At 46.1% G+C, this 239107-nt stretch overlaps 1 protein-coding gene across 9 annotated transcripts; it reads left to right on the top strand.

Annotated features, from left to right (window-relative positions):
• The first annotated feature begins 45616 nt into the window (after positions 1-45616).
• On the top strand, positions 45617-173417 carry LOC148503018 (uncharacterized). 9 transcript variants are annotated; one of them, XM_088449024.1, is made up of 4 exons: positions 45618-45965; positions 55523-55594; positions 57183-57224; positions 172414-173417. In XM_088449024.1, the coding sequence occupies exons 1-4, from the start codon at positions 45902-45904 to the stop codon at positions 172641-172643; spliced, it is 408 nt and encodes a 135-aa protein (XP_088305150.1). In that variant the 5' UTR covers positions 45618-45901; the 3' UTR covers positions 172644-173417. The 9 variants fall into 9 exon arrangements, 1 of the variants encoding a protein (XP_088305150.1); XR_015869940.1 differs by lacking the exons at positions 55523-55594; positions 57183-57224 and adding an exon at positions 145847-146043 and having other exon boundaries at positions 45617-45965; XR_015869941.1 differs by lacking the exons at positions 55523-55594; positions 57183-57224 and adding an exon at positions 145847-146043 and having other exon boundaries at positions 45617-45965; positions 172411-173417.
• Positions 173418-239107: the final 65690 nt, after the last annotated feature.

Here is a 239107-nt window from a genome sequence, read left to right as displayed (position 1 = left end):
TAGAGATAATGGCAGTAGTGAGGGCATGGTCATAGAAGAAGACAGCTTGGTCAGGACAGGTGAGTATAGTAATAGGGGAGTGAAGCGTGTCTAGAGAGGAGTAAAAACACATGGAGACAAGAGCATCTAGATTGGTCCTCATATGAGTGGCCTTAGGCGAAAGGGTAAAGTGGGGGAAGGCTAATGTTGAAGAAAAGTGGTTGTCAAAGAAAATAAAGGGGGAGTTGCTGAAGTTAGAAATAGTATAGAAATAAGAGTCCAGGTCAAATGAATGAGCATTCATGTGAGAAGGGGAGGAGTTACATTGGGAGAGGCCAAACAAGAAGTGAAAGAGTATTGAGGTAGCAGGGTTGGATCACTGAACCACCTAAGTGCCCTCATCAGTGTCCAAGCCTATACAGAACAGTGTTGATGTCACATGTCACCGCAGTATGTGTCCCGTTGACAACTGCCTTCTTTAGGATCAGGATTCTTCCGTCGACTGGCCCGGCTTTATGGGTCACCGGCATTCAACACTGCAGTACACAGATGTCTGTCCAGGTATAAGGGTATTATGGTACTTAGAAGTGACTGCAAAATTTGTACTCCATTACATATCACCTACTCTCTCTAACTTTTCAGAGGGGCTGGGAACCAAACCTCATCCTATACTTCTAATGGGAATTCTTGTGTACTGTACCTTCTAGTTATACTTTTGTTTGAAACTGCATTTTACTTTGAACAATGTGATAAAAGTAATCAAACAAACAAAAAGGCACATAGAATAAAGACAGTCATAGCTAAATGAAGATAAACTAAGCAGCATTTTCAGCATACAGTACTTGCCAACTTTCCTGGCAGTGTTCAGAATTTAGGGGGCTGTCCTGACCTGCCGACAGAGGGGCTAATTCAGCTGCGGATGCATTTGCTATCGCGGCTGCTAACAAGGTAGCTGCTGCGGTAGCTGTAATCTGGTAATGCAGCAGGAGGCATCACGCCTACTGCATGCATTACTGATCCGCGCTGCGTCCAAAGACGCAGCATCGCATCAACTGCGATCCCATCGGCCGGCTAAGGGACCAGTGGGGTCACGCAAGCCGGCTGCCACATGCACAAAAGAGGCCAGGAAATCTCCATCAGCCAATTGAGATCCTGGCCTCTTCACTTCCCACCCAAAGGCGGCAAAAAACCTCGTTTTGGGAAACGGAGGCCGTCGCCTCCCAGAAATGGTAGGAAACTGTCCATCACCGATAATAGAGAATCTGCGATCAGCAGGGCTGAATCAGGCCCAGAGTTGACCAGTCACCCACTTCCCGACTGAGGTTGGATGACGCGATTAGCATTGAATTGCATCGTCCTATTCCGGCACCCAGTTGCTGTGAATTGCGGCTTTAAGCATTTACACCATACATATCCTTGGTGCCAGAGATCCATCTGAAATCAGATCTCTGTACTGTACCCACATCTCTGATTATCCTGCAACAGTTGAGTGAGGCATTATAAAGCAGTGGTTTGTTAGGCAGCTTAATATGTTGGAATAATAGGCGTGCACAGCGGGTGTGCCTGATGTGCACCCATACACCCCTTACTCAGCACCCACACAACCATTACTCAGCGCCAACAGGAAAAATTGTGTGTGTCTTTTCCCATGGCGTCTATATTGAGTGGATCAGTATCAGCATCCTAGGCTGTCGCAAGTACACTATACTACCACTGCTATAATAGGGTGCACTAATGCTACCACCCACTGGTGTCCATAACACCCAGATGCCAGGAACACTACTGTACATTGCCCAGCAATACCACCAAATGGCCCCAGGCTATTTCTACTCTATTGCAACTGTAACTGTTATATCCCTGTGTTATTTCCTACCTGCTATTTCTATCATGTTTAATAAACCTAAGAGAGTGTGGACTAACCACAAAAAACACAGACCATCACATATACTCTGGCTGAGTGTAACACCACCCTGGTTTACCAAGCTGTTTGGGACAAACAATTATCCACCAACGTCTGTTGCATACTCTGCTATTGCATCTCACCTAAGAGACCGGGGCCTCTGCAGTTGTGTACAAATATTCAGAGCCACAGTAGGGTACACTCAGAAATGGTCCAGACTCGCCTGCGTTTTTGTAGCCACCCCAGTTACACCATCTGTCACATACTTTGCAAAAGTGCAATCGCTGTCTCAAACCCAATATCGCGCATGCACAGTCCGTTTTGGGGCATGCGCTGTTGCAAGAAAAACCACTCCACTACCACCGACTTTGACAATGTGTCCCCTTTTGTCACATTCATACTCTCTCTTTCACTTCTGGGTTGCACTCTGCCCTGCACCCCTCTCTTTCCCACTCTCCCTTGTGGCCCCTCTCTTTCTCACTCTCCCCTGCGCCCCCTCTCTTTCTCACTCTCCCCTGTGACCCCACTCTTTTCCACTCTCCCTTGCGGCCCCTCTCTTTCTCACTCTCCCCTGTGACCCCTCTCTTTCCACTCTTCCTTGCGGCCCCTCTCTTCTCTCCGCTGTGACCCATCTCTTTCTCACTCTCCCCTGTGGCCCGTCTCTTACTCACTCTCCCCTGTGCACTGTGTGCAGCTTCTCTTTCTCACTCTCCCCTGCGGCACCTCTCTTTCTCACTCTCCCCTGCGGCCCCTCTCTTTCATACTCTCCCCTTTCTCACTCTCCCCTGTGGCCCCTCTTTCTCACTCTCCCCTGTGGCCCCTTTCTCACTCTCCCCTGTGGCACCTTTCTTTCTCACTCTCCCCTGCGGCACCTCTCTTTCTCACTCTCCCCTGCGGCCCCTCTCTTTCTCACTCTCCGCATTGGCCCCTCTCTTTCTCACTCTCCCCTGTGGCCCCTCTTTCTCACTCTCCCCTGTGGCCCCTATCTTTCACACTCTCCCCTTTGGCCCCTCTCTTTCTCACTCTCCCCTGCGGTCCCTCTCTTTCTCACTCTCCCCTACGGCACCTCTCTTTCTCACTCTCCCCTGTGGCCCCTCTTTCTCACTCTCCCCTGTGGCCCCTCTCTATCTCACTCTCCCCTTTGGCCCCTCTCTTTGTCACTCTCCCCAGTGGCCCCTCTCTTTCTCACTCTCCCCTGTGACCCCTCTCTTTTCCACTCTCCCTTGCGGCCCCTCTCTTTCTCACTCTCCGCTGCGAACCCTCTCTTTCTTATTCTCCCCTGCGGCCCGTCCCTTACTCACTCTCCCCTGTGCACTGTGTGCAGCTTCTCTTTCTCACTCTCCCCTGCGGCACCTCTCTTTCTCACTCACCCCTACGGCCCCTCTCTTTCTCACTCTCCCCTGTGGCCCCTCTTTCTCACTCTCCCCTTTGGCCCCTCTCTTTCTCACTCTCCCCTGTGGCCCCTCTTTCTTACTCTCCCCTATGGCCCCTTTCTTTCTCACTCTCCCCTGCGGCCCCTCTCTTTCTCACTCTCCCCTTTGGCCCCTCTTTCTCACTCTCCCCTGCGGCACCTCTCTTTCTCACTCGCCTGTGGCACCTCTCTTTCTCACTCTCCCCTGCGGCCCCTCTCTTTCTCACTCTCCCCTGCGGCCCCTCTCTTTTTGACTCTCCTCTGTGGCTCCTTTATTTCTCACTATCCCCTGCGGCACCTCTCTTTCTCACTCTCCCCTGTGGCCCCTCTCTTTCTCACTCTCCCCTGTGGCCCCTCTCTTTCTCACTCTCCCCTGTGGCCCATCTCTTTCTCACTCTCCCCTGCGGCCCCTCTCTTGCTCACTCTCCCCTGCGGCCCCTCTCTTGCTCACTCTCCCCTGCGGCCCCTCTCTTGCTCACTCTCCCCTGCAGCCCCTCTCTTTCTCACTCTCCGCTGCGAACGCTCTCTTTCTTACTCTCCCCTGCGGCCCGTCTCTTACTCACTCTCCCCTGTGCACTGTGTGCAGCTTCTCTTTCTCACTCTCCCCTTTGGTCCCTCTCTTTCTCACTCTCCCCTGTGGCCCCTCTTTCTTACTCTCCCCTGTGGCCCCTTTCTTTCTCACTCTCCCCTGCGGCACCTCTTTTTCTCACTCTCCCCTGTGGCCCCTCTCTTTCTCACTCTCCCCTGCTGCCCCTCTCTTTCTCACTCTCCCCTGTGGCCCCTCTCTTTTCCACTCTCCCTTGCGGACCCTCTCTTTTCCACTCTCCCCTGTGACCCCTCTCTTTCCACTCTCCCCTGCGGCCCCTCTCTTAGTCACTCTCCCCTGCGCACTGTGTGCAGCTTCTCTTTCTCACTCTCCCCTGCGGCACCTCTCTTCTCACTCTCCCCTGCTGCCCCTCTCTTTCTCACTCTCCCCTGTGGCCCCTCTCTTTTCCACTCTCCCCTGTGACCCCTCTCTTTCTCACTCTCCCCAGTGGTCCCTCTCTTTCTCACTCTCCCCTGCGGCCCCTCTCTTTCTCACTCTCCCCTGCGGCCCCTCTCTTTTTGACTCTCCTCTGTGGCTCCTTTATTTCTCACTATCCCCTGCGGCACCTCTCTTTCTCACTCTCCCCTGTGGCCCCTCTCTTTCTCACTCTCCCCTGTGGCCCCTCTCTTTCTCACTCTCCCCTGTGGCCCATCTCTTTCTCATTCTCCCCTGCGGCCCCTCTCTTGCTCACTCTCCCCTGCGGCCCCTCTCTTGCTCACTCTCCCCTGCGGCCCCTCTCTTGCTCACTCTCCCCTGCAGCCCCTCTCTTTCTCACTCTCTGCTGCGAACGCTCTCTTTCTTACTCTCCCCTGCGGCCCATCTCTTACTCACTCTCCCCTGTGCACTGTGTGCAGCTTCTCTTTCTCACTCTCCCCTGCGGCCCCTCTCTTTCTCACTCTCCCCTTTGGTCCCTCTCTTTCTCACTCTCCCCTGTGGCCCCTCTTTCTTACTCTCCCCTGTGGCCCCTTTCTTTCTCACTCTCCCCTGTGGCACCTCTTTTTCTCACTCTCCCCTGTGGCCCCTCTCTTTCTCACTCTCCCCTGCTGCCCCTCTCTTTCTCACTCTCCCCTGTGGCCCCTCTCTTTTCCACTCTCCCTTGCGGACCCTCTCTTTTCCACTCTCCCCTGTGACCCCTCTCTTTCCACTCTCCCCTGCGGCCCCTCTCTTAGTCACTCTCCCCTGCGCACTGTGTGCAGCTTCTCTTTCTCACTCTCCCCTGCGGCACCTCTCTTCTCACTCTCCCCTGTGGCCCCTCTCTTTCTCACTCTCCCCTGTGGCCCCTCTTTCTCACTCTCCCCTGTGACCCCTTTCTTTCTCACTCTCCCTTGTGGCTCCTCTCTTGCTCTCTCTCCCCTGCGGCCCCTCTCTTGCTCACTCTCCCCTGCGGCCCCTCTCTTTCTCACTCTCCCCTGCGGTCCCTCTCTTTCTCACTATCCCCTGCGGCCCCTCTCTTTCTCACTCTCTCCTGCGGCCCCTCTCTTTCTCACTCTCCCCTGCGGCCCCTCTCTTTCTCACTCTCCCCGCGGCTCCTCTCTTTCTCACTCTCCCCTGCGGCACCTCTCTTTCTCACTCTCCCCTGTGGCCCTTCTCTTTCTCACTCTCCCCTGCGGCGCCTCTCTTTCTCACTCTCCCCTGCGGCCCCTCTCTTTCTCACTCTCCCCTGTGGCCCATCTCTTTCTCACTCTCCCCTGTGGCGCCTCTCTTTCTCACTCTCCCCTGCGGCTCCTCTCTTTCTCACTCTCCTCTGCGGCACCTCTCTTTCTCACTCTCCCTTGTGTCCCCTATTTTTCTCACTCTCCCCTTTGGCCCCTCTCTTTCTCGCTCACCCCTGTGGCCCCTCTCTTGCTCACTCTCCCCTGCGGCCCCTCTCTTCCTCACTCTCCCCTGTGGTCGCTTTCTTTCTCACTCTCCCTTGTGGCCCCTCTCTTTCTCACTCTCCCCTGTGGCCCCTCTCTTTCTCACTCTCCCCTGAGGCCCGTCTTTCTCACTCTCCCCTGTGGCCCCTTTCTTTCTCACTCTCCCCTGTGGCCCCTCTCTTTCTCACTCTCCCTTGTGGCCCCTCTCTTTCTCACTCTTCCCTGTGACCCCTTTCTTTCTCACTCTCCCCTGTGGCCCCTCTCTTCCTCACTCTCCCCTGTGGTCACTTTCTTTCTCACTCTCCCTTGTGGCCCCTCTCTTTGTCACTCTCCCCTGTGGCCCCTCTCTTTCTCACTCTCCCCTGTGGCCCCTTTATTTCTCACTCTCCCCTTTGGCCCCTCTCTTTCTCACTCTCCCCTGTGGCCCCTTTCTTTCTCACTCTCCCTTGTGTCCCCTCTCTTTCTCACTCTCCCCTTTGGCCCCTCTCTTTCTCGCTCTCCCCTGTGGCCCCTCACTTACTCACTCTCCCCTGTGGCCCCTTTCTTTCTCACTCTCCCCTGCGGCCCCTCTCTTTCTCACTCTCCCCTGCGGCCCCTTTCTTACTCACTCTCGCCTTTGGCCCCTCTCTTTCTCACTCTCCCCTGTGGCCCCTTTCTTTCTCACTCTCCCTTGTGTCCCCTATTTTTCTCACTCTCCCCTTTGGCCCCTCTCTTTCTCGCTCACCCCTGTGGCCCCTCTCTTGCTCACTCTCCCCTGCGGCCCCTCTCTTCCTCACTCTCCCCTGTGGTCGCTTTCTTTCTCACTCTCCCTTGTGGCCCCTCTCTTTGTCACTCTCCCCTGTGGCCCCTCTCTTTCTCACTCTCCCCTTTGGCCCCTCTCTTTCTCACCCTCCCCTGTGGCCCCTTTATTTCTCACTCTCCCCTTTGGCCCCTCTCTTTCTCACTCTCCCCTGTGGCCCCTTTCTTTCTCACTCTCCCTTGTGTCCCCTCTCTTTCTCACTCTCCCCTTTGGCCCCTCTCTTTCTCACTCTCCCCTGTGGCCCCTCTCTTGCTCACTCTCCCCTGCGGCCCCTTTCTTTCTCACTCTCCCCTGCGGCCCCTCTCTCACTCTCCCCTGTGGCCCCTCTCTTTCTCACTTTCCCCTGCGGCCCCTTTCTTACTCACTCTCGCCTTTGGCCCCTCTCTTTCTCACTCTCCCCTGTGGCCCCTTTCTTTCTCACTCTCCCTTGTGTCCCCTCTCTTTCTCACTCTCCACTTTGGCCCCTCTCTTTCTCACTCTCCCCTGTGGCCCCTCTCTTTCTCACTCTCCCCTGCAACCCCTCTCTTTCTCACTGTCTCCTGTGGCCCCTCTTTCTCGCTCTCCCCTGTGGCCCCTCTTTCTCACTCTCCCCTGCGACCCCTCTCTTTCTCACTCTCTCCTGTGGCCCCTCTCTTGCTCACTCTCCCCTGTGGCCCCTCTTTCTCACTCTCCCCTGCGACCCCTCTCTTACTCTCTCCTGTGGCCCCTCTTTCTCACTCCCCCCTGTGGCCCCTCTCTTTCTCACTCTCTCCTGTGGCCCCTCTTTCTCACTCTCTCCTGTGGCCCCTCTTTCTCACTCTCCCCTGCGACCCCTCTCTCACTCTCCCCTTTGGCCCCTCTCTTTCTCGCTCACCCCTGTGGCCCCTCTCTTGCTCACTCTCCCCTGCGGCCCCTCTCTTCCTCACTCTCCCCTGTGGTCGCTTTCTTTCTCACTCTCCCTTGTGGCCCCTCTCTTTGTCACTCTCCCCTGTGGCCCCTCTCTTTCTCACTCTCCCCTTTGGCCCCTCTCTTTCTCACCCTCCCCTGTGGCCCCTTTATTTCTCACTCTCCCCTGTGGCCCCTCTCTTGCTCACTCTCCCCTGCGGCCCCTTTCTTTCTCACTCTCCCCTGCGGCCCCTCTCTCACTCTCCCCTGTGGCCCCTCTCTTTCTCACTTTCCCCTGCGGCCCCTTTCTTACTCACTCTCGCCTTTGGCCCCTCTCTTTCTCACTCTCCCCTGTGGCCCCTTTCTTTCTCACTCTCCCTTGTGTCCCCTCTCTTTCTCACTCTCCACTTTGGCCCCTCTCTTTCTCACTCTCCCCTGTGGCCCCTCTCTTTCTCACTCTCCCCTGCAACCCCTCTCTTTCTCACTGTCTCCTGTGGCCCCTCTTTCTCGCTCTCCCCTGTGGCCCCTCTTTCTCACTCTCCCCTGCGACCCCTCTCTTTCTCACTCTCTCCTGTGGCCCCTCTCTTGCTCACTCTCCCCTGTGGCCCCTCTTTCTCACTCTCCCCTGCGACCCCTCTCTTACTCTCTCCTGTGGCCCCTCTTTCTCACTCCCCCCTGTGGCCCCTCTCTTTATCACTCTCTCCTGTGGCCCCTCTTTCTCACTCTCTCCTGTGGCCCCTCTTTCTCACTCTCCCCTGCGACCCCTCTCTTTCTCACTCTCTCCTTTGGCCCCTTTTTCTCACTCTCCCCTGTGGCCCCACTCTTTCTCACTCTCTCCTGTGGCCCCTCTTTCTCACTCTCCCCTGCGACCCCTCTTTTTCTCACTCTCCCCTGTGGCCCCTCTCTTTCTCACTCTCCCCTGTGCACTGTGTGCAGCTTCTCTTTCTATCTCTTCCCTGTGTCCCCTCTCTTTTTCACTGTCCCCTGCAGCACCTCTCTTTCTCACTCTTTCCCTTGCGGCCCCTTCTCTTTCTCATTCTTCCCTGTGCCCCTGTCTTTCTTATTCACCCTGGCAGCCCCTCTCTTTCTCACTCTCCCCTGCATCAAATCTCTCACTTGTCCCTGCAGACTGTCATCCTGCATGATCACCTTGCACTGTGATCCTGCGTTCCACTCTCTCCCATCACTGCTCCTACTATGGCGACATATCAACAGCTGATTTTTCCCAAGCGCAGATTTTCTTTTCAGATTTCTGTTTCCTTTTCAGAGATGCACAGCATGGGCACAGGTAACCTTGTTGTGGTGTGGATATCGGGGTACAGGGATACTGATCATGAGCAGTCACACTCAGGGTCTCATTCAGACCCAGTCGCAAGCACTGAGCGCTCGCAACCGGGTCCATGTTAACAGGGCCGCCATCAGAGGGGGACTGTCGGGCCTGTAGTACCGGGCCCGGACACTCTGGGGGCCCGTCCACTCCTCCGAATGCATGTCCACTACTTACCCCCTGTTAAACTTACGTTCACTGACAGTCTCGGTCAGGCCCGAGTGCCCTTTCCTATATCCTCTCACTATCTCTGACATCTCTGACTGCCCGACGCTGCTGCCGTGTATATGGCTGGCTGTGGGAGGCAGGCAGAGTGGATGCTCCCAGCCTGCTCTGTGCTGCTAGCCTATAGCACAATCGAGCAGCCGGGAGCATCCTCTCTGCCTGCCTCCCACAAGCAGCCACAAACACCACAGCAGCGGCAGGCGGCTGGAGAGGTAGGGAGAGGATATAGTACTGGGCGCAGTTGGCCGCGCACTGGTATAAGCGGACCACCGGCCGAGCCTGTCAGGGAGTGTAAATTTGGCCGGGAAATAGTAGTGGGTTGGTGGGCCCCTCGTTGTGAGGGGGGAGGGAGATTACTGGGGGGGCGTTTGCTGTGTTCTGCATAAAGGGGGCTGGGGGGGCCCTACCTATTTGGTCTGTCCCGGGCCCCGCGATTTCTGAAGGCGGCCCTGCATGTTAAAGCCCTGCACATGCGCAGTGGCTGCACTGCGTGTGCGCAAGCCCCGGAGTGAGAGAGAAACTCTCTCGCTTTGGAGCTCACTACAAAAGGGGCGTTTTGTAGGTGGAGTGGGGGGGTGGCTACACGGAACGCCTGCCGCTTTGTGGGCAGCCGCACTGACATCAGCAGCTGATGTCAGTGGGGAGCTTCCTGCTCGATCAGAGCAGGAAGCTCCCTGGGGCTTGCGGTTGCCGAGACCCAACCTTAGGGTCTCGTCGCAAGCCCCGATGGTCGCTATGGTCTTGACCATCGCGACCATCAACCTGGTCAGTCGCTAAAGCTGTGGGTGGTAACCCACAGCTTAGCTAGCGACCAGGAGGCCGCACTTAAAAAAGGAGCGGCCGCCCTCATTCAGAACGAGCGCTCACTTCTTGCGAGCGGCTCTGAATGAGGGCCTCTGTGTGTTGGCAGCACATGTTACCGCGATGACATATTTTTTTGTTCCCCAAGGACAATATAGTATAGATTTAGATTATAGTCAGGTCATTATTTGAAGGTGGCGCCTAACATATCTACAATGTTGGTGCTTGCCCTTATTTGCATAAACACACCCACTCTTTTGAACAGACCCTCCCCCATTCATATATGTAAATGGAGGTGGGAGTAGGGTCGGACTGGCCCACAGGGGCACAGTGGTAACCCCCGGTGGGCTCCACTGCCTGAAAGCCGACATCCTCCTCTAGGGACCAGGTTCAAGACTGTGCACTTGAACTATATATTATACATATGCTACATTATCCTGCACAGGACTATGGTGCACTTACAGTATTTATATATCTTTTTGAAGGGGCCCAGTCCATGCTCTAATGGTTAGTGAAGCTTCTGTGGAGGCTGGCCACACCCCCTCTAGAGGCTGGCCACACCCCTAAGTATGGGCCCCTATCACAGCATTCCCCCGGTGAGACCTTTATGCCCCAATCCGACCCTGCGTGGGAGACACATTTTTGAATCCTGCTCTGTGAGTCAGTCTAGCTAGAAACTGGCCTGAACTGGCCTTTTATGAATTTTCAATGGCAGTGACAGATGGTAAGTGTCGGCAGGGCACTCAGTAAAGCAGCTATTTATGATGAATGGTTCTTCCTGTGCTCTTTGCACATTTATCTAATGCAGCACATTATAATAATTGCTGCCGTTTTTACTATTTCAAACACGTTTTCAATTGTTGACAACATTATCAACAGCAGTGTCAGACACTGCGGGAATCAACCTGTATGTATCATGCAGATGAAATCAAAACGTAAAAAAAAGTCTAAGGGCGTGATTCTGAGTCCCACGCAGGAGCGGGCACAGCAACGCCTACTGGCGATCGCCCGTCTGCGACTTTATGCAAAAGCCGCTACAAAGTCCTTCCCTTGTGTACATCCATATGGCTGAATGAGCAAAGACTGAGATGCCCATTTTTAGCTCCCATGCCCGCTGTAATACTGCTTGGCGTGTCCTTTATACGCTACCATCTGTCTCACCTTCGAAACTTGTACCCGCCCTATGGCAGGTGCAGTTTCCCCGTCTGACCACGGCCTCCTATGCATGCGGTTGTACGTCTGCGGATGCAGCCGATTGCACTGACACACCGGCATAACACGCCCACTCAACGGCCCATGTTTGTATGCGCTACTAGTCACCTCCCAGAAACGCCCATCACTTTCTGCCACCTTTCTGATACTGTCTGACCCGATCACAAGGGCACCGTTGTGCGGACCCTCTGTGTAACGCCTGCGCTATACGAGCTTTTAGAAATGATCACGTATGTGCAGTTGCAAAAAAAAACAAAACGCTGAACTACGTGTACATCGGGGGTGAGTGCGGATTGCATGTGGCCCTAGATGTTGATTTTGGCTGAATTGCTCTTTTTCTTGGATTCTGAGGGGCGGGAAAATTAGCTACAATGTGCCGCTGTACGGCCATGATGTTCGGCTGCTGCCACGTCCTCCTATTACTGTAGACTCAATACCACCAATTTTCCTACGCACCTCTATGGGGGCTGTTGGCCATGATATAGCGCTCCGGAACAGCACAGAGCGGCCAAGTCGCTTATTGGATCGCCCGCTGAATAGAGGTGGAGCCTACTGGGGCAATGCGTGAGGCATCATCTGAATATGAATGTGGCTGATGGGGCAGGGCCGGACTCGTACCGATCAGGCGTAGCTTACAGGACAAAAAAGATGTGAAAGCGCAATGAGATATAACAATTAAATAATAGATAATTTAATAATAAGGATGTGATGTATGGAAAATTGGTAATAAATAGTACTATATCACAAAGAATTAATAAAAACACAGAAAATACAATGAAAAGACACTAATAGCATCAAATATATACATAAATAGAATACACATGAAATACTGAATGTACAGATTAGTAGTTGGTAATGATTGTATTTCTGTCTGTGAGACAGAATGAAGTAATTAACCCAATTAATAAAATAGAACCAATGGAAATATTCTTATGGGACAAAATGAAATAATAGTCTCGGATGATATAGAAAAAGACAATAAGAATGCTCCTGTAAAAAGTAAATTAGCGTTGGTATTGTGCACAATACAGGCTAACCTTAGAGATGTGGCTCCCAGTTAGACTTCACTGAAACACAGAGGGCAGTGTCCGGAATGCCTCTCTGGTATATATCTCACCGACCAAGGAATGATCCGGCCTCCTACCAATGTAGGGGAATGAATGTGCGGTGGCAGGGAAAGTTGGATGCGGAATAACCGCTGGTGTGAGGCCGCTATGAAAAGATGTGAGGACTGGTCTCTGCCCGTCCTGTGAGCGGCAATGGCTATTCGTAGCTTCTGCTGTCGGCTGTCGGGACTCCGTGTGCAGGAGAACCAGGGGGTCAATGCGCCCAGTCTCAGCTGATGAACGGCCGTGATGGAAAAGGGCCGTGCTGACACACTCCGACCTCTGTCAGATGGTTGGATCGGGATAGTTCAAAGTCACCATATGAATGCTCTAATAGATGCCGTATGGTACTATGTAGGTGGTCGTGTGGAATCAATAAATGGGTGTGGAACAGAAGTGGTCTAACGCGTTTCTCAGCCTTTAAACGTCCGGCCGTTTCCTCAGAGACAATGGCCCTCATTCAGAGCCACTCGCTATTTGCGGTCGTTCGTTCTAAAACAAGGGGTGGCTATTCAAATGATCCGTTCGCAAATTGCAGTCTGTTCACACCTCTAAGTCTGAACGAGCGAGCAAAACATACGCTCGTTTATTTGTTAAAAACGCCCCCTGGCCGCTCGCACCATACGTCATGTCCGCTATTTATTAGACTAATCGAGTACATCGTACAGCGTATGAACTGCTCGCTATTCTTGTGGTTGGTTTTTTCAACCGCTATTTTGCGAGCAGTTCTGAGTTAAAAAAAACCAAGTGACGTGGTCAATGACGCTGCTGTATTAATTATGCACACCCTTAAAACGCCCGTTTTGACCTTTAAGCACACCTGCGTTCTGATCTCCACTCCCCGTTTACAAGCACCTTCCCCTGTTACCACCCACATACGCCTCATTCTGTCACTCAAAAAATCAGGCACTCGCTATATAGCGTACAAACGATTTTCGGCCGCACTGACTGGTTCGCGCATGCGTACTAAAAACCGTACGCATGCGCAGATGTGCGAACATCGCTCGGAACGAGCGTACGGCCGCTAGCGAGCGGCTCTGAATGAGGGCCTATGATCTCTGTTCCACAAGCAGTGGGAATATATACCTCCAGTCATTAGGTAAAAAGGAGACAGGTGAAGTGCTTTTCCCTTTTTTTATATTATATGCCTCTTTTGTATTCAGGAAAGGTCTTCAGTTAAACCTCTCACATATTTAGGATTATAAACTCATATGACAAATGTGCATTTTTTACAAAAATCATATAAAAAAGAAAGAATAACAATACAATAAACTATATATAACACCTAATTTAATTAATTAAATCAAGACTCCAATATAAGTAAATAAATAAATGAATTATTAATTGATAAATAAATAAATAAATAATATTGAACTCTACATGCGAAATCCAAAGATTGTAACAGTATTATTTGAAATTAATATACCGTATTATAGCTATCATATGATTTATCAGAAAAAGGAAGAAAAAAATCAATAATATAATTTTGATGAATTGAATCAAATCAGTGTTACTATCCAAAATAGAGTGCACATTGAATAGGTTTAATTTCCGATATTATGTCTACGATATATCGATTCTTAACCTAAATATATCGATTAATCGATTAGAAATGACATTAAGGAGCTTGACTCATTCAACTTTGGCACCCGGTTGACTAAGGTAAGAGATTCTATTGTATTGTATTTATGCTTTAAAACTTGTTATGCTTATGCATAAAGAAGATTAAGCGACATATGTATCACAATCCGCATCTCAGATGCAGATGGGATGTGATAATATTAGGGATGTGCGCCGACCTCCATATTTTGTTTTTGTTTTCGGTTTTGGATCTGTATCTCCTTCGTGTTTTGGATCTGGATCTGGTTTTACAAAACCATCCTTGCGTGTTTTGGTTTTGGATCTGGATCTTTTTTCAAAAATTTATAAAAACAGGTAAAACCACATAATTTGGGCCTGTTTGTGTTCCTACAGTATTATTAACTTAATAACATTTATTCCAAGTCATTTGCAGTCAATTTTAACCACCTCACAGCTCACAATATTGATTTTTCATCTAGGTTAGGCCTAGGGCCAGCTAGCTGGCTGACTAAACTAAGCGACAGCGGTGGGCGGCACTAACATGTGGCCATTTTTAAAAAATGAAGGCGGAATACAGGAGATACTGAGCGTGGCCATTACAATTTCTCGACATTCATAAACAATCAAATTCAAACTGTCAGGCAGCAATGCCCCAAACAGCACATAATAGAAAGGAAAAAGGTGCAAGATGAAATAGACCTTGGGCCCTCCCACCCACCCTTATGTTGTATATGAAACAGGACAGTCACAGTTTAACAAACCAATCATTTCAGTGACAGGGACTGCCAATTGTGGCTGAAATGATTGGTTTGTTTGGACTCCCATAAAACAAGCCTCCAATGTGCATTGGACATGGAAATGATCCCATACACAAACTGGATTTATATTACAACATCAGATGTCGTCGTCGTCCTCTGGATCCCCATCAGTGTGTACATCCTCTTCTTCACACAATATTAATTCATCCCCGCTGGAATCCACCATAGGCGCCTCTGTAATTTTTTGATGTAATTGTTGGTAGAGGTCTTCTTTGTGGAATTTGTAATTCATTTTAATGAACATCATTTTTTCCACATTTTGAGGAAGTAACCTCCTACGCCAATCACTGACAAGGTTGCCAGCTGCACTGAAAACTCTTTCAGAATACACACTGGAGGGTGGGCAACTTAAGTAATGCAAAGCCAGTTTGTATATGGTACTCCAAATTGCCTATTTTTCCTGCCAGTACTGAAAGGGACTGTCTGACATGCCTATTAGGATGTTATCCCCAAAATAGTCCTCTACCATTCTGTGAATGGTGACCGTATCAGACATAGTCACGGTGGAAGACATGTCACTATTAGTATTACCAGATGTAATTTTTTGGTGTCTGATCTGCATGACCAGCAGGGATTCTGTAAGGAAAATTTAGTTTTTTCCTGGCAGCCGCAGAAACTGAAGGAGGACATGATGGCGTTTCACGTGCTGCTTCAGCTGACAATTTTTTTACCAACAGCTCTTTGCATCTTTTCAGATTTATGTCCGTTGGAAAAAAAGATACAGGGTATGACTTAAACCTAGGATCAAGTATGGTCGCCAAAATATATTGATCTGATTTCAAGAGATTGACGACCCTTGGATCCTTGTGAAGCAAATCAAGGGCTTGATCCACCAGTCCGACATACTTAGTGGAATCGCTCCGTTTCAGCTTCTCCTTCAGTCTCTCCAGCTGTTTTTTGCAAAAGTCTGATGAGGGGAATGACATGACTCAAGCTGGCAGTGTCTGAATTAATTTCATGTGTGGCAAGTTCAAAGGGTTTGAGGACCTTGCACAACACGGAAATTATTCTCCACTGTGCTTGAGTAAGGTGCATTCCCGCTCCATGGTCTATGTCATAGGCCATTGTGTAGCCCTGGATGGCCTTTTGCTGCTCCTCCATCCGCTGAAGCATATAGAGGGTAGAAATCCACCAAGTTACTACCTCTTGCTTCAGCTGATGGCAGGGCAAATTCAACAGTATCTGCTGTCATGCAATCTTCGACAAGCAGTTGCCGAATGTCTAAAATGTCCCGAAATTTTCCAGGCCAGCGAGAGCCCCTGTCATTTTTTTTAAAATGTTGTACCAAATTAATTGTGTGAGCAAAACATGGGACGTGTTGGAGTTTGCCCAGATGTAATGATCTCACAATATTGGTGGCATTGTCAAAAATCACAAATCCCGAAGAGCGTCCAAGTGGGGTAAATCATTTTGCAATGATTTCCCTGAGTTTTTCTAAGAGGTTCTCAGCGGTATGCCTCTTAGTGAAACCAGTCATACAAAGAGTAGCCTGCCTCTGAAATAGCTGGCATTTGGTAGATGCTGCTGTTGCTGCTGTAGGTAATACACCTACCTAGTGGGCTGTCACGGTCATGTAATCTTTAATATGCCCTGTCCCACTTGTCCACATATCAGTGGTCAAGTGGACAGTGGGTAAAATGGCATTTCGGATGACATTAATACGTTTTTTTTTATGTTCTTGAACAGACTGGGAATTGCTGTTCTAGTGAAGTGGAATCTTGAAGGGATCTGGTAGCGGGGACACAGGACCTCAATTAACTCTCTAAAACCCACTGCATTAATGGTGGATACTGGACGTACATCTAATACCATCATAGCTGTTATGGCGTAATTAATCCACTGTGCAACTGGGTGACTGCTGTCATACTTGTTCCCCATTGCAAATGATTGTTTGACAGTTAATTGTTTGGTTACAGTACTAGAAGTAGTCTTCCTCCTGGTCCCCTTATGGGATGAAGATCCACTCACAGCAACAGCAGCAGCAACAGGCGTAGTCATCAAGGATCCTTCTGAGGAATCACGGATAGGAGAGGAGTCAATCATGCTTATATAATTGGATGCAGCAGCACTACTTCCGATGACGAATGAGGATGTTGATGATGCAGGTGTTGGAGGTGGAGATCGAAGGCGCTTGGATCACACAGAGAGGGAGCAGGTAGGTGACACTGTACTGATTGTTATGTTTTTAGTTTTGGAACTTGGCGGCATACACTATGGAATTTGATGAATACGCTCCAAGTGATGTAACAAGGAGGAGGTTCCTAAATGGTTAAGGTCCTTACCTCTACTCACTCTTGCTTGGCATCGGTTACAGATGGCTTGACAACTGTTGGCAGGATTTTGGTGGAAATAATTCCACACATGAGAAGTGGATTTTTTTGTTTTTTACCAGGGCATGACAACATCAATGGGTTTTTTTCATACCATAGGCAACAACTGTTGCCTGACTTACACAAACGACATCCTCGGCATCAACATCCTCATCATCAACATCCTCATCATCCTTAGCAGCAACTACCAAAATATCCTCCTCATTCTCCATGTACAATTCCACAGAAGCATCCTTGATGACTATGTCAGCAATATGTTGACTGCCCTTCCCCACATTTACAGAGGGTACACAAATGTTGTAAGGAGGATCCTCAAGTTCACTATTTGAAAGGTCTGGCTCACACATGGCAACCGCGGACACACTTGCACTCTCCTCGGGGATTTGTGAGTTGGTTCTTCCAGACCAGATGGACACAGCAGACAGCAGCAGCCCAGATGGACACAGCAGACAGCACCAGCCCAGATGGACACAACAGACAGCCAGATGGACACAGCAGACAGCACCAGCCCAGATGGACACAACAGACAGCCAGATGGACACAGCAGACAGCACCAGCCCAGATGGACACAGCACAGCACCAGCCCAGATGGACACAGCAGACAGCCAGATGGACACAGCAGACAGCACCAGCCCAGATGGACACAGCAGACAGCACTGGCCCAGATGCACACAGCAGACAGCACCAGCCCAGATGGACACAGCAGACACCACCAGCCCAGATGGACACAGCAGACAGCACTGGCCCAGATGGACACAGCAGACAGCACCGGCCCAGATGGACACAGCAGACAGCACCTACCCAGATGGACACAGCAGACACCACCAGCCCTACACTACCCACCCTCCCTGTTCACTCTCCACAACCGGAGTGAAATGGTGCCAGCGCAGGGACTCCTTATAAAGCAGAGACGAAAGCTTGCGAGCCGCGAAATTTCATCTCTAAGGTTTTTGCCTCGGTTTGAGATCCGGGGCTGGCGGGGGAACCGAACGCACGTTCGGTTCTCGCCCCGGATCTCTAAATTCCGGTGGGTTTGGATCTCTGACATCCGAACCTGCTCTTCTCTAGATAATATTATCAATGCGGCAACTGAATACATCTCAAGGATGTATCAAATATCGTATACAGGGACAGAGCTTGTGAGAAAGCTCTGACCCTACAAATCCTCTAAGGGCACTTCTCAGGATATTTTCCACAAAAAAAAAGCCTGAAAGTGTGACCCCGCCTGCTCCATCAGCAACCCCCCCATGTCCCCTCCTGAAATGCCCCCCCCCTCACACACACACGATCTCTCCTCCACCCTGCTATCACCCCTTAGCTAACATTTACCTGCATTGTAATCAGTGATCTCTTGATCCGGTCAGCTGAATGCCGGGCTCCTGCTCCATGACCCCAGTCAGCTGCTCTGTGCTGTGAACCAGCATCTCATTTTCCAGCACAGAGCAGCTAACTGGCTGGGGTCACAGAGGGGGTGGGAAGGGGAGGGCCTCCTTTTCCCAAAATGGAGGCGTATCGCCACCATTGGGGGAAAGGGAAGAGGCCAGGATCTCTGTTGGCAGATGGAGATCTCCTGGCCTCTTTGTTGCATCTGCAGCGGCTGGCTTGCGTGACCCATGGGTCACTCAGTCAGCCAATGGGAGCAGCTCGGATAAGTCATGCATGCAGGAGGCATGTCCCCTCCTGCTGCATTACCATATTACAGTTATGTTACATATTACTACCATAATAGCAGCTGCAATAGCTCCTGCGTCCTCTGCTGAATCACCCCCATTGGCCGATCACAGAAGCCTGCTCCGGGCTCTACTTTGCAGGCAGTGTAGGCTGAACTGGGGTCGGTGAAACGGGGGAGAACCCTGCATAACCATAGGTTAGGGTTAGGCACCACTAAGGGAGGGTTGGGGGAGGGTTAGGGTACTCACCGCCCCTGTCAGGATCTTCATCCATCGGGATGCCGCTGTTGGGATTTGAACCTCCGGTATTTCATACCCAACCTGGCCAAAGCCCAGCCAATCCGACATAAAAGCTGCAGTAATTCTTTTACTAAGTTTCCCTCCCCCTACTCAATGCCTCAGAGGTTGCTCAGTGCATTCAGATTTCCCTGGACTCTTCTGTTCTTCTTACAGCCCCAATCATAAACAGGGAGTGTCTGAAATCAGTTCTCCAGCCCACAAATTTGGGTGCACTGCGTATGGATATGACCAATATCTTTGCAGCACAAATTCCCATGGATGCTTTGTACCCGTCCTCCAGCTGCTCCATGTACACGGTTTTGGTAGAATTACGACACCTTTGCTCAAGACTGCAGCCTAAATAATACAAAAAAAAAACACAAAGGGTCAAATAAACTATCACACTTTTTAAACTCGACCAATGTAAGAGAGTCCGAGAACAGGCAAACTCGCATGTTTTAGACTAAAAAAACTGTCACGATTTAAAATCTCACCCAGAAGTTTTCCCATTTTGCAGATAAAACTCGACCAATGTGCTAAACTCTCACATTTTCTAAACTCTCACCCTATTGCATTTGGCCCAATATGGTCACTTGTTATGCATTTGTTTCAGAAGTCTCCTTATTACTTTCCTTCCTCGCACTAACTAGAAAACAAGTGGCAGTCTGTCCCTTATTTACCCCTCTAATCTTCATCTGGAAGCAGATGGCACAATTATTAATAATGGCCACAGACTGTCTGTCTTACTATTGATTCTTTTTCATGTAGAGCTGAACTTTACAAAAAGACACCCGCAGGGTGGAAGCTTCTACGACACAAAAACCAAGGCTCTTTAAAATCAATGTTATATTTATTCAACGTTTTCTAATAAAACAAATGATAATGGTAACTAACTATTCATCTTTTCAGTTAAAACGCTGCTTTGGCAGATATTATATTATTATAGTCATTGATTATTAAGGTGCTACAGAACCTGACACCGGGGGGAAAAAAATTAGGTACATGGAAAGATAGACAAAATAAACACAGATGTGAAAATAAAAGGTAGTGAGGGCCCTGCTCATACAATGTAATGAGATGCTGAGACAGGACTGATGGTGTAGTGGGGTTCTACAGTCCCCTATGGGTACTTATCGTTCATCCCTCAGCAAAAGATTCCGACTTGGATGACCTCGCCAGTCGAAGATAACCTGGTGACTATAACGCTACGGAGCAAATAAGCAAGGTTAGTATAAGTTATCGTTCTTCTTCTTCTGAGAAGGGCGAAGGGAACATGTTAAGGATGACAGTGTTCTTCACCGGATAGGTGAATGATCGTCACAGGTCCAAGGCCTCAGCCACCCTGTTTTCAACGTTTAGTGCTTTCACACTGAGACGTAACATAGACCTTACACGGGTGTGTAATGATCACCGAACCATAGCAGGGGAAGGAGGAGAGGACAGACACACATGAACAATGATTGCTCACTCTTCCCACTCTTATCTCCTTGCCCATGTGTGCAGCACCTGTAAAAGAACAAAATGCAACCTCGCTATGCTACCTAAACTATCAACTAATCTTTTAACACACGATGGAACTAGCACTTTACACAGAACAAGAAAATAAACACAGTGCTAACTCTCTACAAACACTTCACCAACAACAGGTAGCTATCAACTAGTCACTCTTAATCCACTAGTCAGATTTGTTCTTCCGGGTAAGACGAGGAAAGGATATGTGTGTAAGAGCCAGTAAACCCTTCACAATCTCGTCCCAACTCGTCTCAGTTCAATGCAGAAGACATTTCCAGTCTAACACAAACTTCTGAATGGGCACTTGTCTGTGCTCTGTACGAGTAGTAGGTATAACAGTATACACGGGCTCTGTGCCTATCCAACCAGTGTGCTTCCCTTTAAATAACTTGAGTCTAATATCAAGATTATTACCAGTGACTAGAGCTTAGTGCTCGCCTAACTTCCAAGAATAAAGTGACCTGGCCTAATGTCCAAAGCCACTTTCTATCCTATCTAGGCAATAGTGACACCAGTCATTTATTCTTCTGGGCTCAGGCCTTGGGGCCTGTCTATCTAATTACAAGTGACCTAACACCCAAGGTCACTAACCATGGCCCAGGCCTTTGGTATGTCTATTTAATTATAAGGGTTCTGGGTCTAAAGCTGGGTACACAATATATATATTGGCCGATTAATTGATCGGCCAATATATTGGGTGCCAGTCGGCCAGTGTGTACCAGCATTATGTTTGTGAACGACAGCAATATGTGCTGCACAGCCGATGCCCAATATATCTGCAGCCAACAGCCCATACACTTGCAGCGGCAACCGCGGGGAGGGGGGCGTGACACACCCGTGGCCAGTAGGACCCCCCTCCAACACACAGAGACAGATGATGGTTGTTCGGTGTGTATGAGAAACCATCATCTGGAGATATATCTGCAGTGTCGTAACTAGGGTATTTGGAGCCCAGGGCAAGATGAAAAATGGAGGCCCCCCCCCTAATAATATGCCCCCAGTGCAGGTTCGTGTCGAAAAATAGGCGCGACCACATGTCACAAGGGGCATGGCTTCTTGAAATTGGGGCATGTAATCATGACACTCCACCATTACTTGTCACTCTGGGAACATTCCGTTCTATTCCATATGCACCTTACCTATATGGCGGTTTCTCACAATAGGGAACCTCTAAAGAAATGTATCCTCCTTCAGCAGACGGCATCTTCAGTTGGTATTCACTATTCATGTAGAATATCATGGTCCAGAAGATGCCTGTTTGTGTAGGATTATTATCAAGGTCATCATCATACAACAGTGGATCAACCAGACTCGTGCCCCCTTTGCCACTTCCTGAGCCCTGTGTCTCTCAGCCACACCATCATCTCTTTCCTGCATTGTCTCTAAGTCACTACATCATCTCGCCCCTGCGTCTCTCAGCCTCACCATCATGTCCACCCTGCATCCTTTTAGTACACCATCATCTCTGCCCTGTGCCATCTTTCAGCACACCATCATCTCCCCCAGCGTCATCTCTTAGCACACCATCACCTCCTCCCTGTGTCTCTCTGCCACACCATCACCTCCTCCCTGCGTCCTCTCTCAGCACACCATCATCTCCCCATGTCTTTTTTGTCACACCATCACGTTCCACCTGCGTCTCTCACCATCCCCCTTCACTCATGTCTCTCAGTCTCCCCATCCCTTCACTCTGTGTCACATAGCCTCTCCCTCTTCATTCTGTGTCTGTTTGTGAGCGTGATGTCACCTGATGCTTGTGTTGCGCTCCCGGCAGCATGGTGGGAGGTGCAGTCATGCCGCCGAGCACCATGGGCCTTGCTTAGTGGCGCAATGGTGAGTCTGTGGTGGGCAGTACTGGGAGCTGTGTTATTCCCCCTCATATATCACAGTACAATCCCCTCTCCCCTATATAATAATAATACCACATATCAGTGTGTGCTGGGAGCTGTGTTATTCCTCCTCATATATCACTATACGGTTCCCTCCCCCTATATGATAAATTAAATATATACAGGACACGTTACCTGGCTCCGGCTGTGTCAGGAGTGTCTATGACAAAATAGCAGCTAAAGCCTCTCTGGCCCTGCCCCCTCTACTCTGTGACTGGGAGACTATAAGAATATGGCCACCTTTCACCATACATGAGGACACCAGTGATGAAGCTGTGAGCGGCAGGTGCAGGAGGCTGCTAGTTACAGGACGTCCTCGGTACTTTGTGCCGATTGACTGGCTACTCCCTGCTATCAGTCACTGTATTGGTAGCAGCGAGTAGCCAATCAGGCAGCACAAAGTACAGAGGACGTGCTGCTGTAACCTAACCTGCCGCTCACAGATCACCACACTGAGATGAATGAGAGGAGCCCTGTACCGCCTACCTTTATCTAGAAAAAAGACTAACAATGAGGGGATATACAAGCTCAAGGCTAACACCTGACATTCAGGAAACTCTGCAAACCATGTATAGTAAAGTGGTAGGTCCTAGGAACGCACACCCTAATTTTATGTTGAAATATGGAGTGCAGTGCTGTGCTGCCTCCGTGATGCTCCTTTAGGGAAAGTTCTTGCTGTACCAAGATGGCCACCATTTTGGTCTTATGCGCATGCATGGCACCATCTTGTCACTGTGTAAGAGCGCCACAGTGTAACAGACGTATTCTGCACAGCTCCATAGAGACCCTGCGCTAAAACCAAAAAGCTTGCTTGTATATTCAGCACTACCCACATACAATCACCGTCTGGTGATCTGTGTGTTCTGCTCAATATCTCTGCTCCATCCAGGACACTGTCCATATGTAACTGTCAGTAAGGCTGTACAAACATACTGCTGCACAATAAACCAAACTCCTAATTAAGTCCTGAGCTGCACATCTGGTGAACCCGCTGATATATACTATTTACTCTGCATAACACTGTCAAATATAACACACATGTCAATAGGTTATAAGCCCGGGCACTTACCCCAGGCACCTAAATGGCAATCACACAACTGCCAAGTACCTAGATGCCATAGTCACATGTCAGTACAAAGGCTTAACACAGAGTGACCAGCACAGAGTGTTCAGCACAGAGTGTCAGTACAGAGTCACTAAAGCTAATCAGTGAAGCTGCATAATAACAGTATGTCAGCATGTAACACAGGAGCTGCATCCATGATGGATTTCATTAAATTAAAAGGTGCAGAGAATGACACTAAATGGAAATATGCAATGAGATGCAATTAAAGCATTAAAGGTTGTGGAAGGTTACAGTTGACCTAGGTGACAATCCAAGCCCAGATTATATAGAAAAAGCCATGAAAACAATATGCTTAAGTATTGGACAAAACATGTATTCTATCGTACATGGGAAAATGCCAGATAAAGACAGGAAGCATATGAGGATAGGGGTCTGATGAGAAGAATTAATCTGAGGCGTGTAATGTTTAATACCAACTTGAGTGAATGCACAAGTATGAGTGACTACATTGTAGGAGTCCAAGTAGATGACGAGGAGATTGCCCTGGCAATGTTACAGTACTTAATTCCTGAAATTAACTTTCTGGTAGTAACGTTTGAAGCTAACATTGCCAAGCTAGCTACAGAAATTGTCAGGACACAACTGCTACAGTATCAGGCATGTGTGCCAGTTGAGTTGAATGCTATGAATTCTACATTACTCACTAAGGGCTCTATGTATTAACATTATTTTAGTTTCACCTACAGTTACTATAGGGTAATTGGAGTAGAATTTGTAAAATTCTACTCCAACCCCTAAGTATCACTTATTTTTAGTAATCAGATCGCATTTCCCATAATTGTAATGGGAAATGTGATCCGAACTAAGGGCCTGATTCAGAGCCGGATGCTCTGACAAGAGCGCTCACTCTGAATCAGGGCCCTCCTACCTAAAATTGGAGCGGTCACCAAAAAGATGGTCGCGATGGTCAAGACTATCGCGACCATCGGGCTTGCGACGAGACCCTGCGGTAGGGTCTAGCTGCCGCAAGCCCAGGAGTGCTTTTGGCTCTATCAGAGCCAAAAGCACTCCCACTGACATCACTAGTGATGTCAGTGGGGCCGGCCCCAGACGGTAAGCGTTCCCATGGGAACGCCTCCGTCTGGGCAGCAACGCCCCCGGCATGCCCACCAAAAGGGGCGTGCTGTCACTCACCATCGACAGCACGCCCCCTTTGGTGCGAGAACCATAGTGACGGCTTGGCTATCGCTATGCGGGTCTCGCGCATGCGCACGACGGAGCTCCCTCAATCGTGCGCATGCACACTAGGCCACCATCGACCCGCTTGCGAGTGCTCAGCGCTCACGAGCGGGTCTGAATCAGGCCCTAAGTTACTAAAAATAAATTGTAAGAAAATACCAGGGAAAGCCCTGTGATAATAACGCCACCTGGAGGTGGCGTTATCCAGGGTCTCCCCCGGTTACCGGGCTCCTGCTCTCTCTAAAAGGCAGAGCAGAGCCGGGAGCCGGCCCCAGTGATCAGCTGTGTGGTCTAAACAGACCACATGCTGATACACTGCAAAAAAAATCAATATATAGTAAAAAAAAAATTCACTTACCTGACTCCATGGACCAGTGGTCGGGGCTCTGGTGATGACTCCCCTCAGGTCAGCTGGTCTCCCATGCTGCACTGCGGCCCGGTCATCAGCTGACCGGGTCATGGTGCAGGATGGGAGAGCAGCTGACTGGAGGACATGGAAGACATCGCCGGAGGCTGGATCATGCAGGTAAGTGTAATTAAGGGGGGGAGGGGGGCTGCAGGGAGTCCACGATTGTGGGGGGCAGGGCTTAATGACGGGGGTGGGGCTTAGTGAAAATACTGTGACTAGTGTGCGGAGGGGATTCGCAGGGACAGAGCTTTCTCACAAGCTCTGTCCCTGCAAGGGATTTGTAGTAAGTCCCTGTGATATTGCCTGAATTCGCAATGCGAATTCAGTCGGTAATATCACACTACAATCTGCATTGCTAATGCGGATTGTAGTAGATAGAGTCATATTTTTTTTACTAAAATAAAGTGAAAAAGGGTGTTTTCACACCCTTTTCACATTATTTTAGTATCACCTAAATTTACTAAAGGGCAATTGGAGTAGAATTTGTAAAATTCTACTCCAAGCCCTAATTATCACATATTTTTAGTAAACAGATCGCATTTCCCATTATTGTAATGGGAAATGCAATCTGTCTGCAAGTTACTAAAAATAAATTGTGAATAAATACCAGGGGGAAGCCGTGTGATAATAACGCCACCTGGAGGTGGCGTTATCCAGGGTCTCCCCCGGTTACCTAACTTACCTGAGTCCAGGGACCAGAGATCGGGGCCCCGATGATGTCCTCCCTCCGGTCAACTGGTCTCACATCCTGCACTATGACCTGGCCACAGTGCAGGATGGGAGATCAGATGACCGGAGCCACGGAGGACATCACTGGAGCTCGATCACCAGAGGTAAGTGCAATTAAGGGGGGGCTCACGTGGAGGGTCGAGATCGTGGGGGGAGGGCCAGCCGGCACTTGTCACTGTATTTTTGTGAAAAATACAGTAATAGGGCAGTGGAGGGGATTCACAGGGACAGAGCTTTATTGCAAGCTCTGTCCCTGCAAGGGATTTCATACACTTTCTTACTGGAGCGGAGCTGAAACTTAGTTGCTTCTGCTGGTGGCTGCCTGAAAAGTGATTGTGATGGCACATTAGGTTTTTAATACCATGAAACAATAACATTGCGTGACACGTGCAAATGATGATCATAGTACGCCATATAATTAGTGACCCATACAGTATTTTAAATTTGATTTTAGGTATCAAAGACAGGCTAATTTATCAATGGTCTAGAAGCCTCTTTACTGGAGAAAGTGGTTGTTTTTAACCACCGAGAGAGTCTATTTGGCTGTAAAAGGAGATTGGAAGATGTACTAAGCTCTGAAAAGTGATAAACTGGGGAGTGATAAACGAGCAATCACTCAGCTCCCAACTGTCATGTTACAGGCTCTGTTTGAGAAATGACAGTTGGGAGCTGATTGGTTGATGGTTTATCACTCTCCACTTTATCACTTTTCAGAGCTTAGTACATCTGGCCCCTCAAGGGTGTACACCTCAGGTCCAGTTGATGATGCTCTGGAGGACAGTGCCAGATTTGACTTATCATCGCAGCCAAACGCAAGATTCCACTGAAGGTAACTGGGAGGAAGGACAACATTTGAATACCACCTCACATGTCAGCCATGTTCCTTTACCAATCCAATCAGAGAAGGAAAGATCAGTGACTGACTGGTAAGTAGGAGCCATAGTCCGGCTGTTTGTGACAGAAGCACTGAATGATTAGTCCATTTGGAAATATGTAACTCAGTTGCTGTATTTGTTCCTGACACTAAATCACTCCAAAATTCTGTTTACTGAATCATTTCTAAAAATCTGCCATTTTGCAGGTGTTTAGAAGTGGAGATGTTGCCCAGAGCAACCAATCAGATCGTAGCTATTATCTTCTAAAGGTGCTAGATAAATGATAAGTAGAATCTGATTGGATGCTATGGGCAACATCTCCACTTCTATAAACCCGCACTTTAGTAAATATACCTCAATGAATTTATGGCACGTGTAGGAATGCAGTGTTCTCCTTACAGCTAGAGAGCCATCGAGTGTAACCAGAGAAGATTAGAATTTTGTGCCTTTTATGAATACGCATATACTGTAAAGTAGCAATAATGAAGTACAGAGCATAAATGCATAGAATGCAATGAAACAATCTATTGAACACGTTATATATTGTAACACGCACACAGTTTTCATACAGTGTGGTAGAACTCTGGATTTATGCCATAATATTTTTTAAGAAAAAAAAAGTGTTACAATAAAGTCTTTGCTTCTTCTCATAAATAGGACCTGGGGATGAGACAGAAACTATGTTTGTATAATATTGGACAACATTCAGAGTGGTAAGAAAAACATCATACGTACAATATAACTATTTTTAACGTCTCTCTACTCATTCACCATTTTGCCAATGATCTTTGCCTATCTCCTCTACTATCACCAACTCTCACTCCTGGCTTCTGAACTTCGCCCAGACTGCTCTTCAGCTTTGGAAGCTGCTTGACCAGGATTGCCCCCCCAATCTCCAATCCTTGAAGTGTTTTTTCAAAACGTACCTTTCCATGCTTGCCCACCCACCCTATACTAGACTGCTTCCTGATCTTGCCACTTAGTCTTCTTTCTCTCCAGCCTTCCCAAATACATTTTCTTCCTTGGTCCCATCGAAAACTACTCCTTTCTTCAATTTGTTTTCCTCCCCAAATACTGGATTATCTCTTTCTGCTTTCTCACTGCCCTTGAATGTTACCTCTCACCAACACGGTTCTCCATACCAGCTGGCTCCACTTCCTCTTGGGTTGGTGTCCTCTGTTCCAGTTGGGTCTTTCAATATAGCTGCCTTTTCTGTTTGCATCATCTTGTATTGATTTTTACTGCTATTTCCATCTCTTGCACCTTAATTATTTGTATAATGTTCTATTTGCATTTTGCTGATTGTACAGCATGGCAAAATCTGTGATGCCTTATAAATAAACTACGATTATGCTCAACTAACTACAGTGCAATGTTATATCACTTTACCTATGCCCACTAGAATAATGAATTAAATAAAGGACACATATGCAGGGGGCTTGTGGATGGATGGGAGGCAACAGAGCTGTTTTCTTCTATAAATACTGTAAAGACTTAATTTACATGCATGCTTCCTGGTTTTGGAAATCAGGCTATGGGCAATACTGTCATTGGGACACCATTTGCACTCGATAAATGCATTTATAGGCAACACGTAATAAAGGTTTTTCTAATGACCTTACCCAAGCAGTGTTTTATAAGAAACATACTGTACACAAGTTGGAATTTCGGGGGTTGTCCTAAAGGACTAGCACTGTACATAGGACATATACGAGATATATACTAGAGATGTGTCCAGACCCTTGTTTTTTATTCTAAATCATCATTGTGTTTTGGTTTTGGTAAAACCATCCTCAAGTTTTTGGTTCGGTTTTGTTTTTTTTCCAAAATGTATAATACCCAAAATCATGTAACTTGGACCTGTTTTTGTTCCTATAGTATTATTAACACCAGTAACAGTAATTTCCAGTAAATTTATCTAAAATCACAAGGGAGGGACATACAGTAAATGCAATCCAAAGATCTGCTTTTTAAATCTGAGTTCCGAACTTGGCGAGAAGACTCGAGTCCGGACTCGGTTCTACACGGAACCCAAAAGTGATCTGAGCCAGGACTCTGTTCAACTCCGAACCCCAAAGTTTGGGTGTGTTCATTTTAAGCCAAACCGAATCACATATCTCTATTATTTACACATTAAACTATGTGTCTTGTGGGATCTTTAGTCTCTCAATTACAAATGGCCATGCACAAAAATTAAATGTGTACACACACCTCTATATGCACTCGACTAACAGGAGCATTTGATATAACTAAATGCATTTCTGGGTTACAGCTAGATCAGTTGGTTATATTGTGGAGAGACCATTCAGGGACCTATTCATCATAACTAAAAAAATCGATGGAGGTAATTAGGTTTAGAACTCGCATGGAGTTCTACCTAATTACGGGAGGAATTCATCTTTCCTCCTCTCCATAAGTATCTATTCCGAAAAGCTGTCAATTTTGCGATGATAGCTTTTCAGGAAATAGATACTTTTCCCTGCCTGCTCTACCTTACCGCAGCTGTAATCAGTGCTGCGCATGCGCCGTTACATTCACAAAATCTATGTCCCCCGCTCCCCCTTCCCTTCCTCCCTTTCCCCCACCTACCTGGCTGCTGCAGCCGCGAACCCCGTCCCATCTGAAGAGGAGAAAACAGTAAAGTTTTAAAATATATATATATATATATATATATATATATACTAGCTGGAGTACCCGGCGTTGCCCGGGATTTTAAGAATGTTTGTTTACACATCATCCTCCAAAAAACCTCAACTTAGGCAGGCCTCACGAAAAGTGTGACAAACTTCTCCATCAACAGTCCTAAGGTCTTCGAAGGAAGTAGGACCTGTAACAGTGTAAAGCAAATTTCGGAGATATAAGCTTTCAAAATTTGTCGGATGTACAGTGTAAACACGGCCAAGAGCTTCTGTTGCTTTGATACCAGGATGACCATCTACAGCGGCTCGCTCTTTTCTGCACAGAAATTTTTTTGGAGAAGCATTGCATGTGTAATATTTTGGCAGCTCACAGTACAGCAGGGTCCTTGCAAAGTCATCATTTTGACACAGTTGGAAGAAAGAAGTGAATGTTGTTGTATAATTTGGTATAGTCAGAGAGCTGAGAATGCTGGCAAAGCCTGCTAAAGTTCTCTTCGATAATAAACATTAAGATTATGACAAAATATGACAACACAAAATGCTTGCTCCGAGGCCCTACCCGTATGCCGTGAGGCCCCACAATGAGCATCCAGCAAAAATTGAGTTTTTTAATTAATTATAAATTAACACTAATTAATTTCCATTGAAAATATTTTTAGTTTCCTCTGCCGTGTTTTAATACACTCGTATGTAAAATGTCACGATCTTCGCTTGTGAACTGTGGATTTGTACAGAAAGACAAAAGGACAAATTTTTGCTTTTATATAGTAGAGAAGATAGAAAAGAAAAAATAGTAGATAAGCTAAATCCTTTTCTAATTCCGTACCTGACCTGTAGAAAGGCGAATGCTATGCAAAAATTGTGGTTTTTAATTAATTAAAAATTAACAGTAATTAATTTTGATTTAGTAGAGAAAATAGAAAAGAAAAAATAGTAGATAAGCTAAATCCTTTTCTAATTCCGTACCTGCCCAGTAGAGGGCTAATACTATGCAAAAATTGTGTTTTTTCATTAATCAAAAATTAAAGGTAATTCATTCTGATTTTAAAAATTTTTAGTTGCCTCCGCCGTGTTTTAATACGCTCGTATGTAAAATTTCGTGGCTTGTAAACTGTGAATTTGTATAGAAAGACAGAAGGACAAATTTTCGCTTTTATATTAGAGAATATATATATATATATATATATAAATATATATATTTGTTTTTTAAATTTTACTGTGTTCTTCCGGGAGAATACAGTCAGAGCAGCAGCCGAAGCCAGAGGAAGGACGAGGGAGTGACGGAGCGAGCCGGAGGAGGACATGCTCAGCTGACAGCAGGTAAGTGTATCCCACTATATGCCACCTGAGAGTGGCGTATAGTAACACCATCAAATTCCGAAAATAAATAATTTTCGGAATTTGACGAATAGCCTAATTTCTACATCCCAATACTAATGTATGGGAATTCTGGAAATTAACGCAGGCGGACTTAACCAGGAGATATTAGTGATATCTCCTGTGTTAATTAAGTGTGTTAATGAATACTAAAATAATGGTAATTAAGGAAAATGTCCTTAAAACCGTTATTTTAGTGGTGATAAATAGGCCCCTCAGTCTTATTCTGATGGTAGAGTTCCGTTAACATTTCTGGCACTGACAGAAGCCTGTGGATCACTGGTTGTACATCATGGACCGATGCCCACTCATGGGAAGATTGGCATCAGTAGCGCACAATGATGGACAAATTGTTTGAGCATGTCATTGCAATCATATCCAGTCTGATGAGCAGCAACAAGTGATTGTCTGCTATCATTGCAGATGTCCTTGGCTGACCGGATTGCTCCAGCACGAACTGCCAAAGGTTCTAGTTTCTAGCGCATCTTGTGATCAAGTATAGAAATACCCCTGTTACAACAACACCTGACTCAAATTACCCTCTTTATTGAATTGGACATATTAAAGGTTTCTTCATATTGGGTAATTCTTTGACGGATAAACAATGACAAAGTAAAATATGTGTACATCGGAAGAAGAAGAGTAGCCGCTTGTTGTGGACGCCTCCTGTGGGGTGTTTTATATATTAATACTTTTATTCTTTTTTTAATTGAAGAAACTTTTTGTTACTCAATTGTTAAATTAAAACGGTGAAATTATATATAAGGGAAAGTAAGAAAATAATTGCTGGTTGCAGGAATAAATACATGAAATATGACAAGGTGCAGAGACACTCATGTTATTGTATGTACAGAGGGCCTGATTCAGACCCGGTCGCAAGCGCTGAGCGCTCGCAACTGGGTCGATGGTGGCCCACAGCGCATGCGCACGACGGAGCCGGCTTCGTCGTGCGCATGCGCGAGACACGGCTAGCGACAGGCAATCTGTCACTCCGGGTCTCGCACCAAAGGGGGTGAGCTGTCGATGTTGAGTGACAGCTCATTCCCTTTGGTGGGCGGGCCGGGGGGGTGGCTGCCCAAACAGAGGCATTCCCGAGTGATGTCAGTGGAGAGCTTCCGGCTCTGTTAGAGCCGAAAGCTCTCTGGGGCTTACGATGGACGAGACCCTACCACAAGGGTCTCGTCGCAAGCCCAATGGTCGCGATGGTCTTGACCATCGCGACCATCATCATGGCCGCTCGCTATAGCTGTGGGTGGTCACCCATAGCTATGTGAGCGGCTGGGAGGCCGCTCATAAAAAAAACAGTGCCCGCCCTGATTCAGAGCGAGCGGTCGCTTTTTGCGAATCAGGTCTAGAGTGCTCCTGGTCCTGGCGGTCACGGGTGTATCTATAATGGGTGCAGGGTGTCTGGTGCACATGGGCTCCTGGGTCCAAGGGTGCCCACACCGTACACCCTGCACCCATTCATTCAACACTTGCCTCTTTGTAGTCCCACGTCGGCGGTACCAGTACTGTACAAATCACCGGCAAAATGGCGTGGCACCATTTTTATGGCGTTTTGCAAGATAGTAGTAAAATCGATGGCCTGTGCATTTGCAGTAGACTCTGGCACAGCACTACTAGTCTACTAGTGCCCGGAGTCTACTGTGGTGCACAGTGAACATTTCGAGGAACAGAAACAAACGGCTAGCGCCCTGATGCGTATTTTGCTCTGATGGCTTTCTCAAAAGGCATGTGACCCACAGGACTGCGACAATCGAATAATCTTTGACCAATGCTTTGTATGCAGTTGCTGCAACATTTTACGCAGGTGCTTGAATTTGCAAAGCCGCAGTACATCTCCCTGCGTCCACGATATTTGCCTATTTTCATGTGTCAGCTGCGTACACATTCCCAGCAGCACCGGCATTAGCGTACATCTCTGAAGCGCATGACAGATATACAAGTGTTGCATATCAAATTAATTGGTGCCGTGGTTTTTATCACAGCGTATTGCGACTGAGATGCAAATTTGAGTGAAAAGCCGTGAAAACGACACTCAGCGCAAGATACTAATTTTAGGACCTCGTTTCCCAACTGTCCCAACTTGGGCGGCACAGACCATTCCTCCAGTCCTAACCTTTGTGGCAACTGCCTAGGAGGGTGTTGGGTACTTCAGAAATGCTAGGCATGCCCCCATGTTTTTGTAGCCTAGTCCACACTGATGTTATAATAATGCCCCATTCTGTATGAATGGTGATGTGCACAGTTTGTCTTCAAGTCATGTGTTTACATTTTCAATTATTGGTTGTTTTGGCAAGCAAGTGTTTTATGGGCAAAGGCATAGTGTGGCTGGAACCCACGTGGGCTTAGCCAATGAGCAGCTCCTCCACGTGGGTCCCAGCCAATGAGCAGCCGCTAATGTTAGCCGCTGCTGATTGGCCGGTGGCCCGGGACTGAAGTGAACTCGTTCCCACGAGCAGACAGTAGCGCAGTGTAACAACATGCAGAAGCATGCTTTTACACTGTATCCGGCCCACGTATTGTATTTCTGCTGAGAACATCGAGGGACATAAAGGTGAGTATTGGATCTTTTTTTACAGGTAATTCGATGGGATACTTTACATTGACAAGGGGACATGAACATCTGGAAACAGGTGAGTATGTGTAAGTGTGTTTACGGATGCAATAAAGCTTTATTTTCACGGTGTGTTGTGTGTTTTATTAACCATTTCTTTACAGGTGAACTACAGGTACCAGTGGGCCCTTAATGCCACGCATGCTGGTACTTGTGGTTCTCCAAGTACCAGCATGTGGGGGAGGCTTGCTGGGACCTGTAATTCCACTGTAAAGACAATGATGAAAAATCTAAATTTTACACTACACCTAACATTATCAACCGCCACCCACCACCCAGGAGTGGCGGGGATAGCCCCGGGCTATTAGCCTAGGTCAGGGGTGCCCTGGAGAGGGTGACCCCTTTATTGGGGGGGTCCCCAACTCCCTAGGGATCCATGGCCTGGGCTGACTAACAGTCAGAGCTGATGCTGCGGCTGGGGGGCCCAGTGAAAGGGCACCCCAGGCTGTTGCCTAAGTCCCCCTTTAGAAAGGGTCCAGGGCTGGTTTTAAATATACGGGGTACCTCACATCATATTTTTTCTCCGTATATTTAAAACCAGCTCTGTCCCTGCTGCCTGGTGCTGGTTCGTAATTTACAGTGGAACCTACACATTTTTTTCCCTGTAAATTAAGAACCAGGACAGGCTGGCAAGCCTGGGGCTGGTTAGTGTTTTGGGGGGGGACCTCACGTCATTCTTTTAAAAAAACATTTATCTATTTTTAACATGTTTTAACACACAAGCAGCAAGCACATATCTCACTGATATGTGCAGGCTGCTAGCTCGGGAGGGATTTGCAGAGAGAAATTACTGCAAATCGCCTGTTGGTAAATTTGCAAAAAAAAAGGGATTAAATCACCCGAATTTTGGCAAGTACCAGCGAGATAAATCACTTTGAAAATCGGGACCATCTCGAATCGACGGATGTGAATGGCCGAATATTCTCTGTAAAGCGCTGCGGAATATGTGTGCGCTATATAAATAACTGGTAATAAATAAAAATAAATAATAATCTTAGTAAATTTACTCCTGAATGTCATACTTTTACCAAATGTAATACTGGAAAATTATCTATCTATCTATCTATCTATCTATCTATCTATCTATCTATCTACAGTATGTCACATCTATCTATTGTGATACTTGGGGCTAATTAGCTCTGTAGACTGGGGTCAGTGGTGCAGTGAGTAGGTGCAGAATTAGAGTCCACACGTAGCATTCCAGTTACATAAACAGAAGTGATGCTTTACTTCCAGCATGTGAAATCAGGAAACAGAAAAATAATAAACAAACCTATCCCTCTCTTAGGGCACTAGTTCACTTCTTGAAATCTCTCTACAGAAGCAGCTACTCTGCATGAAAGTCTCTCACAGTCTCTGAGATTTGTGGTCCTTCCTGCCACATGCAGGACTGGACACTTTCCCCCTGGTCTGGTATAGCTTCCTTAGCTTGTTGGCTGCCGCCTCTCACAAGGACACTGTCAGAGGTATATGGATCTGCCTGCCTCCTTGCAGGTATGATCCTGACCACCTGGTCTGCTTCACTCACACTGCAGCCCCACCTGGACTGTCTGGCTGTGTCATCCAGCAGCCTCACCTGGGCTCTGGTCATACGGCAGCCATTATACATCTTCCCACAATGCTTTTCTAGTCTGTATGGGCGGATCTCCCCTGCCCCACACAGAATCTGCTGCTCACCAGTGCCACCTCTGGTGATACTGCCACACTATCTAGCTCATATCTATCTATCTATCTATCTATCTATCTATCTATCTATCTATCTATCTATCTGTCTGTCTATCTGTCTATCAATCTCTTTATCTATCTACACTATCTATCTATCTATCTACACTACAAGAAAACTGCTTCTCTGAGCAAAGTCCAAATAATAGTAGCCCAACCATCCAATTTTGATCCACATTAAGTGCAGCTCTGCTCTTCCCCAAGGGCAAAATCTATAATATGAAAAACATATAGGACAAAAGTGAAGCATTTTTTATATTTAAGAAACACTCTTTGCTGTAGACAAAAACATGTACATACATTTAACCTATAACAAGCCTATGAGGTGCAGAGCCACGGCAGTGTCAGAATGCTGAAAGTAGGAAAGTGCTCCAGGGCTCATTCTGGTCAGGATGATGTCATCACGTCCATTCTTCTAAGCTCCACCCAGACGCATTTCATCATTTCAGAACCTTTGTCAGTCTGACAAGGTCCTTAGATGACAAAACGCATTGCTGCGCTGTCCCTCACAGGCTGCTGTATTGTATGCCAGCTTTTATAGTTTTGTTATGTACGTGTATATTTGTCTTCAGTAAGGATTTTTTATATAAATAAGACATGCTTCACTATTGTGTGCCCCCTCCATGTTTTTCATATATATATATGAAGGCACATAATAATTAAATAATAGACTGTAGTTCTGAAACATTGAAGTTAACCTTGGAGCCCTGAGTATTATTATCCTCAGTGTCCTGAGTGCCTCCCCACACATATGCCTGAATCATCCTTCCCGCAGTGACTGGTAAATGGAGGACACTGGACACAAGTATTTCACAATCTTTAGCACAGGAGTGGCAGCTCAATTGCATTGAATATATATATATATATATATATATATATATATATATACACAGTATATAAGAAAATATAAAAGCACTGATTAAATTATGGATGTATATTTTTGTTGACCTTTTTCAATTTGTTTATTGCTAATAGGCGAGCCACCCTCTTTTTGAAGTATGTTGTTTTTAGAAAAGACATGTACATGTCACCCATCAATTTGAGATGTGTATATTATGCGTATCACTTGAAATGTGTTTGTACATCCATCATTTTGTTTGAGATGTTTAAATGAAACAGCCCGCTATCATAAGACAGATGCATGTGGGTTAATAGCTCTTCAATACGTCTTATTCTAAAGGGGCTGATTCAGCTTTGTTCCATCTTTCCATCATGAATCGTGTACAAAAGTGAGATGATATATCTTGGAAAATACAATATTACTTCTGCACAGCTAAACCTGTAGTTATTTCTCTATTAGTGCAGCTGTCCTAAAAGTAATTATCTTTCAACAAGTCAAAAAGAAAAATATCAAAGGCAATTTAGTAACATTAACAAACTCAAACTTAATGGTAAATGATCATGAAAGCAGGAGCTTACACATCGTGTGACGCATTTAGCCATTCAAAGACTGAAAACCATAAAATATAAGTTGGTTGTCTGTTGCAAGTCCACCTCCACGTGGTATATATCGGGGAACGGCAATGTACTGTTTCCTAACAGTGGTGTTTCGTTACTTTTTACCAGTTGCTTTGTGGTTTTCGTGGTACATCACCCTCCAATAGGACTTGTGGTATATAACATCTTCCTGCCTAAAGCCTGGTACTTGCTTTCCAATTATCGGGCCGGTCAGGTGATAATTGGCTGATCGGCCCAATTACTAACTGTATAGTGTGTATGCAGGAGCATTAGCCGATAAACAGCTTCTAACCATCCTGTAACGGTCTGATCGGGAGGTCAGGATCTGGTGTGCAGCACACGCTCATTCCCGACCTGCCGATCCTGTTAAGGAGATCTGAAGAAAGTATATTCCGCACTAGAAATTGATTAGTTTGTACTGTACATGTACACAACAATCTGGTAAATCCAAACACAACCAAACTTAGGGGGTCCGAGTCGAATCCAGTCCCAGTTAGGAATCACTTTGGGGTTCTGAGTGGTGCCGAGTCCCGGCACAGGTCTGCTGTCAGCTCAGAACTCAGATTTAAAAACCGAACTCTATTGATTTTTAAGGAATCCAAAACTGAATCCCAACAAAAACACTTAAAGGGTGGTTTTGGCAAAACCAAAACATGATGATGTATAGAACCAAAACAAAAAATCTGTGCACATGTCTAATATTTATATGCTGATAAACATATTGTTTATCCTCGTATGGAATAAGTGATTTATGTATCAGTTATCCTTGCAGGGAATACCATGTTCCATTTGTATCAGATTTGAAGTGCTGATGTGGAGAGGGAGGCAAAAATTAAATAAAAGTTTGATACAGTATGTGCAGTGCTCTTAGAAGAGGCTTTGGGTCTATCATGTAGCTGTTTTTCCACATGAACATGTTTTGAGCAGTAGCTAATTTCAAAGAATGCCGCAGTGAAAAGCATATGCATCATGTACAGCAGGGGTCTTCATAGGCAAACGCAGGGGGGGGTTCCATCTGCCTGGAAACCCCCCTCCCCAGCCCTCACCATGACCGCAATAGAAATAGCAATATAATGGAGTTTTACTAGCGCTGCATGTTCTTCTCAGTACCATAAATGAAATAAATAGCACCATCTGTAGATCTTTTAACATGTACATATCAGGCAGTAATAAATAACCTGTGCACCAATTAGGGCAAAACATGCACTGTTAGGGATGTGCTGCTATAGAGTCCAGTATGTACATGTATGTCCAGGGCAGTGCTAGGTTCTTCTGCTGCTCCCCCAGACTCCCGGACTTGCTCCCATGCCCTGGAATGGTGCCCACATCTAAAATAAAACATTCAGCTCAGGCAGGATGGTCCTACTGCCACATTTAATGGCATACTGTGATCGCTGGTCCTGTATATGCTGGAATTATCACACACAATACACTTTGTATGACACATATTAAAGCTGGATAAGTGGTAATTATGCCCTCTTCATGGACTGGCCACACTCACTCTAAAATCAAGCATTTGGAAACCCCCCCTCTAGAAATCCTGCGTTTGCCACTGGTCTTCAACCTTGGCCCTCCAGCTGCTGTGGAACTACACATCCCAGCATGCACTGCCACCTTTTTGATATAACAGCATGCTAAAACTATGGCAGTGCATGTTGGGATGTGTAGTTCCACAGCAGCTGGAGGACCAAGGTTGAAGGTCCCTGATATACAGATCAATTTAGTGCAGGATGCTGGATAGGTACAATCTCCAGCCCATAGATGGTGGGCTGTGGGTGGGCAGTCAATCAGATCTGTGATAAATGTATTGACCAACACATTTCATCCTATTCTACACTTCCTCAGGGAGTGTAATCCTATTACCAAAATGTATTTTGTTCGGTTGGGAGTCATTTCCAGGAATAGTCAGCACAAGGATTAGAAGCATCTTGTCTAGTTATTATTGGGCTAGAAAGGCACCTATGGCTTTATCGGAGCCGTCTACTTCCACAACAAAAATGCCATGAGGTAGGACTGGAGCTGGGGCATAGACCTTTAAAGTGTCGAAGGCATCTTGAACCTCTGGAGTCCATCTCAATGTCACAGGGTCTGATCCAGAGGTGGACACAGCGGCGACGTCGCATGCAAATGGCCAATGCTGTAAGTCTGTGTATGCGTCTCAGTCGCACTGCGCATTCTTCCCGATCGTTATTACTCAGAGAGGCAGCACAGATAAAGGTACAGTCTGTGAGTCACCACTGTAGCAAAAGATGCAACCGCTGCAACATCTGCGTCTGTTTTAAAAACAGGTCCATGATCTGATAAAACTACTGGAGAAAGTGGTGGTAATAAAGGACGAAGGCAATGAATCACTGCGTCACCTTGGCGTCTTCAGGAATAGGCCCATCAACAATGGCATTGGTTTTTATCAGGATCCATATGTTATCCTTGAAAGAAAGTGAGGTGACCTGAGAATTCCTATGATGTTTGCTTGAAAGACAATTATAATAGCTCGGCAAAAAGATTACGTTTCTGAAGACGAGCTAAGTATGAAGAACTCCTGGTGATTAGTGGCAGTAATGACCTATAATGGCTTGGTTTCTATGGTAACTGGAGCATAAGCAATGAGTGATCCATCAATGGGCTGAAGTGGAACAAGAGAAGCCTTATAGGACTTTTACACCATTTATCAAAGGTCTTATCCTGAAAGTTTCCCTCAGGCTCATAGTCAGTTAGGACTGGGATGGTTATCGTTTTGTTGGTGAGTTGTATTCAAAGGAGTGGCAGAAAATTTCAGGCCAAAAATGTGTGAGGGGGATTTTTAGGAGGGCCCAGGTTGTGGCCCTTTATTGTCACTGGGTCAAGGCATTTCCTGAGCCATGTCTGAGAGTTTACCACGAAGAGAACACTCAGAGCCAAAGGTAATAGGTTGCGGTTTCTTGACAACTTTGAGATTGCCAGAAATTGCCGTGAAATTTGAGGCCAAAGTCACCAGATGTAACTGAAGACAATTTTGTGGCTTAGGGCCCCATTTATCAACGCATCTAAATGCCAGCGGCATATTTAATTTAGTATTGCAGTGATACTAATGAATATGCAACTGGCATTCATCATTACTTACCCTTCCATCAAGGTCCGGCGAGGTCCAGTGACAATCTCCCTCCTCTTCTCTTCTGTTGCTGCCAGTGACGGGTTTCGATGATATACGTATGACACGTTCACCAAGCGGGGACCCGGTAGTGCCAGTAAAGCTTTACTGAAGCCTGAGAAGGCTGCTCCGAGTCCCCATTGCCAGCAATGCAGTGACAAACAGTGGAAATTCGTAGACCACTGCTGTTTGTCAAAATTGAAAGGATGAAATAACCCCTTTAGGAGCGCTAAAGGGTTTATGTATTATTGATAAATGGGGCCCTAGTATGAAAATCGATGAGTTTCAGTGATTTTTGGCAGGTAAAAAGGACAAACTTGCCAGAAACTCAATGAAAACTCGCCACAAGCTGGCCAAAACCTCATCCTAAACTCGACAGAAAATGGCCCTTGCCCGAGTGTTTGATGAGACCACTGCATGTAGTTTTCAGCTATCTGTCCAGACAGAACCTAATAAAGAGCCACATGAACCTGTATGTATTACTTTGTCACTAATTAATATTCAATTAAAGGGCCTCAAAAATAATTTTAAAAATTTTGACGAGCCATATTTAGTTAAAGATTTTATTATTGTGGGCAATAAAATGCAAAAATAATAAGATTCAAAATGCAGAAATCTTTTTAAGTTCCTCGGTCCATATTAATTACGGTAAGTTCCGTTCTGCTTCATCTGCTTCGTGTTTACAACTGTAGTACATTTTCAGTGGTATTTTGCTGCGTCTGTGATGTGAATAGGACAAAAAATGTAAAGAAAATGACGGTACGCTACACCTCTTGAATCGGCTCAGTCGTACTGGGCATCATGCGCGCTTATGGCATATTGGGGCTGGGTGTATCAAGAATGTATGTGAGTAACAGACACATTTTGAGCGAGAAAGACTTTCGGCGTGGACCTTATGCTCTGAGAGGGGATATTTGGCGTGACTGAGGACATAGATGTAGGGCTTTAGACCAGTGGACGTGTGATTGGTGGTATCCGCTTGACCCTGTCCCTGTGGATGGTCTGTTAGTACAGAGAATGATGCAACAATTGTCTCAGAAGAAGCACCGGCTACATTATATCGGGCACACCCTTTAGATCGGTAGCTCTGTGCGTCCTTGTCCCCTACCACCTGCACGTTCTCTATGTCACCTAAAATAACATCTTATTGACTTTACATTATGTTTATGGCCCATTTTTTAGCTTGTCTTCTGCATTTAAGCTTCCAGCATGTCATTACAGTTCTGCCAGCTCTGTCTCATGTAATCGGCGCACATCCCCATTGTGTGGCACTGCGGAATTATGTGGCGCTTTACAAATAATCTAGAATAATAATCTCCGATGATAATCAACCTACAGAGGAAGCAAAAGTGTTATTGCCTACTGTCCTGGCTTTAAAGCCACTGGCAGGATGCCCACAGCAAACAATCAAAAAAAGAAGTGAGCAGAAAACATTGATGCATAATCTATAATAAATGTCAATATTATTGATGGTTTCAAAAGGCAATTAGCATACCTCACCATGAAACATTGAGGCATAGTTGCTTAGCACAAGCCTGATCTGAGGGAATGAAGAGAATACAGCTATTGGCCTTTCAATACATTTTATGGTATGCAATCGGGAAGCCGACTGCCTAAATACCGGCAGCCGGCTTCCCGACTGTCATATCCCGGCAAGGGTGAAATGCCAGGCGTCTAGATGTAGACGCCCGGCATTTCCCTGACCCCGGGAGACCGGCGCCCGGCATCCCGATCGTAGTGATGCCGGGCGCCGCGAGCGGACAGCCACGGGGGGTGGGTTAGGTTTAGGGTTCCCGGGGGGGACTTAGGGTTAGGCACCCTTCCGGGAGGGTTAGTGTTAGGCTAGGGGGAGGGAAGGTTAGGGTTAGGCACCCCGGGGGGGACTTAGGGTTAGGCACCCCCCCGGGGGACTTAGGTTTAGGCAGCGGGGAAGGGGGTGGTTAGGGTTAGGCACTTAGAGGGGGGATTAGGGTTAGGCACTTGGGGGGGAGGTTAGGGTTAGGCACCCCTAAGGAGGGTTAGGGGGGTTAGGTTAGGTTAGACAATACCTATCCACGATCGGGATTTCCAGCACTGCCGGGATCTCTGCTGATGTCGGGCTGCCGCTGCCGGGAATCGAACCGCCGGCCATGCGGCCGGCGGTATTTCATACCAATTCCCTTTTTATAATTCCAATGATGAAGTGAAGCCTCCGCCCTCTCAGTTCAATATACCCCCCACAATCCTATAAAATGTACACACCTTACATCCATTCTAGTTAAGGTGTCACACACTGCACATGGCACGAAATATATTGCGTTTAGGTATCTATAACATCTACAATTTTAATCTCCATAAAGCCTTATTTCCATGTGGCTGACAACAATTCATTGGCTATTTCACACATTGGTTATAACCAAGCATAATATAAAGATGTGCTTTGTGTAAAGTGCTTTGCAGAAACTGAACTGTTTGTGATTTGTTGGTCTTTCCACACTGAGTTTTTCTTATTAGAAGTTCTACAGCTAAACAGCCCCTAAAGCTGGCCACACATCTAAAGATTATCTGTCCAACCAGCCAACTAGTTGATTGGTTGGAATGAAAATCTGGTAAGGTATGAAAGCAAATGACAATCAGCAATTTGCTCCCAAATCCCAGAAAAGGGACAAAAACTGTTGTTTGAACAAACTGTTTGGATCAAACATTTAACAAACTTGTCTGACGACCATTTTCATCTGTTTTCTGGCATTTAGGAGCAAATTGTTGATCATCATTTACTCCCATACGTTACCAGATATTCATTCCAACCAATCAACTAGTTGGCTGGTTGGACAGATAATCTTTAGATGTGTGGCCAGCTTAAGTGACTCTGCAATGGGACTCAAACCTTCTTATATCAGCCAAGCATTTAGCAAAAAGTATAATGTACATCTTCAAAGTGTATTTTCTGTGCAGTGGTTTGCAGAACGGTACTAGTTTTTTTTTTAAATGATAGTTAACTTTGTCAATAGACATCAGGGGCTTGAGTTCATGGAGTTGAGCAATATTTTGGTACTGTTCATGCTATAAAGTTGCACAGCGCAGTATCAGAAATGTATTGGAAATGTGTTGGGCATTCTTTGGTGATTACTGGGAGTTGGCTATTTAGATACAAAAAGATGGTCCATCTTATGGTCGCAAACTCAGACGCATGATCACGGACATACTCTGATACAGAATTTACACCTAGTTTGGGGCTGGTGCAAGTTTCTATGGTGCAACCGATAGTTATGTCTAAAGATGCACCAAGTGTTTTTCAGCATCTAAATATGCTCAAATTGGGCATCTCAGTACTTGCACAATCAGACGCATGACTGTACACCAGCATATAGGGCTTTCAGCAGTATTTGCATAAAGTTACAGACGCAAGAGCGGCAGAATCAGCCCGTAGGTGACTCAAAAAGATACAACCAACAAAAATGAAGGGATTTGGATAAACTCTTAAATTCGGGCGCTAGGAATAAAAAGGGGATAGGAGATAAATTGTTTGGCTATAAACAGGGAGACGATTGCACACTCTGACATTGGTACAATCCAAAAGAAGAAAAAACTGAGCTTGAGAGGGTTTCATTTAATAATAAAAAAATATTTTATTTTGTTCCCAGTGGAGGACTCATTTATTGCATGCATTTACTCTTTATGGGTCTCATTCAGACCCGCTCGCGAGCACTGAGCGCTCGCAAGCGGGTCGATGTTTCCCAAATGCGCATGCGCACGACGGAGGCGCCTCCATCGTGCGCATGCGCGAGACCCGAATAACGACGGGGTAGCCGTCGTTATGGGTCTCGCACCAAAGGGGGCGTGCTGTCGATGGTGATTGACAGCACGCCACCTTTGGTGGGCGTGCCGGGGCGTGGCTGCCTAGACGGAGGCGTTCCCATGGGAATGCCTACCATCTGGGGCCGGCCCCACTGACATCACTAGTGATGTCAGTGGGAGTGATTTTGGCTCTGATAGAGCCAAAATCACTCTATGGCTTGCGGAAGACGAGACCCTACCGCAAGGGTCTCGTCGCAAGCCCGATGGTCGCGATGGTCTTGACCATCGCGACCATCATCATGGACGCTCGCATAAGCTGTGGGTGGTAACCCACAGCTATGCGAACGTCCACGAGGCCGCCTCGCAAAAAATAAAACACGCCCTGATTCAGAGCGGGCACTCGTTCAGAGCGTCCGGCTCTGAATCAGGCCCTATGTTCTATACCACAGGTTCTCAAACTCGGTCCTCAGGACCCCAACAGTGCATGTTTTTCAGGTCTCCTCACAGAACCACAAGTGAGATAATTAGCTCCACCTATGAATCTTTTAAAATGTGTCAGTGAGTAATGAATACACCTGTGCACCTGCTGGGTTACCTGGAAAACGTGAACCGTTTGGGATCTTGAGGACCGAGTTTGAGAACCACTGTTTTATGCAATAGGTTAATTTTATCTTTGCATGTTATATGGTTTTTGTTTGGATGCAAACAATGAGTCTTCGATTAGCAATACATTCAAATATGTTTATTTATTTATTTATTTTTGCTAAGCGGAACACTCTCAAGAGCAGTTTTTTTCTTATTTTGGGTTGAATTAGAAAGGTTTCACTGATCAGCACCACGGACAGCAGATGGAGAGCACAACATAGACCTTCAGTATGTTTCCTGTGACTGTTTGCAAATGATGTCCTCAAGCTGTTTAGGATACACAGCTAAATCACAAGCTAATTACTTATTAATTGTATTGATTTGTAGCTGGAGTATTTATTGTGCAGTAATTAACGGCGTACAGCTGTCAATAAAGTTCATTTAAAAGGTAAAATGTCATAGCATGTTTTACCAGGTCTTTTTATTTTTATTTATTTAGTGCCAATTTTCGTAATAGTGTACCATTATGTAAGTATGGATCTGTATCTAGCTTTACTATTGTAGCTAAACCTCGGGTGATGTGAAATTATCAGGTTGGAAATACAGAAGCAAATACTGTACAAAGTATTCCTCTTATTTCATTTAGGTACAACTATGATATAAATTGTAGTATTCAACAGACATTTCCTTTCATTGTCTAATGTACATAATATTACAGTATATATATATATATATACATATATATATAAACAACATCTTATTTATATTAAACGTTGCACAGCTGTAAGTACCAGACTTTATACACTATCAGATTTATTATAATGTGTAAAGGCCCCCATACATATGGTATGCACCTAGCGATGCGACAGCCAATTCGTGACATGTCGGGCGGTCCCCACACACGGAGTGATCTGGTGCCCGACCACCCGATATGGCGGCACCCCCCTGCATAGCGCTGCATGGGATCGTTCGTCGATCCCCCAGAACAATCGAATAAGCAGAAAGATCTGGAGGAGTGACGGGCAACCCCACGGGAGCACGCACTGGCCAATATCATACCCACACACGGAACAACATAGCGGCGATATCGTTCCAATCCGCTCCGTGTGTGGGGACCTTAAGTATTGCGAACCTGATGCACAGTATTTGTAAATAATTCTACCTAAATTTCAAAAGGTTGAAAAGAGCTGGGGCTGGATTTACTGAGCTGTGACAGGTTTGCCTCCGAAATGTAAAATGTCTATAATATTAAATGCAAAACCAGACATGCTTTCCAATTAATGTCATTGCTATTTTAAATTTCGATCCCGCCAAGAATTCGGTGGCTTGCAAAAGCCAACGCTGGGTAAACATTAGCAACTGGTGTTTATTTTCACCAATACATGTTTTTTTAAATGAATCAAGTAATTCTCTATTACAGTGGTTCTCAAACTCGGTCCTCAGGACCCCACACAGTTCACGTTTTGCAGGTCACCTAGCAGGTCAACAGGTGTATTCATTACTCACTGACACATTTTAAAAGATCCACAGGTGGAGATAATTATTTCACTTCAGATTCTGTGAGGAGACCTTGAAAACATGCACTGTTTGGGGTCCTGAGGACCGAGTTTGAGAACCTGTGCTCTATTACATGCAGCTATCATTAAAAAAAAAAAAATCAGAAATCTCAAAAGCAAAAGCATTCCATGAAATATTTGATATTGCACCATAGATGCCTGTTGTTTCTAGACATTCATTCAATTTAGGCTGTGGGGATTCCATACACACGGTATAATCCATTTCACATTTTCTCCTGAGCCTGGCTCACACACACATCACAAGAGGCGGGTTTCTAGTCATCCTACAAATGCTGAATGCATGCAGCTTGCTACCGTGTCCTGTGAGTGAAGGACTCTCAGAGTGGATACTATAGTGATGGAAGATTGGATTACAATGTAACCCATAACAAGATATTGACTTTCAACTCTGATATTATAACAATAGCATTATAAAGCTTAAGTATCACTTGGAAATATCTATTTCTCAGCGGTTTTAAAGCTCCATCATTTCCACAATCTTGAAGACGTGTCTGCCCAGTTCTAAGACTTTTTTGCTTTCAATCAACCTACACCAATCTGGTATTTTTTTGGAGCAGATATGCTGAAGAATCTGAGCAACATGTTTCCACTACTTATCCTACAAATTGCTACAGCAACCACAGGTAAACACTCACCTGGAGAGAGCAGGCTGTAATAATAGTTCTTACTTTATTCCTTGGTCTCCGGTGTGGGTGCTTTCTTTCATTCCATTCCAGCAATTATGTTTTAGATTAGAATCTCTGCATAGGTCATAAATGATTTGAAGAAATCCTTAGATATTCTGTGTTAACCATGTTGTAGGTCATCTGTATCACAAATGTGATGTATGTTGACTGATTTTGTGATGCTGGTGACATAAAAACATATTGTATTGTCATTTATGCATAGTAACGGTCATTGCAGGTAAACTTTAAACGTAAACTCTGTTTTTTAAAATCAACGATCCGTGCGGCTTCTATATTTGTATTAGGATAACTGTCATGGGCACATGTCAGGGTTTACCGACACTGTTTTATTGCAATGAGGTGCTAAAGTAACACTAAAACACAGCAACCAATCAGACATTTGCTTTCATTGTCTCACTTGACAGCTGACTGCCTATTGGTTGCAATCACTACGTGCAAATTTTGAAAACAACAAAGCGATGTCACCACTGGTTGGTGTGGGAACAGGGATATTACACATAAACACGAAACAGGAAAAAGTTACCTGAATGTCAATTCATGCATACAGTATGGGAAATTCATGGCGGAAGGGCATTGATTACAGGCTGTAAGCAGCATACCAATTGCTAACTTATAATTTTGGAACATACTAATATTCTCTTGGTATAATGTACAGGAGTAATGCATACTAACTAAATTTTTAACCTTGATTTATTAATTTTTTTGTTATCTGTATTACTTGTATTGGATCACAGGATACCTCCCAACTGTCCCCATATAGGCAATTTCGTTCTGATTTGGACCTTCCCAATATGTCAAAAGTTAGGAACCAATTTGGTAGGTCTGTTGGGAATAGGCTCTTACTTCACAATGCCGATTTATCTTTTTTTAGAGAAGGGGACGTGTTGGGGCAGTCTTGTGCTCTAAAACCACTTGGCACACCCCTGGGGTATGTCACACACCCAGAGGCGTTTAAAGAGAGGAGGGGGCCTGTGTGCAACCTCCGGGTGGTCCCCTGCCCCCCTCCTCTGTCAGCGAAGTAGATTCTGGCTTCATACCTGAATCTACCATACATGCATGGGTCTCCGGGAAAATGGCACCAGTGATATTTTGCTGGTCCGGTGCTGCAGAGCAGGAAACTGGAATCTGCAGCAAGGTAAGTATAATTACCTATGGGTGCAGGGTGTGGGCCCCTCTGGACCCAGGAGCATCTTGCAGCCATTATAAAGAAGCCCCTGGGCACACCCGGAATTGCAGCTGACAATGTTGGGAGGAATGCATAAAGATCTCAGCTTTGTGACCCTTTTAGCAAATCCAATAAGATGACATTTTTCTCATGGAATGCAATCGTGCAAGAGTAATGAACCTCAGCTATACAAGACAATGGCAGCACACGTTTTGTTATGATCACCTCTTTGCACGGACATGCTTCACTGTTTAAATACAATCATTACAAAAGCACGTGGGGGTGACATCATCCCAGGGGGCGGAAGATTACCGATATCATGTGCCCCCAAGACTTTCAGTGCAGCCTCTTTCACACACTAGAACTCTTTGACATACAGTGCAATGCTTATGTTGCTAGAATTCAGATTGCAGGTGCACAAAACTGGACAGACAGACATTGGCTCCTATAACCATATTAACTTACTGTATGTGAGACTACATAATTGAAGTATTTTGTTGAGTTAATTTTGGATAATAGTGACAGGGCTCTGGTAAGATGGATAATGGTTGTAAACGTCCTTTTATGGAAGATCAGTTCTCCTAATGTTTGCTCTGGAGGTAATCAGCTTTTGGTGACTGCTCTGTAGATGATGTTATAGTTTGTGACGAATATAGATGGACAACACAGGGAATAAGGTACTATAGGATAAAGTACATACACAGTAGTGACTTGCATCGCCATGGAAACACACATTATATTGGTTGGCTAATTGTAATTACTTGAGTAACCTAAATTTAGAATTAAACAGCTTATGTATCCAATTTTCTGTATTTTATTCTGCTAATTTGTTTGTCATACCGCTTTATTATAGCTGATCTAATTTATTTTGTTCTTGTTGGTTTAAAATATTTCTTTAGCAAAAGTGTGCAGCAGAACATCATACAATATTTAAAATCAGAGTTATCAACTTTACTGAGCATTTTGTGACAACTGTTTTAATACGGGACGCAGTCAGGAAGTTGATGGTCGAAATGCTGACTGCCGGCTTCCCGACTGTCAAATCCCGGCAGGGGTCTAATGATGGGCGTCGAAATCTCAACGCCTATTATTATCTCTATGCCGGGAGCCCGAATCCGGAATACCGAATGAAGGTGAGCCGGTTTCCCAGGTTTGCAGTCGGGATGCCGACAGTCTAAATGCCGACTGTCGGCATCCCAGCCTAATCTAATCCCGACAAGGATCTAATGACAGATGTAAAAATCCCGTCGCCTGTCATTTTACCCACGACAGTAGGTTGACGCCCAGCATCCCGTTCGAAGGTAAGCCGGTTGCCGGGCACGGACAGCCATGGGGGGGAGGGTTTAGGTTAGGGGCTCCCGGGGATATTTAGGGTTAGGCACCCCCTGGAAGGGTTAAGGTTGGGCTAGGGGAAGGGGGGGTTAGGGTTAGGCACTTAGGGGGGGTTAGGGTTAGGCACCCCTGAGGGAGGGTTAGTGTTGGGGCGGAGTAAGGTCTTCCGTTTAATACAGTAAGGGTAGTAAAACATCATTAATTTGTATGCTAAGTCTAGGGCAATACCAGTAGAGATAATAAGACTGCTTAGTGAGGTCTGACCTTTACTGTAGTGTGCTCACATGCTCACGAGTGTTCAGTTGCCACCAGGTATTCAGCTCCATGTAGCAGGGACTAATTATCTCTGGGTATTGGGGAAAGTATAAAGTGGAGAGAACACCAGTCGAGGCAGATAGATAGAAAGGTGCACCCCAAGTACTGACGGAAATATGACTGAACTGGATACACACAGACAAGAATAATAAGTCATCAGTGATGCAGAGCAATTCCTGTAACATTCCAAAGTTCTGAGGAGGCAGGATGTGTGGTCCAATAAATAATAGAAGGTCAGGGCAAGCAATGGGCAAGGCAAAGCCCAATAAACAAAACCAAGGTCAGGGCAGGTCATGGGCAAAAGAGAGTCCAGTTACAGGACAGGAGACAGAAGCAGAATCCAAAGACAGTCCAGATCACAACAGGGCTTGATTCATGGGAACACAGGATCAGCACACAGGTCAGAAGACTAAACTATCATCGACACAGGTGCACAGGAGAGGCAGCTCTTTAACTGGGTGTTACGGCATCCTGTTCTGGTCACTCAACACCCCCCCCCCCCCCCCCGAGTGAATGATGTCATGCTGAGGGGGGTGAGGAAGTCAGCACCCAGAAGAACAAAAGTTCTCTGCGGGGCGTGTAGGCAGTGGTGAAGCCATACTGTTCCCTGTAGCGGAAGAAGGGCCATTTCCTAGCAACGAGCGCAGAAAAGCAGCTGCGGCACTGGATGAATGACGTTAGCACCTGTTGCTTAGCAACAGACCTGAGTTTTGTGACCCTGCTGCAAACATATTAAAAGTGTATTGAAAGTGAATAAAAAGGGCACTTAAGCGAGGGAGGGGGGTCATAATTTTAACAATATTTGTTTAAGATTTTCCTTTTCCCTATTGTGTTATTTTGGAGGGGGTCTTTTCTGAGGAGGCCCCAAAATTTGTTCTACTGAGGGGAAGCAATCGGGAAGCCGACTGCCTAAATACCGGCAGCCGGCTACCCGACTGTCATATCCCGGCAAGGGTGAAATGCCGGGCATCTAGATGTAGACGCCCGCATTTCCCCGACGCCGGGAGACCAGCGCCCAGCATCCCAATCGTAGTGATGCCGGGCGCCGCGAGCAGACAGCAGCGTGGGGAGGGTTAGGTTTAGGGCTCCCGGGGGGGACTTGGGGTCAGGCCCCCCCCTGGGAGGGTTAGGGTTAGGCTAGGGGGAGGGAGGGTTAGGCACCCCCGGGGGGCTTAGGGTTAGGCACCCCCCCGGGGGATTTAGGATTAGGGACTTAGAGGGGGGATTAGGGTTAGGCACTTGGGGGGGAAGTTAGGGTTAGGCACCCCTAAGGAGGGTTAGGGGGGTTAGGTTAGTAGATACTCACCTATCCACGATCGGGATTTCCAGCACTGTCGGGCTTCCACTGCTTGGAACTCTGCTGATGTCGGCCTGCCGCTGACGGGTATCGAACCGCCGGCCGCATGGTATGGTATTTCATACCCATTTCCTACTGAGCATGGTTCCAATCCAGACCTCTGCTGGTTAGCTTTAGAACTGTTCTGGCAGCAAGGAAGCAGGCAGGGACCAGACATACTGTAGCAGCTAATAATGATATTCAGACTATTCTCCTTTTCAGCAACTGTAAGATAAGCAGAAGGTGGTTTTAGAGATGTAAATTGTGTTGAGAAGGTGCTAATCCCTTTAAGAAGCTGAAGCTGAGTTGGACAAATATGCATCCAAAAGAAAAGCTCTCATAAACCGTATATATAAAATTATCATATTTATACCCATCTGCTGAGTTAGTGGCCTAAAAAAAAACCCATAAGTGCCAGGTTTATGTCAGGCCAGGGATGCGTCAGATACAGCAGGTTTTATAAGCATAAAACAATTATTGCAACATTTGTTTTGACAGTAAAAAACACATTCACTATTCGACTTCCTTTCTTCCTTCATAAGTAGCGAGCTGGTGCTGGAGACCACCATTATTATCCTCATCATTTGCCGAAGTTCAGCCACTCTGGCTGCAATTACGCGCAAGTGTCAGATCTGCATATAGACGTAAGTGTATGTTGGTGTTTTTTTTTATTTTATGTTTTATGAAGTGGAGAAAAGCCTACATTAAAGCAGCCATTTTCGCCGGGGAAATCCTATGTCGATGTTTCACCAGCCTTAGCAAGAGGCTAACCCCAGAGAAACCTGTCTGCGGATGGCGGCCTTAATCAATTTACCAAGTGTTGAAAAGCTTAGGATGGCATAAGCTTTACCTGCCAATGGGGACCAGCAAACCCGGAGAGGTTTCGATGGGTCACCGCTGGGTCAAATCACTATTTGGATTCATCAGCCGCACAGCGCATATTGGGCCTGATTCATTACGAAGGGCTATTGTGATCGTAGTTACGAAGACGCACGCAGTCTCACTGCGAAAATATGCTAATGATTGCAATGCCGTCGCAGCCAAACATAAGGACGCACACACTTTACCTTACACACATCCGTAATACTTTGCAAGTCTGCGAAAACCATTGGTAACATGGATTCTCTGTGTGTGTGTGGAATCGCAAGACAATCACAGCGCGTGCGCAGTGCAGCTTATGTGTATGCGCAATGGCAAACAATCGCTCTTTTGCATTCGCGTCCTTCTCTGAATCAGGCCCTCGGTACGAACTCCTACTAAGCGTTAAGGCAAACGGGCGGGTTCTTTTCTCTCCAGGGTCAGCCAATGGCAGGCTCACATGGGGAAGAGTTTTTGGCAGTTACTGGAGGGAAAATGTTTGTTTGTTGTGAAGCTCCTGAGAAGAGGGGGGTAAGCCGTAAAGTCTGCCACCAGGAGGAAAGAGATGATTTGTACAACAAAGTCTAATGGAAAAGTAGATAAATAAATGAAAAAGGCAGCGGACCTGCAAATAACATACAGCAGAGGCAGCCAAGAGGAGACTGAGGGGGGAGTTCTCAAGTGAGCATAATAAAAATATAAATGAAATTCGGGAGATCAGAGCAAGTAACTGTAACTGGATTGCAGGTTGTAAAGGAAGGGGGGATAGCACAGATTCCTAAGTGTTAATATTACATCAGAGGGATTAGTGGAATTCTGAATAGGTTCTTCGGTGAGGTAACAGTACAGGACACAGCTTACTATTCTAAATAAATGTGAAGCTGTTCAGGCAGCCACCCCATCTGCCTCTGCCTTACATGGAGAGTTTTTATAGTATTGCTCTATTGAAATATAAATTTGCAAACATAAAGAACCCGCTCTTTCAGTCAATTCTACAAATGACAATTTATGTGTGACTCATCGCATGACTTGTATGTGTGGTGATCGAGAATGTCAGAGACAGACAGAAATCACCTGCGCTAATGCCACATTACACCCTGTGAGTGCTGTATATTGCTCTGGCTCTGCATGAGGGAAGATTGGTGTGAATCAGCAGCAGCATTAGATGACTCATCACTTAAAGCGCATTGATGAAGACTGGGTACTGGATATCTACAATGGGAATTGCTGATCGCACAATACAGATGTTCCATCCTGTTCTCCTAGGTCAGTGTTGGCTAACCTTGACACTCCAGCTGTTATGGAACTACATAACCCAGCATGCACTGCTACAGTTTTGCTATTAGGGCATGCTAAAACTGTGGAAGGGCATGCTGGGATATATAGTTCCACAACAGCTGGAGTGTCAAGGTTAGCCAACACTGTCCTAGGTTAAGGACGGGTTGGGTAAGCGATCTCAGGGCCTGATTCAGCTTCAGTCGGAATTGGAAAGCTTCTCGCACGCCTCCCGCTGCATTACGTATCCGAGCTGCGTTGTCAAACGCAGCATCGTATACTCTGTGGAACATCAGCCGGCTAAGGTGACCCATGCGGGTGGAGGCGTGTCACCGCTGCAGATGAGCTGAAGAAGCCAGGAAATCTCCATCAGCCGAAAGATTCTGGCTTCTTCCCTCCCCCCAACGGCGGCAACACGCCTCCACCCCCAGAAAAGGCAGCAGACTGTCAATCACTGCCAGTCTGCTGCCAGTCTCCCTGCTGGATCGCAGAACGGGTCATCTGCCTGCGCAGATTCCCCATCATCGGGAATCTGCGTTCAGCAGTGCATTAGCGTGCACTGCTGAATAAGGCTCTCAGTGTACACAATGCTGGTGGTCGGAATCCCGATGCCTGCAGGTAAGTAATTTAACCCTACCTCAGTAGTCTTTCAGAACCCATTAAAGGGGAAATAAAATCAGCAAGTCGCCTCATAGTGTTTCAGATTATTTGTCAAGACTTTGCCTGAGGATTGTGAAGGGGCTGTTTGTACATCCTGTCTTCTGCAGCCCAGCCTCTTAAGCAATTTAGGGGCTGCAGTAGTTTCCTCAATGATGAGATTGATGCCACTAATGAGTGAGTTTATATACCCTGCATTGGATGAAAAGAGCCACATCACACATGACTGTGGATCTGGCTGATATATGATCTACGTGGCCTATTGGCATAGGCCTATTGCCTACTATGTCTCAAAGCCAGTGCTAAGCCATGAAAACGTGGCCTATTGTCCACTAATAGTAATGGTTACAGTTTTCATTTTGTGATGTTTGCAAATAAGGTAGCAATGGAATCTAAGGGAGGAATCGATCTCGTGTAATACACTATAACCGCTGAGAATGGTCTTATTTATTTTTATTGTTAAACTGGATGCCGAATTGAATTGACCAGTGTATAGGTGGCAAAGGCCACAGAACCTCTAATTAGTTTAAGTCATTACAACATACTGTAGTTTATCATTAATGTATTGAAGCCGAAACCACCACTTAGCCTCACCGATACAAGTAGCCCACTAAATCTTCATCGATGAGCCTTACCGATGCCAGCCGCCCACTTAACCTTCACCGCATATCCTCGCCAATACAAGCAGCCCACTAAATCTTCACCACTTATCCTCACCGATACAAGCCGCCCACTAAATCTACACCGCTTATCCTCACCGATACATGCCGCCCACTAAATCTTCATCGATGAGCCTTACCGATGCAAGCCGCCCTCTTAACCTTCACCGCTTATCCTCACCGATACAAGCCGCCCACTAAATCTACACCGCTTATCCTCACCGATACATGCCACCCACTAAATCTTCATCGATAAGCCTCACCAATGCAAGTCACCCACATAACCTTCACCGCTTATCCTCGCCAATAAAAGCCACCCATTTAGCCTTTACCACTTATCCTCACCAATATAAGCCACCCACTTAACCTTCACCGCTTATCCTCACGATACAGGCCGCCCACTTAACCTTGACAATATTTAACATTCAATTTCAACTTTCCCCTCCTCTATAACTTGATCATTAATTAAATGAATTAAACCATTACTACTTCACAACTCAAGCTGCCCTTTTCAGACCATCTCTAGGTCTTGGAATAAAGGAGACAATTAATGGTATCAATTCTTTCATAATCACTTTTCCTGGAAAGAGGTTTATTTGTTTCTGCAGTAACACTGATGGGATGTATTGCTTATATGATATTGTAAACAAAGACCCTTCAATGAAGGAATAAACTGTGACATTTTATCTTTAGTAGCAGTGTTCCTATATAGGTAAATTAAAAGCAGCCATTGAAAGTACCAATGTTGATATAATAGTGATTAACACTCTGTAATAAAGCCAGGGGCATATCTATAATAACATACCATATATACTCGAGTATAAGTCGACCCGAATATAAGCCGACGTACCTACTTTTACCACAAAAAACTGGGAAAACTTATTGACTCGAGTATAAGCCTAGGGTGGGAAATGGCAGCAGCTGGTAGTGCCCCCAGTAGTAATCCCCCCTCCCCCTTTTAGTGCCCCCTGTAGTAATCCCCCCCTGGTAGTGCCCCCTGTAGTAATCCCCCCCTGGTAGTTCCCCCAGTGGTAATAACCCCTGTTAGTGCCCCCTGTAGTGTGTCCCCCCCCCCCCCAGTAGAGAGAGACGTAATAAGAATTTTAAAAAAAATCACTTACCTGAAACTCCAGCTCCTGGTCCCGCCGCTATCAGCTCCTCCGGCCGCTTTGTATGGGAGAGACGTCATTACTCATGACGTCTCTCCCATTACCCACTGCGGGAGCCGGAAGATGGCTCCCGCAGTGGGAGCAGCAGCAGCCGCTGAGAGTCTGACAGACTCTCGGCAGCTACTGATTACAACAAACACACAGCTGCCGGCTCCAGCGGCTGTGTGTTTGTGCTGTGTAGCGCTGACTGAACTCCGTCCGGTCAACGCTACACACTTCACTCGAGTATAAGCCGAGGGGGTACTTTTTCAGCACAAAAAATGTGCTGAAAAACTCGGCTTATACTCGAGTATATACGGTACATACATTGGCCCCCACAGCAAATAAAAACACATATTGGCTCCCACAGGAAAAAAACAAATACATTGTCCCCCACAGGAAAAAAATTAAATACACGTTAATTATTCCAGCTCCCCACAGCAGACTGACCTGACGGTAGCAGAAGATAAGACCCTCCCTGCCCTGCAGGCTGCAGCCTCAGTGAGAAAGTCACTGCAGAGCACTGTGTAGGTGGCTGAGTGAACTATCATCAGGGGCAGATCTACCCATTGGCCAGGATGGCACTCGCCAGGGTTACTGGGCGAGTACACTGGGCACCGTCCGGAGGTGCCACCCGTGGCCAGGGTGTAGAATCAGGACGGGCCGGCCAGGACTGGAGTCCCGGGTATGCTCCTGGTGGCTGCATCGTACGTACCAGTAATGAATACCCTTTTTTTTTATTACACAAGGCGCCCTTGACGACATGATGTCACGCACGATGCATCGCTGCACTGCAGAGCCAGCCACAGCCAGAAGATATGGTATGTATCTGTGTGGGCTGCAGGGGTTGGACGTGGGTGCCCAGGGATTGAGAGACAGAAGAGGGGCTAACTGGGGAGACAGGAAGGGGGTAGTTGGGGAGACAGAAGGGAGATGGCTGGGGAGAGAAAAGGAGGATGGCTAGGGAGACAGAATGGGAGCTAGCTGGGGAGACAGAAGGCGTGTTGCCTGGGGAGACAGAAGGAGGTTCTGGCTGAAGAAACAGGGGGGGCTGGCTGGGGAGACAGAAAGGGGCCTGGCTGGGGAGACAGAAGGAGGTACTGGCTGAAGAAACATGGGTGCTGGCAGGGGAGACAGGAGGGCTAACTGGGGAGATAAGAGGATGGCTGGGGAGACAGAAGGAGGATGGCTGGGGAGAAAGGAGGTGCTGACTGATGAAACATGGGGGCTGGCTGGGGAGACAGAAGGGGGGCTGACTGATGAAACATGGGGGCTGGCTGTGAAGACATTATAAGTACAGAGTGTAATTATTCAGAAATTATGGGGGGCACCCCAGTCCATTACTTTTCCAGGGGCGCTTGGACTCCTAGATACACCCCTGTGACCTATGATGTCAGTGTCGCGTCACCATAGGTCACAGCCAGGCGGCCATGTGAGCCGCTCATAAGAGCTTAGCGCTGCCTGGGCTCGAAGCTAGAGCTGGCACAGCAGTTGCCGCTAGGCCCACCAGTCTTGACCGGTCCCATGCCCCAGCATCCTCCCCTATGGCTTGGCATCCTCATGCAGCCGCTCTGCTAGAACGACCCTCAAGCCGTCCCTGCTTCCTATACACTTTGTGACCGGGAATAGCTGGTATACTTTACACTTCCTGGTTTATCAAATGTATAGAAATGTGATTTACTTCTGTCTCTATAATAACACCCAACCAGACGTTTGCTTCCACTGTGCAACTTTTCATAGATTGATCAAAGCAACAATAATTGCTGCATGAATGCTTTAGGTCATTGCACATTGACCCATGCAATTAGTTATGAAGCACCATGAGACATAAGTTCCCCAAGCAGACAAAGCTAGATCTCTATGTATCGCAGATTCTGTCTTTGTTTTTTCCTGCGATTATCTCTTTGATGAAATCATAACATAGCCCAGTACCAGCCTGGCAAGATGTGACACTTACTGTAGGTCACATTATTGCAGTATACTGTACTGCACTCTTTATTTTTTCTAACTCTCACCTACTAAACGTCTCGGCACATGCCTGGCGTCAAACTCCACCTGTAAGCAAAACTGCCCCTTATGTACAGAAAGATGAGTTATTACGATACAACAGAGGATACACTCTACCCGATGGTCTAAGAGTGCTGAAACCATTGCAACCCCAGTGAGAAAAACACCAGAAATAATTGCTCCAGGTAATCTACATGCTAAAGAGCAAAGTTTTGAGGATAGATATTCTTAGAATGTACTGTACTAAAATGTGGGTCACTATTATTACTGTTAGGAAACACTGTAAGCAATTATTAAACTAACAGGTGGCAGCAGAGAAGTTAATAATAGTGAGAATAGTTAGTAAGTTGCCTGATTATCATTTAAGTGAAATTATTTTTTTATTTTATTTTTTCACATTAGGTCATTATTCAGCATTACTATGTCTGCGTGGCCTGGCTAACAGTAAGTCTAGCAGACCTATTACAGGTACAGCAGGTGGAAGATTTCTGTGCTGTGTTGCTTTAAGCTATTGCCATACATACAAGGTACTGCATTGCGAGGTACTATTTTGAGGATATTTGCAGCTATCCAAATATCCTCAAAATAGTACAGTGTTCCCATTTTCTGTTTGTATAAATTATACATGCGAAGGCTTTCTTGAATTCCAGAGTTTGGGAGGGGAGCACCGATCTCTGTTAAGGCAATGTATAGGTTAGGACGGTTAAAACTAAAGCTGGGTATACACTAAGGGGTCTATTTACTAAGCAGGGTTAGGAAAAGTGAAAAGTGATAAGGTGCCAGCCAATCAGCTCCTAACTGCCATCTCAGGCTGTGTTTGAAAAATGACAGTTGGGGCTGATTGGAGCTCCACCCCTGGCCCAGCCCCAAACATGGACCCATTGCCCGGCCACGCCCACCACTGTTTGCAGGCATTTAGCTCCCTCCTGGAAGGAGGGAGCTGAATGCCTGCAAGTAAGGGCTGGAGGCTGCAGCATCTGCATCCTTGCCCATAATTCACGGCTGCAGCTCCTTTTGCGTCTCTTCCCTCCCAGTCTCTGCCCCTTTCATTCCACAGACCCCCCCTCTTCTTTCCCACAGCAGCATCCAGCATCCCCCCCTTCCACCCTTCCACAACAGCTGCAGACCCCCCCCCTTCCCTTCCGCTGCAGCATCAGCAGATGGTCCCGTTTTCCACCTTCCCGCTTCAGCTGCAGACCCCCTCTTCTTCCTTCCCGCAGCAGCAGCCAATGCCCCCCCCCGCCCACCCTCCTGATCAGCTGCAGACCCCCCCTTCAGACCCCTCCCACATCAGCATCCGACGCCGGCCCCTACCTCCCTACTGCATCAACTGCAGACCCCCCTTCTTCGGGACGCAGCCATGTGACACAATCCCAACAGCGGAATGCCAGCTAGGGATTTATGATAGGAATCGAAATACCGACGCCTATCATAATCCCGATGCCGGAACGCCGAGCACGACATCCCAAATTAAGGTAAGTCTGGGGTGCCCTTAGCGTTAGCCGCGAAGGCGGGGGGGGGGGGGAGGGTTAGGATTAGGGAGTCTAGTGGGGTTAGGGTTAAGTTTGGGGGGGAGATTAGGGTTAGGCACCCCTAGGGGGCAGGGTTAGGCACCCCTAGGGGGGAGGGTTAGGCACCCCAAGGGAGAGGTTAGTGTCAGCCACCCCCCCGGGAGGGTTAGGTTAAGGGAGCGGTAAGGGGGTATTAGGCACCCTGGGGGTAGGTTAGGTTTAGGCTCTGGGGGGGAGATTAGGGTTAGGCACCCCTAGGGGGTTAGGCACCCCCAGAGAGAGGTTAGGGTAAGGCATCCCCCCGGGAGGGTTGGGTCAAGGGAGCGGTAAGTTGGGGGGGTTGCGCACCCTTGGGGGTAGGTTAGGCACTGGGGGGGAGGTTAGGGTTAGGCACCACTAAATGAGGGTTAGGGAGGGACAGTGGAGGTTAGGGTACGTACCTGCTTCTGTCGGGATCTTGATCCTGTCGGGCATCCGCTGTCGGGATTTGAACCGCCGGTATTTCAATCCCATTCCCCTTCTTCCCTCCCGCAGCAGCAGCCGGCGGCCCCCCCTTTCACCCCCAGCCGCTCCTCCCCTGTGAGGCAGCGGCCTCCTTCCCCAGCCCATCTCACAGCAGCGTGCGCTGGGCTGCAAAAAGGGAGGTTGCTGGTGGGCAAATGGGACCCAGTGTAGCCGGCCAGGAATACACACTGCGCAGGCGCATCAAGAAAAAAAAAAAAAAAACACCGTCAGCACTTCTAACATAAGAAAAATAGCGCAGACAGGCAGAGAAACATTAGCGCTCTAAGACAACACAATGATTAATACATACAAGCTGAAAAATGATTAAAAAAAAACATGGCGAGTTTGCAAAAGAAAATGATCACTAACCATGAAGCTTGCTAGTAAAAAGAGCCCACGGCCTGTAAAGTGACAGGAGCTGATTGGTTGGGACTTTATCACTCTCCCAGGCTTAGTACTTCTCCCCCAATGTGTGGCGTATAATGTACAGCTGACATGTAGCTGAGACTCGCTTGTAGATTATGCACCCATGGAGGGGCGTTTCTCACTTACATTGCAATTCCTGTACAGCTGACCATTTTTGGGAAGGGGACAGAAATCACGTACGTACTCTGCAGACACCAATGTAAATGTCTGCAAAACACTAAATGTGCTGCTCAGTAAATGACCCAGATAGACTTCAGATAGACAAAAAATAAGAGACCCCAATCTCACACTGGTTAACCCAGAGAATACTGTGCATGATCTATTTTCCATCTCCACTACAAAGCACCAGCAAGTAAGCACAAGCAATGAAAAAAAATCAGTACATCTCTGCAGGAATAAGATTAAAGCTCCATAGGGCACGCTTGACTAGATTGTACACTCAGCAACGAGAAAGCAAGGGGTCAATTCTGTCTCAAGCACTCTAAATAATAGCACAATATTTATATATATCTATCAGACAAGGCTCATTCAGACCTCTAGAAAGTCCCTTAAAATTGTTAGAGAGACATAAGATGATTGTTTTATAAAGGGACGCTAGCCTCAAGGCTTTTTTCTTGTTACTTAATTGGGCCCAGCACAAGGAACAAATTGTTAGAAATTGTTTTTTGTTTCCTCTGTGCAGGCGAAGAATAAACTCAGAGCAGACAAAGACGTAGAGGAAACGCTCAGTCTTCAACGGGGCCTGGTTATAGGTAGGGCTGCTGGGGCAGTGACCCAGGCCCCCCTGCATAGCGGGCCCCCACATGACTGCAACCATTGCCCCAAAACTCAGGTACAGCCAGAACATGATACAAGTTCCCACTCGCCAACGCTACCTGTTCCTGGGCCCTTCTCCTGGCATGGTCGCAGATGTACAGTAGCACCATTTAGTGGACACTGGAGGAGTGGTCTGGTAAGGGACAGATAGGTCCATGAGACTAGGTTGTGGGGGGAGGGGCTCATACAAAATAGAGAACAAGAGGGGGTGGTGAAAGCTTACATTTTTTTTCCTGGGGCCCCCAATATGATAGTTGCCCTGGGGCCCCCTACAGACTTCAATCTGGCATTGATCGTCAAACCTTTCCAGGCCTGGCCACATCCCAATGACTTCATATTCTACCCTCAATGATGTCACACACATTGGCATAGCTACAATGGGTGCAGGGTGTGCGTTGGCACTGCAGCAGACGCCAAAATCACAGAGAAGATGCACAGCCGCCATTTTCCCAGAGAATTGCACATGAGCGGTAAGGAAGTCACCAGGAACGTGGCTCATGCCCGGAGTTTGGGTAAGAAATCCCAGTGGTGACCGGCAGGATTCCGCAGTTGGCATTGTGACCGTCGGGATCACAATACCGGCAGAGGACTCCCAGCGAATTTCAGTGAGTATTGTAACCTTAACCCAGCCCTCCCACAGCATAACCCTAACCTTCCCATTTGTTTCTGTGCCACAATAAGTCCAGCTGACTACTTTGTACCGGTCACCTGTGCAATCTGTGTAACACCTAACTTTGATACCTTTTCTCCCTTCTGGCCATTCAGGTTTGATTGTCCTTCATGGACTGTAGTTTACCCTTGTTTTACCCTCTAGAAAGACTTACTTCGCCCTATTTTCATAATTTTGTGTTCTCATCTACTGTATGGTACCCGCTCTACACTGAACTCAATCATTTGTTCAGAAGATGTATTGGTGGTCTGTCTGTTGTTCGTTAACGTCATCTGTGTCTAGTGAGGTCATTAAAAAATTTTTACGTCTTCAACAAAAGTCCCATTGTTGCTGAAAGTCACCTTGGGGTAGATGTATTATAGTGGCACTTAACGTGCCGCTATAACGCTTCCCGCTTTGCCTCTTTACCGAGGCGAAGCAGGAAGCACTACCGATGAGATGTATAAACATCTCATCGGCCGGAGAGGGGGAGCGTTAACTCCCCCATCTGGCACTACCCTCTAGAGACAGCAGAGCATCAGCCTAGTGCTGATGCGCTGTGTCTCTGTCCCGGCCGGCTCCACTGAGCATGCGCGGGATCTTGCAAGTATCGCGAGATCCCCGCGTGGAGCCCTGGAGCCGGCAGACGCCGCAGCAGGGACAGCGCTGTCCCTGCTGTGGGGATAGGCTAGCGCCAGGTTGTAGCTGTCGATAATGGCAGCTACAGCCGGCCGAACGGTCATGCGTTATGACCGTTCGTACATGGCCCTGCCGTCGGCGCTGCTATCTTGTAGATAGCAGCGCTGATAATGACAGGGGCGCACAGCGCCCCTGTCATTTACCGCCCAGACCCCCGATCATACATCGGGGAGAAGCAGTATCAGCGCACATAACGTGCACTGATACCGTTTCTGGGCTTTGTACATCTCCCCCCTTGTCTCTTGTTTCATCCAGGATTCTTTGCCAATCAACAAGAATCCCTTCCACAAATAAACAAATGCTTTGCTCCCAAAAACTCGGATGTGTTTTACACTAGGTCTCTCACCATCCCAAAGTTCAAATGGAGTTTTATTCGCCATTTATGGAGAATAATCGTTTCTTTACAAGTAAGTAGCTGTGGTTGCTGCTTCACCCCAGTACCTTCCGGATAATTCATCTGATCCTTTCAGCCATGCAGCTGACCATTTCAGTCAGTTTTCTGTTCATCCTTTCAGCAACTTCATTTTGCTCTGCTGTTTATGGAACTAGTTTTTGATGCTGTGTTGACTTTAGAAGTTCTTTATTTTATACCCTGTAAATTGATCTACATTCTCTCTTCGCAATGTGATTGGATTTGCTAAAACTTGTTACTAGTACTGTCATTTTTCCAATGCTTCATATTTGTACAGGTTGAGTCTCCCATATCCAAATATTCCGAAATACGGATTTTTTTTTTTGCATGACTGAGATAATGAAACCTTTTGATGGTTCAATGTACACAAACTTTGTCTAAGGCACAAATTATTAAAAATATGGTATAAAATGACCTTCAGGCTGTGTGTATAAGGTGTATATGAAACATAAATGAATTTCATGTATTTGTGGTTCAAACAAAGTTTGTGTACATTTATTGAATATATTGTATAAAATTACCTGCAGGCTGTGTGTATAAGGTGTATATAACACATAAATGCATTCTATGTGTATATTTGGGTCGTGTTCCAAAGATATTTCATTATGATATGCAATTATTCAAAAATACGGAATATTCCGTTATACAAAATACCCCTGGTACCAAGTATTTTGGATATGGGAGACTCAACCTGTACTTCACTAAGTTAGTGTATATATTGAATAGCCATCTGTAAAAGTCACTACAGTATGGATCTGTTGCCTCCTGGTCTGGGTAATATCATAGGACCAAATGTGTAAGAGATTGTTTGGTCTTAAGGCTGTGATCTTACTTATTTTATGAACCTTTAATCTTGCGACTTTTATGCAACACTATGCCTTATAAACTGATAGTACGAGATCCTTCGTCAGTTCCTGCTTTTGAATGTGAATGCATTCATGTGCTTAGTTTCACATGTTCCTTTTGACAATACAAGTTTTCATCTTCTTTGGCCCTACCTGTCACCTTTCTAACATTGAGAAAAAAACACTGACATTTTGATGGTAAGTCCTTTAGCACCTTGCAGACAATAGACTGCCTTTCAAAGTAAAGTAAGGTCATATAGGCCATCATTTACAGGTAATGGCAGATTTTCCCCTTTGTATTGGAGCACATAAGTATAGGATGCCCAATTCCTTCAGAGGACATACTACTGTACTTCCATCTGCAATACAGATTTTTTATTTTTTTTGATGATGCATGTCAAATTCTGTGAAGATATGTCTGTGACTTTCTGGCCCCCTTATCTATTCACCAACAATGGGACACAGTCACCTTATGTTGCTTTCAAAGTTTTACTACACTGATTTGTACAGGTGTCAGTGAGTGTGTCTTTAACTTTTTGCTTGGAGTCTGGTATATTACGGACAATTTTCTATTGCTGTGATTTATATATGTCCATGTTTTTTGCATCTGAAACATGCTCTTGTTACTTTATTTCTCTCTTTAAGGGCCACTTTTCATGTTATGTATGAGTTTCTTGTTACCAGGGCATTAATCAGGTAAACTGCATAGAAGTCAGGTGGTTACAGTTTATGGCCTTGCTCATTAATCAGAGTTGCACTATTGTTTGTAGCATTCCAATTACATGTTCCTGCAAGCACTTTCCTTTATCTTTTGGCATAGATTTCTCAGAAGAAACGGCTTTCTTTTTAAACTGGATCTTTCGTGCATTTTCTGTAATACATCCCACATGTCCCTTTGTAATAGTCCCAAATCTTATGAGAATTTATCTTCAACTAATAAACTTGCAGTTACTTCTGCCTGTCTGTCTTTCTTATCCCATTCTTGGCTGTTCCTTGCTGGTCCATCTGCAGCAATAACTTCCCATCATTTATTGCCCTCTATTTGGAAATTCTATATGTACAGTATTTCCATTTGGACTACTGCAGAATAAAATATTATTTTTGGATTTATAAAGTGGGAAAGAATTCATGGGGGAGATTAATATTTGATTACATTTTATATGGAAAATGTTACTTTTTTTTTTTTTTTACATTTATAAACAACACAGGGCCAGATTCACAATGGATCACAATTCTGCTTATACGCACGCACGCACAGCAGTTACTAATATCAGTGGTGCTATTTAAATGTTTGCATTCATGTTGAGAGAATAGGCAGACATAAGGACGCCCACTTCCCCTTACTCACATCCGTATACTAGGGGAACATAGCGAAACAATCGCTAACATCGGACCTATATGCACACTTGCACAAGCCCTGACCTTACTCAGAAATTGCTATCAGCCACGCATGCTATCAGTGCTATGGCTGCTTATGGCCATGCAGTGGATAATTTATGCACGGCCCTGCAACGGCATTGCAACGTACTGGCATGCCTGCATTCACCCGAACACCCACCCCCCTTATCACCACCCACAAATGGCACTTCCTGTCAATCACTCTGCTCTGGGTCTGTGTAGAATCTTGCTCCACTTACTGGGGATGCTTTGGGTAACCCACATTAACTACTGTATGTAGCCTTTATATTACGTGTTCTGTCCACCTCTGATGTCATGAACCTCATCTAGAGAATGTAATTGAAGATATCATATGATAGAAATTTTACAACAACTTACACAAGTCATGGTGCACAACTGCTGGCGTAAGTTCTTGAGGCTTCAGTCAACATATGACATAGAGGTGCTGGATTTCATGACACGGGAGAAAGACAAATTAGGCAACGTTGAGGCTACATGTAAAGTTCCATTTTCTACTACAACCTCTTCAAATACTGGAACTCACTAGGTGGAAGTTGTACTGAATACCTACCAAAATAAAGCCTAGATATAGCATTCAATACACTGAAAAGAAGATGTGTTTAAAAGTCTACACGCTCTTTAAAAGTGAGATACCCACAAGGACATAATGTAACCTAATATCAATAAGGATGATTTGGGCTACTGTTGTCTTTGCCTTCATATCTGAGTCTGTATTGTAGAGCCATTACTGCGTACACAAACATGTATATACACGTAATGTGATCATGTCCTTATAGTACATGCTTCAAACTGTACATATCCAGTGCTCTATGTTTTACAAAGCATCAGTTTTAAGACCAATGAAAGCTGAAAGTAATTTACTTGGATGAAGAAATTGATGGAACCTTAAAAGCATCCAGAGAATTTTTGCAATTTTATTTTACAATTATCTATAATTTCTCTATTATTATAACTAGCATTAAGCATATAGTACAGTATATATGGTACAACAATTTTCTATGTAGTTACATACAGTCATATATGTTGCACATTTACTGCTTGATGTTCAGTTGTTCGTATGGGTGAGAAAGGCTCCAGGTATATGAAAACAGAAGAAATTGGGCAAAATGTATTAGGGGCTGGTTTATTGTGCTGTCCAACAACCACCACACGTCAAAAGCAGCTTTCAGGTTTAAACTAATGTATCATACTGTGGTTTGGAGAGTCAAACTCAACAGCATCTGGTGTTAGCAAACCTTCAGTTAAGACCAAACTGAATGGTAAAATGATACTTGCCAACTTCGGGCACTGTACTCCAGGGCAGGGGTGCAGGCATCCAGGTGAGAGGTATTGAGGTGTGGGACCAAATTGTGACCCCGGCCCCCATTATATATGCTGTTAGAAGTGGAATTGTACAGCACATAGGGTTAGATGTATCAATACTTGGATGGAGATAAAGTGGAGAGTGATAAAGTACCAACCAATCAGCTCCTGTCTGTCATTTTTCAAATACAGCCTGTAAAATGTCAGTTAATAGTTGATTGGTTAGTACTTCATCTTTCTACACTTGATCTCTCTCCAAGGTTAGATACAACTCTCCCTTAGGGGTCTATTTACTAAGCAGTGTTAGGAGACAGAGTGAAAAGTGATAAGGTGCCAGCCAATCAGCTCCCAACTGTCATCTCACAGGCTGTGTTTGAAAAATGACAGTTGGGAGCGGATTGGCTGGCACCTTATCACTTTTCACTCTGTCTCCTAACACTGCTTAGTAACTAGACCCCTTAGAGTACTGGCTAAATATTTACCTATAGGTTTTCTTTCTTGGTTCCTAATAATCCAATGGGAAACTTGTAATCCAGGAGGAATAAAAATAAAAAACCTAGGTAGTGATCGATTTGAAGCGCTATAGAGCATGTGGCACAAAATGAATTGATCCCCGGTGAGCTCCAAAAGTTATTTGGCGCATAGCCAACCAGGAGCAGTCCCGTTTACCACTCAGCCAATCACAGAGGTAGGATCATTGTTTGTTTTTTTTCTTTCATGCTTTCTTTTTAGTTTCCTTTGTTATGGGCAAGGTAGCTCAAACAGGATCCGTCCGATAGCGCACGTATTGTCAAAGTGTTTTAAGGATTGTTCCAATACATGATGGATTTTCATATAGACTAGTCCTCCAATTCCAACAATATATTCATTTAAGATGAAGAGAAAAATATGGTGTAACATTGGTAAAATTCTTCACCATACACGTGCAGACAGATGATATTGGTGTTTTTCTAGTGCCCAAATAGTTTCTAGAAGATGGAGTGCTCCACGGATAGACCGTAACATCACCCCAATCAGAGAAACATCAAATCTAATTAAATAAATGCTTACATAAGCACCGCTGGGGGTAAACATGTTAAGGTTTCTTCATCCACCCAACTCAGGCTATATAGAGATGATTTTTCTTACCCGAAAATTGAGAGAATAAATTCATGGAGTAGTAAGTTAATTGTTAAAATAAAAATAAACTTTATTCATCATACATTTAAAAACACACAAACCCATAGTAACCGTACTAGAATGTGCGGTATGTGTCATAATTTGTGAGGTTTAATTCTGCGTGTGATTGTCAGTACGTGTGTGGATATTCTTTAAAAAGATTAAAGTGAAAATGTAAACAGTTTGGCCGATGCGAAGTGGAGTTATCATACTGAGCAGGATTTTTTCCGATTACAGCAAACGACAGAACATTTTGACATACAGTACAGTATGTGACATATGAACATCATTATAAGGCTAAGCACATACTGAGTGATTTCTGCATTTGTAATATTACAGCTATTAGGAGAAGGAACTCTGATTGCAGTACAGGACTTAATAAATGTTCTCTTAAATTAGTGAATGAAGAATCTACAAGTTTACTAATTAACATAATGTAGTTATTAGGTCGACATTCACAGTGTTGAGATTTTTAATATCGACAGCACAGTGTTGACAGTTATGTCAGCATTGTTAATAAATTAACAGGCAGCATGTCGCCATTGCCAGAATGTCATCAATGGGTTAAGCACTAGGGGGAGGTTAGGGTTAGGCTGCGGGGAGAGGTTAGGGTTAGGCTTAGGCTGTGGTGAGAGGTTAGGGTTAGGCTGTGGAACAGGGTTAGGCTGTGGTGGGAGGTAAGGATTAAGGCCCCCATGCATAAGAGATTGATTGCAGCGATCATGCAATTTGCAATCGATTGTGTATAAAAATCTTTCCCTTATTCAATCGATTGATTACAGCAATCGTGCAATTGCAATCTGATGTATGGAGGCCTTCTGGCTGCGGTGGGAGGTAAGGGTTAGGCTGCGGTGGGAGGTTAGGGTCAGGCTACGTGGGAGGTTAGGGTTAAGCTGCGTAGGGAGGTAAGGGTTAGGCACTAGGGGGAGGATAGGGTTAGGCTGCATATGGAGGTTAGTGTCGGGCTGCGGGGGGAGGTTAGTGTCGGGCTGCGGGGGGAGGTTAGTGTCGGGCTGCGGGGGGAGGTTAGTGTCGGGCTGCGGTGGGAGGTTAGTGTCTGGCTGCGGTGGGAGGCTAGGGTTAGGCTGCGGTGGGAGGCTAGGGTTAGGCACTAGAGGGGAGGTTCTGGTTAGGTATATATTAGGGGTGTGCACCGGACACTTTTCGTGTTTTGTGTTTTGGTTTTGGATCTGGATCTTTCTTCGTGTTTTGGATCTGGATTGGTTTTGCCAAAACCACCCTTCCGTGTTTTGGGTTCTGGGTTTTGTGTTTTGGATCTGGATTTTTTCTTAAAAAATAAAAAAAACCCGCTAAAATCACATAAATGGGCCTTTTTTTGTTCCTACGCTATTAATAACCCCAATAACATTAATTTCCACTCATTTCCACTCTATTCTGAACACCTCACACCTCACAATATTGTTTTTAGGCCAAAAGGTTGTACCGAGGAAGCTGGATGACTATGCTAAGCGACACAAGGGGGCGGCACAAACACGTGGCCCATCTAGGAGTGGCACTGCAGTGGCAGACAGGAAGCCAATCAGCGTTATGGTGCCCATTTGCATGTAGCACGAACCCGGGAGATCCGTGCTACATGCATCTGTGTGATTGGCACAGAGCAATGACAGGTCCGTGAGACCCGTCTGTGCTGCTGTGGTAAAAAAAAAAAAAAAAAACCTGTGTAAAAAAAGAAAAAAATGGCGTGCACCCCCCCAAAAAAGAGCAACCAGCCCCGGGCATTAGTAACCCAGTGCTGGGTGTGCTTAAATACAGGGGACAAACGACGTAGGGGTCCCCTGTACTTAAGCACAACCAGCACCGGGCTAGTCAGAACCAGCGCTGGTTGCCAAAATACGGGGGACAAACGACGTAGGGGTCCCCTGTATTCTGCGCAACCAGCTCTGGGCTCTGATCCGGTCCTGGTTCTGGAAATATAGGGGACAAAAAATGAGTAGGGTTCCCCTGTATGTTCCAGAACCAGCACTGGACTTTTTCTAGCGGGGGGCTGATGCCACAGCCAGGGGAGCCCTTTCACCGGGCCCCCCAGCCGCAGCATCAACCCTGACCGCTAGTCAGCCCAGGCCGGGGATCCCTGGAGAGCTGGGGACCCCCCCAATAAAGGGGTCACCCTCTCCAGGGCACCCCAGGCCCAGGCTGATAGCCCGGGGCTATCCCCGCCACCCCTGGTGGCGGTGGGTGGCGGGTTGATTGTGTGGTGTGGTGTAAATAAAGAATATCAAACATTGTCTTTACAAGTAGAACTGCAAGTCCCAGCTAGCCTGCCCCGCATGCTGGTACTTGGAGAACCACAAGTACCAGCATGCAGGGCATTAAGGGGCCCACTAGTACCTGTAGTTCACCTGTAAAAAAAATGTTTAAAAAAACACAGGACACACACACCGTGACAGTATAAGTTTATTTAAACATACATACACACACACACATGTACACATACTCACCTATGTAACCTGTAGCATCGGTCCACTTGTCCGGTAAAGTATCCCTAGGGGACCTGTGAAAAAAAACATACTCACCATCTCCTATGCCGAGGTTCTGTCCTCTTCGTTCCAAAGTAGGCATCCCCGGACTTGGCAAAAAAAAAAAAACGAAAACGCGATCCACGAACTTAGTTCCGTTCTATAGAACGGTACTTCCCGAATGAGAGCTTAGCGGCGGGGTATCACCATGGAAACCCCGCTGCTAAGCGTTCATTGGCTGAGAGAGGTCATCTCCCCGTCTCTCAGCCAATGAACGGCTCCCTCCATTGTAGTCAATGGTGGGAACCGCAGGGTAAACTTTAATAACCTTGCGGCTCCCAGCATTGACTACAATGGAGGGAGCGTTCATTGGCTGAGAGAGACGGGAGATGGCCTCTCTCAGCCAATGAACGCTTAGCAGCGGGGTTTCCATGGTGATACCCCGCCGCTAAGCTCTCATTCGGGAAGTACCGTTCTATAGAACGGTACTAAGTTCGTGGATCGCGTTTTCGTTTTTTTTTTTGCCAAGTCCGGGGATGCCTACTTTCGAAGAGGACAGAACCTCGCATAGGAGATGGTGAGTATGTTTTTTTTCACAGGTCCCCTATGGATACTTTACCGGACAAGTGGACCGATGCTACAGGGTTACATAGGTGAGTATGTGTACATGTGTGTGTGTGTGTGTGTGTGTGTGTGTGTGTGTGTATGTATGTTTAATAAACTTATACTGTCACGGTGTGTGTGTCCTGTGTTTTTTTTAAACATTTTTTTACAGGTGAACTACAGGTACTAGTGGGCCCTTAATGCCCTGCATGCTGGTACTTGTGGTTCTCCAAGTACCAGCATGCGGGGCAGGCTTGCTGGGACTTGCAGTTCTACTTGTAAAGACAATGTTTGATATTCTTTATTTACACCACACCACACAATCAACCCGCCACCCACCGCCACCAGGGGTGGCGGGGATAGCCCCGGGCTATCAGCATGGGCCTGGGGAGCCCTGGAGAGGGTGACCCCTTTATTGGGGGGGGTCCCCAGCTCTCCAGGGATCCCCGGCCTGGGCTGACTAGCGGTCAGGGCTGATGCTGCGGCTGGGGGGCCCGGTGAAAGGGCTCCCCTGGCTGTGGCATCAGCCCCCCGCTAGAAAAAGTCCAGTGCTGGTTCTGGAACATACAGGGGAACCCTACTCATTTTTTTCCCCTGTATTTCCAGAACCAGGACCGGATCAGAGCCCAGAGCTGGTTGCGCAGAATACGGGGGACCCCTACGTCGTTTGTCCCCCGTATTTTGGCAACCAGCTCTGGTTCTGACTAGCCCGGTGCTGGTTGTGTTTAAGTACAGGGGACCCCTATGTCGTTTGTCCCCTGTATTTAAGCACACCCAGCACTGGGTCACTAATGCCCGGGGCTGGTTGCTCTTTTTTGGGGGGGGGGCACGCCATTTTTTTCTTTTTACACAGGTTTTTTTTTTTTATTTACCACAGCAGCACAGACGGGTCTCACGGACCCGTTAGTGCTCTGTCAATGACACCGATGCAAGTAGCACGGATCTCCTGGTCCGTGCGTGCATCTGTGTCATTGAAATACACAGCAGCACAGACGGGTCTCACTGACCCATCTGTGCTCTGTGTCACTGTCAATCACACAGATGCATGTAGCACGGATCTCACGAGTCCGTGCTACATGCAAATGAGCACCATAATGCTGATTGGCTGAGAGCCGTGACAGACGGCTCTGTCAGCCAATCAGCACTTTGCCCATTAAAGGCAAAGGCATTTTTTTTAAAATGGCCGCTCGAGGCAAAACCTCGAGATCCGACAGCAGATCTCGAGGTTTTGCCTCGGGAGAGGGATCCGGGGCAGACAGGGAGATCCGAGCTTGGGCTCGGATCGCCCCGGATCCCCGAAGTTCGGGTGGGTTCGGTTCTCAGGGAACCGAACCCGCTCATCCCTAGTATATATGTGTATATATAAATATATATAAAATAAATTTTTACAAGTGCCTGTATTTATACATATTTCACATATGTATATAACATGAAGATTATCTTGTACTATATACTGTGTATGTATATGTGTACAAGTACTGTATGTAAAGGTGCATGACACATTGCATTAATGTATGCTTAAACTCAATCCCATGCTGTAACAATAATGTTATTAAATACGTACATTGATTGGCCATCACATACTGTAAGCAGGGTAGTAGAAAACCGCAAGTCATTTATTTTGATACATGGTTCTTGACCTTTAAAAAGCGTACTGGGGGGGGGGGGGGAAATGTCATTTGTTGGCTGAAATCCTTCCCTTTCCGCACTCCTGCACCTTGTGCATTTCAAAATGCTGTAAAAGGGAAGAACTTGCTACTTAAATGATGACACATTTTCTGCAGGTCAGAGTTACACAGAAGGGACTTGGCTATACTTTCTGGTGAATGATCATAGAGCTCTGCAATATACAGAGCTTTGAGTACTACAGAGGCAGGGGTGCATTCCTGGAAAGTGGCATCACCAGCTGATCATGTAGCCTATGCTCTCATTGGGGCTGATAGTGAATCGGGCATATGACTGTGTGTTTAATGTAAAATATGCAAGTTTGTGCTGAGCATTCCTATGCAGAGCCTCCATACACTAGGGCACTTTAGCATAAATGCCACAGAGTACCCACTTGGGACTTGTCAGCAGCTGTATCACACGCGGGGGCCTGAAGACTGCAACAGCTGCACACAGATGATGATGATGGTGACAGATGTTAGCAAGCTTCTCATTGGCTGATTGCAGAGTCACCTCTGAAGCTTTTTGGTCGGCACAACCTACACTGTAAGAGAACCCTAGATATCTGGTCCAGAGGATTCGGACATTGGCTCTCTCTCCCCCGGCTTCTGATGGAGGGTGCGTGTTATAGGGGCAGGACTTAAATAAAGGGACACATGACCGCTGAGGTCCTGACACTCCACTTCGTGATCCGATTTGACTTCTCTGCAGTCCGACTGAGTAACAGACCCATCTTGTTGGCCAGTTCTTTGTAAGCCATCACTTGCCCGTCACACATGGAGGTCAAGACCATCACGACCATCGGGTTTGCGACGAGACCCTTGTGGTAGGGTCTCGTTGCCGTAAGCCCTGGAGTGCTTTTGGCTCGATCAGAACCGAAAGCACTCCCACTGACATCACTTGTGATGTCAGTGGGGCCGGCCCCAGACGGTAGACGTTCCCATGGGAATGCCTCCGTCTGGCCAGCCACGCCCCCGGCATACCCACCAAAGGGGGCGTGTTGCCACTCACCATCGACAGCACGCCCCCTTTGTAGCGAGACCCATAGCGACAGCTTGCCCATTGCTATCCAGGTCTCGCACATGCGCACGACGGAGCCGCCTCCGTCGTGCGCATGCACACTGGGCCAACATCGACCTGCTTGCGAGCGCTCAGCGCTTGTGAGCGGGTCTGAATTAGGCCCTAAGTTTTTAATTAGTCATGAAAATATAGTGTTCAGCAGTTCAATGCATAAAATGAGCTGAAAGGAGATTTGCCATTTAATGGTCTGGCCCTTTGCCAGGTCACAGTTTCAGAGATTAGTCTCTTAACAGCTTACTTCTCAACAAGGGGAGACAGAGGGCCTGATTCAGAGCCGCTCGTAAGCGGCCGCTCGTTCGCACATCTGCGCATGCGTATGGGTCGTAATGCGCATGCGCCAACCAGTCAGTGCGGTCGGAAATCGTGTGCTCGCAAAATAGCGAGTGCCTACTAATGTGAGTGACAGAATGAGGCGTTTGTGGGTGGGAAGGTGCTTGAAAACTGGGAGTGGAGATCCGAACGCAGGCCTGCCAAACGGTCAAAACGGGCGTTTTAAGGGTGTGCATAATTAAGAAAGCAGCGTCATCGACCACCTCACTTGGTTGTCTTTTAGCCTGAACTGCTCGCATGATTGCGGTAGGAAAATGCTACCACAAGAATAGCGAGCAGTTCATACGCCTTTCGATGTACTCGATTAATCAAATAAATAGCGGAGATGACGTATGGTGCGAGCGGCCAAGGGGCGTCTTTACAAAATAGCGAGCGCATGTTTCGTTCGCTCGCTCAGATATAGAGGCGTCAACAGACCGCAAAGAGCGAGCACTCAATTTAAATAGCCAGCCCCTTTTTCTGAATGAGCGTCCGCAAATAGCGTCCGGCTCTGAATCAGGCCCAGAGTTCCCTGGAGTGATGAGACAGAGTAAAACAAAAAGACTAAAGACAGGGAAAAGAAAACAGACAGCTTGTGGGAGATAAAACAACTTTGTTCTGTAAACTTGGTGAGTTAAAGCAGCCTGGTCATTATGCCAGTCTAGGTCACATGTTATATCCCAATAATCCCCAGCAGCAGATCACCACCTAAATGGCCTTTCACTTTTAAACCAAGTCGCCAGATTCAGAGGTTTAGGAGGTGCCGAACTGGTGTCCAAGCAGATGAGTGATCATTTGCAAATGCATATGCACAAAATATTCTGGAACCCCTACACCGCATGCATTACCTTGCGTACATATACGCTGTTGCGTATGGGATCACTGGCATTAGAAATTACAAAACCTTGGGCGTTCATTGGTGGTGACTGGGAGGTGACCTGAAGTGCACGCAAAAAAAAAAAATCCTGTTTGTGTTATGGGAGTGCCGCGGGGAAGTCAGTGACAGCGGCTGCGTTCTCAAGGACAGAGCCGCAGCCATGATTGGACGAAGACACTGGTGTTGCAGCGTTCACAGGCACTGAAAGGGGGCATCTCAGGACTTGCACATTCCAGTGTAGGCTAGTATGCCAGGGGAAGGCTGCAACTAGAAATTGCATATTATTACGGCCGTGACTCCACAATAGACGTCTGTGTGCACCTCTGAAACAGGCCCTTTACCTCATACAGTCCAGATGTTGGTGGGACAGTCTCGGTTTTTGGTGACAGAAAGGAGTAAGACATTAAATCTTACTTATCCAAAAAACAACTAATTGCCGTATTGCTTTGATGTAGAGCAGGGGTTCCCAACCATGGTCCTCAAGGCACACTAACAGTCCAGCTTTTAAGGATAACCATACTCGAGCACAGGTGAGTTAATTAGTACCTCAGTTATTAGATTTAACCATCTGTGCTCAACCATGGATATCACTAAAACCAGGACTGTTAGTGTGCCTTGAAGACCGAGGTTGGGAATCACTGATGTAGATACTCGGATCAGTTCAGATTTTCCCGCCAAGTTTTGGATCTTTTCCACCAAATTTCTGGTCTCAAAAAGAGGCAAAACGTCAGCTTTCATGAACAAAAGTCCATGAAAGATGATATTTTGCCTCTTTTTGAGACCTGAAATTTGGCGGGAAAAATTCAAACTTGGCGGGAAAATCTGAACTAATCTGAGTCTTCACATCTCTACTTTGATGTATGTCCCATCTTAGAGGGTATGTGTACTGAGTAAGGTGTAAGCATATTTATCTGGGGTGGGGTGGGTCGGGCCTGGTGGAGGAGTGATAATATCATGATAATATCCGTGCTTTATATCAATCGTTCACATTCAGATACTGTAGATACTGTATGAGGAATGTGTGAGATTTTGGACATTCTCAGTACCTTACTGTATGTTTGTCACTAAAAATTAGTCAAAGCTAAACATCAGAGACAAAGGATATAAATATATTACACGTCTACTTGGGTGCAGCTATAGTAATTAGTGATGGTTGTGGTACATTTGTATACATTCATTAGGTCGATGTGAGAATATCAACATGGTCATAATGTCAACAATAACCAAGTGGACAGTCAGCGCGCCGAGACTATAACATGATGACATTGTTGAAATGTTGACATGGTGTTTTAAGTGTAATTCTATAACTAAACCTAACCCCTAATGGTAACCCTAACCCTAATGGTAATCCTAACCCTAACTGAAATCCTAATCGTAACCCTAATGGTAACTCTAACTGAAATTCTAATCCTAACCCTAACGATAATCCTAACCCTAATGTATACCCTAACTGAAATCCTAATCGTACCCTAACCCTAATGGTAACTCTAACTGAAATCCTAATGGTAACCCGAATGATAATCCTTACCCTAATGTATACCCTAACCATAATGGTAGCTCTAAATGAAATCCTAATGGTAATCCTAACCCTAATAATAATCTTAACTGAAATACTAATGGTAACTCTAAATGTAATCGTAAAGGTAACCCTAACCTTAATGGTAACCCTAATGGTGACACTAAGGCTAATTGTTATGCTAATGGTAACGCTAATGGTAACCCTATTGCTAATGGTAACCCTAAAAGTAATGATAACACTAACGATAATTTTAATCATAACCCTAATGGTAACACTAACCCTAATGGTAACTCTAACTGAAGTCCTAATGCTAACTCTAACCCTAACCAAAATTCTAGCGGTAACCCTAATGGTAAGCCTAGCCTAAATCCTAATGGTAAGCAAAATCACTAACCCTAATGGTAAGACTAACCCTAATGGTAACACTAATGCTAATTGTTATCCTAACCCTAATGGTAATGGTAAGCCTAACTGAAATCCTAATGGTAACCCTAAAGCTATTGTAACCCTAAGCCGAATAATGATGTTGACATTGTGTCACATCAAGAAGGTCGATCTTCTGCTGTCGGCATTCTGAATCTTGACGTTATGATCGGAGACGACATGGCTGCATACCACCTGTGCTATTAGTTACACTCCCCTATGACATGACATGACATACAGTTTAGCATTTCTGGAGATCAGCGCTGGCGTATTTTCCCGGTATGGTAGAGGCGGCTGTGTATAAATTCATATCATCTTGTCACAACGCGGGCTTGTTACCCCTTCCTCTGTGTCACTTACCATTCCTGTTGGCCAGCCAGCTCGCTGCCTGAACTCCTTACGTGTGTCCCCTGTCATCCCAGTGAGACGTAGGCTCCATTGTTGCCGGCCTGCTAGGCCGCAGCTCACATCCAGCCAGCCCCGGAGTACTGCTGTCCCGATCACCTGATCGATCTGGCCAATAACTAGCCAGTATGAGTCAGCCATGACCATTTGACACAGCTCATCCAATCCTGCCTAACCCCGGGGTATGTATTCCAGCTGCTGACTCTGTCATTGCCAGTACAATGTCTAGCTCAGTCCTTACTGAGTGAAGCTTAGCTGTGCTCCGTTTACAGTCATTGTTCTCCTGCTGGTGCAGTTCTGTTTGTTCTTTCTGCACTAACTTCCTATACAATTCTATTCCTGTGTAATCAGCATCTCAAGTTGCACAGGTAATTCCAGCTTGTTCCAGTGTGCTGAATCTGTGCTACACCTGTGCAAAGCATCCACCTGTCTGCTCGGGTATATCAGCCGTTCCTGCTTCCCTGGTTCAGTGCCAGATTATTCTACAGCTACATACCATCCATTCCGGTGTTCGGTTTGTTCTGGTCCTGTCACCTGAGTGCTCCCAGACTACAGAGAAAATCCAGTCCAAGCCTGGTAAATACTTCTGCCAAGATCTGCCACTCAAGTGTCCTGGATTACAGAACCAAGTAAGAAGAGTGCTTTTATTAATATCAAGTAACAACCCAGTTCAGCCTGGTAAATCCACTGCTACTCTTCTCTGCTACATACATCATACCATCAACACCACCGACTTCCCTGGTGGTCTAGTGGGTACGATCTGGCATCTCTCTGTCGAGACCTGGGTTCGATTCCCAGTCAGGGAAGCATCTATTCACATGTCAAGAGGTCTCCTCAGACCTGCCAGGTTTGCATTTACACCTCCCACTACTCAAACAGACATCTACCTGACCCCGGTTCCTCAAACAAACACCAGCGTGACACATCTGTAGTATCTAAGGGGATTGCAGGACTATAATTTGTTTATCCAAAAAAAAAATTAGATGTTCAAGTTTGCAAGCCATCTGTTTCTAGATGTTGAAAATCAGTTTTGATATATTGGGTAATTTTAAGTCTGACGATTTACCCTAAGGACTTCCATGTTGTATGGATGAGCGCACAAATCCTGACAGCGAACAGAGGGGGTCATTCAGACCCACTCGCGAGCGGCAGTACGCTCGCAAGTGGGTCGATGTTCCCCACATGCACGAGACCCGGCGAGTGACGGGCTTTCCCCTACGAAAATGTGAAACGGAAACGTGTGCTGTACAGGGAGCAATAGCTCCACCAGGGGCAGATTTAGGGAAGAGAGGACTGACTGCTAGTCCTCTCTCTCCCTGCCGTATGTTCTGCTGCCTGTTACGGGTGAGGAGTTCCCTCTTTCCCCTCTCAGCGAACCTGCCTACGTATGCTTTCCTCACTGACACACACTTGCAAGGCAGTTGCTGTCTATATTGACGCACAGACAAGGATGAAAAGACTATGGTCTATAAGGTCACAACAGATGTCTGTAGCCTTGTTCTCAGTAGCGGAACTCCCGGAGACAATGGAGTAATTTGCCGCCGGGCGCCAGCCCTGAAGGGGGCACCTGGCTCCGTTGTCATCCGGCCGTTCCGGGCACTGCTGAGGAGGAGCTGCATTGAGAAGAAGAGCCGCTGATCGGCGGTCCACCTCCAGTGGCATAACTATGGGGGGTGCAAGGGGTCGCACCCCCTGCACCCTACATTTGCCGGGTGCCCGCTGAGTGTCTTAAGAGCAGGCGTCCGGCTACTTCTGTCCTCTCTCCCCCCCAGCGGCAGCCGGAGGACGGAGCTCACTCCTGAGCTCCGGCTTCCAGGTCCCACAGTGCACTATGGGAGTGACGTCATCAATCCCATAGTTCCGAGGAGCGTGCACCGGGGACGGACGGCAGCAGGCACTGGAGCGTGGTTTAAGGTAAGTATTGTTTTTCTTTTTTTTTTTTTGTATGTGTGTGTGTGCGCGCGCGCGCGGGCTTACTACAGGGGCCTTACTACTGGGGGTCTGTACAGGGGCCTTACTACTGGGGGTCTGTACAGGGGCCTTACTACTGGGGGTCTGTACAGGGGCCTTACTACTGGGGGTCTGTACAGGGGCCTTACTACTGGGGGTCTGTACAGGGGCCTTACTACTGGGGGTCTGTACAGGGGCCTTACTACTGGGGGTCTGTACAGGGGCCTTACTACTGGGGGTCTGTACAGGGGCCTTACTACTGGGGGTCTGTACAGGGGCCTTACTACTGGGGGTCTGTACAGGGGCCTTACTACTGGGGGTCTGTACAGGGGCCTTACTACTGGGGGTCTGTACAGGGGCCTTACTACTGGGGGTCTGTACAGGGGCCTTACTACTGGGGGTCTGTACAGGGGCCTTACTACTGGGGGTCTGTACAGGGGCCTTACTACTGGGGGCATGTACAGGGGCCTTACTACTGGGGGCATTACGGGGGCCTTACTACTGGGGGCATTACGGGGGCCTTACTACTGGGGGCATTACGGGGGCCTTACTACTGGGGGCAGTACAGGGGCCTTACTACTGGGGCCATCATATGGGGGCACTACAGAGCCTTACTATTGGGGTACTACAGGGGCCTTACTATTGGGGGCTCTGCATAGGGGGACCACTACTGGAGGCACTGCATAGGGGGACCATTACTGGGGGGCACTACATAGGTGGGCACTGCATTAGGTGGACCTCTACTGAGGGCACTGCATAGGGGGACCACTACTGGGGCATTTTATAAAAGGAACTGAATAGGGGGGCGTCAGCAACTGGGGCTGGCATAGGTGCTGGAGGTGGTAAATTTTAATTTGGGGGCTGTGGGAGGGGGGCACCAACATTTATCTTGCCTCTGGGCACCTGGGAAGAAGTTACGCAACTGCTTGTTCTTGTTACAGTATTTAATAATTTCAATTCCACTTTTCTTAGCACTTTGTAGACTATAAACAGTGAATTCTAGAATACTCAATGGATGACATGGTGAGTTCTAACCTCTGTTAATGTGAGTTCTAACCTGTTAATGATTTATTTTATTCTTCCTCAGGGTTTAAAGTGCCAATTAGGAGAGCAAGTCAATATTTATTTATTTTTTACAAGTAATGAATGTGCAAATCTATTGATGTGTAATACACAAATCAATGTGTGTCTAGCATGTAAGTCGATTTTCACTGATCTCAAGAGAAAAATCAATACATCTGCTATACAGGGGCAGGCTCTTTAAAAGACAGGCTATACAAAAGTGGACTAAAACCTTTTAACAGCACATATTTATTTTATCTATAGCCTAATGGGCTGACAATAGTGTTTTGCTCTTCTGGCTATAGTTCTGACATTTCCTTAGGCAAGGGGTGGCCAGATTTTCGGACTCGGTAAATCACTGAAGATTTTTAGCTTTTAAAAGTAGATCACCAAGCATCTACATATGCCTGTGCCTAAAAAAGGGGCATGACAAGTCAAAAAAGGGTGCGTGACCTCACAGAAGGGGTGTGTGGACTGTCCTTCCGAAATCACACATTGGACCCCACAGTAAAAAAAGAATACACACACATTGGCCCTCACAGCAAAAAAAATGCAAACATCAAATGGTCTCAGTCCATTTTAATGTAGGAAAATGTAAATGGTTCACAAACTGAATCTCATAAATGAAGGAATTCTGCTCAAGAGCTTAGCATTCAATGAGGCAGCATATTTTATGCATATTGCACCAAATGTGGAATAAAATCCATGGATCTATTCCTAGTAACAGAATTTAGATGTTAATTGCCTCATTATTTATGCATAAAGCAGTAGAGCACAGAATGATAAATTCCACTGAAAGTGAGATCAGGCTCCAGCGTGTTTTTGTCATGATCCGCTGCAAGTGTACCTCTGTGGAGGATGGTGAGCCGGGGGGTTTGGGTGAGTAGGGAAGTGACTGTAACTAGGTCTCCTCGTTGTGGCCGAACCCAGGTTTGGCTAGACCTGCCCAGAGGTGCGGAGTCTAACTCACTTGGTGGTTTCTTCAGTGACCCCTCCAATTGGGATTTGGTTTTCTCCGCAGCAAGTGAGCAGGTCGCGGCCCTCTGGACAGGTACTTGGGAATGGCAGAAGACCAGAAACTATATTTAATTAAATAAATGCTAGACCCTGTTAGAGATCCTAATCACAGGCTTGCTAGAGAATAATGGAAAATGTACTGGGAATTACTAGAAATCCAGGTGCTGATTTGCACAGAGAGATGTGGACACAGGCATATACTGGGGATTGCTAGATATGCAGGTGCTGATTTGCACAGACAAACACAGAGCAGAGTGGACACAGACATATACTGAGAATGCTAAGAGATGCAGCTGGGAGCTAATCAGCAATAGCAGGTAATCTGACTCCTCAGTAAGACAGGGAAATAGCAGAACATAACAAGACACAGGCATAGAAACACAAAAGACAGGAGCACTGGGTGAGAACTAAGGACCTCATTCAGAGTTGGTCACAAGCACCGATGCGCTCATAACCGACTCGATGGCTAGTCCTGCACGCGCACAGCGGCAGCACTGCACGTGCGCAAGTCCCAGAGCGACAGAGAAACTCTCTAGCTCCAGAGCTCGGTACCAAATGGGCGGCTGTTGATGTTGATCGACAGCTCGCCCCGTTTGGTAGGCGGGCCGGGGGGGTGGTTTCCAAAACTGAGGCGTTCCTTAACGAACACCTACCATTTTGTGGGCGGCCGCACTGACATAATCAGTGATGTCAGTGGGGAGCTTCCTTCTCCACCAGAGCAGAAAGCTCCCTGGGGCTTACAAGTGCCCAGACCCAACCTTAGGGTCTGGTCGTAGGCCCCGATGGTCACGATGGTGATCACCATCGCGACCATCAACCTGGTCGGTCGTTAAACTGTGGGTGGTAACCCACAGCTTAACTAACGACCAGGAGGTCGCACTACAAAAATGAAGCAGCGGCCCTCATTCAGAGAGAGAGATCGCTTCTTGCGACCGCCTCTGAATGAGGACCTAAGTCTCAGACTGAAAGTAGCATGGAAGCCAATGCAAGCACTCTAGAGGACTGTGGGCCTGATTCAGACCCGCTCGCGAGCGCTGAGCGCTCGCAAGCAGGTCGATAGTGCCCTAGTGCGCATGACGGAGGGAGCTCCGTCGTGCGCATGCGCGAAACCCGCATAGCGACGGCCAAGCCGTTGCTATGGGTCTCGCACCAAAGGGGGCGTGCTGTTGATGGTGATTGACAGCACGCCCCCTTTGGTGGGCGTGCCGGGGGCGTTGCTGCCCAGACGGAGGCGTTCCCATGGGAACGCCTACCATCTGGGACCGGCCCCACTGACATCACTAGTGATGTCAGTGGGAGTGCTTTTGGCTCTGAGAGCCAAAAGCACTCCTGGGCTTGCGGCAGTGAAACCCTACCGCAGGGTCTCGTCGCAAGCCCAATGGTCGCGATGGTCTTTTTGGCCGCTCGCATAAGCTGTGGGTGGTCACCCATAGGTATGCGAGCGGCCAGGAGGCCGCTCCAATTTTAGGTAGGAGGGCCCTGATTCAGAGCGAGCGCTCTTGTCAGAGCGTCCGGCTCTGAATCAAGCCCTGTAAGTGGGCTGAAGCAACACTCTGCAGGGAAAACACAGAGTAACACTGGTGAAAATCACAAAGCGAAGTTGAACAGCAGTTTCCTTATCCTGGAGTCAGACTTAAATATCCCTCGGTAGCTGATCATTGGATCAGAGGATCAGCTGAGTGACAACATGAATACCATTAGGAGAGACTAGTCAGGTGATATGAACCAACATGGCTGCGCCCATGCCCGGAAACCAGGACGCACACACTGAAGCCCTAGAGGACCCCAGGGAGAATACTCAGTCACCCCTCACCTCCACTCCCAGCGTCTGGACACCTAAGCCCAAGGACCCAGCGCAGAGGTGAGTAGCGGCCGATCCCAGGCCGCATCCTGACAGTTTCCTTCTGGAGTAGTGGGCACAGTGTACCTTATGGGTGGTATCACACAAGGGTGCTTCAATCACCTAGAAAAGAGTGTTTACTTTAATCGCTCCAGTAGTCAGAGTGGCAGGTGCTGATGCACATGAGCACCGACGCTTCATCCAGCAGTGACCAGCGCAGCTAGCCAATAAGAACCACCCTGATTCTTATTGGCTGCTGGTGATACACCTGACTGCAGGCGGTACAGGTCAGCTGCGGCTTCAGCTTCAATGCAACAGCAAATAAGAATCTGCCTGACTCTTACTGTCTGCTGTTGGCTGCTCCCGGACGTCCATCGTGAACGACCAGTCGCGTGTAAACTCTGAATATCACTTAATCGTGGACAAACTGGTGGTCTCTCCTGCTAGACAGTGCATGCCAGAATAGACGTGCCAATAGAGCAAATCAAAACAAATGACAAGAGAATCTTGACCATCGCGACCATCTTCCTGCCCGCTCGCTATAGCTGTGGGTGGTCACCCACAGCTATGCGAGCGGGCAGGAGGCCGTTCAAAATAAAAAAATAGCCGGCCCTGATTCAAACCGAGCGCTCTGTCAGAGCGTCCGGCTCTGAATCAGGGCCTCTGACCTTTTAGTACAGGGAACGTTTTATTCCATCAGTCACATACAGTAATTCACAGCCCCTTCCTAAGACGTACAGTATTTGGAGGGAAGGGGTTAATCATCTAGTTTGTTCTCTTCAGAAAAGAGAGCTGTAAGGGCTGAGAGTGACACTCTCTATAATGGTGTACATGCTATTTTCCAGCTCCAACTGATTACTGCAAACACTGGTTTGGGCACCATACTGTACACAATAAAGATACTTATTCCCATGAGGGACACTCACTGGAGAGATTGTATTTTATGTGACTTTATTACATCCAAATACATAAAGGCACAGTTACATGTAAATAAAACATAACTTTTATTAATTGTTTAAAAGCCAGCAAAGTATTGTGATTGGTGAAAAATAAAATGTGAAATAAAGTGATTAAAAAACAATATTCTCTTGTCCAGGAATCTTATCATATTAATTCATATGGGTTCACAGATCTTAGAATCGTATGAGTAATTGTTGAGGTATCACGGTTATTAAATACAGATAATCCTGTCTAACTCCGGGCCTGACTCAGCAAGGATCGCTAATCTGCTTATACACACGCAGCGCAGTTGCTAATATCAGCGGTGATATGTAAATGTTTGCATTCGCATTGCGATCGCAGCCTGACATAAGGACGCCCACTTCCCCTTACTCACATCCGTACACTACGGGAACATAGCGAAACAATTGGTAACATTGAGTAACATCGAACCCATACGCACAGTTAATGAAGCCCAGACCTTACTCAGGAATTGCTTACTTCAGCACACGCTATGAGGCCTCAGGCAGCGTCTGGTATCGCAGTGCATAATTTATGCACGCCCTGCAACGCAGTTGAAACGCACTGGCACGCCTGCGTCCGCCCAACCACCCCCCGCCACCACCCACAACTGGCATTTCCTGTTAATCACTCTGCCATGGGTCTGCGTATCCTCCCGATCGCAGTATCTGGCTCGTGCACTGTGATGAGTACGCATGCGCAGAACACAACAATCGGCCGATTGCACGGGTATATGCAACTGTGTTCCTTGCTGCATCAGGCCCATATATATATTTATATATTTATTGCTTCTTGCACATGTATTGGTGCTGGTCGAATGTTTCAACTAATGAGGGACATAAAAATAAATGGTCCTAAAAAACTGTTCAGTTTTTATATCCATATCATTCATGTAGTCACTGGTGTAATGATGAATCAGGATCACGGTGTTATGGTGCGTACACACGGTACGATTAAAATGCACAATATGAACGCTATCGATCATATCGTTATCGTTCATATCATGCATTTTTCAGTGCTGCCAACGACCTGCGATGCGCTGGCATGTATGGAGGATAACTATATCATCCATCGCCAGTGCATGCACGCCAACCTGGTCGATAACGACCAGGCTACTATAGGGACCCGCGATCAACGTCGCCCATCGTTGGTGGATAATTTGTGTTCTGGATGACCGATATCGAACAACCAGCATGCCCAGGGGATCATTCAACGATTTAGTTATTGTTGCTGATCGTCCCGTGTGTATGCACCATTACTCAGTATTGTATAGCAATGTCTGTTACTTGTTTCTGTGTCAAGGCAACAGATAATTTACACTGTAACAATTTAGCTGTCACTCTGCTCACCACACTGCAGATGTTACATTGCTCCGTTTATTACCCGCATTTTGTAGCAACTAATTACTGCAAACACTGGTTTGGGCACCATACTGGTAAACATTACTGCAGGTAATCAGTTCAGAGAGCGATGACAGAAAATTCTGATGCTGTGCACAGACTGTGGGGCTGCTCCTTATGTGCAGTGCTGAATGCAGATTCCCGATTATCGGGAAACTGCGCATGTGCAGGAACCATGCTGCACATGTGTGGAACCGGTCCTGTGTGATTGAACACAGCCCCTGCTATACCTCTGCTTGATTGACAGACAGAGATAATTAAGGGGCTGTGTGGGGGTAGGGACAGCCGGTGCTCCTGAAAATGGGGGTGAGTGGCAAGGCCAGGGGCTGCGTCCACGGACACAGTTTCCTGGCCTCGCAGGCCGGTGTAAGAGCTGGCTGGTGCCATCCCAGCCTGCGACGTTGGTTGCAGTGCTGGGATAGCAAATGCAGCAGTGGGTATCATATACCTCCTGCCATATTTCCAAGGATGGAATTGCAAAGCTGCTTTCGTGCAGCGTCACAATTCCATCCTCTGCTGAATGAGCCCCTCTGTCAATTCTACAGATGCAATTAATTTGGGGTGTACTTGTGTCTGGACAAATGGGACCAGATAATTGTTTAGAGGATACTGGCCCTACTGTACAGTATTTCATAGAGCTTGCACCCCACCTGAAGGGCAATAGGGCTGTACAGGTGCTGAGGGTGCCGCACACAAAGAAGCAGAACTCCTAAGCATCTCCTTGCGTGTCTATATTTTTGATTTTGTGAATTGTGCTGGCTGTGCTGTTGCTGCAGTCTTACTGGGTACGCAGGTATCTACTAAACCACCTTCATCCATAGCTTCATGGTTCAGTTCTGATACGTGCCCATTGTAGGTGCTTTCCGTGGTGGACAATGCATGGGGATTGTGAGCAGTCTGTGGCTACGCAGCAAGCTGTGATGCACTGTGTGTCCTGACACCTTTCTATCTTAGCCACCGTTAACTTTTTCAGCAATTTGTGCTACAGTAACTCTCCTGTGGGATCAGACCAGATGAGCTAGCCTACACTCCCCACGTGCTTAAAGCCATGGGCGCCCATGACCCTGTCGCTGGCTAGCCAATTGCTTTCCTTGATCCACTTTTTGTTAGGCACTAACCACTGCATACTGGGAACACCCAACAAGCATCTACACTGTATAAGATGTGTCTAGGTTTCAATTTCATCAACTGTAAATAATTCTCACGATAAAAAAAAATCTGTGCTAAAAATATTCTCAAAATGTAGTATTAACTTATTTTGATTAGAACGTTTATTTGTGCCCTTCCAAATAACAATTATATCATCATTATATCTTCTCCATATGATGACTTAAAGTTAAAAGTGTTAACATGCCAAATATTATTTTCCTCCCAGTAACCCAAAAAAAAATTACCTAACTGGGCGCAAACCAAGTACCCATCACCGTCCCCTGGTATTTTAAATAAAGTGATCCTGTATAGTATTTAAAATGGTTTTATTCAAGAATAAAAATAATGCTGTCTAAAATAAAATGTTGCTGTACTTCTTCAAGATTTCCCATTTTCTCCAGATAAATCTTTGTAGCAACAAGCCCTTGGCGATGTTTTCATTGATGTGTATAGTGATGCCACATCAACTGTGCAAATAATGAAATCACACTCAGACTCTCCATGATCTGAGCTCAGTGTTAAAAGTATGATGGGAGTTTTAGGGTAGATTTTTGAAGGCAAATGTCTAGATATCTGGAATGTGCCGAGGTGAGAAACTCAGTCCTGTATTGATGGTCCTTCCAGATGAGTTCACTGCATCCTTCTGAAGTTGGAAGGGAATACTGTCTAAATAAGAAATTATTGGATGCCTTATGCTGAAAAACTAAAATACTATAATTGTATTAGAAGGTATCTGGAGGTATAGAAACAGTCTGCAATGAGATGACTTTGTGGAGTTGAAGTTCTAGGGTTTGCAGGTGTCTTGACATGTATCAGTCTTTCTACTTCACAATAGTATTTGTCTTTGCTAAGAATAACTTTGTTGCCCCCTTCCTTTGTCACCCAGTTTAATGATCATTTCTGGGGTTTTGCTGAGATCTTTTGGGTTGATTCCTTTTCTGATCCTTTGTATGTTTAAGGTAGTCCAGATCTTTCAGGACAAGGCAATGAAATGTTTCTAAAAAGGTCCCCTTGGCAAAGCTTGGGTTAAAAGTAGACTTTGACAGAAACTGATTGCATTACACTTCTCATGTATTTGTTTGCATCTATATAGGTATTGAAATTATTCATTTTGTGAGACGGTTCAAATGAGTCCGGCTTCATTCATGCAACGCTCATGTTATCATTCAATTACCTATTCATTTTCAAGTCCTCTAGACAAGTCTGTTGTCAACACATTTATTTTATGCCACCTCATTGCTACACATCCTTCGTTGAAATCTTCTCAGGGGTTTAAAAAATACATCATGCATCAATCTATCTCTAATGTTCTTCTTTTTATCCACTTACACTCCAACAAGTGTAACAGCAAAAATGCAAACATAAAATGGTCTCACAGTACTTTTAATGTAGGAAAATGTAAATGGTTCACAAACTGAATCTCATAAATGAAAGAATTCTGCTCAAGAGCTGAGCATTAAATGAGACAGCAGATTTTATGCATATTGCACCAAATGTGGAATAAAATCCATTGATATATTCCTAGTAACAGAATTTAGATGTTAATTTCCTCATAATTGATACATAAAGCAAGAGAGCTCAGAATGATAAATTGCCCTGAAAGTGAGATCAGGCTCCAGCGTGTTTCCTTCTGGAGTAGTGGGCACAGTGTACCTTATGGGTGGTGTCACACAAGGGTGCTTCATTCAGCTAGAAAAGAGTGTTTAATTGCTCCAGTAGTCACAGTGGGCATTGCTGATGAACATGACCATTGACGCGACCACCGACGCTTCATCCAGCAGTGATTGGCTTATTGGCTGCTGGTGATACATCTGACCGCAGGTGGTACAGGTCAGCTGCGGCTTCAGCTTCAATGCAGCTGCCAATAAGAATCTGCCTGACTCTTATTGTCTGCTGCTGGCTGCTCCCGGACGTCCATCGTGAACGACCAGTCGCGTGTAAACTCTGAATATCACTTAATCGTGGACAAACTGGTCTTCTCTCCTGCACGATCAGGGATGGGGAACCTCCTGCCCGGGGACCTATAAGGCCCTCTGTATCATTTGGTCTGGCCCTCAGAGCTTTCTTCTGCTAGCCTCATTCTCTAGCAGGGTGCCTAGAATGGCACCCTGCAGCCAGAATCTATGCAGCAGTGCCAACTGGAGCATCCTTAGGATGCTTCAGACAGTAACACCACTGCACTTACAGCTTCCTGGAACATCCTCAGGTTGCTCCAGGCATTGCTGTAATCACCGGCGGTTGTGGCCCCGCCCGCATGTGATGTCACACGGAGGGGGCATGGCCCAAACCAGGCCCACAAATAATGAGAGAGTGTGTGTGTGTGTGTGTGTGTGTGTGTGTGTGTGTGTATGTATATATATATATAATTTATTTTTTATTATTATTATCCTTTATGTATATGGCGCCACAAGGGTTCCGCAGCGCCGTACATAAACATAGTGCACAAACATAGTACATAGACAGTTGAGCAGAACAAGAAAACAGTGTCATACAGTTTAAGACAATGCAATACAAGTACATGGTATATAAACACTGCTGCAACAGAAGCAGGATGGCAAAAGTCACGGGTTAGGTGCTTTTGAGTATAGAGCAGATAATATAAGTAAAGAAAGGATAAGCACAAGAGGATAGAGGGCCCTGCTCGTGAGAGCTTACATTCTAGCGGGGATGGGCAAACAGACAGGGGTGACACGGATGGGGTAGAAAGTGAGCATGGGACAGAGGGTTAGGATGACAGATGGGTGGATTCCTATTTTACAGTATGTGTGGAAGTCATTTGAATTAAGATTTATGCCACTGACATTCTACTTTAAGAGGCAGTTTTTGTTGGTGTCTGTGGAAAGCCATGGCTGTTATATCAGTGTATGTGACAGTATATGTAGGTGTCTGTGGAAAGCCATGGCTGTTATATCAGTTTACGTGAAGTCTGACGGGTAGCTGAAGCCACTTCATGAAGGGCTATTTAGAGAGTTTGGTAAACGTATAAACCAGCAGTCTCAGGTAAATGTAGAAATTGGTAAAAGTAGTTATTGTAAAGAGATGTTCAGATGTAAAATAATAAGTTGTGATCAAGTGTGAATTCTATAAGACACATTTATTGATTTGGAGGGTGATGGGAGACATGTGAGGTTTGCAGGATATTTATTCCATATATAATATCTATATATCTCAAAATGGCCCTCGGTAGAACAAAGGTTCCCCACCCCTGGTCTAGACAGTGCATGCCAGTATATACGTCATAGAGCGAATCAAAACAAATGAAAATAATATTCTGTGCAGGAGATGTAGTACAAGTCCTAAGAAAATTTTATATAGGATAATTAAAATCAAATCTTTACTTGTCAATTTCAGTCTGACCCTGGTTTGGGTTCAGAACAAAAGAATAATTGACCTATTAAAATGACTTTCTATTTTGTTTTAATGTTTGCCTAATGGAAATATATTTAAAAAAATAAGACCTTGCCTATTATTCATGTTACTAGTGGGCATGAAATTCTGACCTTTCAGTACAGGGACCGTTTTATTCCATCAGCCACATACAGTAATTCCCAGCCCCTTCCTAAGATGTACAGTACTTGGAGGGAAGGGGTTAATCACGTGATTTGTTCTCTTTAGAAAACACAGCTGAGAGTGACACTCTATAATGGTGTACATGCTACTTTCCAGCTGCATCTGATTACTGAAAACACTGGTTTGGGCACCATACTGTACACAATAAAGATACTTATTCCCATGAGGGACACTCACTGGAGAGATTGTATTTTATGTGACTTTATTACATTCAACACAAAGGTCCAGTTAGTTGTAAATAAAACATAACTTTTTTTAATTGTTTAAAAGCCAGCGAAGTATTGTGATTGGTGAAAAATAAAAATAAAATGTGTAATAGTGTGAAATAAAGTGATTAATAATCAATATTCTGTTGTCCAGGAATCGCTTCAATTATTGTAACCTGATAAATCAAATTGTCATATGATAGTCACAGTGGTTATTATCATATTAATTCATATGGGTTCACAGATCTTATAATCGTATGAGTAATTGTTGAGATACACGGTTATTAAATATAGATAATCCTGTCTAACTCCGGGCCTGACTCAGCAAGGATCGCTAATCTGCTTATACACACGCAGCGCAGTTGCTAATATCAGCGGTGATATGTAAATGTTTGCATTCGCATTGCGATCGCAGCCTGACATAAGGACGCCCACTTCCCCTTACTCACATCCATATACTTGGCCAAAATAGAGAAACAATTGGTAACATCGGACCCATACACAGTTAATGAAGCCCAGACCTTACTCAGGAATTGCTTACTTCAGAGCACGCTATGAGGCCTCAGGCGGCATCTGGTATCGCAGTGGATAATTTATGTATGCCCCTGCAACGCAGAGGAAACACACTGGCACGGCTGCGTTTGCCCGACCACCCCCTCGCCACCATCCACAACTGGCACTTCCTGTCAGTCACTCTGCCATGGGTCTGCGTACATACATGCCTACCCTCCCAGAATTCGCAGGATGCTCCCGATTTTTCTGGGAAACCCCCCGCACCCCCGGAAGGGTAGGCACTTCTCCCACATACTGGCCACTTCCTAGTGAAGTGGGCAGAATGGGGAGAATGTCCGGCGATCGCGGAACTCCATGCAGGGGGCGGAGCGTAATGACGTGATTCTTCATGATTTGCATCATTTGGGCCCCGCCCCTTATTTAAATTTGAGCCAATCACGGTACTTTGCCGTGAGGGGGCGGGGCTTAATGACACAAATCATCTGGAATCAGCCTGCGATGTTGGTTGCAGTGCTGGGATAGCAAATGCATCAGGGGGTGTCATATACAGTACCGCCTGCTATATTTGCAAGGATGGAATTGCAAAACTGCTTTCATGCAACTTTGCAAGTACACACTCTGCTGAATTAGCCCCTCTATCAATTCTACAGATGCAATTAATTTGGGGTGTACTTGTGTCTGGACAAATGAGAGCAGGTAATTGTTTAGAGGAAAATGGTTCTACTGTGTTTCATAGAGCTTGCACCCCACCTGGGGGGGGCAATAGGGCTGTACAGGTGGCAAGGGTGTCGCACACAAGTTGAGAGAGAGAGAGAAGCAGAACTCCTAAGCATCTCCTTGCGTGTCTATATTTTTGATCTGTGAATTGTGCTGGCTGTGCTGTTGCTGCAGTCTTACTGGGTGCACAGGTATCTACTAAGCCACCTTCTTCTATAGCTTCCTGGTTCAGTTCTGACAGTCACGTGCCTATTTGTAGGTGATTTTGTTGGTGGACAGGGTCAGCATGGGCATTGTGAGCAGTCAGTGCATCGCAGCTTGCTACATAGCCACAGTGTGTTCTGACACCTTTCTATCTTAGCCACCATTAGCTTTTTCAGCAATTTGTGCTCAGTAACTCTCCTGTGGGATCAGACCAGATGAGCTAGCCTTTGCTCCCCACGTGCTAAAAGAGCCATGGGTGCCCATGACCCTGTCGCTGGCTAGCCAATTGTTTTTCCTTTATCCACTTTTTGTTAGGCACTAACCACTGCATACTGGGAATATCCCACAAGCATCTACACTTTTTAAGATGGATCTAGGTTTCAATTCCGTTAACTGTAAATAATTCTCACTATAAAAAAAATCTGTGCCAAAGAGACTCATTAATGTAGTATTAACTTATTTTGATTAGAACATTGTGGCACTCATTGCCCTTCCAAATAAAAAATTTATATCATAAATATATCTTCTCCATTTAATGACTTAAAGTTGTGTTAACATGTCAGATATTGTTTTCCTCCCAGTAACCCATAAAAAAAATTTACCTAACTGAGTGCAAACAAAGTACCCATCACCGTCCCCTGGTAATAAAAATAAAGTGATTCTGTATAGTATTTAAAATAGTTTTATACAAGAATAAAAATAATGCTGTCTCAAATAAAATGTTGCTGTACTTCTTCAAGATTTCCCATTTTCTCCAGATAAAACTTTGTAGTAACAAGCCCTTGGCGATGTTACATTGATTTGTATAGTGACACCACATCAATTGTGCAAATAATGAAATCACACTCACACTGTCCATGATCTGAGCTCAGTGTTAAAAGTATGATGGAAATTTTAGGGTAGATTTTTGAAGGCAAATGTCTAGATATCTGGAAAGTGCCGAGGTGAGAAACTCAGTCCTGTATTGATGGTCCTTCCAGATGAGTTCACTGCATCCTTCTGAAGTTGGAAGGGAATACTGTCTAAATAAGAAATTATTGGATGCCTTATTCTGCAAAAACTAAAATTCTTAAATTGTATTTGAAGGTCTCTGGAGGTAAAGAAACAGTCTGCAATGAGATGACTTTGTGGAGTCGAAGTTCTAAGGTTTGCAGGTGTCTTAACATGTGTCAGTCTTTCTACTTCACAATAGTATTTGTCTTTGCTAGGAATAACTTTGTTGCCCCCTTCCTTTGTCACCCAGTTTAATGATCATTTCTGGGGTTTTGCTGAGATCTTTAGGTTAGATTCCTTTTCTGATCCTTTGTATGTTTAAGGTAGTCCAGATCTTTCTGGACAAGGCAATGAAATGTATCTAAAAAGGTCCCCTCGGCATAGCTTGGGTTAAAAGTAGACTTTTTTTTCAGATCACTGTGACAGAAACTGATTACATTACACTTCTCATGTATTTGTTTGCATCTATATAGGTATTGAAATTATTCATTTTGTGAGACGGTTCAAATGAGTCCGGCTTCAGTCATGCAACGCTCATGTTATTATTCCATTACCTATTCATTTTCAAGTCCTCTAGACAAGCCTGTTGTCAACACATTTATTTTATACTACCTCATTGCTACACATCCTTTGTTGAAATCTTCTCAGGGGTTTAAAAAATACATCATGCATCCATCTATCTCTAATGTTCTTCTTTTATCCACTTACACTCCAGCAAGTGTAACAGCAAAAATGCAAACATAAAATGGTCTCACAGTACTTTTAATGTAGGAAAATTTAAATGGTTCACAAACTGAATCTCATAAATGAAGGAATTCTGAGAGAATTCAAGAACTGAGCATTAAATGAGGCAGCAGATTTTATGCATATTGCACCAAATGTGGAATAAAATCCATTGATATATTCCTAGTAACAGAATTTAGATGTTGTTTGCCTCTTTATTGATACATAAAGCAGTAGAGCACAGAATGATAAATTGCCCTGAAAGTGAGATCAGGCTCCAGCATGTTTCCTTCTGGAGTAGTGGGCGCAGTGTACCTTATGGGTGGTGTCACACAAGGGTGCTTCATTCAGCTAGAAAAGAGTGTTTAATCGCTCCAGTAGTCACAGTGGCCGGTGCTGATGAACACGACCATTGACGCGACCACCGACGCTTCAACCAGCAGTGACCAGCGCAACTAGCCAATAAGAACCACCCTGATTCTTATTGGCTGCTGGTGATACATCTGACCGTAGGCGGTACAGGCCAGCTGTGACTTCAGCTTCAATGCAGCAGCCAATAAGAATCTGCCTGACTCTTATTGTCTGCTGCTGGCTGCTCCCGGACGTCCATCGTGAACGACCAGTCGCGTGTAAACTCTGAATGTCACTTAATCGTGGACAAACTGGTCTTCTCTCCTGCTCGACCAGGGGTGGGGAACCTCCTGCCCGGGGGCCTTATAAGGCTCTCGTTATCATTTGGTCTGGCCCTCAGAGCATTTTTTTTTTTTTTGCTAACCTCATTTGGCTAGCAGGGTGCCTAGAAATGGCACCCTGCAGCCAGAATCTATGCAGCAGTGCCAACTGGAGCATCCTTAGGATGCTTCAGGCAGTCACACCACTGCCCTTACAGCTTCCCGGAACATCCTCAGGATACTCCAGGCATTGCTGTAATCACCGGCGGTTGTGGCCCCGCCCGCATGTGATGTCACATGGAGGGGGCATGGCCTAAACCAGGCCCGCAAATAATGTTATATATATATATATATATCTCAAAATGGCCCTCGGTAGAACAAAGGTTCCCCATCCCTGGTTTAGACAGTGCATGTCAGTGTATATATACATCGTAGAGCTAATCAAAACAAATGAAAATAATATTCTGTGCAGGAGAATTGGTACAAATCCTAAGAAAATTTTATATAAAATAATTAAAATCAAATCTTTACTTGTCAATTTCAGTCTGACCCTGGTTTGGGTTCGGAACAAAAGAATAATTAACAAATTAAAATGACTGTTTCTGTTTTGTATTAATGTTTGCCTATTGGAAATATTGAAAAAATAAGACCTGGCCTATTTTTCATGTTACTAGTGGGAATGAAATTCTGACCTTTCAGTACAGGGACCGTTTTATTCCATCAGTTACATACAGTAATTCCCAGCCCCTTCCTAAGACGTACAGTATTTGGAGGGAAGGGGTTAATCATCTAGTTTGTTCTCTTCAGAAAAGAGAGCTGTAAGGGCTGAGAGTGACACTCTCTATAATGGTGTACATGCTACTTTCCAGCTGCAACTGATTACTGCAAACACTGGTTTGGGCACCATACTGTACACAATAAAGATACTTATTCCCATGAGGGACACTCACTGGAGAGATTGTATTTTATGTGACTTTATTACATCCAAATACATAAAGGCACAGTTAGATGTTAATAAAATTGTTATTGTTTAAAAGCCAGCGAAGTATTGTGATTGGTGAAAAATAAAAATAAAATGTGTAATCGTGTGAAATAAAGTGATTAATAATCAATATTCACTTGTCCAGGAATCTTTTCAATTATTGTAACCTGATAAATCAAATTGTCATATGATAGTCACAGTGGTTATTATCATATTAATTCATATGGGTTCACAGATCTTATAACCGTAGGAGTAATTGTTGAGGTATCACAGTTATTAAATACAGATAATCCTGTCTAACTCCGGGCCTGACTCAGCACGGATCGCTATTCTGCTTATACGCACGCAGCGCAGTTGCTAATATCAGCGGTGATATGTAAATGTTTGCATTCCCATTGCGATCGCCGCCTGACATAACGAAGCCCACTTCCCCTTACTGATATACGTATACTAGGGGAACATAGCGAAACAATCGGTAACATTGAGTAACATCGGAACCATACGCACAGTTAATGAAGCCCGTACCCTACTCAGGAATTGCTTACTTCAGTGCACGCTATGAGGCCTCGGGCGGCGTCTAGTATCCCAGTAGATAATTTATGCACGCCCCTGTTGAAACACACTGGCACGCCTGCGTTCGCCCAACCGCCCCCCCAACACCACCCACAACAGGCACTTCCTGTCAATCACTCTGCCATGGGTCTGTGTATCCTCCACAATCAGTGTCCCGATCGCAGCATCTGGCTCGGCGGGTATATGCAACTGTGTTCCTTGCTGCATCAGGCCCACAATCCATAAAGATCTATATATATATATATATATATATATATATGCTTCTTGCACATTTATTGGTGCTGGTGGAATATTCCAGCTAATCCGGGACATAAAAATAAATGGTCCTAAACGGTTCAGTTTTTATATCAAGATCATTCATGTAGTCACTGGTGTAATGATGAATCAGGATCACTGCCTTAGGGTGGGTAAGCACCTGAACGATATCAGAACGACAAATTGGGCATATCGTGCAGTGTGTATGCCCAATTAGCGCGTTCCCGTGGTCGCACTCGATATCGTGTGATTGGCCATGCTGCGCAGTCAATCACACGCATGTGAGTCTGTACATATTAATGAAGGACGGAACAGTGATTGTTCCGTCGTTCATTAAATCTTTTAAGTGTGTACCGGTAATCATGTGATGTCCAGGGTGAAGGCAAATTGTCCTGAACATCGTCACGATTGCCAGTTGTTTAGGTGTGTACCCAGCCTTACTCAGTATTGTATAGCAATGTCTGTTACATGTTTCTGTGTCAAGGCAACAGATAATTTACATTGTAAAAATTTAGCTGTCACTCTGCTCACCACACTGCAGATGTTACATTGCTCCGTGTATTACCCGCATTATGTAGCAACTGATTACTGCAGACACATTTTTGGGCACCATACTGGTAAACATTACTGCAGGTAATCAGTTCAGAGAGCGATGACAGAAAATTCTGATGCTGTGCACAGCTCTGGGGCTGATCCAGCATTGCACAATTATCGGGAAACTGTGCATGCGCAGGACCCATTCTGCACGTGTGTAGAACAGGTCCTGCGTGATCGAATGCAGCCCCTGCTATACTTTTGCATGATTGACAGACAGAGGTATTTAAGGGGCTGTGCATGGGCGGGGACAGCCGGTGTTCCCAGAAACGGGGGCGAGTGGCAAAGCCAGGGGCTGCGTCCACGGACGCAGTTTCCTGGCCTCGCAGACTGGCCAGCCTGCGTAAGCTGAAGCTTATGCAGCTGGCCGGTGCCATCCCAGCCTGCGACATTGGTTGCAGTGCTGGGACAGCAAATGCAGCAGGGGGTGTCATATACCGCCTGCTATATTTGCAAGGATGGAATTGCAAAGCTGTTTTCGGGCAGCTTCGCAAGTCCACACTCTGCTGAATTAGCCCCTCTATCAATTCTACAGATGCAATTAATTTGGGGTGTACTTGTGTCTGGACAAATAGAAGCAAGTAATTGTTTAGAGGAAAATCGTTCTACTGTATTTCATAGAGCTTGCACCCCACCTGGGGGGGGGCAATAGGGATGTATAGGTGGCAAGGGTGCCGCACACAAGTTGAGAGAGAAGCAGAACTCATAAGCATCTCCTTGCGTGTCTATATTTTTGATCTGTGATTTGTGCTGGCTGTGCTGTTGCTGCAGTCTTACTGGGTGGTGCACAGGTATCAACTAAGCAACCTTCTTCCATAGCTTTATGGTTCAGTTCTGACACTCACGTGCCCATTTGTAGGCACTTTCGTTGGGCATGGGTATTGTGAGCAGTCTGTGGCTACGCAGCAAGCTGCAATGCACTGTGTTCTGACACCTTTCTATCTTAGCCACCATTAGCTTTTTCAGCAATTTGTGCTACAGTAACTCTCCTGTGGGATAAGACCAGATGAGCTAGCCTTCGCTCCCCATGTGCTAAAAGAGCCATGGGTGCCCATGACCCTGTCGCTGGCTGGCCAATTCTCCTTCCTTAATCCACTTTTTGTTAGGCACTAACCACTGCATACTGGGAACATCCCACAAGCATCTACACTTTTTTAAGATGGATCTAGGTTTCAATTTCATCAACTGTAGCATAATTCTCACGATAAAAAAAAATCTATGCCAAAGATAGACTCAAAATGTAGTATTAACTTACTTTGATTAAAACATTGTGGCACTCATTACCCTTCCAAATAAAAATTATATCATAAATATATCTTCTCCATTTAATGACTTAAAGTTAAAAGTGTTAACATGTCAAATGTTGTTTTCCTCCCAGTAACCCATAACAAAAATTTACCTAACTGGGTGCAAACCAAGTACCCATCACCGTCCCCTGGTAATAAAAATAAAGTGATCCTGTATAGTATTTAAAATGGTTTTATTCAAGAATAAAAACAATGCTGTCTCAAATAAAATGTTACTGTGCTTCTTCAAGAATTCCCATTTTCCCCAGATAAAACTTTGTAGCAACAAGTTCTTGCTGATGTTTCATTGATGTGTATAGTGATGCCACATCAACTGTGCAAATAATTAAATCACACTCAAGCTGCATACACATGTAATGATTTTCTATCCAACTAGTTGATTGGTTGGAATGAAGATCTGGTAAGGTATGGGAGTAAATGATGATCAGCAATTTGCTCCTAAATGCCAGAAAACAGATGAAAATGGTCATCGTACAAGTTTGAACAAACTGTTTTGATCAAACATTTAACAAACAGTTTTTGTCCATTTTCTGGCTTTTAGGAGCAAATTGCTGATTGTCATTTGCTTTCATACCTTACCAGAATTTCATTCCAACCAATCAACTAGTTGGATGGTTGGACAGAAAATCTTTACGTGTGTACCCTGTTTTAGACTCTCCATGATCTGAGCTCAGTGTTAAAAGTATGATGGAAATTTTAGGGTAGATTTTTGAAGGCAAATGTCTAGATATCTGGAGAGTGCCGAGGTGAGAAACTCAGTCCTGTATTGATGGTCCTTCCAGATGAGTTCACTCCATCTTTATGAAGTTGGAAGGTAATGCTGTCTAAATAGGAAATTCTTGGATGTCTTATGCTGAAAAACTAAAATTAAATAATTGTATCTGAAGGTGTCTGGAGGTGTAGAAACAGTCTGCAATGTGATGACTTTGTGGAGTCGAAGTTTTAGGGTTTGCAGGTGTCCTTAACTTGCATCAGTCTTTCTGCTTCACAATAGTATTTGTCATTGCTAGGAATAACTTTGTTGCCCCCTTCCTTTGTCACCCAGGTTTATGATCATTTCTGGGGGTTTGCTGAGATCTTTTGGGTTGATTCCTTTTCTGATCCTTTGTATGTTTAAGGTAGTCCAGATCTTTCTGGACAAGGCAATGAAATGTTTCTAAAAAGTTCCCCTTGGCAAAGCTTGGGTTAAAAGTAGACCTTTTTTTTCAGATCACTGTGACACAAACTGATTGCATTACACTTCTCATGTATTTGTTTGCATCTCTATAGTTATTGAAATGATTAATTTTGTGAGACGGTTCAAATGAGTCCGGCTTCATTCATGCAACGCTCATGTTATTATTGCATTACCTATTCATTTTCAAGTCCTCTAGACAAGCCTGTTGTCAACACATTTATTTTATGCCACCTCATGTGCTTCACATCCTTCATCGAAATCTTCCCAGAGGTTTTATAAAAAAAAAATACATCATGCATCCATCTATCACTAATGTTCTTCATTTTATCCACTTACACTCCAGCTACACATTATACACATCATTTTTATGTGTTTCACTTGACCCTCATGAACTCATTACTTCACCAATGTAACTGCTACAGTCTGTCTGCTGCTCTCCTTCTCTAGTCATGGCAATGAGCTGTAAGTTTTCTTTTATCACAATCACTTTCATCCACATACAGGCTGCAGTTTTATCACTGCCCTGTCACCACATTACAAGCTGCAGAGCATTAAAGAGCTGTTGCCACCTGTGGACAGGGCTGATGAATTGTTGCAGAATAGAGGTGGTGGGATCAGAAGTCTACTCATGGGTGAAACCCATATGCCTGGAGTCTTTGGAGAGGTTAGTGATACTTGTAAGGCTCCCAGTGTGCCCTTGGGACCAATTGAGTGGAACGCAACCCCTTACCCTGAATATAGGGAAATGGGTCCAAAACCAGTGTTTGAGAACTCGGGGAACAGGACAGCGAGTAATTCAGGTAATTGGTAGCCCATCTGGAATTTGCTAACAGATGCTGCAGACCGAGTGTCTGATCTGGGTCACTGGAGCCTAAAACCTCAAGGAGAAGCCTAGATCCAGTCCCCAATAACCAGAATAAACGATGTAGCAGAAACTCAGCATGAACCCCAATACTCTAGGAGAGGACCCACAAGGCAAGAACCACCATCGATAGACGTACCGATGGTATAACGAGTAGTGAGTCCCAGAGTGGGTCAGGAGCTGCAATGTTGAGTATAAGCAATATAATGCAGGACAGAAGTAAACTGAAGTACAGTGAGGATAAAGTCCACTTGAACCTGCAATGAGCAAGAGACTTAGGGGACTTGATAGGAGTTGAGGTCACTGTGGCAGAAGACTTGGCATTGGTAGCACTTGGAAGGTCTTTGTAATGCCCAGGAGACTTCAGAATACAACCAGGCTAAAATCACAGAATAACTCACAGACTTGGATGGTAGATGAACCAGATAAGAACCTGCAGACGTTGAACTGCAATGGAACCCGAGATTTGAACCAGAATGGGACCAGAGGTAACAGCAGAGCAGCTAGAGTGGAACCGGAGACTTGAACCGGAGTAGGACCAAAGATGGCAGCATCCAGCTGGAGTGAAACCGCAGGTTTCAACTGAAGTGGGCCCTGAGATCGCAACAGTCGGATGGAATGGGACTGCAGGCTTGAACTGGAGTTGGACCTCAGATATCAGCAGCCATTTGGAGTGGGACAGCAGGCTTGAGTCTGCTTGGAGCCAGTGAAAATAATAGTAACTGAGCTGGACAGGTACCAGTGCTTGAACACAGACTGGTAGGTGCAAGCTGGAAGTAGCATATAGCGCAGTGCTGAAGACAGGATGGAGGAGACTCAGAAGCAGCAGCTTGCAGGAATCTAGTAGCGCAGGTTCAGGCAGTGGATGAGAGCTAGCATTTACTCACTAGTGAGTGATAGCACTGGAAGGTAAAGAACCACATTGTGCCGACAAGGTGCTTGTGTTAGGTGCAGTCTTAAACAGGGCACTCTAGTCAGGGATAGGATGAGGTGGTCATGTGAGCGCAGGAGACTGGTATAGACTGGATATTGGTGCTCACCTGATCAGAGACAGCATGGCTGCACCTACTGTATTAGGTCATTGTACTTACCTGTGCAGTGGGAGAGAATGGCCTATCTTGGTAAAGCACCGCCGCACAGGGCAAGAGTTTTTTGTGACCGCTATCAGTGGAGTTTGTAATACTTCACAACTGAGACTGTCTGTCTTCATTTTTTTGGCTTAATGCTAATTTTTTTGCTTGATGCAGATTTTTTTTGTCATACAGTAGTTATTACCTCATTTATTTTCTTACAAACTTGTATGCCTATTATTATTAATTGTTAAGTTTTTGTACACCTTTTCACGTATTTTTTCTTCATCCATCGATTTACCTGTCTCAGAGGGGAGATTTATCAAAGTTTGGAGAGCGATAAAGTGGCTAGAGATAAAGAACCAACCAATCAGCTTTTAATTGTCATTTTTCAGGCTGTGAATGAAAGATTACAGAAGCTGATTGGTTAGTACTTTATATCTCTCCCTCCAAGCTTAGATAAAATATCCCTCTCAATCCTGTTCGCTGTACCCTCATTTATGTGTACCCTATACAAATAACTTTTTGAGACTCCCTTGACTGCATAAGTGCACGGCGCTTGTTCTGAATTCACCTGCCTGAAGAAGTGTACCTAGCTCCATGAAACGCATTGAATCTGACTTAAGGATTTTTATATTACTGTTATGCTTTATTTGTTTTTAACTGTTTTTATACTGTCCATGCTAATATAAAAAAAATAAAATAATTGAAACATCATCACTGGATATCGTGTGCATATAATCTACTTGGTGATATATTGAACGTTCTGGGCATATTGTAAGAACTTTAATGCAATTATGATTGGTTAAATAATTATTCTGGATGGAAATTATTTCATAATTCCAGCTCGTTGAACTGAAGTGAGTAACTTGTACCTCTATTCACTCTACCTCAATTGCTTTATGTTTAAAGGATCAGAATTCTCAATCGTCATAGGGATTTTATCCATACAAACCTAGAAGCACCCTTCAGTACCTGATGATAAACCTTTATTTCCACTTATTATAATGCACTGACTGCGCAATATGCTCTGACATTGCATTATACAGTAGCTGTGTTTCTTCTAACAATCCTTATTCACTAATCCAACGGGAAATATAGATCTATGTACTAATAGTCGTGGTACTGCCGCTATTATTATCGGTCCAACTCGCAGGGGATATTTAATTTTTTATAAAAATATCCCCGCTATGTGCCATGGGGAACTCTCAGGGACAGCGGTTGTGGTAACCGCTGTCCCTGAGAGTTATTTCCCCGGAAAATTGTGGAAGTCTTTCACAGAAGTGAAAGACTTTCCCCGGGAGAAGCTGACACTGCGCATGTGCAGAGTGTCAGCTTCCGGTGCCGGCCAGGGGCTGCGAGAGAGAGATCGAAAGATCTCGCTCCTACTCCTGGAGACCCCATAGGCTTACAGTAGTTTATATCATCTGATGATGGTGTAAACTACTGTGGCTAAACTCTGAAAAGCTTTGCTTTTTGGAGTTTAGTACATAGGTGACAGAACGTAGTCCCTATTGATAACAATGGGGACTTCGATCTGCAGTGCAAATTAGCACTTTGCCGGCGATTTCTGTGAAATCTCCTGTGTTGTGCTATTAGTACATGGGCACAATACATAAAATGATGCAGGTTCTGCATAATTTTATGTAAAAAAAACTTAATACACAAGCCCCATAGTGTTGATTGCTGGGACAACGCAGTTCAGTATTGCTGAGTCAATCGCATTATTTTCTATTTGAATGTAAATAGTTTGGCAGTATCACCAGAGATGGCGCTGGTGAGCAGTTGATTCTGTGTGGGGCAGGACAGATCCGCCCACACCGAGTAGAAAAACATTGTGGGAAGATGCCTAATTGCTGCCTTGTGGAGAGAGCTCAGGTGTGGGCTGATAAGGAGGCAGACCAGTCAGGCTGCTGTTGGAAACAGTCTATGTGGGACTGTGGCAGCCTGAGAGCCCAGTGAAGCTAAACGAGCCATTGGGGGCCAGGAGGCCTGTGTCTGGACCTTGCAGGAGGCAAGGGGGTATCATAAACCTCTCAGACTGTGTGACATTGAAGCAGCTGGGCTGCAGGCTGAGGAAGCCAGGACCTACTGTATACCTGGAGGATACAGGGAAGGCACAGAGACTGTGAGCGACTTTATTGGCAGATTAGCTGCACCCTTATAGAGAGGGTTTAAGAAGTGAGTTAGGCGCCCTATATAGGGGCTAGGTTGTTTATTATTTTCTGTTTGTTTCCTGACTTTCCATGGTGGAAAGTAAAGCATCATTTATTTACTTGTAATCTGTGTGTGAACCCTCATTAAGCACCTAAACACTGCATCAATCCATCCTCTGCCAAGCTAATTACCCCCAAGATATCACAATAGGTAGAGTTCAGGAAGGGGCGAAAAATAAATATATGAAATAATACAAAAAAATTAGCTTTGCAGCCTTTTGCGCTGTTGTGAGCATTGTGCTTCCCTGATAGTTGTCATTATTAATTAAGTTTCTAGTTTGTTGTGTGCGAGTCGGAGAAATACGGGTGAGGGGCTCATATTCAGCTGGGTGGATGAGCGCAAGCCTGTTTACCCAGCATAAAATATACAAATTTGCACTGCGCATGACCACAAGAACAGTGCATGCCTACGTCCGTAGGCATTCCTTACACTTACGCCTTCTTCTGTACTGTAGAGGAGGAACATAGATGAGAGGGGGTGTGCAAAAGCAGTATGGGGCTGCAATTACGCACTGAGGCAGACTCCTGCTTGGGCTCAATTCGTGCAGGTGCCTGAGAGCTAGCAGTTATCTCTGAGCAGTTCTTTCCAATGAAAGTACAGAACCCTCCTGGATCCCTCCCACTTCTCCTGTGAAGTATGCGGGCAGGGGCATGATTATGCAAATCGCTGCATTATGTTGCATAGTGGTGATTTCCAGGGCCACACCTCCAAATCACCGTCTACCAATTTTTCAATGGTACACAGTACCGGTCCGTACCCACCTACTTGCGCAGTGGGAAATTACAGAGTACTACAGAGGGTATGCAGTCGGGAAGCCGGCGGACCTAATCCCGACAGCCGGCTTCCCGACTGCTTAATCCTGGCGAGGGTTAAATGACAGGCATCTAAATCTAGACCCCTGTCACTTTACCGATGCTGGGAGACCAGCGCCCGGCATCCCAATCGAAGGAATGCTGGGCGCCGAGCGCGGATAGTCGTGGGGGGGAGGGTTAGGTTTTGGGTTTCCGGGGAGGTCTTAGGGGTAGGCACCCTTCCGGGAGGTTAGGTTTAGGCTAGGGGAAGGGGGGGTTAGGGTTGGGCACCCCCGGGGGGGACTTAGGGTTAGGCACCCCCCCCCCCGCGGGACTTGGGTTTAGGCGGCGGGGAAGGGGGGGTTAGGTTTAGGCACTGGGGGGAAGGTTAGGGTTAGGCACCCCTAAGGGAGGGTTAGGGTTGGGGGAGGGAATTAGGTTAGCCTATACTTACCTTAGGGACGATCAGGCTTTTCACCCATGTCTGGCAGCCGCTGTCGGGATTCCAACCGCTGGACAGATTCCCTACAGAGTACCCCTGAGCAGTGTCATGAGCGAGCTGGTTGCATCATATACTGTAAGTATGTACTGAAAAAAAAGTTCATGGAGCTATAGATATATTTTGTTATTGGGGGCCGTGTAGCTTTGCTGGGAGTTGGCAAAAATACAATGAGTCAACACAATCCAGCCAAGGTGTATAAGGAAAACTATGATAAATTGAGTGAAATGGGATGACACGAGAGACAGAGCTTATACGAGTCACCTAGGGGTATATTTACTAAAGAGAGAGTTTTTAGAAGTGGAGATGTTGCCCATAGTAACCAATCAGATACTACATAACATTTAACTAGCAGCTTCTAGGAGATAATAGCTAGAATCTGATTGGTTGCTATGGGTAACATCTCCACGACTAAAAACTCACTTTATTATATTCACGCCCAATAGTACTTTAAAATATATGTATATAATATTAATAATGCATTTATATTATTATTATCATTATTATTATTATTATTATTATGCACCCGTCTCTTCATAGTAAAATGAGATGCTGGCGTTTATCAGATAGGAGCTGTGCTAGCGGTTAGAAAATTCATACCCGGAAATATGTGAACACAATTACTGTAGATATTCTCAATAGAATAACACACAGTAGAAAACAGGACGTCGTGGATCAGTTACAGTGACAGTTCTCCTCTCATGTCACTATAGTATAGAACTAATTATATGACAGACCCAGCAGAATAATACACTTTATGTTACTGTTTCATGTCTGACATATCCATGGCCCATAGAGAATAAATGTTCATGTTCCTCAGAATGCATTAGTTTAGTGCTTACAAGCATTGCAGTACAAGTATAATGGAAGATAATAACCATGCAATGTACAATACTTCCATTACATGCTGAAGTAAATTACTGCATATCCTCTGGATTAAAGAGCACAAGAATAAATGAAATATTCTAACAAAGGGGCCTGATTCTGAGCTGATGGGTTTTTTTACTACACATTCGTCTGAGTCGCTAAAAAGTCGCACAGCGCATGCTTCACACAGAGGAGCAGTTGTCATTGAGACGCATGGTATTCAAAGTGTCTTGTAAATGTGCTGGGTATTTCCTGGGCGGTGACTCAGGGGTGCTTAAGCGGACGCACGGAGATGGTGCGTCTCGTGGGCGTGTTATTGGAGTGTCACAAACGTGCTGCTCAAGTGGTTGTGTACTCAGACACATAATTGGTCACATTGGAGGCCATAAACTGAAGGAGAATCTGCACCTAGCATAGGGCCGGTGTAAGTTTTGATGATGCGACCAATGGTTGTGTCTAAGGTCGCACCAAGCGGTATTTCAACGTCTAAGTAAGAACATTCATGTTAGAATAGGAGAGCATTACTGTGCAGTCTCCAATATGGCTCCTCTGGGAATGACACTTTATTCTCCTACCAAGATGGCCACCGGATCCTACTGCTGTGCCTTCTGTTTATGGGTTTGTGATGTTTCTGTCTGTTTGCTAGGACAGTAAAAGCTGGCAACACCATTGATGTATAGTAACTTATAATTAGATTTGGATTTGGCTAGGATTCGTCGTCTGGTTTTGGATTTGGATTTGCCAAACCGCTGTGACTGGATTTGGATTTGCATTTTTTTCAAAAATGTACAAAAAAATCTAATCACATAATACTACAGCGTACTGGGGTACAGTGTGCAGAACAGTACAAATACAACAATTGTTATATTTATTGTTCTTTACTTATTTTTTTCTAACAAATATGGAGTCACAATGAACGCAGTGGGCTGGGCCTGCAGAGTCAGTGCAGCATTACTGTGATGGAATTAGACTAAGGTGACTGGACACAGCTTGTGGATGGACACAGCACAGCCACTTAGATGGACATAGTGACAGCACCACAGCCTCTTAGAGATGGACACAGCCCCAGCACCACAGCCCCTTAGAGATGTATACCACAGAGCAGAGCGCAGCATGCAGACGTGTGACTGGACTGAAGGAAATGGCGCCGAGTCCCAGCCGTGGCTCCGTATTTAGTATCCAAAACCCGCGAGAATCCGATGACGATAGGATGATGTATGGCCTCGATCTGACATCCGAGGCTGGCAGGAAACCCTGAGCCAGGACTTGGATGCGGTTCTCTAATAGTAAGTGGCCTCATGGTTACCTACAATTATCCTTTTTTCCATGCACCGATCCTTCCCTTGGGTGCTCATAACAATAACTGTGTGGAAGGATCCTGTAGAATCCCAACGCCAGGGGTTAAAGTGGGCCGAAATGGGGAAGAACTGCTTTCCGTCACTTCTATTTGGAGATGGAACCAGTTCCGCCTCCTCTGGCCCTCCTCAGCCTAGCGCCGCAGGGAGGCTCCATTTGCAGGGCGCCCGCAGAGATAGTTACCAGCGCGTGCCTGGCTCCTTCCCCACAGCGCCAGAGGCAGCCGGAAACTGGAGTTCACTTCCGAGCTCTGGCTTCCGGCTCCCGCAGTGTGCACTGTGGGAGAGACGTCATGACGTCTCACCCATAGTTCCGAGGAGCAGCCAGCCGGACCGGATGGCAGCGGACGCAGGAGCGGGGCTTAAGGTAAGTATTGTGTTTTTTTTTTTTCTTGTGTGTGCACGGCATTACTGCAGGGGGCATTACTTCTAGAGGGGGCATTACTACAGGGGACATTACTATTGGGGCATTACTACTGGGTTCATTACTTCTAAAGGGGGCATTGCCACTGGGGACATTACTACAGGGGGGGGCATTACTTCTACAATGGGCATTACTGCAGAGGGCATTACTATTGGGGGCATTATTACAAGGGGCATTGCAATCAGGGGCATTACTGCATGGGGACATTACCAATGGAGGCACTACTACAGGGGGCATTACTATTGGTGGAATTCCTACAGAGAGCACTACTACTAGGGGGGGGTATTGCATAGGGAGCACTGCATAAGGGGCGTTACTCCTGGGGGCACTGCATGAGGGGCACTACCACTGGGTCCTACCGCTGTGGGCGAGATGTAGTTAATAATTAATATACTTACATGCGGCATCCCAGCTGATTAAATGTTACTATCCGACCAGAAGACCAGCGATGCTATACCGACAGTAGCAGTGACATGCCGCCGCCGCGCAGGGGGGGCATAAAGGTTTAGCCATCACGGGGGAATTTGGGTTGGGCTAAGGGAGGGGGAGGATAGGGTTAGGTACCCCTGGGGGTGGGTTAGGGCTAGGCACCACTGGGCGGGGTGGTTTAGGCACTAAGGGTCAGGGTTACTTTTAGGCACCAAGGGGGGGGGAGGGTTAGGTTTAGGCACTAACAGTGTTAGGGTGGGGCGTGAGGGTTTTATTTTTAGAATGTAGGAACAGGGGGTTTAGGGGGAGAAGGGGGAGGGTAACTATACTTACCCGACCCTTGTCATGATCCTGAGCATCAGGATGCCGCTGTCGGTATATTGACCGCATACATCCTGACTGCGGGGATTTCATACCCATTCCCTGTGGGCACTGCATAAGGGGCACCACTACAGTGGGCCTTGCATAACGGACACTACTGCTGTGGGCATTGTATGAGAGGCACTACTGGTGTGGGCATGGTATAAGGGGCACTACTACTGTGGACAGTATGTGTATTAGGGGCACTACTACTGTGGGCATTGTGTATAAGGGACATTGCAGTGTGTCATAACATGAATAAGGGACACTACTATGTGGTGTAATGTGAATCAGAGGCACTATGTGTGGTGTAATGTGATTAAGATTGTGCTACTGTGTGGTGTAATTTGAATTGGGAATACTATTGTGTGACCACGCCCCTTTCCTTTGAGACCACAACACTTTTTTACAGCGCACACTGTCCCTTTTATTAAAGAAATGCCAAGGGGGGAGGGGGAAGGTGAGTTCCACCACTTCTCTAGAACCACTTTAAGCATACCTCCCAACATTTGACAACATGCAGTTGGTCCATCTGCGTGCCGGAGGCGAGCGTGCTCCCAAAAAAGGGGCGCAGTTTCAATGTAAAGGGGCGTGGCCTATCAGGACATCCCATTTACATCACTAAGGGGCGTGCCCAGCATCTCCGAGATGCTGGGTTGCCCCCGGGCTTCCTCCCCGTACTGTGAATAGATGCTGTGCGCACAGCATCTATTCTCGCTCTGCATACACGCATACTCCAGACTGTCCCGCTAAATTCGGAACAGTTGGGAGGTATGCTTTAAGCACTGCCTGACGCTCATAGCCTCAAATGACCCCAGTGCCTCTAGACATGTGTGAAAATGACAGCAAAAGACATTGGAACTTAGGAAAGTGCTAGAGCGAGAACTGTCAGCGCAGAAAGCATTCATGGGGCTAATTCTGAGTAAATCAACGCCGCATCCCTGTGTATCCATATCTACAATGGAAGATCAGAAATGACCGGTTGGCCTTCATGAACCAAGTATGTAAAATGTATTTTATATACTTGCCGCAATGGGCACAAAAAGTCTTTTCTCTGTGTTAACAGTTTATCAAAACCAAATGGCAAAATAAATAAATAATTCAAATGGAATAATAATATTATGAACGGGTACAAGACATCATTGGCATTTTCTCTAGACCATCATCTTTTACCTGACAAAGATGGGAAAAAAACATGTAAGTCATGAATACCGGAGAAAGGATAACCCTGTACATACTGTCACCCGTGTATGACCCTGCTGTCCGATAAACAGTGCCCTAATTGTTGAGCAATGCCACAGATCTACACTTGTATTGTTTGATTCCAGTCAGGGGCGTTTTAAGCGAGGAGGGGGCCAGTGTTCATTCCCCGCCCGGGACCCCCTCCTCTCTTCCCGGCGGCCGGCTGCAAACTGACGCATCTGACCGCAGCATCAGTAGACTTTGGGCACTAGAGTGTGCCCAGAGTCTACAGGTCGCCATTTTGCTGGCGATTTCCTCACTGCACATGTGCAAAACACCGGAAAAATGGCCACGGGGGCCATTTTCCGGCATTTTGTGCAGGGCTGAGATACCTGACATGGGACCTTGTAGAGGTAAGTATCAGATAATATGGGTGCAGGGCAGGGGCTGGCTGGCAACTTTTAGCCTGGGGGGCAAATGCATGCAGGTGGCCCTGGCAGAGGAGCAGCGTGTAGCCAGGGTGCCAGGAGCATGTGCGTGCTTAGGCGCACACCCCCTCAAGTGATCCAGGGAGGAGGCGGCTCCATATGGAATTAATGTAAAGTAAAAATAGAGATATTGGGCAGCCCCCTGTAGTGGTGCCCATATGCAGTGCCCCCTGTGCCCCAGGAGAGGACCCCCTTATGCAGGCCACCAGTAGTGCCCCTAGTAGTGATCCTCCTATGCAGTGCCCCTTATACAGTGCCCCCAGTAGTGGTCCCCCCTGTGCAGTGCCCCTTGTACCCCCAGTAGTAAGCCCCTTATATATTTCCCCCAGTAGTGGTACTCCCTATGCAGTGCCCCCAGTAGTAGTCCCCCCCCCCTTGTAGCTGGTAGTGCCCCCAGTAGTAGACCTCCCCTTGTAGTGCCCCCAGTAGTAATCCCCACTTGTAGTTCCCCCAGCAGTAGTAGCCCCCCTTGTTGTGCCCCAGTAGTAGTCCCCCCTTGTAGTGCCCCCAGTAGTGCTCTCCCCTTGTAGTGCCCCCAGTAATAGGCCCCTCCTTGTAAAGCCCCCAGTAGTAATCCCCCCCTTGTTGTGCCCCCAGTAGTCCTCCCCCCTTGTAATGCCCCCAGTAGTAATCCCCCTTGTTGTGCCCCCAGTAGTCCTCCCCTTGTAATGCCCCCAGCAGTAGTCCCCCCCCCTTGTTGTGCCCCAGTAGTAGTCCCCCCCCTTGTAGTGCCCCCAGTAGTGCTCTCCCCTTGTAGTAGCCCCCTCCTTGTAAAGCCCCCAGTAGTAATCCCCCCCTTGTTGTGCCCCCAGTAGTCCTTCCCCCTTGTAATGCCCCCAGTAGAAATCCCCCTCTTGTTGTGCCCCCAGTAGTAATCCCACTTGTAGAGAGACACGTAATAAAAAACTAAACAATAAAAAAACACCTGAAACCTCGCTCCTGGTCCCGCCGCTGCTATCAGCTCCTCCATTCGATCTCCCGGGCCGCTTTGCATTATGGGAGAGACGTCATGACGTCATGTCATCTCCCCCATTACCACTGCGGGAGCCGGAAGATGGCTCCCGCAGTGGGAGCAGCAGCAGGCGATGAGTGTCTGACAGACTCTCATCAGCTGCTGAAACAAACACACAGCTGCTGGAGCCGGCGGCTGTGTGTTTTTCACTGTGTAGCGCTGACCGAACTCCGTCCGGTCAGTGCTACACGCGCGAAGCAGCTGTGTCACAGTGACGCAGACTGCCCGCATGGCGCTGCGGCCCGGGGGCACATGGCACCCTGCCCCCCGGCCCAGCCCGCCACTGGTGCAGGGTGTGCGGGCACACCCTGCACCCATTATAGATACGCCCCAGCTTGCAGTGATCGTGTAAAGCAACTGACGCCATCGCTCCCAGCTATATCAGCAAATATCAACAGATCAAAATGGCAGCATAGGATGGTTAGGAGAAGGCATCCAAGAAAGTTACAGCAGATCAAAGTTTTGAAGATTCTGGACCTACAAAATCATGAAATATAAATATCAATGGGCTAAATCAAGTAGTATAATAATAATAATAATAATAATAATAATAATATCAAAGCTTTTAAAGTCGCACAGCCTGAATGCCTCCTGTGATGTGAGTCAGAGCTGAACTGTGTGACCGCCTCACTATCTTCTCCAAGTTTAGACCGAGCAAACCATCGGCATAAGGTGAAGATTCACCCTTTGTTCTCACACTCAGTGCCAGAGCAGGGTGATTTATCAGCACCAGGCGGCTCTACAGGGTACCGGTCTGTTTAAATCTCATAGGGGCTGTTTAAATCTCATAGCAGCATCCTCTTATAATTTATTTGTATGGAAGTGTATTAATTAATAATCTACTACAATTTTGGGGATATTACACAAGATTTTCTGTTATTTGCTTTATGGTTCCATATGGAGTTTCAGCTGTGGAATTTATAGAGAAGAATAGTGACCAAAGACACATGACACTAGCCCGTACTACTATATACACTAGTAAGAGTATTTCATCAAATTTGAAGGTTTGCTGTTTTGAAGATTTGCCTTTGTTTGGCCTGTTTACTGTTCACAAGATGTTCGAGTATTAACACCGAACATCTACATATTGGATAAACTTCTGTGGGATTGGGAATTTTGCATATCACTTTGGTATTACTGTACATGATTATTTAAATACTGCACTATGCTAGTAATTGGATGTGGTCATAATCCCAACTGCTGAGATTCGGGCGTTCAGAACGCTGATCCCGGAATTCTGACACTTATCACACCGCTGGGAAACCCGAAGGTAAATACTGGGGTTAGGGGGAGGGTTAGGCCCTCCCCCTAACCCCAGTACTGTTTTTCTGCTGAGGGCCATTTTGATAAATATAACATTATTCGCGGACCTAGTGCAGGCCATGCCCCCAACTTGTGATGTCACATGGGGCAGAGTCACAATCGCCAGTGAGTACAGCAATGCCGGGAGCATCCTGAGGATGCTCCTGGGAGCTGTAATGGCAGCAGTGTGATCGTCTGAAGCAGGGCCAGACCAATACGGCCGCCAGGCCTGAGGTTCCTCATCCCTGCCCTAGGGGGAGGGTTAGGTTTAGGCTGCGGGTGGGTGGGGGGGGGGGGGGGGAGTTTATGTTTAGGCTGCAGGGAGGGATGGTTATGTTTAGGCACTGGGGGAGAGGTTAGGTTTAGGCTGCTGGGAGGGATAGATTAGGCTTACTTATCTGAAGGCATCAGGATTGTAACCTGGTCAGAATGTCGGCGTTGAGATTCTGACCGCCGGTAGCCAGCATCCCGTACCCATTCCCTAGTAATATTTGCTTATATTTACATGTATTCCTAAGGAAACGTGATTTTATTATGAATTAGTTGAAAGTAATAGCAAAGTACTATCATTGCCAAAATATTAAGCTTGTGCATGAATGATAAATATACATCGTTACGTGGTACCTGACTTTACAAACAGCTGTATTAAAAAGCAATGTACAGTATTATCTTACCATTCCTAACATGGTACCTTGCTGTGAAGGAATAATAGTGGACATTTTCAGTTAAGGATAACATATCTTGGTGGGACACTGCTGAAACGTGAAATTTTAAAGAGGACATGCATGAAAGGGGGTGGGCTTTCTATCCAAATTAGACATTTTGAAGAGGATCAGGGGGTGTGTGGCTGGATTGGATTGGTGTGGAGCTTGGTGGATTGGTGTGGGGTTTGGTTGGTCTAGTCTGGAGCTTGTGTAGACTGAGGATGTATATTGTATTGACTGGGTGTGGGACTAATGTAGACTGTGGGTGGGACAGGTGTGGGGCGTTTGTTGACTGGGAATCAGAGATGTGGCTTGGTTGGATTGGGGTGTTACTTGTGTGGAATGGTGTAGGGTTTAGTTGGACTGATGGTGGGTTTTGGGTAGGCAGACATGGGGCTTGTGTGGATTAGACATGGAGCTTGAGTGGACTGGGATTGGGGATTGGGTGGGCTGGCGTGGGGCTTGTGTTGCCTGGGGTTTGGGCTTGTACTGACTGGGGATGGGGCTTGTGCTGAATGGAGATGGGGCTTGTGTGGGGCTTGGGTGGACTGGAGGCTATTTTGTTCCAGCTATGCATGTCTCAATGTTGGGAGGTATGACATATGACTCAGGAGCTGATTCAGTCCCGCTCGCTAGGAAGCGAACACTCGTAGCTGGCCGATATTTGCAATCTGCGCATGCGTTTGCATTGCAATACGCGTGCGTGAAGCACTGCAAAGGATCGGGAAGCCCAGCTGAATGAGTGCCAGGAGAGGCCGTTTGTGGGTGGTAACAGGGGCAGGCCACTAGAAACGGGGGAGTGGAGGTGCGAACGTAGGCAGACCTGAGTGTCTCAACGCCGTTTCAGAGGCGTGCATAATTAAGAGGCAGCGTCATAGTACACGTCACCTGGTTGTATTTCACACTGAAGTGACATGACGTGCATCTTATGAATGGCTGGTGGGCGTCTGCATACACATAGTCATCGCACGCCAAGACGTAGTGGGCGTGCTAATGCCTTGCCGTGTGATCGCCTGCCTTGCTGTGGGCGTGCACTGGATTTGCATACGCTGGATGCGAGCGAATGCATCTAGTGAGCGGGTTTGAATGAGCTCCTCAGTTCAGCAAAACAGTCTAAAATAGTGAGTCTACTTTAAAACAAAGTTTTGACTGATTTATTATATTTCTATCTGTTTGCTGTTTTGCACACTGTTCTAGCAAAAGAGAGCAACGGCCTGAAATGACAGTATGGCTCAAAAGCTGACATGAAAGGTCTCAAGTACATACATATACATATACAAGTGTACATATTGTATTAACTGTGGATTTTATATAACCTTGGTGGCTTGCGCCATGACTAAATGGAACAAGAACTATTATACAATGATATTCGGCAGCTCTTGTAGAAACACAGTGACCCTGCACACAATAATAACCAATAAATTCAAATAGAGAGAGAGACATTCTCTGAACGGTAACAGTAATAGCAGAGTGTTCCATACTTCAAACACATAAAATAAACAATCTTTGATAAGGTCCATTGAATATTTATATTCCGGTTGCCAATTGCCTTTTAAGACCCGGGAGCCACAATACCCCCATCCTAATAATTGCAGCCCTATACTGTACAGTACATACCACATTTATAAAATGAGATTGGATTGTACATATGTATCTACAAGGCAAAGAAATAAAATGTTGTTAGGCTTATAGTAATCCACATTGGGGCTGATTCTGAGATAGACGCTAACGGCAGAGCCCATGTCTTTATACACAGCGGCTGCGCAAAAGTATGCAAGTGCCACAGGAGGCGTCTTTAGTAAAAAGCCGCCCACTGCTGGCTTCTGCGATCCGCTGCTGCTGCATCCAGAGACAGGGCATCAGATTAACTGCCTGAACATCAGACATCTGAGAAACCGGCAGGTTATTAAGGATGTCCACTGAAATCCCGCTGTCAGGGCCAGTGATGCTGCATCCAAGGGCAAAGCCAATGGCATCAAAATGCTCAGAAAACGGGGCCGATGTGCCCCCATTTTCTGGAATGCTGTCTGTCGCTGCCATCAATGCTGGCAGCATGTCAAACATGCTGAGACTTTGGGGCACTGCGAGCAACATCGCAAGAACAGATCTGCACATTCGCAGATCTGCAAACACTGTAGATGTACGGAAATAACACATTTACGTACATCTCTGAATTAGGCCCTGTGGTCCCAGACTAATTAGTAGAGATGAGCGGTTCGGATTCCTTGGAATCCGAACACATCCAAACAATGGGAATCCAAGTAGATCCGAGTGGCGGCTGGGACTTTCAGCCTGACTCTGATTCAGGCTTGCCTACCCTCCCGATTTGGTCGGGAGCCTCCCGAATATCGGGTGCCGCTCCCGACCCCCCGGAAAGGCAGGCAAGCCTCCCGGCTGCCGCCTACCCCCCCCAGACTACTAGTAAAAACCCCCGCTGCCGGGGGGCCCGATGATGCGATTCACGCTGAATCGCGTCATCGTGGCTCCGCCCCCTGCTTCATAATGCCTTTTTTCCGGCATTGTAAAGAGGGGGCGGAGCCACGATGATGCGATTGTGCAGTCACGCCCCCGGCCCACCCCCAAAACGGCATCATAGCCCGGCCACGCCCCCTACAGAATACAGGCATTCAGCTCCCTCCCTCCCGGAAGGAGCTGAATGTTGGCAAGTATGCTCTGATTCCACTTTGAGGCAAAACGTCCTCCTTGCAGCGTTGGATTCTCACAGGTTTTGGATTCTATATAAGGTGCCGCAGACGGGACTTGGTGCCAAATCCTTGTGAAGTATTCTGCTGTATGCTGCCCTTAACTTTGCTGTATAGGCTGTGCTATTGTGTATAACTATATATAGAGAGGTGCACGCTGCTGTGCTGTACTCTGCTGTATAGGCTTAATGTGTATATAGGGGGGTGCATGCTGCTGTGCTGTATAGGCTGTGTCCAGACCCCAGACTCGCAAGTCACAAGTGGCTGTGCTTCTAAGGCAATGTGTAGTGTATAGGGGGTGCACACTGCTGTATGCTGTGCTGTACTCTGCTGTATAGGCTGTGTCCACACTCACAAGTCACAAGTGGCTGTGCCTCTTAGTCAATGTGTGTAGGGGGTGCACACTGCTGTATGCTGTGCTGTATCCAGACTCCATCGGTAAGACAGTCACATGCATATATAAGCCCTGTGACTACATGTAGTTTGAATAGAGCTGCACCTGCGACATCAAAAAATGTATTTAAATGATTGTATTGTTTGTACTGTTTGGTGTGCTTTTTACTCACGTGCATATATAAGCCCTGTGGCTCCACTCCACGCAAGAATACAGCTGCGCAATCAAACAAAAAAAAATAATAGTTGTATTGTTTGTACTGTTTGGTGCACTTTGTTTTGTTCACGTGCACATATAAGTCCCGCAGTGATCTGCAAATTTAAAAATGGATAACGTTACGTTTAAAGATGAGCTGCAGCTGCTGCCACCAGTAACTATGACGACTCTAGTCCTTCAACGTCATCTACTAATGCCGATGGTCAAGGGCATAGAGGGTCCATAAAAATAATATACAGTGCTAAAGAAAAAAACACATCTAATACAGGGAAAGTGTGGTGCAGAAAAACATAAAATAGCCAACGTGCCATTCACCACACTCAGTGGCAAGGAAAGACTGAGACCTTGACCTTTATTTATGAGTGGTGGTTCTGTGCGTTCAGAAACAGAAATGTCACAAATCCCTGAGGAGACTCTCTTGGCACGTACACACTAGACGATATTTTGAACGATTGAACGACAGCGATATCATTACTACTGGGAGCACTGCATAAGAGGGACCACTACTGGGGGCACTACTGGGAGTACTGCATAGGTGGGGGCTGCATTACTGGGGACACTGAAGAAGGGGCACTACTGGGAGCAGTGCATAGGGGGACCACTACTGAGGGCACTGCATAGGGCGACCACTACTAGCGGCACTGTATAAGGGGCATTACTGGGGGCACTGTATAAGGGGCACTGTAAAATTGGCACTCCTGGGGGTACTGCATAAAGGGCACTGCTACTGGGGGCACTGCATAAGGGACATTGCATAAGGGGCACTACTACAGTGGGCATTTCAAGAGGGGCACTACTACTTGGAGCATTAAGGTGTATAAGTAATGGAAAGGAATGTTTCCAGAGTGACGAGAAACATGTTGCCGCGCCCCCATTTTCCAGTTACCACGCCCCTTGTGGCATGTGACCACGGCCACTTTTTGGCACGCGCACCTTCTTGGATGGGGAGGGGGGCTCCATTTTTAAATTTTCCCTGCGCTCCAAATACCCTAGTTACGCCACTGAGTAAAACAAAACTTATCTAGTTTCCTTCACTTGTTCAAACTAACAAAAATGTATTTTTAAATATGTACTTCAAGAGAACATAAAAGTCGCTGCATTAAAATAACTAGAGGAAACAATGATTGAAATTATATAACATCTCTCTGTTCTTCATTCCTCTATACAATTTGTGACTATAACCATTTCAATAAAATATTTGATCTGTTATGACCATACTTTCAATATAGTTCTTGTTTTTCTAAAGCTCGAAATGTCAGGTCACATTTAGCCATGGATATTAAGCACACGTTATAATTACTTTAAAACACCACTCTATAAGAGGTTTAGCTTGAGGGATACTAGTTAATTACTTTATCACCAAAATGAAAATGTGAGCGGTTCCAGTCATTTTTAACCATTTCATGGCCAAGGGTGTTTTGCACCAAAAGTATCCGCCCCAGACAAGATACATCCCGCCCTCATTCACCAGCATACCGGCATCTGCGAGTGCCGGTGTGCAGGTGCACTTACTTTCCGGGACAGCTCTTTTGGATTTTCCTTCGGGGGCTTATTGCAAAAATAAGCCCATAAGCTTCTATAGGAAGAAGCTACAGAAAGTTGCGTATCCCGGGGCTTGCTGCAAATGGGTACACCGCAGTCCCATAGAATGTGTATGTATGTGTGTGTGTGTGTGTATATATATATATATATATATATATATATATATATATATATATATATATATATATGTACTGGTTGAAGGCGCTGAAAAATGTTTCATTTGATTGTTTCCTGGCCGGTTATCATCATGAAGAAAACTTCTTGGATATAGTGTAGCAAGCCGTCAAATGGACGTCATTTCCTTTTAATGGGTAACAGTTATCTATGATTGTATCTAGATTGGTCCGTTTTACAGCTCAATCTGAGTAGGTTTATTCATTATTTACTCACTGCACTTTATTCATGGAGATAAAAGCTACAAATGTACCAGCACTTCCTCGTCATAAAGGATGTTCTAAGTTCTCCTCAGTAGGTGAGAAAGTGTAATGTCTCTCCCAGCTGTCCTTGAAAAACTGAATATACTCAGTAATGATTCACCATCGTATAGAAATGTGATTCAGGATGACACTATGGTGGGATGCTTTGGATGGATGTAGTTATAGATTAATAGCATCCCCGGAATGTCAGGAAGAAAACAGCTTTCTGCTGAATTAAGAGCTTGTTTTATGACTTGACAGGGCTGGGCTAAAGGCCACATGGGCCTGGGGCTGAAAATAATCAAGGGCCTATACTGAGTAGGGGAGGAGCTGTGACCAGCGCTGTGTGGGTGTGGCCAGTGCCATGTGGGCGTGTAAACCCCTACACTATAAGTCCCAATGTCTCAAACATAGGCCGCTACTTATTCTACTGCTATTACAGTTGAACAGACATTTTTACTTGGCGTCAAAGTGCTTTTTTTACTCTATTTTCTTCCGTCTTACGAGGTGTTGTTCAAGCGTTTTTCTGCTAATTAAAAACAACCCTTCAGATATTGTTCCAGCATACTTTTACTTGTAAGAAGATGTTTTTGTTTTTTTTGTTGTTGTTGTTTGTTTTTTTAGTGTATTTGTTTTTTTCCTTTTGGCTGGTTTTTCCTAACACTGAATACTGTAGATTTCAATTTTCCCATAGTATGTAGCCAGCTCTCTGTCAGTCGCAATTTAACACTAATTAGTGGCTGCCAATACACCGCTTCAAGTTTGCAATAAATGACAAACGTCTTATTTCTTCTATTGCTTTAGAGAACCTACTGTTCCCCGTAATAAACTGTACAAGGCTGCCAAGAAATCTGTTAGGCCCCCGTAACTAAGGGGACGTTGTCAAGGCTGTGGGCTGCTGTGGGCGTATGACCATGTCCTGTTGTGAATACAAGGGCAGTAAGTTGTACACCCCTCACCAAAGCGGTCATGGATACGCTAATTTGTACTCATCCCCCCTCTGCACCCAAGCCAATGTACAGTATTTACTGTAGCAGTTTGCACTCAAGGGGGCTTATGTACAGTAATTAACTGCAAGTTGCAGGCACAGGGCCATTCCAGCAGTTTGGCTTATAGACTTACAGCAGCAGATTGCAAATAATCTCAAGCAAAACAGTGTGACTGCTCCCCCCCCCCCCCAATTGATAAATATCCCTACTGTGAGCCTTTAAGCAGGGCTGTAGGGATGGGTGTGGTGGCAGCACCGTAGCTGCCCCACGCCCCCTGGATCTGGCTGGCACTGTGGTTACCCCCACAAAAAAAAATTGGGTCCTTCTACCCTAACCAGGTAGAACCAACCAGGGCGGTGGGTACGGGAATCTTGGAAGCAGGGCAGTAACTAGTGTAGTACGACCAGTGCCAAGGCACCACAGGGCAGGGGGCGCTCATTCAGGCCCCGAATCCTTAGACGTTCCAAGAGAAGTAGCGTACTATATTTTTCTTGAAATTGTGTGCCTTAATCTCATCACAGATGATGCAAAACACCACTCACACCGTATTAGAGACACTAGGCTGCGACTTTTACCTCACAGAAATGTGTATTAAACATGTACATAGCCGCAGATGAAGCACAACGGAACTTGGCGTGAAAAAAAGCTGCGGCTGCTCCATCGCAGCACTTCGATTCAGACTCGGTCGCACACAGATGTACAAAACTACAAAAGTCGCACATCAAACTGATCAGTGCTATCCAGCAATGCAGTTTTGTCTATGTGATTAAGACACATTTTGAGCGAGAAAGATGTTCGACGCGTCAGAGTGACCCGGAACTTGTCGTATGATTTTTCTGGATGGAATTGGCACCATAAATATATACAAGAGTATACAATATAATAACATCAAGATTTAATATAGAGGGGCCTATTCATTAAACCTAAAAATTCTCTGGAGATAATTAGCTTTAGAACTCGCATGGAGTTCTACCTAATTATAGGTGGAATTCATCATTCCACCTCTCCATAAGTATCTATTCCGAAAAGCTGTCATTTTTGCGATGACAGCTTTTTGGGAAATAGATACTTTTCCCTCTCTACACTACCTTATCGCATCTGGAAACAGTGCTGCACATGCGCTGTTACATCTGTAAAACCAGCGCATGCGCAGCACTGCCTACAGATGCGTTAAGTTTGTGTACCCCCTTTCCCACCCCCCTCCGCTCACCTCCCCCCCCCCCCCCGACTTACCTGTCCACGCAGCAGCCTCTGGCTCCGTCCTGCTGGTCTGTCACGTGGTTTCCCAGCAGACCACATAACAGATTAGAAAATGTCTAAACTTTTTTGTGCTCTGCTGGGGAGCACACATGTCCGACCAGCCTCCGGAGCCTGAGGACGGAGCAGAGCGCCGGAGGGACTCGTCGGGGGACCTGCACACACGGATACAGGTAAGTGGATTCTGCTATTCGCCACCTCACAGTGGCGAATAGTAACTGCATCAAATTCCGAAAATTGATAATTTTCGGAATTTGATGAATACCACATTTTCCACATCCCCATACTAATGTACTAATGTACTGTGTGGAAATTAACGCAGGGGAACTTAGCAAGGAGATATATGTGATATCTCCTGTGCTAAGTGGCTACATGAATACCAAAATAACGTTATTTAAGGAAAATGTCCTTAAAAACATTATTTTAGTGTTGATGAATAGTCCCCAGAAACCACTATTATTCCAACTCAATATTTAAACCAGTGGGAGATAAAGTTTTTAGCTCATATTAGTTTCATTGCTGCTGTAGACAATTATCTTTCATTGTATCTATTTCTCTAATTTTGTATAACTTGCTGTATGCCCCATTCACCTTAAATACAGCTTTCTTTATTCTGCTGAATAGCTGTCAGTGAGTGGGTAGTTAGACCTTTTCCTATATTATAGATGTATTCTGACATTCTGGTTTTCTTAGGCTTTATTGTTTTCTCAATATAAGACATTCAACATTTACATTCTATAAGATTAATTATATTTCTGCAATGACAAGTAATAATATAGGTCATTTTAAACCTCATCCCATTGACTTACATTTCTTTGAGTTTGTGTAACATTTCTACACATACGACATTGATAACGTCTATGAGCGTCCTTTGTTCTTATTACGTATTCCCTTTTATTTCCCTGTAGTAAACATTTTACAAGTTGATTTTTTTTTTTAAACTAGGGGCTTTCTAATGGCCTGCATGCACGGGCGATGGTCGATATTGATATCGACCATCGTTTGGTTGGTAGAGGGGGTTAAAAAAAGGATGATGTAAACGATAAACTATATCGTTATCGTTTAAATAGTTTTTTTTATCTGACAGTGTGTATGAACCATTATATTTACATTTTTGTTTCAAGAGAGGGTCTTGAAGTAGTATTTTCCAATTCTTCTTAAACACTCTCCTTAGTAAATGATGGGCTTTATTTACAAAGCGGCAGCTTACACTTCTCGGTAGGTTGGAACTGAGAATTTAAAGCGGCGCTAACATTCAGCGAGAAGTCTAGCGTGCTTTACAAAGACTGTTAGTACCGCTTCAGTCTCAACTCGCTGAGAAGCGGCAAGCCACATCTTAAACCTAGCCCAGATGATTTGAATTGTATTTCCCATGCAAACGACTTATTTGAAGCCCAATTTTTACATGGAGTTAAAAGCTCTGATCTGTCAACATCTCTTAAATGATTTTTATGCAATGCCTATGTAATTGTGATATCCGATCTGGAGACGCACAAAGCAACTGAGAAATAATTGCAGCAACTTAGATTATGTGTGATGTGCAGCATTTGTTTTATTTTTAAACCTTGTCAGTGTATTTGTATTGGAATACCATAACTTGCTTGCTGGTGCACATGTAATCATCTCCTTTTTAAAGTATTTATCTATTAAGGCCCTTGTATGTATGTCTTTTACGTGTGTCTTGTATGTATGTATGTATGTATGTAACTATGTCTGTCTGTCTTTTACAACCCAGTAAAATGTTAATGTTGATTCAAGTTGTAAAGCGCAACAGAATTTGCTGCGCTATCTAAGAAAATGTTAATAAATAAATAAATATTAAATGGAATTTTAAATACATCCTGAGTTTTCTAAACTCCCTATGGTTGATATACGCACTCTATCTTACCGACTTAACACAACTATAACTTATCTAAGAATAAACACACGGACAACAGGAGTTGGATTTAAAATTAAAGGTCAAATTTATTTGACATCAGATTATTAATAATTAATAATTAATCATTAAATTTGGGTTATCTAATTAGATGTTGCCAATTGAAATTAATTGTGAGCTTAAAGTTATTATGGTGGTGGACAACAAAGAACGGACACTCCCACAGACACACGCAGACCAATCACATCACTCGTTGGTGTTCAACTCTCCCCAAAAAGCACACCCGGACGGGCTGTGTCATTCCTGGAAGGGACGGGTTTGGCCTATCATTGAACCAGGAGAGCGCACCCATCTAATTTGTATAACTAAAAGCACATTACCGTTCTTTCCGCCACAACACTCAAAGCAAACAATCACACCACAAACAGGGAGGGAGGGCGGGATTTCCAGAAACAAAGAGGAGGAGTCTTTGGCTAACAGACCTAATATAACAGCAAGGCCACACCCCCAAGGATCCCTATAGGCTAACACTAATGACTGACACTTAACAACAAAAGTCTTTACAAGTATACTGCTCCCACAACCACAGGGTTTACACTGGCTCAGTCAGATTGCACCTGCCTTATGCTGTCCTTACACATGTTCACATTCAGGGAATAACGTAGGAGGTGGATAAAGAAACCTTGATGAGAATATCTACACCTGATCTGTGTAAGCATTTATGTAAGCACATGTTGTGTAGCCCAACGATATTTGAATATATTTATATTGAATAGCAGGGATTCAACCCATTCCTTGTTTTTGCTATTATTCGTTTGTTTTGTGGACACAGAGATACCTTTTGCATAGGATCCAGAGGCAGATCTAACATGACAAAGAAACCTTGATGTGCCTGTCATACGTTTTTTGAAATGTAAGAATAAAGTGAGCACCATTCTACTTTGATTACACTGTGGTGCGAACATTCCGGGCTGAGACTCCATACTCTATGGGATTTGCATGAAGAAAAATCAACTCCTTGAACTTTTACACCAATGGTGCTGTTTAGCAAATATATTGTATTTGATACGATTTTTCATTGCCTTTTCTTTCATGTTCTATACTCTCTGGACACTGGGAGGATAAAGGCATACCTGCGGTGTGATGGGATTTGAGAACTGTTTGAAATGTGTTGTGACTACTCATTGCGCAATACTGTGATCTTTATTTTCTGTATATGACTCAGAGTCTGGTAACTCTGCGAGATCTGTTTTGCTGCTTTGAGACGCTGCGCCATAAGTTTTAGTTTTTGCTTGTTAATATAGTTAAGACGTTACCTGAGCAGCTGCAGCTGTCAAGAGAGGTGAAAAAGAACTTAGGAAAAGTCAACCAGGCTATGGACAGGGTATGCGACTGTGAAATCCCGACACCTATCATTATCCACCCGCCGAAATCCTGATGCCCGCATGCCTGACCTCATAAATGCTCTACAGAATGAATGGGCACAAATTCCCACAGAAACACTCCAAAATCTCGTGGAAAGCCTTCCAGCAGAGTGGAAGTTGTTATAGCTGCAAAAGGGGGACCAGCTCCATATTACAGTATATGTATTTGTATGCAATGTCATTACAGTCCCTGTTGGTGTAGTGGTCAGGCGTCCGAATACTTTTGTCCATATGGTGTATGTTTTAATCAGATGTACACTCACTAGCAAACACATAATATTGATCACCGGTTTTAGCATTACAATCTATGGGGGGAGGGGAAGAGTATACCAGGGAGGCAATGACTGGCTTTTTTAACAAAATAGATTCCTCCCGATATACCTTTTTCCCCCCAATGTTTGCTACTGAGTATGCACTAAAATATAGATTTATTTAATGAATGGAGAAATAGAAAAATCAACAATGTTTCTAGGTTAGTTAGGTTGCTATGAGCAGCATCTCAACTTCTAAAACCCACACTTTAGTAAATATACCCCAATACAGTATGTCAATTAGGCATCAGAGGTACTTTAAAGTACTCCCATCATGAACCACACGCTTCAATATCAAATTGAAAACTACTGCTTCTCTACCGTTTACTGCTTCTCTACCGTTTACTGCTTCTCTACCGTTTACTGCTTCTCTACTGTTTACAGCTTCTCTACTGTTTACAGCTTCTCTACTGTTTACTGCTTCTCTACCGTTTGATGCTGCTCTACCGTTTGATGCTCCTCTACCGTTTGATGCTCCTCTACCGTTTACTGCTTCTCTACCGTTTACTGCTTCTCTACCGTTTGATGCTTCTCTACCGTTTGATGCTTCTCTACCGTTTGATGCTTCTCTACTGTTTACTGCTTCTCTACCCTGATTCAGCAAGGATCACAATTGTAAAGCTGCATGCAGGCAGTTTTGCAATTGCGATCCTTGCTATTATGCAAATGCATCAGAAGGTGTATGACGCCCCCTGCTGCACTTTCCATCTCAGCACTGCGACGGAGGTCGTAGGCTGGGATCACAATCCCAACCATCAGTCGTGATGGTGGACGCCGCCAGACCTTAGGCCACCATACACGGAGCAATATAGCGGCCAATCCAACGGATTGGAACGATCTCGCTGCTATATCATTCCGTGTGTGGTTATGATATCGCCCAATGCGTGCTCCCGTGGGGTCGTCCGTCGCTCCTCCAGATCTTTCTGTTTGTTCAATTGATCTGGGGGATTGACGAACGGTCCCATGCAGCGCTATGCAGGTAGGGTGGGTAGGTGCCGGCATATCAGGCGGTCGGGCACCAGATCGCACCGTGCATGGGGGCCTTAAGCCTCAACTTACTCAGGCTGGCCAGCTTGCAAGCCCAGGGCACTGTGTTAATCAACACAGATCCTGGGCTGGCCACTGCAGGAAAATGGGGCGGACACGTCTCTGTTTCCGGGAATGCCGGCCGCCCCTGCACCGCCCCTTAAATGTCTCTTCTTGTCGATCATGCAGAGGCATTCAAGGGTCTGCTTGCGACTACGCAGGACCCATTCTGCACGTTCGTAGAATGGTTCCTGCGCATGCGCAGATTCCCGCTAATCTGGATTCTGCGATCTGCAGTGCGCTTGCATGCACGGCCGAATAAGCCCCAATGTTCACAGACCAAGGTAGAGAGTTCCTCCGCCACTGACAAGATGAACTTTGTTTTAGTGGGAGGCCTAACACCAGCCTGAAGTCCACGCCTGCGCCATGAGTTGTTTCAGTAAAGCTAATAACAGACTCCGCTGCAAAGCTTTAGGGAGGGGCTCAAGGAGCAAAATAAGCTAATTTAAGATATATATAGAGTAAAGAAATCCCCTAGACATAGTGTACGTTTATTTCATTCTTGCTGTACATTGTCTGCTTTGTTTCTATATCACATTTAATTATTGAATTATTAAAAAAAAAAAAACCTTATACAGCCTTTATTATGTATAATTTTTTTTTTTTATTAAATATATTAATACCAATATTAAGATGACAATGAATGAAATGTAAACCGTATGCTATGAGAAAATTAAATATAGCAATAAAGAAAAAAGTAAGGAGTTAGGATGTGGATTTCAAAAGCAATCCAATATTATTTAAGCTGCATACACACACAATGCTTTAGTAAATGAACGATTTTCGTTAATTTTTTCAAGGGAAAAATGAACGAAAATCGTTTACTAAAATCGTTCATTTACTAAATGTAATGAACAATTTTTTTGAACTACAAACTATTTTTGCATATTCCCTTGCTGAAAATCGTTGAGTTGGTCAGTCTGACTAAACTACAAACGTGAACGCGTATAAACGATAATCGTTCATCGTTTTAACTCAGAAAGTAAGCGATTTTTTTCAACGATTGAACGATAAACGATATAGTTATTGATAATCGTTAAAAAAAAATCGTTGTGTGTATATGCACCTTTAGTTGCCAGGAACAAAGGGACGTATGTGCAATGCTGAACGCAGATTCCCGATATTTGGGAATCTGCGTGTCTGCAGGACTCGTTCTACCAATGTGCAGAATGGGTCCTGCGTGGTCGCACGCTGCCCCTGTTATGCCTCTACCTGATTGACAGGGGTGGTGCAGGGAAGTGAACAGCCGGCGTTCCCAGAAACGGTGGCGTGTTTGTCTCATTATTCGGGAGTGGCAAGGCCAGGGGCTGTGTCCAGTTTCCTGGCCTCAGCTGGCCGGTGGCCCGGCTCCGTCCATCATCGCGCTCCACTGGTGGTCGTGATGGTCATTTGAGCCTGTGACCTCTGTTGCAGTGCTGGGATCGCTAATGCAGCAGGGGGTGTCATGCACCTTTTGCTCATACTTGCCGACAATCAGCTCCAGCCTTCCGAGAGGGAGCTGATTGTCGGCTAATAGCGGGGGGCGGGGCCGGCCATTGGGGGCGGATTGGCCATTTTGGGTCACACTAGGGGCAGAGCCGCACGATTGCGTCATCGTGACTCCGCCCCCTCTTCACAATGCCGTGATTTTCGGCATTGTGAAGCAGGGGGCGGGGCCACAATGACGCGATTCTGTGCGAATTGCGTCACCGGGCCCCCCACTGCGGGGATTTCTGTTTTTTTCAGGGGGGAGGTGGGGAGGGTGTGAGACTTCCGGGGGGCTTGCCTGCCTTTCCGGGGGGCCGGGAGCGGCACCTGAAAATCGGGAGGCTCCCGGCCAAATCGGGAGGGTAGGCAAGCCTGTTTTTGCTGCATTCGCATATTAGCAAGGACGGAATTACAAGGCTTTATGGAATTACAATGCAGCTTTCCAATTCCGTCCTAAGATAAATCAGCACCAAAATGTTTTGCATAGGAGTGTTATTTTGAGTATTGAGACCAGCCGAGTGTGCTACAGTTTCAGGTCTCAATACTGCCACCCTGTGTTTGCAATAATACTGCAGCCAATATATTTTTACTTCATGGAAAGAGTGCTTAGTCTCCCCTAGGGAATGAATGGAATTTCTAATAACATTTTCATGCATCAGTGCATCAGAAGCTTTCTGCCTCTTAGTGTAAGAATGTCTGCCTGTCATGGAACACAGTTTACCTAATAATGTCTTAGCTTTATACACGCTTTCAAATATGAAGCTCATTACACCGGCATCTCTAATTGCAATGACGATTAAAGGATGAAAGGTGGAGGCAGGAACGCTGAGGGCTCCATTTAATTAAACCGAATTCTGCTAAACGCAAAAAAAGGCCAAAAAGTGTGTAAAGGGCGCCTCATTTAGGCTTACATCAGCTAGCAGATGTACTATTGCAAGCGGAACCAATTTATATTGTGCAGACAGATTTATAGTTGGGAGGGGCGTGATCCTAGCTCAACTGTTAAATGCTGTGTAAGAATAAAATACAGTTTTGGTGTGCTACAATGCAAAGGCAGCAGTATTCCCCTGCCTCGGATTCCCTCCCAACAGCTCGGATTCTCTAGCCTAGCCCCAATAGTATTTTCTACTCTTATTCTCTTTCTGGTTCTCTCTCCTCTACCAACCCCTCTGATTTCTCTCCCCCTACTGCCTTCTCTGGTTCTCTCTCCTCTACCACCCCCTCTGGTTTCTCACCCCTACTACCTTCTCTGGTTCTCTTTCCTCTACCCCGCCCTCTGGTTTATCTCCTACTACTTTCTCTGGTTCTCTCTCCTCTACCACCCCCTCTGGTTTCTCACCCCTACTACTTTCTCTGGTTATCTCTCCTATACCATCCTATGAGGTCTCACTCCACTACTACCTTCTCTGGTTATCTTTCCTCTACCACCCCCTCTAGTTTCTCTCCTCTACCACGTCTTTGGTTCCTTATCTTCTACCACCCTCTATGGTTCTCTTTCCACTACCAATCTCTTTTGTTATCTCTCTTCTACCACTCTATCTGGTTATTTCTCCCCTACTACTTTCTCTGGTTATCTCTCCTCTACCACCATACAGGGTCTCACTCCACTACCACTTTCTCTGGTTATCTTTCCTCTACCGCCCCCTCTTGTTTCTCTCCCCTACTACCTTCTCTGGTTATCTCTCCTCAGCCAACACTCTCTGGTTCTCTCTCCTCTACTCCCCTCTATTGTTATCTCTCCTCTACAACCCTCTCTGGTTCTTTCTCCTCTACCATTCTCTCTGGTCGGTCTCCTCTATCGGTCTCTCTGGATATCTGTCCTCTACTACCCTCTCTGGTTCATTCTACTCTACTGCCCCCTCTCTTGTTCTCTATCCTCTTAACACCCTTTCTGGTTTTCTCTCCTCTACTCCCCTCTCAATATCTCTCATCTACCATTCTCTCTGGTCTCCCTCCTCTATAACACTCTCTGGATATCTGTCCTCTACACCCTCTCTGGTTTGTTCTCTTCTACTGCCCCTCTCTTACTCTCTATCCTCTACAACTCTTTTTGGTTACATTCTTCTACTTCCTTCTCTGCTTCTCTCACCTCTAATACCTTCTCTGGTTATCTCTCCTCTACCACCCTCCCTGGTCTCACCCCTCTACCACCTTCTCTGGTTATCTCTACTCTACCACTATCTCAAGTCTATTGCACCCTCTCTTATTTTTTGCCTTTTCTCCCCTCTCTTTTCTCTGTCCTCTACCACCATCTTTAGTTTCTCTTCTCTACCACCCTTTCTGGTTCTTTCTCCTCTACCACCCTTTTTTTGTTCTCTCTCCTTTAACACTGTCTGGCTCTCTCTCCTTTGCCACTCTCTGGTTCTCTCACCTCTAATACCTTCTCTGGTTATCTCTCCTCTACCACCCTGCCGGATCTCACTCCACTACCACCTTCTTTGGTCTCCCACTGATTTCTCTCCTCTACTCCTTTGACAGGTTATCTCTCCTCTACTGCCATCTCTGGTTATCTTTCCATTACTACAGACTCTGGTCTCTCACTCCTCTACTCCCACCTTGGGTCATCTTCTCCTACCCTCTCTGATCCTCTCTCCTCTTGTCTTCTTTTTGCCCCCCCTATCTTCTTTTCTCTGTTTTACTCCCGTCCCTCTGAGTCTCACTTACAATCTCTGGTTCTGTCCCAAACTCTCTGGTTCTCTTATCATTTTTTCCCCTTTCTGGTTCAGTCCATGACTCCACAACTCTTGTTCTCTGTCCTCTACCACCTCCATGTTTCTCTCTTTTTTTTTTTTTTTTTTCTTTAACTTTCCTTTTCTGTTTCTCACTTCTCCTCCATGGTTCTCTCTTTCCTTGCCCCCTCACTGCTTCTCTCTCCTGTACTCCACCCCCTCACTTTTCTTTCTCCTAGTGTCTCTGGTCCTCTCCTTATCTTTTATGTTTCTCTCTATTCTCGCTCCCTCTTTACTGTTATACAAACCAGCAGGTGAGATTGTAACCGTCAAACATTTACCCCACTCCACCCGGTAGACACTACAGCCCGCGAGAGGGTAAGGGAGTAGGCTATTCTCCTGGATTCTAGGAGATGGACCTAAATCCCTCATCTGGACGGCCCATGTTTATCTGGCTCATCTCCAACACTTTCCTTATTAGTGTCTGGCCCCTCCATCGGGATCAGCTACCTATATGATGCTCTCTCCTTCTACCACTTTGTCTCATCACTTAAAAGATGCCTCACAGCAGGGATGGGGAACCTCAGGCCCGCAGATTCATTTGGTCTAGCCCTCTGAAGATTTTCTGCTAGCCTAAGCTAGCTAGCAGGGTGCCTAGAATGGCACACTGCAGCCAGAATCTATGCAGCAGTGCTGACTGTAGTGGACACTTCAGATGGTTACACCACTGCCCTAAGGTTCTCAAATATCGAGTTTTGGGTGGGGGGGGACATTACAAAGGTCATAAACTTAATAACATTTATCTCAAAAGTTTAAAAAAAACATTTTCAAACCTCCATTAATTAAAAAGAAAATGCTTTATTGGCAAAATGAAGGTTGAAGTGTGTATTACACTCCAGTGCTGCCCTGATTCCTGAACATGTGATGTCACAATGTCATGCCGAGGGGTGGAGCTATCAGCACAGGGAAGTACAGCACTGCTTGGAGCGTCATTTGGACTCTCTGGGGGGGGGGTTGTACATGGCGCGGGGTGCTGTTCTAGACACACTGGAGGTGGGACAGAGTTCTGCACCCTGGGATATGGCAACCCTCAAACACCCCTGTTACACTGTGTTAATTCCTCTTAAACAGTGCTCTATCACTAGCATTCATAGGACCTTATTCAATATAGAGCGAAAAGTCGCCGATTACGTAATTTTCACCATTCTCACTTATCCCCATATTCAATTTCAAAGTCTTTTCGCAGGTGTTAAAAAATGGAGATAAGTTTTCTCTGTTAACTGTGTCAAAAAAATTTCAAATTTTCAAAAATAATCATAGGACACCCCAAAAAAGTGGTTTCATTTTGGGGGCGATGAAAGAAAAAATGTTGGAGGACAAACTTCAAAACTAGCAAAATTGACTCAGGGAAGGTTCCCCAAGTATGTGGCAGGTGTTTTTTAGGATGCGGGTGGTTGCGGCAGGTGGATTTTTGAAGAATTTTTAAAAATCACTTTAGGGACTTGAAAATGGGTGCAAGCATATTTTTGTGTACCTCAAATTTGATGGGCCTAGTTATTTTTTAAAAAAATATAAAGCTAAATGTTATTCTTCACCACTTCTTTAAAGACGCATTTATGCACCTGCCGCGGTTGTTAAAAAAACCCCAATTACCTTCAGCAGGCCAAATCAAAGTCCTATTATTTTTTTGGGGAAATCAGCCAGTCACCCCCCAAAAGATGGTCTGACATGGGGGTTCCACATGGGTACCCCATGTCAGACCATCTTTTGGGGGGTGACTGGCTGATTTCCCGAAAAAATAATATGACTTTGATACTTACCTTTCCGCCGGGCCCCGTTTTCGCTGATTCATAATTGAATACGGGGATAAGCGGGCATGCACCCGATAATTGATCCCCTGCGAAAACGGCGATGATGGCTAAAAAGCCGAACTCTGACTTTTCGCCTCAAATTGAATATGCCCCATAGTCTGCAAAAACTAGGGATGTGCATTTAGTTTCATATTATAATAATAACAATAATAATAAAAACAAACAAATGAAAAACATCAAACCTGCTAAGTTCATGTGTAGATAAAGTTTTTTTTATAGCATAAGTTCTATTTGTACAATACACGTGGGAGTGCTGGGAACTTGCAGTTGCAGGTGGCGTAAATGGAATGGGCCAGCTCCTCATTATGTGCTGGATGTAGCAGTCAGGCAATTTCTGCCATCATCGCACAGTCTCCTGGTAGAGGAATTAAGTATTTATCCCCCTTTTAGGGACCCGACCATCTCACATAATATACAGAGTAACGTTCAGCATGAACATACAAACCAAAGCTTAGGTAATCCTATAGGAATAGACAAGTTGTGGGGAGGGTGAGAGAAAAGAGAAGGAACATGATTTGGAATTGTCTGAGGAAGAGCACTGGAAAAGGAAAGGCTTCTTTATATCAGATCAATGTTTTAATCCATATTAAGGACTCTATTTAAAGAGATTAAGTGAAATTGCTCTTCCAATATCGTCCTTTTCGCGACATATAGGAAAAGTGATCTTGTCATATATCATTAGAGTTTAGTGCTGGGACAGAGCAAGCAGTGTTAATTTTCCAGCGAAACTAGAAAAGACGTCTCCGTCCCCTTCATTTAGTATTGCGCAGTGTGGACTAGTGACTGGGACATGTACACACCCGTCACAAATCATACAATCCGAGACTGCCGCTACCCCTGACTCTGTCAGCGTCAGGTACTCCTGTCCTCCATTTCTGCCCACCCTCTACCTCCCTATAGCATCTATATACATATATATATATGTAACACCCTCTAAGGGATGGTATTTGTAAATACACCCCTCTCAGTGTTAGAGCTTGCTTCCTGTTGTAGATATTACATGCCTGAGACCCGGATCAGTTTTCAGGTAAAGGAGGGGCTGGAGAGATAGACACGCAGGGGTGGGAAGACTGGGTGTGTAGCTGGCAGAGCAGAGGGAGGAGGGGGGAGAGAACAAAGGGAGTTGGGAAGAAGAATTTGGGGGAGAGGAGACATCTTTGGGAAGCTGCAGAGCTGGAAGCAGAAATGTAGCCCTCGTGCTCCCCTGGCAGGGGGAGATTGCTGGGCCGTGGTGACTGCCACGATGCCCATCTAACGCCAAAGGAGAAATAGGTCTGGAGTGAGACCACTGAGATAAAGTCTGTGAGAGTCCACAGAGAAAGAGCTGGAAGGTTGCAGTGTGAGCCGCTCAGTGAAGTGTTGAGCACCCATGAGAGGGGTAAGAGACGCAAGTATATGTGTTGAAGAGATGGGGAAGAGGAATTTCCCAGGAGCTTTTACTGTTAAGGTACCAGAGGAGTCCCTTATGCATAAAAGCCCCCCAGCAGCCATTAAAGGGGGGGGGGTCACTGTGGTAGCAGTGTGGCTATAGGAGCGATCCCTGTAGGATAGGGATGGACGGCAGCTGAGAGTTTGATAGCTGCAATAGAAAAGTCTGTAAATTGCTGTCCCATGTGAAAGAGCAGGGGAGCAGAGAGAGGCAGACTGTGTATGAGACACTCTGTATATTGTCTTAGAAGAGACAAAGGAGAGGCAGAGTGCAAAAGAAGTTGTGAGATGTGTGTAAAGCTGTGGAACTACAGGCACCAGCCAGCATAGGGCCAGGTGGACCTGCATGTATGAAGTGGAGAACTACAGGCACCAGCCAGCATAGGGCCAGGTGGGGCCTGCATGTATGATGTGGAGAACTACAGACACCAGCCAGCAAAGGGCTAGGTGGACCTGCACGTATGAAGTGGAGAACTACAGGCACCAGCCAGCAAAGGGCTAGGTGGACCTGCATGTATGAAGTGGAGAACTACAGGCACCAGCCAGCGAAGGGCTAGGTGGACCTGCACATATGAAGTGGAGAACTACAGGCACCAGCCAGCAAAGGGCCAGGTGGACCTGTGTGGGTAAAATGCAAAGCATTCATTGTGACTGTGCTTAAAGACTGTGCTGGTGAAGAAGAGTGTGATGTAATGTAACCATATCCATGATTGTCATACACCATCTGACATGCCAAGTATATGAGCTGGAGGGAGAGGAGAAGCTGCTGTAACCATATTCTTGTCCTGTAAAGTCATGTGCAGGAGGAGAGAAATAAAGTGGTGTATTTTTATAAGAGAAGGTCTGGCGCCCAAGTTATTCAATAGAACTGTTGCTGCATGTGTCTATCTATACCTGTATCTGTATGTGTGACTGTTATAAAGCCTGCATGGGCAGGGACCCCCTTCTCAGGTATTGCCCACACCCTGGCGAGCTAGCCTGAGGCAATAGGAGGTGTATCACTCCAAATGCACCTATGTACCGCACCGCACACTGAAGGGGGGTTACATATATATATATATATATATATATATATATACACTACACACACAAACACACACATGTAGTGTTGAGCGGGAGAGAGCGAATGTATTTTTATGTATATTACACTTAAAAATACTTTTTTTAATTTCCAATGTCTTATTCTTAATATATTTGTATCTGCCTGTACAATTATTTGTTTGTCTGCTTTCTCCAACCTTAACACTTTATAGAAATTAGGGATGTGCGCCGACCCCCGTGTTTTGGTTTTAGTTTTGGATCTCTATCTTCTTGTGTTTTGGATCTGGATTTGGTTTTGCCAAAACCACCTCTTGCGTGTTTTGGTATTTGGATCTGTATTTTTTTTTTTTTTTTTAAATTGATAAAAACAGCTAAAATCACATAATTTCTTGTTTTTTGTTCCTAGAATATTATTATTAACCTCAATAACATTAATTTCCACTAGTTTCCAGTCAATTTTGACCAACTCACAGCTCACAATATTGTTTTCATCTGGTCTAGGCCCAAAATTTGCACCTAGCTGGCTGACTAAGCTAAGCGGTAGCAGTGGGCAGCATAAATACGTGGCAGTTCAACTTCCAACATGGCACATAACGAAATATGTTTTCATTAATCAAGAGGCCAGAGGGAGTTGGAGTATGTATGTAATTGAAGGCTGGGACAGGCAGGGTTGATTGGTAGTAAATTTTTATTTCATATTTTGATTCCGAAGCAAATTTATGAGGGAGGGAGAGCATGGGTGAACAATATGTCCCACATTTTGCTCACAAAATCAAGTTGGTGGTTGACAATATTTTTTTTAAATAAAATTAAAGGGACATGCAGGAGATGCTGTCTGTGGCCATAAACATATCTGGACATTTTTGGCATTCAGCAACTGCATGTCAAAGATTGCAGCAGCAGTGGCAGTTCAACTTCCAACATGGCACATCAGGAAACAAATATTTTTATTATTGAAGAGGCCTGAAGAAGTTGGAGTAAGTGTGTAGTTGAAGGCAGGGAAAGGAAGATTTGATTAGTAGTAAATTTTATTTCATTTTCTGATTCTGAAACAAATTTATGAGGGGAGGCATTTACAAAATATATTTTCCTCGTTCATGTCAGTCCTTGCCCCAGAAGAATCCTTGAGCGCTATGCCTGCTGCGAGTGGATTTTCATCCCAGAAGGAGACCAGGAATACTACTAGTAGTACTTTAAAAAACAATTGACTGTTAAACAATCCTTTGCAAAGGGGAGCAAGTATGACAGCAGTCACCCAGTGGCATAGCGGATCACTGGCGCCAAAACAGCTATGCTGGTATTAGATGTGCATCCAATATCCGCCCATAATTCAGTGGGTTTTAGACAGATAATTGAGGTCCAGTATGCCCATTACCAAATCCCATCAAGATTCCACTTAAATAGAAGAGCAATTCCCAACCTGTACACGTAATTATTGGCCTCCGAAATGCCATTGTACCCACTGTCCACTTAACCACAGATATGTGGACAAGTTAAACAGAGCAAATGCAAGTTTAAGATATAAGGTTTAAGTCACACATTGTGTTCTTCTTCCCAACGGACACAGATCTGAAGAGATGCAAAGAGCTGTTGGTAAGCAAATTGTCAGCTCAAGTGGAACGTGATGCAGCGATGGCTTCTCCTTCAGTTTCTCCAGCAAGTGCATCTGCCGACAAAAAAATAAAATTTCCCAAAACACCCACTGGTGATGCAGATGAGTCAACACAAAACACAAAAACTTTTTGGATGGATACGCTGCAGATGACGTAACAGGGAGGAGATTCCTAGATGGTTAAGGTTCCTACCTCTACTTTGGCTTTACAAAGGGTACAGATGACTTGACAATTGTTGTCCAGATTTGGGTAAAAATAATTCCACACATACAGTAAGAAGTGGATTTTTTTTGTCTTGTGCCCAGGCATGACAATGGGCTTTTCCTTATCAAGGGCAATAACTGTTTCTTCCACTGGTGTCTGATTTACACAAACAACATCCTCATCAACAACAGCCTTATTAGCGTCAGCTACACAAATATCCTGCTCATCCTGGTGCACTTCCACAGAAGTATCCTTGATTTCTATGTCAGCATGTTCACTTGTGCTTACATCATCATAAGAGGCAGAACCACCAGTCATAAATAAAGGCCAAGGCCTTAGCCTTTCCTTGCCACTTCATGTGGTGAAAGGCATATTGCCAATTTTATGTTTTTCTGCAGCTAACTTTCCCTTTTGCTGTTTTTTTCTTTACCACTGTAAAAGATTTGGTTCTTGATTTTAGATGCCCTGACTTGAGCCCTGTATGCCCTTGGGCATCGGCTTTAGTAGATGATGTAGATGGATTAGTATCATCATGACTGGTGGCACTGGCAGCAGCTCCAGCACTAGTATGTGGTTCCTGCTCTCCTCTCAACTGATCGTTCTCTATATCAACAAACACAAATGTCGTGGGGTACAGCACACACGTCAGTTTGTACCAATTTTAAATATTACACTGCGGTATCAATGACCTACAGTGTCACAATATTTTTAATGAATAAGCAAAGAATAACACCCGGGCTACCACTTAGTGTCACAAGATTATTTATGAATAAGAATAACACACTGCGATACCACTTCCAGTGTCACAAGATTTTTTATAAATAATAAAAGAATAACACACTGCGCTACCACTTAGTGTCACAAGATTTTTTATGAATAAAAAAAGAATAACACACTGCACTGCCACTTACAGTGATGTCATTATGTTTTATATATAAGGCATGTTATTTTGCACATTGTTGTGGTCTTGTAGTTTGGCGTGTAGACTAATCATTTATTCACGATTGAGGAGAAAAGTGAAGAAAAGTGAAAAGTTGAATATTAGACTGTGCTACCACTTGCAGTGTCACAAGATTTTTTATGAATAAGAAAAGAATAACACACTGCACTGCCACTTACAGTGATGTCATTATGTTTTATATATAATGCATTTTAATTAGCACTTTGTTGTGGTCTTGTAGACGGCGTGTAGACTAATCATTTGTTCACGATTGAAGCATTTTGCCTCGTATCGGATCCGAGTCAGGTGGGAAAACTCGAGCCGGACTCTGATCTCGCCTCCGAACATGAAGTTCGGGTGGGTCTGGTTCTCGGAGAACCGGACCCGCTCATCTCTAATAGAAATAGTGTTATCTTTTGGAGAGAAGTTTGGTGAAGAGATTTTCTCTTCTCCATAAATAGCGTAACTGATCAGCCCCCATTGAGACCTATGGGAGCTGCTTCAGTAAGAGGAGAGATAAAAGAACTCGGTGAAATTGACAATTTCACTACAGTTTTCCTTCTATAAATAGAGGAAAATAGAAAATAAATATTTTCTCCAGCTAAAATGCAGGAGTAAAAATGTTTTTATTATTACTTAATAGTGCCCTAAATGTTTGCAGATATTTCTGTTAAAGGGCCAACTTAACAAAATAATGTAGAATAAATTTGTACTGATCAACCATGTAGATTAAATAATTCAAATAAATCGTTCAGAGTTAATGTGACATTCCACTGCTGTTCTATGCAGAAGTGACAGTGTAGATGTGTCTTCCAAAAATTTCCAAAGCTCTACCTTTGCTACTGACCAAATGTACAGTATATTATCTAATGCGTGTAGGGTAAAGGAGGCCACAGCCATATTTGGGGGTCTATTTACTAAGCTGTGTTAGGAGCTAAAGTGAACGGTGTTAAGGTACCAGCCAATCAGCTCCTAACTGCCATGTCGCAGGCTGTTTTTGAAAAATGGCAGTTAGGAGCTGATTGGCTGGCACCTTATCACCGTTCACTTTATCTCCTAACACAGCTTAGTAAATAGACCCCTTAGTCCCCTACACTACACTAGACTAGACTAGATATGACTTTCTTAAGTACATAACACATCCAGAAGACCCTAGAAGCCTCAATATTCACCAGTATATGGTCAGATCACTACCCAGTAACTAGATGTTATTGGTCCTCAAGCATGATTGCTACCTCAATCTTGGTGTCTTATTAACAGGATTCTTCTTATTACAAAATTGAAAATACAGTTATTTTAGCACTAAGCAGGGATCTATGGTCAAAGTCTAAGCTCTGTTTGTTATCCCTACCTATTGTTTTATTATTTGTGTTCCTTTTGTTGGAAATTATGTCTGTGCAGGTGTTACTGCAGAGCTACAGTATGCAGGGATGATGGGAAGGCCTCATAGAGGGCATACCTGTCCAGTCCTCAGCCGCATTCGTCTGCCGCTGGCCCCTCCTGGCCAGCAGCACCAACACCGGAGCTCTTCCTCTCTTAAGCCCGGCGTCATCTGGCCTCTTCCGCGGCTCCCGGAGCTCATCCCGCTGCGTCTTCATCCCCCACCCAACGCTACCGAGCTGACTGAACCGCCCAGCAGCGTCTGACGTCAGATACCACGGGCAGAGCCAGCGTGGATGTGGCCGCTTTCTATTGGCTGCCGGTCCGCGAGCTGTAATTTGCTCTCAGCCGGTGCCAAATTCATATGGGCGCCGGTCTGTGAGCTGCACCCAGTCTCCAAATGTCACCCGTCGCTGAGACCTGTCCTGTGAGATGTGGAAACAGTCCGGTGAGATGTGACACTGCCTAGGCAGGCTGTGCACACTCTGCCGGGCCTGTCAGATGGCGCCCAAGGTAAAGTGCCCCACACGCACACCTCTCGGTATGCCACTGACTGGAGACCCATGCAGGTAATGTGGTCCTACTGCCATTTCTAATGGGGGTTCCCTCTAAGCACAAATTCTCCAAGTTGTTAATTTCACGTATGAGAACTGGGTCTATTACACCAGAAGTTTCACACTTGTTTACCACCAGCCCTCTCTCACCCCTATTTCAGCCCACCTTACTCCATGCCTTTACAATGTAGTCCAGCTGGTGAGAGATGTTTTGGAAAGTGGATCTTTTACTATGTGACTTGCAGCATAAATATACATTTCTGAGAGGTGAATCTATTTACATATCTCCCAGGTGAGACACAATAGGGTCTAATTCATCATCACTTAGGGCCTGATTCAGGCCCGCTCGTAGCTGCCGATGGTTCGCATTGTGCGCATGCATACGCGTCTCAGTGTGCGTGTGTGAACAGCTGCGAAAGATCGGGAAGCGTACGCTCACCCAGCATAGACAGCCCACCAGAGTGAGTGACAGGAGAAGCCATTTGTGGGTGGTGACAGGGGTTGGCCACTAGAAACGGGGGGAGTGTAGATGTGAACGCAGGCATGCCTGACCGAAATAATGCAGTTTTAGAAGCGTGCGTAATTAACAGCGTCATAGTACACGTCATCTGGATGTATTTCACACTGAATTGCTTGCAGTAGGGTATAGTCTACATCAAGTGCTGTGTTCGCTTCCGATGGTACCCGATGTACCGATGGATGCATACACTTCCTGGAGATGACGTGTGCTAGTGGGCGTCTTAAGACAGGCTGGTGGGTGTCTGCATACACAAAGCGATCGCCTGGCCAGACATAGTGGGTGTGCTCATAGCTTGCCATGCGTTCACCTGCCATGCCATCGCTTGCATACGCTGCGAAAGTGCATTTGCATGTAGCGACCGGGTCTGAATCGAGCCCTTAATTTCTACAACAGCAAGTGAAAAAATTACAATTTTCTCCTACTTTTGTAGAAATTAGGGATTGTGGCTGTTCATTATAAAGGTAACACAGGAGCCCTGATCTGTCCCCATACACTAGCATGGGAACCTAAATTCATCAAGCTCTGAAAATATAATATTGTCGGAGCTTGACTACAGAGTCATTCGCCATCTTCAGATGCCGTTTGCTCCTACACCCTCGCTCCTTCCCTATGGGAAATAGTCCGGGGTTGCCTCTGCCACTGTCCGGCTCCTTCCACTGGACACTGGGGCTTTGTGTACCTGCATGAAGCCCAGTTCACGCAGGTGCACTAGCACTGCCGAATCAGACTAGGCAGCGCTAACTTTCACTGCTACTGAGGTAGCAGTGAAGGACATCTCAGAGACAGCTGATTTTCGGATCAGCTGTCCGCACCTGAGCAATGCTGAATTGCTCTGGTGAATTTATATCCACCAGTGCTACTCTCAGTGAGTTGCAGTGGCAAACGTAGGATTTCTAGAAGGGGGTTTCCAATGCTTGATTTTAGACTGAGTGTGGCCAGTCCATGAAGAGGGCAGAATTAGCACTTAACCAGCTTTAATATGCTTCCTACAAAGTATATTGTGTGTCATAATTCCAGCATATAGATCCTGCATCCTGCCTGAGCTGAATGTTTTTATTTTAGATGTTGGCACCATTCCAGAGTATTAGAGCAAGTCTGGGGCAGCAGAATAACCTAGCACTGCCCAGGACATATATGTACATATTAGGCTCTATAGCAGCACATCCCTAACAGTGAATGATTTCCAGATCTCCTAGTTGGTGCACAAGTTATTTATTACCATACATGCCTACCCTCCCGGTTTTCGCGGGAGGCTCCCGATTTTTCGGGTAACTCCCCGCACCACCCGGAAGGGTAGGCATTTCTCCCGCATTCTGCCCACTTCCTAGTGAAGTGGGCAGAATTAGGAGAATACCCGCGGCAATCGCGGGTCTCCGTGAAGGGGGCGGGGCTTAAGCTGTGATTCTGCATGAATCACAGCATTTGGCCCCACCCCCTATGTAAATTGTGCCCAATCGCGGCAATTTTACTGTGAGGGGGCGGGGCTTAATGACGCAAATCATCAAGCCACGCCCCTGTCGGCCCCCTGCTGCTTCTCTTACCCGGGCTTCTTCCGGGAAGAGAATATTAAAGGTAGGCAACCCTGTTTATTACTGACTGATACATGTTAAAAGATCCACAGGTGGTGCTCATTATTTCATTTGTGATACTGTGAAGAACATGCAGCACTAGTAAAATTCTATTACATTACTATTTCTATTGTGGTCATGGTGTGGGCTGGGGAAGGTGGTTTCCAGGCAGACGGAAACCCCCCTGCATTTGCCTATGAGTTGGATACTTAATTATCGGGGGCCGCCAGCCCCTGATAAGTAAGATGATGAATGGACTCCTATGCCACCTCTAACAACTTGAATTCATTCAAATCGTTATGCTACCGCAGACCGTAAGCAAAAGGTGTGATCTCTGCTCTGTCTTTTATAATTTTGCTGTTATCCTCAAAACAATCTCTTACTAATAAGCCAGTCCGGAGCAATATTCATGGTCCACCATAAAACGAAAGAAACCTCCATAAAGTTTAAAGAGAAAAAGTTATTTGTGCCGCATCCAGAAAATAATAGGAGGCGCAGCATAATAGCAAACATTGCACACAGGGGCGTTTTAAGAGAGGAGGGGGCCCGTGTGCAGCCTCTGTTTGGGCCCTCTCCTCTCTGTCAGCGGCAGGGAGCGCTGTAGATTCTGGCTTCATGCCAGAATCTACTGTGCATGCGCGGGTCTCCGGGAAAATGGCGCCCGCGTCTACTTTCCCGGGGACATCTTTTCTGCACATGCGCAGATCACTGGGGAAATGGCCGCTGCCATTTTACCAGTGACTGTTTGCTGCTCTGCAGCGCCCATCCGGCGCTGCGGAGCAGCACTTCATGAATCGGCGGAGTGGTAAGTATAATTACCTATGGGTGCAGGGTGTGTGGTGTGGGCCTCCCTGGACCCAGGGGCCCGTGAGCACTGCACACCTTGCACCCATTATAAAGAGGCCTATGATTGCACAGCAGCATCGGAAGTAAGTAACTATTGGCTGAACCTATGTTGATAGGTGTGTGATGGAGGTTAGTCCACACGTTGAAGAGCTTAACCAGTGATTGGTTTATTAACCAGGTAGAACAACAGTACATGCTAAGATACATACAGTATGATGCAGATCCTTGCGTGGCCTGTGGTGTCTGGACTTGTAGTTCCACTAGCGGTGGTGACACAGTGATAAGTGGTGACCCCACCATGTCTTTATAGTGACTCAGAAACACTCGTGGGCATGTCCTGGCAGTAAGTCACGCATCAGCAGAAGGCACATGGGGGTCGGAGGTCACACATGTGCAGTGAGCATGCCTCCATTACTATGGGGACGGACCAAGGAGACAACGAGCATCACCAACAGTAGCGCCTATTGCGGAATTTAGTCAGTCCATCTCACTGACTGCAGGAGGAAGTCACCACAAGATGGGGTCTGGGAAGCTGGTCTTTTCTGTGAGCAGGTACATGGGAGGTGGCGTCACTCATGACAGTGTTCTTGAAGGCATCACCAAATGGTGTGACACCTCGATCTAGAATGGTGAGCACATCAGTATCACTCTTGCCAACTGTATACAGTTGGAAATGGCAAAACAATGCAAAAATAGCTACAACCCTATGTTAGCAATAATGAATGTATTTTTTGTAGCTAAAGAAAATGTAAACAAATTATGTATATCAGCCATGAGAGAGCATCAAACACACTAACATACAAGAGAGCCTTATATAATCTGTTATACAATACAGAGAATATAAAAAGACCACCTTACAATACAGATTGACACATAAATCATCCTTCCTTCAGTTTTACAGTGGCTGAAGCAGTATAGGTTCCTTTCTTCACAAATGATGGATTTGCACAAAATAGAGGGTTGTTTGTAGGTCTACAAAGCTGAGATGGGTTCTAAGCCTCCTCTGTAATACTGGGCAAACCAACCTAATTCATAGTCTTCCATTACTTATTCTATCCTTGGGCAGGAAGTGTTGCTGTGACCCATAGATACTGTATATTAATCACACATCTCTTCTCTCAGTGTACCTTGAAATATTTGACCATGCACTTGGTAGTGAGCGACTATGATTGGGTGAGCTTGACTGTGATCTCCAGGTCCTTTTGAGAATAGAACAACTATGGGCCAAATGTAATAGGTAGTCAGTTTTAGTAACAGTACAAACTCGCACTTTCTCGCACTTTTAAAAAGTGCGAGTTTGTACTGAAACTCGCAAATTCAATAGCCTGCGAACTTTTCAGCTTGAGGCTACTGCATTTGCGAGTTTAGGCGAGTTTAGCACTATGTAAACTGACACCTTTTTTATGCAAGTAGCATTAAAAGGTGCGAGTTTTAGAGAAGCCATCACAGATCAGTGAGATCTGTGATGGCTTCTGTGTGTGTTTTAAAAAAAAAAAAAAAGTGCACCCCCTCCCCAAAAGCATAACCAGCCGCGGGCTTTATAAAGCCTGTTCTGGTTCTAAAAATACAGGGGCCAAAATGCGTAGGGGGCCCCTGTATATTATGAACCAGCACAGGGCTTTGTTGAGCTGGTCCTGGTTCTGGAAAATCGGGGAACAAAATGAGTAGGGGTCCCCTGAAAATTCCAGAACCAGCACCGAACTCTTTCTAGCGGGGGGATAATGCCATAGCCAGGGAAAACATTTCACCGGTTTCCCCGGCCAAAGCATTATCCCTGACCGCTAGTCAGTCCAGACAGGGATGTTGGGTACCCCCCCAATAAAGGGGTACGCCTCTCCAGTGCACCCCAGGCCTAGACTGATAGCCCGCGGCTATCCCCGGCAACCTATGCCCATGGGTGCCGGGTTGATAGTGTAAAGTGTAAAAAAATTTTTTCCATATATATTGTCTGTAGTTGTAGAACCACAAGTAGCAGCAAGCCTTCCCTGCATGCTGGTATTTGGAGAACCACAAATACCAGCATGCAGGGCATTACGGGCCCGCTGGCACTTGTAGTTCCACAACTAAAGAAATACGTAAATAAACAAACATACACCGTGAATGTAAAATTTTATTAAAACACACATGCACACTCACACTCACACATACTCACCTAGTATCCGAAGTAATCCATAGGGGTGTACCTGAAAAAAAAAAAAAACTTACTCCCCTCTCCTATGCGTAGATCACGTCCACTTATCCAAGTAGGCAATCCAGGGGTTAAAATAAAAAACGCCAAAAAAAGATCCATGCCGGACTGAGCAAAGGTGTGTGTACACATACCTTTGCTCCGCGTAAATGACCGGGGCACACGTGTGCCCCGTCAGTGAAGGGGCCGCCAGCCAATCAGGGAGCATCTCCGTCGGAGCAGCTCCCTGATTAGCTGAATGCGGCCAGCCTGTGTGTCCCATAGACTTCTATGGTGAGAAATCCCCATAGAAGTCTATGGTGGGAACCGCTACATCGTAGCCGCAAGATTAATTGAGGTTAATCTTGTGGTTACATCAATGATACAATGTGAGAAGGTCACAGGACTGGGATCAGGTGGCTGGGCCTGGGACAGTTGGATGTTGGTGACAGTTAGACAGACTCCTGAGGTAACTTGCTGGGTGGTAGTAGCTGCGCTGGCTGTGCACTGTCAGCTGTGGCTAATGGAGGCAGCTGCTTCTGGACAGTGTCAGTGAGAGAGTCAGCACCGAGGTTTGCCTGTTGCAGGAGATCTCTATTGTGCTGCAGGAGACCACTACTGTGCTGCAGGAGAGGTCTGTCAGTGAGCGCTGTTAGAAGACAGCTCTGGTGCTGGCCCTGAAGCCTCCCCTTTCCAGTTGAGTGACAGCTGAGGCTCTGCACTGAGGAGAGAGCACTGTACCAGCAACTGGTGGCGCTGAACTGCATCCTTCTGCCGACGAGGATCAGGTAACAGCTTCCTTCACTGCGGCCAAGTTAACAAGCCCGGGTTTGCACCATGCAAGCGCCCATTACAGCAACATATGGAGCAGCAGGAACCTTCCCACAGTCCTGTTCATTCACCAATACACCAGCAAACCATTAACCACATATGTGCACCAACGCAAGGGTATCTGGCCAAAAGGGTGCATTACTTCTGGGAAAATTATTGTGTCTTCATTAGAATCTTAATGGTGCATACACACGATCAGATTTTTCCTTCAGATATGAACGATAACGATTTTAAAATCGTTCAGTCGTTCATATCTGAAGAAAAATCGTTCATATCTGACATGCCTGAACGATGGACGATCAACGATGCGCGTTCCCGTTTGTCAGATAACGATATCTGACATCTGATGGGTTTGCAGTCAGACTTGGACGATTCTATTCATTTTAATGCAGTCAAAAATCGTTCAATCGTTCAAATCGTTCAAAACTTTGGTAAAATCGTTCAAATCGTTCAAATCGTTTAATCGTTCAATCGTTCATCTGACAAGTCTGACAAATCTGACCGTGTGTACGCTCCATTAAAAAGGAATTGTTTATGTGAATGTATACTGAAATGAATAGTTACTTTGTTGTTAGCATAACATATAAAACTGATGGCAAACAAAACTTTATTCTGAATGCAACAGTTCTTGAATTTTCTTATGCACTGTGAATGTCACTCAATTTACCTTTCAGCCTACTTTGGTGTTCCTGCTAAATAAACTGCCATAGGGTGTATTAATTGATTTATGTGAATTTCTATTGTTTGAATGTATGAATTGTGTGAAGCTGTATATGTGACTTTTATTACCCAAACTGTCTGGACTAATCCTCCTTACCTCTCTGGTGGAATAAGAAGATAACAGGCAGTGAAACAGCATAGAGGAAATTCTTCCCCAAACAGCTAAGTACGCAAATAACTCAACTTAACACACCTACTGTATTCCCACCTAGCGGGGCATCACATGTACACACATACCTTTGCTCAGTCCGGCATGGATCAGTTTTTTTGCGTTTTTTTATTTTAACCCCTGGATTGCCAGTGGACGTGATCTACGCATAGGAGAGGTGAGCATGGATTTTTTTTTTCAGGTACACCCCTATGGATTACTACGGATACTAGGTGAGTATGTGTGAGTGTGCATGTATGTTTTAATAAAATTTTACATTCACGGTGTATGTTTGTTTATTTACGTATTTCTTTAGTTGTGGAACTACAAGTGCAAGCGGGCCCGTAATGCCCCGCATGCTGGTATTTGTGGTTCTCCAAATACCAGCATGCAGGGGAGGCTTGCTGGTACTTGTGGTTCTACAAATAAAGACAATATGGAAACTTAATTTTAAAACTTTACACTAACACTATCAACTCGGCACCCATGGGCATAGGGTGCCGGGGATAGCCCCGGGCTATCAGTCTAGCCTGGGGTGCACTGGAGAGGGGTACCCCTTTATTGGGGGGTACCCAACTCCCCAGGGATCCCCGGCCTGGACTGACTAGCGGTCAGGGATAATGCTTTGGCCGGGGAAACCGGTGAAAGGTTTTCCCTGGCTGTGGCATTATCCCCCTGCTAGAAAGAGTTCGGTGCTGGTTCTGGAATTTTCAGGGGACCCCTACTCGTTTTGTCCCCTGATTTTCCAGAACCAAGACTAGCTCAACAAAGCCCTGTGCTGGTTCTTAATATACAGGGGCCTCCTACGCATTTTGGCCCCTGTATTTTTAGAACCAGAACAGGCTTTATAAAGCCCGGGGCTGGTTATGCTTTTGGGGAGGGGGTGCACGTCATTTTTTTGTTATTTAAAAACATTTAACATAAGTACACACAGAAACATGAACATATCTCATGGATATGTGCATGTTTCTGTGGTAATCTGACCTGCTCAGGATGTACTCGCTAGCCTGAAGCAGGTCTATTATTTGGGGACTTTTGGTAATCTTTTTTTTGCGAGTCTGAAACAGACACTCTATTACATTGGGCGAGTTGATTGTTTTCAATGTGAAAACATCTGGATGCGATTTTGAGAATGGAGAGTTTTAGTAACTCTGAAAAATGCGAGTTTTAGTGAACAGACACCCTATTACATTGGAGAGTTGTGAAAAATTGCGAGTTTAGCACCAAACTCGCAATTTACCAAAACAGACTACCTATTACATTTGGCCCTATATCTTTTTGTCAGACTGGAGTGGTGCTTTTTGTAACCCTCTCCTGGCATCCCTTCTGCTCTTTGGCAAAATAAAACATGTGGCCTATGTACCATCCCATTGACTATGACCAGTGCAATATACTGTGTTTTAGAATTGTTGGATCATATTAAGATCCCCCACTTATGCCAAATATCTTCCACTCCCTTATTACACCTTTATAGCAGTGAAAGAAACTTTAATATAATGTTCTTTATTTTTTTTTGTTCCATATGGAGACATTCTGAATTATTTGCCTGTTATGGAACATGTGAGCAATGTGTCCTGTGGATCAAATAGAGAGACCAGTAATTATCTCTGCAAGAATCCATCTTTTATACTGACCAAAGGCATAGGAAGGAACAGAACTCTGTGGGCTCTATTTATTAACATTATTTTAGGTGTTTTCACACCCTTTTCACTTTATTTTAGTATCACCTATTACTAAAGGGCAATTGGAGTAAAATTCATAAAGTTCTACTCCAACCCCTAAGTATCACTTATTTTTAGTAAGCAGATCGATTTCGCATAATTGTAATGGGAAATGTGATCTAACCAAAGTTACTAAAAATAAAATGTGAAAAAATACTGGGGAAAGCCCTGTGATAATAACGCCACCTGAAGGGTCTCCCCCGGTTACCGGACTCCTGCTCCGCTCTAACGTGCAGAACCCAGAGCCGGCCCCAGTAATCAGCTGTGTGGTCTAAACAGACCACACGCTGATTCACTGTAAACAAAAAAGTAAATAAACAAAAGTAAATATAAACAAACTTACCTGAGTCCAGGGACCAGAGTTCAGGGCTCTGGTGATGTCCTCCCTTTGGTCAGCTAGTCTCCCATGCTGCACTGGGGCCCAGTTGTCACCTGACAGGGTCCCAGTGCAGTATGGGATGTCAGCTGACTGGAGCGACAGAGGACATCACCGGAGGCCCGATGACTGCATGTAAGTGGAATAAAGGGTGGGGATGGTCCTCAATCACAGGGGGTGGGGCTTGGCGACGGGGGGTAGCAGTGGTGGCCGGTCGGCGCATGCTCGGGGCACTTATGGTATTTTTTTGATTATTTTTTTTTAGGGAAGTTCTTCTAGTTTTGCTGAAAGAGTTGAAAGACTAATATGGGCCGTCATGATACCCGGGCACCTACAGGCTATCTACACGGGATACATTCAATATCCTGGCGCATGGTATTCTGGCGGTCAGAAAGTTGGCGCCGGAATCTCGATACCTGTCAGAATCCCAGCACCGGCATCCCATCCACCAGAATCCCAAAGGTAAGTAGCGGGGTTAGAGGGAGGGTTAGGGGTTAGGCACTAGGGGGAGGGTTACGGTTAGGCACTAAGGGGGGAGGGTTAGGTTTACGGTGCAGGGAGGGGGAAGTTAGGTTTAGGCACCAGGAAGGGAGGGTTAGGGTAGGGAGAGGGGGAGGGTTAGGATGCCTACCGACAGGTGTCGCTATCCTAACCCTGTCGGGATGGCGGTGTCAGGTTTTTGACCACCGGGATCCCGAGCACCGGCATCTTGTACCCATCCCATCTACACAAACCAATTAGCGACGTGTATCCAGAAATACCAGGAAACAATTTTGAAACCAAATCAGCACTTTGCGGGATATCTTGAAGTGTACCACTAGGCAGGTAAACATAACCACATATATACATGCATCTAGAGCCACTCCAGTGGGTACGGCGCTACTGTACCTGCCATCAAGACAGCAGTCCAGGCTAGTGCACACCCGCTATCAGCAAGCACACGCCTAGGCAAAGACCAGTAGGGTTAGGATAGATTGAAGGAGGCACTTGGATCTATTGGTGGAACCTATGGTGGTGGTAGGTGTCAGCGGCGTGTAATGGAGGTCAGTCCATACTGCAGATAATATAACCAGCCTTATTGTTTATTTTAACCGGCAGATAACAGTACACAGGGAACATAAGATTAATGCAGGCAGGCATGCACATATCATCGGCACAAACAGATCCAGCCAGGAACTTATGGGGTTAATGCAGGTTGTGTACATTTTAGGGCAGCACACAGCTATAGAGAGAAAGAGAGAGGGAGGGAGATGTTAGAGATGAGAAATCCATCAGAACTGACTTTTTGGGTAACAAGTTGAACCGAGGTCCTCCTGGATACTTCAAGTTTCAATATAAGGCAAAACTTCATTTTCCTGGAAATGTTGGATCTCGCCTGTTTTGGATAGCATATAAGTCTCTCCTTGCCATATAGCTTCCTATTTCTTGCTGAAGAGCAGCTCTCCCTTTGTGGGCAGGCTGAAAGCACTGCACAGATCAGTATAATCTGTGCCAGCTTCGTTATGTGTTTAAAAATAAAAGAAATGGTTACTTAAAAAGAAAAGTGGTCCCCCTTCCCAAATCAGTAACCTTTTATTTCCCAAAAAGGGGGAAATTATTACATGGGGTTCCCCCTATTTCCCAATAACCAGCACCAAGCTGAACCAGCCAGGGTGGGAAGGGGTGGAAACACTATAACATGGAGATACAGTGTGGGGACCCCCCTGCCATAACCCCAAACTGGCCAGCTCAGGGCTGGAATCCTTCAGAAATTCGGACACTCCAAAAATTGGGGTCCCCCTCTCCCGACTGCATCCAAAGACGCAGTTGCACTGACCAAAGCGACCGTGTTCAGACGGCGAAATCCCACCTGCCATAGGGTAGATGCAAATTTCGATTTTGCAACCGACACAGCAATGCTGGTACGTCATAGTATATGTGGCGACGGAATTCTGCCGCTGCCAGTGGGAATCTCAGTAGGCTGAGAATCGGTAGCGACATTGGCATGAAGATGCAAACTCTGTTGCGTAGAAAGACGTGCGTCCACCTCTGAACAAGCCATAAGTGTGCTGTATAGAAAACAATTACCGTGCTAGGTACAACATTCATTGTTTCAGAAAAAAACATACATTTCTTCCACAGAGGATGTGAGGGGCAAGATTGCAGCATTTGTGTGAATACTTCATCTGGTTTTGTGGATCAATGCCCCTATCACATGCAGCACTGTCCTCATTAATAAATCACTACTACAGGGGGCACTACTTGAAGGAGCACAACTACAGGGGGCACTACTTGAAGGGGCACAACTACAGGGGCACACGGCATATGGGCACTGCATATGGGCACAACTACAGGGGGCCCTACTTTAATGGGCACAACTACAGGGGGCCCTGCATAATGAGCACTACTACAGGGGGCATTGCATATGGGGCACCATTACAAGGGGCATTGCATAAGGGGCACTAGTACAGGGCCTTTGCATATGGGGCACAACTACAGGGGGCACTGTATAAGGGGCACTAACTTGATACACGCAGTTTACAGGTTATAAACTATGGGCCTGATTCAAACCTGCTCACAAGCGCAGAGCGCTCGCAAGCGGGTCGATGGTCCCCCACTGCGCATGTCGGTGTGCACAAGACCCGGCCAGCGACGGGCGCTCCGTCGCTACAGGTCTTGCACCAAAGTGGGGCGACTGTTGATTTTGATTGACAGCTTGCCCCTTTTTGGAGGCGGGATGGGGTTGGCTAGCCAAACTGAGGCGTTCCCGAAGGAACGCCTGCTGTTTGGGGGCGGCCCCACTGGCATCACGAGTGATGTCAGTGGTGAGCTTCCGGCTCTATTAGAGCTGAAAGCTCACTGGGGCTTGCGGGAACGAGACCCTACCACAAGGGTCTCGTCGCAAGCCCCGATGGTTGTGACCATCGCGACAATCACCTGGCCGCTCGCTAAAGCTGTGGGTGGTCACCCACAGCTTAGCGAGTGGCCAGGAGGCCGTCTTTAAAGAAAAAACAGGGACGCCCTGATTCAGAGCGAACGCTCTCAAAGAGTGTCTGGCTCTGAATCAGGCCCTATGTTCCCAATATTCTAGATCTACACGGCCATAGAAACTGTGCAACCTGTCTTGAGCTGAGGTGACAAACTGGCAGGAGCAGAGAGGAGGGTTGGTGAAGTAGATCTGTCAGGGTGGGATGTAATGGGCATAATGTGTATTTGGCATTACTGTGTGCACAATGTGCTATTACGGACATTACTGTGTGGCATAATTTGTAAGGGGCATTCCTGTGTGGCATAATGTGTTGTATGTGGTATTACGGTGTGGCATAATTTGTTATAAGGGCATTACTGTATGTCATGTGTTATACGTGGCATTATTGTGTGGCATGTGTAAGGGGCATTGCTGTGTGGCATAATGTTGTAAGGGGTATTATGGTGTGGCATAATGTGTTAAAGGGGCATTCCGGTGTGGCATACTGTGTTATAAGTGGCATTGCTTAGTGTGTCATAATGTGTAAGGCACATTACTGTATCATGTAACCACACACCTTTTTTGGCATGGGGGATCAAAATTTATAGTTACGCCACTGGGGTAAACCAGCAACCATAATCATAATGAAATAATGACAAAGAGACTTATATAAGGGGAAAGGAAGGTCAGCTTTATTTATTTTTAAACTAATTAAACAACTTAAATCATGACTGAACTAACTAATAGAAGAAGAAAGAAAGGCAAAGTACGGCGGTGTAGAAACAACGGCCCCACAATGCAAGATCACCAACTGCATACTCACATCGATCTTCTAAAAGGGAGGAGAGCAGCCAGCCCATTACCATGCCCAAGGTATCCCCCTCCCACCCCAATGACCCGATTAGAGGCCCACCTGGTTAGGTGGTTGCCGTTGACCCCAATAGGGTAAAATCAGCCTAAGCCATGTATTGGAAGGGAGAGCACCACAAGCTCTAAAGACAGATGGCGACTGCTACCGTTCTTTCGAGCCACAAGAAAAGCCGACACCAAGCAACTCAATGAATAAGGGAGGGAGGGCGGGAAACAGCCAACCAGATATATTTCTATGAAATGGCTGCCAAGCAGAAACTCTGAAATTGCACTGACCCCCCCTCTGCCAATCCTATAGGCTAACCAAACCTAACCCCACCCCCTACCCAATCCTATAGGCTAACCAAACCTAACCCCACCCCACAACACTACCTCACTAAACAACTAACCCCTTCTTGTCCAGAGGCCGAAACCCACAGGCTCGGGTGTTTAACTCCTTGCATATAAAATGCACTCCGTCCTACTACTCCTAAAATAGATGGTGTTGCTTATTGGGCACAAGCTCTGTAAAGCTACTGCTGCATATAGACAAAATCGCAGTACCATAAAATTCTATGTGGCTTGCTGTGTCGCGGGTCCACAGCAGATATTGTAGATATCCATATGTATTCATATCAGACTTTCCTACCCTCCCGATTCGTCCTGGAGCTTCCTGAGAACCGGCTGATGCTCCAAAATGTCTAGTTACGGCTCTGGGAAATCAGATACACTACTTTTAGGATACAGTTGAAAGTTACTCCTCAAGTTTTGTAAAGTACGGTTGTCAGTAAGTCATCTTTGTCCGGTGTCTGAAGTCCTAAAGTAGCCCTGACAGCGTGCAAAATAAGTGGTGTGTTTAGGTAGCCAACACAATGCATCGTGAAGGGCACTTACAAGAATTTGCGTAAAACTATTTCTATTTTTCAAAGTGAAGTAGAAATTGAATCCAAGCTACACTTGAATAAACATTCCATTCCTCTATAGCAGGAGTAAATGAGGAACTGAATGACCGTGTCAGGGGCTGGGTCTGTATAGATTAATTCTGTTACCTCATTGCTCTTTGTTAATGAATGTGACCTTTATATTTGCTCAAAACTGAGAAAACATGGGTCAGCTGGCAGGGTAACGCTACGCTAACACCAATAACATTCATGTGCTATCATTCATGGTCTTACCAGGAAACAAAACATACATGCTTAGAATATATTTGTGTGCTCACATTTTTCTCTTTCGTGTCCTCTAGATTGTAAGTTCTCCAGACAATGTCCTATTTTCAGATTATTTTATTGCAGAATACGTTACTTTTTTAACTGTTAATGTGACAGGAATCTCAAAATTCACTATGTCATAAAGGAAAAATAACAGCTGGAAATCAAAAGGGTTCTTCTCCTCCAGATGACTTTGATGATTTATTTGTTTTACATTAATTTATCCTTTGTACATTATGTGTCCATTTTATAGTATCCTCCTATGCTCTCCAGCAATGTTTTAATATAATCGGGATTTTTTATTTTTTTTTAATGTATCTTTGCTGCTCTAGGTCAGTGATTTTCAAGCAATTTCCACCTTGGTGCCCCTTGGCAGGACATTGGCATTATATGTGCGTCCGACATTGCTAAACAATACATTTGTAATGAATATAAAAAGCCGCTATGTGTATGAAAGTAATAAATGTGCTGTAAATAAGTTGTTTTTTTTTTAAAGTACACTAGAATCTTCCTATCAATGTCTGCATCATGGTGACTCTAGGATGGTACATACCACCCCATCAATTCCTTACGGTGATAAGGAATGTTACTTTTTGGGTGTCAGATAACACTTTTTAATAAGCATGCACCTCTGCTTTGCTTGGGTGCTATATTGGAAGAACAGTAGGTGGCGCCAAATCATAAATTATCACTGTGAGATCTGTCTCTTTAATTTAGAAATGGACAGTACTCTCTCATACCTGCTTCCAGTTAGGGATGGGTTGTCCATCAAAGGGTCCATCGGTAATTACCATAGATGGCACAAAAATAATCTATGGTGAACCATCAATGGTTTACAACACTCGACGGCCACCACTGCTGGGGCCACGGAGGGCCGCAGACAAATAAAAAACTGGGGTAGGGCTTAGTGGCCGGTGGGGTGCGGGGCTAAACTTCGTCTCGTTAAAAATAAAAATAACCATTGGCTCCCACTCGTCCATTGATGGCGGACAACCATTGGCTCTCAGCAAAACCATCGACCCTCGACAGTTAACCATCGATGATAGATGGCCATCATGCTCCATGATGTGTTATAATATAAACAGCCGCATTTATCAACGTGTTTTATCATTCACAACGTGTGATAAAAGAAACTTCTTGCGTATGATAGATGGTGCTCCAGCCAATCACCCTCCCAACTGTCATTTTTCAAAAAGATGACAGTTGGGAGCTGATTGGCTGGAGCACCATTAACATACGCAACGAGTGTTATCACTCGTTGTGAATGATAAAACTCATTGATAAATGGGGCCCAAAGTCGCTTATGTGGTCTGGTTATATAGTTTATCATGCGATCACTTTCCAGCATGTTGATACATGAGCAAAAGGAGCATATTTTGCAACATTTGTATTCAATGTAGAATATGCAGCACCACATCTAACATCTCACAACAGTTACCCAAAATAAGGTTCACAACCGCTTAGTGTAAGAAATTACCCAATTTGCACAAAGCACATAATCATCCACCCGAACACATTCACTTTAATACCAAAGTCATTTCAACTCCGCCTCTTATGGGGTCTGTGAAAAGGGACTGTTCTGTCTAAAACACTGGGCATGATTCAGACCCGCTTGCAAGCTGGTCGATGGTGGCCTCTGCGCACGTGCAGCGGCCGCACTGCGCGTGCGCAAGCCCCGGAGCGAAAGATACATTTTCTTGCTCCGTGGCTCACTACAAAAGGGGCGGCTGTCGATGGTGATCGACAGCTCGCCCCGTTTTGTAGGCGTGGCGGGGGGGTGGCTTCATAAACGGAGACGTTCCCAAGCGAACGCCTGCCGTTTTGGGCGGCCCCACTGACATCACTGGTGGTGTCAGTGTGAGAGCTTCCGGCTCTATTAGAGCCAGAAGCTCTCCGGGGCTTGCGGCCACGAGACCCTACCACAAGGCCCGATGGTCGCGATGGTCTTGATGGTCATCCTGGCCGCTCGCAATAGCTGTGGGTGGTCACCCAGAGCTATGCGAGCGGCCAGGAGGCCGCCCACAAAAAAAAACGCCCTGATTCAGAGCGAGCGCTCTTTCTTTCAGAGCGTCTGTCTCTGAATCAGGCCCACAGTTTGAAGCAAGCAAACATCACCGCCTAGTGATATAAAGACGGGGCTGAAAAACACAGAAAGAAAGTTGATGCATGTAATAAAAGTTTAAGGATAGCGCGCATTTCAAAACTGCCAGATTGGACACAATGCCGATACTTACGCAGATGAGTGATTATCGGAGTCTCACTGCGCATGTGCCCTGCAGGTCTTGTGACAGCGGTCACAGAGAGGATTTAATTGCAAAGTGATTGACAGGCAGAAACCGTTTGAAGGAGGTAATGCTGGAGTGTTGGCGCAAGCGCAGGCGTACCGCTGCACCGTTTCAGGGGCGATCCTGTGCGCAGTAAAAATGGCTTCGGTGTCTCAGCTCCTGCGGCCATTCTGCTCGACCATACAGTTACTCAGAAGGCCGATTATCAACTTAATATTGATGTTGCTTTGTCCTGAGAAGCCACCGGTGCTCATCTCAATACAAATCTCGATGACTGCAACATTTTCATATTTTCGCACAGCCGCTGCGTACAAATTCGTAGCTGCGCCGCCATTCGCGTCCATCTCTGAATCGGTTCCTAAGTCAACCAAAGGTGCAAAACCAGTTGTTCAATTAACCAATGTACAGTCGTGAATGTATTAAAAGAAATAAGCGCGTTACATGAGGCTTATTATACTACTTTTCTTATATGAATGTGAATATTGTATTAAAAATCTGATCAAAAATAAGTATTTAACTCCTGTCTGGTTCCTCTTAAAAACACCTTGGGCCTGATTCAGAGCTGGTCGCTATTAGCGCTAGCTCGTTCAGAAAAAGGGGGTGGCTATTCAAATGAACCGTTCGCTCTTTGCGGTCTATTGCCGCCTCTATGTCTGAACGAGCGAACAAAACATGCGGTCGTTTTTTTGATTAAAAACGCCCCCTGGCCGCTCGCATCCTACGTCATGTCCGCTATTTATTAGATTAATCGAGTACATCGACCAGCGTATGAACTGCTCGCTATTCTTGTGGTTGGTTTTTCCTACCACAAATTTGCGAGCAGTTCTGACTATAAAATAACCCAGTGACGTGGTCAGTGACGCTGCTGTATTAATTATGCACACCCATAAAATGCCCGTTTTGACCTTTAAGCACGCCTGCGTTCTGATCTCCACTCCCCGTTTTCAAGCACCTTCCCCTGTTACCACCCACATACGCCTCCTTCTGTCACTCATATTAGCAGGCATTCACTATTTAGCGAACAAACGATTTTCGGCCGCACTGACTGGTTCGCGCATGCGCATTACGATCTGTACGCATGCGCAGTTGGGCAAACATCGCTCGGAACGAATGAGCGGCCGCTTACGAGCGACTCTGAATCAGGCCCTTTGTTCTAAACGCTTAATTTTGCATATTCTAAATGATTATATTGCCAGGAATCACCCAGTCTAATTATTACTTCAAGGCGCTTCCGTTTCACATAGATATATTATATTCAGAGTGAATTTCACAAAGCTACAGTATCACAAATCGCTCGACAAATTGAAGGCAAAAGAAAAAAATAAAATGAATGCAGCCAATTGCAAGGAGCAAGTTATAAAATGTTAAATATATACAGTGTACCGCTTGTCCTCATGTCTAAAATTGCCACGGGTTAATACTTTTTGAGTAGAATAAAACTTTTACTATTCACTCAGCATTGCCTGCTATACCCTATGTAGCCTAATAGGTGTTCTCTAGATAAAGCAGCAAGCCTTTGGGCTGATCAATCAGAGAGATTCCTTTTAATGGGGCTCTTATTTCTGTATCTCCTCTGCTCTATAAAGGGCTAAAATGAAAGTCTCCCTTAATATGCAAAAAAATACATCTCATTCACTGTATAAAATGAAAATGAATAACACTATCTGGAACATTGAACTTTGAACACGAGAAAAAAAGAATATGAGCTTATTAAATACAATGTAACACTTATTAATGGATACATGATATCATGACCGATTTATTTATTGTAATGACCAATTAACAGCCATATTGTGTGCTGGCTGTCCATCATTCTTTATGCATGCGTCAGATATCGAGGGATGCTTTGGATAGGGTGGATGTTTCATTTGTTGAAATTGCAGACAAAAATTAATATTTCATTTGTTGGGTGGAAAAAGCCATTAAATATATCGGTTCAGGTGTAGACTTTCCAGTTTGAATGTGGTTATATGGAATTGGACGCAGAAGAGTGGATTGGTGGGGTGGGTAATCAGTTTGGAGGTATTACCAATATAAACCAGAAGAACAGCTAATTGTATTCCAATATTTCCAAAAATAAAATATGTTGGAATGTTTGACTGTGTTAGCAGAGTGGTATGGTGATAGCAGATTGCAGCAGCAGAGTAGAATGGGGATAGCAGCAGCAGAGTAGTATGGTGACAGCAGATAGTAGTAGCAGAGTAGTATGGTGATAGCAGCAGCAGAGTAGTATGGTGATAGCAGATGGTAGTAGCAGAGTAGTATGGTGATAGCAGTAGCAGAGTAGTATGGTAGCAGCAGATAGCAGTAGCGGAGTAGTATGGTGACAGCAGATAGTAGCAGAGAAGTATGGTGACAGCAGATAGTAGTAGCAGAGTAGTATGGTGACAGCAGATAGTAGTAGCAGAGTGGTATGGTGACAGCAGATAGTAATAGCAGAGTAGTATTGTGACAGCAGATAGTAGTAGCAGAGTGGTATGGTGACAGCAGATAGTAGTAGCAGAGTAGTATGGTGACAGCAGTAGATGAGTAGTATGGTAGCAGATAGTAGTAGTAGAGTAGTATGGTAGCAGCAGACAGCAGTAGCGGAGTAGTATGGTGACAGCAGATAGTAGTAGCAGAGTAGTATGGTGACAGCAGATAGCAGTAGATGAGTAGTATGGTAGCAGATAGTAGTAGCAGAGTGGTATGGTGGCAGCAGATAGTAGTAGCAGAGTAGTATGGTGACAGCAGATAGTAGTAGCAGAGTAGTTTGGTGACAGCAATAGTAGTAGCAAAGTAGTATGGTGACAGCAGATAGCAGTAGCAGAGCAGTGTGGTGACAGCAGATAGTAGCAGAGTAGTATGGTGATAGCAAATAGTAGTAGCAGATTAATATGGTGATAGCAAATAGTAGTAGCAGAGTAGTATGGTGACAGCAAATAGTAGTAGCAGAGTAGTATGGTGACAGCAAATAGTAGTAGCAGAGTAATATGGTGATCGCAAATAGTAGCGTCATAATATGGTGATAGCAAATAGTAGTAGCAGAGTAATATGGTGACAGCAAGTAGTAGTAGCAGAGTAATATGGTGACAGCAAATAGTAGTAGCAGAGTAGCATGGTGGCAGCAAATAGTAGTAGCAGAGTAATATGGTGATAGCAAATAGTAGTAGCGTCATAATATGGTGATAGCAAATAGTAGTAGCAGAGTAGTATGGTGGCAGCAAATAGTAGTAGCAGAGTAATATGGTGACAGTAGTAGCAGAGTAGCATGGTGGCAGCAAATAGTAGTAGCAGAGTAATATGGTGCATACTTGCCAACTCTCTCTGATTGTCAGGGAGACTCCCTGAAATAGCAGCAATCTCTCTTTCTCCCTGAAGAGTCTAGTAATCTGCCTGATTGCACCTTACCCCCATTATGTAGCTGTTATATACTTAGAAAACAAAATAAATCAGAGATATATACATTCAAGTGGGATCATCCATGCGATTTCCCTACATTGGTTATAAGGCACAATGAACCCTATGTCTACATGCATTAATACATGACCAATCCATGAAAAGTTTTTACTTACTGCTTTGGGCTCGTTTACATTTGGAAGTCAATTTTAAGACACGTCCTCATGTACTCCCCATATCACTATCCATATCACCTGTGATCCTTGCCTTTAGTCTCCAAGTACTGTTAAACGACGTTGATAACTACATTGTGTACAGTCTCATAGGGTGATATCTACATTTTGTACAGTCTCATAGCGTGATATCTACATTGTGTACAGTCTCATATGGTGATATCTACATTGTGTACAGTCTCATAGCGTGATATCTACATTGTGTACAGTCTCATAGCGTGATAACTACATTGTGTACAGTCTCATAGGGTGATATCTACATTGTGTACAGATTCATAGCGTGATATCTACATTGTGTACAGTCTCATAGCGTGTTATCTACATTGTGTAGTCTCATAGGGTGATATTTACATTGCGTAAAGTCTCATAGGGTGATACCTACATTGCATACAGTCTCATAGGGTGATATCTACATTGCGTAACATCTCATAGGGTGATATCTACATTGCGTAACGTCTCATAGGGTGATATCTACATTGCGTAACGTCTCATAGGGTGATAGCTACATTATGTACAGTATCATAGGTAGCTACATTGTGTACAGTCTCATAGGCAGAGGCGTAACTAGGGTATTTGGAGCTCAGGGTAAATTTAAAAAAGGAGCGCGCACCGAAAAATGGGCTTGGCCACATGCTACAAGGGGCGGGGCAACTGAAAAATGGTTCCCTTTCTCATCACTCTGGGAACATTCCTTTCCATTCCATATGCACCTTAATGCAGTGCCTATGTCCGTATAGAGTGTAATAGATTTGTGACTTATTATTATGAAAATACATTTTTTCTGTGCTTGTTGCTGATAACAGTATAACTGTGGGAACGGACCTTGAAACTTATATGAAAACTTTTAATCAATAACTAAACAGTAAATACCACCTGCAGCGTTCTTCTGCTTTGCCTATTACTGACATTGTACAGTATTAAAACAAATATTAGAGCTTAAAGCACAGATCCCTCATCTATACTTTTGTTGGTTTTTGTTATAGGACAAGTTTTGTTCCTTACAATGTTACATTCATATTGTCGTCATTACAATGTCAACAGTTATATAGGCACGTGCAGACTGTCAACATTCTGCAATGAATTGGAGGGGGGGTTAATGTTAGGCTACGGGAGGGTAGGGTTAGGCACTAGGACAGGGTCTTCAACCTTTAAGGCAGTGTGGGCCACATTAAAAAAATTCAACAAAGCCGAGAGCCACTAAGCTATACTGCAGTATTTAATCTCTGCCCCCTCCTCACACAATAATGACCCATGACTGCCCCCTCCTACAATTTTAATTATGTCCCAAAACTGCCCCCCTCTGCAGTGCCCTCAGTAGTGCCCCTTATACAGTTCCCCCAGTCGTGGTCCCCCCCTATGCAGGCCACCAGTAGTGGCCTCCCCTATGCAGTGGCCCCAGTAGTGGTCCCCCTTATGCAGGCCCCCAGTAGTGCCCCTTATACAGTACACCCTATGCAGTACCCCAGTATTGGTCCCCCTTATGCAGGTCCCCAGTAGTGCCCCTTATACAGTACCCCGGTAGTGGTCCCCCTTATGCAGGCCCCAGAAGTGCACCTTATACAGTGCCCCCAGTAGTGGTCTCCCTTATGCAGGCCCCCATTAGCGTCCAGTGCCCCCAAGTAGTGATCCCCCTTATGCAGCCAGGCCCCCATTAGTGCCCTTTACACAGTGCCCTCCCCAGTAGTGGTCCCCCTTATGCAGGCCCCCAGTAGTGTCCAGTGCCCCCAGTAGTGATCCCCCATATGCAGCCAGGCCCCCATTAGTGCCCTTTACACAGTTCCCTCCCCAGTAGTGGTCTGCCTTATACAGGCCCCCAGTAGTTATCACACACAGACATACACACACAAAACATAAAAAACAGGATTTACCTGAATCCCCACTCCTGCTGCTGCTCCTCCGTCTCCGTCCTCCTGCTCGGTCATGCTCTGCATTCTGGGAGAGATGCCATGACATCTCTTCCATCACCCACTGCAGGAGCCGGAAGGGTGAGCTCCAGCCCGGCTTTTGCAGTAGGCGCATCAGCAGCCAATGAAAATCTGTGTGACTCTCATTGGCTGCTAACACACACACATCGCCTGCGGGTAGTACCGGCGGCGATGTGTGTGTAAATGTGTAGTGCGACTGGCTGACTAGGGCGGGCCTGTACTATGGCCAGCAGTGACACACACACACACACACCCCCACACCGCCTGTCCCACGATGCCCAGGGCATGAGCCCCGGTGGCCCTGCCCTAGTTACGCCACTGCTCATAGGGTGGAAAACTACTTTAAATCCCTGTGATTTACCACAGCTTATCCTACAATATAGTGAGTTTCTGTACCTAGGGCTGTGACTAATTACAGGACCCTACAGCACCTCTCATGTGGCCTTCAGGGTGCCTGGAACAGCATCCAAGGGATGCACCAGCACATCCTTAGAACGATCCAGGCAGTGCTATACTTCCCAGAGCCAGCGGCCCAGCCCCCTAGGTGTGACATCATGATAGTTTAGAGTGCAGGGCCGGCACAGGGTGCACTGTCACCGTTATGGAGCTGGCCATACCCTAGTCATCGTCCTAACTATTATGTTGTTTAATTTCTGTATGATGTTACTACTTATGTCAATGAATTTACACTGTACTCTATATATGATATGTAAAGTTACACTGGTGCTATGTACATTCCTTGTATGGTGCAGTCGGGGGCGCCGAGAGGGGGGGGTAGCGGGTACTAATAACCCAGGCCCGGGCTTGCTGGAGGCGCCCAGCGGGAGCCCGGGTCCGGCACCGCTCCCCCTCCCTCTTACGACACAGCAGTGCTGGGCTGCATCGGGAGACTGCTCGCGGCTGCTAAAGCAACAGCCGGAGCGGACTTCTATGCCTATGGGGGGAGCGATCACGCTGATGGCACCCCCCATTGGCTGTGTGCCTGGCTCAGGCCGTGCCCCCTGTCACCTGGGCCCGGCGTGGCTGTCGGCGACCCTGGGTGCAGTGACCCATTTCAGAGATAAAAAGAAGATAATCATAAACAATGCTGGGTCCTGACTCGGCTTGGCTACAGCATACGTACGCCCATTGGGCTCCATATGCACATGGTATTGGTTCCTGGGAAGGAATCCAAAGAACCCTCTGCAGTGAAGCTGCAGCCTACTGGCTGCAGCTGGTAACGACGTTGGCTATCATGACCAAGCTACATTTTTCAGAGCTAGATACATTTTCCCAGACAGTTCTGCATTACTTAGCTGAGGAGAAGAGATAGTTCTGGTGTCTCCTGCATGTAGCCTTTGCTAAATCAGACCAATTCAAAAAAGGTGACTTTTGGGATCATTACTACTGTAGGCCCCAAAGTCAGATAATTTCCTAAACTAAGGGTCCGATGATGAGCATACATCTCCGATGGTTTGGGGTCTGCGTCCACGCAGGACCCATTCTGTGCATGTGCAGAATGGGTTCTGCGATTACATTCGCAGACTTCCCCATGATTGACATGCTGCGGCATTTGGAGGGGAAGGGGGGCTTGGCTGGTCACCCCCTTTTTCCGGCAGGGACAAGGCCAGGATCTGCATCGGTGGATACAGATTCCTGGCCTCTGAAGCGACCAGCACCCGGTCAGGCTGTGGGAAGCTTCACCTCCCACAGCCTGACCAAAGGAGCAACCATCGTGATCATCATTGGCGATGGTTGCGATGGTGCTCGCAAATGCAGCAAGGAGGGTGTCTGACACCTCCTTCTACATGTGCATTAAGATGGACGGAATTGCATAGCCGCTTGTCTTCAGCTCTGCAATTCCATCTATCTATAAATCAGGACCTAAGTTGCTTTAAAGATCTACAGTATCTATCTATCTATCTATCTATCTCTCTATTAAGGATACTGAATTTAAACCTCATGTCTATACCTTCTAAGTCCTGCCTATACCTTCTAAACTTGACGCTATTTGCGTACGCAGTCACACAGTAAATAAAAGCCTTCAGACTTTGAGAAAATGTGTTTCCAACGCACAAAGGTTATTATTCAAGCAAAGTACAGATAGTTACATGCTGTGATCTAAATACAATTTAGCGCAAAGAAATTATATTGACCCAAGGTACAATTATACATACGCACGCGCTCTGGGACCAGTTATTGGCATCAACAAGAAACCTCCGTCAATCAGCAATCAGCAAGAAGACTCCAGATTGGGGTCAGAACACACATATATATATACCCTTTCAGAAATAGACAATACAATAGAGAGTTTTTTTGCGATCCCATTGGTTCTCCATCACGGTGTTTCTGTTACAGGACATTTAACAGGTCGATTCAAATGGACACAGACCAGCCTCCGACAGCCTTTTGTCTCCGTTTTCCCGCCTTATGCAAATCTAAGCTGTTAACTTTACAAAGTACATTTTAGTGTTTTAACTCTCTACAGTCCATAAGTTGAGAATGCATGTTGCGATCTTCACACCAATGATACCGGAAAGCTGTTGAGAAAGTGTAGATCAGTACAACACCAAACACGGTTTACTTATCATGTATTAAACCTTAGATACCAAATAGTCTTTATTTCACAGCATTAGTAATAATTGAATAAACCTTGACTATTACACTTTGAAGCTATGGAACCTTTTACGTGAGTGTGCAGTGTGTAAGTATTAGGGGTTTGGGAAAAGACGCTAGTTAACTTGGGGCAGATGCGTACGCATGAAGCTAATAAACAGCGTTCACATGCAGGATATTATGCATTCGCTAATGTGCGACATGATAACAGCGCAACTGTGTGTATTAATGTGTGTATGGGGTATGGTAAAATATGCGATCACATGATGCTAATAATAGCATCGCCATATGTACTTAAGTGTGAGTTTAGCTAAAATGGCTCTGGGCGGCGATTTGCAAAATGGCGTCTTGCAGATCTCATTTTCAAGATGGTGTCTTGCGGCCATTCGCAAGTTGGCGTCGTTTCGATCTAATTTTTAAACTGATCTTGTCTCAGCCAATTATCCAGCTTCGACACTATCTATGTATGCATATATAAATATATAGATAAATATATATCTCAAGATCTATTTAGCAGGAAAATACAACTATATTTTAAGCTCTAATCAGGCAGCTTATTTTGACTCATGAAGTTGCAGTATACATGTCAATCCAGTAGATGGCCCAGCAAGACATATACTACATGTCATGGAGTCGCTGCTCATGTTACATGCAACCTTTCGGGGGTTACTGTAGTTTAAGTGGCTTGCTCACGAGTTAGTAGCCCCAAGCGTCTTTTTGTGTTAATCAATGAAGGAAAAACTGCAAATATTGTTTACAAAGACATTTCGTGATCAATGTCTACAATATAAAATATTGTAGTGAAGCTGCTGGCAAACGCTAGTGTTAAAGAAATACATCACCTGAAACAGTTCCACTTGTGACCAGCAGGCTGCGATCTGTCCAATTCTGCAGAGAGGTGTGCAGAAACTGTCCTATCCAAATTCTTGCACCTACGCATTATATTCTTGCCATTGTCACACTCGTAACTGCAGAGTTGTGTTTATTCTCTAGTACCTCTTCACCACTCCCCTCCTACCAAATAAAGCACCATTATACACGCTACCCATTGGGGGTCGATAAGACCATGTTGAAATGGTCGGTTGCATTCAATGTGAAAGGCAACAACACACATTTATGGATGAAGTTTTAATGCTGACGACTGTACTGAACAGAAGAATATGAAGAATATGTGAATGTAACAGATGTCAGTAACAGGGAATTTGTGTTTTTCATACAGTAAATGTACTTATTTCCATTCAGCAGATGCCGGTGGTGTGGCGCTGCCAACTGAGCAGGTGGTGTTATCTGATATGTTTTCTTCATTTTAATCTTCAAAATTTGGAAACTTACAGAGAACTTGTTAGCAAAAAAAAAAAAAAGTATCCTTTGATCTGTAAAGTGAGAAATAGGAATCAGACAGAACTTATATTCTTCCATTTACTTCATGTCTGCTGTTCTCACTCAATTTAATTAGCAAAATGTGTCATTGTTTAAATGGTATAGACTGCTAAGTCATTAACGCTTTATAATATTGATGTCTATATGTATATCCTATCCATATGCTGTTCTGTATCTGGCGAGCTTCATTCCCGCGGTAAATGGATTGGATTTTGTCATGCAGTGGTTGGGTGTGTCTACACTTCTCAAAGTATCAACATGTAATACTCTGGCTGAGCCTGACTGGACCGTCAGGCTGTAATATATACCCGGCAGTAACCTACTAAACGTCCTGTCAACTGATTCTTTATTACAGCCCATATTAAAACCTTACATCACGAACAGATGCCAAATCTTTAAGTATGAAATGATGCAAAACTGTAATTGGAGAAAAAGAGGCCACAGCTTTAATTGATACACAACATGGTGGTAAGAAAAGAGCAAGCAAGCCATTCAGCTCTAGCCCCAAACACACTTTATGGAATGGGAACTGCTGTACGCTGGCTGAGCACCATGGTCAAGGAGAAACCACTTTCCCTCCCTTCCTCTGGCTCGGTGTCAGGTCACTTATAAAGACGGTACCCGAGTCCACACAGCCATCACCATCAAGACCTCTTAATGCCTGCTAAAGACCTATAGATATCTAACCAAACAAACCAGTCCATGCCTTCCTCATTCCAATGGACACCATCAAATGTAACTATGTGATGTTTGACCACTGTATGTCCACGAAGGTTCACAAATCATACACCAATATTAACTTCCATCCCTTTGTTAACAATGGCCCCTTTACTCACAGCCTCCCGAAAATCGGGTGCCGCTCCTGACCTCCCGGGGAGGCAGGCAATTCTCCCGGCTGCCGCTCACCCCTCCTATCCCCCCGCTATAATCCCTGCAACCCCCGCAGCGGGGGGGCCAGTGACGCGATTCGCGTCATTTTGGGCCCGCCCCCTGCTTCACAATGCCTATTTTATTGGCATTATGTAGCGGGGGTGGGGCCAAACTGACGCTATCGCGTGACTCCGCCCCCGCCACGCCCACAAGTGATGTCACCCGACCGACCACTCCCCCTTGTCTCGGCCACGCCCACCCCATCCTGCCGATCTGGCTGCTCCCTCCCGGAAGGAGCAGCCAGAAAGTCGGCAGGTATGTCTAAGATACCAGGCGAAAAAACGTTAATTAAGTCTAACTGTCCATTAAAGCTATAATGCTCCAAATCATGAAAATAGATAGACCAAATCTATGCAATGACGGCCTGATTCAAAGTTGTACGCAAACCTGATGCTTCTACGTACAACCTAGGTGCAGGGGGTGCAGCTGCTATGTGGTCCATCTTACTTGTCAAAGTTACGTGTGTTATATGGTTGCTACATGGTGCATTAATGTGGTATATATAGGCATACTGTACATAGGGCCTGGTTCAGAGGTGGCCGGACTGTCGTTGTTTGCGCAGTTGAGCGATTATTTGCTACCACGCATGTGTGAAAGGTCCGAGGAACCCCTACGATACATGCGCACCCCTGCATGTACGCAGAGATCGCTGCTGTGAACGGAGTCGCTTGTAACAGAGGTGGCGGCGGACAGTCATGCACATTCCTGGGAGACGGCTTTAAGTGAACGCTAAAAAGGGCGTCGGTGTTACGGGTGTGTCGGTGAACGCGGCTGCATTCTCCAATACAGAGCCGCAGCCACAGAGGCCATGATTAGAGATAGTGTAGAAGGGGACAGTCCGCCAGCCGTAGGTCGACGTAAGTGTCAATGGTGATCGCAATAGTTGCGCCAATAGTGGAATGTTTGAGTCCACTGCCGGATTTGCACTGTCCATGGACATTTTAAGTGCAATTTCCGGCGCTCGCCAGTACCCTAGGGGGAGGCTGAGGCTATCATTTGCATATACTAGAGACTAGTGTCTACTCCTGTGCGCCAGCCACTAGAGAGGAGGTAGCCCACACAGAGGGCAAAATTTACTAAGCGGCGGTTTGACGGCGGGTTATATTCTGTTCTAAACCCCGGCGGTTTGGTGGTGGGTTATATTCTGTTCTAAACCCCGGGGGTTTGGTGGCGGTTTTGCAGCGGTTTCTAAATGACAGCCCTGTTCTATTCTATTCTAAAATGTGTTTGATGGCAGTTTTGCAGCGGTTTTGGCCTTAGTAAATCTGCAGATAGCAAAACCGCCGCCAAACCAAATTTTAAAATAGAATAGAACAGGGCTGTCATTTAGAAACCGCTGCAAAACCGCCACCAAACCGCCGGGGTTTAGAACAGAATAGAACCCGCCGTCAAACCGCCTCTTAGTAAATTTTGCCCAGAGACTGAGTGACAATGTTGAATAATTCATACTTGTATACAACACTCAGAAATGTGCCATGATGGATCTTGTCATAATGCTCAATGTTCAGTGTCTTGTAATATCCTAGCCTGGAGCCTTACAGCAAAGGCATACACAGAGCATGCTTCAAGTCAAGGATAACACTGTGATTCACTTAGATGAAAGCCCAGTCATTTGCTAAGTCATTTCAGTACTGGAAAATGTCAGTGGGAGTAAATGGACAGCTAAACCAGCAAAGCCGTTCAGCACAGACTCACGGGTGACCTTTCGTTTAGAATTTAAGGTCAAAACTATGGGGATCATAGAGTACATGAAACTTCAAGCACACTGACAACAATAGTTTTTACTGTAACAAATCTAATTACACAAATCGTTAAGTTCAATTTTTGCCCCCACAAGCTGTAAACACGTCTCTCCAATCTATACAGAATTGTATGTGTGTTTCAGCCCTCGCTGTTGATTCTAATCACTAGGATACCCATGATAGCATATAGCAAAGGTCAATAAACAAAGCGGTAAGGTTAAACCCATCACACATAGATTGGGGGGTCACCCATTGCAGTAAGACACAGAAAACAATTAGGACTTTGTGAAAATGTGACATCTCTGTCTGGGTTTTTTCCAGCCGTCACCTGCTGGGATAATTGGAGTAAATCTGTGGATCTGTTGTGGTTCTCTGGGTTAAGGCAAGGTCGCCGGTCAAGAGGCTCATCATTGAAAAGATGTATTCTTCCCCCATTGTTCTCCGCTCCCTCTCGCTCAGAAATAAATCAATGGTGAAACAGTTGCTTTTCAGCGTCCATGACATGTACGATTCATTACGACGTTTGTTAACGCTTGTCTGGCTTGTTAATGACATTAAAATTTACCTTTTTCTGCTGTTATATTAGTTGATTGTGGGTTGATCACTGATTGCGCCGAAGTAGATTCTCGAAGGTATCTAGTACTGTCCAGAGATGATGGGCAACTTCTACAATGTAAAAATGGGGGCGTATGTTGAGTTGGACGCAATGCCATGGAGTTGGCAACTTTTTGTGACTGCATCTCAATACCTAAAAAGTCTCACAAAGCATGTGTCCTATGGTTTGTTTGCACAGACTGGGAGGTGGCTGTGCAAATGTACGAAGATCTTCCTTCTCATTGGTGTATTATAGGAGTGCCAGGGCGTGTTGCAGGATTAGTTCTGGACTCTGATACTGGTGCAAGTCCCAATGGTGCTTCAGAATCAGCATCAATATGGAAATACTTAGAGCTCAGGGCCTGATTCAGAGCTGGACGCTCTGATCAGAGCGCTCGCTCTGAATCAGGCCCGGCCTACCTAAAATTGGAGCGGTGTCACAGTTGGTGCTAGTGAGTTACCTGTATCAGGTGATGAACTGGAATCACTGGAGGCCGGCTGGACTGGAACCATGGGTAACATGAATAGCTCTTTTAATATAAGAAGTGGGTAGCAGTGAGAACTGCCTTTGGTGATGAGTGACTGGAACTGGAAACTAGCAACGTTGGAGTGAGACCAGAAGGAACTTGGAGGGACCGGACTGGGACCGGCAGGTAGGCTGACTGAGCTGGTTGGGGTACCAGTAGATGAGCTTGCAGATGGATGGTACCACGGAAGCTACTTGGTGCAGCTAATGAGCTGAGATGAGAGATGGTAGCGTGGAACTACTTGGTGCGGCCTGGGAGCCGTGGGTGAGAGATGGTAACGTGGAAGCTACTTGGTGTGGCCTGGGAGCCGTGTGGAGAAGCTGGTAGCGTGGAAGCTACTTGGAGCGGCCTGGGAGCCGTAGGTGAGAGGCTGGTAGCGTGGATAGCTGAACGCAGCAGGCTTACGGATAGCACTGGTCTAGGAACCAGCAGGAGCCTGGGACATACTGGTACACAGAGGTACAGCTATAGCACAAGTAGTACACAATGGAACGTAACTAGATGTTCAAGCACTGAGTACTATTAGAGGAGGATCTATATACCTAGAGTCTGGCAGCGATTGGTGGATACAGACAGGTGGTCTGGCAGTGGCATTCAGAGTGGAGCAAGGCACAACATGCAGAGGGAGAAATCATCTCTGCAGCCCTTGAGAATCAGGACCACACCTGTGATTCCAATTAAGACTAGCAATGCTCACAGACAGAGCAGAGTCCAGGTGTTTAATCAGTGTGGGGGGAGAGCAGTCTGCACACACAGAGATGTTACAGCCTGCATGATTCAGCCAGAGCAGATGTCCCAGGAGAATTACAAACATAGATCCATGGAGCAGCCCGCAGAGGTTAGTCATAAAAGGTAAAAATTAGCCAGGATTGTGACAAGCGGCGCATAGCTGTGGGTTACCACCCTCAGCTTATGTGAGCATCCATGATGATGGTCGCGATAGTCAAGACTCAAGACCATCGCGACCATCGGGCTTGCGACGAGACCCTGCGATAGGGTCTCGCTGCCGCAAGCCCTGGAGTGATGTTGGCTCTATCAGAGCCAAAATCACTCCCACTGACATCACTAGTGATGTCAGTGGGGCCGGACCCAGACGGTAGGCGTTCCCATGGGAATGCCTCCGTCTGGCAGCCACACCCCCGGCATGCCCTCCAAAGGGGGCGTGCTGTTACTCACCATCGACAGTACGCCCCCTTTGGAGCGAGACCCCGAGCGACGGATTCGCCGTCGCTCGCCGGGTCTCGTGCATGCGCACGACGGAGCTCCCTCCGTCGTGCGCATGCACACTTGGGCACCATCGACCCGCTTGCGAGCGTACAGCGCTCTATGTGGTATGTTTATTGTATATGGTTTTATTGGTATTGCTAAAATAGGTTTGGTAAATCTTCTCATACAGTACCTCTATTAACTGCTCCTGTGCCAGGTAGGATGATTTGTTGTTGGATTGTCCTTCTGCAGGGACAAATATTGCTGTGGGCGCTACTAAAATCAGGGAATATCTATTAAATGCACCCTCTCCCCTCCCTTATATCATTGAAATATGCATTCATAAGAAGTCCGGGCCAGAACTAGGGGTGTGCAAATGGTGCCGCCGCCCAGGAAGCAGGGCATAGGAGGTGGCACTGTCACTCCCCCATGCAAGGCTGCAATCAGAAATTGTTGGGCCCCCACACCTAATCGATTCCCCCCACCTTCTCCAATGGCTTGGCGGACGCAGGGGTGTGTCATTGAGCCCTGGTACCCACAGCAGGTGTATGCTACGAAGCTCCCTCCCCGCAGATCTTTATGTCCCCAACATTTTCCAGCCTCCCCTCACACCTCCCCACATGATAAAAAAAAAAAAGAGTTAAAGAGTAGATGAAAAAATATATATAAAAAAAATCTTTTAAATATTAAAAAGTGAATAAAGCTACGCTCACTATTTTGACCACCGGGATGCTGTTACTTGAATATTGAGTTATCTCTCTGTATTTATGCCACCTAGTTCACTAAGTTTATTAAGTATAATTCTCCAATTAATGTGTCATATACCTATACTCAATTGTACAATTTCTGCTGTAAGTTCATCTTTTTCTATTGGCTGATTATCATTTCTTTAGCATTACTGAGAGTAAATCTCCTATTTCTCTAGCTAATTTGCATGCCCTGCCCCTCGATAATTTGATTATCGCTATAGCCCATCTAAAGGACTTTAAAATGTTTAATAGTCTGCAATATATTGGTTAACTGACAGAGCCATATTACGATTTGTATGCACTTTAAGTGCTGTTTAAATTACCCAGAGGCTCTTATGTTAGGTTCCTGAAGCGGACTTGCTGAAAACTATAAGAAGGAAGTTGAATTGTTTATCCCCGTTCTTTGCTTTACATATTCATAACCTTTTGGTCTTGGTCTCTGGGGTCATTATCTTTGAGCTGAGATCACTTATTATTCTCTTTAGTATGCAGTAAAGTGTATTGTACTGTATAACTTCACTTGGGAGTAGTTTGCGGCAAAAGCTGTGACTCCCCCCTTTTGTTTTTTTGGTAGAGAAAATTAGAAAATATGATTGTGGAAGAAGCTTGGTATCACAATGCGCATTATATCATATGTTTTGCATATTATTACAATATTATTGTGGATTTCTATTACTTGTCATGTGCAATGTTTTATATTGCTTAAACTTGGCATCACATTATTCTTTATACTGTATGCTTTGCGTTTTGTTACGACGTTGTTGTGGTTTTCCATTACGTCATATGTAACTTTTTTTATTGCTTAGTGATTTGTTTCTGATATCACTGTATCATTTTGACCGTTGTACTGATTTCAACATGTTATGTACAGTGTCTTTACTAAATGTGATGTTGTATTGTGGTGCTTGTGCTTCAATAAAAATATATATATATAAACAAAGTGAATAAAGCATTTTATTCATGGAGAGAGAGGGCAGAGGGGCACATGGGGTGAGGGCATAGAGGCGCACATGGAGAGAGGGCAGAGGCGCACATGGAGAGAGGGCAGAGGCGCACATGGGGTGAGGGCATAGAGGCGCACATGGAGAGAGAGGGCTGAGGCACACATGGGGTGAGGGCATAGAGGCGCACATGGAGAGAGAGGGCAGAGGCACACATGGGGTGAGGGTGTAGAGGCGCACATGGGGAGAGAGGGCAGAGGCACACATGGGGTGAGGGCATAGAGGCGCACATGGAGAGAGAGGGCAGAGGCACACATGGGGTGAGGGTGTAGAGGCGCACATGGGAGAGAGGGCAGAGGCACACATGGGGTGAGGGCATAGAGGCGCACATGGAGAGAGGGCAGAGGCGCACATGGAGAGAGGGCAGAGGCGCACATGGGGTGAGGGCATAGAGGCGCACATGGAGAGAGAGGGCTGAGGCACACATGGGGTGAGGGCATAGAGGCGCACATGGAGAGAGAGGGCAGAGGCACACATGGGGTGAGGGTGTAGAGGCGCACATGGGGAGAGAGGGCAGAGGCACACATGGGGTGAGGGCATAGAGGCGCACATGGAGAGAGAGGGCAGAGGCACACATGGGGTGAGGGTGTAGAGGCGCACATGGGAGAGAGGGCAGAGGCACACATGGGGTGAGGGCATAGAGGCGCACATGGAGAGAGAGGGCTGAGGCACACATGGGGTGAGGGTGTAGAGGCGCACACAGAGAGGGCAGAGGCACACATGGGGTGAGGGTGTAGAGGCACACATGGAGAGAAAGGGCTGAGGCACACATGGGGTGAGGGCGTAGAGGCACACATGGGGTAAGGGTGTAGAGGCACACATGGGGTGAGGGTGTAGAGGCACACATGGAGAGAGAGGGCTGAGGCACACATGGGGTGAGGGTGTAGAGGCGCACACAGAGAGGGCAGAGGCACACATGGGGTGAGGGTGTAGAGGCACACATGGAGAGAAAGGGCTGAGGCACACATGGGGTGAGGGCGTAGAGGCACACATGGAGAGAGAGGGCTGAGGCACACATGGGGTGAGGGCATAGAGACGCACACGGAGAGAGGGTAGAGGCGTACATGGGGTGAGGGCATAGAGGCGCACATGGAGATGGCTGAGGCACACATGGGGTGAGGGTGTAGAGGTGCACACAGAGAGGGCAGAGGCACACATGGGGTGAGGGTGTAGAGGTGCACACAGAGAGGGCAGAGGCACACATGGGGTGAGGGTGTAGAGGCATACTTGGATAAATGAGGTAGAGGCAAGAAAAGGGCAGAGATGGGGAGGGGGCAGAAAGCACAGATGAGGTTGAGGAACAGATATAAGGAGTGGGGGAAGGGGCACAAATAGAGGGAATGGGCTGAGGCGCAGATAGGTGGATGGAGCTGAGGCACAGATACAGGGAGGGGGCTGAGGCACAGATACAGGGAGAGGGCTGAGGCACAGATGGGGGGAAAGGATGAGGGGGCTGAGGCACATATTACTGTATAAGGGGACAGTGGGACAGACTGCAGGGGAAATGGGCAGAGACACCCGTGTGGAGCAGTTAAGCACCTCTGTGCACCAGAGCTACTGCGTAACCCTCTCCTTTATGGTGCACACTAGGCTGCTGCCTGGCCAATGTGGGGAGGAGTGTGGGAGGAAGAGCTACTGCCGATACTGAGGCAGTTTTCTGAGGTTTGACGCATTCCCCATACTGTATGTATCAATCTCAGGACAGCAAAACTTTCCAGAGCTTGCATCAGTTAGTCATTGACATCTATAGGATGGGGTTGTCTAATAGAAGCCTATGGGTTTCTTTCCACATAATTCCAGAGAGTTACAATAGGATCCCTCCCGGTATCCCCCTCGGCTCATGCACGCACTGGACGACGGTGCAAATGGACTCCCAGGTCCTAAACCCGGAAGTGCTCACACCACAAAGTGGTTTTAATTGCAAAACTACATGCATACAACATTAATAACCTCTGATATGCATGCAGTAAGTGGTGCGATGTATCGCATTCAAAATGCCTATAGCGTTTTCCATGATTTTAACCTCCATTATTGTATTTGGTACATTGCTCTCCACAATTATATTTGGTACTAGCTGTAATGCCCAGTGTTGCCTAGCTCTTTTTTATTTATTCTCCTATATCGCCACTTGCTCCTCTATTTCTCTCCATCTCTCTCTCCTTCTCTTCCCCTACTCTATCCCTTTTTTTTTCTTTCCACACCCCAACACTTTCTCCCCACCTCCCTTCTCCCTGCCCCATAGTATCGCTCTATCACCATAATTATCTCCATAATTGTATTCTGTACAATGTTCTCCATACTTGTACCCTGCAAAGTGTTTATAATGTTCTTTGATTAAACCTGTCTTTCTTACCTACATTTTACAGATTGTATCGCTACCTAATTACAATTGTCTACTGTGCCATTATGTTTAAAATATGTTAACTTCTTACTGAAAATATTGTCCTTGCCTTTCCTGGAAGTATATTTACTAAAGTGAGAGTTTTTAGACGTAGAGATGTTGCCCATAGCAACTAATCAGATTCTACATAACATTTAACTAGCACTTTCTAGAAGATAATAGCTATAATCTGATTGGTTGCAACTTGCTATGGGCAACATCTCCACTTCTAAAACCTACCACTTTAGTAAATTTACCCCCTGGATACAATTATTACGCAGGTGTTTAGTTTTATTCCTTGTGTTCTTTCTCTAGGTCACAGCGGGTAGTTGGGGATACCGTGTATTATGGTGCATATACACGGTCAGATTTTTCTTCAGATCTGAACGATAACGATTTAAAAAATTGTTCAATCGTTCATATCTGAAGGAAAATCTGATATATCTGACATATCCGTCAGATCTGTCAGATGAACGATTTGAACGATGCGCGTTCCCGATGGTCAGATAACGATATCTGACATCTGATGTGTTTGCAGTCAGACTTGGTCGATTCCATTCATTTTAATGCAGTCAAAAATCATTCAATCGTTCCAATCGTTCAAATCTTTGGTAAAATCGTTCAATCGTTCATCTGACAGATCTGTCAAATCTGACCGTGTGTATGCTCCATTAAACCAGTCAGCTACGGTTTCATGTGAAAGTATAAATAGATGCACGTTACACAAATCCTATTCAATGTATGTTTCTTTCAACAGCAAAGTCCACAAATGCTTAAAGCAATATGGCCTTAGGAGGCCAATCGGGTCTGACCCAAAAAGTTCCTAGCAGCATGGACTTTTGCATTTAGTAATATTCCTGCTTTCACGATATTAATTATTTTTCCTTTTTTTTTCGTCAGCAGATGAACACACAGAAACTGCACTCCTACCAACAAATGGCGGTCTTCACTCCATATTAGAGGACCCAGTATCTCCAGCCTTTGGTGCCACAGTGATCATCATCGTGACTGTCGTGATTTCCGGCAGTGCCTATCTGTGTTTTCTGAAGTACATATGTTCTGGATGCTGTAAAGCCACTCAGGTTGTTCCAGTGAGAAGATTTGACCCTTCTCGATCTGAAGAGCAAGTATAGTCATTGTATCGTGAATCTGTGTAGAAGATGGACCTACCGCAAGGCTGAGTCAATTTGACCAATGGCTGGAGATTGCCAGAGCCGAGCCATGGACAGAATCTCAGTACATGTTTGGCAGAATAATGGAACAGAGCCAGAAAGCCATATTCAAAGTATAAATGTGTCATGGTTATGCTAGAGAAGACAATATTTTTGTTCTACTGGATTATCGACAGTGATAATGGATTTCGAGTCTGCAATGACACTTTGTCATTTCAGAGCAAACTGTACAATGCATAAATTAAAAAAAGCAACGCAGTTAATAAAAAGCAAATATACCTAAATTAAAGTAACAATAGTAATAATAATAATAATCATCATTTTGTGGTGCTTTTTTGACCAATGCACAATGCTTTTTGTGTGGGACAAGCTGAAAGTCAAAATAAAAGTTAAACAACATCAGAAAGGATTGAAAAACAAAAAGGTCAAACAATATTGTTGTTTAAAAAGTTGCAAACTTGTGTTATTCTCATCATTATTTTTATAGACAGAAAAAAAAGTTTCACGCCTTCAGGTGTAAACACCATAACTCCTTATTGTGTCTTATGGATAAGAGTTGATCCTTATTCTTCGATCAAACAAATGAAACACCTGGAAATATGGAGATAAACATTTTGTTTTGAATCCTTCCAGGAATAGTTTGTTATAATGTATTTTATATTGTATTGTTTTTGGGGTTTTTTATCGCCAGATTTCAATAAAATTCCCCAATCTATAAAATTGGAGATTATTTAATCCTGACGTGTTTTTGTTTCCTTTTAAGTCCTCTGCTCTTACATCTTGGTATCTCTGCTCCACGCTGCACGTTGTCTAATTATTCCCTGGGCCGTCTGCCAGAAGGATATTTTCATCTCAGTGCGGCTTTTACTGAAAACAGTTACATGTTTACACTACAGTGCAAAAATGTAAAAAGCGAGATAATGAACAATAATAAATTATGTACGTGGCAATGGTTATCAGAACTGTCAAGAGCGCATACCTCCCAACATGACCCTCTCCAGGAGGGACACAATGCTCTGGTCCTGGACTTCCCTGGTAAGAGGTGGGGCTGCAGCGCAGTTCAAAATTCAAATAGGGGAGCCACACCAACTGTCATTTCACACACTGCCAAAGATCACAGGCTGGGACTCACTGGCAGTTGGTGTGACTCCCCTATTAGAATTTTGGACTGTGCTGCAGCCCCACCTCTAGAGCCTCCACCAATCATAAATTACCAGGGAAGTCCAGGACCAGAGCATTGTGTCCTTCCTGGAGAGGGGTCATGTTGGGAGGTATGAGAGCGTGAATGACTGTCACAGCCACTGAATTGCTACAATCAATACCATAGCGCAGTGGTTCCCAAACTGTGCGCCGTGGCTCCCTGGGGTGCTTCAGGACTCTTGCAGGGGTGCCTCAGGTTGGTGGTCCAGCACCAAATCAAATTATTTATAGTCAATGTAATGTAAATATGTGGACAAACAGAAGCGCAAACCTGTCCACCACCACATAACTGAACCTAAGGATGACAGGTCAGCGCAATTTACTTAATTCTTTTTTTCTCAATAACAAACTTTTGGCTTAGGGGTGCTGAGAAAACAATGTTGATACTCTAGGGCGCCGCGATTCAAAAAAGCTTGTGAACCACTGCCCTAGCGAAATGAGCTATGGTAATCGAAATTTGTGCAATTGTTGCTGCTGGATAATCAAGGTCGCTATGGTAACAGGAACTGATCATAGTTGCCCCTATCCCCTATGAATTTGCCTGGAGCATGCTCAGTTACGCCCTCCAAAAATCTGGCATCCATTTGCACTAAGCAGGGGCGTATCTATAATGGGTAATAAAGGTCGCTATGGTAACAGGAACTGATCATAGTTGCTCCTACGGTTCCCTATGAATTTGCCTGGATGCCTCCACAAATCTGGCATCCATTTGCACAAAGCAGGGGCATATCTATAATGGGTGCAGGGTGTGATCTGGGTCTAGGGGGGCCCCGTACCACACACCCTGCCCCCATAGTATTACTTACCTCTCCGGAGTCGCACGTTGGAGCCGTGGTCTAGCGCTGTAAAAATGACTGGAAAATGGCCGCCGCGGCCATTTTCCCATCGTTTGCGCATGTGCAGTACAGGGAAAATGGCCACCGCTGTAATTTTCCCGGTGACCAGCGCATACTCTATAGACTCTGGGCGCACTCTAGTGCCCAGAGTCTATAACTCCGGCGCTGGCCGCGCACAGCTCAGTGCGCTGCCGGCAGAGGGACAGAGAGGAGGGGGCCCGTGTCGGAGACAGCACACAGGCCCCCTCCTCTCTAGAAACGCCCCTGGCACTAAGGGTCCTATTTATCACAACAGACATGTATTATATTCAGTGGTGGCTTCAGAGGTGGGTTTGCAGTGCAGATCAAATTTCAAATAGAAGAGCCACACTAACTGCCCTTCCAAATGCTACCAAACTTCACCGGCCGGAACTCCCTGGCAGGGAGTTCCAGCCGGTGATGTTTGGAAGGGTAGTTGGTATGGCTCCCCTATTTGCCCTTCGGAATACTATAAATTTGTACTTTTTTTATATATATATAATGTTATTTACATCCGTTTTCGCTTTCACTGGAAAATCACATACATTTCAGGAGAAAAATGTCTGTGTTTAGTTATAATGGTGTTAAATTACAATTTCACAGAAAATGACACTGAAACATCCTCCTCAGACCCAGCCTGACTAAATACTTTCAACAGAGCTACTGTAGTATTATTTCAGATGATAAATCTTCTCCTTTCCTTAAATTGTTCTTGTCACTTCTCCACAGGGCCATAACTAGGGGTGTGCAGGCGGTGCCATCGCCCAGGGAACACGGCCTTATTGGCGGCATGATCGCTGCCCCATGGCACACGCTTGCCAGGCCCCTGCGTGCAACTTAGAATCAGCCCAAAATATTTGTAAAGCTTGTCCACTTCTGAAATCTGTATCGTATGTGACATCACAATCCCAAAGTGAACTTATCACAGTATGTCATTGGACAGAGAAGTTGTTAAGAACTGGTCTGTGGACTGCGGCGAAGAACCGTGGACTGCGCAGAAACCTAGAGATTAGTGGTGGGAATAGACCACTTGAAGTTTTCATTTGTTCAAGACAGTCACTGTAAAGTCATCTTTGAAATCGCAACTGTCACAGACCCACAGGAGTGCGCCCACAGAGGCTGGTACAATGGCACCAATATAGAAGGGTTGCTCCTAGTACACCCAGCAGTTTTTGTTAGAGATGAGTGGTTGGGGATTCTGTGGAATCCGAACTGCTCTGTACTCCGGGGATCCGAGTCCACACGAGCTGCGGCTTGGGTGTTCCCGTCTGACCCGGATCCCACTTCGAGGCCGAACGTCATCCTCCGGACGTTGGATTCTCGCTAGAGTTGGTTTCTATATAAGGCGCCATTTCACTCGCATGCTGCGCACTGTCCTGCTGATTAAAGTGGCTGTGTCCAGACTCACAAGAGGCTGTGCTGGTAAAGTGACTGTGTATAGGGGACACACTGCATGCTGATGTAGGCTGCGCTATACTCTGCTGATTAAAGTCTAGACTCATAAGTGGCTGTGTGCACAAGGCATGCTGATGTATGCTGCGCTGTACTCATGCCCATCTGCTCCTGTGTAAAACAAAAGTAAAATATATTTTTATAAAAGTTTAAAAAGTTAAAAATAAAAAAACGTGTATACAAGCACTGTGACTCCTTGGGCCGTAGCCCACTGTGTATACAATTACTGTGACTCTGCTGGCCATACCCCACTGTGTATACAAGTACTGTGACTGCTGGCCGTACCCCACTGGGTGGGTGGGAGCTTCCAAGGACACCATCTTGCACTACCTCTCATTTCTGCCACTGCTGTGTGGCAATCTGTCATAGATGTGCTTTAAACTGCTGTGTCTGTGCTGCTGCTCTGTCGCTTAGTAACCAGTCAGCTCACTGCAGCCTTTGGCCAATAATGGTGAAAACAATATTGTGAGCTGTGAGGTGGTCTATAAAGGACTGGAAATTAATGTTATTGAGGTTAATAATACCCTAGGAACAAAAAAAAGCCCAAATTATATGATTTTAGCTTTTTTTGTAAATTTTTGTAAAAACATCCAAGTCCAAAACCAGTCATGGTGCTTTGGCAAATCCAAATCCAAATCTAAAGCTGGATGACAAATGAGAGCCAAATCTAAATCCAGCAAAAATGGTCCGGTGCACATCTCTAGTAATTTTAAGTGATTATTAGATAAATGTATTTAATATAAACATTTTGAGCCTGATTTGGAGTCGGACGCACACACTGCCGACAGGGAGGGGGCTAAGATGAGACAGTCCGTCTTCCAGGCATGTTATGGGAGTGCCGCAGGTAGTGTCGCTGGTTATGAACTCAAATGCATAATCGCTCACATTGGAGAAGGAGAATCTGCACCTAGCGGGGAGCTGGGGCAAGTTCCTAAACATATACTAAGCGGTAGTTGAACATATAAAGACACTCAAAGTGGGCGTCTCAGTCCTTGTGTGTCCGGATCTACGGCTGTATTGTAGTGAAGGGCTTGTAGCGACGTTTACAAAAAGTTGCAGATGTCTGACTGGCAATAGACGCAGAGAGACAGACGCTGCTGCGTACAACTCAGCCTAAAGGGTTATTCTGTGTATGTATAGATTCTCTGTATGTATTATTATATTTTATTATATTTTATTATATATGAAAACCAGATCATATTCTTATACCCCTTTTCCACTTGTCAAAATACCGGGGTTATTGCCGCATCAACCCGGGTAGCAGCTCAGTGGAAAAGGCTCCTAGGAAAATCTCCCGAGTCGATTGACCCTGCATTTATTCCCGGGTCTCTAAGCAGGGTTTTACGCGGGTAAAACCCTGCTCAGGCTCAGTGGAAACAGGTAACCCGGGTCTTCCAACCTGGGACCTGTTTACCGCATGGTGATTGGCTGATATTCGGTAGCTGTCTGTGACAGCTGTCACCGGGGAGGGATAGATTACAGCTTTCCCATATGGTCCAGACTGTTTCGGTTTTTACCCCATCCCAGCTTCATACGGGGAGGCTATAAGCCTCCCGAATGACACTGCCCTCCCCCGGGAAGGACCCACTCCCCTAGTGGCCGGTCTGCTCCGGTCTGGCATTCAGGGTTGATCTGGAGTTTCCGGCGCTTGGTGATAACATCATCTCCAAGCGCTGGCACTGCACCTGTGTGCAGTGTGAACGGTGCTGACCCGGGTCGGCGCCGCAGTGGAAATGGGGTAAAACCCGGGTCTGACCTAGCTTGGAACCGTGGGCCTGATTCAGAGCCGCTCGTAAGTGGCCGCTCGTTCGCTCCGAGCGATATTCGCACATCTGCGCATGCGTATGGGTTTTAGTACGCATGCGCGAACCAGTCAGTGCGGCGTTTGTGGGTGGTAACAGGGGAAGGTGCTTGAAAACGGGGAGTGGAGATCAGAACGCAGGCGTGCCAAAAGGTCAAAATGGGCGTTTTAAGGGTGTGCATAATTAACAAAGCAGCGTCATCGACCACGTCAGTTGGTTGTCTTTTAGCCAGAACTGCTCGCATGATTGCGGTAGGAAAATGCAACCACAAGAATAGCGAGCAGTTCATTCGCCTTTCGATTTACTCGATTAATCAAATAAATAGCGGAGATGACGTATGATGCGAGCGGCCAAGCGGCGTTTTTTACAAATTAACGACCGCAAGTTTTGTTCGCTCGTTCAGACATGGAGGCATCAACAGACCGCAAAGAGCGAACGGTCAATTTAAATAGCCAGCCCCTTTTTATGAACGAGCGAGCGCAAATAGCGTCCGGCTCTGAATCAGGCCCTGTGTTACTAATCCCGGGTCAGACCCGGGATTTTGATGGAAAAGGGGTATAAGTCAAATTCATATTGATATACGGATCTAGACAACTCGAAAACCATCTCTAGTGTGAGATATTTTAGTTAAACCCATTTGTTGCATCTGAAGTGGTGGTTTAAGTTTTTATCTCATTGTGTTCTAGAGATTATACAAACACATTTCAGCGCAATTCTGTCCTTTCTACAGGGCCCCCTCTCATCAAATCATAACATCTGTGTTCTCCATTACCATCCAAACAAGGGTCCGCCAACCCTGCAGAATTCTGAAAAATAAAGGAAAATATTTAAATGATGAATCCACTTTCATGTACTTTTTTATGTGCTAAATGTACAAAGTAGACCCAAAAGGTACATTTTGCAATTGATATCCCTGTCCTAAGTGTAATCGCTTGCTAGATACACTCTGTAGGAGGAAGTATCTAGCACTTACCTATGCTACAGCTTATCCATCTTCAGTGAACCTAGGGGCATACTGGTATTGAGTTACGGAGTCAGATACCATATTACTAAATTCATTCAAGACTGCTCCGGTGCAGGGACAGTTGCTTTACGCGACGTACAACACTGGCAGTTACGTCGCTAATTAGTAGTGGCGTAAATTCACACTGCAGGGTCTGACACTGCCGGGCTCTTTTGAAGGCACCATCACTGCTCCACAGCCTTTACTTCTGGCTAGCAGGGTGCCTTGAACATAACCCTCAGCTAGGATCACTGCTGCAGCACCGCCGGATCATCCGTTAGATGCTCAGGGACAGGCACTCTTCAGTCTGTGCAGCTGATTGGAGCATCCCCAGGATGTGCAGCTGATTGGAGCATCCCCAGGATGTGCAGCTGATTGGAGCATCCCCAGGATGTGCAGCTGATTGGAGCGTCCTTAGCACTGCACTTACCGGTGCTGTCGGCCCCACCCTTCCACTCAATGTCATGGCTTCGGACGTTAAGGGGGCAGGCCGGCACAGGGCACATTTATTTAAGCACTGTTATGGCTCTGCTGAAGATGACATTAGTTCCCACAGTCATACTCCAAAATCTGAAAGTTTTCGGAGTTTGCTGAATGACGATCCCCGTACTAGTGTATGATCACTGTTCTGTAGATGTCTGCTTACTTACAGTGCAATTTGTATTTGGCAGATAGGCTTGCTACATGCTAAGTATGTCCCTTTCATGGGATGGCTACACTTGTTCTAAAATCAAGCATTTTGGAAATCCTGCATTTGCACCAGCTATTGCCAAATCCAGCCCCCAGATTGTCAGCGCAAAAGAACGGAGCATCTATGGGGGTGCAAAACACGGTGTTGTCCTAGGTCTCTGGGGGCAATTCAGTTGTTTAGCCAGCGGCTATTTTTTAAGGCCCCAGATAGAGCAATTCAAGTGTTGCTCTGTCTGAGCGTGATAGCCCTCAGCAGGGTGCGAGCAAAAATGTGCGAGAAGCCCGTGGTTACGGCACCCTAACCAGGACTTTAGATGGGTTTGGGTAAACCTGAGGGTGTGAAGAGGGCGATAATTAATGAGCGCCCAGAATAATTGATATGCAAAACTGGGCGCTCATTAATTATCGCCGCCCACGCAAAAATTTAATCGCCCTCTCTGACCTCAGAAAGTGCTGGAGGTCTTACTGACTCCCTTGGGCTGTGAGAGCAATAAACAAGATAGAGATCCCAAAGAGGCAGATTTGCCCCCATGGTGGTCTCAGTATAAGGGACTAGAAAAACATACAATAATGCTTTTGAAATAAACTATATTTGGAAAAAAAAAAAAAAAATTTCTAAAAACTTTGTTTGCGTCTTTATTGTATGAAAAATGTATAATTTTTTTTTCCTTTTATGTTCCTTGATCTCATGTAATCCAAGTGGAAATAGAAACACAAAACCCACAATAAGTATCCTCATGAACAATGACACTGTTACTTAGAGATGAGTCTATTCTGTTGGCTTGGCTTAGATATTGTAACTCACCGGTGGCCATTGTATTATTACAGGAAATACCTCAATTATCACTGTGTTATACTAATGACATATTCACATCACTTGACCCATCTCCAATTACCTCTTCCTTTCGCTCTAATGACCTTTTTTTGTCTTTTTTGTGCTTGTTTCTTTCTTTCTTTCTTACAATTTTAATATTTGTATTTATGGACGCCCAAATAACCAGCTGGTCATCAATTTGTCATCATAATGATGGGCCTAGTCTTATGTGGAGGCCTGGAGCTATTCTTCCATCTGCCCCATTGTTATTCTGGCCCTAAGGCAGCTACCTTCATTCTCACAGAGTAATGACATATTCACAATGCTTGGTATATTAAAGACAAATGTCCTTCTTCCGTTCCCTCTAATATCGATTTCTCCCCCCACCTCCCATTTATGTCTTCCCCTGCCTTTCTGTAGATAATATTGTGTGCTGTATCATGCTTCAAATGTTTATACATTTCATTCCCGATGGTTTTGAGATGTTTTTACGTTCTGCAGAACTATATAAAGAATACAGTATACATTTGTGGCTTAATAGTATATGTTTAGTTATCACATATAACATGGGGGGGGGGGGTGCTGGGTGTTTCGTATAAAAGACTTTTTCCATCTGAAGACTTTCTTTTTATTATTTTTAATCTGATTTCAGTTTTTTATCAAGTGTTCTTTTTTGGACAATTCTACACTCCACACCCCTACTTCCCGCAATGCTAAACGCCCCAAGCCATGGCCAGCTACACAGAAAATATTCCCACATAAAATTCCCACATTTATAATCAATTGTTCTCCATGTAAAAGACTTCAGTACACTAGTCCAGTGATTTTTAACCTATTTCAACTCAAGGCAAACTACACAAGATTTTAAAATTGCCAAGGCATTCTAACTGGCGATGCGGACTGCGTGACCAATTATAAAGCATACACATTTGCTCCCACATAAAAAAATTAGGGATGAGCGGTTCAGATTCTGTGGAATCCAAACCGCTCCTAACGTCGGGGATCCGAGTCCACCCGAACGCTGTTCGGGTGTTCCCTGTATGACTCGGATCCCCCTTCGAGGCAGAATGGCGGCCTCCTGACGTCGGATCCTCGCAAGAGGATCTGCCGTCCCTACAGTAACAAACACACAGCGGACAGCAGTGGTCACAGCAGGAGCGGGGATTCAGGTAAGTTTATTTATTTATTTTTTTCTTTGTGTGTGTGTGTGTGTAAGGAGGCACTACTGGGTGCACAACTACTCGGGGCACTTCTAATGGGGGTATAACTACTCGGGGCACTACTACTGGGGGCATACTACTGGGTGCACAACTACTCGGGGCACTTCTAATGGGGGTATAACTACTCGGGGCACTACTACTGGGGGCATACTACTGGGGGCACTACTACTCGGGGCACTTCTATTAGGGGTCCAACTACTCGGGGCACTTCTAATGGGGACACACTACTAGGGGCACACTACTGGGGGCACACTATAGGGAGCATTAGTACTGGGGACACTACTAATGGAGGCATTACTACTGGGGGCACTACTAATGGGGCATTACTACTGGGGGCATACTACTGGGAGCACTACTAATGGGGGCACTACTACTCGGGGCACTTCTATTAGGGGTACAACTACTCGGGGCACTTCTAATGGGGGCACACTACTAGGGACACACTACTGGGGGCACTACTATAGGGAGCATTAGCACTGGGGACACTACTAATGGAGGCATTACTACTGGGGGCACTACTAATGGAGGCACACTACTGGGGGCACTATTAATGGGGGCATACTACTGGGGGCACTAAGACTGGGGGCATTACTACAGGGGGCATTACTATTGGGGCACTACTACAAGATGCATTACTACTGGGGGCATTACATAGTGGGCACTACTACTGAGGGCACTGCATAGGGGGCACCACTACTGGGCACATTGTGTAAGGGACACCACTGCTGGGGGCATTGTGTAAGGGACACCGCTACTAGGGTCATTGTGTAATCGACACTATTGCTGTGGGCATTATATAAGAGGCACTACTACTGTTGGCATTGTATAAGGGTCACTCCTGTGGGCTTTGTGTATAAGGGTCACTAATGTGGACATTGTGTAAAAGGGGCACTACTGTGTGTCGTAACGTAAATAAGAGACACTACTTTATGGTGTGTGAATCGGGCACTATGTGCGGTGTAATGTGAATAAGATTGTGCACTGTGACTCCTTGGGCCGTAGCCCACTGTGTAAACAAGTAATTTGACTCTGCTGGCCGTACCCCACTTCCCAAGAACCATTCCATTTTGCACTACCTCTCATTTCTGCCACTGCTGTGTGGCAATGTTTCATAGATTTGCATTAAACTGTGGTGTCTGTGCCACTGCTCTGTCGCTTAGTAACCAGTCAGCTCACTGCAACCTTTGGCCAATAATTGTGAAAACTATAAACCTCCCATCGTCTGAGGATTGACCCGTGTGGGAATCATTGACAATAAAACATACTCAATTGAAATAAAGACACAGAGACTTGTATTTGGCAGAATTGTTAGCTATTTTATTTAATTAACAGATAATGAATTAATTACTAAAATTAATTAAATTAATTTAAATATGGTGGCAAAGAAAGAACGGCTAACAACAGCCCAAGCCTAACACTATAAACACTCCAACCACAACACATACACTCAAGCCTTCTACCTTGACTACCCACCCGGAAAGGTGATGATGCTGCCCCCGGCGGGGTGGTCCAGCAGACTTTAACAGTCAACGAAGGTGAGCGAAACAAAAAACAAACCAATATTCACAGTGCTAATAGGTAACCTGCTGTTCTTTCCCGCCTGAAATAGCCAACGAAGAAATCACCAAACCCAAATCAAAGAGAGCACATAACGTAAAATTTAGGGATGGTGGGTGGGAAGACAGGAACAAAAGAGGCTGACTCCGCCTCCAACAAACTCTAATATCCCTGCTACCACCTACAATCCTAAGAACCCATAGGCCCTAATTATCACATGATTCCCCACACTGGTCCGCCCCCATCCTAGGAGGTTTAATCCTCTCCACTCCTATACAGTCATTTCGTTTATCTACTATAAACTGTGACGTGGTCTAAATTGACTGGAAATGACTGGAAATTAATGTTATGGAGGTTAATAATACTCTAGGAAGAAAAAAAAGCCCAATTTACTGATGTGATTTTAGCTATTATTGTAAATTTTTGTAAAAAATCCAAATTTAAATCCAAAGCCAGTCACCACAGTTTGGCAAATCCAAATCCAAAGCCGGACAACGAATTAGAACCAAATCCAAATCCAGCAAAAATGGTCCGGCGCACATCCGTAAAAAAAGTACACACACATTGGTCTCCACAGGAATAAAACACATTACTGTAAAAGTGCGCTGAGCTGACCACCGCGGCACACTTGACAACTGCTCGCGGCACAACACAGTGGTTGAAAAACGCTGCACTGGTCAGACAGAAGTTCTTCATTTGCTGGACATTTTTTGTCAATATAAAAAGACTTATTATAATGCTTGTCGCAGAAAGGGGGCAGCAACGAGCAATTCAATGGGGGAGACGTACTAAGCTCTGAAAATTGATAATTTGGGGAGTGATAAACTTCCAACCAATCAACTCCTAAATGTCAAGTTACAAGCTGTGTTTGAAAAATGAGCTGAATCACTCTCCAATTGATCACTTTCCAGAGCTTAGTACATCTGCCCCAAAATGACCTTGTAAATGCATCCACATAAATAATATATCTAAAGCACTTTAGATGCCTCATGACGCAGCGGCATACTGGAAATGGCCTCCATAATCATCGGCTTGATGGTTTTTCAATGTGTTAAATACCTAACGCCGCCCCCAACTCCCAAAGCAATTGGAGTGCTTATACCTTATTACCCCAACATGGGTGTTGTGAGAAGCCCCATTACTTTTTGGCTGTTTAGTACTACGAGGAGCCCCACGTTTTTTTACTATTCTGACCATTCCTTCCAGCACTACACATGTAAAAATCATGTCACTTCAAGCCAAGTCCTTGGTCCCACCCAGGTCACTCTGCAAAAAATCCCGGACTACGTCTCTCATGTCACTAAATGGTTGACAACCCTTTGAAAGCTGCCGCTGTCTCTGTAAATGTGAACGTTTGGGACAGTTACTAACTATGCAGTGTACACATCCAAACATATTGCTAAGACCAATAAAGTGCTGCAACCTAAAGCAACCAATCACGTACCAGCTTTCACTGCTGACTACACTATACTGTTACTTGCCGATATCTGATTGGTTACTTTTGAATGTAACACATTATGACACTTTATAGTACTATATTATTAACTAAGACCAGTGTCACAGTGTGTCATCTGAAAGCAGCAGTTTTCCATCCCGTGCCGGCCATGATCCCCCTGGGCAGCGGCAGTGCTCGCACACCCCTAGTTACAGTCATGTTTGAGACAGCAGGTGGCCTCTCCTCTAGGCTCCATGCTTTCTATGCACCGTGCTGCTTAAAGCATTGTATGTTTATGTCAGTAAGGGATGCAGTTTATATATCAGCAGATGGGATGCCGGCCGACGCCGATACCCCGAAGGACATCAGGATACCGGCCCCGGCATCCCGACTGCCGGAATCCTGAACGTCTGGACACTGGTAAGTATGTGCGGTTAGCCGGGTAAGGGGGGGTTAGGATTAGGTACCCCCAGTGGGAGATTAGGGTTAGGCACCCCCGGGGAGGGTTATGGTTAGTCTACGGGAAGGGGGGGTTAGGGTTAGGCAACCCTGGGGGGGTTAGGCTACGGGAAGGGGGTGTTAGGGTTAGGCACCCCTGGGGAGGGTTAGGGATAGGCAGAGCCGTAGCTAGACTTTTGGGTGCCTTGTGCCAGAAAGAGCATTGGCACCCCCCTCATTTTTTAAAGGGACATAGGCACCCCCCAGGGAGATTAGGGTGAGGCACCACTAAGGGAGGGTTTCGATTAGGATTGGGGGGGGAGAGGGGAGGGTTAGGGCACCTACCTGCCACTGTCGGGATTTTGAACCATTCAGGCTTTCAGCCTCGGTATTTGAACCGGTGGGTATTCAGCTGCCGGCATCTCATACCGATTCCATCAGTAAAGCTGTAGAGCTTAACCGGCACAGACTGTCACATGTAGGTGACAGATAGACACGTGCTGTCGTCATATTCACAATTTGCATCCATTTAAAATGAATTGCAAAACCAGCAGATACACAGATATGTGTCTTGGCGCATTCATTTCCATGGAAGATCCATGCCTTATTTAAGGTGGAACACAGTACCAATAATAGGGGTCCAGGTGCTCCTGGCCATGTGAAGGACTTGACTAACTAAAACTTCTACTCTGCTGTGTCTTGACGTCATGATGTTGCAGGCTGCACATGTGGGCCACAATAACATGGAGGATCACTGATGAAGCCCAGAGCTGAGCTTGGAGCAAAAGGCAAAGCTGTGGTTAAAATTTGTGGGTGGCTAAGTTTGGCAAAACCTCCCGCCTCAAACGGAGCCCCTGGGAGTGCCATCCTGGTCAACCAGCAGTTATGGTACAGTAGCTGGCATCCTTGCCAGATTATTGTGCTCTCTATGTCATTACTACAGTGAACCTCTCTGCCTGACCTTTGTGTATGAGCTTGGTTTGGCTGACTACCACCTCCAGTTTTGACCTTTAAACCTAATAGGATTTTGTCCTACAACCAAAGAGTGGGAAGCACATAGAGCTTTAAAGGTAAAGGGGCTGCTAGAGGTTAGGTGCACATTAGCCTCCGATCTCTATACACCACAAGGCACTTTCTGGTCACATGACACTCTCCTACCTGCATCACTGTGTCTTCTCTTGCTGCTGAGCTCTGATCTCTAAGCACTTCAGTGCACTTCCTAATCACATGACACATCCAAGGTGTCCATCAGTGCTCAATGCACGACCCCCCATACTTAGAGGCATGCCTCTATTAGCTCTCTTTCTGTGCAGCTTACTGCCCATGGTGTGGCCCCACCCCCAGCTCTGCAAGCAGTGTCTGACTATACAGAAGTGAGGCTCAGCTGTTGCTGCCTCTTCTCTCATCTCCCTGCAGTCCCAGGGAGCTCCACAAACCTTTTGAGTGTTAACTATAAAAATGATTATAATAAACAAGGAAGATGTTTATAAGTTATAAATATCTTCGTTGTGTTATTCTAATCATTTCTATATAAAATCTCAGAAGTATGACAGGGGTGGCTCTGCCTACCCTGACTGCACATCCCTGGCCTCAGTCACTTATGCTTGCAGTGATGTAGCCAATCGTTTTCTGTGCACATATTCTGTAGAAATAATCCCTAAGGAGCATATTTATCAAATGTATTCAGCATTTCCAGCAGTCGTTTGCTGCACTCTCTCCCTTTTAATTTTTTCAGTAGCAAAAGTAGCCCCCATAGCGTATCTTACCAAAACTTTGCCCCTATAACTGACGCCATGGGCTACATTATGCAAACATTTTTGGGAGAGGGATCCAAAGGATCACAGTAATGCAGTCGGGATCTGAAACCAGAAGTAAATTGATTGAATTAACAGTCATCTTACATTTTGCACATCACAGGACGAGCGCCTATCAGAGCCCTGATCCCTTCATGTGTTTTTTGGTAACTTCCAACAATGCTCAATTTTTTAATTGCAGTGATAAATTATCGGGACCAAAATGAAGATATTGAAAAATATGCCAGCAACTGTGGATGTTTTGTGTTATGAGAGCCTTTATCATAGAAAGCAGGGACGTGCAGTCAGGGCAAAGCCTTCCCTGTCATAGTCCCTGTCAGACTGCAGAGTTTTGACTATAAAAAAGATTATAATAATACAAAGAAGATATTAATAACCTATAAATATCTTCTTTGTATTATTCGGATTGTTATTATAGGCAAGACTCACCAAAATTGCAGCACTCCCTGGAAATACAGCAGCAAGAGCTCAGCCTCACCTCTGCTAGCCAGACACTGCCTGGAGCTGGGGGCTGGGCCACAAAGCAGCCAATAAAACACAGAGAAAAAGAGCTAATGGAAGCATGCCTCACTGTGAGGGGGCGTGTCTTGAGTTCTGATGGACATCTCTGACAATCAAGTGACCAGTCCAGGAAGTACTTAGGCATCGGAGCTCAGCAGCGGCACTGAGGATAGAAGGAAATTGGAATATGCAGACAGAGGAAACACACATAGGAGAAAAAATTGAGGCGGGTCTGCTGCTAGGGGGAAATCTGTGTGTGGGAGGGGGGATCTTCTGTTCTAGTGGAAGATATGTGTGAGGGGGATCTGTGCTACGGGGAATCTGCGTGTGGGGGGGGGGTTCTAGGTGAGGGGGGAGATCTGTGCAAGTGGAGCAGGTTCATATATTTGTGCGTAAATCTGGCTCTGATACTAGCCAGTGCCTCCCCATCCATTCACCTCACTGCACATACCTGCATGTCATTCTTTCCTAATACCAATGGTAAATCTATTATGGGTGCAGGGTTTGCTGTGCTGTGCACATGGGAGACAGGAGACATTTGCTGATATCTGTGTCCCCCCCTCTATACTTGTCACGTCTGCACGGCCACCTTTCTGGGGATCATGTAATCGGAGTGCTAGCACAGCAGAGAGCAAAGACTCTGGCACTAATAGGCTACACATATACAGTAAATGTAAAAGGACGGATCCACTTCAAAGTTCTCCTAACGATCTAGACAGGAATGATAAAATCACCCGTCTCTAAATTGTTATTTCCTGCCTGAATGATACAGCAACCTCGCTGCACTCACTAACCCTCCGAAGATCCAGCTGCTCCCGTATGGTAAAATGCGCTGTTACTTTTTTTACTTGTTAGAGAGAAATCGGAGATTTTCTAATTAGGTAACAAGTAAAACAATTGTTTATCACATCCATTCATCTTGAGAGATACTGTAAGAGCTTGGTGGAGAAAACATCTAATTGCTGAGCACAATGTATATATATGGACGAGACTCACATGAAATACTGTTCTCAGCCAGGAGACTTGGTAGCTGAGTTTTATAAAAAGGAAAACTGAAATTTAAAAGGTATTTATGCGTGGGGGAACGGTGGAAATGTTTAGGGGAACCCGTCAGGGTTGTCCCCTATCCCCCCTTCTCTTTAATCTATCCCTTGATTTGCTACTACGGCTCATTCAACAAAATCTAAATATCCGGGGTATTTCAATAGGCAACCGAGAATTGAAAATTACTGCTTTTGCAGATGATATATTGTTATATATCTCTAGACCCTCTTCTTCTTTAAATCATCTACTGAATTTGTTTCAAGATTTTGGAATTATGTCGGGTTTGCAGATTAAGTCAGAAAAATCGACTGCCTTATACAGTCAGGTGCATAAATATTGGGACATTGACAGAATTTTCATATTTTGGCCTCTATTCACCACCACAATGGCTTTGAAATGAAACAAACAAGATGTGCTTTAACTGCAGACTTTCAGATTTAATTTGAGGGTAATTGCATCCAAATCAGGGGAACGGTGTAGGAATTACAACGGTTTCTATATGTACCTCCCACTTTTTAAGGGGCCAAAAGTAATGGGACTATCAACTTAAAAGTAGGGGTGAGCGGGTTCGGATTTCTGAAATCCGAACCCCCCCGAGCCCCCCCGATCCGAGTCCGATCCGAGTCAGGCTCGACTTTTCCCGCCTGACTCGGATTCTGAAATCGAGGCAAAACGTCATCTTCCCGCCTTCCGAGTCTCGCGGGTTTTGGATCCTATATAAGGTACCCACGTCGGCGCCATTTTCTCACTCGGCTGTGGACAGTGAAGAGGGAGGGTGGGAGTTAGGGCTGTGTAGTGTAGTGTAGTGTAGTGCTGCTGTTGTCCACTACTTCAAAGTCCATAGGGGCTGGCTGTGTTGTGCTGTGCTGCTGTTGTTAATAGGGGCTGTGTCCACTACTTCAAAGTCCATAGGGGCTGGCTGGACTGTGTTGTGCAGTCAGTTCTCCATAGGGGCTGTGTCCACTCCAAAGTCCTGTGCAGTGTCCCAGTCCTAAAGGAGTGCTGTAGTGTTGTCCAGGGGGTGCTCTGTCCATCAGGGGTGCTCCCCCCAAGTGCTAAAAAAATAATATATTTTCTGTGTTTGTGAATTGTGTGCGCAGTAGCCGCACGTGCATCAACAAAGTAGTGCCAAGCGTGCGCCTGTGTCATAAGTAAAGGGCCGGCTGGCTTGACCGTTAAGGGTGCTGTAACCCCCGAAAGTACACTCCAGTCCAAACCAAAAAAAAAATTATTTTCTGTGTTTGTGAATTGTGTGCGCAGTAGCCGCACGTGCATCAACAAAGTAGTGCCAAGCGTGCGCCTGTGTCATAAGTAAAGGGTCGGCTGGCTTGACCGTTAAGGGTGCTGTAACCCCCGAAAGTACACTCCAGTCCAAACCAAAAAAAAAATTATTTTCTGTGTTTGTGAATTGTGTGCGCAGTAGCCGCACGTGCATCAACAAAGTAGTGCCAAGCGTGCGCCTGTGTCATAAGTAAAGGGCCGGCTGGCTTGACCGTTAAGGGTGCTGTAACCCCCGAAAGTACACTCCAGTCCAAACCAAAAAAAAAATTATTTTCTGTGTTTGTGAATTGTGTGCGCAGTAGCCGCACGTGCATCAACAAAGTAGTGCCAAGCGTGCGCCTGTGTCATAAGTAAAGGGTCGGCTGGCTTGACCGTTAAGGGTGCTGTAACCCCCGAAAGTACACTCCAGTCCAAACCAAAAAAAAAATTATTTTCTGTGTTTGTGAATTGTGTGCGCAGTAGCCGCACGTGCATCAACAAAGTAGTGCCAAGCGTGCGCCTGTGTCATAAGTAAAGGGCCGGCTGGCTTGACCGTTAAGGGTGCTGTAACCCCCGAAAGTACACTCCAGTCCAAACCAAAAAAAAAATTATTTTCTGTGTTTGTGAATTGCGTGCGCAGTAGCCGCACGTGCATCAACAAAGTAGTGCCAAGCGTGCGCCTGTGTCATAAGTAAAGGGCCGGCTGGCTTGACCGTTAAGGGTGCTGTAACCCCCGAAAGTACACTCCAGTCCAAACCAAAAAAAAAATTATTTTCTGTGTTTGTGAATGGTGTGCGCAGTAGCCGCACGTGCATCAACAAAGTAGTGCCAAGCATGCGCCTGTGTCATAAGTAAAGGGCCGGCTGGCTTGACCGATAAAGGGTGCTGTAACCCCCAAAGTACACTCCAGTCCAAACCAAAAAAAAAATTATTTTCTGTGTTTGTGAATTGTGTGCGCAGTAGCCGCACGTGCATCAACAAAGTAGTGCCAAGCGTGCGCCTGTGTCATAAGTAAAGGGCCGGCTGGCTTGACCGTTAAAGAGTGCTGTAACCCCCGAAAGTACACTCCAATCCAAACCAAAAAAAAATTATTTTCTGTGTTTGTGAATTGTGTGCGCAGTAGCCGCACGTGCATCAACAAAGTAGTGCCAAGCGTGCGCCTGTGTCATAAGTAAAGGGCCGGCTGGCTTGACCGTTAAGGGTGCTGTAACCCCCGAAAGTACACTCCAGTCCAAACCAAAAAAAAATTATTTTCTGTGTTTGTGAATTGCGTGCGCAGTAGCCGCACGTGCATCAACAAAGTAGTGCCAAGCGTGCGCCTGTGTCATAAGTAAAGGGCCGGCTGGCTTGACCGTTAAGGGTGCTGTAACCCCTGAAAGTACACTCCAGTCCAAACCAAAAAAAAAATTATTTTCTGTGTTTGTGAATTGTGTGCGCAGTAGCCGCACGTGCATCAACAAAGTAGTGCCAAGCATGCGCCTGTGTCATAAGTAAAGGGCCGGCTGGCTTGACCGTTAAAGGGTGCTGTAACCCCCAAAGTACACTCCAGTCCAAACCAAAAAAAAATTATTTTCTGTGTTTGTGAATTGTGTGCGCAGTAGCCGCACGTGCATCAACAAAGTAGTGCCAAGCGTGCGCCTGTGTCATAAGTAAAGGGCCGGCTGGCTTGACCGTTAAAGGGTGCTGTAACCCCCGAAAGTACACTCCAGTCCAAACCAAAAAAAAAATTATTTTCTGTGCTTGTGAATTGTGTGCGCAGTAGCCGCACGTGCATCAACAAAGTAGTGCCAAGCGTGCGCCTGTGTCATAAGTAAAGGGCCGGCTGGCTTGACCGTTAAGGGTGCTGTAACCCCCAAAGTACACTCCAGTCCAAACCAAAAAAATATATATTTTCTGTGTTTGTGAATTGTGTGCGCAGTAGCCGCACGTGCATCAACAAAGTAGTGCCAAGCGTGCGCCTGTGTCATAAGTAAAGGGCCGGCTGGCTTGACCGTTAAGGGTGCTGTAACCCCCGAAAGTACACTCCAGTCCAAACCAAAAAAAAAATTATTTTCTGTGTTTGTGAATTGTGTGCGCAGTAGCCGCACGTGCATCAACAAAGTAGTGCCAAGCGTGCGCCTGTGTCATAAGTAAAGGGCCGGCTGGCTTGACCGTTAAGGGTGCTGTAACCCCCGAAAGTACACTCCAGTCCAAACCAAAAAAAAAATTATTTTCTGTGTTTGTGAATTGCGTGCGCAGTAGCCGCACGTGCATCAACAAAGTAGTGCCAAGCGTGCGCCTGTGTCATAAGTAAAGGGCCGGCTGGCTTGACCGTTAAAGAGTGCTGTAACCCCCGAAAGTACACTCCAATCCAAACCAAAAAAAAATTATTTTCTGTGTTTGTGAATTGTGTGCGCAGTAGCCGCACGTGCATCAACAAAGTAGTGCCAAGCGTGCGCCTGTGTCATAAGTAAAGGGCCGGCTGGCTTGACCGTTAAGGGTGCTGTAACCCCCGAAAGTACACTCCAGTCCAAACCAAAAAAAAAATTATTTTCTGTGTTTGTGAATTGCGTGCGCAGTAGCCGCACGTGCATCAACAAAGTAGTGCCAAGCGTGCGCCTGTGTCATAAGTAAAGGGCCGGCTGGCTTGACCGTTAAGGGTGCTGTAACCCCTGAAAGTACACTCCAGTCCAAACCAAAAAAAAAAATATTTTCTGTGTTTGTGAATTGTGTGCGCAGTAGCCGCACGTGCATCAACAAAGTAGTGCCAAGCATGCGCCTGTGTCATAAGTAAAGGGCCGGCTGGCTTGACCGTTAAAGGGTGCTGTAACCCCCAAAGTACACTCCAGTCCAAACCAAAAAAAAAATTATTTTCTGTGTTTGTGAATTGTGTGCGCAGTAGCCGCACGTGCATCAACAAAGTAGTGCCAAGCGTGCGCCTGTGTCATAAGTAAAGGGCCGGCTGGCTTGACCGTTAAAGGGTGCTGTAACCCCCGAAAGTACACTCCAGTCCAAACCAAAAAAAAAATAATTTTCTGTGCTTGTGAATTGTGTGCGCAGTAGCCGCACGTGCATCAACAAAGTAGTGCCAAGCGTGCGCCTGTGTCATAAGTAAAGGGCCGGCTGGCTTGACCGTTAAGGGTGCTGTAACCCCCAAAGTACACTCCAGTCCAAACCAAAAAAAAAATTATTTTCTGTGTTTGTGAATTGTGTGCGCAGTAGCCGCACGTGCATCAACAAAGTAGTGCCAAGCGTGCGCCTGTGTCGTAAGTAAAGGGCCGGCTGGCTTGACCGTTAAAGGGTGCTGTAACCCCCGAAAGTACACTCCAGTCTAAACCAAAAAAAAAAATATTTTCTGTGTTTGTGAATTGTGTGCGCAGTAGCCGCACGTGCATCAACAAAGTAGTGCCAAGCGTGCGCCTGTGTCATAAGTAAAGGGCCGGCTGGCTTGACCGTTAAGGGTGCTGTAACCCCCGAAAGTACACTCCAGTCCAAACCAAAAAAAAAATTATTTTCTGTGTTTGTGAATTGTGTGCGCAGTAGCCGCACGTGCATCAACAAAGTAGTGCCAAGCGTGCGCCTGTGTCATAAGTAAAGGGCCGGCTGGCTTGACCGTTAAGGGTGCTGTAACCCCCGAAAGTACACTCCAGTCCAAACCAAAAAAAAAATTATTTTCTGTGTTTAGCCGCACATATATATCAAATCGATATAACATAAATGGAGGACCAAACTTTCTCCGATAAAAATAAAATAGAGAAAGATCAAGAACCACTTCCTCCTAGTGCTGAAGCTGCTGCCACTAGTCATGACATAGACGATAACATGCCATCAACGTCGTCTGCCAAGGCCGATGCCCAATGTCATAGTAGAGGGCACATACAATCCCAAATGGCAAAGTTCAGGAAAATGACCTTGAAAAAGACATTTAAATCAGCTGAAGAGAAACATAAACTTGCCAATATGCCATTTACGACACGGAGTGGCAAGGAACGGCTAAGGTCGATCCCTAGTATGTTCATGACTAGTGGTTCAGCTTCACATGACGATGGAAGCCCTCCTCCCACTAAAAAAATCAAAAGAGTTAAGCTGGCAAAAGCACAGCGAAGAACTGTGCTTTCTAAGAAGATATCACAAATCCCCAAGGAGAGTCCAAGTGTGGTGGTGGTTGCGATGCCTGACCTTCCCAGCACTGGACGGGAAGAGGTGGCTCTTTCCACCATTTGCACGCCCCCTGCAAGTGCTGAAAGGAGCACCCACAGTCCACTTGCTGATATGCAAATTGAAGATGTCACTGTTGAAGTACAACAGGATGAGGATACTGGTGTAGCTGGCGCTGAGGAGGAAGTTGGCGAGGAGGATTCTGATGGTGATGTGGTTTGTTTAAATCAGGCTCCGGGGGAGACAGTTGTTGTCCGTGGGATGAAAAAGCCCATCACGGTCATGCCTGGGCAGAAGACCAAACATTCCACCTCTTTAGTCTGGCAATATTTCTATCCAAATCCGGACAACAACTGTCTTGCCATATGTACCTTATGTAAAGGTGGAATAAGTAGGGGTAGGGACGTTAACCACCTAGGAACATCCTCCCTTATACGGCACCTGCAGCGCGTTCATAAAAAGTTACTGTCAAGTTCAGAAACTTTGGCTAAGACCGTAAGCAGTCCAGGGACACCTAAATCCCGTTGTCCTGTTGTATCCAAGAGCCTGCAAACCACACCGTCAACTCCCTCCTCGTCAATTTCCTCCTTAGTCAGGATCGGAAGTAGTCCTGCAGGCCATGTCACTGGCATGACTGACTCTCCTATCCGGGATTCCTCTGGAGGATCCTGCATTGCTACGCCTACTGCTGCCGCTGCTGCTGTTGCTGCTGGGAGTCGTTCATCATCCCAGAGAGGAAGTAGGAACACCACTACTTTTACTAAACAATTGACCCTCCAACAGTCCTTAGCGAGGAGGATGAAGTACGACAGCAGTCATCCTGAAGCAAAACGTATAACTGAGGCCTTGACTGCTATGTTGGTGTTAGACGTGCGTCCGGTATCCGCCATTAGTGCAGTGGGATTTAGACAATTGATGGAGGTAGTGTGTCCCCGGTTCCAAATCCCGTCTAGATTCCACTTCACTAGGCAGGCGATACCGAGACTGTACAGAAACGTCAGAAAAAGTGTCCTCAGTGTCCTGAAAAATGCCGTTGTACACAATGTCCACTTAACCACGGACATGTGGACAAGTGGAACAGGGCAGACTAAGGACTATATGACTGTGACAGCCCACTGGGTAGATGTATCACCTTACGCAGCAACAGCAGCAGCGTCACCAGTAGCAGCATCTCAGAAACGCCAGCTCGTTACAAGGCAGGCTACGCTGTGTATCACCGGTTTCAGTAAGAGGCACACCGCCGACAACCTCTTAGAGAAACTGAGGGAAATCATCGCCCAGTGGCTTACCCCACTTAGACTCTCCTGGGGATTTGTGATATCTGACAACGCCACCAATATTGTGCGGGCATTACATCTGGGCAAATTCCAGCACGTCCCATGTTTTGCTCACACAATAAACTTGGTGGTGCAGAATTTTCTGAAAAGCGACAGGGGCGTGCAGGAGACGCTTTGGGTGGCCCGAAAAATTTCTGGCCACTTTCGCCATTCAGCGACTGCGTGCCGAAGACTGGAGCGCCAGCAAACACTCTTGAACCTGCCCCGCCATCACCTGAAGCAAGAGGTTGTGACGCGGTGGAACTCAACCCTCTATATGCTTCAGAGGATGGAGGAGCAGCAAAAGGCCATACAAGCCTATACATCCACCTATGACATAGGCAAAGGAGGGGGTATGCACCTGACTCAAGCGCAGTGGAGAATGATTTCCGTGTTGTGCAAGGTTCTCCAGCCCTTCGAACTTGCCACACGTGAAGTCAGTTCAGACACAGCCAGCTTGAGTCAGGTCATTCCCCTCATCAGGCTTTTGCAGAAGCAGCTGGAGAAAGTGAAGGAGGAGCTAAGACGGAGCGATTCCGCTCGGCATGTGGGACTTGTGGATGAAGCCCTTCATTCGCTTTGCCAGGATTCCAGGGTGGTCAATCTGTTGAAATCAGACCACTACATTTTGGCCACCGTGCTTGATCCTAGGTTTAAAGCCTATGTGGTGTCTCTCTTTCCGGCCGACACAAGCCTGCAGAGGTGCAAAGACCTGCTGGTGAACACACTGTCAGCTGAAGCGGAACGTGACACGTCAACGGCTCCTTCTTCATTTTCTCCCGCAACTGGGGCTGCCAGGAAAAAACTTAGGTATCCTAAGCAACCCGCTGGCGGTGATGCAGGGCAGGCAGGACCAAGTTTGGACATCTGGTCCGGACTGAAGGACCTGGCAACAATTTCTGACATGTCTACTGTCACTGCATATGATACTGTCACCATTGACAGAATGGTGGAGGATTACATCGGTGACAGCATCCAAGTAGGCATGTCAGACAGTCCATACCTGTACTGGCAGGAAAAAGAGGCAATTTGGAGGCCCCTGTACAAGCTGGCTCTATTTTACCTGAGTTGCCCCCCCTCCAGTGTGTACTCCGAAAGAGTGTTTAGTGCAGCCGGGAACCTTGTCAGCGAAAGGCGTAGGAGGTTGCTTCCACAGAATGTGGAGAAGATGATGTTCATCAAAATGAATTATCAGCTCTTCCAGGGAGACCAGCCTCCAGAAGGTACAGAGGGACCTGTGGTGGTGGATTCAAGTGGGGACGAGTTAATACTTTGTGAGGATGAGGATGTACACACTGAAGAGGGTGAGGAATCGGTGGATGAGGAGGATGAGGATGACATCTTGCCTCCGTAGAGCCAGTTTGTGCAGGGACACATTAATTGCCAGCTTGTTTTGTGGGGGCCCAAACGAACCAATCATTTCAGCCACAGTTGTGTGGCAGACCCTGGCGCTGAAATGATTGATTTGTTAAAGTGTGCATGTCCTGTTTATACAACATAAGGGTGGGTGGGAGGGCCCAAGGACAATTCCATCTTGCATTTCTTTTTTTTCTTTGCATTATGTACAGTTTGGGGCCTAGTTTTTCTAACTGCCATCCTGTCTGCCACTGCAGTGTCACTCCTAGATGGGTCACGTGTTTGTGCCGCCCACTCGTGTCGCTTAGCATAGTCATCCAGCTACCTCGGTGCAACCTTTTGGACATAAAAACACTATTGTGAGGTGTGAGGTGTTCAGAATAGACTGGAAATGAGTGGAAATTAAGGTTATTGAGGTTAATAATAGCATAGGAGCAGAGAAACCAACAAATTCTGTGATTTTAGCTGTTTTTATGCTTTTTTTAAAAAAAATACAGATCCAAAACACAAAACCCAGAACCCAAAACACGGAAGGGTGGTTTTGGCAAAACCAATCCAGATCCAAAACACGAAGAAAGATCCAGATCCAAAACCAAAACACAAAACACGAAAAGTGGCCGGTGCACACCCCTAATATATATAGATATATATCTATCATTTAGAGTATAAATAAGTACTTTATTTCACAAAAAAATATATGCGATCCATAGAAGAAATGGAGTCGTTTTTTTGGAGGGAAAATAAGGACAATCTAAAGGGGCGGGGAAATTTTCCTACTATCAAGGGATTCCTTTATTTTGAAGAACCACTAGAATTTTGCTTGTCACCCGCGCAGAATGCCAGCTAGCATTTACTGTGTAAAGCTGCATACACACGTAAAGATTTTCTTTCCAATCATCCAACTAGTTGATTGGTTGGAATGAAGATCTGGTAACGTATGGGAGTAAATGATGATCAGCAATTTGCTCCTAAATGCCAGAAAACAGATGAAAATGGTCGTCAGACAAGTTTGTTAAGTGTTTGATCTAAACAATTTGATAAAACAACAGTTTTTGTCAATTTTCCGGCATTTGGGAGCAAATTGCTGATTGTCATTTGCTTTCATACCTTACCAGATTTTCATTCCAGCCAATCAACTAGTTGGATGGTTGGACAGAAATTTTTTACGTGTGTATGCACCTGAGGGCCCTGAGGCCTGGAGTTTGGAAGCAATGGAAGATGTCTCCTTTCCTAGACAAACCTGTTCTGTCCTGGCACTAAAAACAAATTAAATATGGAAGAATTGCTTTTCCTACTGCACATGCTGACTAATCGCATGTGCAATTGGTGAATACAAGGAACCTTCTCCTGGTACTTTTTGCGGTATGTACACAATACACTACAAAGGGCTGCCGCCATCTTAAGATGGCGTTAGGTACCGGAACCCAGCTCTGGAATGCAGCCCCAATAGAAATCTATAGCGGCTGCTTTTGCGCAGTAAAAAGAGTGACTGCAGCAGATATCTCTGATATCTCATCCTTTCCCCGGGTGCATGCATTTGGGGCATACTTATTATTTGCTGGTACCCCCCCAAATATGGGTGTTTTGGGGGAATATCCACAAATAATAATTGCTAAATAGGCCCCATAATGATTCCTTGCAAATTTGCTACAACTCACTATAGATCCATGACTTTAGCAACGTGCTATAAATCTCTGGCTTTAGCAACACTCTATAGATCCATGGCTTTAGCAACGCGCTATAGATCCATGGCTTTAGCAACGCGCTATAGATCCATGACTTTAGCATATGCTATAAATCTGTGGCTTTAGAAATACTCTATAGATCCATGGATTTAGCAAGTCGCTATAGATTCATGGCTTTAGCAACGTGCTATAGATACTGGCTTTAGCAATGCGCTATAGATCCATGGCTTTAGCAACACTCTATAGATCCATGTCTTTAGCAAGTCGCTATAGATTCATGGCATTAGCAATGTGCTATAGATACATGGCTTTAGCAATGTGCTATAGATACATGGCTTTAGCAATGCGCTATAGATACATGGCTTTGGCAACGCGCTATACTGTAGATCCATGGCTTTAGCAATGCACTATAGATCCATGGCATTAGCAACTCACTATAGATCCATGGCTTTAGCAATGCGCTATAGATCCATGGCTTTAGCAACACTCTATAGATCTATGAATGTGCTATAGATCCATGGCTTTAGCAACAGTCTATAGATCCATTGCTTTATCAACACTCTATAGATCCATGGCTTTAGCAACACTCTATAGATCCATGGCTTTAGCAATGTGTTATAGATCCATGGATTTAGCAAGGCGCTATAGATCCATGGCTTTAGCAAGGCGCTATAAATCTGTGGCTTTAGCAACGTGTTATAGATCCATGGCTTTAGCAACACTCTATAGATCCATGGCTTTAGCAACAGTCTATAGATCCATTGCTTTATCAACACTCTATAGATCCATGGCTTTAGCAAGGCACTATAGATGCATGGCCTTAGCAATGCGCTATAGATCCATGGCTTTAGCAACACTATAGATCCATGGCTTTAGCAATGTGTTATAGATCCATGGCTTTAGCAATGTACTATAGATCCATGGCTTTAGCAATGTACTATAGATCCATGGCTTTAGCAATGTACTATAGATCCATGGCTTTAGCAATGTACTATAGATCCATGGCTTTAGCAATGTGCTATAGATCCATGGATTTAGCAAGGCGCTATAGATCCATGGATTTAGCAAGGCGCTATAGATCCATGGCTTTAGCAACAGACTATAGATCCATTGCTTTATCAACACTCTATAGATCCATGGCTTTAGCAAGGCACTATAGAGGCATGGCCTTAGCAATGTACTTTAGATTCATGGCTTAAGCAATGTACTATAGATCCATGGCTTTAGCAAGGCACTATAGATCCATGGATTTAGCAAGGCACTATAGATCCATGGCTTTAGCAATGCACTATAAATCTGTGGCTTTAGCAATACTCTATAGATCCATGAATGTGCTATAGAGCCATGGCTTTAGCAACTCACTATAGATCCATGGCTTTAGCAATGTGCTATAGATCCATGGCTTTAGCAACACTCTATAGATCCATGGCTTTAGCAATGTGCTATAGATCCATGGCTTTAGTAACACTCTATAGATCCATGGCTTTAGCAAGGCACTATAGATCCATGGCTTTAGCAAGTCGCTATAGATCCATGGCTTTAGCAAGGCGCTATAGATCCATGGCTTTAGCAAGGCGCTATAAATCTGTGGCTTTAGCAACGTGTTATAGATCCATGGCTTTAGCAACACTCTATAGATCCATGGCTTTAGCAACAGTCTATAGATCCATTGCTTTATCAACACTCTATAGATCCATGGCTTTAGCAAGGCACTATAGATGCATGGCCTTAGCAATGCGCTATAGATCCATGGCTTTAGTAACACTATAGATCCATGGCTTTAGCAATGTGTTATAGATCCATGGCTTTAGCAACGCGCTATAGATCCATGGCTTTAGCAACACGCTATAGATCCATGGCTTTAGCAACACGCTATAGATCCATGGCTTTAGCAACGCGCTATAGATCCATGGCTTTAGCAATGCGCTATAGATCCATGGCTTTAGCAACGTGCTATAGATCCATGGCTTTAGCAACGTGCTATAGATCCATGGCTTTAGCAACGTGCTATAGATCCATGGCTTTAGCAATGTGCTATAGATCCATGGCTTTAGCAATGTGCTATAGATCCATGGCTTTAGCAATGTGCTATAGATCCATGGCTTTAGCAACGTGCTATAGATCCATGGCTTTAGCAATACTCTATAGATCCATGGCTTTAGCAACACTCTATAGATCCATGGCTTCAGCAATGTGCTATAGATCCATGGCTTCAGCAATGTGCTATAGATCCATGGCTTTAGCAATGCGCTATAGATCCATGGCTTTAGCAACGTGCTATAAATCTGTGGCTTTATCAATACTCTATAGATCCATGAATGTGCTATAGATCCATGGCTTTAGCAACACTCTATAGATCCATTGCTTTAGCAATGTGCTATAGATCCATGGCTTTAGGAAGACGCTATAGATCCATGGCTTTAGCAACACGCTATAGATCCATGGCTTTAGCAATGTGTTATAGATCCATGGCTTTAGCAACGCACTATAGATCCATGGCTTTAGCAATATGCTGTAGATCCATGGCTTTAGCAATACTCTATTGATCCATGGCTTTATCAGGGCCTGATTCAGAGATGGATGCAATGTTGCTCTTGGATGCAGTGGAGCGATTTTTTTGACACTGCACACATGCGGCAATGAATTAGCAATGGCAGTTGCCGAGAGAGGGTGGTTAGAAAAACTGAGGCGTGCCAGGACCAATTATTGGTCCTGCCCTAGTGCGCCTGTGCAAATCTGTACACAGCTTGGGAGAGGTTGAGACTGCTTAGGCTTATTCAGAAGATTACTCAGAAGTTTGATGTGTGGCTGATGTGCAATCAATGTTTCTGATTTTTTATGTAGGGGGCAGATATGAGATGCTGGAGGTGGGCGCCTTACTGTGCGAGACATCAGCTAAGTCATTAACATTTTTCCAAGTCCGCTGCATACAGAATCGCAGTAGTGGAAGCATTTGCCTCCATCTCTAAATCAGGCCCTTAATCTGGCAGAGGGCAGAGGGCCAGCCTAGAGTGCCTTAGTGCCTTCCTACAGCGCTGGTGTAAGCCCACCCCATTGTGCCAGCTCACTGTATATATGTGTTATGTATATTAATAAAACTGTACAATGACAGACTGCCCAAATCCATTTCTAATACATGATGATTATTTCTCAGGATCCCTAAACCCCTATTAGTGGAACAGCCTGCCCTGTTTCTCTCCAAAACAACCTTATCGCAGCCAGATACGTTTTTTTCTTTTCCGTGGTTTCACAGTCATTTGAGTGTTTATTCCCCTCAGATCCTCATATTATCCTTTATCTTCAGGTCTGCTCAGTAGCAAAGCTTTTATCATAGCGCAGGGAGTGATAACAAACCTGCTTCTGCTTCATGATGTCTGGGCGTGATGGACACAGCGGATGAATGATGGAGTACTAATGAGAGCTTTACAATGAAAAGACCTGTGTCAAATTAAGCACAATTTCATCTTAAAGTATATCATTGCTGTTCATCATGACACAGGTGATACTAGGGCAGGTCATTCCTAGAGCGCTTCCTAACATTTTCAGTGATGAATATTAATCATAGAATAATACACAAAGAGTTTTGAGGTCAGAACTTGTGGGTCAGGGATGATGCGTGGTTAATGGGACTGATTGCCAAAACTCTACCTGGAACTTGTGCAGGGGCTGGCTGGCAACTTTTAGCCTGGGGGGCAAATGCATGCAGGCGGCCCTGGCAGAGGAGTAGCGTGTAGCCAGGGTGTCCGAAGGATATGCGTGCTATGGCGCCCCCCCCCCCCCCCCTCAAGTGTTCCAGGGAGGAGGCGGGTCCATATGGGATTACTGTAAGGTAAAAATAAAGATTAGGGCAGCCCCCTGTTGTAGTGCCCATATGCAGTGCACCCGTGTGCCACAGGAGAGAACACCCTTATGCAGGCCTCCAGTAGTGCCCCCAGTAGTAGTAGTCCCCCCCCCTTTGTAGTGCCCCCAGTAGTAGTAGCCCCCCCCCTTTGTAGTGCCCCCAGTAGTAGTAGTCCCCCCCTTGTAGTGCCCCCAGTAGTAGTAGTCCCCCCCTTGTAGTGCCCCCAGTAGTAGTAGTCCCCCCCCTTGTAGTGCCCCCAGTAGTGGTCCCCACTTGTAGTGCCCCCAGTAGTAGTAGTCCCCCCCTTGTAGTTGTAGTCCCCCACCCCCCTTGTAATGCCCCCAGTAGTAGTAGTCCCCCCCCCTTTGTAGTGCCCCCAGTAGTGCCAGACCCCCCCCAGTAGACACAAGTAATATAAAAAACAAAATTAAAAAAAAACACTTACCTGAATCCCCGCTCCCGCCGCCGCCATCTGCTCCTCCGTCTGTCCTCCCGAGCAGGTGCGCTCTGCATTATGGGGGAGACGTCATATGACATCATGACGCCTCTCCCATTGCCCACTGCGGGAGCTGGAAGATGAAGCGGCTCCCGCAGTGGGCGCAGCAGCAGCTAATGAGAGTCTGACAGACTCTCATTGGCTGCTGCTTACAACAAACACACAGCTGCCGGAGCCGGCGGCTGTGTGTTTGTCAGTGTAGCGCTGACCGAACTCCGTCCGGTTAGCGCTACACAAGCGGTGCAGTCTGTGTCACAGTGACACAGACTGCACCGGCCTGCGGCCCGCATGACGCTGCGGCCCGGGGGTCACATGGCACCCTGCCCCCTGGCCCAGCCCGCCACTGAACTTGTGGGAATGTTCGCAAGGCTGTGGTAGTGACAGGCGGGTCTGCAAAGAGATTTATCTGACCTATCCCTGAGACTGCGCTTCTTACAAAGGGGCATATTTATTGATTATTAGCTTCTAGACCCAATTATCAACTGTTATTGCGGCAATAAGAAATTAAAGATAGCCCAGACGTATAAAAAAAAGGATGTAGTCAGCATCCGGCATGTGGGATGCCGATGGTTGATATACTGGAGCCAGGCTCCAGAATCCTGACCGCCTGCATGCCGAAGGGAAGTATCGGGGAGGGGGAGGTTAGGGATAAGCACTAAGAGGGAAGTTACGGTTAGGCACTCAGGTGGAGGAGGTAAGGGTTAGGCACCAGGGAGGCGGGTGTTAGGGTTAGGCACTAAGGAGGAGGGTTAGGCACCGGGGAGGGGGTAGTTAGGGTTAGACACGAAGAGGGAAGTTACGGTTAGGCCCTGAGGTGGAGCAGGTTAGGGTTAGGCACTAGGGGGAGGTTAGGGTTAGACACCAGGGAGAGGGAGGTTAGGGTCAGGCACTAAGGGGGAGGGTTAGGCATCGGGGAGGGGGAAGTTAGGGTTAGACACCAGGGAGGGGGATGTTAGGGTTAGGCACTAAGGAGGAGGGTTAGGCACGGGGAGGGGGAAGTTAGGGTTAGGCACTAAGGAGGAGGGTTAGGGTTAGGCACCGGGGAGGTTAGGGTTAGGCACCTGGGAGAGGGAGGTTAGGATTAGGCACTGGGGAGAGTAGGTTAGGGGTAGGGGTGAGGACTACTGTTAGCTTACTTACCTAAGGATGTCGGGATACTGCTGTCATTATTCTGACTGGCAGCATTCCGACAGCTGGGATCAGGGTCTCCGATCACTTCACTTCTCCTTCAGGAGCCAGACGCGCTACTGCACATACGCGAGTGGAGAGTGCCAGGGAGAGATCCCTCACCCAGTACTTTTTGTGGAGTGTAGCCCATAGGCTACAAAGCTAATACCATCTGGACATGGCATTGCCTACTGGGGCCAAGCTTTGGTAAGTTTCACATTTCAGAGCTTGGTAAATTCTGCAATCAAGCAACCCCATAAGTATTATTATGTTGTGTAGATGATTCATTTTGTTAGTAAGTAAAGAACATTTACTTTTAAATATTACAACATTTATTTATTATCAGTTACTTATACCGCTTTTACAACAACATCCCTGGTCTGACCCGGGATTTCGAACACGTTTCCAACCTGGATCAGACCCGGGACAGCCCCCCTTTTACACTGCGGCACCGATCCGTGCTATGCCCGGGTTGGCACCGTTCACTCCGGACTCGGGTCAGCACTATCCGGCTCTCCAGCGCAGGTGAGCAGCGCTTCTTCCCCTCCCTCCCCCTCTGCAACCTACTTACCTGAAGGTGCATACACACTAGACGATATGCTCCCTGAGCGATATCGTCTAGTGTGTCCCCGGCAGGCTGTGCTCAATGTCGTTCATGACATTGAGCACAGCCGCTGAACGATATCATTAGCGATATCGTTCAGCGCCGGGCTCTCTCACCCATTCCCTGACATGCAGCAACCTGACGAGGTCGTCAGGTTGGCCTGCATGTCAGCCCGATGAACGAGGATGACGAACGACCCGCGGGAACGCGCGTCGTCGTCATCGTTCATCTTTTTTGTGTTAAACATGGACGATAAAGTGGACGACTGAACGATAACGATATCGTTATCGTTCAGTCGTCCACTTTAATCGCCCAGTGTGTACGCACCATTACTCCGCAGCGGGCCGAAGGCAGGAAAGGCGAGTGGGGTGCGCTGCTCCGCTCTGGTCAGCCCGGCAGTGGACACTTGGAGATTATGTCACCTCCAAGCGCCACTGAAGCCAGCAAATCAGGCGGCAAGCGGCGTGACCCGGGTCATCGTGACCTGGGCCGCGCCGTTAACATTGCAGGGTAACAACGGGAACGACCCATGCTCAACTCTGCAAGCTAGACTGGTTGGATCCCCGGGTCACTGGACCCGGGTTGATCTGTTTACACTGACTAAAATCCCAGGTTGATGCGCGTTCAGTACATTTTAAATATTTATGTTATAGGTAGAGATGAGCGGTTCGGTTCTACTCGGTTCTTTTTTCCAAAGTAGCGCAAGTTCGGATATATCATATTGGCTGTCCAAAACACGCGAGAGCCGATAAGATGCTATTTTTTAGATCCGAACGTAACCATGTAGAACCTAACCGCTGATCTCTAGTTATAAGTGTCATAGCATCATTGTTTTTTCACATATATTTTCTGTGAGATTACAATTCCTTTCTTGTGTTCTAAGCTGCATAAAGTGAATCACCAGCTGATTTGAGCACCAATGAATTAACACTTATTTTTCATTAGGTCTGCTGTCTGAATCCCCAAGACCAGAAAATGCTGTGAGCCTAATGTCATAGCCTGCGAGATACAGACACGTGCGCGATGACGATGAATTATCCCATATTTTAAAAGTGTGAATAAAGCAAAATTAAAATAACTCACTGGAACCATAGCCGTGCCTAAATCTCACAGGCTATTAAATAAGGCCCTACAGTATGTCTTTTTACCTGATACTGTTTTCAATATGTGTGTGCCACTCGTGGTACAATGATGTGTTCTGCACAACTATGACTGTGCATTATTTGAAATTCGGACACACTACAAAATATGCACAATATTGGGTCATCGTTTGGGACAATTGCTGGGCTGGAGTAAGGGCCACATGTGGGTAGGAGGTGTGACCAGTGCTGTGTGGGTGTGGCCAGAGCCACATGGGTGTGTACACCCCCTACACTATCAGCACCACTATTTCCCTAAATATATAATTGTAAAATTGCAGAATTTTGTAAGCAAAATAGAAATACAATTGTAGTACTTATAATTATTGCCAACTGTGTAACCAGCTAAGCAACTAAGCAACTAAATGAGGAGATGAGTGTACTACACACTTCAGGTTCAGAAGCTGGATGTAAGTCAGATGGAGCATGGTGTCACGCTGGGAGGCGGTTTTCTGGAAGCTGAGGCCTGAGGCTGCGGGAGGAAACTGAGGCGAGGGGCCTGAATGTACGACCTCCGCATCCACGGGTCTTGGTCGTTGGCGAGACCTAGTCAAAGGTGCGGAATCTAACCCACGAGATGGTGTTCGCCAGTGACCCCACCAATCGGGATATGGGCTTGAGGTGCACATCGTAAGCATGTTGCGGTCCTTTGACTAGGTGACCAAAGCCCGCGGGAAAAAGGAGAGACTAACACTCGTGGCCCAAAGGGTCTGTGCCAGTAAGGGGCACATAGGGACACTGTACTTGAGGTACAAGGAAGTGTGCACTGCGGACACACTCTACCGGGTTGCCGGTCAGAAAGAGTGCACCACGGTGCAATACTGTAGCATGTAGGTAGGGGCCACAGAGTCCAGTAACGAGGTGGGTAGTAGTACTGGAGCCAGCCAGAGATTATAACGCTGGAGATTTTGGTACGTATAACTACACTATGGCTGTGATGGTAAAGCACTGGTGAAATGGATAGTATACTGCACACAGGCTGGGGTGGTAATGCACTGGTGAGATGGACGATATAGCTGCTCACAGGCTGAGATGGTAAAGCACTGGTGAGATGAATGATATAGCTGCACACAGGCTGAGGTGGTAAAGCACTGGTGAGATAAACGATATAGCTGCACACAGGCTGAGGTGGTAAAGCACTGGTGAGATAAACGATATAGCTGCACACAGGAATAGATCACTGGAAGCAAGGGAACCTGGAACGAGAGACCACTAGTAACACTAGCAGCGACAATGGTTGTTCAGGCAACTACCTGATACACAGGAGCCGGATATATACCCCTGGAAGCCCACTGACTGGTCCACAGCGTCAGCTGACCGGCAAGACTGTCAGGGAAGGAAGGACAGTCAGAGAAGGAAGTGTTATGGCGGCGCCCATGACAGGAACTCCGATCCCCACGCACCAGGCCGCCCGAGACACCAGCATCAGGGAGAATGCTCAGCACCTCCCACGTCGCCGCACCAGCCGCCCGACTGCCCGGGAAGTCAGAGGAAGCCGGCCGATCCCCGGCTGAACTCTGACACATGGTAGAGAATACAGAGGTTGGGAGCAGTGTAGGAGAAATCCTGAAGTTGGGAGTATGATGAAGCAGTGATAATGGAGGAGAAGCTGCAGTCGCTGTCAGAGCAAAGTGGGAGGGAGTTAGTGAATGTGGAGATGAGGCTGGAGATGTATGGAGGACAAGAGTGGTTGAGGGCTTTGAAGATGAGTTAGAGGAGTTTGAATTTCATTCTATATAGGACAGGGAGCCAATGCAGGGACTGGCAGAGGGGGGCAGCAGAGGTGGAGTGATGAGAGAGTAACATTAGTCCAGCACTGGTGCTGAGGGTAGACTGAAGAGGTAGGTGTCACACGCCGCCCTGGAGACCTCAGAATCAGACCCCGTCACATACCTTTGCGGGTGCTGACCCGCGCTGTCTTCCGGCTCCCGCGCTGTGCGCTGCTTCCCTCTCTCTCTGGCCGGTCTCCGCTGTCCTCTGGAAGGTCCCGCTGCTCTGCTGCTCCCACACTGGCTCCTGCTGGTCGCTGGTCCCCGCTGACTTCTTCTGAGAAGCGTTGTCTTCCGGTCCATGGGCGCGGCCTTCTTGGATTGCCCATGTGACACGCTACCACCAATGAGGAGTCTTCTCCTTCTCTCTCAGCCTTTCAGCTCCCAGCGTCCACTATATAAGGTTCCCCAATGCTGACACAAGTTGCCAGTGCAACTAGTTTCCTAGTGAGCTTCCCACTGTGCTCCAGCCGCTCCACGTAGCCACCCAGCTACCAACGTCTACCCACGGCTATCCAGCCACTCCACGTAGCCACCCAGCTACCAACATCTACCCATGGCTATCCAGCCGCTCCACGTAGCCACCCAGCTACCAACGTCTACCCACGGCTATCCAGCCGCTCCACGTAGCCACCCAGCTACCAACGTCTACCCACGGCTATCCAGCCGCTCCACATAGCCACCCAGCTACCAATGTCTATCCACAGCTATCCAGCCACTCTACGTAGCCACCCAGCTACCAACGTCTACCCACGGCTATCCAGCCGCTCCATGTAGCCACCCAGCTACCAACAGCTATCCAGCCGCTCCACGTAGCCACCCAGCTACCAACGTCTACCCACGGCTATCCAGCCGCTCCACATAGCCACCCAGCTACCAACATCTACCAACGGCTATCCAGCCACTCCACGTAGTCATCCAGCTACCAACGTCTACCCACGGCTATCCAGCCGCTCCACATAGCTTCTCAGCTCCTAACGTCCACACAAGGCTATCCAGTCTGTCCAAGTGGCTTCCAAGCTACCACACCACTTCTAGCAGTACTCAAATTCCCTATTAGTTCACTGCTTCCTCTCATGCGGAGGAACTTTATTAAACCAAGTCTCCTCCTGCGGGCATCTGCGCCAAGTGATACAGGTCCAAGGCCCAGTTCGGGAACACAGTCTTTAAATCCCACGATTGTGACAGTTTGCACTGGCCAGATGGACTCGGCAAGTGGTCAAGGATCTGGGGTAGATCCCTCGCAGGATGTACTATCTCGTCTGGAAAGACAGGAGACCTCTCAGGCCCAGTTGATCCAGTTCATCCAAGATATGTTGTCACGCTTGGACAACATTCAGTCCGTATTGGCTCATCCCGCTCCCGCTGGCTCCCAAGCCGCCTCTCCTCCTGTGGTGTCACCTGCTCCCCCGCTTCTACCTCCTGCTCGTCTTCAGCTTTCCCCTCCGAGCAAGTTCGATGACAACCCCAAATTATGCAGGGGTTTTTTAAACCAATGCAAAATCCAGTTCGAGCTACAATCTGCCAATTTTCCAACAGCCAGAACCAGGGTGGCATATATCATCTCTCTGCTCTCTGGCCAAGCACTCGACTGGGTCTCGCCCCTTTGGGATAAATCGGATCCTTTGCTCTCCAACTACCCTGAATTTATTTCCACGTTTCGCAAGATCTTTGACGAACCTGGAAGAACCACTTCCGCATCAGCTGATATTCTATGCCTCCGTCAGGGTAGCAGGACCGTCGGTCAATATGTAGTCCAGTTCCAAACTCTGGCCTCAGAACTCAATTGGAACAAGGACGCTCGCATCGTTGCCTTCTGGAGTGGTCTTTCAGAAATACTCAAAGACGACCTAGCTTCCCGTGACCTTCCAACCAATTTGGATGATTTAATTTCCCTTTGCAACAAGGTGGATCTTCGTCACAGGGAGCGTGCCTTGGAAAGAGGCAAACTTGACCGCGGAAGGCCACGTCCAGCTGCCCGTTATCCCTCTCCTCCTATGGGCAAAGAACCCATGCAGGTCAACCGCTCTCGTCTATCGGCTGAGGAACGACAGAAAAGGCAGAGACAGAACCTCTGTATGTACTGCGGATCTCCCCAACACTTAGTTAGATCCTGTCCAATTCGTCCGGGAAATGCCTCCTCCTAACTTATGACAGAGAGGTTAAGTTAGGAGTTGCCATTGAATCACATAGGAAGTCTGATTCCACCATCCAGGCTCACTTAAAGCTTCCCCGAGGTTCCAAAGCTGTATTAGCTCTTCTGGATTCTGGAGCAGCCGAGAACTTTGTCACTACGGACTTTGCCCAGAAACATCAAATCCCCATAGAAGCGTTGCCTCGGGTCATCACTTTAACCGCCATCGATGGTAGTCGCATTACTAGTGGAACCCTCACCCATCGTACAGCACCACTTAGACTTACCATTGGGGTGCTCCATACCGAACAACTGTCCTTCCTAGTGATTCCCAAAGCCTCTCATTCGTTAGTCCTTGGACTACCCTGGCTACAGAGACATTCACCACAAATTGATTGGACCACCATGCAAATAACCTCTTGGGGTTCCAATTGCTTCAAAGGCTGCCTTCAGCGGGTAGTACCTGTCCGATCTTCTGTCATACAGGATTCTACTGACCTGCCCAAAGCTTATGGTGGGTTTTTGGATGTCTTCAGCAAACAGAGTGCAGACCTATTACCTCCCCATCATGATTGGGACTGCCCCATAGATCTGATTCCCGGGAAGAATCCTCCTAGAGGCCGAACCTACCCTCTATCTCTCCCTGAGACTCAAGCTATGTCGGAGTACATTAAAGAAAACTTAAGTAAAGGCTTAATTCGACCCTCCACGTCTCCAGCCGGGGCTGGATTTTTCTTCGTAAAAAAGAAAGACGGTGGGCTGCGCCCGTGTATTGACTACCGGGATCTTCATGAAATAACTATTAAGAATCGCTACCCTCTTCCTCTCATAACAGAGTTGTTCGATAGAGTCAAGGGAGCCACAGTTTTTACCAAACTCGACCTAAGAGGGGCCTATAATTTAATTCGTATCCGTCCAGGCGATGAATGGAAAACGGCCTTCAACACCAGGGATGGGCACTACGAATATCTCGTTATGCCCTTCGGCCTCTGTAATGCTCCAGCCGTCTTCCAGTTTTTCGTCAACAAAATTTTCCGGGATCTTTTGTACAAGAGTGTGGTCATGTACTTGGACGACATTTTGATTTTTTCTCAAGACCTCCAAACTCATCGAGACCAGGTGAAGGAAGTCCTTCTGAGATTGCGGTCCAATCAACTTTTTTGCAAATTAGAGAAGTGTCTGTTTGAAGTCTCAAGTGTACCATTCCTGGGGTACATCATCTCCGGAACAGGCCTTCAAATGGATTCTTCAAAACTACAAGCCATTCTTGATTGGTCTCTTCCTTCTTCCTTAAAATCCATACAAAGGTTCCTAGGATTCGCCAACTATTATCGCAAGTTTGTGAAAGGTTTTTCAACACTGGTAGCTCCTATTACAGCTCTCACCCGTAAGGGAGCAGATCCAACTAAGTGGCCCGTCGAAGCTACGTCGGCATTTCAACTCCTTAAGCAAGCCTTCATCTCCGCTCCCATCTTAAAGCAACCGGATTCCACCCGGCCATTTATCCTGGAGGTGGACGCATCCTCCGAAGGTGTTGGTGCTGTGCTTTCCCAGCAGTTTGAAGATGAAAAACTTCATCCCTGTGGTTTCTTTTCCCGGAAGTTTTTGCCTGCAGAAAAAAACTACACCATCGGGGATCAAGAGTTACTCGCCATGAAACTAGCCCTCGAAGAATGGCGATATCTTCTAGAAGGAGCCCATTACCCCATTACCATTTTCACAGACCACAAGAACCTGCTTTATCTTAAATCCGCAAATTGCCTGAACCCTCGTCAAGACCGGTGGGCAATGTTGTTTTTCTCCAGGTTTAACTTCAAACTCTCCTATCGCCCTGGCTCACAAAACCTCAAAGCCGATGCACTCTCCTGTTCCATGACAAGCGACCCTGATCTACCCATGGAACAGCCCCAACCAATCCTGAATCCAGCTTTCTTCGCCTCCACCAAATTATCTTCTATACCCCCGGTTGGGAAGACAATCGCTCCAGAACTCCGCAAGAAGTTGCTGCATTGGGCCCATGCTTCCCGGTTCTCTGGACACTTGGGTATGGATAAAACCCTTGAATTCATCCAGCGGTCCTATTGGTGGCCTTCGATGAAAAAGGACGTCAGGTCTTATGTATCGTTATGCATCAAATGTGCTCAACACAAAATACCTCGGCGGGTTCCACGTGGTCAACTCTAGCCTCTAGCAATTCCATCTAAGCCATGGACTCACCTCTCTATGGATTTCATCTCTGAGCTTCCTCCATCTCGGGGCCACAACACCATTTGGGTTATCGTGGATCGCTTTTCTAAAATGGCTCATTTTGTACCTCTTACTGGGCTCCAGTCTGCACCTCTACTCACCCAGAGTTTTATAAAAAAGATCTTCAAGCTCCACGGCCTTCCTCAAGAGATCATCTCAGACAGGGGAGTACAGTTCGTAGCGAAGTTCTGGAGATCACTCTGCTCAGCCCTTCAAATTAAACTAAAATTTTCTACCGCTTATCACCCCCAGACCAATGGTAAGACCGAAAGGGTCAATCAAGACCTGGAACAATTCCTGCGCACTTTTGTCTCCTCCTCCCAAGATGACTGGATTGACCTTCTTCCTTGGGCCAAATTTGCTCACAATAATCATTATCACACGTCCACCAACTCAACTCCGTTTTTTACAGTTTTTGGTCATCATCCTCGAGTACCAGATTTTCCTCTTCTTCCAACATTAGTTGTGCCCGCGGCCAAGCTGTCTCTTCAATGGTTCTCCAACATCTGGGAAAAGGTTCGTTCCTCTCTGACTAAAACCTCAGCCCGGTACAAGAGATTTGCTGACCGCCAAAGACGAGCGGTTCCCAATTTCCAACCTGGGGATATGGTCTGGCTCTCTACCCGAAACCTAAGACTCCGAGTTCCCTCAATAAAATTTGCCCCGTGGTACATTGGTCCATTCCCAATCGTCAAAGTCTTGAATCCTGTGGCCTACAAGCTAAAACTTCCTCCATTTCTTCGCATTCCAAGTTCTTTCCATATTTCTCTTCTAAAACCACTGGTCTTAAACCGATTTCAGAAGGTCCTTCCCAAAGCTTCTAGTGTTCAAACACAACAAGGAGAGGAGTTCGAAGTTGACAGAATCTTAGATTCCCGTTGTCGATACAATCGTCTTCAATACCTCATCGACTTGAAAAATTATGGTCCGGAAGAACGAATCTGGATAAATGCCTCCGATGTCCATGCGCCCCGTCTGGTCAAAGCGTTCCATATGAAATTTCCTCATAAACCAAGGAAGTGTCCGGTGGCCACTCATGAAGAAAGGGGTACTGTCACACGCCGCCCTAGAGACCCCAGAATCAGACCCCGTCACCTACCTTTGCGGGTGCTGACCCGAGCTGTCTTCCGGCTCCCGCGCTGTGCGCTGCTTCCCTCTCTCTCTGGCCGGTCTCCGCTGTCCTCTGGAAGGTCCCGATGCTCTGCTGCTCCCACGCTGGCTCCTGCTGGTCGCTGGTCCCCGCTGACTTCTTCTGAGAAGCGCTTTCCTCCGGTCCATGGGCGCGGCCATCTTGGATTGCCCATGTGACACGCTACCACCAATGAGGAGCCTTCTCCTTCTCTCTCAGCCTGTCAGCTCCCAGCGTCCACTATATAAGGTTCCCCAATGCTGACACAAGTTGCCAGTGCAACTAGTTTCCTAGTGAGCTTCCCACTGTGCTCCAGCCGCTCCACGTAGCCACCCAGCTACCAACGTCTACCCACGGCTATCCAGCCGCTCCACGCAGCCACCCAGCTACCAACGTCTATCCACAGCTATCCAGCCGCTCCACGTAGCCACCCAGCTACCAACGTCTACCCACGGCTATCCAGCAGCTCCACGTAGCCACCCAGCTACCAAGGTCTACCCACGGCTATCCAGCCGCTCCACGTAGCCATCCAGCTACCAACGTCTACCGACGGTTACCCAGCCGCTCCACGTAGCCACCCAGCTACCAACGTCTACCCACGGCTATCCAGCCACTCCACGTAGCCACCCAGCTACCAACGTCTATCCACGTCTATCCAGCCGCTCCACGTAGCCACCCAGCTACCAACGTCTACCCACGGCTATCCAGCCGCTCCACGTAGCCACCCAGCTATCAACATCTACCCACGGCTATCCAGCCGCTCAACATAGCCACCCAGCTACCAACGTCTACCCACAGCTATCCAGCCGCTCCACGTAGCCACCCAGCTACCAACGTCTACCCACAGCTATCCAGCCACTCCACGTAGCCACCCAGCTACCAACGTCTACCCACGGCTATCCAGCCGCTCCATGTAGCCACCCAGCTACCAATGTCTACCCACGGTTACCCAGCCGCTCCACGTAGCCACCCAGCTACCAACGTCTACCCACGGCTATCCAGCCGCTCCACGTAGCCACCCAGCTACCAACGTCTATCCACGGCTATCCAGCCGCTCCACGTAGCCACCCAGCTACCAACGTCTAGCCACGGCTATCCAGCCGCTCCACATAGCCACCCAGCTACCAACGTCTATCCACGTCTATCCAGCCGCTCCACGTAGCCACCCAGCTACCAACGTCTACCCACGGCTATCCAGCCGCTCCACGTAGCCACCCAGCTACCAACGTCTACCCATGGCTATCCACCCGCTCCACGTAGCCACCCAGCTACCAACGTCTACCCACGGCTATCCACCCGCTCCACGTAGCCACCCAGCTACCAACGTCTACCCATGGCTATCCAGCCGCTCCACGTAGCCACCCAGCTACCAACGTCTACCCACGGCTATCCAGCCGCTCCACGTAGCTTCTCAGCTCCTAACGTCCACACAAGGCTATCCAGTCTTTCCAAGTGGCTTCCAAGCTACCACACCACTTCTAGCAGTACTCAAATTCCCTATTAGTTCACTGCTTCCTCTCATGCGGAGGAACTTTATTAAACCAAGTCTCCTCCTGCGGGCGTCTGCGCCAAGTGATACAGGTCCAAAGCCCAGTCCGGGAACACAGTCTTTAAATCCCACGATTGTGACAGTAGGAGTTCTTTAGGCCGGTGAGGAGTAGGTTACATTAATCTAGGTGGGAGATGTTAAGGGTGTTAATGGGTGAGAAGTCTGAAAAGCTGCACAGTCACCACGTACAGTGAGATCAGAACAAAGTGTACCAACTGGGTTGGAGTACAAGTCGCAGATGGATGTCTGCACCAGCTATTTAGTTAGTAGCCCGTTGCCAGCAGTGTTAGGCAGCCTGCAACACAGAAGAATATGCCACGTAGGAAGAAGACTACACTGGGCATTGCCAGACAGGTAAGTTATGGTATATATACTGGCTGCATATTTGTAATTATCAATGTTACACTAAACGAAATATGCCACCGGCAATTACTACCATTACTAAATGGTACCCTTGTAATGGAGCACAATTTACACCATACATTTGCACTACTGTGGAGAAGGACATGGCTAGGCTCCAGGGGCATATCTATAATGGGTGTGGGGTGTGCAGGGCATACGGGCCCCTGGGTCCAGGGGGTCCCACACCAAACAACCCGCAACCATATGTTTAATACTTAGATCTCCGCCTCCAGAGTCCCACGTTGGCGCTGGTATCAGCGCTGTCAAAATCACATGGAAAATGGCCGCCGCTGCCACTTTCCCGCCATTTTGCACATGCGCTGTAGGGAAAACACCAGGAAAATGGTGCCACGTGACCTGCGCATGTGCTGTAGTCTCCGGGCCCACTCTAGTGCCAAGTCTACAGGTGCGGCACTCACCGCTGAGCGCAGCCGTCCGCCGAAGAGAGAGGATGGGGCCCTGGACAGAGACTGCACATGGACTCCCTCCGCTCTAGAAACGCCGCTGCTAGGCTCTCTACTGAATGTTAGACAGCTCCTAAAACACACAAAAGTGACATATAATAAGGCAATTATGATATCCCATCACTCTCATGATGGACATAGACCATAAATGAGGCTGTGCCAAGCAGTTTTTTAGGAGAGCTATTGAAATGTTTTAATTAATGTAAGGATACTCAGAACAAGGGTGCCGGTACTCAGAACAAGGGTGCCGGTACTCAGAACAAGGGTGCCGGTACTCAGAACAAGGGTGCCGGTACTCCGTACAAGGCTGCCGGTACTCCGTACAAGGCTGCCGGTACTCCGTACAAGGCTGCTGGTACTCAGAACAAGGGTGCCGGTACTATAAAGAAGGGTGCCAGTACTCACCTAAAGTTACAGGTTGATACAAGATGTATAGCAGCTTGCACACTCTGGATAAGTGTGCAGATACTTACTTTATTAATTTATGATTTATTCTTGTTTCTGGAACTAGTTATAAGAAATATAAAATAAATCAAAAGGTGCCCCTGAGTACCCCCACCATAACAACTCTGACGTTTGCACTTTTGTGCAGTGTACCTCTCAGATTTGCACACCGAGAGGCGCTGTTATCATAGGTGACTCCCAAGAGATTACAGTCAGCACTCAGCTTGTGGTGCTAAGGGAGGCCGTATGGCTGCAACAATGCAGAACAAAAGCCTATTACGCATCGCAAAGTGACGTCCTCCTCCTCAGTGCTTGAGCTTCACAATGGTTCTAAGGGCCTGATTCAGAGCCGCTCGCTCGTGCTGTGCGTTTGCAAGTGGCCCGATATTCTGCATGCGCATGCTTCATTCTGCGCGTGCGCGAACTACACACTACGATCGCAACCCTCTCGCTCGCCCAGCAAAGGCAGCCCAGGGTAATGAGTGACAGGAGAGGCCATTTGTGGGTGGTAACGGGCAGGACACTAATAAAGGGGGGTTGGAGATGCGAACGCCATGATAGTGTTTCAAAGCCATTATAGAGGCGTGCATAATTAACAGGCAGCGTCATAGTACACGTCACATGCCTTTTTTTTACACTGATTTTCTCGCAGTTATTGCGGTAGGGTAAAGCAACCGCAAGCACTGCGTTTACATCCGATGGTGCTCGATGTACCAATGTTTTAATACACTTCCTGGAGATGACGTGGTGCTGGTGGGCGGCTCTGCCTGTGCGATTGGGCGTACGCTCAGACAAAGTGGGCAATCGCTAAGACATGGTGGGCGTGCTTATGCCTTGGCGAGCAATCAGTTCCCGTGGCCTCACTTTGACAAATTTGCATGCGCATCCAGCGAGCATACGCAGATAGTGAGCGGGTCTGAATCAGGCCCTAAAATCGAATGTAACATGATGGAATGACAAGTTCTGCTAAGTGACTGCTGAAGTATCTGGATGAATTTATTATGAAACAACATTTTAAACACATTTCAAACGTTTCTTGACTTTTCTTTCAATGTGTAATATTTTCTGCACACAATGTAAACCTGCTATTCATTTTTCAGAAAGGCTGCTATTAAGTCTCCCGGCAGAATCCAGCGCTCATTGTTTCCTTTCACAGTCAGGGAAAAATGTCTACGTTTAGCCTTGATCCATGGAGATTCTAAAGTGTTTCCAATGTATCACTCACGTCAGCCCTTTGTATCAGTGACAGTAAGATTAGGGGAGGGATTTACATGCACAACTATCTTGTCTGTGTCCACTCCCTGATGATTAATGTTATTAGTTTTTATTTCTAAGGAGCCGCATAGAGGGGGGCGTGATTCTGAGCCAGACGCAGCGGCGTTGTCGGACGCAGTGGTGGAATGTTTTCTGAGTCACACCGCGCTTGTGTTTCTAATTTTGTACAGGGTATCAGTATAGAGTTGGATGCAGGGTAGCAGTAATGTATTAGGGCATTCCCAGGGGTGCCGAGAGGGGGGGGAGCGGGTACTGTTTACACGGGTCTGGTCTTGCTAGAGGGACCCGACGTCGGCCCGGCGCCACTCTCCTCCCCCTCCCTCCTCCCACCCAAACAGCAGCCCAGCCCAGCACACAGCGCCTGCTGGGCTGCAGTGGGAGACTGCTCACAGCTGCTGAGCAGCAGCCTCAGCAGTCTCCTATGCCTGTGGGGGTGGAGAATCACACTGATCGCGTCCCCCTCTAGCTTTGCCCTGAGCTGAGGGGCTTACAGCACCCCCCTCCCCAGTGCTCAGCACCGTATGCGGCGCTGTAAAAGTTGTTTTTTTTTTCTTCTTCTTTAGGTCCAGGGGGCGTGGCCCCGCCTCCCGTAATTAGGTCAAGCCCCCTTCACCTGGGGCCCGGCCGACTCTCTCTACGCCCCTGTGTGTTCCTGGACGGTGACTGGGAGGTAATGGGGAGTTGGTTTAAAGGACGTACAGGGATGTTGCGTCCTATGGGAGTGTCGCAGAAGCGTCGCTGAAAGCCGTTGCGTACAGAGATACTGACCCGCTTGCACAGGAGGCCATGCTAAGATGGAGAGGCTGCCCCTGCCATGGGACTGACACTAGCTTCGGTGGAGCGACCAATGGTGGTGCCTAAAGACATTACCAGGTGGTATTTCAGCATCTATAGACGCTTACAGTGGGCGTCTCAGTCCTTGCACACTCGGGTGCACGGATGTACACCAGGGAAAGGCTTAGTAGAGGCATTAGCTTTAAACACGCAGAAACGACTGCGATCAAAGACACGGACGCATCTGCAAGTCAGGCCCTGTGTCTCAGCACCATGCAGGGAACATACATAGTTAGAGTGTAACATATCATGAGTACAGTACAATGTGAGATATCATGAGTATCTTTGGAAATAACACAGAGCAATAAACCAACAGACGGGGTAGGATGAGGACAGGGGGCGAGGGGCATATTTCTAATCACTAGTTTGTGGGAAATCCTCAGAAAACAGCCATTTTCGGAGGATACCTGCAAAAATTAAATATCCCCAAAATCAGGGGTAGCCAACCTCGGTCCTCGAGAGCTACCAACAGTTCACGTTTTCCAGGTCACCCAGCAGGTGCACAGGTGTAGTTATTACTCGCTGACACATTTGAAAAGATCCACAGGTGGAGCTAATGATTTCACTTGCGATTCTGTGAGGAGACCTGGAAAACATGCACTGTTGGTAGCTCTCGAGGACCAGGGTTAGCTATCCCTGCCCTAAATACAGTATATGGTTCCGTACCTCTAGTCTCATTTGCAAACCCAGCCTCTATAGGCTTCTATTCCTGCTGCTAAAATAGGAAATGTGCCAAGCCCCGAAAATCATTGGCTAAGATGGCGTTGGCTTTTGTAACCTATGGACTTCATGCCCACAAAACGCCCTGGAGAGGGAATCTTCAGAATTGCCCCCTTGCACATGCGCAGGTGGACGACCAGTAATCCCCTCATAATCACTGATACTCATACTTGCCTACCCTCCCGATTTGGTTGGGAGCCTCCCGAAAATCGGGTGCCGCTCCCGACCTCCCGGGATGGCAGGCAAATCTCCCGGCTGCCGCCGACCCCTCCTGTCCCACCGCCGACCCCTCCTGTCCCACCGCAAGTCTCCCAGTAGCGAAGAGGGGCGGTGACGCGATTCGCGTCATTTTGGCACCGCCCCCAGCTTCACACTTCTCATCTTGCTGGCCCCACCCCCATCTGCTGGCCACGCCCCTCCAGTAATGCCGATCTGGCTGCTCCCTCCCGGAAGGGGCAGCCAGATAGTCGGCATGTATGCTAATACTGTGGGCCAGATGTACTAAGCTCTGAAAAGTGATAAACTGTAGAGTGATAAACCACCAGCCAATCAGCTCCCAACTGTCATTTTTCAAACACTGTGAGATGACAGTTGGGAGCTGAGTGGCTGCTCGTTTATCACTCTCCAGTTTATCACAGCTCAGAGCTTAGTACATCTGCCCCTGTATGAGCGGATCATGCTGTGAAATGTGAATCTATAAAATTCAGTTACTTGCTTATCATCCTTTGGTTTGCTGTACATTTGTTACATATTCTGTTTCTGTCTTGACACACAGATAGCCTTACTACCAAGGCGTCGAGTGGGGGCAGGGGTGTGGTGCAGGTAGAGAGCCTCTATAAGGGTCTGGGAATGCAGGTGCCCCCTGCGATGCCAAAATCATATCCACCAATGTGAGAACCCCTGCTTAACAGTGGCGAGCACCAAAGAAATGTATAGAATGAGGGCGCATACCCACGCACAGGGCCGGATTAAGGTCTGTGGGGGCCCCTGGGCAACAAACTTGTGGGGGCCCCTTATGCAATGTCCCCAGTAACAGTGCCCCTTATGCAGTGCCCCAAGTAATGGTCCCCCCTATGCAGTGCACACTGTAGTAATGCCCCTTATATAATGCCCCCAGTAATGCCCCCAGACCCAGTAGTGGTCCCCCCCTATGCAGTGCCCCAAGTAATGGTCCCCCATATGCAGTGCCCACTGTAGTAATGCCCTTATGCAGTTCCCCCAGAAGTGGTCCCCCTATGCAGTACCCCTTATATAATGCCCCCAGTAGTGGTCCCCCTATACAGTGCCCCTTATAAAGTGCCCCCAGACACAGTAGTGGTCCCCCCCTATTGCCCCCAGTAGTAGCCCCCCTATACAGCGGAGCCAGTAGTTGTCCCCACTATGCATTGATCCTAGAAAACGCCTCCCAGTGCCCCCATGAAGCAGCCCCCTATACAGTGCCTCCTATAGCGGCCCCCCTATGCAGTACCCTCTGTAGTGGCCTCCTCCCCTATGCAGTCCCCTGTAGCTGCCCCCCCCCATGCAGTGACCTCTGTAGCTGCCCCCCCACCATACAGTGACCTCTAAAGCGGCCCCTTCCCCTATGCAGTGACCGCTGTAGCGGCCCCCTCCCCTATGCAGTGTCCCCTGTAGCTGCCCCCCCATGCAGTGACCGCTGTAGCGGCCCCCTCCCCTATGCAGGGACCTCTTTAGCGGCCCCCTCCCCTATGCAGTCTCCCCTGTAGCTGCCCCCCCATGCGGTGACCGCTGTAGGGGCCCCCTCCCCTATGCAGTGTCCCCTGTAGCTGCTCCCTCCCCTATGCAGTGTCCCCTGTAGCTGCCCCCTCCCCTATGCACACACAAATAAAAATAAAAAATCACCACTTACCTGAATTCCCGCTCCTGACGCAGTCGGCGCTGCCCGCTCCGAGTCCCGGCTCTTCCCCTGCACTATGGGAGAGACGTCAGCGTCATGACGTCTATCCCATTATCAGCAGATGTGGGGGGAGCCGGAAGTCGGAGCTCATGAGTGAGCTCCAGCTGGCTCCCTCCGTTGTGCAGCAGCCAATGAGAGTCTGACTCTCATCGGCTGCTGTAACATACACACAGCTGCCGCCGGCGGCTGTGTGTATGTCACTGCGTAGTGTAGACTGCGCTCACTGCGCGGTCTACACTACACTAGCAGAGGGGTCACTAGCGGTGGGTGCAGACAGCGCACCGCTGCTAGTGGGGGCCCCTCCGGGTGTGGGGGCCCACGGTCGACCGCCACTGTCGCCCCTACCTTAATCCGGCACTCCCCACACAGCTCCCCACCACAGAAAGCCCACCCAAAGTTTCCAGTGGCAGCTGCAAAGCTGGGTAAGTCATACCTGTTACCAGGAGGGGCTGCTTTTGAGGGACCGTGGTAGATATTAGTGATAACTGCTGGGGCAGTCTTCCCAGGGTCCCCACATTAGCTACATGGCCAGTGTGATGGGCATTGCGGCAAATGTGACCTGGCTTTTCTGTGCCTGGATCACAGGTTCTCAAACTCGGTCCTCAGTTAGTGAATTATTCAGCGATGTCGCCGAGTTGTTTAATGATAAAACAGCCAATAAAACTGTGCTAATGGGAAAGGAGCAGGGTATAAAAATAGAACACAAAGGCTCACAGAATTACTGTGGTAAATTATGTTCCAGAACTTGACTATAATTAGAGAGAACATGTTTCTCAAGGAAGAAATGGGCTGTGGAGATTTATTTCAACTATCATGAGTGCCGAATCGATGAATAAAAAAAATAGGGAAAAGAAAAAAGTCTTCTGCCATTTACCCATCCTCTCTCGGCATGCACAGGGAAATAACAGGCCGTATCACATTCGCTCACTGAAAAGAGATTCATATCAAAACATGAAATTAATTTGCAGCCATCAGCCTCTCGCAGCTGCACTAAGAGCACCATCAAAATGATAAACATCTCCTCTAGCAGAAATGGTGTAAGATCAATTACCAACAATTGGGAAGACAACCCATTGCTATCAATGCCCATGATGTGCCCCCAGATATGAATTGGGTAGTGATAACTTGTGACCAATCCCCTGCTCCGAAAGTTCACAGCAGCACAGAGCATTTTTAGGGAATTAGGGCCTGATTCAGACCTGATCGCAAGCAGGTCGATGTTAGGCCCCTGCGCATGCGCCGCCTCTGGCGTAAGCATGCGCGAGCCCCAGCAGCTCCATTGCTCCGGGGCTCACTACAAGACGGGGCGGCTGTCGATGTTGACAGCTCGCCCCGTTTTGTAGGCGGGGAGGGGGTGTGGCAGCACAAACGCAGGCGTTCCCTTAGGAAAGACTGCCGTTTGCAGACGGCCCTTCTGACATCACTTGTGATGTCACTCGTGATGTCACTTCAGCTTGCGGGACTCAAGACCCTCCCGCAGGGTCTCGACGCAAGCCAGATGGTTAGGATAATCGTGACCACCGCCAGGCCGCTCGCACTCGCTGTGGGTGGTCACCCACAGCTTTGCGAGCAGCCTGGAGGTCGAAACTTTAAAAAAAAAATGCCCTGATTCAGACCGAGCGCACGCAAACAGCGTGCGCCTCTGAATCAGGCCCTTAGTGCACTGCTCATATACAAAGCAGTGACCTGACCACTTATGTGACTGCCTCAGTGAGGAAAGGGCTAGGGATAGATTAATGGGGGCAGATTCAATTACAGGCGAGCTACTGTCAATTCATACACTGAACTTATTTACTTGCTGAGATTGTGGCTACTGTGGTCATACCTCCTGAATTTGGCTGTACAGTAATGCCGCGTACACACTAGACGATAAAAATGAACGATAACGATATTGTTCAACGATATATCGTCTAGTGCAGTGGTTCTCAAACTCGGTCCTCAGGATCCCACACAGGACATTTTCCAGGTCACCCAGCAGGGGCACAGATTTATTCATTACTCACTGACACATTTTAAAAGATCCACAGGTGGTTATAATTATCTCACTTTTGATTATGTGAAGAGACCTGGAAAACATGCACCATGTGGGGACCTGAGGACCGAGTTTGAGAACCTGTTTTCACAATTTCCCCTTAGTACATTTACTAATGCAGTGAAAAGCTAGAGTCACAGCGAAACGCGCGTCAGTTGCCAGCAAGCGGTCGCGTGGTGCGCACACGTGACCGGGAAGCCGGCCAGCTTTCTACCTCCAGACTCGCGTGGCTCCCAGCTCCCTTATCTCTGACTCCACTAGGGACTTTACCGCTCGGCAAGTGCCTCCACCCAAGTCTCGGACCCTTTTACCCCTTCCACGGAGTGGGCTTGGGAACACCACCAGAAGATACTGAAACAATTTGGAACATTGAGACAAGACACAACAATATCCTCACTTAGAATAAGAGGACTGTTTGCCATATTGGACGGGAACAGAAAGAAATCTTTAAAAAAGAGAGACCTACAGGAACTACCTTTATATGGGAAGCGCCGCAAGTGTTTTTCTCCTTTTTTTACATTAATAAACTTTATTTTGGGATGTGGTGGTTACCCATAGATCTTCACTGTGGCTGCTTTGAGCCTGGAGCACCTTTTGCTTTTTCTATTTTCAATTTATTAAAAAAAAATAAAAAATTACGCACCTAATGCGGGGGTCAAAAAAAATTTGTGGGACCTCTCATAAGATGATTGCCATCTAGTTTTTCAAAATCTGATAATATCTTAGTCAGCTAACAGGAGCCTAAAGATTTCGTATTTACGCCCTATAGGCATGCCCGCAGAATACCACCGCAAATCGCTCTGGAAGTGCTGATAGAGGTATACTGTGGTATACAGTGTTGGTGTTGTCCAGGCGGGATGCAGTTTATAGACCGGCGGACTAAATGCCGCCAGTCTATATCCCGACTCGGGACTTCAGATAGGCGTCAAAATACCGATGCCTATCTGAATCCCGATGCCGGAAAGCTGAAAGAAGATAGCCTGAACGAGGTAAGTCTGGGGAGTCCTTAGAGTTAGCCGTGCCTGGGGGAGGGCTTGGTTTAGAGAGTGCAGTGGGGTTAGGGTTAGGTTTTGAGGAAGGTTAGGGTTAGGCACCCCCCTGGGAATGTTAGGTTTCAGGTGCGGGAAGGGGGGGTTAGGTTTAGGCACCCCCGGGGAGTACTTAGGGTTAGACACCACCCTGGGAGTTTTAGGGTTAGGGAGGGGAGGGTCAGGATCTCCTGCTGTCGGGTTCTCGTGTCGGCATTTGAACCAGCGGCTAATCAGTATTACATACTGATTCCGTCCAGCCTGTCTCCAGCAGCAGTCACTGAGTGACTGGGTGGGATGGAAGGCTTGTTGCCAATTGCCTGCTGCTTCCCTGCTCGTCATGCTGTGGCTGTGCTAGTAGAAGGCTGTGCTAGTAGAAGCTGCAGCATTGCAGGGGAGAGGAGCAGGCTGTGCTCTGATTGGTTATCACTGTATCAGTGATAACCAATCAGAGCTAGCAATGTGTCTGGTTCCATAGCAGCAGCCTAAAAAGGGGAGGTATTATTATTATTATTATTATTATTATTATTATAATTTATTTATATGGCGCCACAAGTGTTCCACAGCGCCTTACACAGTACATAAACAAGTTGTAGACAAGCGACTTACAGAACAATACAATACAGGACCAGGACATGCATAATATATATTGCTACTTTAGCGACCTTAACACCCAGATAAGTAACGGAGCATAAGCAACCAAGTGTTAGGTGCCCTAGTGGTGAGTAAGAAGTAGATGAAACTAAAGTAGGGAGAAGCACAAGAGGGTAGAGGGCCCTGCTCGTAAGAGCTTACATTCTAAAAGGTATCACTGAGGCTGACTGATTGCCAGAGACAGCCTCAACGAGTACAAGATGCCCCTGAGGCAAACGCACAGCAGCGAGTAAGGAGCCAGGGCCAGGGCAGCTCTGAGGAATTAAAGAGTCAACCATCGGACCACCATCATATAATTTCCATTATTAGGATAGATTCGGATAAGACTCCGGACGATTCCACTAGAAAGAAAACAACTCCCCCACATCCTAACTGTCCTATTTTCGGGACCCCTCAGGAGTTTGATGGGATCCACGTCATAACCTGTCATCTGCAGAGGTCACTAGTGTTGTCGCTAACAGAATTATAGCTGTATGGACTAAAGCATCATTACCTACAGTCACCCTGCAAACCACAGACGAACGCGTCCAGACGTACTGCAAGAAATATCGAATGTTGCTTGACACTCCCAGAGCGATTTGCGGTGGTGCTCTGCTGGCATGCCTATAGGGCGTAAATAAGAAATCTTTAGGCGTCGGTTGGCCGACTAAGATATTATTTAGATTTTGAAAAACTAAACGGCAATCACCTTCTTGAGTGGTCCCTCAATTTTTTTTCCACCCTCACAATCGATGCAGAAAATTTTTATTTTTTTACCCACTTTTTAACCCACCCTACTGCTCACAGTGTACCAGAGATGCCGGGAACGACTTTAATGGCATAGAAATTGGTTTTACACACCTACAAAGTTGCAGATAAAGCACAATGGTACTTGGTGTGAGGAAAAGTCACGGCCGCTGCATCCAAGCCCTTTTTCCACAGATTCAGAGACTCAGGGCCTGATTGGCTTATCGCACTGAATTTGTCAGAGTGAATTCGCATCTTTCCGTTGGGATGGAAAATCTTTATTTTAAGGTTAAAATGTTGGGACACTGTGCTGAACCCTTTGGACACCCCCCTAATGACTAATTAGGCAATTGAAAGTTTTCATTTATCTTAAGTAGTCCAATAATTAAATTTTTAGGAAAAAAAAAAATAGGCTTAAATTACCCCAAAATCAACTTTTTCGCTAGTTTATGCAACCCAAATTTAATTACAGTTTATTTAAATTGAAATATAATTGCTTTTTATAAATGTTTTTTTACATTTTTTCATTTCTCAAAGTGCCCTCAAACTAGCCCCAAATCACCTTTTTCCTACTTTATTGCATTTTTCGTTTAATTAGTTTGAGATTAATACCCCTTTTAGGATAGACTTGGGTAATGGTGCAGTGTAAACGGCGCAATCCTGGTTATCCGACCTGGGTCATGCCTAAAATGAGCTGATTGGCGGTTGTGGAGTAGTCACCTCCCAGTTTTTATGACCTCACAAGTTTAGCAGGGCAGACCCAGGTTCAGTGTGAACAGGGCTGACCTGAGAATAACCCAGAACGATGGTGCTGTGTAAACAGTGTCTGACCTGGGTTGAAACCATGTCTGAAAACCCAGTGCGGACCCAGGTTTTTGGTGGAAAAGAGGTATAAATTAAAAAAGTTTGCTTTTTATAATTTTTTTTATTTTTTTTTAAAAAAAGCACAAATCAGCCATTTGACCCCATTTAAAAACCTTCAGTACTTTCCTTATGCCCACAAAGAGCTATACTGTCCTGCTAATGAAATTATCAATTTTGGGGGGTCCAGGATGGTCTCCCTACTTTTTTATGCACTTCTCTCACATCACATTTGGCAGTCAAATCGAACACTTGATTAGGCATTTTTAATTGGATTGGAGAATTCTCGGGTACGCGCATTCATGCGAAGTCTGCGAGTTTCATGAAACACTCGTTACTCACAATTCACACCTAATTGGATTGACCCCATTGTGTGCATTTATTTCAATGATGATTATTATTATTATTATTATTATTATTATTATTTCTGTGCTTACTTTGTGTTACCTTGTAACACGGGCTTGTTGTTTACGTTCCCATAATCCTCTGTGATTATAACATTGTTGATTCCTGGCCAGGGCTACGTTCTGTGGGCTGTGAGAAGTAGGGGGATTTGTGGGAGAAATGACCCACAATTCTAATTCATGGAATAACTGAGCTATTGTCTGACATCATTAGCCTGGTACACTCTGCTCTGTCTCTCCCTCTGAGCTGTTTATGAGCTTATCCAAATCAGCTAACTCCTAAATCCCTCCTTCCCCTGCATGCACATGAGATAGTTAGCGAAAACGTTTTTACATGGAATCTTCGGATGAGGTGTGGGTTTCAGGGTTGGGCTGGCCCACAGGGGTACAGGGGAAGGTTTTAAACAGTGCACTTGAATTATACATTGTTACTCTATTACAGAGTCAGTTATCTGGTAGAGCCAGAACATGGATGAAAAGACCATGCACTGTTGTACACACTGCAGGCTCAATAATGGCTGTCCTCAATAATGGTTGGCCAAGCCTTTGTGGTGGCTGGCCACACCCTTTAAGCATGGGCTGGTACCATTGCCTTCCCCCGATGTGCCCTTTATGCCCCAGTCCGACACTGGTGGGCTTCAGGCACTGTCCATAGTACATATACATTTTATACTAATATGTAATTTCAGTGTACACTGCTTTCTCATCTACAATCAGTTTTGGGTTGAGTTCAATGAGTTAAGTTAAAAACTAAGGGGCCTATTCATCAACACTAAAATAACGTTTTTAAGGACATTTTCCTTAAATAACGTTATTTTAGTATTCATGAAGTCACTTAGCACAGGAGATATCACTTATATCTCCTTGCTGAGCTCCACTGCGTTAATCTCCACACTCCCCATACATTAGTATGGGGATATGGAAATTATGGTATTCATCAAATTCCGAAAATTATGTATTTTCGGAATTTGATGGAGTTACTATTCGCCACTGTGAGGTGGCGAATAGCAGGACAGACTTACCTGCTTCCAGCTGTGCAGGTCCCCCGGAGTCTTCCTCCGGCGCTCTGATGCGTCCTCTGGCTCCGTCTGCTATGCTGACATTGTGTTCTACCAGCAGAACACAATAAAGTTTAGAAAAAAAATATTTTTTTTTTCCTCTAAACTGCACTGTGTGCTGCTGGGAGACCACATGACAGACCAGCAGGACAAAACCGGAGGCGCTGCAGCGGGCAGGTAAGTGCGGGACGGGGGGAGGTGAGCGGAGGGGGGAGAGGGGGTTATTACACCATGCGTATACACCATTATTACACCATGCGTACCGACTCCTGGATTTTTGGGGAATCCCACGTACTCCTAGAAGAGTAGCCATCCTGCATCCCTCCCACTTCCTATCCAAACGGGCGGGACGAGGAGCGTAATGCTGCGAATATCAAGTTCATGACGTGGGGGTGAGCGGTGCGCAGTCAGTGCCGCAGTTATAGACTCTGGGCACTAGAGTGTGTCTAGAGACTATAGCGCATACACAGATCACCGAGAAAGAAAATGGCCATTGTGGCCATTTTCCAGTCGTTTTTACAGACGCAGATACCGGAGCCGACGTGAGACTCCGGAGAGGTAAGTTTTATGGGTGCAGGGGCCAGGCACACCCTGCACCCATTATAAATACGCCCCTGTTAGCAAGAGCATATGAACGGGCCCCTGTTAGCAAGAGCATATGAACGGAGTGTGAGTACACAAAATAATTCCTTTTCAGATGCATCTTCTACATCTGGGATAGAGCCGATGCACGTGTGCACTGATAATAATGACGGCTATGGGACCAAGCTCACAGACCATATGGATAAATGGACGCATTTAGGCTTTTCTTCACCTCTGCATTGGCCCCAATGAGTGTTTTACCTGTGACTCATGCTGGTCATTGTATTATGGGCCTGATTCAGAAATGGACGGTATTGCAGAGTCGCACAGAAGCAGCTGCACAATATCGTCCAACAAAATGTAAATGCAGCAGGGGGTGTCTGAAGGAAATAGACACCTCCTGGTTGCATCTGAGAGATCCCAGTGGAGCGTCCGTAGAGGGCGCCTCGTATCACCATCTAAACCATCACGACCATCAGTAGCGATGGTTGCCCCTCTGGACAGGCTGGGCTAGCTGAATCATACCACAGCCTGGCCGGTGGCCACTTGCCAGGCCAGGAAATCTGCATCCACTGACGCAGAACCTGGCCTCATCCCGCCTGGAAAACGAGGGCAACACACCCCTGTTTCCAGGAACAGTGACCAGGAACGCCCTTGCTCTGCCCCCCAAACAGCTGCGGCTCACACTGTGAGCAGACTCGCAGATGGAGGGCTGCACATGCGCAGTCCTCCAACAATCGGAGATGTGCGCTAACCCTCAGGTTAGCCTGATCCTGCCAAAAACGAAGACAAGCAGAGCCTGATCCAGAAGTGTACAAGGCGTCTGAGCCTGACAGATCAGGATTTCCAATCAGGATGCCCCAGGCATACAAACTCGCTAAGAGTGCATTAGGAGTCAGGATTGCAAAAGAGCTGCTGAGAGGGGACCGGGTCTCTCTCACTGTGTGATCTTGAAGGTACTTGATGCCAGGGCTGTCGCTAAAGGAGGACTTGTATCTCCTGCTGGACTGACTGGAGGATCTAAGTGCTACTGAAGGACTACAGGGGTCAGGAATCTTCTTCCTTCATCTGGGTCCCTTAGGGCCTTGTGGGTCTGTATGTCCACCAAAGGCTGACTGACATTGACGCAGGACAGCTTCAGGCCAGGGGAGAAGGCGATGTGGCTGTGAAGCTATCATGAAGCAGATATCTTTAGGCAGCTATTAATAGACCAGTACTAGGGTGTACTTAATCCATTTGATGCTTTGTATGTTAACCCAAAGTTCTATAGTCACTGTCGGTGTATCATAATGCATACTCTTATTCAGATAATCCAGATCATTGGTCTCCGCCCACTGCCGGCTTCGCAGATCCAAGCAAGTGCATACAAATACGCAGCCGCCATCGCAGATCATTTGATAATTGGCTATCTGAGTAGCCCTATAGTTACACACAATGGCTGCCTGAACTGGGACGTCAGAATCACTTTATCTGAGTACGGGTATGAGATACCCCGAAAATGAACCCGTCACGCCTGCATTTTTTTGCTGCAACTCCCCATTTCCTCCCCTAAACAAGCTCATACTTCCCAGCCTGGTAAGTGTGAGTCTAGGCCAGTTACCCAGGGATAATGTCCAACAGTTTATCAGGGCAAATGGCCAGAGAGTGCCCCCTGATGTTGTAAGTTATACTGAAGTGAACACTCCACTTTAACAATAAGAGGTCTATTTACTAAGCAGTGTTAGGAGACAGAGTGAAAAGTGATAAGGTGCCAGCCAATCAGCTCCCAACTGTCATCTCACAGGCTGTTTGAAAAATGACAGTTGGGAGCTGATTGGCTGGCACCTTATCACTTTCTTATCACTTTTCACTCTGTCTACTAACACTGCTTAGTAAATAGACCCCTTAATGTTAAAGAACACACAGTGGGTTTGGTGTATTAAGCAATGAAAAGAGCACAGGGGCACAGAGTGGTGGGGGAAGGGGGTACTGACACGGGCCCGCTGGAGGGGCCCAGTGGGGGCCTGGGTCAGTAGCACATTGGCCAGGGAGAGAGAAGAAACTACAGCAGTCTCTCTCCACAGCCTGGATGCGGAGGGTCCAAAAGGGGGCATGGTCACGCCTCCTCAATTTGGCCACACACCCCCAGTAAGAGTAGAAAAATGAACCAGTGGAGAATTTGCCCATAGCAACCAATCAGCTTCTACATATCATTTCATAGAATGTACTTGATAAATGTTACCTCAAAGCTCATTGGTTGCTATGGGTAACTTCTCCACTGGTCACACTTCTCCACCCTTTTCACTGCTGGAGACATCAACCCCACATTTCTTTAGAACCGTATTTGTCTCTGCAAATCAGACTCATGTATAGGAATTGAAAAAAACAAGTACTAGTTGTACTTAGCTTTATCTTATGTAAGCATTACATTGAAGAACACTCACAATCTCACATTAGAAGACGCCATTTTCTTAATGAACACTAATGAAATCCTCTCATATGAAACGCATGAAAGAAAATGGCAGAGAGATAACCCCAGCCGAGCTCCGTGTCATCCTCCAGCTGTTTACCAGCAAAGATTCTGCGTCTTTTGCATTTTTTCCAAGTATCATTTTTGTGCTTTTCTCTCATTCTGGAAATAAAAACTGTCCTCAGTCACATTTGTCCAGAACAATGATCTTTTCTCAGGGCTGACAAATGTTCCGGCCAAAAATGTGCGCATGTGACTTCTGGAATTTTGTGAGTCAACAATATTTTATTCCTTAATAGTGACATTTACCTCCCACCACAATGGTACTTTCCGAGTACAACTTTGGTGAAGTCACAGAGAAATGAATGTTCCATTCGTTTTGTCGGGTCATCACAAATGAATGACTTTCTCCAGCACCACAGAGCAATAAGGGGCCTATTCATCATCTGATAAATGGCCTCGTTAACCAAGCAGAAATGCCATATTTAGGTTACCGGGTCATTCATCATCGGGGTCCGAATAGGACCACCTGACATTCAGCAAACTCTGAAAACTGAAAGTTTCTGGAGTTCGCCTGTGAGAACAAGTACCATCTTCAGATGGTTCTTGTTCTCGTAACCCCGCTCCTTCCTATGGGAAGGAGTTCCGGGGATGCGTAGAGGGATCCAAGCGGATTCCTCCGCCGCCTTCTCACTGACTCCGGCAGCTTTGCACATGCCTGACCTCAGGTGATGGGGGAGAGGTAAGTAACGCAGCTACTTCTGTAGCTGTGCTTCTAATCACAGGGACAGCTGCTTTTCGGAGCAGCTGGGCCCGCACTGGAGCAATGATGAATTGCCCCAATGTTAAGTATCCCTGGCTGCGAGGTGGATACCTAATCATCAGAAGACATACTGCCCCTGATGATGATTACTGCCCTGAATGGGGAAACCTGAAGTGTGTAAAACATACGTTAAAGATTTCTTTCCCTCTATACCTAGCAAACTTCACAACTACTGTATGGTCAATTGTCCAATTTCAGGACCTCTATCTATGCACCTTCCCCCCTACTTGTCCAATTTCAAAACCTCTAATTACTCACCTTCCCCCTACTTGTCCAACATCAGGACCTCTATCTGCTCACCTTCCCCCTGCTTGTCCAATAGTGTATATAGGAGTCCAATTTCAGTACCTCTTTCTACTCTATTCCCTCACTTGCCCCCTACTTGTCCAACATCAGTACCTCTATCTACTCATCTTCCCCTAACATGCCCAATATCAGGACCTCCATTTACTCCCCTTCCCCCTACTTGTCCAACTTCAAAACCTTCATCTATTCACTTTTCACCTACCTGTTCAAGTTCAGGACCTCTATCTACTCACCTTCTCTCTACTTGTCCAATTTCAGGCCTCCATTTACTCACCTTTCCCCTATTTGTCCAATTTCAGGATCTCTAACTACTCAACTTCCCCCTACTTGTACAATTTCACAACCTCTATCTACTCAGCTTCCCCCTACTTGTCCAATTCCAGGAACTCCATCTACTCACCTTCCCCCTACTTGTCAATTTTCGGAACCTCTATCTACTCGCCTTCCCCCTACTTGTCCAATTTCACAACCTCTATCTCCTCATCTTCCCCCTTCTCTTCAATCCTAACCCTATTATTAGTATTATCATTGTTTATTTATATGGTGCCACAAATGTTCCGCAGCGCAACAAAATCAAAAAAAGTGACTAACATTACAATATAAATACAGGTATAATATACATTGCTACATTGGTGATAATATCACCCAAATAAGCAACAGAGCATAAGCAGCCAAGTGTTAGGTGTCCTAGTGGGGAGTAAGAAGTAGATGAAAATAAAGTAAGGAGAAGAACAAGAGGGTAGAGGGCCCTGCTCACAAGAGCTTACATTATTGCATTAGCACTACAATGTATGGTCTGATCCAGGATTTGACTCCCAATCACTTCAATCCCTCAACTAGAAACAATATAAAATGTATACATGATCTCGCCCATCTCCAGGTATTTCCATTATTCTTAGACATATGAGAAAGCCTTGCACTTCTTTCTAACAGTTTCAATCAGTCTCCAGCTACTAGTACAACCTTCCCGCTTAGGCACCCACTGTAACCTGGAGTACAAAGCTCTGGAAACCTTGTGTTTGCTTAGATAAAACTTAGGAGGGCTTACATTGATTATCTATGGTATTTTGATTACTCGCAATCAACCCCCGAAGGAGCCCCACGAGTAGACCTCCCTGGATATAGGGGAGACCCTGAAACCAGAGGAGGGGACTGATATTAGGAACATTCTGCCGGATCCAAAAACTGTGTGAGAATTCTCACAAAGTGGATCATGTATACAAGGTCTCCTAGTATATATATACCTGCCATATTTCCTCAAGTTTATGATAGGTATTGGGAGAAATGTGAATGGGAGGGCACCCTGGCCCATTTATGGTGTTTCTGCCCATAAGCTGTGAAGTTCTGTGACACATTTAATACTGTTGATCACGGGTATTCCTCCGGCAGTGTAGTTATCATTATCTCTCTTACCGAGGTCTATTTCCAATATTGAGAAACACGGGCAGTTGTGGTTTAGATACACACTAAATGCAGCTACTGTACCTGTGCTATAGCAGCTAACTGGAAGAAATTAGAGCCACCTTCGTCCTGCAGCTTATATGGGACACTAATGAAAATTTGACATAATTAGAATGTCTTGGCGGGCACACACATCAATTAGAATACATCACTAATATGCTGCTAACCCTTAAATGGTGCAGTGCGTGAGTGCAGCCAGATAGTCATTGCAATCTGATTACTCGAACTTTACTTGGAAGACCAAGGGCTAGATTTATTAAAAATGTATTAGAACATTTTCAACAATACAGATCACGGATATTGTTGCCCACTATTTAGCTGGAGATCTGATACCACTTTGACTGCTTGATGGAATAATGCCACTCTTTGTACAGTCCCAAAAAGAACACGAGCGAGTAACAATTATGGCTATACAGTTTTGGGGACACAGATTTTGTACATCCGACGCGTTTCACCTTTGTTGACTTCCTCAGGGGTAGAACTTCCAATTCATATAAAAAACTAGAGAGCAATCTGGCTGATGGCAAATCACTTGTGATAATGGGGTCTATTTACTAAGCCTTGGATGGAGATAAAGTGAACGGAGATAAAGTACCAGCCAATCAGCTCCTAACTGTCATTTTTCAAACACAGCCTGTGACATGGCAGTTAGGACCTAACTGGCTAGCACTTTATCTCTGTTTCCCTGTATCTCCATCCAAAGCTTAGTAAATAGTGTAAAATTATTTCCAGCTCTTTTTAACAGAGCGTCAATATATGCATCATACGGTACACTGCGTTTATGGGTATTGTGTATATATCATGTGCTTAGGTCAACAGCCAGCAGGTGAATTCAGGTCTCCAGTTAAATAGTGCATATGTAACAATGATTGTGATCTGTATTGTTGAAAGCTTTGTAATATTTTTATGAATCACATTGTTTCAAATCGGGTATAAGTTAATGGTATATCAACAACTCATGAGATTTTAGATATGAAAGAGTTAACATATGTGTTAAATTCAAGGATAGTCACCACCTAACGCCTATCAAAGCACCCTCTTGAACTCACTTTAGCTACACATTGTTTGTTAAGCCGCGTATCCACATAGCCATTTAAACAAGCGATTGCACGATAACGACGTTGTTATCGTGCAATCACTTGCAAATCGCGCATGCATCAGGCAGATTTTGATTGGAAACGACCAGCGATGCGCGCGCCCGCTGGTCGTTTCCGACATCTATCATCGCCCGTACATGCTGGTCAACCTGACGATCTCATTAGGTTCAGCAAGTACGGGGATGATGTAATCGTGCTGTCGTTTCCTTGTCTTTTAGTAGATACGCAACTTTAGAACTCCATCTGGTGGGTTCTTTTCAAGAGGTACAGCAAAAATAACTAAGATTTAAATTGTGTTATCTAAATCATTCACTTAACTGAAGCGCATTAAAAGGGATATTTGTTTCTAAACCATATTTTTACATATATATATATATATATTTTTTTTTTTTTTCTTTCTTAAATCCTGTATTACCACCATTTTGGAAATAACATTGATGTGTATACGTTCCCTATCCTCACTCAATGTTCTTTTTTTGGGGATTATTATTTTGCACAATTCACGGTACATTTAAGCCATCAGAGCTGGAGACCACAGACAATTCAATAAAGACAAGAGCCAAGGAGCTGTGTCCATATGACTTGGGACATTTCTCATGGCTCCAGACTTCCTGACAAAGACACCATGCAGATGGCCTGGAATTTCTGCAGGAGCTGTAAGAAAGGACAGATTAGGTGGAGAATGGGGCAGGAATCCCAGGCATGCAGCACACTTCATGGGGTGATGACAATAGGAACACAACCTCCGGCCCATTCAGAATGAAATGCTATTTTCATTACTCCGAATTTTTTAGCACATACCAAGAATGCTGATCGCTGACATGGAACTGTCATAAGCGTCCATTGTCCCTACCCAAGTCCTTTATGATAAGGCAGAGCCAACTTTAGGATTTTGGGGATTTCTATTAGTTGATTCTTTTATAAATATTACAATTTAATTTAATTTGCATTGCACTACTGGCTGTCCTTCCGTTACCATGTAAGCACAGCCTGCCCAAATCTGTGATATCACTTATATTATAAATGTTCTTGGGTCAGTGAGAGACAAACAAGCTTTCTGTGCTCATAAGGAATTGGGCTGTAGGGTAAAAAAAATAATTATTGGTGCAAAACCCGTGTGCGTGGTTCAGCTCTCGCTTTCAGGCTTATGTAATGAGCCAACGGGAAACTTAGGGGCTAGTGGTGATATTGGGAGCAGCCAGCAGGGGGGGCACTACAGGATGCTAAACAGGCAAAGACACAGGTTTGCTAAAGCGACGTTTCGGTTTAATTACAAACTGTCATCAGGCATGGTATATTCTCTTTTATATCTTTTCTTTCTGCACAATTCATGATTCACATTTAAACTGCCATCATGATACAAATAAATAACGTGCAACATGAAAACATGAAACAGTAAGTAAAGATGGCCCTTACCAGGTGAGCTTACTGTCTAAGTCAGGGATGGGGAACCTCAGGCCCGGGGGCCATATAAGGCCCCCGGAATCATTTGGTCTGGCCCTCAGAGTTTTTTTCTGCTAGCCTGGAGAAACCTTAGGATGCTTCAGACGGTCACACTGCTGCCTTTACAGCTCCCCAGCGCATCCTCAGGATGCTCCGTGTATTGCTATAATCACCAGTAATGGTGGCCCCGCCCCGTGTGACATCACATGGAGGGGTGTGGCCTGCAACCGGGCCCGCTATTAGTATTATATATATCAAAATGGCCCTCGGCAGAAAAAAAGGTTCCCCACCCCTGGTCTAAGAGGAGTGTGAGGCACTTGATGCATAGGGTAGCTGAATAACAATTGTAACTGGTGATGAGTAAAGTATATGTGGATACTGTAGGGCAGAAGTATTACCAGCCCCCAATAATATAACAGCCAATGGTGACTAGCATTTCTGTGCAGCTACCGGCAGAGTGGCACGGTTGGAATGAGGAAAGTCTGTGAAAAGGTGGAGGCAGGGACGGATTGGGACTAAATATAACCCCCTCCCATTCTTCGGTAATGAAAAAAGGGAGCCTGGCCACTCGTCTCGTCCTGTCTAACCATGCCGGCTGAGCAGAGAACCAGGAGGCGGAGCTACTTGGCCAGTCCTCCAGATGGCGACACTTTCTAGCAGTAGGAAACCAAGAAGCATCATAGTGGATTTGGAACTAAAGAAAAATATTGAGATGATTTGTGTGCTTAATATCATGCTGTTCTGGTCTGCCCTCAAACATTCTGGCTTTTACCCCCAAAACTGGTGCCTGTTCATTTGCAAAACTGCTCTTCAATTCAATAGGACCCTGTGAGGGTTATTTACAAACAACACTCAGGGCCTGATGCATAGCGCTCGCAAGCAGGTCGATGGCCGGGCGTGCGCGAGCCCCTTAACGAGTAGCGAGTGAATTTTCACTCGCTGCAAGACGCACTACAAGACGGGGCGGCTGTCGATTGTGATTGACAGCTCGCCCCATTTTGTAGGCGTGCAGGGGGGATGGCTGGACAAACGGAGGCGTTCTTGAAGGAATGCCTGCCATTTGTGGGCGGCCCTACTGACATCACCAGTGATGTCAGTTGTGAACTTCAATGTGGCTTGCGGTGGACGAGACCCTACCATAAGAGTCTCGTCGCAAGCCCGATGGTCGCGATAATCGCGACTATCGCCAGGCCTCCCGCTAAAGCTGTGGGTGGTCACCCACAGTTTAGCGAGCGGCCTGGAGAAAAAAAAACGTCCCGTCCTGATTCAGAGCGAGCGCTCGCATATACAGTAGCGAGCGCCTCTGATTGAGTGTTATGGTTTTCGTGCAACATTGAGGCCCTGATTCAAACAATTACTTTTATTGTCTATCTCACACCAAAAAGATAAAAGCTCAACGCCAATTGGTTACTATAGCATGAGTGCAGATTAGCACCTTTGAGAAATGTCACTAAATAAGTGGAATTGCCGGTCATAGAGTTGTCTCTAGAATAACTTATTTCTAGGAACAAACATAGGTTTTTATACCTCACAAAATGCCTCTCCTCTGTAATTGTGTCAGGTTGGGGTGGTTATGTCAGTGAAGACACGTCCATGGTGCCACGTACTGTAAGTTCCCGAATGCACCAGAGACAGGTGCTGTAAATGTCTGTGGTGGTGATCGGTTATTGTGCATACCTCCCAACTTCCCCTCATACCTCCCAACTTCCCCTCAAATGTCTGTGGTGGTGATCGGTTACTGTGCATACCTCCCAACTTCCCCTCAAACTGCCACTGTTACACTGAAATCAGGGAAGTTGGGGGTTATGTCGTCTAAATATTTGCCCCCAATAATTTCCCTATGTATTTTTAGCAATAGCCAAATGCACAATAAACTATTTTCTGCATGTTCAATGGAATTCTTGCATGAAATTTGTAATTAGTGAGAATTGCAAAAAAAAAGCCTGGTATAACTGCATTTAGTAAACTTGTCACTTTGGAAATTTTAGTGCCTCCGGGTCCAGCGAGACAGAACCATTGCACAATGTCATTAGCGGAATCGGCTCATCAGCATGTGTCTTTGGAACATTGGGCCCTATTCAGACCAGCTCGCTAGTTGTGTACGCTCGCACCCAGCGTATGCAAATTCGGAACACACCCAGCAAGGCAGGCGATCGCACGGCAAGGCATAAGCATGCCCACTAAGTCTTGGCGTGCGATCGCTTTGTGTATGCAGACGCCCACCAGCCTGTCTTAAGACGCCTACTTGCGCACGTCATCTCCAGGAAGTGTATGCAACCATCGGTACACTACATCAGGTACCATCAGAGGTGAACGCAGCACTTGTGGTTGACTATACCCTGCCGCAAGCACTGTGAGCACTTCAGTGAAAAAATCAGCCAAGTGACGTGTACTATGACGCTGCCTCTTAATTATGCACGCCTCTGAAACGGCGTTAAGACGCTCAGGCACTCCTGCGTTCGCACCTCCACTCCCTCGTTTCTAGTGACCAGCCCCTGTTACTACCCACAAACGTCCCGTATAACCCCACCTCCTACTCCAATTGGCCCGCCATCTGTATGTCCTGCCTCTTAATGGTTCACCATCAATGGTATTCCTGCCATTGACAAAACACTGATGGAACCATCAATGGTGGATCCCTTGATGGCCATTACTGAATCAGACTGATCTCTGCTTATACTTATCTCTGAAAAATCTGCAATTCCATCTACACGTCCATGGCACAACCTCAGAACATCACCCAACATGCAAACGGCAAGTTAAACCCACTCAGCCACAAGTGGAGACACAGCTGAAATTAGTAAGACTCTGAATCGCCCGTATTTGCACACACACAGAGGGCCTGATTCAGAGCCGGACGCAATTAGCTCTCGCTCGTCCAGAAAATAGGGGTGGCTATTCAAATCAACCGTTCGCTCTTTGCGGTCTGTTCACACCTCTAGGTCTGAACGAGCGAACAAAACTTGCGGTCGTTTTTTGAAAAAATACGCCCCTGGCCGCTCGCATCCTACGTCATGTCCGCTATTTATTAGATTAATCGAGTACATCGACCAGGGTATGAACTGCTCGCTATTCTTGGGGTTGGTTTTTGCTACCACAATTATGCGAGCAGTTCTGGCTATAAAATAACCCAGTGACGTGGTCAATGACGCTGCTGTTTTAATTATGCACACCCATAAAACGCCCGTTTTGACCTTTAAGCACGCCTGCGTTCGGATCTCCACTACCCGTTTTCAAGCACCTTCCCCCGTTACCATCCACATACGCCTACTCCTGTCACTCAAATTATCAGGCATTCGCTATTTTGTGAGTACATGAATTTCGACCGCACTGACTGCATCCAGCCTGATCCGCCCATTTTCCAGCTTACTGTGTATATAGGGCCTGATTCAGAGCCGGACGTAATTAGCGCTCACTCGTCCAGAAAATAGGGGTGGCTAGTCAAATCAACCGTTCGCTCTTTGCGGTCTGTTCACGCCTCTAGGTCTGAACGAGCGAACAAAACTTGCGGTCGTTTTTTTAAAAAATACGCCCCCTGGCCGCTCGCATCCTACGTCATGTCCGCTATTTATTAGATTAATCGAGTACATCGACCAGGGTATGAGCTGCTCGCTATTCTTGTGGTTGGTTTTTCCTACCGCAATCTTGCGAGCAGTTCTGACTATAAAATAACCCAGTGACGTGCTCAATGACGCTACTGTTTTAATTATGCACACCCATAAAACGCCCGTTTTGACCTTTAAGCACGCCTGCGTTTGGATCTCCACTCCCCGTTTTCAAGCACCTTCCCCTGT

The sequence above is a fragment of the Taudactylus pleione genome, unplaced genomic scaffold (genome assembly GCF_031769625.1).
Source record: "Taudactylus pleione unplaced genomic scaffold, aTauple2 ptg000478l, whole genome shotgun sequence".
Taxonomy (NCBI): Eukaryota; Metazoa; Chordata; class Amphibia; order Anura; family Myobatrachidae; genus Taudactylus; species Taudactylus pleione.
This window is presented reverse-complemented; position numbering and strand designations above follow the sequence as displayed.

Coding starts and splice junctions, on each gene's coding strand:
- LOC148503018 (XM_088449024.1), top strand. CDS start 45,902: ATGCTGAAGAATCTGAGCAACATGTTTCCACTACTTATCCTACAAATT. Junction 45,966..55,522: donor AATTGCTACAGCAACCACAG/GTAAACACTCAC, acceptor TTATTACACAAG/GCGCCCTTGACGACATGATG. Junction 55,595..57,182: donor AGCCACAGCCAGAAGATATG/GTATGTATCTGT, acceptor TTTTCACATTAG/GTCATTATTCAGCATTACTA.